The 229,089-nt window shown below is 38.3% G+C and overlaps 2 protein-coding genes across 6 annotated transcripts; both read right to left on the bottom strand.

Moving 5' to 3' along the window:
- Positions 1-47,353: 47,353 nt before the first annotated feature.
- Positions 47,354-70,066, bottom strand: SCGN (secretagogin, EF-hand calcium binding protein). 2 transcript variants are annotated; one of them, XM_026699171.2, is made up of 11 exons: positions 69,904-70,066; positions 69,011-69,081; positions 63,428-63,520; positions 62,789-62,878; positions 61,208-61,264; positions 60,661-60,738; positions 51,940-51,995; positions 51,657-51,702; positions 51,490-51,549; positions 49,656-49,724; positions 47,354-48,721 (listed from the first exon to the last, which is right to left on the bottom strand). In XM_026699171.2, the coding sequence occupies exons 1-11, from the start codon at positions 69,974-69,976 to the stop codon at positions 48,593-48,595; spliced, it is 822 nt and encodes a 273-aa protein (XP_026554956.1). In that variant the 5' UTR covers positions 69,977-70,066; the 3' UTR covers positions 47,354-48,592. The 2 variants fall into 2 exon arrangements, with proteins under 2 accessions (XP_026554956.1, XP_087787099.1); XM_087930973.1 differs by lacking the exon at positions 61,208-61,264 and having other exon boundaries at positions 48,468-48,721; positions 69,904-70,063.
- Positions 70,067-82,402: 12,336 nt separating this feature from the next.
- On the bottom strand, positions 82,403-213,122 carry CARMIL1 (capping protein regulator and myosin 1 linker 1). 4 transcript variants are annotated; one of them, XM_087930970.1, is made up of 39 exons: positions 212,227-213,097; positions 201,155-201,252; positions 149,917-149,967; positions 145,195-145,254; positions 143,292-143,413; positions 141,746-141,843; positions 141,304-141,374; positions 141,070-141,143; positions 139,990-140,065; positions 137,933-138,021; positions 136,520-136,614; positions 135,949-136,035; positions 132,137-132,240; positions 131,441-131,518; positions 131,271-131,347; positions 130,495-130,599; positions 129,382-129,451; positions 126,519-126,600; positions 125,789-125,888; positions 125,642-125,696; positions 120,320-120,492; positions 119,226-119,294; positions 116,153-116,246; positions 115,081-115,179; positions 114,510-114,638; positions 114,206-114,337; positions 111,981-112,156; positions 110,867-110,954; positions 110,019-110,093; positions 109,589-109,738; positions 104,139-104,156; positions 98,078-98,144; positions 97,652-97,848; positions 97,004-97,110; positions 92,465-92,876; positions 90,128-90,194; positions 88,818-89,051; positions 87,108-87,242; positions 82,403-83,445 (listed from the first exon to the last, which is right to left on the bottom strand). In XM_087930970.1, the coding sequence occupies exons 1-39, from the start codon at positions 212,264-212,266 to the stop codon at positions 83,309-83,311; spliced, it is 4,191 nt and encodes a 1,396-aa protein (XP_087787096.1). In that variant the 5' UTR covers positions 212,267-213,097; the 3' UTR covers positions 82,403-83,308. The 4 variants fall into 4 exon arrangements, with proteins under 4 accessions (XP_087787096.1, XP_087787097.1, XP_087787098.1 ...); XM_087930971.1 differs by lacking the exon at positions 104,139-104,156; XM_087930972.1 differs by lacking the exon at positions 110,019-110,093.
- Positions 213,123-229,089: the final 15,967 nt, after the last annotated feature.

Below are 229,089 nucleotides of genomic sequence, written 5' to 3'. Positions count from 1 at the left end.
AGACTTTATTAAACGGCATTAGCTTTTCATGAACTGGAGCTCACTTCATCAAATCCAATGATGAATTATTTAAATTGGGCTGGAAAGGATGTAGGAAAAAGACAGTTTTGTTGTCAGATGCAGGATACACACAAGAGAGCTTACATACAAGAGAGCTTCCATATGCTATATCAGTTAACAATTGTGATGCACTAAGTGGCTTTCTGAAATAAACTGAAATTTCCATGTTTCTAAGTTAATTCATCTAGCAGTCTCTAACTTGTAATGATGAAGTTTCTTTAGTCTAAAATTGCTAATTGGAGATCTGTAATGGAGATCTGTAATGAAATGCTCCATTATCTTTGTCCTTGTTTTGAGTCTCTACATCAAATTTGTATTTTTTTCTTGTTTGTGGAATCCAGAGGGTCATTGTTGGCAGATGATGGCATACATCACATTAGAGGAAAAGCAGGAGCTTCTAATCTTGTGAAGTTGTTGAAGAAGCAACCTAGAGCTAAGGAGAAATTTCTGACAGTTGCAAAAATTAACTAGTGGAACAACTTGCTTCCAGAAGTTGTGAATGCTTCAAGACTGGAAGTTTTTAAGAAGAGATTGGACAGCCATTTATCTGAAATGGTATAAGGTTTCCTGCTTGGGCAGGGGGTTGGACTAGAAGGCCTCTAAGGTCCCTTCCAATTCTGTTCTTTTGTTGCTGCTGCTAATGTCAATGTGGGAGAAAAATAGAACTTTGCATTTATAAAGAAAGCTCAATGCACAGATACAGTAGTCCTCAACTTATAGCCATTCATTTAGTGACCGTACAAAGTTACAATAGCACTAAAAAAAGTAACATGACCAGTTTTCACACTTATGCAGCATCCCTATGGTCATGTTATCAAAATTCAGGCCCTTGGCAACTGGCATCCCAACGGTGCTTTTTCAGGAGGCAACTGGACTTTCTTGTTTTTCTTTGAAGACGTTTCGCTTCCCATCCAAGAAGCTTCTTCAGCTCTGACTGAGGAAACTTCTTGGCTAAGAAGGGAAATGCTTTAAAAGAAAAACAAGAAAATCCTATTGCCTCCTGAAAAAGCATCTTTCGGACAAGCATGACCTGAATGACTGAGAGTCTCCATAGACATTTGGCAACTGGCATGCAGTGGCAGGTTCATGCGATCATCTTTTGTAACCTTTTCCCCACCTGGCTTCCAACAAGCAAAGTCAAGTTTCATTTAACAATCGTATGATTCGCTTAACAACTGTGACAAAAATGATCATACCGTGGAGCACAACTCACTTGTTTAGGAATGGAAATTTTGGGCTCCTTTGTGATTGTAAGTTGAGGACTATTTGGACTTGGCAAAATTAGGGCTGTGTGTTAGAAGACAGAATCAAAGTGTGCATTGCCCCTTGTACAAGTATGGCCTGCAGGTATCCCGCTGAAACTTCAAGGATGTAAACCTGGTCTAACTAAACCACTGGTTTTATGTGGCTTGCTAATCATAGAAGTGGATGCTCAAAAACAGTCTTTTTTTTTTTCTTGGAGATATTCTTCTCCATGTCCCTGAACATCATTCTGAATCCTTTTAACATGTATTGCTCAGACAGTAATCCCGGGTCTTTGTAATATGAGATTTTCTAATCTGAAACCAATGAAGCTTCTTCAAAATAATTAAGTACTGGCAGAATTTTAGCTCTTGAGACTAAAAAGACTCTAAACTTATTAGCAAAGTAAAATTGCAGGTGAATGGAGGTCTCTTTGGTGTTTTTCCTTTTATGAATCAAAAAAATCTATTTTGCCTTCTGTTATTGTTTTCAGTTAAGATTCTATTAAGGGAGGCACAGATTCAATTCCCAAAGAATTAAGTAGCTCTTGAACACTGAACATAAAATGGACCATTGATTTCCCATAATATACCAATGAATATTTAACAAAGTAAACCTCTCAGGCTGATCAAAAAGCTAATGGTCTGGAGAAAAAGCTAATTTATGTGGCTTTTGAGAGCTACAATTATTCATGTTCTGGGATTACATAAAATTAAATGCAGATTTATCCTTACATTTTCAGTTGCAGCTAAAAGAAAATGAGAAGTTTTGCTTGCATGTAGGTAAAACCTTTGCTTGAATGTATAATTAATGGCATTTTGCATTCTATAAAATAATCCGTCTTTTCCAGTCTTTTCCAGATTCCCCAATCTGATGTTGTCTGGCTGTTTTGCAATTATATTGATTTGTCAATATTGTACATAGGAAGTGAACCAAATTGGGGGGAATCTTGGTTTTCATTATGAGTTACCCCAATATCTTTTACAACTGTGCAAATAAGCCAGATTGTTTCAGTAGTTCGGAGATTAATATTTGGTTGAAGCACAAAATTGAGATTAATTGCACTCACAGTCTTCCTTGCAGTCTCATTGAAAGAGGTGATGGGAGATCTGATCTTGAGTATGTGAATTTAAATCAAAGTTTAATATACGCTTGAACCTAAATACTTTCTGCAGTTCCAAGAAACAGTGAAGAGATAAAAGAATTACATTACACATAAAGTATTTTTAAATAAAAAGGTAAAGGTTCCCCTTGCACATACGTGCTAGTTTTCAGCTCTAGGGGGCAATGCTCATCTCCTTTACAAAGCTGTCCGAAAACGTCTCCCTGGTCATGTGACTGGCATGACTAAATGCCAAAGGCGCACGGAATGCTGTTTTCTTCCCACCAAATTGGTCCCTATTTTTCTACTTGCATTTGATACAGGCTTTCAAACTGCTAGGTTGGCAGAAGCTGGGACAAGTAACCAGAGCTCACTCTGTTATGCAGGGCTAGGGATCTGAACCGCCAAACTGCCGAACCTTTCTGATCGACAGAAAGCCACTGAGCCACCGCGTCCCTTTATTTTTATTTAATTTAATTTTTATTTTTAAATAGAGAGCTTCAAATGCTGCCTTAAAACCTCATGTGGTTTTTTAATTGCATAGTTAATTCAAATAGTACTTAATTAAATACTGCTCTATTTGATCAACTAATCTCTGCACTGCTTAACCAACATGGTTAATATAGAAAAAATTATTGGTGACTATCATTCTTTTAGGTTTGCTTTTATTTCATTAAAATTTCCTAGTCAGCTGTTCACTGTGCTTCCCTCATATATAACTATTATTTCAGTCCGTAATAATGAAGAGATATCCGGCCCATCGTTATAGTCAGCACTGCAAATGAAGACAAAATATTTTCCCAGAACAGTCTGATTTTATTGCATTCCACACTCAAGTGTGCCAGCCATCTGTTCCACAGCCGTTTGGGTGAATATGGTCCCATTCACATTCTATCACTCTATCTGGCTGATAATAGAAGGTGCTTTTTCAATTGTGACATACATAGTTGTCAGATAGAATGAATCTATAGGTCCTCTGAAGTCATTTAAAATCAGTAGCCTAAAAATAAAAATTACTGAAAAAATAAAATAAAATCACTAGCCTAGATCTCCATGAATGTTTTTCTTTCTCTTTCTCAACAAGAAAATTCACGTGCCTTCCAGCCAGTGTAGTTTTTGCTGTATGGATTCATTTACGCAGAAACTGATATTTGAAATAAAGGTTCTTCACAGACATTGTTTTTAGATTTAGGTTTTGTTTTTGTATAGATAACAGGTGTTGAGTTTAAATAGAGAAAAAAAGCTTTCACCCGAACACCTGTGTTGTAAATAGCAATAGCACTTAGACCAGTGGTGGGATTCGATTTTTTTTTACTACCGGTTCTGTAGGCTTGGCTTTCTGGGTGTGGCAGGGGAAGGATACTGCAAAATCTCCATTCCCTCCCCACTCCTGGGGGAAGGTTACTGCAAATCCCATTCCCTCCCACCCCACTAACCTGCTTTCCAGATCCGTTCTCCTGTGCAGGGCAACCAAAGAAGACCCAGCCCACTAGCTGGGATTCAGGAGGAAGAGAATAGATGAGGGCAGGGCCAGTCAGAGGTGGTATTTGCCAGTTCTCTGAACTACTCAAAACTTAAAACTGTTATTTCAAATAGCAAAAATATTTAAAGACATTAAAGGCATTGTTAACTATCTTGGGATTGACTGAGCACACTTATTCAGGACAATATAAATGGCTGATAACTGTGGTTTTCCTCTTCTCCTCCCTTTGCAAATTTCACCAGTGAATCATGTAAAGAAAACAATAAAATGCTCAGAAGTAACAAAATGCAGATTCTGGTAGTAGCACTGTAACCCAGATGCACGGGGTGCTAATCTACAATAGTCTGGCTACACAAACAATCCTTCACTATTGTGTTTTCAAGTCAACAGGGATCCTCTTGAAAGGATGTAATTTCTCTTTGAAGTTCATATGATTGTTAATTCCAAGAAAGTCCTTCTTAACCAATGTCAAAGCTGTTGAAATTATCGTGCCTATTGTGAGTACTGTTCTCTATTCTGTTCTGTGGAAGTTTATTATACTGCTGCCTGAAGTACATGACTCTAATTTCTCTTTTCAGGATCATAAAGAAAAGGTGCCCTTTATTCTTAAAATATGTCTCTTGGTTCCGGTATCATTTCTCAAATACTTCCTGTTGAATTTCTTCTGTTTGCAGGACTAGGAGTGATTGACGGCAACATCTGTCTTGTCCAGGAACTCCTTAACCTCGGACTGCAGCCCAATAAAGAAATTCTAGAAATCAATGTCTTCCTGCCATACAAACACTCTTGTCTATTTACGCCTGTGATGTTTTACATGAAACCGCTTTTTCTGAGCTAAAGACACCATAAGCTGTCCTTTATGATTTATTGGAAGCTCAGCCAGTTAGTTTCATGGTGGAATGCCCTCATTTGAATGGTTGGAAGCAAATGTAGGCTGGACTTGGGCGTTCTGTTGAAATTAGAGTGGTGATTTTTTTTTCTCATGGCGGTGGTCTGGGGGTGTTAAAGCATAGCAGCAGAACTCTGCTTTGCAAGAAGAAGTGCCCACTTTCAGCCCTAGGAAACCTCCATGCAGGGTGGTCTAATTTGCACAAAGATAGCCAACTGCAATTCCAAGTATCTTTACAAGCATCCCATCATATGTTGTATCCAGAGTGTTAGGAATCTCTCCACCAATTAGTTGGGTTGGCAATATATAAACCAACAATGCATGTTTGTAGCTTTAAGACAAAATCACTGTATTGATTTATACTATATTCCGATTGGTTGATTATATTGCAAACTACCATAAGAGGGAGCTAGAGATCATAGCTTGCTCTCTCTTACATTCTGTATCTCTGACATGCTGTTGCTATCTAAGGCTCTCTTTTGTATTTATGCTGTGCTTATACTTTGATATCTTTGTTTACTGTAAATGACAAAGGCAACCGGTAAGAAGACTTTGTAATTGGATATTCTTTAGACTGTTAAATGTATATGACTTGGACTGTTTATTGGATTGTGCTATTTCTTAAAGTAAACTTTAACTCAATTTAGTGTATCTGTGTGCGGCTGAATAATTATTCATAACTACTCTCATAAACGTTTCCATGTGCATATCCATGTTACTCAAGGGTTATTCTGTACATATCATAACACAGGGGTGGGCTGCTGGGAGTCCACCCGGGTTCAGGAGATCCTCTAGTTAAAATTCTGCACAGTTCGGAGAACCCTCAAATCTCTCTCCTAGCTGGCCTTGCCCACCCCATCCCACTCCTCCCAGGAGTCCCCATGTGGCCCATTTTGGATGCAGGTAAGTGCAGGGTGTGCATGGAAGCTCGGGAAGAGTGAAAAACACCCCTCCTGGAAGTTTGGGAAGTTCAGGAAGGAAATGGGCCCATTTCTGGCTTCCAGAGAGCCTCCGGAGCCCGGGAAGGGCAAAAACACCCTCCCCCGCCATGGTACAGGATGCTGAATAGGCCACACCCACCATGGCCACACCCACCCAGCAACTGGGCAGAGAACTCATTGCTAAAAATTGTTGATGCCCATCCCTGGTTGTCTTCTCTTGTTCCTGTAGCTGGAGCACCTTGTAAAATCCGGTAGAAGCTCTTTTTGGTTCTCTCTGCTAGAACCGTGCAGGGCTTTGGATGCCAAGACCCAAATAAAGACTTCGAGGCATGCACATGTCACGGGTCTGCAGCTCCTTAACCTAAACACCTCTTTTCCTAGGAAGAGACCATCCGAATTAAGGCTTTGCATTCCGATGCCACTTGAGTCTTCCTGCATGCACCAAAGTATGCTTGCCTTGGATTCCAGAATTGCCCCATTGCTGCCCCACATCAAGGGGTGGAATGTAATCCATAGACATTTACATTGAGCTGGTGTTTGATATGGGGAATTAAGCTTTGAAATTCTTCTTTGGCCAGGCAGCAACATCAAACACAATGCAGGTAGCCCTTGACTTACGACCACACTTGAGTCCCAAATTTCCATTGCTCAGTGAGTTTTGCCCCATCGTGCGACCTTTCTTACCATAGCTGTTAAGCGAATCACTGCAATTGATAAGTTAGCAACCCGTTGTTAAGTGAATCTGGCTTCCCCGTGGACTTTGCTTGTCAAAAGGTAGCAAAAGGGGACACAGCAACCGTCATAACTATGAACCAGTTGCCCAAGCATCCGAATTTTAATCACATGATCCTAAAGATGCTACAAAGGTTGTAACTATGAAAAACGGTCATAAGTCACTTTTTTTAGTGCCATTGTAACTTTGAACGGTCACTAAATGAACTGTTGTAAGTCAAGGACTAGATGTACTCCATATTCCTGGATTACTTTCCTGACCAGTAATTCTAGTTCACCCGCATGCAGTGAACCTTTGATCACACAGGATATAGTAGGGAGACTATTTGATGTGAATAGTTAAATCAGTTCAAGACTGGATTGAGAGGAAGTTGAGCTGTAGCCAAGGTTTTTAAATCTAAATTCACCTGACCCGATCAGCTGTGTTAAACAACTATGTTTATGCAAACACAAAGGGGAAGATGTCATGGAAAAATAATTGTCTCTTACTAGAGCAAACCAAAATCCTAAAATGGCCAAAAAAAAAGAGTCTGTTCTTGGATTCTCCCCGCCTTTTCATTCTGTTTTTCATCTTTCACAGGCATGGGGTGGGAAGTGGAATTTGAAGAAAATGAGCAAGGGAAGATCATTCTTTTTTAATTCCATCTGCAGGGTTGTTAACTTCAATTGAGCCACTGTAACTTTTTAATTAAAAAAAAGAAAGACAGGAAATAATAGCCTTGCACTGCAGCTGTCATTCAGCCACTGTTAGAATCCTGAAAATAGACACTCTGCATTTAACTGGATATTGGAGATAGTGCCCGAGCACGAGTATAAACCTTTTTCCCCATTAAAGCAGCTTTCTGGATCAGCTATGTCATTAGTGTCGCGCATTGATTCTTTACTGGAAAAAATCTGAGTTTAAGTTGGCTGCCTCAGATAGACAGCTTGCAAATGTGTGTTAACAGAGCATTTCGCACTACTGTGGCACACTTGTGCAAAACGTTCCAATTTTTTATTGCTTAGCCTGAAAAGTCCATTCGCTGCTGTGAAGTAACCAATAAATAAAACGGGCACCAGCCCCTTCCCTGTTGCAAAGCTTTTTTTTAGTGCATTTGCTTATATCTCCCATCATCTCCAGAAGGCACAATTGTGTTAGCTTGACATGGTGAGGGTGGTAGCCCATCGTACCTCGGAGGCATCAGGATAGGGGAAACTGATCGACCTTGTGCACTAATTCTGAAAATGTGAGCAATATGATTGAACATTGATAAAACGCATCATGATTTATGCAAGGATATGAACCTTATTTTATAAGATTGTGGACAAAGGGGTTTTGTATGATCACAACAGCTCTGTCCTGGAGCTGGAATGAGGAGGTGAGCGGTATGTTCTGTTCTGGTACTTGACCCAATTGATGGACATATGAAGGATTATTCTCAGCGCACCTGCACGAAAGCTCATCATAAGCATTTTCTACTCCCTTTTAGTATCTCAGCCGAGGAAGCCTTGGTGATAATAAGATATTCTTATTAGGCAGCTGGAAATAAGATTATGTGTGGCTGATAATTAATTAATCAACCAAAGAATGCTAGCTGTTTGGTTTACATGACAACTAGGGTAGCATCACAAATCTATTTTCAACCTCTTGACAAACTTGATCTTTTCTTTATCTAAAGTTCCATATGTAGCAGTACACCATTTGCAAGCCTACAACCATAGTATACAATCTTAATCCCAAACTCTTCAACAGCTTCACATCTGGAGAAGTTTTATCAGGAAATCAACCCAATGAAGCCAGATAGTCTGAAGCTACCAAAGGTCTCTAAATATCAGTATTGGAAAGCAAAACTGATGTTTGCTAAGAATTCCAGGTCACTGCTGCGGGTCAAACCTCAAATAAAGAGCAGAGAACAGCTCAGAAATACCCCCAACACAGCTGAAACACACCAAAGTTAAAAGCACTGTGTCTGTTCTCTTCCTGCAGAGAGGAGCTCCTATCTAGAAGCCTTACCAAGTTCCCATTTTTTTCTTTCACTGTTGCAAAACATTGAGTGTTATGGATTCAGGGGAATCAAACATGATGCCATATAAATAAGTTGGGTTGCCATTGATGGGGGAAGCAATTGCTTCAACCAGGAATTATGGCATTCCTTTCAATCCCCATTCTTTTCTTTTTTTTTCAAATATTATATAACAAATCCCAGGATCCAGGTTAGCAGGGAGAATTTTTTTAAAAATCAAGATGATGGCATGTTGATGCAGTTGAAGTCTTGCACCCTTTTAACATGTGACACATGCATAACACATGTTCAAAGTGGGCAGGGTATAATCACACACAGCTGCCATCTTGACTTTTTTTTGACAATCTTCACTCCATCCCAGGACACTTTGCTAGCAGCTGAAGTTTGGCTCTTAATCTCATGTGTTCAAATAATAAGAACACTATAATAGCTGAGCTACGCAAACAATTTAGTCCTCCCTTAGTCATTGGTTAAGGAGAGAATGTTTATTCTTTTTTAAAAAAATCTTCAAATGTGTTTAGTATTTTTTTTTTAATACATGCCTTGCCATGATTATTAACTAATTAATTAATTAAGCTGAACCCCTGGTAGTTCTATGAGCAATTGTAGAATTATAGAAAAATGTCTTATTTTCCCCTAATTTCCCATGCTTAACTTTAGCCCTAGAATTTCCTTTCAAGTCCTGAAGAGGCCGAATCCTTTAAACTCGAACATTCATTCCGAATGAATATTTCACTTTGTACTTACTCTTGATTGGATTATTGGGTTTGTTGAAGTACAGATGATTAAATACACTGTCACTGACCAGGTTCAGACAACATACTGGGTTAACCTCAAAAATCAAACAAAGACCAGGATGGCAGCTGTGATGGCTGAACCAGGCCTCTGTGTGTGTGTGTGTGAGAGAGAGAAAGAGAATTAGGCTACCCCCAATCGAATTGTCTGAAGACAATGTAGGCCAGAGTGCAACTTGCTTTTGAAAGACAGGTAGGAGATTCAGTGTTTACTCTGATCATTGGAACAAAATTACCGTGTCAGGTAAAGAAAGAACTGCCCCGACAGCTAGTATGAACCTGCTTTCAGATTTCATAGCATCATCCTCCCGCCTCCCTTGGTTCACTCCAGACTAACCTGTCAAACCACTTTTCACAGGCAACCTCCAGCCCTGGGTATAACTGAAGAGGAAAGTAATAGCGTTGCTGCCATCTATAGACAGGAGAGAGTTTTAAACAAAGCCAGATTTAAGGTTGCGAGGATATATTTATCTGTACTTCTATATTATACCTATACTTCTATATCTATCTTTACAGAATTTCCTATGCTGTTTTACTAGAATTCTGTGATAAACCAAGCAGAACTGATTAAAAAAAAAAAATCTCCTTAGGGCAGGAATGGGTAAGTATGGCAACTTTATGACTTTGGCTCCCAGAATTCCTGAGCCAGCTGGAGTTCAAAGGTCGTAAAGGCGCCCTACTTGCCCACCCCTGCCTTAGAGTGAAAGAATTATAGTTATTGAGCATCAGAAGTAAACAAAGCAAAAGTTCTTCACATAAAACTTTGCCAGAAACTTTGTCCAAGCAGCATAATTGAGGCAGGGAAGATCATTTTTGTTAAGTTTGAGCAATGAGAGGCTGAACCAGAGCATGAGTGCAACAGTACTTTATTTACAAATAAAGGGCTGACCGTGCTTGCCAAGCCTGGAACTGGCTCGCAGCAATCAGCAGCCAGTTGGACCCCGCAGCCTGCTTTTATAGCTGGCTGCTGGGGAGAACTGACCAATGGGAATGGGGGGAAATAACGCCCACACAAGTGAGTGGACCTGAGTGAGAACTCCTTGAGTCCTCAGGACATAACACCCTTCCCCCAGATGCGAACACGCATAGTCCTTGAGGTAGATGGGGGTTTGTGTTGGCGCCCGAGCGGCGCAACTCGGGAACATTGTCTGACTGTTCGGCATCAGTCTGTGACGGTTGAGCTGGCATAGTGTCACCAACACTCTCTGGACTGGCATCCTCGGAAACCACCGGGTTGGTTTCTGGAGTCAAACTCTCGTGGGTTGGATCCGGTTGATCAACTCTCTGGGCGATGTTGTCCGGGTTTGGGCTGACCGGAACGACCGCTGGCGCAGACTGGTCACTGGGTGCGATGTGGCTGGGTGGCGGATGGGACGGTTCCCCTCCGACTGGAGACTCTGGATCCTTGCTTGCGAGGTTGCTGAGGCGCCTTCTGAGTTGGTCTATGTGTCTCCTCCAGACGCGACCGTCCTCCAGCCTGACTCTATATGATCTCGGCCCGGTGACGGCGATGACTTCGCCCGGAAGCCACAGTGGGTCCCCAGCGAAATTCCTGGCGAATATCGGTTCCTGTAACATAAAATGTCTAACCCCCGAAGTGGAAGCGAGGGGAGAGTCAGGGCAGTATTGTGGGTGCAGTCTATCCAATACAGTCCTCAGGCGTCGGCCCATCAGAAGTTCCGCTGGGGACTTATTGGTGACTGCACAGGGGGTTGAGTGCTGGCTCATCAGGAACCGTGAGAGTTTGTGGTGCCAGTCATCTCTGCCAAACCTAGCGAGGGCCTCTTTGGTGGTCCTGACGGCCCTTTCAGCCAACCCATTACTCGCAGGGTGGAATGGGGCTGTTAAAATGTGGCGAATGCCTAGGTTGGCTGCAAAACGGCTGAATTCTACTGATGCGAACTGTGGGCCATTATCGGAGACCAAGGAGTCGGGTAGTCCATGGGTAACTAACAGGCGCGTTAACACGTTGGTGATTGCTAGTGTGGTTGTCGTGGATAGCTGCGCCACGCCTATCCACTTGGAATAAGCGTCCACGACCACTAGGAACATCTTTCCATGCTCGGGCCGGCCAGATTGATATGGATTCTAGACCAAGGCGCTGGCGCTCCCATCTGGTAGGGGTGGCGATGGGGGGAGCAGGACGGGATTCCTGGCAAATGCTGCAGGAACTTACCCAATTGACAATGTCCTCGCTTAGACCCGCCACCATACGTAGCTGCGTGCCAACGCCTTCATTCTCACAATGCCGGGTGTCCCTCGTGCAACGCCTCCAGGACTCGGGTACGCAGCGAGGTCGGAATGATCACCGAGTGCCCCACAGTAGACAACCCTGCAAACTGGACAGCTCCTGCATGCGAGTCTTAAAGGGTGCGAATTTGTTATCAACGTTGCCTCCCGGCCACCCTCCTCACCCAGTCGAGCACCTGGGCGAGCGTTTGGTCTGCCTTGGTTTTGGCGGCGATGTCAAGGGCGGTGATGGGCAGGTCCAACTGGGTGATTTCAAAAATGGCATTGACAGGAGCTGGGTCTTCAGCCGGAGCGGGTAAGGGGCAGCGACTGAGTGCGCCAGCGTGATAGAGTTTTGCCCGGGCGGTGGATAAGTTTGTATGAGTAGGCCGCTAGAAAAAGCGTCCACCGTGTCATCCGAGGGGAGAGGACTTGAGGTGTCTGTTTGTCGCCGGCCAGTAGGCCCAGGAGGGGTTTATGGTCGGTGACCAGTTCAAGAAGTGGCCAAAAGGAATTCGTGAAACTTTTTCACGGCTGCAACAGCTGCTAGGGCTTCCTTGTCTATTTGGCTGTAATTTCGCTCCGTGGCCGAGAGCGTCCTGGAGAAAAAGGCGATGGGGGCCTCGGCGCCATTGGGGAGTCTGTGACTAAGGACCGCCCCAATTCCAAAAGGGGATGCGTCTGCTGCCAGTACTAAAGGAAGGTTGGGGTCGAATTGGATGAGCACTGCCTCTGACGTAAGTAGTGATTTGACGGCGTTAAACGCCTGGTCTTCTTTGTGCCCCCAGTGCCACGGTGACTTTTTGTCTAGTAATCTGTGTAGGGGTTTGGCTACTGAGGCTTTATGGGGCAAGAAGGATGCATAAAAGTTTAGGAGTCCCAAGAAAGCTTGTAGCTCCGTTTTGGAGGTTGGTGTGGGAGCTTCGTGGATCGCCCTGACCTTGGACTCCAGGGGGTGAATGCCAGAGGCGTCAATTTTATAACCCAGAAAGTCCACCTGTCTAGTGGCAATGGCGCATTTTTCTTTTTTTAACTTGAGGCCATGCTGTCTGAACCTCTCTAACACTGCTCGCACTCTCTGGAAGAGTTGGGGTCTGTCCCTGGCTGAGACCAAAATGTCGTCGAAGTAGGGTACTACACCAGGGAGGCCCTGTAAAATCCGCCCCATGAGGGATTGAAAATGCCCGGGCAACACTTACGCCAAATTGGAGACGCTTGCATCGGAAGGCACCCCTGTGAGTGACAATGGTCTGAAGTTCCGCATGTTTGGTTATCAACAGGGAACTGTTGATATGCTTGAGACATGTCCAATTTAGCAAAAATACTGCCCGGTTCGAATGTATGCAATAAATGCTGAATGACGGGCACGGGATAGGCGCTAACTTGTAAATATTTATTGATTGTTGTCTTGTAGTCCGAGCAAATTCTCAGGCTACCATCTTTTTTAGGGTGTGACAATGGGCGTCTCCCACTTGGCGAAATCTGTTGGCTCAATGACCCCTTGTTTTAGTAGTTTATCCAATTCAGCGCCTAGTTTTGGTCGAATAGCAAATGGAACTCTACGTGGTTTTAATCTGATTGGGGCTGCCTGGGGTCAACGGTGAACGAGATGGGGTTCCATTATAACACCCCAGCTCCTCGCTGAACACATCTGCGTAGTCAGCTAACAAGGAGTCAGTGTCTGAGGTTGAGACAGCATGGACTCCTGTTAACCCTAGGCCGAGGTGGGGAAACCAATCGAGCCCCAATAAGGTGGGTAGGTTGCCGTTAACTACCACTAGAGGTAGGTGGCCTTTAAAAGCTCTAAAACTGACAAAGAACTTGCCTCTGCCGATCACGGGAATGGCCTTCCCTGGTAGTCCTTCAGACCGAACTGGCATCTCTGAAGCCGGGTAGTAGATAGGCTGGGGTGGAGTCTCTTGAGGGTGTTCCACGAGATTATTGAGAGCGCTGACCCTGTGTCAACCTCCATGTGGCACGGTTTACCTTCTAGGGAAACTGAGAGAGAAATTTTACTAACAGAGTGGCAAGTACGCCTGGCAAGGCGGTGCGTGCGACAGTTTAATACTTGCCTCTGTGGTCCCGAGTGCGAGGACGGGGTCTTTGTGCAGCGCTTTGGGGGCTTGGCAGACTCTCGCAATGTGCCCCTCTTATGGCAGTTGTTGCAAACGGCTCCTTTAAACTTGCAGGTGGCCCTTTGATGTGATCCCCACAGGCTAGGCACAGGGTGATGTGCTTGGGTGGACCGGTGTATTCTTGTTTGGCCCCTACCTGCAACCGTCTGTCATTGGTGAGGCGATGGACATCGTTCTCATCGTTGTGGCCTTCCTCCGTTTCCACCTCTTCGGAATGGACTGGGAACGCTGCTAGCTTGGCGCTTGGGCCCTGAATTTCGGTGGCTGAGTTCGTAGCTAGCTCGGCTGCTAGGGCCTCCTCTACCGCTGCGCGAGGTTGAGGTCTTTCTTAGCTAGCAGTCGCTCTGTAGGTTGAGATCCTTGACCCCACAAACCAATTGATCGAGGAGCATGTCCTCTAGGTATGTTCCAAACCCGCAGTGCAGGGCTGCTGTTCTGAGGGCGGCCATATATTGGTTGATGGTCTCCTTACTTGATTGCTTCCTCATTCAGAACGTGAACCTCCTGGCGATTTGTGAAGGTCTGGGAGCGTAGTGGTTTGTGAGGATCTCAAGCAACTCGGACCACGGAACGTTTTTAATTCTCTCGGCGCCACGAGTGCTGCAGCGGTATCATAAACGGTGGCTCCGCAGTAGATTAGGAAATAGGATTTTTTCCGATGCTCTCCCGCATCCGACAGGCCGACCGCATCGATGTAATGATTGAAACGGTTCTTATACGATTCCCATTTCTCTTCGTCTGGTTTAAACGCCGGGAATACTGGATTGGAACTCATGGTGCTGGAACGGCTGGGCTACCTGCGGGAGAAATCTCTCTGGGACTACGAACGCCGTGAGTTACAAGTGATATCAGCTCTGGAGAGGTTTTTGCTACCCTCTCTTTCTCTCTCTCTGGGTTACCACGTTGGCTGCTAGCCGTTGGAGGTGTCTTGATTCGCGCCAAAAAGTGGGCGTTAGTGACTCTCTACAGCGCTGTGCTGTGATTCCTACTGGCCCGAAATTCAAATGACACCCGTTTGAATTTCGCGCCAAATGCAGAGCGGCTGCGGCTCGCAGCGCTTCACTTTCCCCGTAGCGAGGCTAACAAGCGGCTACAGACGCTTCTAACTATTTGACTCAGACCGCTTTCTCTGGCTGCGGGTCTGCGTTTGCTCTTTTTGATCGCTCGTTTCGCTAGCTGACCGCTCTCTCTGGCTGCGGATCAGCGTTTCCCCTGTTGCCAACCGATCGCTCTCTCTGGGCTGTAGATCGGTGGCTAGTGACTCAGCGGTTGCAAGGTGCTTCTGCTAGCCATCCCACCTTCGTCGCCAGTGTTAAGTTTGAGCAATGAGAGGCTGAACCAGAGCATGAGTGCAACAGTACTTTATTTACAAATAAAGGGCTGACCGTGCTTGCCAAGCCTGGAACTGGCTCGCAGCAATCAGCGGCCAGTTGGACCCCGCAGCCTGCTTTTATAGCTGGCTGCTGGGGAGAACTGACCAATGGGAATGGGGGGAAATAACGCCCACACAAGTGAGTGGACCTGAGTGAGAACTCCTTGAGTCCTCAGGACATAACAATTTTACTACTCTTTACTAAACAAGTACAAGTCAAAAATCCTTAATAACTTCTCACCTATGACCCAGCAGTCCTTCAGGAGAATTAGAGCTATTTCCTCCACTGGAAAGAAAGTTATCATGGCGTTAGGATTTGATATAAGACAAAAACCATTTTGCTTTGATGACAGACTCTCTAACGAGGTTTGCAAAGCATGATTTCTTTGGCTCTTCAGTAACTCTTAGGCAATTTCCTTACTAGTGACTGATGGATTAACAACTTCTAACAATCATTAGCACTAATGAAAACAGAGTCGGAGCAGCTTTGACAATCATTTTGTGACACCAGAAAACAGTCTGAGCTGTTCCTCACTATGAGCCATCTTTAACTGCAGCACAAGCATGCCTTAACAAGCACATTTTCCTGCTGCACACTCACGATATTGCCTTCATCTGAATCCCAGCCCCATACCCTGATGCACTTTTAAGTTCCTCTTAGCTATATCAGTGTTACAACAGTGTTCTTGTTCTTATACTGCAACAGATTTTGCTACGGGTATAACCAGTGGTGGTATTCAATTTTTTTTACTACCAGTTCTGTGGGTGTGGCTTGGCTATCATGGCTTGGTGGGCGTGGCAAGGGAAGGATACTGTAAAATCCCCATTCCCTCCCCACCCCACTAACCTGCTGTCCAGCTCAGTTCTCCTGTGCAGGGCAACAAAAGAAGACCCAACCAATCGTCTGGGACTCTGATCATCTGGGTCTCAGGAGACAAATAGATTGGGGGAGTGGCGGAGCCAACCAGAGGTGGTATTTACCAGTTCTCCAAACTACTCAAAACTTCCTCTATCGGTTCTCCAGAACCTATCAGAAGTGGCTGAATACCACCTCTGGCATAAAGTGATGTGCTTTATCAATTATTTTGTTGGTAGAATGATTAGGTGACCTCTGGGTGTGGGATCTTATTTTAGAATAGAATGGAATAGAATAGAATAAATCTGGAAGGGACCTTGGCGATCTTCTAGTCCAGCCCCCTGATCCAGCAGGAGAACCTATGCTATTTCAGACAAGTGCCTGTCGAGTCTCTTCTTAAAAACCTCCAGTGACGGAGCATCCACAATTTCTGGAGGCAAGCTGTTCCACTGCTTAATTGTCCTCACGGTTTGGAAGTTTCTCCCTAAGACCAAGTTGCTTCTCTTTTTCATTAGGTTCCATCCATTGTTTCTTGTCCTGCCCTCTGGTGCTTTGGAGAATAACTTGACTCCATGTGGCAGCCATTCAAATGCTGGAATACTGCTCTCATGTCCCTCCTAATTCTTCTTTTCTTTAGACGAGTCAAACTCAAAACCTGAAGCCGTTCTTCATATGGGACACTTTAGATTGATGCCAACCCAATCCTTCTCCTCTTGCAACCATCTTTAAGTCCATTCTGCTCTGGGTATTAGCACAGCCTGGTATGCTTATCCTTGCCTTATAGCCATCAGGTTTTAGAAAATTATTAAAGTAGGAAGACAAGGGGAGAGTACTGCCTGGAGCATTAAACTGATCTCCAAATGATTCCTGGAAGTTGAGTGTTGGGCTCCTTTTGAGTGCATCCAGCAAAACACTTCTGCAAAGTCAAGACAAGTTTGTGTTTGGCTTTGGGGGGGGGGGGATTTTTAAGAACTTGACACATCTCAGTTTCTTTGTACATTTCCCAACAACTATCCAGTCACAACCTAAAGAGGTGCTACAAAAATGGCACATGGTTTTGCTGAATGAGAAAACTCCACATTCAACCTCAGAAATACAATAAACACAAATTCTCCTTAAAATAGGATTTTTCCCCATGTTCTCTGGAATCTATTTAAATAATATTCACTGTTTCGTCCTTCTTTTTTTATGGGAGCTCTATATTCTCACTTTCTCTTTTTATCCATAAATAGGCATGTATATGAGTACCTCGGTATTTGTTGTTAATTGGTTCTGGGAGGTGCAATGAGTACTAAAAGTGAGTGGCAAACAAAGTATATGACTTGCCATGTGATCCTTTGTTTTGTTCAGGAAGGACTTCCTGTCTGTCCTTTTCCTATGTCAAGAGACTTTCCTAGCATGGCCAACTTCCTCTCCACTCTTTGCAACCATCCCTATCTTCCTTTCGCAGCAAACTTTCCAGTATGGCCAACTTCCTGTTTGTTCTCCATGGCCAGCCCCCTTTTCCTATTGCAGGGCATCGAATACCAAACCAACAATGAGTACCAGGCCATTTTCCCATCAAAAATGCACTGAATACGAAATTTGAGTTTTGAAGTAGTCGAGAACAAGGGTGCCATCATATCTTATCTTTCTGCCCAATCTTTTGCTTTGCTGGTTTTGGCATTAATGAAGGAGAAAAGTGTGCTTAGCTAAGAGCATTCAAAAAAAGGTTATTTTAGTTATCACCTGCTAGAATCAGCAAGCTGCTCTTAGTAAAATAAATGTGTTCATCGAGGAGACTGGAAGCAATCCAGTAAAGACCACATCAATGCATCTGCTTCTCCCTTGTTTAAGGACTTGACTAGCCAGGAAGATGCCTTTTTGTTTTGTTTAGTGACTGTTCCAAGTTACAACAGCACTGAAAAAAAGCGACTTATGCCTGGTTTTCACACTTACAACATGTGATGACCCAGGGTGGGATACAAAATAACACAGTCACAAAAAAACAGGTAAAGCCCCTTTTATTCCTTCACTTTGCTTCCAAGCTCCAAATATCCTTGACTGGAGACAAAAAACTCCCACACGAGCAGCTACAAGAAGGAGGAAATACCGCTTAAATTATAAAGAGTAAAAAACAACACAAACCAGACAAGATATAGGCTTGAAGACGTCCACAGATATCAGAACACACACTGGGAGGGACGCCAAACTCAGAGACAAACAATAAACTAGAGATATTTCCACGCTTTGTTTCCAGCACTCACCCATACGCATGTCCGTCCTCTTAGCCAGTTGTCACAGCTGCAGCCCATGAAGAGGATCAAGGCTCTCTCCTCCCCCATAGACCATGTCTCTCCCTTATCCTCTCCTTTCTGCATGCCCTAAGATGGAGAGAGGATGGGCCTCTTACTGCCCAGCCTGCCTCTGCCTTTCCCCAGCCTCCTCCACAACCTCTGGAGCCACACTTCCACTCCCTGTTGCACCTCTCCCTCAGAGTCAGACTCCACCAGGGGCATGACACAATTGCTGCAGCATCCCAATGGTTACGTGATCAAAATTTGGGCACTTGCAACTGGCATATCTTTATGACAGTTGTGCTGTCCAGGTGTCACGTGATCGCCATTTATCACCTTCCCAGCAGGTTTCTGACAAGCAAAGTTAATGAAATAAGCCAAGATTTTCTTATCAGCTACTTGATTCACTTAACAGCTGCAGTGATGTACTTAAAAACTGTGGCAAAAAGGTCGTAAAATGGGGCAAAACTCACTAAACAATGGCTTTGCTTAGCAGTGGAAGTGTTGGGTTCTATTGTGATTTTAAGTCGAGAACTAACTAGAGTAGAGAGAGAGAGAGAGAATGAAATGAAATGAAATACAGGTAAGACCAGGCATTTCTGAAATAAAAAAAATGATTTTCTCAATTGATTGATAAATATTGTATTATCGAATATGTTTTATAATTTTATTACAGTGCTGTTTGTCATTTTTATTGTTTTTTATTGTATTTGAGATGGCAGCTGTATCAATTGAATATATAAAAGTATTATTTTTACTAACATATGCAATGCATGTATTTTACTAAATAGCAATAATATTAGCATTTTAAAATTATAATCTTAGTATATCATTATCTCTGATTTTTATCCTGGCACCACATGGTCAGTACACAAATACATTTTTTTTTTTAGTAAAGAAAAAGTTTTAACAACAGACTGAACAGTTTTCTGGGCATCACACTTTGGAGTTCCTGCAGGAAACAAGACAGAATAAAGGGCAGGTGATTGCTTGTTGTGCTGTTGTCATTTTTAAAAATATGCTTTTATAAGAAAGTGATGCTTTTATGGTGTTGATCACTTAGTCCCTGTTGCTCTTTTCTGTTGTCAGTAGACTATATTTCCCCCTCTGCTATCAATTTTATTTATTCATTCATTATTTTAAATGATTTCTTAGATGATTCAAGAAGAGGTTACCATCTGTTTAATGACATTCCTTTTTAGTGCAATATTTACCAATATTTCATTTGACTGTCATTCAATGAAATGGTTGACAGGACTTAACTGATAGGCTAGCTGAGTACTGAATTAAGACAGGAATGTGACTCTGACCCCATATCCTTAACAAGTAACAAAATTAATAAGCAATGTCTTTCTCCCAATTAACAATTTCCCTGTCTGAAAATATTCCATAATCCATCAGATAGGTTGGATAGCTTTCAGATCTCACCAATCCTGATAAATACATTCTAAACCACATGATTTTGGGGGCTCAATGTGATATAATCTGCTGTAATAGTATACTTTAGAACTGACTTTACAAGAACTATTTCACCCTGCTTAATAATATGGTTGACCTTAAACGTCTTCTAAAGCCATACTCATACAGTGACAATATAATGTTATCTTTTCTTCCATTTCTTCAATACATCATGTCTGGTTGGGGACTATAAACTGAATGCTAAATGTATTGATTCATCATTCAGTGTAGTGTGCTGCGTGTTTATCAATATATGGTCTATGCTCAATTTCATATATTTTCTCACTGACCTTTGTACTTAGTCTTGGAGATTAACATACAGTCAGTTAATGTACTCCTGAGAGTATACACTAACAGATTAGCAATAAAATTAAGCAAGTTTATACAAATATGTCTTTGTGATGTGAGGAAGACAAACAAAAACATCCATAACTTGCCAGTCAAAATTTGTCAAAATTTTCCTAGAATGTCAAAGTGTTTTACTTATTAATGTACAAAATATACATGATGATGAAAATATATATGAATGATGAACAGAAGTCCATAGGTCATGAGTAACATTTATTTAAAGCAGGTTGATGTATTCAGTTGTACTGCAAACATTAGTTCTCTGTCTTGCCTACAGGTGGCAGTGTCCAACTGTCTGTTTGGCGTAAAAGCAGGATTGAAAAAATGCCCCAAAGGCAGAAGCAAATGGAGTAAACAAGATGAAACTGAAAATCTTTTGATTCAAGAATGTGTATGTCTTCTTCCCAGTTCAAAAAGGTAGAGAATTGGTAGGAATAATAACAGCTTTCAGATGGGATCAGTTGAATGCCAGATTTGGCATCTCATCAGCAGTTACAGCCTGTCCTAAAGATAGCAAGAAAACAAAAAACAAGACCATAAATTTTAGTTGTTTTGTTTTTCAAAAGAAAGACAGTCAAAGAATCTGGAAAATGAAATGTAATGCAGGTGGAAATTGTAAAAACATGTTTTAAAAAAGAGAAAGAGAAAAAGTCATGGATTAAATTTGGTTCTTAGAGCATTACAAGAGCTTTAGTAATTTATGATGATTCTCTCTAAACATTGATTGTATGCCAGCCGTGGAGATAGATTAGATTCCGTGTTCTTATTAGGTCTATTCTCATGATTGTCTTGAGTTTGTGGTAAATGCAGTTCTAGGCTAAGCCACATGGATCTGCTCTATTGCCAGTAGCTGAGCAGGCTATGAATGACATCAGCTCTAAAGTTAGGACAGATTACAGTTTGGCATCAAAGTGTCCTTGTCTTTTTCAAGCATCGCATCTGATTTGTAAGCAGTTTGATATCATGGCCAACAATAAATATTCTGGTGACAGGAAACTTAAAATAGGTTTATTACCTCATAAAATGGCCTCAGACCAAGAAGATGACTTTATTCTCTGGAACAACCTGAGAGATTTATAAGAACTCTCAATGAGGGAGCAATCAAATCATCCACCTGTAAATCAGATTTTATTGTTGTAAATTGATTTCCAAACCATTATCGTTAGGAAGCAGAAGAAAAATATTGCAAACTGACTCAACTAGTCAACCGCTCTCCTTTATTATGGTCATTGAACAGACTTTTGTAGTTTCATAACAACAGATGTAAAGCACAAGAAAAGTAAAAAAAAAAAATTGTAGTAAATAAGATATATATCAAATCTGGAAAATGATGTTGAAGGAAACCTAATGGAATGCTTATCAGAAGCTCAGGAAAGATGACTCCTAGGCCACTCAGATTTGAAGTCTGAGGATGGACAGCCTGCATGGAATAGTACAGGGCAGTGGTGGTATGCCACTGGTTTGGCCCGGTTGCAAAAAAAAAGCCCACAATCAGCTGAGAGGAGGAAAACAAATCCTCTGACATTCGTCTGAGAAGAAATAGAAGAGAAAAGGACTGGATCAGTCCTCCCACCCACCCCTGCGCTTTTCTCTTCTTTATTCTCTCAACTGATTGGCGCTGTAGGTCTCAGCTGGTGTGGGGAAAGATGCGTGCCAGCATTAGGCAAAGAACGCCCACCAAGCCATGTCTACCAAACAGTTGGTAAAACAATTTGAATCCCAACGCTGGTCCAGGGGCTCAAAACTTGGCAGTTTTAAACATTGTGGATTTCAACTCTCAGAATTCCTCAGCCAGCATGAGGAATTCTGAAGAATTTTGGGAGTTGAAGTTCACAAGTCTTAAAGTTGTCAAGTTTAGAGAGTCCTGAAATAGAGATAAGGCCAAGAGTGAAATTTACACTAAAACAAGGAGTTAATTGAGGGCCCAATCACTATATATGCATACAATTTGTGTTGCCAGACTATTTTAGTGAGGCTGGAACAAGAAGAAACCTCACGGTACCATTTAGAAACATAAGAGAAAAGGCCAACATGGCTGTATCAAATAATGCTCTTTATTCACATAATAAACTAAGTATATTGCTTCAATCGCTCTCATGATTAACATATTCTCTCTCTCCCTTTGTACATAGTTTACAAAATGCTTATTTACATTGAATCTGAACTGATTTTCTATCTGCCATCTTTATGTATCAAAGCCCTGCACAGGCCAATTGCCTTCTCCTTTAAAACAAAGGTGGAACAGAATCCGGATTTGACAGAAGACTGTTAATGTTTTTGAGTGGTTGAGGAAGGCCAGTCAAGCATCTTTGGATGGGGGCCTAATTGTTAAATGGAGTCTTGATATAAGTCTGTCTCCGGAATGTTTGGAATGCAAAAGCTTAGCAGAGTTTGAAGAAGGTGAAACGGTCTGACCCCCTTTTTATAAGGTCATAAGTGGGGGCTGATGTAAAATACGTAGTGTGAGAAAGAACAAAGAAGCAGTCTAGAAAACCAAAAGAAAGACAAGCAGAAACTAGAAGCTTCTTGTACAGAATGCCTCTCCTGGAGATTTCTCCACGTGTCTGCTGTATAGTAGAAAACACATGTTACTTGTTTCATGTATGCCTCACTAAAGAAATATATGTGGATAGATCACATCTGAGAGCTATGAGACCAGTACAACTCTCCAAGACACATATATCTCAGTAGTTTGGAGATCATTCTCTCATATCTTTTTCTAAAAGGAAGGCATGTTCAAGAGTCCTGCCAAAGATGGTTACATAAGATATGACCATCCTAATGAGAAGCAAAAGCTTGAAGATTAGTATAAAGCTTCAATTTACTTACTAAATATGCTTATGTATTTCAGATCAAACATCAACTTAATTACAACAGTAGAAAAGATCATGTTGGCAATTTAAGTGAACAAACACAAAAATACAGGGTAATTGTTAAAAAAAAAACTATCCTAATTTTAACAGGCAAATCGGCAAAATAGCATTATTCCAATTAATACAACATTCCATTTGCTTAAAGAGGTGTTGATTTGTATATTTTAGCTGTCTACACAACTTTGGTCAGAAACTTCCAAGAACTCTCTGAGGGTGACTGGATATCAACAAATAATAGTTCTACTCTATTTTGATTTCACCGTTCAAGTGTGTTTGAAATTGCGGGTTGACTCTGAATTGTAAACATTCTCCCAGCTTGTCAGGTATTTCCTTGTATACTTTGGCATCCGGGATATTTTGAGCTCAAGAAAGACACTGTAGAAATCCAAAGTTTGCAGTTGGCAGGCTTCAAATTAAGCTGTAACCTTAACTCCAGCCCATCTGGATATCTGCAGCAATGCTTCCAAAAGCTAATGAAACAAGAGCATTTATTCAGGAAATGATATCAAGGGGCAGCCAGGGTAGACATACCTTGTGTAGGGGTTGCCAAGAGTTCATCAGAATCTATGGTGATCTTTGAATGCTGACGAAAACTCTCTGCCTCTTTATTTTACTAGCACATGAAATAAAAGGGTCTTCAGTGACAAAGTTGATCTTTGCCACCACAAAAAAAAAAAAAAGAAAGAAAAAGAAAAGGCTTAGGGTGTTACAGGCAGGAAAAAAATGAGGGGTGGGCAATGGCCTAAAAATATTGCATGGCTGTGATGGAGGGAGCAGATGTACCTTTCACTGCACAGAAAGATATAGTCTGAGACCCTTGAGACTAAGAAAGTAGAAAAGGAGGCTGAAGAAAAGCAAATGCCATTAGCCAACACTTTTAAATAGTTTAAAAACAGGGATGTTCCCTCTAATGCTTTCAAACTGAAAAGCAATTCAAAGTTAGGAGAACTTTACTCAACTTCTAAAATGTAACATTTGTGCATTGATTCTTACCAAAGATGGTATTCAGCAGGTTCTGACCAGTTCTGGAGAACCAGTAGCAGAAATTTTGAGTAGTTTCGAGAACCAGCAGATCCCGCCTGTGACTGGCCCTGCCCCCATCTATTCTTTTCCTCCTGGGTCCCAGCTGATCGGATGGCTCTTCTTTTGTTGCCCCGCACTGGAGAACGGAGCTGAAAAGCAGATTAGTGCAGTGGAGAGGGAATGGGATTTTGCAGTAACCTCCCCCAGGAGTGGGGAGGGAATGGAGATTTGACAGTCTCCTTCCCCTGCCACGCCCACCAAGCCACACCCACCAAGCCACGCCCACAGAACCGGTAGTAAACAATTTTGAATCCTACCATTGATTCTTATAGTTTTGCCACCCCACCCCCCACCAATGTCTGAAATTTAATCTGAAACATCTTACACTTAAAATAAAAAATATGATTTTGCCTTTTGGTGTGATTGATTTATTCCACTTATAGCTCATTCTTCTGTTGAAATTGAATGTTCAAGGTGGTGCATAAAAGAAATGACAGGTGAAAACCAAGCTGTTAAAAAACAGGTTGATGTAAAAAACACAAAAAAGTTATCAGGTGAACTGAGGGGAACTCAAAAGATTGTAATAATCTTCAGTCTCTTCATATGGCAAGATGCTACAATAATCAGGTTGAGGAAGGAGACTAAATTTATGTGAAGTATTTTTGGATTAATTACACTGTACGCCGTTTCTCCTTCAATAATTCCAAGGTGGTTTACTGCCAGAAGGCTTCCAGGCATGGCAAAATGTTCTGTGAAGAACATAACCTAAAGCAGAGGTCTCCAACCTTGACTACTTTATGACTTGTGGACTTCAACTCCCAGAATTCCTCAGCCGGCAAAAAAAATTCTGGGAGTTGAAGTCCACAAGTCATAAAGTTGCCACGGTTGGAAACCCCTGACCTCAACCACTACAGATGCAGCAGAATCAATGTTTTCAAAACTCCTGAAGATCAATACCTGATTTATCTTTCTTTTAACTGATGCCATAGGAAAAATTTCCCTTCCAGATACAATGGGACTATAATTCAGAGCATTTCCAGCCGGCTTGGAATCACAGCATATATTAACAGAATTTTTGTCTGAATTTCTTATTGAATTGTAAGTCCAATAAGAAGTAAAGAAACTATTATTTTAAAATTTGAATCAAAGCAGCCCAAGAGAGCAAGCTTGCAGCTTCTATGGCTTCATTTTACCATCTCTGGTATTAACTTGCTCCAAACCAAAAGTTTAAAATGCTGCTTTGCGCTAGCATCCTTTGAAACTTTTGTTGCTGTAACACAATCTATTAATCTTCAATAATTGCTTGCTTCAATGGTGACTGCATTTCTTTTCTTTCTAGGATAAAATGGTACCTGGATCCTGGTAGTTTGATTCAGATCTGTCTAAGACATCCAGATATGGGTCAAAATGGACAATACATATATGAAATGTCTGGAGAATCACATTTAACCCTCAACAAATAATGCTGGAAGAAACATAAGTTTAACTATTAATCAAAAGTTGAGCTCTACTTGTAGGAGAGTGTGCCTTTTTCTTCTTCTTCCTATTCTCCTGCTTTGTCTATTTTGGCTCATATTTCTGTTGTTACTTTTACAATAAGCCACTGTCCCAGCTACACCTGTGGTTAAGGCCATATCTGCATTCACTTGCAGTTTTAAAAGAAATTGCAAGTTTAGTTTATTTCTAATTTTCTGATGCAGATGCATTTAACGTATATAGCTACTGCCCCTCCACTGTTATATCAGTATAGAAATGCTTATTCTTAGACAATGGTCCTATTTAAGCCCTACTTTTTTGTTGCAAATGCTAACCATAAAAATACATTTTTCAATATAAGCTTAAAAGCCTAGCTATTCAAGAATCAAGCAGATAGATTGACCTGAATGTTACTATTTTGAAAGGCATCCTAGGCAGTTAAGCTTAGATTGTTTTCTGTGGCAAGTTTCTACTTGCTTTTCTCAAACTTGTGACTTCCTATTATATTATTTCCAGCACCCAGCCAACATGGGGAAAATTGGTGCAAGTCAGCATTGAGTCAGCATTCTGGAACAGCATCTTTTAATATTACCCCCATTCTACTCCCATTAGAGATCATCCCAAAATGTGACCAATGCTGTTTCCTTCCCATATCTGGACCTGGATTCTGACTGGAAAGGGCTCAGATAATCAACTGCATCCAGGTTCCTCCAAAGGTGTTGCACAATCACCTTCTCTACAACCTTTGCTAAAAAAAAAAAGAAGGTTGGAGACTGGACAAACGGTATCTGATACAGCTGAATCCAAAGATGGACTCTTGAGAAGGGGACCAAGTCGACAGACCAATGCCTCTTTAGGAGGCAAAGGGACAAATGCTGAGAACAAATCCAAGTTATTTTATCTGACAGATTCTGTGCAAATTTCTTAGTACAACCCTGAAGATGAACCTCAGGGTTCCCTTACCCAGGAAGGTCCAGGTCACTCTAAATAGGGTTACTAGTTGGCTATCTGTGGATGCAATAAAGGTAGAGAAATATTGAGGCTTCGCCACCCTTCCGGAGGTGGGCCAGATGTGAGCGCGAGCACACCTTCCGCACTTGCATGCAATTTCAAACACATGGTGATTGCATGTGCGCAGCTTCCAGCACAACTTCTCCGGCAGCCATGGTGAGTAGAGCGGGCAAGGTACAGAAATCAGCTGGGCTGCATGGGCAGGGTGTGATGACCCAGGGTAGGATACAAAATAAACAATCACAAAAAACAGGTGAAACCCCTTTTATTCCTTCACTTTGCTTCCTAGCTCCAAATATCCTTGACTGGAGACAAAAAACTCCCACACGAGCAGCTACAAGAAGGAGGAAATACTGCTTAAATTATAAAGAGTAAAAAACAACTCAAACCAGGCAAGATAAGGGTTTGAAGATGTCCACAAATATCAGAACACACACTGGGAAGGATGCCAAACTCAGAGAGGAATGACAGACTAGAGATATTTCTACGTTTTGGTTCCAGCACTGGCCCATACACGTGTCTGTCCTTTTAACCAGTTCTCACAGCTGCAGCCCATGAAGAGGATCAAGGCCCTTTCCTCCTCTGCGTGCCCTAGGATGGAGAGGGGATGAATCTGGATCCTCCTCTGACTGCCCAGCCAGCCTCTGCTCTTCCCCAGCCTCCTCCACAACCTCTGGAGCCACACTTCCACTCCCTGTTGGCTGTTCCTCCTCTCCCTCAGAGTCAGTCTTCACCAGGGGAATGACACAGGGTGAACGAGCCAGAGAGTGAGATATATAGGACGGGATAGCATTGGGTGGGTGGGGTCCAGCCATTGGTCAGAACTACAGGTATGGGCAACCAGTCTGAACTGGAAACAGCCCACCTCTGCATCCTTCCCACCACAAGGCAGATCTTACTAGTGCTCTCACTTGTGTTCAGTTGAGTTCACTTGATTCCCACCCACCTGTTGCCTAGGAGTGGCTGCATTGTCCCATCAAATTCACTTTTTCATAGTGTTACAGTTGCAGCGATGCTCTTGGATAATTGGTTGCCACCATGTACCTGGCATCTCTCTCTGTCCTTCATTTTATTTATGTTAATCTAATGCTTATTTTGCTGTCTGGAGAGACTTTTTAATGGATAGCACTGATGCTGAGACTTTCACTGCATTGCAGTCCTCCCTTTGATCAGTGAATTATCCCCTTAATTAGTCTATGAATTTTAATATCCGATCAACGCACTGATGACAGGTGTCCTTGCATTGCATTTTCTGCTTTGGAAAAAGTTTATTACAAGGAAACAGTCTTCCTTTTATTTTTATAAGAAAGTTTATTAAAATATGGAATGGTGTTTGCTTCTATAGCAAAATGCGAACAGGTGCTAGAATATTATAGTTTCTGCTCTGTTTAGTAATGTACAACAGAATGGGCATGCTCCTGGTCCTATCATTAAAGCAGGATCATCTGATGGGAATCAGGTGCTGTGCCTTGTCTGTCATGGCGTCTGTTCCCTTCAGCTGTTGAAAGCTCCAATCCTGAGGCCCTTTAAATAGGTCTTGAAAACTTGGCTTTTTCCCCAGAGTAATGGAATAATGTAAATGTGTTGGGGTACCCAAATGTACTTTTTCAAGAGGCAACTGGACTTTCTTCTTTTTCTTTGTAGAACATTTCACTTCTCATCCAAGAAGTTTCTTCAGCTCTGACTGGATGGTGGGGAATGGAAGGATTTATTGAGCCTCAGTGGCGCAGTGGTTAGAGAGCAGCATTGCAGGCTACTTCTGCTGACTGTCGGCTGCCTGCAATTTGGCAGTTCAAATCTCACCAAGCTCAAGGTTGACTCAGCCTTACAGCCTTCCGAGGTGGGTAAAATGAGGAGCCAGATTGTTGGGGGCAACATGCTGACTCTGTAAACATCTGTAAAGTACTGTGAAGTGATATATAAGTCTAAGTGCTATTGCTAGTGCTAAGTGCTATTGCTATTTATACTCCTTGCAGACAGCTGGTCATTTGCATTCTTTCAGCGAGTCGTTAAGGCCATCTGAAGGTCCACCTGTGTTCTCAGTGTCACTTGAGTAGTGCAAATGGGTGTGGAGCTTTCTTGGACTGTGTTGTAGAATGGAAATAGAGGATGTCATATCCCTTCCCCTCTGTGGAGAAATGGCTGTTCAATTTTGACATTGATGGCCAAAACTGAACAGCTCTCTCTCAACCGAGGGGCATCATCAGTCTACAACACAGTCCTTCCAGCAGTTCCAAGAAGACTCCACATCCAGTTGTACTACTCAGGTGACCCTGAGGACACAGGTCAGAGGTGATATTCAGCAGGTTCTGACCCGTTCTGGAGAATCGGTAGCAGATATTTTGAGTAGTTCGAAGAACCGGCAAATACCACCTCTGACTGGAGATTTTACAATATCCTTCCCTTGCCACGCCCATCAAGCCACGCCCACAGAATGGTAGTAAAAAAAATTGAATCCCACTACTGACACCTGGATCTCCAGGTGGCCTTAACAACTCTCTAAAAGAATGCAAATGTCCAGCTGTCTGCAAGGAGTATAAATCCTTCCATTCCCCAACACCCAGTCACAGCTGAAGAAGCTTCTTGGAAGTGCAACATCTTCAAAGAAAAACAAGAAAGTCCAGCTGCCTCTTTAAAAAGCACATTTGGTTCAACCATGACCAGGATGACTGACATTCTCCATAGGCTATGAAGAATGATGTTCTCCATAAGCTGTGGTTCCATAGCTATGCATGTTGGGGTATATTGGATGGTAGTTCAGGCTGCCTTTTATCTGTCTTGGGTCCCATTTTTAATTTGTACATTACCCAGAGACATTGTGAATTAGGCCGCCTTTTGCCAGGCCTTGGGCTAGAAAATAGCCAATGTAAAATGTTCACTGATTCTAAACATTAGAGTGAATTATGATCACGTAGGTCACTTTGACAAGTTGCAATCCTTCTGCTTTATTTCCTCATACTGTTTGATTTTATTTGAATTTCGTTTGCATCCAAGACACACCTGGATAGGCCATTCATGACTTCCTGAACTTAATGGAAAAAAATAGTGTAGGGATGACATAATTAAATAACGATATGTTGATCATTATCACTCTAATTTGCAGTCAGGAATTGGGACTGTTTTATGAGCAAAATGCTCATTTGAAAGGTAGGTGGAGCCCCAAGATGAAGTGGACATCTAAATCTGTTATATTTTCTTTTTTCCCCAATATTGGGCTGCAATGAATTTTAGTTCTTCTCTTAGCAGTCTTTCCTCCTTGGCATCTAGTATCAATTATGGAAAGAAAGAGGCTCTTTTGCCACTGTGAAGCGTGGCATAGCCAGCCATGCATGCATCCTTAATATTTCCTGACAATTAAGGTCCAAATTAATCATTTAAGTGTGGAGTACCTACAGAGTGAACAGAAAAAGTGACAGTGATGATTAAGGCAGGAAGTTCATAGGAGTTATTCATTCTGGCACATCAAATAGTTCTCTTGTCTACTATTTGCAATTACAAAAAGCCACAAAAGGTTGGCACAAAATGATTGCTCCCAGGTAAGATGACAGATGCTGAAGAAATATAAGAGCCAACCAATTTTCCTTCAGCATCATTTGCAGCTAGGAAACCAAACAATTAAATTGACTTGGGTGACAAAAACAGAGCATGCAGAACATAAAGCTACTGTCCTGTATTGCAGCTGTTGCCAGTTTTTTTTTATTGTTGTGGTAATAAGTTCTGAATCTCATTAGTCACTTCTGATTAATTTAAAATAAGAAGCCTCTCAAATCTGAAATATGCATAATTTATTTTGCTTCAAATAGAGTCAGTAAAACACGTCTAGTTTGTAAAGTTTGTGGTGTGCATCTGTGTGTATGATTGGAGAGCCTGTGTTAGTTTAAAAGCCTGTTGTGTTGCAAAAGGTATTTCCAGTGGTGATTGAAAACAGGAGACTTCAACCAGGTCTATTTTAATTACAAAATAAGTCAGCTGTTAAATGTGAAAATTGCAGTGTGCGCAGAACTACAGTGTGCAAGAAAAGCAATGTAAAAATAACTGCTGGGAGGAACAACTGTGACAAGCAACTTGATAGTGTTGTATACCTACTGCTGGGAAGGTTTCGTTGAATAAGCTACTGGAATAGAAATTGGGAGATGAAAAGCTCTAGTCCTGTCTTAGGCACAAAGCCAACTGGGTAACCTTGGACCAATCATTCTCTCTTGGCCCTAAGAAAAGGGAGGCAATTGTCAGAAAACACTTCTGACAATCCTGCCAAGAAAACTGAAGGGTTTACTTCAGATAGTCACCAGGAGTCAACAATAACTCAAAGTGCAAACACACACACGTATCTACACTTTAGCAATCAACCACATCAGCACAGAAAAATATAGTTCACTTTTTGGTTCCTTTACTAGCCAATTAGATTCTTATTATTATTTTGGTTCCTTCACTAGACAATGAGATTCTTAACTCCAAACAGCATTTAAGGAAGGTAAAAAAAAATGAAGATGATAGCTACTGTCATATAACTGAAGCCCCACAAATGCAGTACCCTTAGAAGAGAGGCAGGACTTTCAATAACATTGCTATCTTAATTCTTTTCATTCTCCCTGAAGATCATAGATGATCTTAAGTTTAGTTTTACCATGGGATGGTCTCTTAATAAAGAGGAACTTGGACTGAGCTAAAGCCTTCAAACTAGAACAATGTCTTTACATTCATGCATTATTTTATATATAAAAATTACCTTTTAAAAATTAACCTGTGGTAAAAAAAAAAACTTTCTTACTACAAAGCAGAGCATTGTTTCCCAACATTATATTTGTTGTAGTGCTTCAACCCCAAATAAGGCCCTAAAACATTCTAAGAAAATAATAATAGGGCCCAAATGCTGGGCCCTAAGCATCATCTGGAAATGTGGCCACTTATATTGAACAACAAAACAAGCACGTCAAAATCCAGTCAAGTTCAGGAGAACATCCTGGAGACTAGAGGAGATGGCAGGGAACAATTTCAGCTGATTGATTTCTAATAAAGGTATATTTTGTGGCAGGCATTTTGTAATTAGGCTATATGTCCATGATGGTCCTTTTGTCCCATGTCAAGTAAAGCAGGCTGGAAACATAACCGGATGAGCTAATTCTATTTTATTGTAAAGGATACACTTACAGAATCTCATTAATTCTGAAAGTTTTTTTTCCCTCTTCCCTTTCTTTGTGCTTCCTTTCTTGTCTGACCATTTCCTAGGCAGCTTCTCTTCTCCTCAACCCTCAAGGTCATTTCCACATGCCATTACATCCCATGACTACTTCTCAAATTTCCAGATAGGCCCACTTGTCTGAAAGGATTGTCCAACCTGGTGTCACAGAAAGGGAAAAGCCACTTAGAGTAGAGCTGTATCCATCTTTCAAAGGAGACACTTTGAAGTATTGTAACAGAATTCTAAAATTCTGTCTCCCAAGGTGAGCATTTTCTTTCCTTGAAGACAACATTTTGATTTTTGTAATGTAAAACTGAACTGGTCAGACTGGTGAGACACATATTTAATAAAGGTATGCATGAGAGAATCTCATTTTGCACTATAAGCACATTCTGAAGGGGAAAAAAAAACAGTGTTCAGCAAAGTTTATTCTAATTTAACTATGCTAAATGTGCATATAAGACCTTGAGATACACAGCTTTTTTTTTGTACTGACCCTTGAGAAGAATTGAATGGGAAAAAATGGTATGAGAAGACAGTTCTGGACTGTCCTTCACTTGCCTTACCTGTTTTGTATTTTGATTTATGGTAAAAATAAAACTACAGTCTCTCTCTCTCTCTTTTTTTAAGTTTAGTGTTTAAAATTTTGGTTTACAACATTGCGTCACCAGTTTTCAGCTCATACATTGGAATAAACAACTCAAATGTGTATGTGCATTTATTTTTCATCCCCAATATAAGGAATGTGATCAAAAGAGATTGAATGAGTGAAAATAATGCTATGTTTAAGAGTCAGTTTTGGTAAGGTGGGTGTCCATATAAATTTGATGAATAAATAGATTTTATTTTGCTTTGCTTTTAAAATGTATATGAAAAACTGATGGAAAATGTTAGAATATGAAAAAAAAAACCCGCTGGTTGTTAAAAATGAAACATTGAAAGCTTTTGTTGGAGAAACCTCTTATTTTTAAAAAGCAAAAACAAAAAAAGGTACAAGATTTGGTCTGAAAATAGCTTATTTATTCCAAATAGAAAAGATTGAAAAAAAATTCTAGAGATTATAGTAAATTGGGGGGGGGGGGCTTTGAAAAACAGAGATTGAAAAGTCACCTGCTTTACAAGTATTATTTTCTTCTTAAAATCAACCCAGCTGCAGTGTACAATAAGTTAAAAACAAAACCTAATGTACCACATACTTTTTTAAAAACAGAAAAACAGAATGTAGACTACCTCCAGTCCTAATACTTGCTGTGTTTATTAGAATAACCCTTGCGAGTCTGTAGAATCAACAGAGGATTTGCAAAGCAGTCACTGGAACAACTGTATTTCTAAATAGAAAACTCTGAATAAGTTTAAAACCATATAATGGCAATGCTGAAGGCCACCTGTGTCTTGCAGTATCTAATTTGGCTGACCTTAAAACAGAAGGGAATGGATTATTGCTATTCATTACTTTTAACTTCTCCATTCAAGAAATTACGAAATGGTTCACAAACTGCCCCACTCCAATTTATGCGTTTGGATGATTTCTTACCCAATGAGTTAGCCTTCTGCTGCATGCAGCTAGATAATTATGCATGGATGGCTTTCTTGGACCTGATTTCAAAGCCACAAGTGAGTGGTGCTGGCATTTGTGGGCAACACAAATGGCAATTTTCAGCTCCCAAATCTTGGCACAGGTGCAGTGGTTGTCTTTTGATTCTGTGTCTTTTGATTCCTGTCACCCAAGCAGGAAAACCCCAAAGGGAACATCAGGCCAGCCATAAGACAAACTTGCATAGGAAAAGGAATCAAATAAAAGGTATTAAAGAAGCCCCTTAGACAAAAGCCCAAATAATTAAGAAAACTAGGGAAACAAGAAAAGAAAACCCTTACAAACACAAGACATGCCAAATCAGCAAAACAAACAGACAAAAGACACAAAATATATTACAAAGGAGACAGACAGGAGATTGCCACAAAACAAATATAAGAAACCATTAAGCTAAAAAAGATTAGGACGAAATCAATAAAACAATCAAACCACCCCGCAAAATTTGCCTTCCGCACCCCATGGAGTTTGCCCTCCGGCGGGAAGAAAGACAACCCCTGACAGGATTTAAAACATTAAGAAATACAAACACAAGCACTCACACAAAAGGAGAAAAGGGTATAAAAATCAGGGACTTACCATTCGAAGGTAGCTAGCCCAGGAACGCAGACTTCTTGCTATCTCTCGCCTTCCTGAAAAATAAAAAGATCCAGCTTTCAAGCAGTTGTCCGTATCCTTGCGCCGGAGCTCTCCCAGCGGGAAAATCGAATCCTCAGAAGAAAGGCATTTTGACAGCCTTTCAACAATTCAAAGTTTTAAATACTCCTTGACCCCTACTTTTAAGGGCCAGTTTCTTTTCTTGTTGGCCACTTGTTGGCCATCTTATTATTATTATACAACATATCTAACATTCTGCATTTTATTCCTTACCTGGTTTCTTTCTCAGCAAATGTACCACCTATGGCAATAGAAAAATAATATTTCAAGAACATTTCCAATAATTAAAAAAACTCAAATAAACAGCTTTACTTGTAGAAAGTTATGAAAACATTACAAAAGAATTTTGGTGACATATATCAAATGCAAGCCCTATTTATAGTGACATCAAGGTTGAAAATATTTCTTTCTCCTATCTGAGCCACACATTGAACGAAACAGCCCTCTGTTTTGGATGGGAGGGCTAGTTTTCATCTGTCTTGTGTTTTGATAACAGGTAGATCTGGTATTGGCTGTTTACTTTTGACTATGTGAGAACTGAGAGCTAGTCTGGTGCAATGATGGAGACCTGGAGACAGTGTATTCTAATCCTGCCTTAGGCATAAAGCCAGCTGGGTGATCTTGGGCCAGTCATAGATCCAATCTGGGTTGGCCATCAGGGTCAGAGATTTAATCTGTTCTCTTTCTACTTTTCTCACCTTATGATAATGTAATTATATTATTTTTCAGCCCTTGAAGTCAATGAACATATAGCCAGAAATATGTGCCAACCTAAAATATTGATATAATACTTGGGATTGTTTTTTATTATATGGATTGGACTGGTCCCGCTGATAATTTCAAATACAGAGCCATATTTTTGAAAGACACACTTTCTGCAGAAATTGCAACCCAGCCCATAAAACTGGGTTTGTTCACATTTAACACTTTACAAACTGTGGAACATGGAACCAAAACATGTATTATTGCTTCTTCCAACACACATATACAAAACCAACAATACTAGGCTTATCAACTGCCTTGATCTCATCTTCTGCAATAGTTTGAATTCAATTTATGGAATATAAATTAAAGAACCCTTTTCCAACAGTGACCACAACATTATTGACTTTTGTCTCAACATACATTCACACAAAAATCATCACAATGACAAAATCCCCAATTATAACTTCAAAAAAGGCAACTATGACCTTATAATCAACAATTTTTCTTCCCTTGATTGGCAATTTCTATTCACTGGATGCAATACTGTTGAAGACCATTACAACATATTCTTACTAGAAATCAAAAGAGTCATGAAACTATATGTACCAATAACAACTCCCCAAATCAGGAAAAACAGATTATCCTTAACAATAAGGAAGCTTCCATCCAAAAAGAAACCACTTTGGTGAAAAAACAAATCTGGTCACATTGCCAACTTCAAAAGCTGATACAAAAATCTATGCCACCAGATAAAAACTGAATGCACTAATTATCACATTAAACAAGAGGAAAACCTTCTACGCACAAATTCCACCTGTGCTTTCTACAATTTTGTAAACAATAAACTAGGTCCATCCCACCCCTGAAAGGACCTAATGGCAAAGACTGCAATGATGATACCATCAAAGCAAGCCTCTTTAACACATTCTTTGGCTCAGTATGTGTAAACAGCAATGGATCAAGCCCAGTACTTCCTAGTCGAACCACAGACAATACAATGATCTAATACATATCGATTTTACAGAAGACAATGTTGAAAAAGCACTGAGCAATCTAAAACCATCCCTATCTATTGGACCGGATGGAATATGTGCCTACTTCTTAAAAAAGCTATCCACTGCCATAGCCAAAACTCTAAGCATAATCTTTGAAAAATCTTTCAAGACCAGCTCCTTGCCAAAACTATGGTCACAAGCCATGGTCACCCCCATCTTCCAAAAGGGAGACCCCATCCTACTTGAAAATTACAGACCAATCTCCTTATGCTGCGTCACATGTAAAGTCATGGAATAAATTATTAACCAATCCATTATCCTCCACTTAGAGAAAAACAACCTACTCTCTAATAAACAATTTGATTTCAGAAAAAAACTATCCTGTAATCTGCAACTCTTACACTGCAAAAACATATGGACTACACATCTCAATCAGGGCAAAACAATAGACGCAGTCTACATGGACTCCTGTAAAGCCTTTGATTCAGTGGTACGTGACAAACTACCACTAAAACTAAAATCTTATGGTATCTCTGGACACCTACATAACTGGAAAGAAGCATTCCTGTCAAACAGACAACAAATGGTCAAAATTGGGAGTGTCCTATCAAATTCTGTACCTATCAACAGTGGTGTCCCCCAATGCAGTGTTTTAGGACCAACTCTCTTCATACTCTACATAAATGATCTCTGTGATCATATTAAGAGCAACTGCATTCTCTTCACTGATGATGTAAAGCTATTCAACACCACAGACAACACTACTACCCTCCAAAAAGACCTTGACTATGTATCAGAATGGTCAAATAAATGGCAACTTCAAATCTCAACAAATAAATGCTCTCTCTTACATATTGACAAAAAAAATAAATCAGAAAATAAAATACAAGCTAAATAGTCAAGACCTTGTTGAGGATCCAAACTCTGTCAAGGATCTGGGAGTACTCATCTCTAATGATCTAAGTGCTAGAGCCCACTGTAACTACAGGGCAAAAAAGGCATTAAGAGTTGTTAATCTAATCCTACGTAGCTTCTTCTCTGGTAATATCACACTACTAACTAGAGCATATAAAACATTTGCTAGACCTATACTTGAATACAGCTCATCAGTCTGGAACCCATATCATGTATCTGATATTAACACAATTGAAAATGTCCAGAAATATTTCACAAGAAGAGTTCTCCACTCCTCTACTCATTGCAGATTATGCCACCAGACTTGAAACTCTAGACCTAGAAAACCTAGAACTATGCTGCCTTTGGTCCAATCTAAATATAGTATATAAAATCATACATTGCAATGTCCTACCTGCAAATGAATACTTCAGCTTCAATCATAACAATACAAGAGCACACAATAGATACAAACTCAAGGTTAACCACACCAAACTTGATTGCAGAAAATACAACTTCAGCAACAGTGGTCAATGTTTGGAATGCTCTACCTGACTCTGTGGTTTCTTCCCCAAACCCCAAAAACTTTAACCTCAAACTGTATACTATTGACATCACCCCCTTCCTAAGAGGCCTGTAGGGGGCGTGCATAAGCGCACCAACGTGCCCACCATCCTTGTCCTATTGTTTCTTTTTATTTTTCTTATAAGTATCCATCTCATGTATTCAAAACTATGTTTATTCTTATACCTGTATCTTGTAAGCGATTGACAAATCAAATAAATAAATAAATAAATAAATAAAAATAAACATTCCTGGAAGAGGAAAGGCACAAGGATATATCAGCCTGAGAGAGACTCATGCATGGAAATGAATTGTCAGTCCCAGCTTAGATAATGTTTAACCAGAGACCAGACATCCTGCTATGAAGCGTCTTTCTAGAAACAGGCAGGCAAGAGGCAAAATCAATTTGGAGGAAAGGGAACAAATTTAGTCTCACGTGTTGAATTTCTGAAAGCAAAAGAGCTGCATATTTCACAGTGACATTCTCATTCTAAACATATTGTCTCTTGAGTACATTGCAGAATTCATTTTTGAGAGAGGAAGACGTTTATTATGGATTGCAGCATCACAGGATAATAAAAATCTGGCACCTTGGAGAGATGACAGCAATTCAGTTCCACAGAGAAACTGATAAGGAATCCAAACACACTGTAGTACACTTTTGATGTTTTTAGCGTAATGAAGCCATCAGTCCCTGCGGAGAAGCTAAAAGTAGGGAACATTAGTTTTGTTCCTTTCAGATTGCTTACAATTCTACATGTTTTACATAAGCAGAGGAAAGAAACTGATTTCACTCCATCATTTCGATTACTCCTCATCTGAATTCAAAAGCAGGTTTTTCAATTTGGAGCTAAATAAGATTCAGGTTACCAATAATATAGCACTAGCAGTCCTGTTCAGGGGTGGGTTGCTGGGGGTTCACAGGAATTTGGGGGAACCTCTAGCTAAGATTCTGCACGGTTTGGAGAACCCTCAAATCCCACTCCTGCCTGGCTCCACCCACCCTGCCCGTCCCCCCCAGGAGCCCCACGTAGCCCATTTTGGATGCAGGTAAGTGCAGGGAGGCTCAGGGAGGCCAAAAAACGGGCCTCCCAGAAGTTTGGGAAGGCTGGAAATGGGCCTGTTTCTGGCTTCCAGAGAGATTTCAGAGCCTGAGGAAGCCATTTTCGCCCTCCCAGAGGCTCGAGGAAAGCCTCAGGAGTCCAGGGAGGGCAAAAACACCACCCTGCCATGGTGCAGGAGGCTGACTAGGCCACACCTACCATGGCCACACCCACCCAGCAACCGGGCAGAGAACCCGTTTGCTAAAAATTTTAAAGTCGACTTCTGGTCCTGTTTGCTTACAACCATTCAAAGTTACAACAGACCAAAAAATGGCTCACATTTATGACCGGTTGCATCATCTTGTAGTCACATGTTCTCTTTTTGTGGAGTGTTTTTTTCCCCTCACAGTTTGGCAAAAACCAGCAAAATACACCCAATGGATAAGCTGGATTTGGATTTATGGCCACATGGTTCGCTTAACAACCATGGGGACTCATTTAACGATCATGGTAGAAACAACTGCTAAATCGAGTCCAGTCATATGGTGACTTGACTTATGACTGCATTGATATGTGACCATTGATATGTGACTACCTATAAATATCAAGGTTGCTGCTTCCAGCACTTGTAGTTGGATGTCACTAGAATGATAGGGAAGATTCTCTCCTCCCTATTCTAGTTATTTGTTCTGCTTTTATTTAATTATATATTTTGGTAGTCCTGTTCTCTTGATAGTTTTACTTGAAAGATTTGGAATAAGCCCAAATCATGAGAAAGAGAAGCAAATATACTGTTAATATATTTATACTGAGTGACCAGATTCACAGAGTATTGTCAAATGTAATTCACACCTCGCCTTGCCTTCTGCCATGCGCATAGTGGGAATATTACAGTACCTTTTAGATTAGAATCTCCTGATTCTGGCTTGTCTAACACAGATATCCTTGGTTAATGTCTTTAACTGGAATCAAAATTTCTGTTGCTACAACTGGGAGTCATAAAGCATGACATTATGTAACTGCACTGCTTAATGACAGAACCCCTGTTGCCATCATTAACCAAATGCCACCAGCTGTTAGGTAAGGATTCCCCAACCCCCAGGTCTTGATAAAGTAAAGACTGCATCCTCTTGAATTTATTTATTTATTTTATTTATTTATTCATTTTGTCAAATGCTTACAATATAATAGAAATAAGAATAAACATAAGTTTAAAACATGAAATAGGAACTAATAATTGGGGTCAATAGGACAGGGGCGGTAGGCACGATTGTGTGCTTATGCACGCCCCTTACAGACCTCTTAGGAATGGGGTGAGGTCGATAGAGGTTAGTTTGAGGGTAGAAGAGTGGAGGTTTGAGTAGGTGATAACAGAATCAGGTAGTGAGTTCCAGACATTGACCACTCTGTTGCTGAAATCGTACTTCCTGCAATCGAGTTTGGAGTGGTTTACATTTAGTTTATATCTGTTGTGTGTTCTTGTGTTGTTGTGGTTAAAGCTGAAATATTCATTAACTGGTAAGATATTGTAACATATGATTTTATGTATTATGCTTAAGTTCAATCTTAGCTGGTGCAATTCAAGGTTGTCTAAGCCTAGAATCTCAAGTCTGGTGATGTAGAGTATTCTGTTGCGAACAGAGGAGTGTAGTATTCTCACCACCTGCCTATCTCCTGCCCACCTCTGCCCTTTGGGCTATTCTGCACACTAGTACTCCTTGGCATGGGTTTTCCTGCATTAGCATGTCTATTCAATTAGGCTAGTATTTTTCTTTTATCAGACTAATAACTAGCAAGTTAAGGCTATCCTGAACCATCAGTTAAACTAAACTTGCTTTCATGGACAACCTATGAAGCTTAGAGTTACCAGGTTTCTCCCCGTAACTCCTCATTTTTTATTTTTAAGACACTGACAGCTAACACCTGTAGTGGACTGAGTCACTTCTGATGTCCATCATCATTGACTCCTACCAATATTCTACCAATATTCATCAATGTAACTAGCTTCTTCCCTCCTATTTCCAAGCAGCCTGCACTGCAAGCCATCTTTTCTCTCGCAATTAGGAAAAAAGAAGTATAGATTCAGCTAATGGCTGAAAAATGATGGCACCGGATTATCTATTAATGTCTCTTAAGAGGAAGAAAAAAAGGCAGGTGGGAACATCCAAGCTATATTCCACCATACAATTACAAAATAACACCCCATTCAAGGTTTCGCTATACAACAGGAACTTTCTGTTCCCAATCAGATTATTGTTACCAGTAGCTGTCCCTTTTAACAGATAATACCAGTAATTAGAGTGTTCCACATGATGAGTTATTATTATTAGGTGGCAGATGTTTAGCAGTATCCTTGTTGGCACCTCCCTAGACAAGTATTTTAATTAATACCAATAATATTTTCTTGCAATGCAAGCATATACACAACCAAGTACTGCATGTCACTTAATCAAAATATTGTAGCATGTTGTTATTTTAATGTATTTCTGGCTGCCACTCAAAGCACTGTTTTAAAAACAAAGAAGGCGCAAACTGCAACACAGCCGTCTTCATTTCCAAGGTAAAAGCTGCTCTATTATTTTACATACCGTTTTGTTGAGAACACGCATGAATGAAAACAGCCAAGTATAGCAAACGCTGCATCCAGAAACAGAACTCTGATTTTGAAGAGATTTGCGCTTATAGCAAGAATGCCCATCAAACCCAGACATCTAGTATGGCAAGCGTAGAGCAAGAGATTGCACAGTTCATGCAAAGACCCTCTTTTAAAAGTTTTCATACAATGTGTGATTGTCTGCACAGCTATGGAACAGGACAGATTTTAAAACAAAAAAGACCCCACCGTAATTACAGGTGGTCCTCAATTTAAAACCGGTTGCTAAGCAACCACTCAAAGTTCTAATGAATCCCCCCCCACCTAACGATTAGGTTTCAAAGTTACTGCTCCTGCTGTTGTTCATCCTTAAGACTTCAGGGAGACTGTAGCGCCCCACTCCTACCTATCTCTGCCACCTCTCTTGCTGTTTCCTTGCAGACCTTGGCCTGCTCTCAAACCCACCACTCAACCATGCAAGGAAACATAAAGCCAGTCAGAAGAAGGGCAATTACTGATAACGTCCTTGTTATTCCAACACGCTCTGCCTGCCAAGTCCGAACTGATAACAAGTAAAAAGCTACTCACTGAAAATTACAAGGCAGACCACAAAAATCATTCACAACGAAAACCTGAAGTAAGAGTAAACTTTGTCCTGTACAAAGTTCCAGCTGACAACACACCCACTTTTATCCCCTGTGGGGTGTGGCTCAATGACTCAGCTCACTCCCTGACCCTCCCACGCCTCCTACATTGCTGCTCACGTTTCTCCCTACGACGCTGCCTAGGATCAAGCCAACATTCTTCCTCTTGACTCCCTGTCAGGGGCTGCTCCGATATGCCTTCCTCCTGATTAATCTCAGGGTGTTCCTCTCAGTTGTCTGATGAAACCTGAGGCATTATCAGAGAGGAAGGCATTGCCAGAGAGGAAGGTCCTGGGGAGGAAGGCATTCCCAGTTCCTCCTCCTCATCTTCCAAGTCCTCTTCCTCTAACAGCACAGGCTCGGGAATCAGAGCCACAACACATGGGTATGTGCAAGTGTGTGTGTGTGTGTGTGTCTCCTCATCCACCTACCATTAGCCCCATCCCTTTTGTATTTTCACAAGACCCCCTTCAAGATCTGGTTATATTATCAGGCTAGGGGTTCCCAGGGAATTGGAAATTTGCTTAGATGGTTCCATTGTTGAGGTGATCTTTTTTATTCTCTCTTACCTAAGGGTCTTTAAGTTTGTTTTTATCCTATTTATTCCTTAATGTAGATTTCTGTTTTATGTATTGTTTTTATATCCGTGCTGTTCATCTGATTGTTGTCTGGAGTGCTTATAGAGTCCCTTTGGGTGAGATCGGCCACCGTGCAATTTGAATAATAAATTAATAAATAAGCAAATATCTTTCCCTCAACACTTCTCCATGAAATAAGCCATTTTACAAAAATTGGTTTTATAGCTTGAAATCATTCCCAAGATTGGAACAAATGTAACTCAATGGATGAATAAGAACAAAATAATTCGGCATAAAACAGTGCATTGAGAGAACTCTGTTACTGTATCAAGAAAAATGGAACACAAATAAAAATGATACTCAGGAATTGCCAGCTCTCTTTATTCCTTCAAATGATCTGACTTTCTCTATTTACAAGGAATCCTTTTTATTTTCAAGTAATTGATGCTGCTAAAACCCAGATCTATTAAAGGGTGAGAAATCCAAGCTATCTGCAGACTGAGATGTACGTAAAAAGGTGGCCCCAGAGATGTGCCTGGGAAATGGTGTTTCTTAGTATAAAAATGTACCAACAATACACATGTGATAGGTTTTGCATGTAGGTCTAAAGAACAAAGAATTGTAACAGACATCGATAACTAGTTTAATGTAGTCCTGGAGACATTTTTTTTGTCTGCCTTACAGAATTGTAATCAAATGTGGAGGCTGATTTTTGTCTTTCAGAAATGTAAACATTAACTCCAAACTACGAAGGCAATATTTGCCCAAAGGCAATGGAGCATATATAACCATCACGGTGATAAATTTTACAAACCTATATTGGAAAATGCAGCACACAAGTGATGTGGAGGTTGGGATAAAACATTGTCCAAACTGTCATCAAGAGAAAATGAAATGATCAAAAAAGCTGATAAAAAGTAATGCACGTTGAACATACTATATTGTTCATGAGCAAGTGACGGGCTGGGGCAAAAAAATAATCATAATGTTTGCAGTGAGCAAAGGTCCGTGAAATGGATCAGGGCAGTAAACAATTAGTAATAAAATGGAGGCATGTTAAAATGCCTAGATGGAAGATTGAATCTTTATCATTCCATTTCCAGTGAAATAAGTAGAATCACAACCGATCAGGGCTGGAGATAAAACCTTTATGACATATACATAGGGCACTATGATTGTTTTCATCCAGTTCAACTTTTGGTTTTTTTTAAACTAAGCTAAAACGTGCTGGTTTTCTGCTTACCAGCCCCACCTCCTGCTAAAACCTCACAGCATTGCAAACTGAAAACAAGAAAAAATTCACACAAAACCTGCAAGCATCAACTAAAGCCCAGCACCCCAAATGTTAAAAACATATGCACTCTCTTGTGAGAGAGGACCTTGATGCTTAAAAACATCAAGCACCTGAATTTCCGGAGATGTTATGTGTTTGAACAAATCCGCAGCATTTAGAACAGCTGTCTGATATGCGTATTAGACGGAAACTGCCCCGTTGCCTTTCAGCTTTTTTTGCCAGTTCTCAGAGGGATAAGATTGTCAATGTACTTCTAGCTGCTTCACGGGCTAACTGATGCACTTGGGGGCTCTTTGAGGAATTTTGAGGTATAAAATAGATTCTCCGGGGATTGCGATACCTTCAGTTTGCAATAAATAGGAGGGAAATACCGTTACCTATTTGGCATGAAATCCATTTTTCTGTGGCTCAGTTTGTAGGTCAAGATTAATACTACAACAACAACATTGTGAAGGCTAATGCCTAATCTATAAAATTCTTTTCAGCAGACATGAATAAGGGAAAGAGCTACCCTGTGATATATGACTTGATTTTGATGGGTCAATGTTCTTGCAGAAATTGACTTCAGCTAGTTGTACCAACCCATAAAAATACTTCTATGTTTGCCCCCCAAGTGACAGCAATGGCTCAGATTCAGGTTCCTTACTGAAGAGTCACTGTAAACTTACTATATTTTTGTAATGCTTATTTACAAATTGGGCATTGAAGGAGGCACACTTCCTCATCGCTGTGTCCAATATTGTGTTTGGTAACTGCCAACATTGAAAATAACAGAGCAGAAAAGACGAGAAATGGCAAATTATACCACAATGGTCAACTTTGGAACTTATTTCTTATTTAATTTCTGCATGATTTACAGGAGACTAATAAGAATGTCTTAACTGATGGATATTTAGCAATAGCAGTAATGTAACTTCTCTTCTGCTCCAAATTATACTAATATTGTCAACATTGATAAGCCTTGGAAAACATGGAGAATTTTGTAGGGAAAAAAACATTCTGTCCAGTGTCAAAATAACCCTTTACACTTTGGTAAACAGATCCCAATCCTAATGCTTTACAAAACGGAACCTCTTACAGAGTCTAAAGACTTCAGCAGTCTTTTTCTTTTAGGGCTAGTTTAAACGCCAGGTGAAACTAGGAAGTGCACAACTGTAGTTTGTTGAATGAATCCCAGCTGTTTGGTTTATGCATCACATTAAGCCATAAGCCACAACTGGAAAGTTCTTACCCTTGGCTAAGTCAATATGTTCTCTCTCTCTCTCTCTCTCTCTCTCTCTCCCTCCCTCCCTCCCTCCCTCCCCCCTCCCCCCCTCTCTCTTTCTCATTCCTGCCCTTCTCCATCTCAACAGCAGTTCCTACCTTGAATGCATTGCCTTGTGGGTTTGGACGATGAGCTGCTCTATATGGCTTACAGAAATGAGATGTATGAGTTAATCAACACCTGGAGATCCTCCATGCCAGCATGACTAGCCCAATCCCAGCATTGTTTCTGGAAGAGTTGCATCTACACCTGCAGCTGAGGGCAAAGAATATAAAAATGTGCCATGATGGGTTCAGGGAGAGAGCCAGAATAGGATTCCAGTTTGCTTTGGCTGAGTTTTGTAGCTGGTGGCAACATTGCCGTGAAAGCTTACTTGATTAGAAAATCTGAAAGCAAGACAAAAATGAATGGAAAGTTGGAATGTGGTCCAACTTTAAAAATAAAAAAAACCTCCTTCATTTCTCTATAATAGGGTAAGGGGATAGAGAGAAACCAATAAACAAAATCACAGGGACGAAAAGAGTACTATTATGTTTTCCAAAAAAATTGATCAACCTAAAAAGCTGTTTGCATTCTATTCTCTTGCTAAGTTTCTTTCGTGCATTGCAAATTCATGCTGCCAAGGAAACCAAGATAATGCATGTGCTTTCTCATTCACCCAACTCCTTCCCCTTCAGAAATTCAGTGTTTGTGATTGTCTAAAACTAGTGGCAATATCTCCAATGGCCTTAAGAAACAATTCAGAATCATTTCCAATAAAATATTGTTAAGTTTTCTTTTCTAAAAGTTATGTTCTAATAGCAATTTCAATTATAGGCTGCCACAAAGTTGATCCAGAAAAGACAGCTTGCAATTGCCACTGGAAATTAGACTGACTCCTATGTTCTTTCTATAAGTGTTAAGTCTGATTCAGGAATAAGATTTGCATACCTACATTGACAGTATCCTCTGAAGATATATTGTTCAAAGCCAGGGGTGTCAAACTCAATTTCATTGAGAGCCGCATCAGGGCTGTGGTTGACCCCGGCGGGGTAGGGGGGGTGGCCAACTAGGTGACTGTGGTTAACTGGGTGGGCATGCCCAGCTTGATGTCACTCACTGGGCATGGCCGACTGGGTGGGCATGCACAGCTTGACGCCACTCCCCATACTGGCATGTTTTCCCTTTGCATTGGGTAGACCAGGCTGAAGCCACAATGGCCCGATGTTTCCTCTTCACATTGGGTAGACTGCACTGAAGTGACGCAGGCCAGCCCCTTACATTTTCTAGGATGGATCCAACCACGCATCACGCCAGATTTGGCCTTGTGTTTGACACCTCTCTTGTAAACAATGCAAGGAAGCAGGCATTTTATCACCATGTTAAAGTCATGTATTATAATTCTTAGCCAGCACATATATATCAATGGTCAAGATCTTGAGTTCTGCATGTGGAACTAGTCTATTTATAAAAAGTATATGTCATAGAACTACATGTTAAAGGTGCCCACGTTAATTGTGTCTGACCTGGCAATTCTGTGGGTCAGGACCAGAGGTGGTATTCAGCAGGTTCTGACCAGTTCTGGAGAACTGGTACCAGAAATTTTGAGTAGTTCAGAGAACCGGCAAATGCCACCTCTGACTGGCTCTGCCACCAACTATTCTCTGCCTCTCAAGTCCCAGCTGATCAGCTGGGTCTTCTTTTGTTGCCCTGCACAGGAAAACGAAGCTGGAAAGCAGGTTAGCAGGATAAGGAGGGAATGGGGATTTTACAGTATCCTTCCCCTGTCACACCTACCAAGCCATGCCATGCCCACCAAGCCACGCCGACAGAACCAGTAGTAAAATTTTTTGAATCCCACCACTGGTCAGACGGTCTCTTCACGCCCTCTGATCTTGCACTACTTCTTTGACTTTTTCTAAATGCTGTGTCTGGTGTCAGCTTTGAGGGTGAAAGATGTTCACAGTTAAGTGCATTAATAGCATTAGTTATGTACAGAAAGAGAGAAAATAACTGAATGACTATCCTAAGATACAATAACATTTTTAATGCAAGAAAGAAATCTATACCAGTGAACAACCGAGTCTGCATTGATGGGATGTGCACCAGTGTTTGGAAATCTAGCCCAGCATGTCAGTTCCTCTCACTCTGGTTCTTGGCATTACTGCTGTTCGAGAAGCATTAACAAAGCTCATTATACAACAAAAATGGGGCTTATTTTGTTCCATTAAGTACTTAAGCAAGCAATACTGATTTTTTAAAAAATTGTAGGTATGTTTGGCTGACAATGAAAGGCTCCTGGAAGAAAGAAACAGAGGTACAGCTGGCTAGTTATAGGAAAGAAGCAACAAAGCAGAGTGTGAAATATACACACAAAATACTAAGTTCCTTGTGTTATCAGCATCAGTTAAGCAAAGCACATGTCTCTCCTGTTTACAGCTCCTTAAGTTTAAAGAGGACATTAATTTGTTCTTTTTTTTCAGGACCTTTATAAATTTGGGAAAACTTTTCTTTTCAGTGGCATTAACTTGGCATGAATTTAAATGATGACAGCCTGAGAGATTTCTTTTTTAATCTGATTTTTAAATAGCTACATTGCTGATATTGGTTAAAACTGTGTTGTGATGTTTGTTCTTCCTTGTATCATTTTGCTTAGGTATAAGTGCACATTCTCTCTATTAGCAGTTCATTTGGATCTTCTAAATTTGCTGGAATGTAAATAATAGTCTACAACACCAACTTATCAGGAAAGCAGGATAAAAAAAATGGAAGTGAGACCTTTGCTAAGGAGCCCCTTAGCTATTTTTATTTACTTTTATATAGGTTATAAACCAAATGAAGCTTTGGAATTTCTTTTAATGATAGGAAAATGAAATAGCTTTTCAAAATAAATAAGTATAAAGAAATACTTTTCATTGTTGCTTCCCAATAGACCTTCATAATTCCCAGCTATGTCATTCCTCCTGCCTTTGGAGATAGATAGGTCATGAAAAAGATGAAGATCTTCACATATACTATATCCAGGAACTTATGGATATGTAATAAATAATTTAGATTCCAGTCTGTGTTATCAGCTGTTGTGTTTTATTTTTCTGTAAATGTTCTAACAAAAACAAACAAAACGGTGTGAGTTTCAAAGGCCATATAGGCAATCCTCAACTTATAACCGGTTACTTAGCGATCATTTGAAGTTACAACATAGTTCCAAAGTTTTGACAGCTATCTCCCCCCACAACCGAGCGACTACATTTTGCGCACTTGACAAGCAGATTGCATATACAGTTGCTTGCAGCTTCTCACAGTCACATGATCATGATTTATGATGTTTTTGCTGAAAACTGGGATTTATTTGTGTGTTTTAGAGTAAAAAATATCCCACAATAGGTTCACTTAACATTTGCTTAGCGAGTGCTGCAGAAATGTTGTAAAGTTGGGTTGGTCACATGATAGCTCCACTTTATGAATGTTGCAACTTATGGCCATAACGGGTAAGCTCTATCATAGTTGTAAGTTGAGGACTCCGTCTACCATACTTGAAAGTAAAAGTAAAGGTCCCCCTGCACATTCATGTTAGTCGTTTCTGGCTTGGGGAGGCCGGTGCTCATCTCTGTTTCTAAACTGAAGAGCCAACGCTGTCCAAAGACATCTCCGTGGTCATGTGGCTGGCATGACTAAACACTGAAGGTGCATAGAACGCTGTTACCTTCCCACCAAAGTGGTCACTATTTTTCTACTTTCATTTTTACATGCTTTTGAACTGCTAGGTTGGCAGAAGCTGGGAGAAGTAACAGGAGCTCACTCCGTTACACGGCACTAGGGATTCAAACTGACGAACTGCCGACCTTTCTGATCGACAAGCTCAGCGTCTTAGCCACTGAGCCACCGCATCCCTGTACTTGAAAGTAGAAAGGAACAAACCAAAGGGAACACTAGATAAAGGACATCTAGAACACTAGATAAACATCCCAGGGAATGAAAATATTAAAAGCAAAATAAACAGCAGAAACTTTTCTTGTTGTAGCAATCACAGAACTTTCTCATTGATCAACAATGTATAAGACTATGAGAGATAATATCTCATTTGAACAACACAGAACCAGTTGCTATTCATCACATTTTCTATCCAAATACATACTTGTGACTACATACTTGCTAGTTGAACATCCTCAACCTTTATCACCCTCTCTTCTAAGTTTAGTATAGCAGATTATTATTATATAGTACTGAAAAAGATTTCACAATTGTTTCCACAGGTTTACACAAAAGGAAAAAAAAAACAGGTAGATCATAGAAAAAGGCATATAAATGCCTACGGGGTATTTTTAATCCCCAGACATAAGGCAAGTTCAGATTTTTGAATTTTTCCATCCTTGTTCACATCACAGTGATGAAGCAGGATATCTCGGAATTTATCCAGATCTGTACCACTAATGCTGGGCTATAACAATAATGAGAGAGAAAAAAAAAAGAAAAAGAAAGAGATTAAAGTGCACTTTGGAAAACAAAATAGTCATTTTTAGCATTAAGCCCATCCAATCTATTTATTTGATTTGATTAATTTAAGTTAAACTCAATACAACACCTTAAAAATCTAGACAAATTGAAATAACATAAAATTGAACATAACAAGGGAACAACACATCATTGCCAAGATGAATTACACACCAGTAGGCATGATGTTAGTCTACCCCAGACCTTGCCTCTGCCTCTTCTATGTTGTTTTTTCATTAACCGGGTTAGCCTGCAACTATTCGTACGAAGTCCCTTATTCAAGTATAAACAAGGTCTGAGTCTCCTAGCCCAGCAAGGTTATATCATTTGCTGAGATAATGAGAAATAATGGAGTTGTACTCCAGGGTAGTAGATTTAATTTTTTTTAAAAAAAACATATAATATGAAACAGACTTCTTGAACTGTGGCTCTTCCAGATGTTTTGAACATGAACTCCTATTATCCCTAGTGAAAACAGGTAATTGCTTGATGTTTGAAGGGTAATGGCCGATGTAATCCATCATAAAGGAAATTATCAGATTGGAAGAAATATGTTCTGTGGAACTGAAATACACTGTCAGTACATTACCAGCAAATATTTACGTCTGGGAGAAAGGATGGGGAAAGGCAGTAATTGAGGAAGTATGGATAATTTGAACAAGACAAGCTGTAATGCATGCAAAAGTTCGTGTTGCATAACATTCTCCCATTCTTCTCTTCTTCAGTTTCCATAAAAAAGAAAATGGAAGCAGCTTATTTTGCTCAATCATTAAAGCAGCTGAACTGAAACATACACAGGTGGTCTGACTCTAATTGATCTAGGGCTGCCAGCAACTTTTGGTTAAAAATAACAGGCAAAAAACATAATAACAATAAATTACCTTGACAAGCTCCATCATATCTTTTACAAACCCATCAACTTCTGGACCTTCAAGAGCTCCTGTTTTACTCTGGAATATATAAAGATCATGTACATTTGTGGAGTAAAAACATTGACATGTCTATCTACATACTTTGCTCTTTCTTCTGGCAATAATGTACTCAATCTTGGAAGCTATATCCGTAAGAGTAAGAAGGATTTCATGGAAAAGAAAAAAAAACAAGAAAATGACCAGAATCCATAAGGAAAAAGATTATTGCCTTACTCCTATCCTGTCAGCTTTGAAAACAAGTAGACCACATAAATCTTACAAGAGCTGTGGCATATTAAAGACTAATGGGATATGAGCATCAAGTTCTTGGTGGACCAGATCAATAAGAGTCATACACTTTCTACAAGAACTTTAAATGTGTGTCGTCTGTGCAAACAAAAGGAGGAAACAAAAATGCTGACCTCCTCGGCATCATTCTATAGTTCTGCTTCTTGTTGTAGAGGCAGTTGGCTTTGAAAGCTAGAGATCTTCATCTATTCATGGAGATTCTTTATGCAATTCCAACCCATGAAAGAATGGGTTGAATGAAAGAATGAATTGAAATATGACATGGAAAACCTTCACAGATAGAGAAATTTCCCACTGCCTATAGTTTTCGTCTGTACTTGGCTAAAGCGTATTACAGTGCCAGATCAGAATTATCTGCATTTGTATCTAGAGGACCAAAAAAGAATGATTATGAATGGAAGACAGCCAAGAACTGTTTCTGAAGCAACTCACGATCCTTGCCAACTCCACCCCCAAAAACCAAAACCTCTTCCTTTAATGATTACAAAATAGATACAGATTCTTGCTCGTTGCCAAATACCTCTTTGCAAAGTTTGCACAGCCCTAACAAATTTTTAAAAAACATTATGTTTGGCATTTTAAATAATGGAAGGCAGAAAATGCCCTCCATTAAGAGCAGCATTTGTTTGGATAATGCCCTGTTGATCCATTTGCCTAGCAAAGCAGCTATAATAATCTCTGTAACTATACATGTACACGCAGATTTGTATACACACTTACATTTAAAAACAATTACCATCATTTAAATAAAGCAAAATCCATTTCTATCCTTTGTGAAGAATTATAACCAAGTGACTTGTAGTTTAACTCAGTGGTCCCCAACCTTTTTTGTACCAGGGACCAGTTTCACGCAGAAACACTTTTTCAAGGACCGGGTAGGGGCGTGAAGGTTCCAATAACAAAAATCTGTCACCGCATATTACACAGACTGGGTGTGGGGCTTGTGAATCACCTGTTGCAATGAACCCATAACTCATTTTGTGAGGGCTAGCTTGCATTGCTGATGCAGGATAAATACACGCCAAAGAATCAAGCGTGGAAGTTAGGCGAGGGCGGAAGTGGCTGTCTTTCAAAATAAGACACCCGGAAGCAAAAACATATTTTTATATATATTTCTTTGTGGCCTCGTACAAAATGATCCACGGATCGGTACCAGTCCGGGGCCCGGTGGTTGGGGACCCCTGGTTTAACTGACTGGTACAGGTCACAATAATATCACGGCAGCAATGATTGTGCAAATAATGTGAATTATGTATATTTGATGCAAATTACATTTGCATGGGGACAACCACAGACATCCACAATTTGCATGCTAGCTCAATAAGACTCATTAATGATGGAGAAATTCCTCTGCAATGATTATCTTTGATTCATCTTTAAACTAGGCATAGAGTATTCGAGAACATCTTTCAATAAAGGACAGCCATTCATAAAACAGGCTACTCTCGTTTGGTGTAGGGTCAGTAACCCCAAATACTAATAATAAAACTCTTACCACATCATAGTGTGCAAAGATTTTCTCAAAGTCTCTCTTTCTTTCTTCTGCACTGGAAGCCTAAGTCGAAGAACATGTAGGAGAGGAATTAGTTTTGAGGGGGGGGGGGGTGAAACTACAGAGAAAAAAAAAGAATAATCAAGTTCCCTGCAAATTACTGTACTTACATCCAGTTTAAATTGAAGGAGAAAATTTTCCTGAAGAGCTAAAATCCTGCGTGGAAAGAGCCAAACCATTATTTTCTGAGACTTCATTTCCACAGAAATAGACAGTGGTGCTTGACAGAGCTCAGAAACAGGAGATTTCACAGGAATTTAACAGACATTTCTGGAAACAGTAGTTTGTGATATGGTGCATTGTCACCCTGCTTCCAGGAAAAGCAAGTCCTGAGCCTGCAGTAACTGCACAACATGAGGTGAGTTGCTGAAGCCACTTGAAGTGAATATTTACCTTGCGAGATCATTCAGATCCAGTCTGCCATCTTTATTTTTATCAAAGAGCTTCATCTACAATGCAAATAGTGGAAGTGAAATGATTAATACTAGGAGAGTTAAGAAAAAAATCCCAATACTCCCAAACCAATAGCATTTTGCTAATCAGAATGATACTCTCAAATTACTTTGAGTGACAGTGGGCAGACAAATGGTTGGTTATGTGACGATCCAAAGATGTTCAAAAGTCTACCATAGATTTCTCCCAGGGATATTTAGACTGTTCAAGTCATAACTTTAAAATAATGTTTTGAGATGCTTCCTTCAGCTAGCGGGCATTGAATACGTTGAATAAAAGATATACCTGTTTGAATAAATATATACCTGTTTTCTTTCATTTTCCAATTTTTCTCTAACAATTGATGAATTTTTTTTTTTTAGTCTAGTTGATTCAAAAGAATGTGCTACTACCTTTAGGAGTGCTTGGTCTCTGGAAAGCATGTATAAACCTGCAGCCCTAAAGCCTTTGAGGATGAGATAGGCTAAAAATCTAAGAATGTAATTTTGGGATAAGATAATCGGGTAAGCCTTAACAAACTGCAGAGACAAATCAAGAATTAAATGTAAATTGCAAAGGAACAATTGATGGGGGAGTGCTGAAAATTTAGGTTTTTGCATCTGATATCCTTATGGGAAGACTTTATTATGTATTGTTTGGGAGTCCTGGGTAAGTACGTATGTAAACACCATAGGCCTAAGATGTCAACAACAGCCTGCCCCAGAATTTCATCCTTAGTACTGGAACTACAATTCCCAGACATTTCTACCAGCATGGCCCAGAGTTCTGCAGCCAGACATTTCTGATAGAAGTAGTTCTAGTACTTTGGGGGGCACTCTTGGGGAGAAGTTTGCAGGAGCAGGTCTTCTGAATTTGTTCTTAGAAGCCATAGGCCAGGACTCTCCAAACTTGGCAACCTTAAGACTTGTGGAGTTCAACTCCCAGAATCCCCCAGCCAGTCATGGCTTGGGAATTCTAGAAGTTGAAATCCACAAGTCTTAAGGTTGCCAAGTTTGGAGAGCCCTGCCATAGGCCCTCAGAAGAATGATCCTTATCCATTATCTTGCTGAGCCTTCCAAAAACATATGACACTGCCAAAGAGCTTTGTCTGCATAAAAATGGAATTTAATTAAGAAATTTCAGTCTCTTAGTATCAATATTTATTAATATAAAAAGGTTTCTCTGCTCTCCGAAGTATATTCTAATTGTATTCTTAGCATTTCCTTTCTTGCTGCTTGGTTTACTTTTTGCTGCGCTTTTCCTGCCGTTATGTCCAAAAACAACAAAAGGGTGAAGGGGGGTGGGGAAATGCTGTGGTTTTTTTTCAGAATGAAAGGAAAAGAAGGAAGAGTGAAGGAAATAGTGAATGGATTAAACTATAATAAAAGGAGGTTGAGAAGCTGGATTTAATTTTTTATATGTGGAAAAGCGATTTGGCAAACTGCACAGCGTAGCTCCAGGTTTAAAATATTCAAAACTGGCTTAGTGTTTAGTCTTTATTTTATTAATGCTACCATTAGGAAAGCTGTAAAACATCCCAGGGGAGGGGGGAATATGATCCTATCCATATGTTGCATAGTATCTCATCTTTCTATCATTTAATCTTCAGGCTCAGTGGCTTAGAAGATAGTGCCATCTCAAAATCATTAGCCTGCACTCCTACAGCATATGATTTAGTTTTTCTCAGATGAGCGCACAATGTAGATTAGGGGCGTCCAGGCTTGGCAACTTTAAGTCTTGTGGACTTCAACTCCCAGAATTCCATCTGGGGAATTCTAGGGGTTGAAATCCACAGGTTCACAGGTCTTAAAGTTGCCAAGATTGAACACCCCTAATCAGTGGTGGGATTCAAAAATGGTTAATACTGGTTCTGTGAGTATGGCTTGGTGGGGGTGGCTTGGTGGGGGGTGGCATGGCTTGGTGGGCATGGTGTGGCATGGCTTGGTGGGTGTGGTGTGGCTTGGTGGGCATGGCATGGTGTTCTGTCTCACCTGTGACTACGAGGTGAGAGTCCAAGTTTCCAAAGGAATATAAATAAACAGACAGGACCAGGAATGACAAAGTTAAATTCCTTTGACTGGAGAAGTCCTTGGCAGTCTTCCAAAAGCTGCCTGCCAAGTCCGATAACAAGACAAGACCATAAATCAAAGGCAAACGCCGCACAGAGAATTTGTCAAAGCTTCTATCCCAAATAAACAAATTGTCCCGGACAAGGATTCAAAGCTAACACGCCCCCTTTTATTTCCTGAGGGGCGTGTCAGTCTCTCATCTCAGTCTCTGATTTGACATGTCCTTTTACGTTGCATTTCACGTCTATGTCTACATCTTTTCCTTGCATCAAACCAACATTCCTCAGTCAGAGGCTCTGCTATGCTCTCCTGATTATCTGCCGACACCAGAGGCACAACCAGGGAGGAAGGTCCTGGGGAGGAAGATGATTCTGAATCCTCCGGCAAAGCAGGCTCAAACCTCAGAGCCAAATCCTCCTCTTCCTCCTGGCTCAAGTCTGTGTCTTCCAGCAAAGCAGGCTCAAATCTCGAGGCCAAATCCCTCTCTTCCTCATTGCTTAAGTCTGTATCTTCTAACAAGGCAGGCTCAGGCCTCCGAGTCACAACAGCATGGCATGGCTTGGTGGGTGTGGTGGGCATGGCAGGGGAAGAATACTTCAAAATCCACATTCCTTCCCTACCCACTAACCTGCTTCCCAGCTCTGTTCTCCTGTGCAGGGCAACAAAAGAAGACCCAGCCGATCAGCTGGGACTCAGAAGGCAGAGAATAGATGGGGGCTGGGCCAGTCAGAGGTGGTATTTGCTGGTTCTCTGAACTACTCAAAATTTCCACTGCTGGTTCTCCAGAACTGGTTCTCCAGAACCTGCTGAATATCACCTCTGCCCCTAATGTAACTAATGGAGGCGTTTTACAAACATTATACAGTCTGAGTGGTAAACTATAATGGTCCTTCTACAAAGGTATTCCCAAGATCAAGTGAGCAGCTTCTCTCTTTCTCTTTGCGTCTTACAAATTGCCAGTTTCTGCATCTCATTATCTTTCCCTCATATCCCCTCATAACGTGCCACACAAACCCTCAACGGGAGGAGGAGTCAAACTCTGACACCATGAGATCTCTAACTTTCTAGCAGTTCCCATTATTGAAACATTAATGAACTTGGATTATTAATCAGAAACATGTCAACTATCAACTGCAGTGTAAGGATACGCCTGGCCTCATTTCACAAAAGATGACTAATGGACCGACCTGGGATAGCAACTCCGTTTTCTACTGAAGTCTTCACTGATCTATTGGAATTGACACGTAATGAACTTTTTACAGTAATCAGAATGGCAAAATGAGCCATGGTGGTGTAGTGGTTAGAATGCAGTACTGCAGGCAAACTCTGCCTACTGCCAGTAGATCAACCTTGACCGGCTCAAGGTTGACTCAGCTTCCATGATGGGTAAAATGAGGACTCAGACTGTGGGGGAGCAATAAGTATGCTGACTCTGCAGACCGCTTAGAGAGGGCTGTAAAGCACTGTGAAGCAGAATATAAGTCCAAGTACTATTACTATTGCCAAGACAGAAAACTAGGGGTTGGCGAGGCAGTGCCCTCTCACCAGAATCCCAAGGGCATTGCCAAATTTTCAAAATAGTGATGAGAAAACTCGCTTGCTGTCCTATGAAAATGCCTAAATCATATGAAATAACAAGATATTACAAGCCTTGGGCCATTTCTACCATGTTTCTCATATAATAAGGCCGGGTCTTATTTTTTTTTGAGCCCCCCAAAAATGGCTAGGCTGTCTTTTCGGGGGTGACTTAATTTCCCCACCCTTGAATCTTCGGGTGGGCGGCAACGGCTTGGATGTTGACCTCAGCGTTGGTGGGGCACTTCGTATCGGGGTCAACGCAGGCAGCACCATATCTGGGTATGCAACAAAAGTACTTCCTAACGGCAAGCCCCCCCACCATCCCCCCCCCCATTTCGCATGTTTTAATATAGGCCTTAATTTGGGGGGAGGGGCTTAATTTCATTTCATGCCTATAAAACATGCTGGGACTTCCTATTCGGGGAGGCCGTATTGTTGGAGAAATAGGGGAGTAAGACATTTCAGCAACTTCATGTGAAATCATACCAACGCTGCATGAGATGAGGGTTTTATTGTCTCTTTTCTTGCACCTGGTTCATTGTCTGAGATCATCACGCGGTTCCATTGTAATGAATCGTGATTCACTACTGAGAATTGCTTCTTCTACAATTCACGTCTTTTCTTTTCCCTTTTCTTCTTCTTCTGGAAAGCTCAAAAGCCTTCGCTTCTCTGTGCAGTGGAATAGTCAATATTGTCAATAAACAGTCACTCTTACTCATCACATGTCCTTTCCTCTCCTTCAGGTTTACTTAGGTTTGTCAGTTCTGTCATTAGGGGCTGAACTGAACTGAAAGCAAAAGTCCTCTGTCATAACTGTTACAATAAAAAAAAAAAAACTTGTAGGCCCGCAGAGAGAGCAGGTTTCTTTTTCTTTTTATCATTTATAAAAAAGGTAATGGTTTTCCCTATCCAGGGGCGGGCTTCAAAATTTTTAGCAAGGGGTTCTCTTCCCGATTGCTGGATGGGCGTGGCCTAATTGGCCTCCTGCACCATGGTGGGGGGGGGAATTTTTGCCCTCCCCAGGCTCCGGAGGCTTTCCTCAAGCCTCCAGGAGGGCAAAAATGGCCTCCCCAGGCTTTGGAGGCTCTCTGGAAGCTGGAAACTTCCTGAACTTCTGGGAGGCCCATTTTTCACCCTCTCCGAGCCTCCGTGTGCACCTTGCACTTACCTGCATCCAAAACGGGCTGCGTGGGGACTCCTAGGAGGGGTGGGGTGGGGTGGGTCAGGAGTGGGATTTGGGGGGTTTTCCAAACTGTGCAGAATCTTATCTAGGGGCTCTCCTGATCCCCTGCAAACCCCCAGCAGCCCACCCCTGTCCCTATCCAGTCAGGTCTGATTCCATCCAGGGGATGATGCTCACCTCTGTTTCTTAACTGAGGAAGCCAACATTTGTCTGAAGAATTTTTGTAGTCATGTGGCTGGCATGACTGTATGCTGAAGTGCCTGGAGCAGTTCCCTTCCCACTGAAGTGGTACCTATTTATCTACTTGCATTTGCATGCTTTCGAACTGACAGGAGCTGGGGCAAGAATGGGAGCTCACCCTGTCATGTGGCACTAGGGTCTCAAACAGTCAATTTTCCAGTTGACAAGTCTAGCATCTTAACCACTAGGCCACCACGCCCTTCCTTATCATTTAGATCACCATCTTTATTATTTTTATAAATAATTCAAGGTGGCAAGTGTACCTAATACTCCTTCCTCCTCCTGTGTTCCCTACAACAGCAACCTTGTGAAATGGCTTGGGCTGAGAAATTGGCCCAAAGTTACCCAACTAGCTTTCATGCCTAAGGTAGGACTATGCATGGTTTCCTGGTTTCTACTCTGATGCCTTAACAGCTACAGTGGCTAAACTGTGTTTTAGCAACCTGTTCCAAAGAACTAGTTTTCTCATGTATCCTTTCCTTTTATTTTAAAACTCTTCCCATAATTTTTTGATGGGTTAAATGTATAAAGGTGCATAGGAAGTGGTCTCCTACTGCAGTAGAATAAATTTTAAAAGCTAAATAGATGATGGCATGGGGTTATGAAGGAACCAAACAGTTTATCATTCAAACGCTATTTTATATCTCAGGGATGCAATAAACTAAATTACTCATCAACTATTTGGACAAAAATGGAGAACATTCTCATCATCCAGGTAGCTGAGAATTAATCCTTAATTCTCGACTTTCCTCCATTTTCTTTAAATTGCACATTTTAAAAAAGTTTTAAAAAGTACCTTTTACATAGGTAAAAGGTGCTGCTATATCTGATGGAAGCATATTGTCCACTGAAAATGAAAGCCCATTGCTGACAGTTGGACAGATATTATCATGACTTGCTATTTTAGCCAATGAATAATAATAACCTTAATCTGAAAATGATTATTTTGGCAGGGTAGGTAGTATGATTTGCAGATGAATATGCCAGTAATGAGCTTTCCTTGCACGTAGCATAGACAAAACGTAGCTTTGTGAATTGCAGAATGCTAAATACCAGGGTCCTTTAAAAGTCATACCATAGAGTTAGCAACTACTTGGCCATCAAATATATCTGAATGGCTTGTAAGGCATTCAAGATAGATCTGGATGTTCAGATTAATGGAGATAGCATTTGTAGAGAGCTGCACTGCTACCAGGGGTGTCAAACTCGTGTCGTCACGGCGGTGTCACATGATATATTGGGACTTTTTTGCCTTCGCTAAATGGGGTGGGAGCGGGATCAGCATATGATGCATCCGCTGCGAGTTTGACACCCCTGACCGCTACAAAGACAATAGAGAGCCATATTAGAAAGATGAACAATGATACAATTCTACCTGGATGACTGAAAATTTTCATCAACATCAGCAAGGACAAACTTCTACAAATTCAGTTTCCTTTTCTTTTAGAGAAAGAAATATATTAATGTGATCAGACTCTCCTTGATTGCCAGTGCACCAGTCACATATTTTGGCAATTCATCAGTTAATTAGCACCCTTAAAATACTCTGAGCTCCCACACACTTAATATGGACAATGTACATGTTTAGCTAGCCACAAATAAAAAGAGGATTTGCATAGCTTTGCATTATGCTTAGAGGACATGAGGCCCCTATAGTGAGTACTTGGGTGATAGACTTGGTCCTTTTAGTTCAGTGGCTAAAGCTTTTTCTTTGCAGATAACACTTCTAGGAAGATGGCACTATGGCTTTGTTCAGCATCCTTTGATCCAGAGGTGGTATTCAGTAGGTTCTGACCCAGTTCTGGAGAACCAGTAGAAGAAATTTTGAGTAGTTCAGAGAACCGGCAAATACCACCTCTGACTGGCCCCTCCTCCATCTATTCTCCCGAGTCCCAGCTGATCGGCTGGGTCTTCTTTCATTGCCCTGCACAGGTGAACGGAGCTGGAAAGCAGGCTAGTGGGGTGGGGAGGGAATGGCGATGTTGCAGTAACCTTCCCCTGCCACGCCCACCAAGCCATGCCCAAGCTACGCCCACAGACCCAGTAGTTCTTAATTAATTGAATCCCACCACTGCTTTCATCCTACTGACACATAAAGATTTGCAAAGGAATGCCCTTCCCCTCCCCAGTAGCTGAAGGAACACACTATGGCTGTGTCTCCAAGGGATCCACTACCAGAAAAACTATCCTTTGAGTGATCACCATATGTATCTCACTTAAACGTGAGAGGAAAAGTTTCTTCCAATGATCTTAGCAAAGGACTGAATTATTTTGTGTCTGTGTGCTGCTCCTTTAGGTCTAAAAAGTTTGCCTGCCCAATTTAAAATTTGTCATGTAATCAATGGTTTACTTAAAGGTTCGTTCTGTTTCTGGAAGTGAAATGTAATAAAAGATACTCAAGACTTCTCTCTGTTTGCTAATAATCCTAGTCCTTAATACAGGAAAGGTGTTGTTTTTTTTTTGCATATATTTTAATGAGTTGAACATAATTGAAATAAAATATCTCAAAAATTGCTAGATACATGGAAAGAAAACATAATGAAAAAAAAATAACTAGGACTAAATGAACTAAACATGTCTTTGGGTTAAGTGTTCCTGATCATTGGTTCCCACTGAGCTTTTTTAAAAATAGGTTATAAAGAAATATTGAAATGGAAAAGGCTTACATGCTTAGGCCATTTAGATGGTAATCTCTATGCACTCACTTGAATATAAAAATCATAGAAATTAGTGGCTTTTAATGCTAAGTAGATATATTGTGCTGCTGGCGCTATAAAGGCCAAACCAGCAATTTAAACTGAGCATGGAAATAAACTAGCAGCCAATAAAGACGAAATAATAACAATAACATTGGATGAATGTGGTTGCAGAGCCAGCCCCAGTTAATATCCTGCATCTGAACATTTACTTTTGGTTGCTGGCCTTCTGCATTCACCCTTTACACTTTCAAGCTGTTGCCAAAGCCCCAAAAGCTGAAAGAATGTTTTTGATTTAAAACAAGAATATGAGCATCCTTCCTCAACATCTTACCAAGCAGGACTTCCCAAGCCTTTTCTTCCTCACCCCAAACCACTTATCAGGAAATCCTCTTTACTGAGATCCTTTTTATCAGAAAGGTCTTATTTAATTGGGATTGGATGATGAGTTTGTGTGTCCCTGCTGAAAGAAAAGCCACTTTTACCCAATTTGGGGTAAATTACGTGGGAAGCCCCTGCTCAAAAAGCATCGGCTGCAAATGACACTTTCCTTCCAGCACAGTGTCTAAAAATGACATATTACTGGGCACAGGCCATGTCTCTGACCTAAAGGAAAAATACAGAGTTCCAGAATTGAAAGATTCTTGTGAGAGAACTCAGAGCTCTCCTTACTTCATTTTCTCTTTGCTCTTGCTCTACCGTTTCCACTTTTTTTCCTTTGCATTATATTTCTGAAGGTAGAAGATTACTCTCTGAAATGACCCTTAAATCCTGTGTGCTCCATGTATTGTATAATATTCTTTTTCATCCTTTGCTACGCGCATCCAAATACTGTAAAAAAAAATCCTTCAGGCTGCCTCAAAGATTTAGGAATTACTATAATGCTAGGAATAATAGTTAAGAAATTTCGGTTTACCATGGTATCAGTATATTCCTGCAGTTTTGCCTTGGAAACGTTTTTTCCATGCTGCCGAAACAGATCTTGCAGAAAATCCTAAGTTCAGGAAAGAGGGTAGAAGTTACATTTCAACTTCATCCTAGAACAATACACATGACTCAGCTGGATTCATACAAGTCTCATGCATAATTCATGGATGAGCAACTTTGTTTTGGCTTCCAGAGGCACTTCTGCCTCTGTAGTTGAAAATAGGCGCAGCAGGTTTCCACTATTTTAAAGAGAAAACAACTGCTCTAGGAAGGTAAGGGAAATAATAAATTAACCCGCAAATATTGCCACAAAGAGAAACAGAACATCCACGTCTTATCTATATGCATGCTGTGGGCCTATTCATTTCGGGGGTTTATTCCCACCCCCAAGAAAACTTAATTGCAGCTTGCAGCCACCTTGGAAAAGGTGGCTTACCTGGAACTCTGCTTAGTACAGGTAATGGGCTAAGGTAATCAAAGTGTAGCTAATAACAAAAGCAGCCTCTGGATACAGTTCCAGCAAGCCCAGAACTTACTCGGAGTTCACCGGCTGAAATAAAGCCACTGCTGTCAGCATCATAATGACGCCAAATCTGTGGGAAAGAAAAAGTGTGGTACTTTACAAATTATGTCCTTGAATCAACATCACAACCTCACCAATAAATCCTTTGACAGATTTCTCTTAGGACTATTACAGTGCTACAGGTTCAGCTAGCATAAGCCTAAAGAAGAGGTTGTAGTGCCAAAAAACAAAGTAAATAACAGAACATTTTCTGTTAATCTGGTTCATTAGATTGGTTTCACCGAACTGTCTATTGATTAGTTGCCAAATCACAAGAAAGAGTGTTAGTATTAAAAAGAAGTTTACATATAAAGGAAGTTTCAACTGACCACAATCGAACCCAAACTTTGAAAGGCAGGGAAGAAAAGCCTCCATTTTATTTGCTTTCCATTTATTTTGTCCATGACAGACTCTAGTCTACACTAGCCTATTTTATTACAGGTCTCACTTGTTTGTGTTACTGATTTTTTTTTCCACGAAAAGAAGTCAAACTACAGACATGCTAGTTCAGTATGGACACATGGTTTCTATGATTGCACATCCAGGCCAGGGTTATTGCTATGCAAATAAGATAGCTTATCTCAACTGCATTTTGAAGCTGAAACTGATAAGCCATAAAATCTGTTCTAACCAGGTGTAGAATTATTTTCACAGGCTGATAAATGATAATAATTTCTGGAAGTCTACAAAATACATCTCAGTATCCAGTATACATCTCAATATAAAAGCTGGATAAACTGGGCATCTTCTTGGTGATGTGTTAAAGCTGTTGAGTCCTTCTCAGTTGATTGACCAAAAACTTATTTTTTACTAGTTTTTTTTTAAATGTAAGAATCTATGGAGCACAGGGCCAGCATGTTGCTAACATGTTTTTCAATAAGAGAAATCTGAACACTAAACTACATGGAAAAATAGACACAGCTTTTATTCCTTCCCATATGAAGTAAACATGCCTTATCCATTAAACCTTCTGCTATCGGCAGCTTGTTAAGCCAAAGGCTGACATTTTCACAGTTCAAGACACACAGTCCTTTTGTGGTTATATTTGCTTTAAAGAAAGATAAGGTTGTAATTTGTGAATTGAATAAGCAGCTACAGAAAGGAGTATGGTGTGGCATGGTATGGAAAAGGGTAGAGAAGGGTAGGGTAGGGTACCTATGTCAAGAAGCATGTGTTGTCATTTCACAGCAAACCATACACAAACAAGAGATTATGTATTACAGAACACAAAAAGAGATGGGCCGGTGGTTCAAGATGCATCTCAAGGAAGTTTTATAGAAGAAAAGTTGCTGATATTCCATGCCCACCTATGATTTGCCTCCCTCCTTTCCAACAACACCATCGTTTTGTCCCCGATAAATTTACTTTTTGGTATCAGAAGGAAAGAGTAGAAGTAGTCTCAGGTTTAGCTCCTCTTATCACAAAAATACATTCTGTTTTTACAAACGAAATCCTCCAGTACTTATTTTATTTGAGGCAGTGCATTGTGAAATTAAAACCAACAACAGTTGTTACTTCAAAAACCAGAACATGCAGCAAGAATTCTCTTACTCACCCGCATGAACTCCACGCTGTTATTCAAAGGAGTCTCTCTTTGGAAAAGTAGCAGAAAGTTGTCTTCCTCAGTCAATATCATATTTGCAAGCTAAAATAACATAAATTATTATGGTTGTAGAATAATCCGTATCCTGAATCTATATTAGATCAATCAGAAAAGTTCAGAGGGCTGACCCTGTGATTGTTTAAATGTGTCTCACACATGTGGCACATATAAAAAAGGAATGGACCTTCAATCATACAAGCATCATCCTGACCTTGTTTTTTAATCTTCCCAATGCCCCTGTTCTATGTGTTTACAGGACTCAGGGCTGTTTATGGTCAAAAATCAAGATGACAGCCACAATGATGAGTTCAAAGCTCTTCCTGCTTTTTCATAGGTATCACATGAATGCACACATAAAAATGTGGGCAGAGCTCATACCACTGTGGTTGTGATCTTAACCTTTTTGACCATGTCTTGTGAATACTCCTGCTGGGATTATTTCCAAAAACAGGAATCAGGCATGGCTGAAGTGAGACAACAGCAGCAATGTCTAAGATACAAGAGATTCTTTTGATTAAAACTGGCTCTCGGGTGTGTTCAATTATCTAATGCTATTTTCTAAAGTCCCCAAAGAAGAAAAGAGGCAGGTACCTCTTGTATTTGTAAGCGTCCATCATTAGTTACATTGTAGGTTGACATCAATTGTTCTTTCATCCTCTGAACCTTTTCTTCTGTAAAGGTGCTCTGTACAAAAAAATAATAATGATCATAGGACTGTGGTTACAACTGACATTCTATGAGTATGTCCTTTTTAGGTTTCTTCAAAATCACCCATTGAAGACTTCCAGTTGGTACTCTGTACTGAAAGGAAAAGATTTAGAGCAACTTTAACATTAAAAGAGTAAAAATCAATTTGATCTGCTTTGCTAATGAAGATTCCCAATTAAATATACTTGCTATATTATCTTGTAGACATTTGTAAATGGAGGAGCACCACACAACCATATATCCACATATGTAGCACAGAATAAGAAGCTGTAGAGAATCCCATCTGCAATTACAGAAAATCCTCAACTTACAATGACAATTGAGCCCAAAATTTCTATTGCTAAGCAAAACAATTAAGTTGTCAACTCATAAAACATTTTCTATGCCTGTTTTATAGTTGCCAATAGAAAGGGGGGGGGGGGATATAAAAGAGCAGTGCAGCAGTTTGGAATCCTAAAGTGCATTCCATTCATATCTTGCAAAGATTATAACTAACCAACTAGAGTTTCTGCCATGCAAATCTCTAATTGGAGAACATGATTGATGATGCTTGGCTATGGACATGTTTCAGTTGGAGAATATGAATATGAAGAGAGGTGGGGGAAAACAGTGAATTACATGTCTCAGAATCGGCTACACGCAGGTCATACCATCATGTTAGCTCCTAATAAATCCTCTGGACTGGAGGTTTTGAAACTTGGCTCGAAGCCCATGATTTAATTAGGGCCACTGCCAGAATCCTGACATAAATGAGTGGCAGCTTCCTATCCCATCTTGAAGATATTTGACTTCAAAATCAAGTGAGCTTCATCCTAGGCAGAATTTTTTGGAACAACTTTAAGAGTGTACGAATTGCAGTGATGCAAATACTAGGGTATTATATGGAACCACATTCTAAGGCATACATTTTAATACTTCTCCTTAATTTCATACAATTATTGAACGTAAGGACTGGAAGTGGCCTTGGAGATCAGTGGTGGTGTCGACAGCAAACCATGATGATATCAAAAAAAATATCATGACTTAAATGCCACTACTACAAACTTGCTTTCCAACAACTGGCACAAGTCACAGCATTTGTGTGATGCCATTGTACACATGTCATCATTTGCCCCTGAGCTCTCCAATGGAGACCCATGGGCCCTTCTAGTTTGATGCATGCCCAGTACACTGGGTAACAATTGGTGAGAATTGTTGATTATAGAATATCCTGGATGACAAAGAGGTAATAGAGATGAAATAAGCCAATCCAAACATGTGATGCATGGCCTTTAAATTAGTCAAGAAAACACCAAAACTGGAGTATTATCTATTGGTAAAACTCATCTATGCTCCAAGAGTTATGGAAACAAGATTCTGAAAACCCCAATACCTCCAGATATTTTTATCCCAAATGAAGCATCTTTCAGAAAGTATAACAAAGAAGTGGGTTGATTCCCATGGTTAATTTTTTAAAAATATCACCTATGATTATAATTTAAACTTCCAGCTTGACTTTCCAAGAGGAAACTACAAAAGGAGTTCAAGATCATTTAAGGCTTTGAAAATTATACTATAAAAGGGATAGCAGAAAAGAACATATTCAACTGAAGTCATCAGCTTCCTTTTTTATATAAAATTGCTAACTATTAGGCTCGTATGTTTTAACTCAAAGCCAACTAAGAATTTACCCTTGAATGTGTGTGTATGTGTGTATGTGTATGTTAGTTTATGTAACTTGTAACTTGAAGCAAATGTTCTTTACTTAAACATATTTTTATCAACAAGTAAGCAGTGTACAGTTTGCAAGCAATATTTTAAACGATGTCATTATATGTAGCTAATTCTAATTGCAAAATTAGATTTCTAGTAACATTAGTCAAGTACCAGTTCATTGTAGTTCTTAAGGCACCACATTAGAAACCAGGAGAATGTGAATTCCAGTACTGCCATAGGCACAAAGTCAGGTGGGTGAACTTAGGTGAGCAACTAATCTCTCTCAACTCTGCAAAAAAGACAGGGGCAAGCCACTTCCAAAAGTCTTGCTGGGAAAACAGCCTAGTCCAGGCAGACACCAGGAATCAAAATTAACTCAAATGGACAGTGAATAAATACATATTCAGGATTGTTTTCACCATCAAAGAATCCACACCTTACAAATCTGGAAATGCCAAGAAATGTAACCCATTAGCAGACTGGATTCTTTAGGGAATTTTCTTTCCTTACACTTTCTGTTATGCACGTTATGTGATATTCTTGAGGGATCCTATTTCTCTCTCTTTTAACTCCTTCCATCAGTGGGCATCAGTTTTCTTGTCTTGGTTATGATACCTTCATATTTTTCTAGAAATGTTTGTACACAATGCCCTACGTTGGTGTTAAAAATATATTAATAGAAAATGTGTTTTTGATTAATCTATATGTTCAGAGTTCAAAAGCTCAAATGTTCCATGTTGGTAGATATTGCACAAGGTTCACTTAATTAGTGGCCAGTTGATGAAAAATGTTGGATGGAGCCTGTCTATTTGTTCTGTTTGAACTCAGAATGCCGGATGAGCCTGTTAGTGAGGCCATGCAAAATCTTTTCTGGTTAACCTGCTATTCTTATTTCAAAACAAATAGCTAGTTTTCCTTTTAAAGTACATGGAAACAGTAACCAGGAACAGCTGAGCCCAGCTGTCAAGGTTTCAAAATGGAAGATTGGCTATTTTAAGGGAGGAGGAATCTATCAACAACCCTGAGGGAAAGATAAATGAAATTTTGCTAAGCGTAGATAGAAAACCACAAGAAGACTCCTCAGTCCACCTTGCCAATTAAAAACCACCCTCCCAATTGCTCATATTGTCTTCAACCATCCAATTGTCTCTTTTTTTTCATTTTGCACGCTTGACAAACTCTGTCATTCTATTGTTTTCCCAGCTGGGGTTGCTTTTCTTACACAAAATGAGAACAGATTAGAGTAATGAAATGGGAAAAAATAGCAACAAGTAGAGGCTCCATTGGTCACTAAGGGAAAAATAAGAGGTTAAAAATAATAATTATGGAACTGTTAGCTATTCAAACAGAGACAACTTTCAGTGTACACATTAGTATTTATTTGATTGCATGATGTCCTTTAAATTCCCAAAGCACAGAAACCGAAGCCGATTATTCTTTCTCACAATAACCCTGCTAGGTTGTTTGTTAAGTCTGTCTGCATCACCTTTATGTTTCCAAAATAGTCTACAAAATAGTCAGAGATTGAATAGATCATTGTAAAGAAGAGAGGAGACCTCCCATTCTCCACTTATAGGATTATAGTCATTAGTAATATCTAACATTACAGTAACAATATTGAAAATATACATAAATGTGTCTCACCCACCAAACAGATATGGCAGTGGAAGCATACCAGTATATCCTTTGCTAACTTGACAGACTGATCAGGTGTGGTGAAATTTACTTAATCCTTCCTGTATAAGCTAATTTGTCCTACAGAAGTTCTTCAAGCCTGTCCATTTATTTAATCATTAAGGTTGGTTAGAAAGTTAATCAGAAATTTAGTCTGGATGTGGCTTTTCTGTCCACCTATACCCATCAACATGAAATCATAATTGTCTGTTATTTCGTTGCTGTTGGCCTTCATTCACACCAAGTTCTTTAATTTTTAGTAGGTATCACATAACTTTTCTCAGCATAACTAGTTAGTACCTATCCTCTTCATCATGTTATCGGTAGACAAGAAATGTTGTGTTCTCCTTTCACTTGTCAATATCTTTTTGTCTCTTCTCAAATTTCTAGTTTGTCTAGCTTGATGAGGGTATGTCTAGTTTAATGAAAAGAAGGAATAGGGGGTGACATGATAGCAGTGTTCCAATATCTCAGGGGCTGCCACAGAGAAGAGGGGGTCAAGCTATTCTCCAAAGCCCCTGAGGGCAGGACAAGAAGCAATGGATGGAAACTAATCAAGGAGAGAAGCAACCTAGAACTAAGAAGAAATTTCCTGACATAACAATTAACCAGTGGAAAAAACTTACCTCCAGAAGTTGTGAATGCTCCAATACTGGAAGTTTTTAAGAAGAGATTAGATAACCATTTGTCTGAAATGATATATAGGGTTTCCTGCCTAAGCAGGGGGTTGGACTAGAAGACCTCCAAGGTCCCTTCCAACTCTGTTATTCTATTCTAACAAACTAGGATCCTGCAATTGCAATAAGATTACCAGAAATGTTTAGGCACTGAAACTTAGAAGCATGGTATTCTGGCTCCTTCATGACCAGGGAAATGTCTGCAATGATACTATAATTCCATTCAGTGGAAAGGAAAATTGTTCTTTCTACAAAATTTCATTTCATGTAAAGCATAGTAAACATGCTCAGCTAAAATGGCCAATTTTCATGGAGATCTCACCTCTGAAAACAGAGAGGTCAAAAATAAAATTGGATACACACTTCCAGAGAGGGCAACAGACCTCATGTATTTAGAAATGTGACCCCTCTTTTAAAGAAAAAATAAAACCCATCTCCTGATTTCACTACATCAGCTAATATTTATCTTCCTTAGCCTTCCTTTGTTTATTTTTAGCTTTCCTTCATTTCTGCTTTTCAACAAGTTGCTTGGTTAGCAATGATTAGAAATGGAAAAGTCTTGTTCACTATGGTGTAAATAAATACACAGCTAATGTAATGAAAGTATTGCCTATGCCTTTTGTAATTTCCTAAATTAAAACTCTACATGTTCAAGGACAGGCAAAGTAGACCAGAGTGGGACTGTGTATCTCTTTTTGTACTCTGAACAGGAAGCAATCAAAACTAAAATAAAAGGAAAATATATTTGCCGATATAAAACAACCGTGCAGGACCTTATTTACAGAACTTTGCATCCAAGTACAGTATAAATGCAATATTAATTTATTTTGGAACCCAGAGTACAATATCTGTAAAACTAATGTTACCACAGATTCCATGGGCCACAGAACACCTGCTTTACAATTCCCTTTATCCACTCTATGGATACACAAGCCTCTTGGTTCACCCTCATTAATCAAACTAAACAGGTGGTACAGATTCCCGAAAAGGACAGGTGAGCCTTATGCCTGAAATATGACCACTGGGTTGGTGGCAAATGTGGAGAGTCAACACAGAGCCAGCAGTAATGAGATTGTTTTGAAAGGAAGCAAAGCAGACTCTGGAGGTAGCAAATGATGTTTTAGCGGTAGGAATTACCAGGCAAATCAGTAAGAGATACATGTAAGGACATGGTTAAATACCCTCATCATGATCAAGTATAGCATAGAACAATAACCAAGGCTCTGCACCGAGAGTCTTAAAAAGTCAACCTCCTATTTTAGTGGAGGATGAGTGGAACAATGAATTCTCCTCCCCAATGGTTCATGGTAAACAACTGAACAGATGTTTAGCTCTGCTATGTTTAATCCAGCCAGGAATAAGCTGGACAAGCTTTTGTTTGTGCCATCCTTACATGCACGTAAGATGATGGAGTACTTACTTTACTGCCCAGGATCTCAAGCAGGTGACAGAAAAAATTATCAAGCTCTTTTCCTTCTATGTACCCATTGTCTAAAAATAAAATAAAATAAACTATATTACTGAATATGCAATAAGTATATGAATCCCAAGCCCAATGCTTGACATCACCATAAATCAATCAAGCCTGTATGTCAAAGGAGTTTGAGAGGCATGTAAGCCCTTCTGTTGCTAAAACGCCCCACCCCCCCACATATGCAATTCATGTATGACTTAATTACTTTATTGAATTGAATACTTTATTTGGCCATCTGTGGCTCGACACACAAAGAGTATGTCTCTGGTAATGAAGCACTCAGGGTACATGCAAAGCCACAAAGATAATAATAATAATAATAATAATAATAATAATAATAATAATAATAATAATAATAATAATAATACCAATAAAAAGGGGAAGTAGATAAGGATAAATAAGAATACTACAGCCATGCTGTAGTAGGTTTAATATACATAGACATTAGACAAAACTGCAAGCATTAGGAGTTTAGCAAAGCGATGGGCCAAAACGAGGGAGGAAAACCGGTCCCTGTGAGTAATGCGTCATTAAAAACGATTCAGGAGTAAACAGACGAGCTGGCCATCCATTGATTAATCGTCTCCAGCAGTGACAAAAACATTCGCAGCTTGACAGGGCATCTTGTATTGGAAAGTGAAGCAGGTGGGTTGCAGGGAAAAGTTCAGGACAAGGGGGGAACCCCCAAAGAGCAGTGAATCTCAATCAAACCAAAGGGCCCGTTCGGGGAAGCCGAAACAGACTTACCCCAAATTAAGTTTTTGCCCCGAGGAAGCCTCCGCGCGCTCGCCCCACGCCCACGCCCCGCTCCCCAAAATCCTCCTCCGCCTCTCACTCACCGTCAGAATCGAAGCGCTGCCAGAGGCTCCGGAAACTTGCAGCGTCCACGCGGGGCAGGAGATCGCTGTCCATGGTGCTTACGACGGCCAAAGTTTGGGGTGCCGGCCTTTGAACCGACCCGCGGCGACGGCGGCGGCGACTGGCAAAGGCAAAGCGACAGTGGAGCCGCCCAGCGCTCCCAAGTTCCCACCTGCTGCTTCGAGAGGCGGCCAGAGCGACCTCGAAGAGGAGGGGAAAATCGAATCAAAGAAACTGCGCGGCTCGTTGTTTCCGAAGTGATGAATCGGGAGGAGGTGACGGACAACTCTGCTCCTAACCGAAAGCCAGGGAAACCGAAGTGGGGCTTTTAAATTAAGGGGTCCTCTCCTTACTTGCGACGGCTTTAGACGAGCAGACAATGTCAGATCGACACTGGGGAGGAGGCTGCAGAGGAAACGTCTGTACTGGGAAATGCACTTGAGCTTTGCAAAATTTGATCAAGTTGGCATTGGTCTTTTATTAAAAACAAACAACACCACAACAACACAAAAGTGGCTTCTAGTGAGTGGGGAAAGCATCCCAGCTCTAACTATAGATCAAGAAGTGAAGAAATGACTATGAATAACCCCTCATTATTTAATCAGAAGCCAGGGTGCATCTGTGGGATAACTTTTTAATCCTAGAAATTATAGGCAAATCAATCCTATGTGCTTCTTATGAATTACAGTTATTCTGCCAGAGACATTTTGAAACCTCACCTGTGTTTTCAAAAAGATTTCCTACATGCTTTAGCACAGTTGAGGGATATGAAAAGGAAATAATTTTTGTTATTAATTGTTAATTAATCAGCAGTATTTTCAGCACTCAAAATGGGTCTGAAGGCTCCACTGCATCTCATAGAAGCAGTTGTAGAATGTTAAATTAGGGTTTTTAAATGGTTTCTTATCAGATACCAATAACAATGGCTATGTAATTATATCCAAGGCTTGACAGAAAGCTAGTGTTGGGTGTTTTTGAGGCTGCAGTTGAGCAAGATGGTAATTATTAGCACTATCCATTACCTTCCATTAAAAAAAATATGTATCAGCTATTTTTTGTCTTTTATCAGATCCTGCAATTAAATGCATATGGCTAGCCCCTAATCATTACTTTCTGATAACTTTATTTATACTCCTCCCTATAAGACAACATAATATGATGGGAAGAAGTAAGAAACCACAGAGAGTAAGGCTCAGTCTTTGACTACTCATGCTAGTGATATTTCACATCTAGAAAAATTCTCTTATTTTTACTTCATCCAATTTCCCATTCTGATTACAATATTATTTTTTTACAGTGAGAATCCCTTGCAAAGGCTTGAACTGATTGCATAAAAGTTGAGGCAGCCATGCAAAAAAATTCTAAAAGAAACTCTGGAAAAACAAATGTACACAAAATTTCCATCTTTGTTCAGCTGCATGTTCATTTGTTCCATATATGAGTGACAGCTTGATTGGCAATCGGAGTGTCAATTTTGGTTTATCTAACATGGCTTTCCTCAACTGGATATTCTACAGATATATTGAGTGTCAACTCCCATGCCAGTAGGAACAGTTAAATTACTATCTGACACCTCTGCAGAAGAGCGGGTTAGGAATAAATAAAAAAAATGTGGTGAGATAAATAGTTTGGCTGGCTTCACAGCAATCAATATCCTTTTGTTGTTGTTGTAGACTAAGTGATTAACTTGAAAAGAACTTTGGGTCCTGTAATGCCTGGAAACTGATCTGAGCTAGATATGAATTTCTTGAAAAAGTAGAACTTAAGTTAGCAATACATACAGATATTAAATTCTGGAGTTATTCCTACACTAAGCAAGAGAATGATGAACTATAGTGCCATTATTAGTTTTATTATTTGTAATCAGATTTATGACAAAAGCTACACAATCTTCAAAACATTGGGTTCAGGGAAGGCATCGGTATCCTTGAAACTAATGAATCAACAGACACATAGAGGCTACTTTGGTCTGGTGTTAAGGTGCACATCTAGAAACCAGAAGACTGTGAGTTCTAGTCTCAATTTAGGCATGAAAGTCAACTGGATGACTTTGGGCTAGTTACTCTTCCTCAGACCAACCCATCTCACAGGGTTGTTGTTGTGGGAAAAATAGGAGGAGGAAAGAGTATTATGTATGTTCATCACCTTGAGTTATTTATAAAAATATTAAAGGTCTGATTAATTTAACTATGACTGTTTCTGATTACTTCTGGATCTAATCCCACATATTGGGTGCTTGCCTTGTTTAATTACTGGCACCATGAATAACTGCTAAATAAAACGAACCCTTCCCTCAACTTGATATAAATTATGATAAAAGGAGACATTTTCCCCATGTTTTTCAGGAAAGACTATCCCTAAATGATTGATAGTCTTATCAGACTATTAGACATGCATAAAATTAAACAGTAAGAGAGAATATGGCTTTTTCTTAAATACTTTGCAGAGGTCTACATCTGTCTTATCTATAAAACGTTCTGCTAAGAATTTTAAAACATGATCAGTTGAGAATACAGAAAGTCACTATATAACAGAAATGGAGATGCTCACCTTCCCAACTTAGAGGATTGAACTTCTTGATCAAGTTTAGAAGTTTGTCATCTATGCAGAGGTCTATTTTCCAGCTACCTTTCCTTTGCATGCTTTTGGATATAACATTACATTTGCACAATTCATATCTACAATTATATCAGAATATAATGAAGCTAATCGTAAATCTATAGTCTATCAACATTTTTATGAGCTTACACATTTGGGATATGTAAGCCCATTGAAATGAAAGGCATTACCACAAAAGCTGAAGCATTAATTAACACTATAAACTCCCAAATGGACGAGAATAATTATTATGCTCCGATAAAGGCTTATGAAATGTTAAATGTGATATGTAAAGCAAGACTTACCTCCATATCTAATGAATAGGCTTAAGCAAACCCGTTTATTACCCTCTCCTAATTTTCTAAGTAGAAGAATAGATTCAGTGGGCGACGTGAAAGGAAATAAAGATGAAAAGAAGGAAGGGAGGACTGGGAATGAGTTGGCCTTACTTTCTGATAGTTGTAGAAGTGCTAGGTTTGTCTTATTCTGGGTAAAGAAGCTCAATATCCATAAGATATCATTTCTGCTCAGTTCGCTATCAGAGGAAAGCATTCAAATGTCAAATGCAGATAACAAAACAGCCAATTTTGGTTGTGAATACATTTGGCTTCCTTATGCCTCCAATGGATACTAGGAAGCAACAATTTATCAGAGTTTAAGACAGTCTGTCTTTTTCTCTTTCTCCATATCATTAGTATTTAAGCATAAATATTTAAATCTCTTCACCTGTTCCAGTTCCATTGTTCACCTGTTCCAGTTTATTTCATTCTCATATATCTATCCTGTTTTATGCATAGCTCTATAGACCGATTCCTACAATATCACTCCAGGAGAAAGTTGTGAGTCTTAATAAAGATTAAATACAATAAACTTAAAAGTTTATTATAAACTTAAAATAAAAGTTTTGTAGCGTCCTTGCCTTTAGCCAAATCCATTACTTCTAACAAAGGGGTATCAAATTGTAACAAATTGTAGCACACTCTAGTAAAATATACTGTATTTTTGTCTAAGAATGTGATGGGTTACAATAATAACCTTGTTACAATTAGTCAGTGGTCCATGTCAAGCTAGAATGATATGTCAAGTAGTAGGGCATTACAGGGCTCCATTCATTGTTCCTGTGTGCAACAAAACGTGCACGAGGTTATCATGCTTATCAAACATGATTATCAACTTCATAGATGACACCAAGAAAAGGAGGATAGCAAACACCCTGAGTAACTGTATCAAGATTCAGGATGATCTTCAAAAGCCAGAACAAAAGCCAGAGTTATTATTCTCAGTACATCTTAATGGGCACATTGTGGAAAAGACTGCTGTCTTGGATTTTCTAGAAATACCCAAGAAAACAAGTCTATTTGAACTCAAAGACATATAAAAGACCATGCTGCCAACCTTGACAGGCTGACCCTTTTACTTTATGATAAGGCCAATATTTTTACCCCCATATCTCTTTTATTGCCTTATTTCTTCCTCTTAACTTATGAGGACTGTATTTGTGGAAGGTATGTATGCCCTTTAGAGTCCTAATGCTAAGGAATAACATTCAAATTATTTCATTTCATCTGATTACATGTAATATATACAACATTAAACTATTGGGATGTATTCCCCAGGAAATGTCGGTAATTTCTTAAAGTTAAAAAGGGGGAAAAATAATTTGGCTATATAAATGGTCTTATGCTATGTTTCAAAAGTGACATCCCTTTTCTAAGCTAACAGGAGATGCTTAAGTGAGATGCTTATTATTATAACAGGCAATGCCCCCCAAAATGGTATCTGGAGCGAGACCATTTGCAATTAGATGCAACTATATCTCTTAGAGCCTAATATTTTCATTATTATATTGTTGATTGCAAATCCTACTGACAAACGTTTTAATAGGTGAAGAAAGAAATAGTTCAGGCAGAAAAACACTGAGAAATTGCAGCCATTCTTGTTTCCTGAAGGGCCTCAGTAACCTTGCTTAGTTGGTATGGGTTCAAATGATCTCGCAAACAATATTTACCCCAGTTTGTATATTCTTGGTGCGGGATATTCTCCTCTGGAAAACCATGTCCTTAGCACCACCAATTCCTGGCCTTGAAAACTACTTGCAAAAAAGTGAGAAAGAGCTGAACGCCTGGGATTCTTTGCTCCCAAGTTCATTTCAGCTACAGTTTTACTATTTGGATATGAGGAAATGGTTACTTGTGAGCCTTAACTACCTGATCTGAAATACAGGATATACAACTATAGCCGGAAGGACTTTTCTCAGGATAAATGACCTTTTGGAGGCATGAATCAAAAGCTCTAATGAACATCAACTAGAGTTCATCCATTTTTGATATTAGAAGATAATAGCAATAACAACTCTCCATGCAGAATATCCTGGATATGCCAGAAATCTATTGACTTCTTTTATTATTGGAAGTGTTCTTTAGACTGGTCCAGAATCTCATGCATCTATCCACAGACCCATGGATCACATCACTACATGCTCTATAGACCTCTCCTCCATTTTTTCTTCCTGGTCTGATTCTCTCAACCTCTCATTGACTTTCATTCTCTCATTCTCATTCATTTCATTCTCTCTCTCCCTTTTTCCATACACCATTTTCTGGGAACAGGCACCTCAAAAGGGTCTTCAGGGTGAGCCTTCCAAGCAAGGTGATCCAGAAATGGGGTCAAGTACTGTCTACAGTAGGTGACTTCTGAGTTATATCAATGGCTTAAAAGGTAGGCTGTTAGCTCTGAGTACCAATGCTAATGTCATTTCTCCAATGGAGGTATTGACTAAGGCAAGAATAATGTTACATCTGTTATGATAAATTTCTCGCTGAAGTTCCAGAATTCAGGCAAAGAAATTATGTACCATTTGCTTGGCTGATCATGCATGGAAAAACAGAAAGCTCAACAATATAAAATTGGATATTTGCCAGACAATTCAACTGTCCTTGAATGCTGAAATAAATATTCCTTATGGGGAACTAGTTCAAAGGCAGTCTGATAGCTTGACCAGGTTGGCGTGCTGCATGTCATCCAGCCCCTGTTATGTAAGGACACAAGTGAAAAAGAGAAAAAGACAAATTAGATGATTCTTTCCGTATATACTTCAAACCTTGACATTTTAATAAGGGCTATTCTCATTTACGATATTTGTTCTTAACAGCTGCGATCTGAAGAACAGAGAGGTCTGTGAACCTGTACTGCAGCCAATAAAATGTTGCTCTAGGAAAATAGTCTTTATCTATCCTGATACTTAATAAATACTTTTCTTTGCACTCATGAAGGTTGCTATGTATTACTCAGAGGGGCACAATTTAGTTCAACAATAGCAGGCTTGCAAATCCAATTCTTCAAACCACTTATGCCGAGAACCATTTCTCAGAATGATCAAAGGTCTATTACTGGCCCTATATCTCACAAGATGGGCTTCAAAGTTGTCATTTGATTCTTGTTGTACTCTAGTGCTGCATTGTAAACAGACCCCCTCTTAGCCCCATAGGACCACCAGATATAACAGAAGTTGTTCCCAGCTGATTGGGAACGCTGAAGACTCCATTCTAACATGCAGGAGGGAAGCGACTTTGTAAACTTACAATAATCCTTGAAATTCTTTTACAAAAACAGGGCAAATACAGTATATAGCCTGCCTCCAGCATTTGTACTCTATCCTACCCAAGTTGAGTTACTTATTAATACAATCATTCCAAGCCCACACTTCATAAAGGAGGTAACTTGAGAAGCTGCCATTGTTCTCCAGTAGCATGGAAGCTTCCATACTTTTGTTTGGGTGATTAACAGGCTCCTTTCTCTAATCCTGAAAAGTATTGTAGATCAGGCTGCTCATAGATCATCTCTTCATTCTTATTTTAGAAATAGAGCTTCTGCTGTCAGCATGATTAATAATCTGAAGCTGAATATGCAGGGAAAGGCGCATCTGGTTTACAAAGAAGGATCCGGCTCTTTCCTTTTCCTAGTTAAATCTAGATTGGTAGCAGAGGTGGTATTCAGCAGGTTCTGGAGAACTGGTAGTGGAAATTTTGAGTTCGGAGAACCAGCAAATACCACCTCTGGCTGGAGATTTTACAGGATCCTTCCCCTACCACACCCACCAAGCCACGCACACAGAACCAGTAGTAATTTTTTTTTTAATCCCACCACTGATCGGTAGGCATGCCTGACAATCCGAAAGAGACTACAAGAGAGATATGAAACTTATCAATGAAGAATCTTGGCAACTGAGAGCAAGCACCATCCTCCCCAGGTTTCAAATGCTCAACATTTTAAGCAAAATATTTTGTCTACCACTTTTTCTTTTATAGCTAGTCCTTGCTTAATGACGGTAATTGGGCCCAGAACTTCCATTGCTAAGCAAATTGGTTGTAAAGTGTGACATCACAGGGCAGCAATCCCAGCAGTCCCTGTTGCCATCATTAAATGAGTTTAGTGGGTCATTAAGCAAGGGCCTCACGGGACTGAAACTTGCAACTTCCTACTAGTTCCAACAAGCAAAGTCAATGGGGAAGCTGGTAGGAAATTGCAAGTCCCAGTCAAGATAAGCTTTTGTTTAGGTGACTTGTAAGCAGGCTGAATAGATTGGTGTTGCTGTCTGCAAACATGACCAGGAGGTGGGAGAGTTCTGTGAAATGCAGACAGATGTGTGGGAAGATGCGTGGCCAGGTGGCAGGGAGTGGCTGCAGAGGGCAGGTGGGTGTCTTTCAGAGTGCTGTGGCCTGGTGCAAGTGTGGCTAGGCGGTGAGGGATGCTGCAAACCTGCCTGTACATGCAATGGAGTACAAGATCCTTCAAATACTTGGGAGAAAAAGCTGCGAGAGCAATCGTCAGCTTCCCCATTGACTCTGTTGTGGGAAGCCAGCAGGAAAGTCACAAATGGGGGTAAGGTGATTGTGGGATGCGGCAGTTGTCATGTGAACTAATTACCAAATGCCTGACTCACAATCACGTGACCACAGGTGTGCTATGAAGGCCAGAATTTTGAGGACTGGTTGGAAGTATCACTTTTTCAGGACTATTGTAACTTTGAACCATGTGTCAACTCGTAAAGCATTCCTTGCTCGAGTTGCCATTGGCAGGAGTGGGGAAAAGTGACAGAGCAGCACAGCAGCCACAACCAGAAGCACATTCCACACATACCTTCTTCAAGGCTGCATCCCAGGCCACCAGGACCAACCAGAGAGCTATCCCTGTATCCCAGGCTACTGGGACCAACCAATCTCTATAGCCCGCGAAAGTGCACTGTTGGAGAATGTGATTTATGACACATTCTGGTGAGAGGGGGAAAACAGGGTCATGGATGGGCTGTAAGTACGTCAGAGTTGACTTCATTTGGGCACGTGCCCAAATGTTTCTCCTAATAAATAACTGGATTTCTTTTGAAACTTTGTTCGAGGCTCATGGTTTAATTAGGGCATCCGTTGGAACCCTGACATCATCACTGAATGAGTGATCGTTCATTGAGAACTACTTATATATCAATCAAATGATGGAAACCAAGCAAAGAATTTTTAATTATTAACAATGTGAATGCCAAAGTACAGTAACTGAATATAGGAATCTCCCTTATACTATGAATACTGATCTAGGCCCAGTAATTTCCGATTCTAGGGGTTGGGTTGGTGCTCATCTGTTTCTTAGTCAAGAGAGCCAGTGTTGTCCTAAGACGCTTCCATGGTCATGTGGCCAGAATAGCTATATGCCAAGGTGCACATAACCATTACCTTCCCACCAAAGTGGCACCTATTTATCTACTTGCATTTGTATGTTTTGTAACCGCTAGGTGGGTAGGAGGGCAAACAACAGGCGGTCACCCCCTTTGTGTGGTGCTCAGGTCTCGAACCCAGTCTATCAGCTTTCCAGCTCTCAAGCTCAGTGTTTTTAACCACCGAGCCACTGCGTCCCTTCAATGTATACAGTTATCTCTTTCCAAATGTCTCTCTCCAATCAATGTTGCAAAAGGAGTCCTCCATCACGTTTTGGAAAATCAAACTGTTGGAAGAGGAGAACATACACTGACTTCATTCTTCTTAGTTTCACTGTGTCAGTAAGAAGAAATTAGAGAAGCTTAATGCTGTTCAGCCGAAGCAAATTAGATTTTTTTTTTAGAGAGAGGCTCCTTCCTTCTCCTTCCTGGGCAAGGTCAATCTAATTAAAACAATTCTAAGATAGCTATTATCTTTCTGTGTTTTTTCATGTTCACCTAATCTTACTAAAAGAATAAAATGCCAGAAGATGAAGGGTCAGTTTGTTTTGCTTATCAGATATAATCGATGATTTTCCCAATAGAACCACTAAGGAACGTTAAAGACATTAAACATTAAATTCTCTTGAACTGACTTAATAGTCCTAGGATGCACATAAAACAATGCAGAGTTAATCTGTCTGCAGCTGCTCCTGAATTATTTCAGGCTTCTTAAGAGAGTTAGAACTTAATGTATTCTCCAGATGTATTAGAACAGGGGTCTCCAACCTGGGGGTCATGAGAGGTTTGCAACTGGGGCATGGAAACGTGTGCATGCATCTTCACTTGTATGAACAACGGGCACTGAAGTAGCATGTTGCATTCATCAGGTTTTGCTCTTTTTTTGGAGCTTATTGTCTTTGTTCAAACAGAGTGTGTGAGAAGAAAGTATTGAAACTTCTTAAAAGCCAGTTTTCAGCCAAAAGATCTCGGAATAATTTTCAAAGCAATCAATAGCCAACCACAAAAACTGCATTGAGACATTATGTTATCTCCATCCTCACTTGTAGTTCATGCTGGGCAATTCTCTATTAGATTGCTTCTATGGATGTGAGTTTCTAAATGGTTTTAAAAAACTAGTGCAAGGATATTGGGGTGCTAGGGTGGTTTATTAACTGCAGAAGCCAATTGCCGAGGCAGTGGAGCTGTCCCCTTGGAAACTCTTCAGTGTTCTTTAGTATTAATCTGGTAAAATTATTTCCAATTATTCCTTTTGCACCATAGGAGAGCTGAGAGTTAATCAGGTCCACTGTCCAACACTTCTGGGCAATGGCACTAACTCACAGCTGCTCTGCAATTGATACAAAGACCTGGTGTGAAAGTTCTCTAAGCAGTTTTCCTTGAAAATTCAAAATTGAGATGGTAGGGGGAGGTGTCCAGAGTTAAACTAGAATGTAGAGAAGGGATATAAAAGGGCAATATTGAGAAAGAATGGATTTCTTCTTTACTTAAACATACAATAAAAACAGCAGTTTTTCCATTTAAAGAAATACTGGTATTTTTTTCCTCCATTCTAAGAATCCTTTTCTTCACTCTCTAACTGATCAAACTAAAACCATCATAGCATAACTTAGTTGCCTCATGCAATAATGGATATTATCAATATCCAGATGCATAAACAATATGTCATGAAGCCAGCTGCATGAACAATATATTATGAGGTATGTATGGCTCCCACTTTGTAGGCATTCCATATGATCTTGAAGACCTGGCTGTTTTCCTTTGAGTTAAGATGAATGGAGCTCCTTGGTGAATGCATTTTTAAAGATATGATTTGGGACTGAGTGGCTGGATTCCATCCTGTCTACTTATTCTGTCTGACACAAGTCCTGCTGTGCTGCCTCACCATGGTTGGTGGTCCTGGGAGGGATGAGCAAAGAACATCAGGAGTATATATTCTCAGCAGGGTCATCCAAGGTGCGAAAGTCATTCCAGCTGCCCAGCTAAACTACCAGGCACTAAATTGGCCAATGGCAATAGAGGAAAATGCTGAAGGTGGATATTACTTTATTGACAATGGCAAGAACATCGATTAATGCAGGATAATGTAAAGGTAAATCTTCTTTTTTTTACCATATCGACAGAAATTATAAATCTATTGGCAATGTAGTGCTGGATGATGGACCTTCTAGTTGCTGATGTTGCTATAGGGAAGAAGAAAATCTGAAATTATGATGGAACATGAGACTCATGAACACTGGAAGGCTCAGCACTGTTAAGCTATTAGAGATGAATTAAAATGATTACAAATTGAAATTTTATGATTCAGTGAATTGAGACGGAATGGCATTGGACACTTTCAGTCAGAAGACCATGCTGTTTATTACTCAGGACATTAAAAACAAAGAGGGAACTGCATTGCTTTTATAGAAAGGAGGTGTATAGCAGCAACAATACTAGGCTACAGTGCAATTAGTGATACAACAATATCAATTAGACTTCATGGACAAACCTTTATATATGACAGTCATCCACGTTTATGTTTCAATCACTGATGCAAAAGAAGAAGAAGTTGAATAATTTTATGATCAAGTCCAATTTGAAACTGACAGAATGTGCAAGCAAGATATGCTGCTTGTGACTGAAGACTGGAATGGAAATATTAACATGAATGTCCTCTTCCAGGGAGAGTCCGGAATGAAGAGATGTTTCTTTCTCACCCAGTAAAACTGAGTGCACCAAGGGATGAGATGTAGCCAAACATGTTAAATAAACTCATTCATGAAAAGTGCCAGTACGGTTTCATATTTATAATATTGACAAAAGATTGGTTTCTTTTGGTGCTCTCTTTCCAAGAACACTCAGTTAAGTATAAAAGATCTATTGCAGGATGAAAGAACATCAAGAAGACCTTACCATTACTTTGTGCCTATGGATAAGAGATTAATGCCAGTCATATAAAGCCTATGTTTTCTGAAGGTGTTGAAAGACATAATACATGAAATGCTAGACATATATTCTAATTAATGGAAGCCATGTAGTCAAGTTTCACAGTATTGGTTCGTCGGTCATTTTGTGCCAGATCTCAGAAGTTACCAATATGAGATGCTGAAAATGTCATTGGAAAACATGAAATCTCTCAATTCTTGTCAGTAACTCCACTCATCCATCGGCAAACAGTTTGTGCACAAAAGATGGAACACGCAATATGGATATATTTGTCTTCTATTGCAACATCAATAATCGAACTCATGGATCAGATAATCATTCTGACAACCAAAAGTTTTTTTAAAGTTACCTATATCCATTCACTACATTCCACACATGAGAAAGACACAGTCAACATTTGGATTTAATGGATCATCTTTTCTCAACTGGGTCCATTAAATCAATGTTTTGTCATAAGCTGCATGCAGTGAGAATTCCAAAGAATTTTTAAAGAACAAGATTAAGCATGGTAAAAAATATATATGAATGGATAATAAATGAATGATTGAATAGAAAACTTAGTGGCCCTTTTGAAAGAAGCACTTGGAGGAGTTTTGTCATACAGAGAACAAGTGGGAATCGAACCCCGTGTAGGGCGTATTGAGAGGAAGGGGAAGAATGAGAAAGTCATGACTAAATAGCATTAACCACATGCCAAACCAAAGAGAAACATTTCTCTATTTTTCCCCATTTAGGCCACTTGGCATTGGGTGTTGGTGAAAGCTGGCATGTTACACAAAACGTCATAGTGTGCCACCTTGACACATGTATCATGCCATCAATGTTTTATTATTTCTTACTCCCTTTCCATGCTTCATATTACATTATTTATCCTGGAAGGGAAAAACAGGATGGGCATGATGAGGATGAAGAGAGACAAAAACTTAAGAGAAGCTACTCAATTGGATTCTCTCTCTATCCTAAGTATCAAACTGTTACCACTAATTACAAGTATTAGTTAAATAAACAAATTAATTGATCAAAATATACCTTAGCTCTGGAGAATAATATTCAAAATATGTTTTGTTCAATCTGGTGCTCTCCAGACGCATTAGACTTTTGACTCCTATAATCCCTAGTGAAAGGCCTTGCTGACTGTTAAGGAGGGCAAAATACAACATATCTAGAGATACCAGACTGGACAGGTGTGGCCTTATTGTTGTAATGCAATGGCAAAATGAGGATACATCTTAAAAAACTAGAAATTCCTATTTCATTTGTAAAATCATTTTATTGGTACAAATATACATTATGAATAAAATTCCTTCTGCCCATATTGTAAGCAAATGCATGTAAAATATTGAAAAAAGTAAAGAATTGCTTTTACAGACAAGGAACTGCTATTCGTTTTGAAGTACGTGATAAAAGTCGAGAGGATGCAGACAGATCCCAAAGTAACCTCTACAAAATACCAATATTGATAAAATATCCATTGCCTTCATTTCAATCAACATACATTTACTTATGGATATGGAAGCATAGCAAAGTGTTAGTAATTGTATTTCTACTTTTGTGCTTTTGAACAGTACACAAAATGTAAATGATTTTTGTTCTTAAATTACAACAAATATGGATAAAGTCTCCCAAAGGAGGATGTAAAAATCATATCCAAGCATCTAATATATATTATTTATACAAATTCTTTTATTAGTGTGCTCTGTTGATATAATTACAATGTGCAATTGCATTCAGCAAGAATATATTTATAAAGTAAGTTGCGTGCAAGTTTGACAAATTTACATTCAGCAGTCCAACACTTTTCCTGCTGCACAGTAATGGGTTAGTTAGTGTAAGAAAATGACCAATCTATTTGCTTTGAGTTTTTTCAACCACAAAGCTCTAATGCAAGGCATTGTGTTTGTAGCTGCTTCAGAAAATTCAAGTAGAAGACATGGAATAGTTGCTGGCTTTAGCAAAGGCATGATAGAGAAGATCTGGAAATAGTCAGAAAAAAAAGAACCAAATTCTTTTAAAATCTGATTACCAGTGCAAATATTGAACTTTGAGAAGCTTCGTTTTTAAAAAATTGAAAGGAAAGGCTAATGGGAAAAGGGGTCAGTAATAGTTGGACTCCATTATCACAAAAGAATATGTACCGTTAAGCCCATACCAACCAATTAAATAAAAATAAAGTCTTTATCTGGCTCTTCTCCAGAGTCACTGGACTTGCTTCCTTGTTGGCCATTTTTCCTTAAAGGTCTCTGCTTCTGTTCCTGGGATTCAGAAATCTGATGTCCTGGACTTTTCTTTGGACCTGTATTGTGAGACAGAAGGCTTTGTTAAGGAAGCTGAAATCTTCTCTAAAAATAATCCCTGCAGAAAACAAAGCATAGTTCAATTTTCTACAATATCATCCTGAATATCCCGCTGTTCTGGAACTAGAGATCTGAAGATCTCTATGATGTGAGGTATCTTCAGTATGATATCCATCTCTGCCCTGACAAATTAAGCAATGCTGTGGACATGTTATCCCAATGTATGGAGGTTGGGAGAGTCTGGATAGGAAACGACAGACTTCAAGTGAACCCTAAAAAACTAAGTGGCTTTGGGTTTTGAGATTCTTGAGTTCTGGAACTAGTACTGGGTGAGATTATACTGCTTCAAACAGACCGTGTGAACAATCTGTGAATCCTGGATACATGACTTTCACTCGAATAGCACATGGCAATCATAGCTAAGAAGGTCTTCATACAACTTTGTATTGTATTGAAGAACAGCACAGTCCGGCTTGTAAGAGGAGACAGAATGTGTGCTTACAGCTCTCTGTACCTTGCTTTGCTCTTCGCTGGCAGGAAAACATTCTGATCCTAAAACTTTCCCCTTTTTTACAGGTCAAGTGACAACAATCTCAAGTTGCTTTCAAGCAAGAGCTGCAGAAAGATGACATATAGTTTGCATAAAAAATGTGCATTGTATATAAATGCCAGATAATTGCCTAAAATGTCTTTCTGCTCCAAAGCACTGCTTTCACTCCTTCCCATTTCCTCTCCATTCCCAGTTTCTCTTATATTTTCAGATTGTGAGCCTGGGCCTGTCTCTCTTCTTTATTGATGTGACCCACTTTGAGAGACAATACTTGTCTTAAAAATGGATACAAATACAGTTAATGAATAAGAAGTTTAAAAACATGCCCTTCATTGTGTATGTTGTTCATAAAAGAGGGGGGAAATCTATAGAATAGCAGGCGAAGGCACTCAGATGATAGTATTAGCTAAATTAGTATATGGAATTACAATCCATCGATCGAAATAAAGTTAAAGCTATTTTGGCTCATGCATGCTCATGGTTATGAGAGACATAAGTACTAATGTGCAGATAAAGAAAAGTTATCAGAAGAATGACAAATAATGAACATTCTTAAAACCAACTCCAGTTTTTTATACTAAAATAAATATATATTCAAAGGATTTTAATAAATAGCAGAAAGAAATATTTGGCACAAGAAGTTTAAATTATCCAAGAAAAAAACCCTGCCTTTTTCACAATTAGCTTATGAATTAGTTAAATTGACATGAAGCTGCTATAGCTATACATATACAATTCCTATATAAAGGTAAATAGATTAAAGCTGCAATCCTCTTTTACTACTTACAGAACAATATTAATTACATTTTGTATAAAAGATGTGTAAGTATAATCTAGGATAGTCAATCACTGTCATTTAGAGCAAATTATTACTGATTGTTACTTCAAAAATTTAGAAAGAATTGATATAACGATTAGTAATCTTTCTATAATGTAATAAATGAAACAGTTCTTGTTCTTTAAACTCTAATGAATGAGGCACATTTTCAACAGATCACATAAGAAATTCTTCCATATTTGGCAGCAGAAACATCTGCTTATTTTTCATTCATCGTCCACCAAAAATAGAACTCTTCTCTATTTCATTAATAAATCAGAACTTATTCACTGAAAACCAAATGAAAGTTTAAAGAGACATGAGGGGAAAGAAAGTGTGAAAAATTATGCTTCTTCAAAAACCAAATTTTAAAGTTTGACTGATGAAATAAAATGCACAGTAATTAGTATTATAAAGCTCATTGAAATCATCAGCACGTCCAACTATTTTTGTTGTTCTTCAAGACTGCTATCCTGGAGGACATGCAGATATCCTACACAGAGAGTGGGGGGAGAGGAGGAGGAGGAGGAGGAGAAGAGAAGAGCACTTTTATAATTTCCTAAGAAAAATGCATAAATCATTAACTGTGAATCTTCAGTGCTACTTCTGGATAACTTTGTCACTTTTCTATGTACACAATGGCACACATTAAAATGAAATTCTGATGATAACACCCACCCACCCATATATATGCAGGTCTTGGCGTGTTCACGTCTTTTACATGTAAGATTGAGAGTACCTGTACCCGTGAAAATCTACAAAAAAACACACACACACACACACACACGCCTGTCTGTCTGTCTCTCCTGGCAAATAGATAGGGAAGAAATGGAGGTAGTGACAGATTTTATTTTCCTGGGCTCCAAGATCACCACAGATGGGGACTACAGCCAAGAAACTAAAAGACGCTTGCTCCCGGGGAGGAAAGCTATGGCCAATCTAGACAGCATACTCAAAAGCAGGGACATCTCCCTGCCAACAAAAGTGCGTTTAGTCAAGGCTATGGTTTTCCCAGTTGCAATGTATGGCTGTGAAAGTTGGACCGTAAGGAAGTCTGAGCGCCAAAGAATGGAGGCCTTTGAACTATGATGCTGGCGAAGACTCCAGCAAGTCTGTTGGACTGCAAGGCGATCAAACCAGTCAGTCCTAGAGGAGATCAACCCTGACTGCTCTTTAGAAGGCCAGATCCTTTGGCCACCTAATGAGAAAGAAGGGCTCACTGGAGAAGAGCCTAATGCTGGGAACAACTGAGGGCAATAGAAGAAGGGGATGATGGAGAATGAAGTGGCTGGATGGAGTCACTGAAGCAGAAGGTGTGAACTTAAATGGACTCCAGGAGATGGTAGAGGACAGGAAGGCCTGGAGAAACATTGTCCATGGGGTCGCAATGGGTCAGACACAACTTCCCAACACCACACACACAGACACACACACAGACTATTACATTATGTTGTGATGCATTATCAGTTATTATGTTATACCAATTTACGCTTTACTTTGTGTTTTTTTTAATATAAAAAACCTTTTCGATGCAATCCTTTTTATATAATGGCACAACAGACTGAAACCAATTTGTATATTCAACATTCTACTATAGGTTGTTAAGAGGGTAGTTTTTACACGATAATTTCTATTTTCTGGTTCTACCTATGATATCAGAGCTGGAACATTTTTATCTGACCGTGGAAGACAATGGCTAATGTTTCCAAAGATGATGGCTTTCCATTAATGTCTGTTTTCCATACAGATGAGAGCAGCACTAAAATACAGCAGCAAAATGGGGATTCTTAACAATATTGTATGAAGAAACCTGGATATTATCTTTGCAACTTATACTCTCTGATCTGATCATATTTTAAAACCTAAGAACTTATTTAAGAGGTGATAGATATCGGCTTTCACCAGGAGGATTGCACTGATTTTATTTTCCAATAATTTTTTTTATGCCTAGAGATTTGATTTCACTGGTTTAATCCATGATTTTTAAATTAAACCTTTCCTGCTACTACTTTAAATTGTTACAACTCCCAGCTTGCTTGTTTTTTTAAAAAAGTATGTTCAATGCAAAGATATAATCTCACTGCTGCTTCACTCTTGTGAATGAGAAAATGGAAGATGGGAGGAATAAGGGGTATCAAGTTAAATGGAAGATATGTACAACTGTACCTTTTCTCTGTGACATCGATGTACACAAATACATGAATAACTAAGAACAAATGCTTGCTTTCTAGTAAGTGTGGATGTTAAACATTAAACCAGAAAAGGACACCAGGAAGATAAAGTAACATTCCCACCTTCAAGAGATTTGAGAGATGCCTGAGGGCTGCTTTGACGATCTTTTTCTTTATCGGAAGGGACTCTCTTCAAAACAGGGGGAAGTAGGGCAATTTTAGGGGAGCCTGGACTGGATTGAGACTCTGGGGCATCATCTGTGGAAACATCAGAAAAATAAATCAGATTAAAACTGCACAGCTATCAAATGTGTTTCATGCACTCAGTGTAATGCTTAAACATTGTGGTAGTACAACAAATATAGGTAGTCCTCGACTTATGGCCACAATTGAGCCCAAAATTTCTGTCAGTAAGCAAAACAGTTGTTAAGTAAGTTTTGTCTCATTTTACAATCTTTCTTGGCACAATTGTTAAGTGAATCACTGCAGTTGTTAAGTTAGTAACATGGTTGTTAAATGAATCTGGTTCCCCGTTGACTTTGCTTGTCAGAAGATCACAAATGGGGATCCCATGATCCTAGGACAATGGAACAGTCATAAATACGAGCCAGTTGCCACGTGTCATGAATTCTGATCAAGTGACCAACTGTCATCCTCCTTTGTTCATGTCAGGGGTGACATTTCTGATCACTTTTGCTCCTTCTCAGGCAAAATTCTTATGTTTCTCTGATTAATCCTATTTTTGATTAACTCAGATCCAGGTGTACCAGGAAATGACATCTTTTGAGATGCCTAATACAATTAAGAATGTTTTTTGCAAATAATAGAAGAAAGACAGTAGCTGTTGTATATCCACTATGCCTAAGGCTTCCCTTTCTAAATACATGATGTGGCAACTGAAATTTCATTACATTTAATGATTATCTGGAACGCTGAGTTATACGACCACATCATTTATAAACATTTTTAATGAAGTGTATAAAGTGTCCCAAGTCTAAATGGTATATATACCAGTAACAGAAATGCAACATCGATGCAATCTTGAATCTAGTACAGATTTTGAATTAGAGAAGAATAAAGAAAAACAAGAATGTGAAAAAGAAACATTGACAAAGAGACGGTAAAGGGGAAAAAAAGGAAAGATTAAAAGAAGATGCTAAAGAAGTGGTTTCTGATCTCCTTGACAGGGATTATAGACACTAAAACAGTTGGGCTTTAGCTTTTAAAAAACCATGAGAGTAGGAATGATCTACTTTGGGAAAGGATCCTTAGAACTAAAGTCATCCAAAGGAAGAAAACCTCAAGAGGATTTTTCTTGCATGGTCCCTTCTCATAAAACTTCCTGGTAGGTGGGGATCTTCAACAGGCAATCTTTCTTTATATGAACTAGGTGGGCAGAATATACCTGGGAATGAAAATCTCGTGGGCATCTAAATCCTGAACCTTCTAGGGTTTGAAATTAGCACCTTACATTCCACTCAGAAACATTCATGCAATTTGATCTCAACCGTTTAAAGCTTACAATAATTCAAAATAAGCTTAAAAAGGTTTAAAACCCATGCCAATGTTTAATAATTGGCAATTAAGGGAAATGGAGAGGGAAATGTTGGAATCTCAGGGACAGTTAAAAGGTAAGTGCTAAATACATTCCTAATTAGCATACAAAGTACCAGTATTAAGTCTTTTATACTTTACCGCTGACATCCAGTTTCTAGCATTAGTTAAAACTGAACAATATGCTGTCCCTGTTGCCCCCTCCAAAAATATCTCTCAAGGATTTTAATTACTAAATTTCCATACATGGTTAAAATTAAAATGTTAAAATAATCTCACCTGTCCGAGAGGCAGACCGTGGCTTCTGAGGAACTGTTGGCCGTCCTGTTGGGGTGGGCTTTATTGACTGCAATGGAGGTTTTGGACTGGAAGGGGCACTAGAAGAACTTCTTGTCCTAGCTCCAATTTCTATCTTTGGTTCAGCTTTTGAATTTTTTTCTGTCGAGCCTGTGATGGAATCTTCCCTAGTGAGAGCAAACTGATTCTCTGGAGAAGACTGATGAAGTTTCATTACTGAAACAAAATGAACCAGGGAACAAAGATGGCGGTCAAGGGCATTGTCAGTTTTAATATAAAAAGTTTCCACCCTCCGTAACAGTGGAGAAAAACAGCGTAAGGAGGAGGGCCAATTGTAAATAAAAGTAACTAACTTTTCTGAACTGCCCTTTGTTCTTATCAGTTAGAATAATGCTACTTTGACCAACAATTCTAAAGAAGCATCCAATAAGTTTCCAATTTTTATAATAATTGTTGAATGACAGTGTGAGTGCGCAACCTATATTTCACTATAGGGTTTTTCGGTAATTGGCTTGGTGCCATTGGAAAAGCTTTGGTCAACTCAATAGGACACAGGAATGTATCTTTTAGAAAGGCTAGGATAATCATATACATATACTCCGTGTACCTGGAAGAGAATCAGTGTTATATGCTATTGAAAAGCTTATCAAGAACTTGATAAAAAGCTCGCTTGCAATTGCAGGACACAGTTAAATATTTCCTATCTGAAAATAGTTTCGAGAATTGTAATATGACCTACTAATCTAAGACAGATTTTTGGGACACTTTAATAAACTTATAATGGGAATATCTGTTTCCTTTATTATAGCTATTTTAAGATGTTAAGTAAGTCAGGTTAATGAAAAATTAATATTTTTTTCTGCTTTCAGCTTTGTGAGTAAAGATAAATGGAGTACTAAAAAATGTACAGTGTTCCAAAACCACTTTCCTGATCTATTGGAGGAGTTGATCAAGGGAGGAAAGAGAGGCAGTTATTTTAGAAACGGAAATCATCTGCTGGCAATAACCTATGACCAAAATATGACTTAAATTTGGCATCAGGTTTGGTAAATTTAGGTCACATCAAACGGAGATAGTGATTTAAATGAGATATGGTATAATTACAATCACGCAGACCTTGTGTTTTAGATTTTAATAACATGTGTGCCTGCAATCTCCTACACTTTTTGTGCCTTGAAAGATTCATTCAGAATGACTAAATAAGATTTAATATACGAGCAATAGGACATGTAAAAGTATTGGTGCAGTTTCATTTTACTAGCCTAAAAGAATACAGAATACGCTAGACTCACCAGCTCCATCTTGTCGTTCTGAATTCTGTGAAAGATCTGCTGAATCTCTAACATCATTCACTAATTTCTTTAAAACAAACAAACAAACAAACAAACAGGACACACCAAAATTAGTATATCTTATTTGTAAACTGCAGATTGCAAATACATAAACTAGATGGATAATATGAGATTTATACAAACTATAAGTGAGGATTATGGAGATGAAGCACAAAAGACGTGTAACCAACCGACACACTGTATGTAATTGGAAGATGGTTTTATGTTTTGTTTGTCAATATTTGTTTAGAATAAAAAAAAATAATTAAAAAAAGAATTGGGAATTACATGTCTCGAAACACAGAATTGTACAAAATTAAAATGATGTAAATAGTGCTCTATGGTACTACCTTTGAAGTAGGTTTGGAATTCTTGTTGGGACTGAATATTCAGATTGCTATCTGAAGCTCTACTATACAGATATATACCATGTATCATGTTGATATTAAAAAAAAGCTAAATTAGTTGGTAGTTTATTTCTGGTTTTATTTTGTTGTTTGTAACATTAAATGGTCTAAAAACTTGGAAGCAATTTCTTAAATTAGGATCACTTAAATGTTCCATAAGCCTATTTTCCACTTAAATTTATTTGTTTCCATTTTCTGATAAAGTAATGATGGGAAATTCCTCTCAACACAGATATGGTTCTCATGCCAATTCAACTATCTTTCTAATTATAGGAGAAATGTGTCTGTTCCAATTAGAAGAGAATAAATGTAGCTCAGGGTTGAACTGTGGAGTTCTTGGTGCTCTCTAAGCTTGGTTGTTTTCTTGCAGGTGTTGCACTACTCAAGTAAGTAACATCATCAATGGTAGTCAGTGTGGAGTTTGCTCCCTGTTTATATACAGTGGCTTGCCCAGTGAGTTTTGGTGGGGGTGCAGCTTTCTCCTTGAGAGTCCCTTGATTAGGGTATTGTTTTCTCTCTGATCTTTGTCTGGTGTTAATCTCTGTTTATCACAGATAATGTTTGCAAACAAACAACCAAGTTCAAAGAGCACTAAGGACTCCAAAGCTGTTTGTTTCCCTGACTGTTTAGAAGCATTTCTTAACTGCCTTTTGCAAATTTATTGTTTTACTTAATAATAATCACTTAATGTTTTGCTTCATAAGTATTACCACAAGTTTATTGCTTTCTGTTGAGCTATTCGTCGTGATTGTTTTTTAAGCTACTGTGAGGTAAATGTGGCTAAGCAACATACATATTAATCCAAATCTAGCAGCATGCCTAAACTTCGGCATATTCTTTATGAGAAAGAATACTGATAAACTTTTGTTCAGGTGTTTTTCTTCAAGAATTTTACCAAAAAAATTAAACCACCAACCTGGTAAGATACTTCTCTGCATGATAATATCACATTGTAATCCTAATATAATATTTAAAATCTCCCTTTTAAGGAGTTTTTATTGTACTGAAGTATGTTGAAGTCCGATTATAAAAATGCCTCTATGAAGGTTTATGAAATATTTTGTCTGCTTTAGATCATCATTTCCTGTATGAACAATTTCACATGGCTTTAGTGGCTCTTCTAAACAGTATGCCATACAGAATCTAACTGCTGTACTGATACAATAGCCCTAAACTTAGCTCTGCTCTAGTCTGAAACAGCCCCCACAATATTCTATCCTAATTGCAATAATGCTAACTACTAATAAATAAAAACAATAAAACATAATGGTTTGTGTTGAAAGCTGTATGGACTGAAAAGAAGAATGTGCACATAAAATACTGCAAAGTAGAATATGTATATTTATATGTATGTATACAATTATCTTGGCTTATAACATGTATTAGGCTGACTACTGGTAGATAATACTTAATTTTAATCATTTCATGTGCTAATTAATCTATTCTACATCGCTTCATTTGCATGCCATTTGTTCCTGGGGTAAGCCTTTAGTTCATCAAACACTAGATGGAGCAAGATCTCCACTATATATTTGCTCAGATGGGTCATTAATTCACATTCCTTTATCTGCAACACTTATGCCAATTCAGGAGCAAACCTTCACAAAACACAACGTTCGGCACTTGCCATCTTTTGTCTGTGGAGCATCATCTGTAAGCACGTAGCAGCGCATTAGGGTATGTGTCAAGTAGTAAATTCTTATGGTTTTGTTTCTACATGGATTTGAATTTGAAGGCAGATTCTACCACAGATTTTGACGGAGAAAAGTTCAGTCGTTGATATAAAATGGCTCAAGATGACCTCCAATGATGGCTATTTTATTGTAAGTAACGTTATAACAGGAATCACTTTCTCAAGAGAAAGTCATATTAAAATGAAAATATCCCTAACCTTCTGTGCTGATGCTGCTCTCCGTTCCTGCTTGGCTTTCATTTCTGCAAGAAGGCCACTGCCCATCACTTGCACCCCATACCTACGTCCTCCTTGAGGACTGCCTTTGCCGTCATCCTTTTCCAGAGGAACCTCCTCTGTTGAATCTGGTGTTTTTAATTCCTCAGTTTTTTCAGTGGTGCCATTTTGCTCGGCTGATTTCAAATCCTTCTTTGCAGTGTCCACGGTGGGGCCTTTGACAACACCTCTGGGAGAAGGAGATTCTTCAGGCATTAACACAGTTGAAGGACGCTCAGATTTGGATCTAGGCTTGATTAAATTAAGAAAGCCACTTTTCCGAGAATCTCTTTTTTTCTTTTCATCAGCTACTTCACCAGAATCACTGCTGTCTGAACCTTTTGTGAAGGACTTCCTAATATTAAAAAAAAAAATACATGTAAGGAAATAAAGACTTTATCTGAATGAACCTGAGCAAACAGTGAATCCTTAAATTCTCCTTCCACGTCTCTCATTTAACATACTAAGTGGAGACTGGAAGTTTTTAACTAAATGAAGTATATTATTATTATGTTAACCTAAAACAAGGTTAATCTTAATTATTAAAAAAACCTAACCTCATATCTTAGTTTCTCCTACAGGTTGATTAAATAAGCCACATTCAGGATTAACTATGTGATCCTAGAAACTGCGTTTTGTTGCCTAGAAACATTTCCTTTCACTGTGATTCCAGGACATTGATGATTCCGGGATAATGTATGATTGAGAGAAACTTTGACAAATATGACGAAATGAGAAATTATTTCAAGAGCATGCAGATCAAAGGGAGGGCAGAGAAGCAGGACTATTCTATCCCCTATGTTAACCAACCAGCTGCTTTTTGCTTTCACTCAGCTTTTACTCAGAGTCTTCAAGCAAGATGAACTGTTTTTACTAGTAAATCATTGTTAAGAAATACAACTTTACCCATTCTCCCACCCTTTTTCTAGTGTACCATATCTGGTGACAAGGACTGTTACACTATTGATCTTTTACACAGACTTGGAAGATTTATTGACTAAGAAAACAAGGGGGGAGAGAGACAAAAGAAATGACCTGGACATATGGTTTAGTCATGAAGATACTTCACACCCTTTAGTTCTAGAGCAGATTTTGAACTTTACTTTACTCTTTCTCTTTGAAATGATTTAGCTTAAAGAGTTACCCATGAAGACAAACATACTAATAATTGATAAGCTGCTATAGCATATCAAACAGCCACCATAAAGACTCGTTCAGACAGCTGTTTAATGTCTTTCTCTCCTGCCCTTCAATTGCTAGTAAAATAAATGGACCTAAATTGTGCTGCCCACATTTTATTGCACTCAGTAAAGTTTCACATTATGGATTTGCAGATTCTTTGATCCTCCTCAACCAGGGTCATCTAACTGGAAAAAAGATCCACCACTTGTTCTCTTGCTTTATCTTTTAGAGTAATGACTTTTTAAAATTTCAAGCCTTACTTTAAAAAATACTTATTTATTGATCTTTAAATCTTCTGTAACAACGTGGAAAAGATTGAGAGATTCCAGCTCAAAGTCTCCCACCTTCTCCTTTCTCTCTATTTGTAAAAGAAAAATCCCAAAGGAAAATGAATTGTGAGCCCTAAGTAATATCAATATTATGCGCAGGCAGAAGGAAAGAACACTCTTCTTTGTGGCTTTAGCACTAGGAAAAAGCTGGGCTTAAAAAGAATAATAATACATAATTTGCTGGAAATAAAGTAGCCTCGTGTGTGTGGCAAAAGGGGACAAAGGTGAGGTATTGAGAATTCCATAGCCAAGTGGTTTGCAACTTGGGAAAGTAAGCGGACTTTCCTATTCTTGCTGATATGTTCTGGGAAAGCCCTGATTTATATCAGCTCTGGATATTCCAACTTCTGTAAATCAAGCCAACTCTCAGAAAACTTCACAAAAGTAATATCCTTGCCATGGTCTTTTCTCTCTCCTGCCCCCACTAACAACCTGTATGAAGAAATGTGATTTTTCAGGAAGCCTGTACAAAAAAATTGCAACTCAAACACTTGTATCCACCAATCTGACAATTGTGGGATATTTTTGGTTTTGTCAGAGATGCAGTTTTGCTGGGTTTGCCTTCCCGTGTTTCTAGGTCTGGAGAAAAGGTTGCAATGCACATTTTGCTCTTTACTCAAGCAACTTTTCCATGATTTCAGCCCCTCATTTGTGGTGACTCTGACCTCTCTTTGCCCGCCTTATTTTGTACAGGCAGAATGCAAGCAAGCAACAATGCTGCCTAAAATTACCAAATGGCTGGGTCCAGACTTTTGGAACTAACAAGCAGATCTCTCCTTGCACAAATTCTGATTAATTCGAATGAGTTCTGATGGGGGTTTGCAGCCAGAAGCCAATTGCTTTATTCAGCCAGAATCTTTAGGGCATGGTTTGCAATAATCCAACTGTATAAAACAATTGTTAAAACTACCCTCATCTCAGGCAAGAAGATAATTTTCCTATGGTATTTTAGGTGGTCTTGATCTACTGCCATTTGCCACGAAGTCAATTTGGACAGCCAATATTAATGTTTGTGTATCTGTGCTTATGCCCTCATATGCTGCATCCTTATTTTATAATTTCCCCAACACCTCCGCCCATCTGCTATCAACCAACCAGCCACACCCTAAAAGCAGCAGCAAAGTAGCAATAACCCCACTCAGCAAATTCCACTGGATTATCAATATACTCATTAAAACAAACAAACAAGGAAACAGAAGCTTCCATCCCCTAGCAACTGAACATCCCTGTAGCCATTGCAAATGGCCAGTTGGATCCAGGCAAATTCCCAACCTTTAGCCACATCATCACAACATTGTCATTGAGATGCTTTAGATCAGGGCTGACAAACTCCTGTCCTGCGGGCCGGATGGATCATGCACTGGCCAAGGCCATGCCTGGTTTAGTGAAGGGGGAAAACGTCCTGATATGTCAGGTGACGCTGCTATGACATGAGTTTGACAATCTTTGCTTTAGATTATCCACATGGTAAATTTTGTGTTGGGGGAAGAAAGAAAGCATTACACTGGGAGAGCTAAATATGACTTTAGTCTACTTCTGGAGCAGAAGACATACTTGTTAAAAAGTTACTGAGTTTTCTTCGTGGTGCAGTGCATGGGAGATGAGGATGAATCCTAAGATTTCTTTGTCATTATTTCTTGGTATGAATGTTTTTTTTCTAAATTTAAATCTTAAAGTATTTAAAAATAAATTTAGGATGCAATGACTATTGATTAAAACCTAATTTTGTAATTGACTTTTTAGCATGTCTTGCCCTCAAAGTTTTTTTAAAATAAGAAAATTTGATTAGACCAAAAGTGACATTAACAACTTACAATTTATAATTCTGCAGTTTTTTTTGTATCACTAGCAATTTGCCATATAGCACATTGATTCGGCACTTAACTTTCTTGATTTTTGCCATCTGCTTGCAATTTAATGGCTATTCAGACTTGCTTAATTACTAAGACATCCTATTTTCTCAGCACCAGTGAGGGTTTTTTATAAGTGAATGTCAAACACATAAAGTGATCTCTGAAATAATTACAATTTCGTTGTTATATTCTTTAAGTTACTTCTTGCTTCTGTATGCTGCATGAATATAAATTCCCTATACATATGGATTATAAATAAAAATGCAAATTATATGATCAGGAGAATAAAATGTATGTACAATTCATACTTAACTAGGAAAATCATACAACCAAGCAAGATCATATTAAGTTTCGTACAAAAAAAGAATGTAACGCCATGTTACAACACAATACACAGCGGCAAAAAGAATACACTTAATGCAGCTGAACAAATAACATCTTCCTCCTTACACACCCTAATATTTGCATTAGCTCAGTGCTGTTTGGCATATTTCTTATGTCTTAGCTGCAGTTTCTCAGTTTTTCTCTCCTTATCCTTCAATCTCTTTTAACTTTATTACATTATGTTATTGAATCCAACAGATGCTACTTATCAGATCCTGATAACTTTATGTAGGCCATGATAGCCAAAATTAAATATTATTGAAGAAAAATGGTTTACAGAAGGAAGTGCTGAAAAATTCCAAAATTATGGACAGAAAAATTGGTTTTAAAATTGATTTTAACTGATATTACTAATTTTTAAAGCTTAGCAATTATATTAACTGCCCTCTACATTTAATATTTCTTTAACAACTGCTTCATACTGCGACTGTTCACACTTATAAAAGTGAGGAAAAAATAACTTTGCAACCAATTCTCACATTTACATCTTACAGGTCTGTAAAACAAAGGAAGCTGAAGTAAAATCGTAAGTACAGACAGTTTCATTTAGCAACCACTTTGCTTAACAACTAAATTGCTAAATAAGTACCTGCATTACTTTACCACTAGCAATAATTGCTATCATTTTCTAGTTAAAACAAATAAATTAAAAACAAATATACATAAAATGCTCTTTTTAATACTGTACATCAAGTTCTATGTGTACTTAAATTAAGAATATATAGATAACTTACTTTGAATCCATTTTTGTCACTTTCTTGGTGAAAAATTCATCAACCCCTTCATCTACTCTTCCCATCATTCCATTTTGCTCTCCTTCTTGAAGGGTTGCAGGACTCACCTGATAAAATGTACAACTTTAAGGATGTGCAGGAATTTGCTTGATGGACACTTGAATGTAGGCCAATCAAAATTTCAATCCCCAAATATATATAAACCATAATACAACTGATCTTTGATTTTCTACACCATCCATTTTCATTATGCAGTTATAACAGAATAATCACAACATTACATGAATGAAGATCAACAATATTAAAAAAAAATTATTAAGGGCTGTAAGTGCCAATATACAATATATATCAGCATTTTCATCTAGACATCTTTCAAGCTGATCTATGAAGAAATAAACCAATAAACTTCCATGAATTTTAAAAGAAAAAAGAAAAGAATACAATCCAACTTCCCCCTTCACTGTACTTAAACTAGAATTTTTAACTTATGTGACTGTTGATATGGTGGTAAAAAACAGAACTGCCTATTGTTTACAGACACACAATTTCTGTATGAAGACTGAACAAAGTTTTATGTGGATTATCCACTTCTTTGAGACATGAACATTCTTTACATACACATGAAGTACAATTTCTTGATTAACTCACGGCAGATTGTGTAGGCTGTTGTTTTTTATTCCTTTTAGGCCTAAGTTTAGTAAAATGCTCTAGCTTTTTTCCTTCCTCCGAAGGTAGTTCTGAAATGAGCCCAGAAGTCCGTTTGTCAAACCTCCCAGAATGGAATGGTGGGTCCTCTATATGAATAGGAACTTCTTCTAATGCTTTATCGAGGTCAAACTCCATCTCTAAAGAAAAAGTTTAAAAACATTTTAGGGTGTATTTCTCTTTCTAGTCATAGCTTTTTTGTAAAGACTCAAGTCAAGCTCAACTCATGAAAGGCTGCTCTGATGTGCCTAAGTAATCTTCTTAATAACAGTATGGGCTTGTTGGCGGTTGTTCTTCATTTTCCCAGTTTGGCTCACAGTGACAGTTTTATAAATCACTCAGAAAAATCATCACTACCAAAAAGCTTACCAAAAGCTCTGGATACAGGCCTTAACATTCGACTGTGGATACTCTTCCTTTTAGATTTGGGAGTCATCTATAGATAAAATGGAAAAATAACATAATTGCCTTTTGGGAAATAAGGAGTAATTGTTAAATTAACCATAGTACTGTAATGATCAAAACAGCTATGAAAGATAGAGCAAAATAGCATTTCGATCACAAGTCAAGATGTTAAATAACTGCCAGTAATCAATATTTATATTGATTGTAGTATTGGAAATACTCCAAGCTTGATGTTAAAACTGCAAAGTGAAAATGCAACATTCTATTTTGTTTATTAATGTGGCTGAGAAATGAGCATTACACAAGTCCTACATGTCTACTGGATCTTTTTTAAGGATGAACAAAATCTTACAGCATCCTTATTTTTAAAAAAGCAGAAATGCTAGGTTCAGGTTACAATTCAGTGATGCTTTTTGTTTGCTGCTATCATACCTCAAATACATTCAATAACTGAAGTCACACTTCTGAGATAGTAAAATGTGACATAATTGCCATCATAAATTTGCATAGTATTATTTTGAGAAAATATCAAAATCTGGGACTTCTGAAAAGAAATAGCAAATTGAGGATGGCTCCACTAAAAGCTAAAAAAAGGAACTGACAACCATGGCACAATGAAGAGCAGTCCTTTGTAATTCCTTTCCAGACAAGGTGAGAAGCTGAGATTAACCCAAAAGCTCTCCTTACAATTGATCTTCTCAAGGTCTTTAGATGTTTTCTAATTTTGACAAGGGGGATACATAAAGACCTCATAGTTTTCCCTCAAAATATTATTTGTGAGGCATTCCTTAACTGATTAGTTCAGGCTACTATGGTAAAGATGAAAGAAATGACTTGAAAGCAGTGTACATTTGAGATATAATTTTAGCAAACTACATTTAATATAAATAAAATACCCGGCATTGCATATCATGCTGTTTTCTTGCAATTTTTAAGAGCAATGTTTAAAAATACTATACATAGTTTGAGGGTATTTATTTATTTATTTATTTATTCAAACAAATATTTACATTCATTTTTGTTTCTGTCAGTGAGGCATGCCTGCCTTTCTTCCTTTTCCCAGACCAACAAAAACCCAAAAACAAAACTTAAGAAGTACATGGTGAGATAGACCTGGAAGAATAAGTAATAAAAATAATGTAGAAACTAACTTCAGCAGGCTAGTTATTACTAAAACCTAAGTAATCGTTTTAATCATTGGCCGTAATTGTTCTTTTTGGAAGAATTCTGAACAGCTTTGGTTACAGAGGCAACTAATTTTTCTGACAAATTTAATGTGCCAGGTGTCTTGGGGCCTCTCTTCTGTTATTCTTCCCTCCAATACATAGAATAAAAAATTATCTGAATCATAACAGTACCATGCTATGCACTTCTCCTAACCAAATCTGATGATCTAAAGGGAGGATGGAGGATACTATATCACATATAGCATTACGAGGCAGGGATACAATTCACTAAACTGGAGAAATATAGAGGTAACTTAGCAAAGAACAGCCAGTTTTAAGAGGGAAAGCCTACCATAATCTTTGGAGAGATAACTGTAATTTTTACTTTGAGCAAAATAAAAAATAGGTAGACATTAATTTTAGTTCAAGACTTTGAATGTTTTCCTTATCCTGCTGTATCAAATGCACCAAGGGTGGTCAGCCTGTGAGTTTAGAGCTTCAGGAATACCCATGGAGGTTTCTCATTCAATGGCTGCCAGTTTTTGGTAAGTAAGCAGAAATTATTAAATGTAGTGATATGGTGAAAAAGGATTGGTATTTTTTTTCTTTTTACAACTATGTAATCCCTTGCTTTGGGGTGAGCATTTACTGGGGCTGAGCTTTTACTGGCCAGATGCTCTTCCTGATGCCTATGTGGAGTTCACAGCAGATATGTTCTCTTTGCACCTCGAGAGAAAAACATCTGTCACTGCCAAATATTAAATTCTCAACCTTTTGAATGGGAAGTGAGAACCTTCACCTCTAGGCCACCACGCCACTCGATAAAGTTTTGGTAATAAAAGTGAAAATAGTAGTATGTAGATAGTAGGCAGATTTAATGAAATGTACTTCTTGGAACACTTTCTCTTTTCACCAAACTCTTTTCTGCTTGCATGCTCTCTTCATACTATCCATAAAACTCACTTGTGAGCCTTGCCCTCTATACTTCCCAATTCATGACATACACTTTAGCGTAGAAAATGAATATATGTAGCAAAACAAAGTTACAATAAATGGCAAACAATGATAGAAATAGTAAAGCATGTATATGTAACTTATTTCTTTGATCATTGTGAGTTTCCTTATCTATATTGTTACAAAATGTATATCTTGGTCATGCTTTATAATGGGCTATATTAGATATTGTGAGTTTTCACCCTAGCGGAGTCAATCTGATTACCTACATTATAATCTAGGACCTAGGTAATCAGTCCTCATCCTTTCCAGCTTGGCCGGAGGGGAGGGGATGGTTCTGAGTGTAGCGGTGTGTGTGCTTATGCGTGCAGCTCCATTTGCGCAAGCGCATATAAATGGAGTTGTGTGCGAGCGCTCACCACTCATGCAAATGGAGCTGTGCACACACACATACTCGCTGCCACTTGCAGCCTGGTAGTGAGCTGTGGCGGCCTGGAGGTTGGGGTCATTTCTTAAAATATCTGCATAGGAGAAATGCATTTTTAATATTCATTTACTGATTTAATATAGAAATCAGAGGCAGGAAGAGGAAAAGCAATCAGGAAAAAGGAAACAAGAAAAACAATATGTTGAGAATCATATAGCCAAATTTCTAAACATATCATAAAGTCTGGATCACAAGAAATAATACTGATAATCTTTTCCATCGTGTTATTATAGTGTTAGCTTAGAATAGAAAGTAAATATAAACTGATAAATCAAGATTATAGAGTGGGTTTTATTCTGTTTTTCAAACACTGACAAGTAATGGTCTTTATTTAGTTCATAAGAAAAAGGAAGACATATCAACACTGTAAAACTGGGGTTGCACTGCCATTATTTAAAAAAATGTTGTTCCCACACTGCTTGATAAATTCATAATTCTTCCTATAGTGATACATTTACGGTGGGGAATATATAAATAGTGCATTCTCAGATTAATTGCATATTAATTTTTGTAACAGCATGATAAATTGGTGGATATCAATCCAAACCGGAACAGTAAATCAAACCTGTACCATATGAGTAAATGTTGCTAGCTTATTTTGTACTTCCAATATAGTGAGACTAATTGTCAACAATTTTAATATATTCCTTGGACATTGCTAAAATATGAAAAAGCATTTTTGCAGCATTTATCATTTCCTATAATGCAATGGATTTTTAACCATGTATTTGTTATAATTTATCTGGATTTATTCAGATAAATTTATCTGAAATAAAAAGTTTGATATTTATACATCGATGGGTAAAAAAAAAAGATCTTTGAAACAAGTATTTAAAAGAATCCAAACAACAATTAAAATTATTACAAATATCTGAACTGTTGTACAATTTGATTAAATAGATAATTAGACATAGCATCTATATGTCAGGATGACTGTCAATATTTATGCATCAAGATTTAACAAATCAGACAACTGCTTGCACAGTTGGGGGAAGTTTATTAGTCTTCAAAATCACAATTATAAAAGCGTCATTGATGGAACATGGAAAAATCTCACTTAGAAAAGCATAATTATAGACTTTCAATGGTACTGGACAAAGAATCAAGTATGTCTTCTATTATTCAATGAGATAACCATCAAGATACCAAACTAAGTAGACAGTTTGATCACCTGTAACCTCATAAACAGCATATAAGCATATTCAAGAAAACTGAATAACTTTTTTTTGTGATATTTGACATTAATACACAGTTCAGAGTATCTTTAAAAATGATTTATTGTGCAAAAATCATTGTACGTTTTACTTTGGGTATCTTAAATAGTGAAGATATTTTTTTACACTATTGGAACTATTTCTGTTGTGAGGTTAATAACTTTATCAGATCTTTCAATTGCTCCCAATTTATTTTATACAATTCAATAAATATTTTATTGCAAGCATGTAAAGAGAATTTACTTCCAGTTTAGTTTTATATAATTCTGATGTAGGTTATCTTGCAAAAGTTCACACAAAAGTTAATTCCATACTTTATAACTTTTGACTTTTTTCTTATACAGGTAGTCCTTAATGTATTACCACAATGGAGCCCAAAATTTCTGTTGTTAAGTGAGTTTTGCCCCATTTTACGACTTTTGCCACAGTTGTTAATTATTTCAGTTGATAAAGTGAGTAACCCAATTGTTAAGTGAATCTGGCTTCCCCATTGACTTTGCTTATATAAAGGTCACAAAAGGTGATCACTGAATTTTGGGACACAGCAATGGTCATAAATATGAACCACTTGCCAACCTTCTGAATTTTGATCACAGGATCAGGGGAACGCTGCAAAGGTAATAATAACTGTGAAAAACACTCATATGTTACTTTTTCAATGCTGTTGTAACTTTGAATGGTCACTAAATGAACTGTTGTAAGTCGAGGACTATCTGTAGCTTTAAAACAATATATGCCTGTCCTTGTATGTGCTCTCTTTCTCTGAATTAACATGTATGCTTGCCGTAATTTCCATACAGGAAAATTTAGATTTATGTAGAACTAGCCAACCTGTGCCCCATTGGGTCATCTCGCCAGAGATATTTCTTTACTTAAACACAGAAATGCAATGAACAAGCAAACAAAAAAGCAGTGGGACCAGGAGTGACTCCCAACTTTCTGCCAGTTTCATTACTGAGGAGCATCAGAAATCTTCCTTTCCCTTCCCAGCAGACAGGAAAGTAGCTGCTGATGGGTGGGAATTTGGATTGCAAGATTGGCTGGGAAAGTGTCACAGAATGTTAAAAATGAAGATCATGTGCCTGCTACAGCAGCCCAGCAGCAGCCAGAAGCACAGAAGTAGCCACAACTTTCCCAAATTTCATTTCCTCAGGAGCCATGATTTTGGATACATGCTGTAAGTTAGCTCAGTTGACGTTAACTGGTTCAAAAGTTGTTGTCTAAAATGTTAAAATGTGTGTCATATGATAAATGCACACATATTTTATAAAATAATATTCTGAAGAACAATGCCAGTCTCTATGAATTTTTAAATAAATGTAATTAGGCAAATAGCTATGACTTTTTATTTTATAATTACCACATCAAACTAAAATATGTTAAAGTGAATTTTATAAAGAGAAAAAGTAAAACAATGTATGAGGAACAAATGCAAACCTGACAAACACGCATTCATGGCTATTTCATTGAAAAAAGAAGCAAGTTCTTCCTTTTCCAAGTAATGTTCTATTTCTAAATAAAATACTTTATTTATTTATTTATAAATAAATAAATTTATTTATATTTATCAAAATAAATATTTCTCTGTTATGGACTCTTATAAACGAACTGTAATTTATACTGTATTTTAAAATACAGAGTGTCAGTTTTGGTTTTAGGGAACATCTTATATGCCACTGCTGAACATAATCAGAGCTGAAGTTACTGCAAAACAATTAAATACAGTACACTCTCTGTTTCTGCTGCCTCTTGTGCCCAGGAGCCTTTCAATCTTGCTGAATGGATTTTCATTCTCGCCAGATGCAATCAGTTTTTCTTTCCTCTCTTCCAAAGAGCAAATATAGCATGCCAAGCACAAATAATTCTATGTAACTGGAAGCACATGACCATGTAGTGAAAGGAAATAATACTTTCTGATTCTTTAAAACTTTCATTTCATTAAACAGATATGAATATTTATAGAACTTAATCTATGTTAAGCAGTTTTATGTGACTATTTTACTTGGTTGTATGTTTTCAATTCATTGCACATCAAGTTAGCTAAAACTTCCTATAAAACTGAACTTGGTTCCAAATAGCTGCTTATTTCTCCCTGTAATGGCACAGTGTATATTCCCAAGAGTTTTGTAAGACAGCTGAAAAGCAAATGAAGCAAGAAAGGAAAGTAGGCTAGAAACAGCAGAACTTAAAAAAAAAATACTTACACTTGTACAGCAGAGAGTCTCCATGCAGCCAAAAGAGAAAGATAAAAGAATATGAATGGACAGCAAAAAAGCAGAATTAGTTTTAGAGGAGAGAAGGAGGAGGCAAGCCGTGCCGAAACTGGCAAATAAAAAATATAAAAGCAGAGCTATGTAGAGATAAACTATGCAGAGATAAACTTTTCATGTTAAGAAAAAAAGAACCAGCAATAGCTCTACATCAGATGTACTCTATATAGATGTGAAACAAAAAAATCTCCATCCAGATTAATTATTTGAAGTGTGTTTCAATTGAACTGTACAGGTGAACAGAAGTGGAAAATTTAAATGAAGGTCTTTCCTGTAGGATTTCACAAGACTTGCAGGGGAACATAAAGATTTTTCATGTGGAAAAACCACAGCTCTTCGCAAAATTTTGAAAATCTTAATTTTTAATGGGATGAATGCATGTGACTGACAATATTAGAATCTAATAATAGTCAAGAAAGCTCTCAAATCACACAACTCCAGTAGTTTTTATTCACCTATTTCTTTTCTACCATTCAGACACATTCAGGAATGTAAAAGGATTTTGTAGTAAAGTGTACATTTGAGTGCTTGTAAATTCTGGTCAATTCTGCCTTTTGCTAACGGGCAATATGCAAGTTTCACATATTTTTAATGATCTTGAGCAGAAAATAAAGAAACTCTTCAATTATTTTTGAACCTCCCTGGGGATTATTCTAGAACTATGATCTATGGCATGCGTGCCGGAAGTGGCACACAGAGCAATCGCTCCGGGCATGCCTGCCATCACCCATTCCACTTCCGGGTTCCAGGGTGTGCATGCGCGCCAGCCAGCTGGTCTTCGCACGCGTGGAAGTGCTGGAAACCGGAAGAGCAGCTCCCCAGCGCACATGCACACGCCGGCCAGCTGGTCTTTATGCACACATGCGCACCAGAAACTAGAAGACCAGGTGTCCGGTGCTTGGTGCCAAAAAGGTTCGCCAACACTGCTTTAGAATTATATTATGTTTGCATAAATTGAGGGGAAAATGCAAGGTAGAAGCAGGAAATTAATTACTCTTTTTTGTCAGGTTTCCAATGAGAAGAATTTTCATACATATATCTGCTTCATTTAGTTTTTTTTTTAAAAAAAGATTCTTTTTAAAACAGCGGCCAAATCATTTATATTACATTTGTCAGAAAAAAATGTAAGAGGGACAAGACATCCTTTCTAGAACCTTCAAACCTATAAATATCATTTTGAACCAAATGCCTCCAAATCTGTTTCTCTGAAAATTTCTAAATGATCCCATTAATGGGGTTGCAATGCTTGGAAATTTCATTTGATTCTATAAATATAAGGATAATTCTTCTTGTAAGCATTCAAAATGAGTCAACAGAAGTCTAAAATAAAACCTTAGATAGATAGAAGCAAACATGTAATTTATAAGAAATATTCTTGTATCAGTCACTGAACTCAAATTTTAAGGACAAGAATGTACTATACAGTAAAGACAATAATTATTTACAAAGAATATGAACATTCTTGAAATATACATAGGTTACAGTACCAGGCTAGAAATCAGGAACCTAAGAGTTCTGGTCCTGTCTTAGGCATGAAAGCCAGCTGGGTGACTTGGGCCAGTCACTCTCTCTCAAGCCAACTAATCTAACAGGATGGTTGTGAGGAAAATACGAGGAGAAAGGAGTATTAGGTATGTTGATCACCTTCAGTTATTTATTAAAAAATAAAAGCAGGACATAAATTAAGTCTACTTCTATTGTAAATCTCTTTGGTTCTAAAAAAAATTGTACAAATTGTTTTTTTTTTTAACGCTTTATCTCTTTTAATTTTTACCTGTTTTATTCTTTTCTTTCTTTTGGCACTGTGGTGTCATTAAGATTTGATATGCGATTTCTATTTTGATCAAAACAAAACCTCGCACAAAAACAACTAAAGTATCAAACAGATGACTTAATTGCTATTCAGAAATGTGGTATTAACCTATAAAGCCCAACATGACTTGGCTTATTGCTACTTTTAAGATAATCTCTTCTTACAGAATCTGCCCATCTTATACAAACTCCTGGTAAAGTTAAGCAAGATAATCCTCTTTTGTGGTAACCTGATATTATGAAACAGTTTTTCTTTTTCATGCTGGTCTAACATTATTGGATTAATTTGGCCCACATACTTGATATTCGATCAAGAAGTTCCATTTAGCCTTAGAAACATACAATGAATGAGCAGTGAAATTGTGTTTTTCCATTTGCATAAATTAAAAAAGCAATCCTGCTTATATAATATTTGGACAATTATAGTGGAGTTTGCTTTCTTTCTGAGAAGTATATTTTTACAATGAATTGTGCTCTCAATTAATCTTTGATAGATAGCCTGTCTGGCCATTTGGACAATAGTATTTAGATTTTTTCTTGAAATATAAGCACCTTAAAATAACTTAAAATTGCTGAATTCTGTGTCTAAGGTACAAAACTTTTGCTATATTCAAACCTGACAACCGAAGAAGGTAAGTCACTTAATTACTGAGATTTTTTTTTATCAGACTGAATTTGGTTATTTTCACATATATTTCAAATAAAAATTTATTTGTTCATTCAAATAACATATCTTGCCTAAAGATACATATTTACATCAAAAAGAAAGAACAAAAGGTCATACTTTTATTCATATGATTTAATGTTGCAATCAGAGTAAATTAATTGTGGAATTCTGATACAAAATTGAATGGCGAACAACCTATTTTTAGTATCTAGAATGAAGCCTCAAGACAAATTGGCTTGGTCTCAATAACCCTCAGTTTAACCAAGGCCATTCAAATCATAAACAACACTAATTATGAAGAAAGCTAGGCAATGTATATTTTTTAAAAAATTCAATGTATAAAACTATTAAAAAAAAGCTTCCTTGACATTAGATCTATTAAAGCATTCCACTTTAGTTTTAGAAACACTGCACGGAATTTCTCCTAATGTTAGCAATCAAATGATGTTTTGCAAATCTGAGGTGCACAACTGAAAAACAACTTTTAAATAATACAAATGTTAAAATTAAAAAAGTTGAAATATTGAAAAGTAAAACACTAGCATCCTCTTCAATTTTTGAAGAATGTTTCAAATCATCAGATGAATCCAATAAAAATAATTAGGAAGTAAATCCTGGATTTCTATAGGGACATATTCTATACATGTCCCTTGACATATGACCACAATCAAGCCCAAAATTTCTGTTGCTAAGCAAGACAGTTAAATGATTTTTGCACCATTTTACGACCTTTCTTGCCACTGTTGTTAAGTGAATCACCAGCTATTAAATTAGTAACATAGTTAAGTGAATCTGGCTTCCCCATTGACTTTGCTTGTCAGAAAGTTGCAAAAGATGATCATATGACTCCATGAATTTTGATCACATGATCATGGGGATGCTGCATAAGTCATAAGTGTGAGAAACAGTCATGAGCCATTTTTTTCCATTACCACTAGTCTGATTGGTCACTAAATGAACCATGTAAGTCGAGGACTAGGTGCACTCTGAAAAAGGTCAAGAGTAGCGCAAATAGGAACGCCCTATGAAATGTCTGACTTAGTGTGGCAAGTAACTTTCAGTGAATTCATGCTATATAATTGATTATTTCTTCCTAAGAGTCATTTTGCATTGAAGGTACCTATCATATTTTCCCCATATATAACTATTAACCAAAAAAGATTGGCAGGGTGCTTTATCAAATGATTGCTGTACTCTCCTTTTCATACATATGTCTTGAAACAAAGGGTGAACTCAAGTTTACATCAGAAATAAAACATAGTGACTAAAAAGTGTAAATAGAAATAAAATTTATTTAATATGAACTTTGCCAAGCACTTTCTGTTCAAGCTAACATTTACTCATTGTCATATAAAAATCTACAGAACATACAAAAGAAGGAAGGAAGGAAGGAAGGAAGGAAGGAAGGAAGGAACGAAGGAAGGAAGGAAGAAAGAAAGAAAGAAAGAAAATAAATCACATTTAGTCAGGTTGCTAGAGCATTTCCTATGTTCTGGATTTTTTATAAGGTACTTAATTCTTTTGTGGAAAATCTAATATACTAGTGTACACATACACTTCTAATTTTTGAATATAGCAGCCATAAAGAACAACAATGATGTACCTTTGTTTACAGAACAATTAGTAATAGATAACAAAACCCATCAGTAGCATAGTACACAGAATATATACTATTTGCATAATTACTTCTTTTGATTATTTTATTTTAGTTCTGTTTTATACTGATAAGTATAAAACAGAAGTATAAAACAGTTTGCAATATTTATTGCACAAAACTGTAAATGAACTTCATGGCACCTTAATAGCTAATAGTTTTATGATAGGTTTCTATAAAATATGAAGATATCTGTAAGAACATATGAAGAGCTGAAGCCCTCATTTGATTGGTATTCATTCCAAGAAGTGGGTGAAGCCAGGATAAAAAAAAAAGGCAGGACCAAGTAAAGATAAATTTAATTTAATTTATATTTAATTTTAATATAAATATAATCAATACAACTCTATTCTTCTCATATAGGGACGGGTGACTCAGTGGCTAAGATGCTGAACTTGTCAATCAGAAAATCGGTGGTTTGAATCCCTAGCGCCGTGTAAACAGAGTGAACTCCTGTTACTTGTCCCAGCTTCTGCCAACCTAGCAGTTCGAAAACATGTAAAAATGCAAGTAGAAAAATAGGGACCATCTTTGGTGGGAAGGTAACAGCATTCTGTGCGCCTTCGGTGTTTAGTCATGCTGCCCACATGACCATGGAGATGTGTTTGAACAGCGTTGGCTCTTGGGCTTTGAAATGGAGATGATCACTGCCCCCAACAGTTGGGAATGACTAGCATATATGTGCAGGAGAACATTTACCATTATTCTTCTCATATATTTATGAACACTCCCAGCTGCATTAAAATTATTTTTAATATTAATTTTGGGGAAGTTCCCTAATGAGCTCCAAAATCTAAGGTTCATTTTCCTTATTGTGAACTACTACCAAGGATGAAATACCCATAAAGTTTAATTCATTTAGTATTATGAGCAAGAACATACAGTATGCCTGAATTAAAAAATAATCAAAGTTAGGATTTATAAGAATTTTTAGTAACAAATTACTAATATTTGGGTGATAACTTTTATAAGCAAACAAAGAGACATAGGTCCAGTAAAATCAGCATGTAAACAATATGGGCTGATTTATGGAGGTAATCAATACTAATATGTCAACATTCAGACATATAATAGATGGTACCAAATAAAAAGCATCATAAACATTTAGGAAAGTAAATATGAAAAAATGTTATAATTTATTTATCTATATCTGTTTTTATAATGGCTATTGTATATTTCAATGATGAAAAGTGGGTGTCTGAATGAGCTAGAAAGTTTAAAAGATTTAGTCAAAGATTACAGATGTCTTACCATACATGTATCTAGGTCTTCAAAGTGTTCCAGTTCAGTTAGCTCCTCAACTGTAATGATAGATCGTTTAGTAGCTTTATCCTCTGCTAACTCAATGTCCAATGATTCCTGGTGAGGCAAGGGTTTACCTCGCCTGGTCAAATGATCAGCCTAGAGGAAAGGTTATAGCGCAAGCATTCTTTATAAAATAGAAATATTGATAATAAACATTTCTAAATAAAAGTTTCCAATGAATACAAGCCAAATTAGATGTACAATTACCCTGCTACAAAAATGAGATGGACTTGAAGACCATTAATCCCACACCTTGTTGGATGCTTTGGAATTCAGAATTATAGTTATTTGCAAAGCAGTTATTTGTTCAATTTCAATGGTCTCTAGCAAAGCACAGCAATTATTGCCATAAACTATAATGTCATATTGTTCTTACAAGAAGTTTCTTCCATTTGAACCCGGGACTCATGTAACTTAAGCCCATTAGATCCAATCCTATCTTCTCAGCTCTCTGAAAACAAGTTTAAAACCGTTCCATGTTACAAATGTTCAGGTATATGCTTATATCCTAAAAAATGCTTATATCCTTAACTCAAAACTTTTTTGTGTAATTCATCAACTTCTTCATAATATTTTTTGAACAACTGATCTTCTCCTTATTACCTCGATGTTGGATATATAGTCATATTTTCTAAAGTACATAATCCAAATGACAAATATAAAACTATTACTCCGTAACATTTAGAAACCCTTCTTCTAGTAATGCAGCCTAAAGTTACACTAATATTTTTATATATACTGCAACGGTTAATTCTTGCATTGCTTACAATTCTATTAGGATTCTGAGATCTTTTTCATTAATGCATTAATATTACATTGTCTCTCGTACATTTTATTTATTTATGTTTTAATGAGATTAACTACTCCAAATTTGCTCTTAACCTGCCTTCTATGTTAGCAGTTTTGCATTTTTCATTAATATCAAATCAATTCCTGAAATCCAACATGTAAACTTGACCATGTTTAGCTTTGACCAGTAACCTAGTAAATTTTTCAGGAAATATTAAAGTAACATTCAGTTTGACATCAAAATAAACTAATTTTTCATAGGATTCACCTTCCTATGTTATCACATTCAGTACATCCATCTCATTCAGTGTAAATAGATACAGATAGATCTATTTAGGCATTCTTCTTGAATAGGGCAAATAAATGCACTGAAGCAAACAAATCATACTGCACTATAAAATCAACTTAAATAAATGAGATTGTATAAATGCATACCAGTTTATGATGACAATGAGACAGAGCATCAAGAATTTCATCTACTATTCTATCTGAGAGAAACGAAGCAACTGTCAGCTTGACTTCACTATGCAAAAATGAAAAATAAGAATACAAAATATGAATTTACAGTATAAAATGTATATTACAGCTTATATTATGTATGTATTAGCTAGATATTCTTGGTTGTCTAAAAATACATATGAATATTCAAATAACACATAAAGATTTCAAAAATAATTATCAAGCTTAGAGAAGAGAAAAAGAACGTTGCATTAACTCTCACCAAATGATGTTAAGGTTTAAAACACAAGGGTGATCAATGAATGTAAGATGTAGCACATGATACAACATATGCTACAATCACTGTAATAAATCTGGTGTGTTTATTACATTAAACTTATTATAGCTGTCAATTATAACAGAAGCCAGGCAGCTTACAAAATCTAAATATAGTAAGGATTAAATCCTAAATGTATTTCATTCCTCTTTTCCATAGTCATTTATTCGTACAGGAAAATGTTTTACTGCTTCATTATTATCACTCATTTACTAAATAATGAACAAACTGAATTACTTGCATTTACATCAATAGCTTAAGTACTTCATTTTCTTAGTGAGATTCCAAGACTATTAAATTTGGGGAGGGGGGGAAAGGTTATTATTAGTTATTATTACAGTTATTATTAGTTTCAGTAGTATTATTTAAATGAACAAAATGCCACATATGAGCATATGGTACAAATACATGTGATTACCCAGAATTAATTATAACAGCCTCTTGTTCATAACTGGAACAAGTGTTTATAATTACACCAGTGAATCCAGTTTGACTCTTAGTGAGTAGTGGAAATATATATATATTTTGCTCATTTCTTGTGCTATCATCATGTCACTATTGCAACTCTCATGACCTTCAGTATTTTCATTTTAAAAAAATCATAATTCAAAAATATAATTAAAAGCTGAAGCCAGGGAAAAAAAAAGCTTTTTCTTGCCTGAAAGTAGATGGGAACCGTTTTTAAAGTTTAGGATTGTTATATTAAGGTAATTTTTTTAATAAATTAAGTTATACACTCAGTCCATAGATGAATCTAGAAAGTTGTTGGCTCACCTAATTTTATTAAGGATATCAACTCCAGACTGCTCCAAAAGAACATTTTTAACAAAGGTCCGAGGAATTGAAATTTTTTCAGTACATGCCTCAATCAAGTCTTGCCTTATATGCGCTTTCTTCATGGCACTTGGACACAGGTTTTCAGCTGCATCTACCATTGACTCAAGCAGTGTCTGCAGCAGAAAGTAATGGGAAGCAAACTTATAGAAACCACAGAAACATGTCATTCATAACACCATGTGCACTGTGTTTTAAATTCAAAATTACAAAACACATTATAAAGACTGTTAAGAAAATTCAATATCCCTTAGTACTACGTTTATACTTAAGGTCACAAAAGGTTATCACATGACCTTGTAAGTATGAGTCAGTTACCAAGCGTCTGAATTTTGGTCATGTAACCATGAGGATACCGCCAGGGATGGGATTCAAATTTTCTAAACAACTGGTTCTGTGGGTGTGGCTTAGTTGGTGCGTGTGGCTTGGTGGTCATATGACTGGATGGGCATGGCCAACTCGACATCACTCACATCAAGGGGCGCTTATCCTTTGCCTGGCCTCTCATAACAGTGGGGATGCTGCAATGGTCGTAAGTGTGAAAAAGGGTCATAAGTCACTTTTTTCAGTGCCACTGTGACTTTGAATGGTCACTAAAAGAACTGTTGTAAATCTAGGATTACCTGTACAAAAAATACAAAAAGCTTCTTTGCTTGCAAAAAGCTGCCCTAAATACCAATAATTAGATTAAAAATACCTGCAAGCCAGAGTTACAAATCAGGCAGGGTGCCAGAGCACCTTGAGAAATTAAAATAGTTAAAATGCAATGATAACTATCAGCAGCCAACTCTTGCTCATAAAGTGAAACCCTTTAGCAGAGGTCATTTAAGCTCTCCAGAAAGAGCACACCCAGAAGAAGCAATCCTTAGATCCATTTGCCCCGCTTAACAATATCAGCTGGTTTCACTCATCTCACAAGATATCCTAAGGAAATCATCCAGATTTAAGGAAAGGTCACATGCCCCCCAGAAAGGCAGTAAAAAAAATAAGCGCCAAGCTTGCATCCTGCCTCTTGGAAGTACACCCCGAAAGGACGGTGCCAGATACCACTAAAGCAGTGAAGGAAGACCCCCCCTCCCCAGGTAGAAAAAGAAACCATGAAGCAGGAAAAAATTCAAACACAATACAAATGATTAAATCGCAACAGTAGCTGTTCCTTGTTAAACCAATTACCACAACAAATAGACATAGGAACTAGCAGATTTCTCAAACCAGTTTCTTTTAAGGAACAGAGATTAATCTTTTTTCCTTCCAAACAAATCTGAATAGGGAAAATTACCCCATCAATAAACACAGAATTAAACGTCATCAAGCACAGGATTAAATTTAACCAAAAACCAGTTTCAGACCAAAACTCAGAAAGGATATGTAAACTCATGTTTGAATGTCAATCTTTCTAGCTAGCCAAGAAGAAATATTTCCAGGGGAGTATTTCCTCCCAACAGCAGTGTAAAAAGCTTTAAACAACCCTTCCCCTTTAAGAAAAAAAAACCCTCCTTCAGAGACAGTAAGTCTAGGCTGTTTGCCAAGAATGTAATAAGGGTGGAAAAAAACAAAAGGAGATTTTTTCTAACTACCAGTTCTCCGAACTGCCTAGAAAGTTAAGAGATTCTATAGAACCAGTCAGAAGTGGTAGAATCCCACCCCTGGATGCTGCAAGTGTGAAAGACAGCCATAAGTCATTTTTTTCAGTGTCATTGTAGCCTCAAATGGTTACTAAATGAATGGTTGTAAGTCGAGAACTATTTGTATTACACAATTTATATAAATTAACTATAGCATATATTTTATATGCAAGACAATTCCTCTTCACTCAACAGGTTCCAGGTAAGCCAAAAGGTTAAACCATGTTTTCAAGGGAAAAACATTTTGGTTGAGTGGGAAATTGGGGTTAAAGAAGAAAAAAAAAGGTGCCTTAAACCTACCAGAATCTTAAGACATTTTGTTCTCTTTAGTTTTTTAAAAAACAAAAACAAAAATAAATTGTGCTGCCAAATTTCTGTGGTATAATCTGAGACTGATCTTGGAGCAGCAGAGTAGGTTATGATGATCTGTATTTAGCCTACAGGTTATCCACGACAGGTAAAGGAAACTAAGTTGGTTCCTTTCCTCTTTAGAATGCTTCCCACATTTCATTTTAGGATAACGTTTTTAGTCATTAATACCTTGAGCTGATCATCAACAACCCTTGTAACTTCCCCAGCCATAGATTCTAGGATCTCCTGAATTGGGCTGGATAGTGAACCATTTGCTCCTGCCCATGAAGCTCCACCAAGATGATACAGGTTTGGTAATAACTGTAAAAATACATATAAAAGAGCTACTGTTAACACCTACCATGATTTAACAGAACAAGCATAGATTTAATGTATTTTTTAAAATTCTGAAAACTGTAGAGGTAGAAGTTTTAATAGTATTATTTGTTCTAATGGCTTTGGAACCCTAGCATAAATATCTGCAATCTCTTACTGTTTTGGAATTCTTAGCATCCTTCATAAGTCTTTCAGCTGATTTCAAATCCTCTTGTATTGTGTCAATTCCACAATTTCTTAAGGAGTTGAGATGATCTTGTACTTTGACACATATTCTGTCTATCATCTACAGAAGAAAAGAGATACTTTCACACATAGAAAAAAGAGATAAAGGTAACAGATAAACTAACAATGAATAAATCTTAGATAGCCTTGGTAGATTGCACATTCAAATATATAACCAAAGAGTATATGTTCACATATTTCTGAGGTTCTGATTTCTTTCTACTACTTCTTGTTATTCATTACTGAGAAACATTACAGAGCCTGTTTCTTGAAATATATAACATGATTCCCTCATGATTCCTCCCATTTCCATAGAGTTGAGGGTCTTCTGGCAGTGCAGGGAAGTAGCAGAGAAGGCTACCTGGGGAAATCTATAAAAATTGCCTTTATCCTATGCTATTTATGGGATGCCTTTTCAAAATGCAAACCTTTCCTGTGAATGAAAGGGCACCTCTGAATCCAACCACTGAAAATGTTATTAATCATAAAGGAGTAAATGGTACCTGCTGTGTTGTGCTAGTAACTATGCCCTGCTGTAGTCTGTACACTTGTTCTTGTAGATATTTTCTGGTTTCATGATTTCGAAGCAAATAATTTTCTATCTAAGAGCAGAAATTAAAATCAGATACAAGCCTGGATTTTAAAAATCAAGTGAGAAAAAACATGTTAACATAGAAACAGTGCTTAGCCATAAAATCATATGCTTGCATAATCGATAGTGGATACCGCTGAATTCAGTGATCCTGATTTCAAGGTCATCAGTGTTAGACTACAGCCTTAGTTTTTCTTCAAGGACTGAAACTCAATTCTTGGTATATTATGAGAATCTTATAATCTTAACTGAAATCAATGCAACTGATAATATATAACACTTTCAGATTAATTATCAAAACTTAATGCTATCAGCAAAAAAGGTACTGTTTTCTAGAAAGAATACACAGTGATCTGCTTAATACTAGAGTCTTCTGAGGAACTTAGCAAGATCAAAGCAAAAAATCTCAGTGTATAGTTTACTGTCATACTGTTTCTCATACAGAAGTTGTATCTCATATTCTAAGCAACTCCAAATAACCCCTTTTTATTGATCTCAGCACATAAATATTTTAATGCTAAAGGCAAGCGTTTACAATTTTGTCACTACTTCTATTTTCACCTTCCATGCCTAATTTAAAAGAAACACATCTCTATATCATGGTGATTTTTCATTATCTGCTCCTGAGTGTGAGTGTGGGCTTTTAGCAAGACAATTGGAGAATTTGCTTCATGCTTTCAACCATGAAAACCCAACGTTGTTTTCATTTATCCACTTCAATTTATATGTAGGAGATGATCAGGCTGAGCCCGAGGGAGGCGTCAAACACATCATACATCACGAGACCCTGCATGCCTGCAAGAGACTGAAACCCAACCAACCTTGAAGGCCTTTTTTTTAATCTTTGCTCATTTCCCTTGACTGTTAGTTGGTCAGATTCTTGTAGAGAGCTTAAGTTTGCAATAAATATTTATACTCATTTGAACTGCCCGAATCTCCTGATTTCCCGGCGCTTGACATATATCAATACATGTAGGAAATACCTTTTGAAGGGCTTCCTCTGTTTTCTCAGGGTTTGTTTTAAGTGCTTGTGAAGCATCATTCACAGGTATAGGCATGAATCTTAAGGTATAATTCCTTTTAAAAAATGTAAACAAAAAGATTAGAAGCACAAAAGAATAATTACTTAGCATGTTCTTGTATGTATTCTTATCCTCCTGCTGTATATGTATGCACATGATAATCAGCTGGTGTTTTATCTTCTGTCATATTAAAATATAACTGAATCAATGTTACAATGAAATGTTGTAAGCTCATAAATTAATGCTCCATTTAGATATCTTTACAATCTTTCCTTTGTCTTTCAGGCAAGAATCTCCCCTAAATTTAGCTTCACAATTATAGTTCTGAGAGAGAGATTGGCTTGAGAGGTAATGGCCTGAGGTCATCCAGTGGGTCCATGATTGACTTGGGACCAGAACTTGAATCTTCTCAGTCCAAATTCAGTACTGGTTCTTGTTGTAGTACTACTGAAATATGCTACAGCTTTACCACTAGACTATTTAACCTGAGAAAAAATAAATATAATTGTAGCCATTAGGCTTTTAATACAAATATAAACTGAAAGTGGAATTTCTAAAAAATATTTAAAAATGGAGGATTTTTAAAAATGTGATTCCCCCATTTTAAAAATCCAAAGGTTTATATTAAACTTGTTTAGATTAGTTGATTTTTTTTGCGGCCCTAACTTGAAAATGCACTCTTGTTTAAATAAGACTTAATATAAGCTACTGAAGGAGTAGCTGCCCAATCAATACACTCTTGGAAAGTGCCTTTTGAACATTTCCATCATAGCACTCAAGTGTATTTCTCAGTATCTATTTGATGCATTTTGCTCTGGCAATATAACGATCAACAGATCATATTTTATTGAATAAAGTAACTAGCATGAGATGGCAATACTCTTTGTTTTCTTTACACTGTTGTGCAGATGTTTATAAGAACAATACAGCTTTAAAAACCCAATATCAGTGATTTTGATATTACAAATGAAATGGTTATGTTTCTTATTTGTTGTTAGGAATGGGTTAGGTTATTTCTTCAGATAATGTTTCTTATTTTAAGAACAGAATAATGAGCAATGTACATAATTTTGCTGGGATATATGTTAAAGAATATGTTTTAACTATATTGTATGAAAGGCAGCCATTTATTCCAACACTGACACTGGGCAAGTTTCTCAGTTTAGCACTTTAATAAAACAAATGAGTTCCAGCAACTCTGGTACTAGAAGCGAGCAATACAGGCTATGACTAGAGCTGTCATCTTCATAAAATCATAGCTACCAACATTTCCGCTTTCTGTCATTCATTCTCAGTTCCTTTTTTATTTATCTTAGCAGGTCAGAGGAAAAGATCAAGATTTGGAACACAATACTAATGAGCTTTTTCTCTCAACAAAATGTATGTTGTCAGACTGTAAAGTGATTCCCCCCCGCCTCCCCCCAGTCGGCCATTGTCCTCTGTAGATTAAATGCTTTGATAAATAAACTGGGACTAGGTTTTAATTTTAATTTCACAAGAGTGATAGGTTGGCAAATTTACTTCAGGATTAAGAATGTTATTTATTGATACATGTAGTTCTGCATCAATAAGTAACATTTTTAATAACAGTAATTGGAACCAGAATATTTGTTGCTAAGCAATGCGGTTGTACATATGAGGTCACATGACCGCATCACTAAATGACAGTAATCCTGTTAGTCACCATTGCTGTTGTTGAGTGAATCTCACTGGTCATTAGGCAAGGCCCATTTGATCCAAGCTGCTCCTGGATTCCTTGAGCCTGGGCAAGGCAAGGGACTGCACACTCCTGAACTCTCTCCTGCTCGCCTATCTCTCCCTCATCTCTATCCTTTTGGCCATCCTGCACAGTGGCACTCCTAGGTAATGGTGGCACTTGGCTGAAGCAGAGGCTGGTTACCCAAACAACACAGTCCAAGCCGCCTTATGTTCTGCCAACTCTGCTGTCCCAGCCAACCTTCACTGTCTTCTTCCTCCTACTGCTGGTGAGTCTGGTCTGATGTGAGGCAGCTGTTGGTTATGTCAGGCCCTTTTTTCTGAGGCTGCATGCACGCTTCTTCAAATGGCGTGCGACCTTCTTGTGAGATTCTGGAAGGTATCAGAAGCCTTCAGGTGCATATCAGAAGACTGATATGAAACTGGTGAAACCAGGCTCAATAGCAGTAACTGTGAGAGGGATCTTGGAGTCTTAGTGGACAACCAGCTAAATATGAGCCAGCAGTGTGCAGCCGCCGCCAAAAAAGCTAATGCAACCCTAAGTTGCATTAACAGACGAATACAATCGAGATCAAGTGAGGTACTAACACCACTCTATAAAGCCTTAGTAAGACCACACCTTGAATACTGCATCCAGTTTTGGTCACATTATAAAAAAGATGTTGAGACTAGAAAAAGTACAGAGAAGAACAACCAGATGATTAGGGGACTGGAGACTAAAACATATGAAGAACGGTTACAGGAACTGGGCATGGCTAGTCTAGTGAAGAGAAGGACCAGGGGAGACATGATAGTCTTCCAATATTTGAGGGGCTGCCACAGAGAGGAAGGGGTCAAGCTATTTTCTAAAGCGCTTGTAGGCCAGACAAGGAATAATGGATGGAAATTGAACAAGGAGAGATTTAACCTGGAAATAAGGAGAAACTTTCTGACAGTGAGAACAATCAACCAATGGAACAGCTTGCCCTCAGAAGTTGTGGGAGCGTCATCACTTGAGACTTTCAAGAAGACTTTGGACTGCCATTTGTCAGAAATGGTGTAGGGTCTCCCGCTTGGGCGGGGGGGTTGGACTAGATGACTTACAAGGTCCCTTCCAACTCTGATAACCTGTTATCTGACTGTTCACCATTTGGAAAAGGGCACATGTGGCCTCAGGAAGAAGGCCTTGTGTAGGGCCAGGCTGGATGTACCTGGTAAGCAGCAGGAGGAAGAAGACAGCAAAAGGTCTTCTTGGTGGCAATTTCCTAACATGAATTACCATGGGTTCAAAACTATCAACATTTGAGGGAATTCTAACAGAGAGTCACACAGAACTTACTTTTCCAGTGCCACAGCTATATCCTGGAATCCCTGAGCAGTGATATTGTTTTTGTCCCATATAACAGTTCTGTATGAAAATAGAGATTATGGATTGACTGATGAAAATGTTGAAAACAATCAACTATACATGCATTAATGCTACACAAGTACTTTCAACATCTGAGTTGGGAGAAATATTGCAATAAAAAGTAAAATAATGCTTTTCTAATGAAAGTATAACATTGAGTTAAAATAAAGAGGCAACGAAAAACCCCAAAACAATAAAAACCAACCCGGAACATTATCATTATAACCAAAGACATGCCAAAACAAATTGCTGGCTTAAAATTAAGCAGAATTTGATTGTGGTGTGGTTCAATAGGAAAAGCTTGCTATAGAGTTCAAAAAGCTCCTGAACTTAGAAGATACTTGATGGCTTCATTTGATCAGAGGACTCTGTCTTTTCTCATGATAAATACTATACTGAGATCACACAAACAGGAGAAAGCAGTCCTTTACTCATTCATTCCCCAAACCTAAACCTGCTCAAATGATTATTGGTAATGGTGTCCAAAATTAAATTAGTTGCTATAGGGGTAGGCACAAATAATTCCCCAATTCATAGTTTTCTTATATATAGGAAAACAAAGGAATAAACAATGGCCACGGTTTTAAACTTTTCTATGTTGGTCTATTCAAATTTACCTTAACTAAGGGATTTTTCTCCTCCTACAATCCAAATAAAATTACTAGACCATGATTGCAAAAATAATCCAGGGTAGATCTTTCGAATGGAAGGGGGAACAGAAACCGAAAGAAGTAGCTAAGTACTAAATCACAATTTATGTTTTCCAAACTAGAGTATCCTGTGCACTGTTTCAACTAGCAATTAGAAAACAAGCACAGGGTTTTGACAAGAATCTGGATTCTTGGAATATGAATTAACTAGAAGTTAAAGTGCTACATGTTAAAAAAGCAATTATATTGATTTGATTGCTGTTTTATGAGTTATTCTATTGCTGTGAAAGCTTTAGGACTCTATGTAAGCAGAAAAGTAGGATTTATATATTGAGTGGTAATGATGATAATTATGGTAATATAGATATTCAATACCTGAGTTTGGTGTTTATCTGAAGAGCTTTTGCAAGCATCTTTGCACCCATGTCGCCCATAGCATTTCCACTAATATCAATTTTTGTAAGGGATGTATTGCTACCCAATGCATTGATAATGATAGTAATCTCTGTTTTCAGTTTAGAATCTGCTAAAGAGAGAGACTGCAAAGGCTGGGAAATAAGCAGATAAAACAACTTTTCAACATCTCTTTTCAAAATCTCAGATCAATTGAAAATAGAATCCAATTAGATGTGCATGAAATCCCCCAAAATGTCCAACAAATAATATAAAAATAAAATACAGAACAAGAAGTCAAGAAAAAATGCTCATTATAATATTGTGTTATATTATCTTAACACATATAAAACACAGACCTGTTTAACTTGATGAATTGCAGCGTGTTCCAAAAATAAAACACAGACCTGTTTAACTTGATGAATTGAAGCGTGTTCCAAAAATATTTGTCATAATAAATATGTCACATTTAAATTGTTATGGGACTTTAAAAATAATTAAGATACCTTTATCACGAACTTAGCAGTCTTAATCGCATAGGCAGTCTGTATGACTACATTGTTCAGCCCCAATTAGGAGAGGGTTGCAACAACAGAAGTCTCATTTGCAAGCTTTATGAATTAATGAACACAAGATCAAAAGGAACAAATATTTTTTTTTTATTTAAGTCTGAAAATAATTCAGTAACCATTCTTTTAAAAACATGTTTAAATGTTGCAATCTTCCTCTTATTCCCAAACCCATAGCCTGAGGCTTTGTAACTTTTATTTTTCTAATGTGGTGTTTTAATAGTTTTTTTTTCCCCAAAGAAAGCATTGCCATTAGCAAAATTCTCATGGTTTTGGCAGCGACTAAGCTGATTCCTAAAAGGCTGGAATCTACCCAGTTATAGGCCACCTCCTCTTCTCTAGCTGCTGATTTTCTTCTACGGCTATTTTAGTTTATGTTATTGTAATTGGAGAAAAAGCACAATAGCATCTAACTGTATACGGAAGATATTTAATATATTGAATGACTCCTCTCATCCGGGACATCAGCTCTTTGAACTATTACCATCGAGAAGGAGATTCAGGGTATTAAGAACAAGGACGACTAGATTTAAGAACAGTTTTTATCCAAGTGCAGTTTTGAGTTTGAATGCAGGGTCATAAGATTTTGTGGAATTTAATGGCTGAGAGTAATGGGGTATTTACATTTTTAAATTGTATAGAGATTATTGTATGGTCTGTTGTGTTTAATTTTATTTTTCTTTCAATGGTGTTGTCCAGTTTTACTTGTGGAAGAGCACCTCATTTCGTTGCACCCGCTTGCGAGTGTAATGACAAAATAAATTCTTATGTCTTATGTCTTATATCACTAGAGAAAGTAGACCAGGACTTGTCTAAAGTGATGGTTGCCAGAGGCTTGAGAGAAAGGCTGCCTCAGAAAGACACTGGATTATTGTTTCTTCTAATATTGCTGTATCTTGTGGTGACCTACTTGCCAAATGCTGGTTGATGTGCAGGGAAATAACCCCTTCTTTTTCGGTATAAATATATGCTTGGCGGTCTCTCTCTCTCTCTGTATGTATGCCTTTATTACCTTTATAAACAATTCAAGCTGGTGAACATATCTAATACTCCTTCCTCCTCCTATTTTCCTCACAACAACCTGTGAGGTGAGTTGGGCTGAGAGAGAGTGGCTGGGCCAAATCAGCCAGGCCTAAAACGAACTAGAACTCACAGTCTCCAGGTTTTAGCTTAGTGCCTTAACTACTAGACTAAACCTGCTGCCTGAAACCCTATGGAGAGTGGAGAGGGCGTTTGTTGCTTCACAGATATGACAAATGAATAAAGGTCTCCTGATAAAGCTGTACCATGGCTATACAGTAGCTCTCTAAAGCGACCTACCCGGTGCACTTTTTTTATACAGGTTTGACAGGCAGGTTGCATCAAAATCGCAAGAACATTACTTATAGTTAAAGGTCCTGACACATGGCTGAACCCACTGCTTTAGGTATCTATCAGAAACTGTGTCCTCCCCAGCTGTAACCCCAGTCCATGAGCAATTGGAAGGTGTTTTTCCACTGTCATGGAAATCCAGCAATCACTACATCTTAATCTGTCACGACATTACCACTAACTTCCTCATTAGAGGTAGAATAGAAACCAGCTCTGAAGACAAAGCAAATTACAAAATTATGCGGATATATTTAATAATGTTTCATGGACTGAAGGAAAGCACACTAGACTGGTTGCCTAGATGTGTTCTAAATGTGGCAGGACACACTGCTTATTGCATAATAACAAATACCTAAAAATCCAGTGCAAATACTGAAAAGTGTAACAGTAATAAAGATGGGTGCCTTTCCCCACCCAACATCACATGCTATAGTGATACAACTGAATTGGCATTTAATTAAAAAATAAAACAGGATTGTTGCAGTGTTTTTTTTTTTGATAGCTTAAAGAAAAATTACTACCTCTTGCTTCTCCATGCAACCTTTAAGTCAGCTATTAGAAACTAACTTGAAACTTTCTGCAAATTAGAAACCCAGTGGACTGCAACTATATAATTGAAATGCCTATACTTGATACAGAAATGCAAACATTTTGTTTAAATGACAACAACATTCATTTGCCTAATCTCTAAGTGCTTCTTTGAAATAATTTAGAAAGGATTAGCTTCAGATTGCTATGGTATTTGGGAATGGTAGCAGTTAAACTGAAAATAAAGTAATACGAGGTTCCTCTTTCAATGAGCTCAGCAGAATGTGTTTACTGTACATGGCAAAGCCTTTAAAAAACATCAGTAGAAAATATAGACTTCACTCTCATTATGGAAAGTGTACAGGTAATCCTTGAGTTACTAATGTTATAGAGCCTGCCAATGACATTCATAACCTGAGGATTCGTTTGATTGAAACACGTTAAATGAATGCGATCACTCCCTGCTTTCCCTAATGCAATTGTTAATTGAATGTGCAGGTCGTTAAATGAACTTGAGGTATCTCAGAGTGGGGAGGAACATGTGGGGCCTAGCGCTGGTGTCAACCTTCAAAATGGCAAGCCACCGGTGAGACGAGGCTGCAGGGGTCTGACTGAACTCACCACAGCCTATTAGCTGAGCGGCAGCAGAAGGAGCAGCTGATAATCAACTGGGACGTGGTGGGGAGATCGGCTGACAGAGTACCGGGTGGAGGCCGTGCCGCTGCTCTGCTCATCAGGAAGCAGCAAAGCGAAGCGCCGATCAGCTAGGCCTCAGAAAGCAGGCCGGCATCTGAGATGTGGCCAGAGGAAACAACTGTGTGTCGGAGCTGGTTGGCGGAGAAGCGAAGTGCCGATCAGCTGGAACTCTGGGAACAGGCCGGCAGCTGAGTGTCGGATTAGACACGACCAATGATTCTGGGCTATTAACGGTGGGTGGTAGCTGAGGGGGTGGGGTAGGCATGCACATAGGGGACAAACACAGTTAGCACTGACTTTGTTTGTTACTCTGTGCTGGGTTTTTACGCTTTCCATGATAAAACGCTTCAAACCAAACTATCTTACTTGTGGTTTTCTTGGTGCTGGATACTCAGAACGTGACAGCTGCAGCAGGCCATCCAAGGCCTCCCCCAATCCACTGAGATACCTCATGCACCTCTGAGGTCCACATAATTGTTTCCCCACCATCCTGCCCTGCCGGGTCTCCACAGACTGGGCCTGCTTTGCTAGCGTCCTGGATTCCACTTACTCCTCCCCACCCCATTTCCCATGGATTACTTACTTTTTGAAGAGCTCCAGAGCTCGAGAACAGGCTGACCCACTGGCAGAGAAGCCAAAGTGTTTTATTCAGAGGATGGCGAAACTGTAAGAATGTGAAATCTAAGGAAACCATTTTTGCCAGCTTCTGAGTAAAAGACTTCAGCTTGGGGCCATGTGGCCAGCAGATCTCTGGTAGTAGTAAAGGCCTCTTGCTTCAGGGATTGAGGCAGCAGCAGTAGCCAATCAACAAGGACCTGGCTTCCTCTGTCTCATCGGGCTGAACTGCAAGCCCTTTGATTGGCTACCACGCCCCAATCCCTGAAGCTGCTCCTTCGAACTAGCCAGTCAGCAGCAAGCAAGAGGCTGCTGGATGCTGGCCAGATTGGGCCCAAACTAAGCCTGCAGGCCCTCATGTCAGAGAAGCCAGTCTTTTATTCAGGTGGGATGAAACTGTTTTCCTTACATCTCATGTTTTTACAACTTCACAGGCTTCTGAATAAAACACTTTGGCTTCTCTGACATATGGGCCAGCCTCTTCTGGAGCTCTTTGAAAAGTAAGTACAGTAAGTATGGGGAGCCCTGCAGAGGGCTGAATGGAGCCTCAGAGGGCCAGATCTGGTCCACAGAGGCTACATTTCGACTTGTAACAGGCCAGGGGAGGCCTCTGGACCCCCAAACAGGGCTTCTGAGTGGCAGATCTGCCCCTCAGAAGCTCCACTTTGGCAGGCAAGGTCCCAGGCAAGACCTCTGGAGGCCCAAATGGAGCGTCGGAGGGGTGGATGAACCCCTTGGAAGATTCATTTTCGCTGGCAACGTTCAGGACAAATGTGGCAGATCCTCTGCAGTTGTTTCTAAGGGTGGACAACTGCCGTGGTGCTGCAAGATTCATAGTTTCAGGAATGAGGGAAACACTGTGTCTGTCTGTGTGTGTGTATGTATTTGTGTGTCTCTTTTTTAAAAAAATAAATAACTCAAGGTGGCGAACATATACAATACTCCTTCGTCCTCATCTGCATTGACTCAAATCAATTTCACTATAAACTAAATCGGAAGTTGTGGGAGCACCATCAGTTGAGACTTTCAAGAAGAGATTGGACTGCCATTTGTCAGAAATGGTGTAGGGTCTCCCACTTGGGCAGGGGGTTGGACTAGATGACTTACAAGGTCCCTTCCAACTTTGATTATCTGTAATCTGTAAATCTTTACTGACATGTATTTTGATTTATCAGCCATCAGGGACCAAAGAACAAAATTATTCTTACAAATCAGGCAAGTAATACCATTTAATGACAACAAATAAACAAAACCAGAAAATTAAGTATTGGTTGATGTTGCAAGTTAAAAGAAAGGACAGGAATATTTAAACATTATTTTCTATTAAACTTCAAAGACTGTTATGCTACATAAAATAAAATATAGATCCTTAAAAAAATTAATGTTAAAATAATACCTTTTAGAACAGCTGACTTCCTATTTTTTATATAAATCTGAAATGGTAAATTCATATGAGCTATATTTTCACATATTAGCGTAATATGATATGATTCCTTAGGTGACATCAAATAATAAAAATACTTACTGAATCTTCATCTTGAATCATCTGTACTAAATTATCAAGCACAGGAGACAGATTTCTGAAGAAGACAGCAAGCAAGAGAAAAAAATGAAATTGCTTACTTGTCTTATTTTTTTTTAAAATGAAATAAAATAAAAATAAAAATCTTACTTGGATTTCATGTTGTTGAAATTTTTGCCCAATGCCAAGTGCCTTATTGATCGATTTTTACTAAGCCAGATTATAAGTGTTGAAAGATCAGACTCTAGGCCTGTTAAGAATTAGATTGAAATATAAAATTAAAATGTTTCCATTGAGCACTTTTTTCAAATGAATTTAAATTAACTATATAAAAATTAGATGATATGATCCTGCTCCCAACAGTAAAGTTGTTTGGTGACATACTGTAAATAAACAGAGAAAAAGAGAGCTGGAAGCCATTAAATTGCTGAACTACAACTTCTCTGTATTTGAGTCTAAATGATTTCAGTGAGATTCTTGATCCAGGATGAAAGATTTGAACTTCTATTCCATTTCTTTTTAAGATGTACAGGATTACACTAGGCATATATATAATATGCTTAATCATAAAATATTCACTATTAGGAAATAGGCAATTTTAACATCCCACACATAGTATCTAAACTGTCCCATGAGCAGCCAGAGTAATGTTGCCTAAAAATCCACTGTGATCTATGGTAGTTTATATTCAACTAGTTGCACCAACACTATTATTATCCTGCATTTTGATAACCATTTCAACTATTCTGCAAACCACAAAAGGTTTTATCAGCTAGAACCATTTTGCTTGATGCCAATACAATCACTTTGTATGATTCGTATTCTTTAAACAGTTTTCTCTCTGTACAGTATTTGAATCATTGTCAATAGTCCACCTTACCGTTGTCTGAAATATCAAGGCTGGCAATGTTATTAATTTCTGCTATGCATCCTTCTAAAACTTGTGCACCAGCTGATCTTAGCTGGAGGAAAAAAGAAAATATTAGATAATTTAGCAGCTAGACAATGTGGAACAATTGGCTGAAATATTACAATATGCTTCAATAGTTCATGTGTTTATTAATTGTTAATATGTGGTTTAACCAATTTGACATTTAATAAGACATATATGTTACAAATGATAATGCGAATTAAAAATTGACCTCTTAAGTAATGTCTTTTTAATGGAAGTCTACAGCAGCTCCCATAGATATTCCAATGATCTAAACAACATTTAGGTTTGTGCCTATGTACCAATTCCCAAGGTTTTACAATCTCTTTAATAAAGACTTAATTATACTCAACATGACTCTTGGCCACCAAGCTGTTGACTTGACACTTAAGTCAATTGAAATAAGAAAAAGAGAACATGCAGAGCCATGCAATATTGCAGTAAACTCTGAAGTGCAAGTACAAGTCTGTATTTCAGTAAACAAAATAAAGGCCTCTCTTGCATTAGGAAATATCAGTGTTCATGGAACCCCCAACAGAAGAACTGTGAACAACCATGGTGTGCATGGCAGGGTTGCAAAGAGAAAGTTATTGCTCACCCAAAAGAATATTGCTACCAGTCTACAGTTTGCAAAAGGCCATGTGACTAAGCCAGATGGCTATTGGAAGAATGTGGATGAATGAGACCCAAACAGAACTTTTGGCTTGAATATAAAGTGTTAGGTTTGGCAGAAGGCAAACAATGCATTCCAGCATAATAACTTTGCCCCGTCTATGAAACATGGTAATGGCAATTTCATGATTTGGGCTTACTTTGCTGCCTCTGAACCAGGACAGCTTGTCATCATTAACAGATGTATGAATTCTGAATTGTACCAGCAAATTCTATAGGAAAAAGTCAGGGTGTCTAGGCAGCAATTGGAGTTCAAGAAAATGTGGGTCATGCAACAAGACAGTGACCCAAAACACACAAATCATACTTCCAAATAATGGTTAAAGCAGGGGAAAGTTAACGCTTTAGATGAGAATGGCCAAGTCAAAGTCTTGATCTTAATCCTATAGAAAAGTTGTGGAAGGACCTAAAGCAGGCACTTTATGCAAGGAAGCCCACCAATGTCTCTGAGCTGAAGCTGCTCTGTAAGGAGGAATGTGCTAGCATGCTGGTGTGCAGGTCTGATCAATAATTATAAATGTTAGTTCAATGTTCCAGTTATGGCCAAAGAGGGCTATAGCAGTTACTGAAAGCAACAGTACACCTACTTTTGCCACACTCAAACATTAGCTTGTATAATTTTCCTCATTGAATAATTACAATGTTTCTGATTATTTTATTTAGTTGAATTTTCTTTACAAATTATTAGGTGTTATATGTGGAAAGCAGATCACATTTTAGGCTATTTTTATGTAGAAATATTGAAAATTCAAGAATTTTTAACCACTATTGTACTCTAACTTCCCAACTCTTTCCCGTTTCTCTGATCCTGAAAAAGCTATGCAGGGTTAGATGTGGTAAGTACTTGGATGAGAGATCACAGGAAATCTAAGGGCTGCTGCTTAGGTTGGGATTAAAAAAAAAATTAAATAAGATGCCAATGCATAGTTAGATTAAAATACCATCTTCTACCTAGAAAGGATGGGATGAAGCCCAAATGTCACTCTTTCATCATTTAGATTAACAATGAACACTACAAAAGTTGCAGATTCTTTGGAATTATGATATTTTCTACAAAAATGTAATTCCACTTTGGGATATTAAATAATAAAAGCCTGTCATTCTAAATAAATAAAGCTGTACATATGCGTTTGGGAATTCCCAGCCTAGTAGGGATTCCTAGACAAAGGCAGTTTAAAAATTGGTATATTTTCCAGTTTTATCACAGGAAATTTCTGGCAGTGACCATAACTATTCTTTTGACCATAACTGTTCTTTGACCATTTTGTTCTAAACCTGTTATGCTGTGGTCAAATATCAGCATCCAAGGCATGGAAGAAAAAACTATGTAATGGATAGGCAGGAAGTGCGATGCTTAAGGATAAATAATTAAGAGGCTGCTAGTTAAGCCATGATGTGTACTTACACAGTGACCAAGCTAATGGAAGCAGAAAGAAAGAAAGGAAAAATGTTAGCACTGAGCAACTAAAGTATTTTATATATTAAGATCAACAGTATACAAAGGTATGAAGTTTGGTTCAGAGTTAGTATGCCAGATGTTTGTTGCTGGATATATTTGAGATGATTTTTTTGCATGTTTCAGTGATGAAATCCTGAGAGTCTGGACTGAGAAGTCTGAGCTGCTGTGCTTTCTGTTTCATACGCATGCAATCCCTGATAAGGAATGGATTCATATCAATAAATAAGTGTATTTTGCCATTTTATCTGAAGACACTAACTGCATCTATGATAAAAAGTAAGGTTTCAGACTAGCCTAAAGAGACCTTACACTTAAGAATACAAGAAATATAACAGCAGATTAATGCTGGCCAATAACTGCAAGGAAGGTTTTAATTTCAAACAAAACAGAGAACTTTTTAAAGTTTTGTCCATGAACTTCTAAACACTTAATTACTTTTTAATGCAGACTTACATGTGGAATCAATCTTTCCATCTGAATCTTTCCTTTTCCAGAACAGAGTGTCATGTCTTGTTGCTGTTCATGCACATACTTGCATGGAAGACATTCAGGTTTTGCAAATTCAGTGCACTTTTAAAGACTACTTATTAAGCACGATGACATGTACAAAGTATAAGGATCATATATCTAAAGAGGGCAATATTATTTTTGGCATGGATGCCATTTGTAAAGGTTTCCTACCTCACAGTTACTCAGATCTAGAAGTACCTCCTTCAAATTTTGATTACAAGCAAGACCAAGTAAGAGCGCTCTGAAAAATAAATTGGAATTATATGGAATACTGCTGTAAAGTTTACTGAATCAGCAAATCAGAGAAGTCATTTCAATTATATTGCTGTTCTTTAAGAATATAGTCATTTGGTATATTATTCCTTATTTGGATTCTGAAAGGGATATGCTAGATAAGTTATGCTTCTTCAGGACAAACCATGCTATGGAGAGCTAGAGAGGTTCAAATGTACAGGACCTCCAGTTTCACTCTGCACCTGAGTTTTCTTCTTTATTTTATGGTTTGAAAATTGAGGAACAAATTAAGCAAAGTCTCACATGTTGACATAATGACAAACAAATGCCATGAAAAAATCATTCTGCAATGTCTCTAATCTTCTAAATAAAGCCAAAACATTTTAATATTAATTTCATCAAAGTGTATTACACTTAAACTGTTAAGTGCAAAAATATCTAAATACTTCAAAAAATAAGCAACTTAGAATATAAGATAGAAAAATGGCTATATTTTATAATTCATAAATCAAAGAACAAACAACCCTGTAAAGTAGGCATATCAACCCATAGCCCTGGACAGCTAGTAATGTGATCCTACAAGATCGTAAATTTTTAATATTATTATGTGATTTGTATACATTTAAATATTTTCTATATTTTATATGTAGACCAAGACAATTTCTCTTCACTCAGTGGAGACAAGGCAAGCCAAAATATTAGACATCCGTGCTGTAAAGTATCCCATAAGGTTTTTTTCAATCTGAATTAAAGATTTTTTTGCTACACAATGTATTAAATTGTCATATTCAAGTCTAGATAAACTGTAGGACTGCTTAGATCTTAACCCTTTCTCCTACATATGAGTGAAGATAGGACATCAAAAGTCAAGGCAAAGTAAATTCATACTGAATATTTCATTTCTGACATTCATTCCATGTAAAGCCAAGTAGCTATTCTCAAACTTACAAAACATCATATGGGTTATTTTCCTAACCACAGTAAGATTTTCATAAAACATTTTCCCACTGAAATAAAACAAAATCTTGAAAGAAAAAAATGCTTACTTACTTTAGAGGCTCAGGTGCAAGTTTAGTTCCTGAAAGGTTGATTTGCATTAAAGCAACTGAACTGCTGAAAAACTGCTTGAAGGATGGGGGAATTTCCTTGTTCTTTCTTTGAAGAAGATTTTAAAAAACCCAAATCAAATTCTATAAGCTCAAAAGATCTTCAAAGTCAGCATAAGAATCCACAGTTGTATAGTAATTATACATAAGAGAAATTAAAGTGCTACATATATTTTATACGATACTTGAATAACATTCATTGACCACTTTTAATAGCAATAGCACTTAAGACTCATGTACTGGTTTACAGTGCTTTACGCGGTTTACAGAATAAGCATAACCCCAACAATCTGAGTCCTCATTTTACCGACCTCGGAAGGATGGAAGGCTGAGTCATCTTGAGCCTGGTGAAATTTGAACTGCCAAATTGCAGTCAGCTGGCAGTCAGCAGAAGTAGCCTGCAGTACTGCATTCTAACCACTGAACTACCACAGCTCTTATCTGGATCAATGATCATAGTTGGATGAATGAACTGAAAACAAACTTAAACCACAACTTTTCACATAGCCTTCTGGCTCTTCTCTATGTATAAACACTGCATGACATGCCTACCACATCAGTGTAGGAAATTAATATATTTGAAAAGATTCAAGTGGATAAATCTCAACTAGGTGTAACATTATCTGTGTTGTTCGTAACACTGATGATGTTACCTAGTTTGATAAAGAAACATCTGCAAGAAAACACAAACTCAGACAGCATAATATTTTGAATGCTGACCTGTGTGAAAAAACTGTCCTTGACAGATTTAGGATGGCAAGATGCTGAAGGCAGCCATGAAGAAGTGCTCCAAACACCTAAATCAGAAAGGAATTAAGTAGTATGTATGTACATAAAACAATTTGGAATATAAAAGTGGGGATTCTCTATAATAAATTAATAAACGTTACCATGTCTAATGCACACTCTGTATTTGATAAATCCAGATGAATTATGGCATTTGGCTGAGCCAAAAAATTACACAGGGACTAGATGTGTGAAAGAGAAAGAAATAAGTTTAGTTTTCTTATTACTGTATTTTTATCTTAACTCCATGTACACAAAACAGTACATAAGCAACTTATTTTTAGCATATAGACATTACCACATGGCTTATTTTGGAAGATCAACAACCTTGATGTTAATAATCCATCCACTTTCATTTTCAGTTAACAATGATTTTTAATTAAAATAAAAATTTATTAATGTTTTATTTTATTTATTATATTAAAATATCCACCTTTCCTTTTTCTTTTTTGCCTTGTATTGTTTTACTAAAGCAATAATGAAAGAAAAAAAAGAAACAACTGTACTGTCACACTATATCATTCATCTTTCTGTCAAATAGCATAACATTCCCTTATCATTTAAAGCCAAAAATTTGCAAAAGCAAATGAGTGCCATTTATTTGCCTCTGCAATGAAGTTTTTCTTTTCTGGCTAGCATGCACTTTACTATGTCCTTCACCTAAAGGAAATAGAGCATTTTATCAAACTTGAAATGTCCATTCTTGGTAGAAATTGTGGAAGCTGTAATTTCATCACAACTATTACAAAAATTAGATGGAAAAAGTCTTGTTATATAAAAAATTAGATTAGAACACCTACTGAAAGATCATCACCTCGAAGAATATTTCCTGAGAGATCAAGGTGGGTGAGAGTGGTAGCTAACAGCTGGTTGGCATTCAGTGACTGTGAAAGGCTGTTCACCCCTGTAACAAAATGACCAAAATTGCTTCTTTGTCCAGTAATGAATTCGTGTATTTCCTGCAAGTATAGTTTCCAAACTCATTTTTTTTGTTCTGCACCTCATCAAAAGAATATTAACATTTAAAAAATCTATATTAGTAAAGCTATCCTGCAGACGGCTCCAAAATTTTGTGAAAGAATATAATTCCCAATCTCCCACAGAAGGAAAATGATATCGTTGTACCTTAACAGAAACAAATTGTAATTTGTATTTGTTTCTGCAAGCAACGTGTAGCTGCTTCACACACAATTTCACACAGGACTATTTTAACAGTGCTTTGAAAAGAAGCAATATTTTCTGTACAATCATTCCCTTTAAATTTCACTTAAATATAAATACAGGTAGTCCTCAACTTACAACCAAAATTTCTGTTACTAAATAAAACATTTGTTAAGTGAGTTTTGCTCCATTTTACAACCTTGCTTGCCACAATTGTTAAGTGAATCACTGCAGTTGTTAAATTAGTAACATGGTTGTTAAGTAAATCCCACTTCCCCACTGACTTTGTTTGTCGGAAGTTTGCAAAAGAGGATCACATGACCCCAGAGCACTGCAAAGGTCATAAATATGAATCAGTTGCCAAGCATCTGAAAGTTGATCACGTGACTACAAGGATGCTGAAATGTTGTAAGTGTGAAAAACAGTCATAAGTCTCTTTTTCCAGCACCCTTGAGATTTAAAATGGTCACTAAGGGAGCTATTGTAAGTCAAGGACTTCCTGTATTAATATCAACTGATCTTCAAAGGATGTGTGAATCATAACTGGAGTTGGCAAACAATAATTAGAGGACAATGTGAAGACTGTAATTATTCAGGATTAGTTACAATACAACAGGAATAACGTCTAGCTACTGAATTTACCTAGTCCTTAGTGCCATCAGGGATCCAGGCTAAAGGTTACCAACAAAATTGATGAGTAGGAAAAATCAATAAGAATAAAACCGAAAAGGGTATTTAGCAGAAGAGAGCTAATCACACAGTTCATTAACTGTTTTTACATGTCACATTAAGGGTCTGTCTACTTAACAATGGTTTATTGAATAGATTAGTTCAAGTGAAACCGATCAATATATGACTTGCTATTGTATGACAAATCATTAAATATTTTACAGAAGACGTCTGTCTGGATAATTTGATATGGATATAATGATGTTGTAAATTAGAAAAAAAAACAGGTGAAAAAAGAAGACAAGCAAGATTCAGTAGTAATCTTAATTTGTAATAATGGTAGCTAATTTGTAACTGTGAGTCTCTGAAAAGTCATCAGTGAATTTACAGACATGAATCCTTTTGCACCTGTGTCCATTAAACTACTGGGAATGATCAGAGTAATGGTTTTAGAGTAGGGATGGGATACTACTGGTTCTGCCCAGTTCTATAGAGATGGCAGCTCTGAAGAGCAGCAGACACAGAAGTGGTTCTGTGTTTGCTTCTGTTTGGCCCACCCGCCTGCCTGGGATCTTACCTGTGCTTTATTTCCGCTTTTTCAACCTCAGCTGCTTAGCGCGGCACAGCTGAGGTGAAAAAAGCAGGGAAAAAGAGGCTTTTCGAACACTGCACACCTGTGCGCAGTGCTTTTCAGCTGTCTGGGCGGCACAGCCTAAGGTTATTTTACATGTGTGCACAACGCGCAGCAAGCACACCTGCACACAAAATGTGCATGCAAAACATAATCACCAAACCGGTAGTAACGCCGGTTGAATCCCACCTGTTTTAGAGGAAGCACAAATAATGTAAGGTGGATAAGCAAATATTGTGAATTTACAAATATTAATTCAAAGAACTAGGATTATATGCAAAATGGTCTGTGTAATTCATACACATAAGTCATTTTTCAGTTACCAGTCTAGAAGTAGAGAGCTACGACTACAGCAAAGATAATTCTGCTACCCTACCACTCGGATCTGAAATTAATCAAAGACAAACAGCTGTGAAAATGGTGTCGCTTAGCAAACGTTACTCTTCTAAAGAATGTTGCTAAGATCATACAGCATTCAGGTAGAAGGAACTTAAAAGGCATGCCTCCAGAATAACTGTCTGGGGAATACTGAACAGAACAACAGATGGACCCCTTTGTGAGCTAAGTCACCTGCATGTAAACAACAGTGCTTATTTACTGCTTGGCTGCCCTGTGTGGCTTCAGCTTAAAAAGATCTTAACAAATTTATCTTCTTATTCTCAAAGCTTGAGGAAACAAATTAGCTGATTTTTCCCATAGAAAATTTTAATACACAGTAAGACAACCTAAAGTTAGCACAATTGAAATCTAGGGCACTGTACAATGTTCTATGATTGCCTCCCAATTTCTTGACTTTCTTATTCATGCAGGTAGTCCATAACTTACAACTGGTTTCTCAGCGACCATTCAACTCTATGATAGATCCAGGGGTGGGATTCAACTGGTGTTACTACCGGTTTGGTGACTACGTTTTGCGCGCAACCTTAAGCTGTGCCACCTAGACAGCTGAAAAGCACTGGACACAGGTGAGCAGCGTTCGAAAAGCCACTTTTTTCCTGCTTTTTCAATCTCAGCTGTGCCGCGCCAAGCAGCTGAGGTTGAATAAGCAGGAAATAAAGGACAGGTAAGACCCCGGGCAGGCAGGTGGGCCAAACAGCAGCAGACACAGAACCGGTTCAGTGTCTGCTGCTCTTCAGAGCTACCAGTTCTATAGAGCTGGGCAGAACCAGTAGCATCCCAACCCTGGATGGATCTCTCCAGGACTACTTGTTATCCAGTTCTGAAGTTTTGATGCCACCGCTCCCTTCCCACGAAGATGCATTTATGACTGTTTGCAGCATCCCAGTCACATGACTCTGATGTATGCATTTATTTCCAGTTTTTGGCAAAAAAAGCCCCATGGTGAACAATGGGTTCACTTAACGACCATGACATTCACCTAACAACTACAGCATTTGTTTTTACAAATACGGACAGGTCCAGTCATGTGATGTCCTGCTCCATGACTATTACAACTTGTGACAGTAATGGGCAGCCTCCATTACAGTTGTAAGTCGAGAAGTGCCTGTATTATGATAACGCTTCAGCCACAGCACACTGCAGTAAAGAAGGTGAAAGAGAAACAGCCTTATTTGGAATTTGAAAATGGGAAATGCAAAAGATGATTTCATCGATGTACTGGCATGGACAAATTGAAAGAGATCCTAAATTGGTGAGTCAGATGGTGTAACTTCCAAACCATATTATATATTTCATTACAGATTATCTTCTGAAGTTGAAAAGTGGACTGATTGTCTACTTCTGTATTAGGTGAATGAGGGGTGTCAGATACAGAGCAATAGTTCAACTACTGTCATCTAAAACGTTGTCTTCCAAATTATAATGCCTAACATAAAAGTTCTTGTCCTGTACACAAGCCATTCCCAAGACTCTATCTGGTGCATGTTATGGACTTGTTTAGTAAAATTCTGACATTGATATCAAGATTATACAACATGCCAACAAGTCAAGCATATCAAGTGGAAGAATCCAATGGTGAAATTGCATTGCAGCTAATTTTGGCTGCCATGGACAAAACAGTTATGTGATGCAGGACATTGTTCAAACTTATTATTTACCTTATCCTTGGAAAACTATGAAATGAATAAATACTCAGATAATAGAGCTTAAAAAGAAATATATTTCATTATAATTAAGCCAATTGTTATATACCTTTAGGTGATAATGAGGTTTTAGATAAATTTAAATGCATCAGCCCCTTTGGTAGTTTGGCAAACTGAATACTTAATGAAGATACTCCTGTAAAAGAATAAAAATGAGGCCCATATCAAAAGTGAAAACATATTTGCAGAGTAATTACTGTTTACTTTATTTAATTTTGTTTATTTTATTTATCAAATTTAGAAACTGCTCATCTCCCTCACAGCAGGATTCTGGGAAGTGTACACGTAAAATATTAAAATATAAAAGCTGTATATAAAACTGTTATGTGAGGATTGGAGACTGTATCACAACATACATTTTATTACGTATGTTGTAATACAGTCCCTCTATTCCATGGATATTCATGTCCCATGTAGTTATTAAGCATCATCTGTCAACAAACTAATATAAGTGATCATAGATATATGAAAGAGGAAAAGTTCTTCACTAACAATTTTAAGTATTTACGATGCAGTAATAGAATTCATAATATTGTTTAATTTCAAGAAAAACGGAAAGAAATATACTAATCCTTTTATTGGGCTTGTATTATGAGTGGGAAAGGAAAGTGTGACAGTACCTCTGTCCTCTAGAGGGTTGTTAGCAAGATTAATTGTGTGAAGTCCTGAGGTGGGATTGTGGGATAGAGCATTGGCCAGCTTCTGTGCAAAATCTCTAAGAAATAAAGAAAAACATAAAAAATGTACTTTATTTTGCATTATACCATTTTCATGAGTTTAATATGAACTGGTTATAGGCTACACTGAACTAAGGAGCCTATTTAGAATATTGCATTCAAGTACATGGGTTTGCACATATATTGTTAGTTGCAACAATTGATTTATAAGTGGGATGCTACACTCGGTATGCAAGTGTACATTGGCCAGGAAAGATTCCATGTCTACTTTTAATATCCTGTTTTCTATTATTTTTGATGAGATAAAAATTATACAGCAGTTTGGAAATAATTCACACTCAGCATTTCATGTGATCCCAGTACAAGATGCAGCTGCTTTGAAGACTTGTAGCCAGATGCTACATTCACCCACCATTACTCTGAAACATCTTTCTAGAGCCAAATCACTGCATACCTCTAATACACATTATTGAGTGATTCAAAACAGACATGATATTTTTATTTTATCTATGCTGCCTAATGGCAAATAAAATATATATTTATACATATCAGCCAAGTTGTTCAACCTCAGATGGATTCTCCAAAGGAGTAGCTCACTTGGCCTAGATTGTATTTGTTCATTATTATTTTTTAAAGATTGCTAATCTCATTTATAGACATATGTACTTTTATGAATGTTGTATGTTTTAAGCTATGTTGCAAAGGCATTTAATAATTAAGATATAATCTTGATTTCTTATATTTTGTACAACTACTTAAAAATAGGCCTTCCTCAATACAATCACACAGCCAAGCTGCTATCAACAATTGTTTTAAGTTATGAATATCTGGGGGGTGGGTCCTTGGTGCTCTCTGAGCTTGGTAGTTTTCTTGCAGATTTCATTACCCAAACTAAGCACCAAGGACTCCTCATTTCAATCCTGAGCTATCAATATTCTCCTTTATGAATGTATATAATGGCTCCTCCCTACCATCCCCAAGTGGCATAAGGGCAAGCCATTCCATCAGAGATTTATTTTCTGAAAGACCAATCCTATATATACTTCTAGTATGAATAAACCAAAAGGGTAACCCACAAAACTGTAACAAGTACAGTAGTAATGCTAATGTCACATTTGCATATTATGACTCCTGGAAAATAAATTTCAAATAGATAATTTGCAATTGTAACAAAGCTGTCTACAGTAAAACTATGCTTGGAAATAACTGCAATAAGTAAATATGCCAACTCAGTTTAATGCCATTAACCCCCAATAAATATAATGCAACACTGCAGCTTCAGACTTGCAACTTCCTCTGATGTTATTAGGCTTTATTAAAAATGTTAGTGTTGATTAATTAAAAAGAATGACTTACGTCCTAAGACCAGCATTCTCTAGTACTAGCTCTTCCAATCTACTGGATCTGCTCACAACTCTTAGGATCTGCTCACAAACATCAGTGGACTGTCATGAGAACAATGATGCATTAAGAACCAAAAGAAATGAATTAGCAATACAAGAAGTTGAGAGGCTGGTGAGGTGGTACCTTTTTTTGTTACTGAATAATATAAAAAGTCTTAACAGTGGTGCACAGCATGACTTACAGATAATTACAGACAATGAATTCATTCAAGTTCATGCAGTGATCTAGTCACAAAACTCTACCAATTCAGTTTGGTGCCCCTTACTACAGCACAAGAACCAGATTTTGTCAGCAATGATGTAGCCCATATGAGGTAAAAATATCACACGTATTTTTTCTAGAACAGCTTAATAGCAAGAAATGTTGGCAAGTTCATAAAGAGCTCAGTAAACTTATTGATATACTTTCCTCCTTATTCATATTAGAACAGTGATCCTAACCAATCTAAGGAAAGTTCTTATGTCAATTACAAAACTAATATAAGCCCAGATGTATTTTTAATGTATTTAGCCTTCTATTCCTTTAGTTTGATTTTGGACTATGTAGTTCATAATGCATCTAAAGTTTAGTAAGACTTAACCTTCTGCAAATATTCTCCAACTTTACACTACTATCTATATAAAACTGCCCTATTCAAAATTAAAAATGAATAAATGCAAAAAGAAACCTGCACAAAATATTTTCTGAACTACTCCTATAGCTTCTAAGAATGCCAAATAATTAAGATAATGCAGAAAATGGAATGTTTTTTCCCCAGTGTTACAAAGTTATATATGTGGGTAGTGGCTTGAGGAATCCTACTGTAAGCTTACTTAAGAGTTCAGATCAAAATACAAATTATTCTGCTGATTCTGTTCACTCCATTTTAAATATGCACACATACTTGTAAAATATAACTGTTAGCTCTGTCTAAACAAAATAAGTTCACTATAATCATTTCAGTGACATCTTAAATAACAGTACACTTTGATATAACTTGCTTTTTTGAACGTATTTTTTGAATTTTCCAAGACTAGGAGGCCAATTTCCTTCTAAAGGGCTGTGCAATTTCCAGACTGTTTAAACAAAGAATATTCCACTTCATCCTCTGAAATATTTGTTAAGATTAAATGCTTGTAAGTAATGTTTGTACAACTTAGTTAATTTAATTGCAGCAGAATTATTTTTTAAACAGATCTGTTTACATTTTTTTTTCTTTTTATTAAGACTATAGTATTTTAAGAACTCTGGATTGATTTTTTGGGGCATCTTTAAAAATGCCTCTAAATACAATAAGCAAACAAAAATGATATTTTTCACTATCAGCTCTCTCCCCTTCTATTCAATGTCTACATGAAATCCCTGAATAGTCATTTGCCAGTGTGCTCACCAGAAGTATTAACAACAAAACCTAAGCTAAAATACTCAGTACAAATAATAAAAAGCAACTGCCATTGATCGTGATCCTTGGGAAAAAAGGGCCAATAAAAAACACAGTGGCTAGAGACTATTTGATGATACAAGAATAGGTTGAGAAGAGCTAAAAGAAGCAGTTTTCTGACAGATAATCCTGGTGCAGTGTTGTCTATCACAGACCTGGGCATTTTATTGCCTGCAGACCACATTCAGCCTTTGGTTGTCTCTGTCCAGCCTGCATGAAGTTAATTGGAAATTAGAAATCAAATGTAACTAAATGCACTGTAGGGGGTAGGAGAAGAAGGTACAGCTCATGTGCTCTTTCATGGCTGTGGAAGGGCGAGGAGAGAAAGCGCTCACCCCTTGCTTGAAGCTACTTGAGGAGTTGAGGTAACAGAGTTCTAGAACATCAAATCAGGTTACACTGGTTCAGCACTTCACAACAGTCCCAGTTTCTCATGTGGCCACTTGAAATAGTTAATTGTCCACCCTGTCTATCAGGTCATGAAATATCAAAAGACTTGAACAACTACTCTTCTAAAATAATTATATATTCTACACAACATGTTTCCCCCAACAATCAAGATACAGTCATTCTGCATCCTAATACTTACTAACTTTAGATCCTTAGAGGAAAGCTTTGTAAACCACTGATTATATTCCAGGGCAGCAACTATTGGTATTAAATCTCTAAGTAAAGAAAAAAAAAATCATACATTGAAACAAAAATTTCTAGACAGAAGTGATTTAGGAGGTTGTAGGAACTGTTTTTTTATTATCATTTTTCTCTTGCATTAACTCTTGAACTATATATAAGATGACCTGAGTTTTGACATTTCATTCTTTGCCAAAATAAATGCCTGCTTAAGATTTCCGCAACTAAATTACCATATATTTTCAAATTTTGTTTAATCTCATACACAGCGTTTTCATCTGATAAACTGTTCCTTTTATAAGTTCTTCATTCATTTAGAATGAACATTTAACATATGTTTACATTTAACACATTAAATGTTTCTGTGTTGACCACAACAAAGCAAAGATTGGTTTCAAAGTTACTTTTTCATCACCACTGTGAACTGCAAATGGTCACTAACAAGGAAGTCACTAATTGACTACTTGTAATATGTTTTAACATTTTACTAGCTGCTTTGAACAAGAAACTATTCTGATTATGTGAAAATTATGAGAATTCCAACTCATTTCCAATACAATTTTAAGTATTTAATTTCAATGAGCCCCTTTCTATTACAATATTGTTTCTGACCAATAAAATACATATACTTAAACGGTATTTTACATATGAACCAGTAGTTCACAATTTGTAAAGACAGTCAGGATCTACACGAGGATTTTAAGCTCTTGTTTAAGTCAGCTGTTTGAATCAAGGAGCAACTCCACACACCCCTCCTTATAAAACGGCATTCCGTAAAGTATGAAGAGCTGCAATTAGAAGGAACACTGGTTCACCCAATGTATGAATGAAAGTATTTTCTACTCATGTATATCTCATCTCATAATTGCAAAGTAATGAAAACTGAGAGCAAGATGAGCCCCTCGCAGCTGTTAAAATCCTGCTGAACAAAAGGTTCTTCTTTAGTATCCAAGGAGATCAGAAGATTATTACTGGACGTATAATCTTCACATTAGATGACTAACATACACTTTCATTTATTCAGGATCTTAGTATTTACCTGTGGTCAAGATGGCTAAAGTCTTGCAAATTTAATTCCCTGGTATCTTGAGTCAGATAAATGGTATCAACATCCTAGATAGATAAAAAAGAACGTTTTAGAGAAATACATTTTAGAGAAAAACTGTTTGATTCCTTAGCACAAAATTGCTTACATAATTGATAGGCTCTAATTAAGACCTTTTTTGTTTCTTTTTGCCTCAGGAGCTGCAAGTATACTTATTTCTATACTTACCCACTGCACTTCTTCCCTATATGGAAAGCCCAGCCAGTCACAAACGCATGCATACATCTGAGAAAACCCACCTACAAACAAACAAACAAAAAGAACACTAACCATTTATCACTGAGAGGAATAATTCTTAAAAACTGATACACAGATCCTGATAGTAAGATGATTTTATCTCTCTCTCTCTCTGGCACGCATGCTATCCTCAAGCACAATATGCAACTAACTGAGCCTAGACTCATTCCTCTAGAATATACAGCAAGGCAGGATACAGCATAAAAATAGCATCTTCCCACACTGCTCAAAATGGCTCTTCATTCTAACTATACCTTAGGACTATTTATATTTTTCCCCAAAAAGTAACTCTACATCAGAAATACAACAAAGCTTCCGTGTACTGGTGATGCCAGCAACTCCATATTTCAGCTGAAAAAGCATACACGCTTACCACATGGGCCTAATTCTCCTACAGTTTGACTGTCCCATAGAGTCTGCAGATTAGCCAGCCTGTCTGGGGGCTCCATAATTACTTTCTTCATTATTCTCCTAGAAGTCAAAAGCAAATGCACACATGAATTAGAACTCATCAAAATGTAGTTTTCTGTTTCATACTTATGTACTTGAACTAAAAGTTTCCATTGGGATTGTGTCCCACATCTGAAATTTGAATGAATTATCCCTTAGCTAATATAAATGTTGAAATTCTGTTAGATTTTATCCTTATGAATCTCAAAGCACTCTGTAAAGGTACTTCACAATCTCTGTGATCTCATCTCCATAACATTTGCAATTATCATAGTATATGGCAGTGATGGCTAACTTTTTTGTCACTGCGTGCCCAAAGTATGCACGGGCGTGCCTGCACACATAATGCAATGTGTGCGACTCCATGCCCCCATGCATGCATATGCTACCCCCCGTGCATCCATCCTGCCCTCACGCATGTACGGCAGAGACCTGAAAATCAGCTGGCCGGGGGGAGAAGTGCGCGCATGTACAGTGAAGCTGAGCTGGGACAATGGCTCGGGTGCCTGCAGAGAGGACTCTGCGTGCCACCTGTGGCACGTGTGCCATAGGTTTGCCATCATGGCTATATGGCTACATCTGATTCTTTAAAAATGCTATTTGACATGGTTTATTTTCTGGCTATTATAAAATGAAACATCTAGTAATTAAGATTCCACATAATGAATTGTTAAAATCTTCACGGAAACAGCACTGATATTTTTGAAAACTCAAAATATTTATAAACTGTTTCTAAACTGTTAAGATCGCCACCAAAAGCTGCTAAAGAAGGTATTGTAGTGATATCCTGAAAAACAGCAGTAACTATAATACTTGGATAATTGGAGAATGGCAGTTGTTCCCTGGATAGATATTATTTCCCACTCCCAATATTAAGTCTATTAAATTTTCATAAACTTATGTTAAGCATTGTGCAGTGCTTTGGATTTGAAAGGGAAAAAAATCCTTTGAATTGTACATAGTGTACATAGTACTTGCCACTACTTCTTTAAAGCAAATACCATTTTTCCCTGAAAAAATGCTGCACTTATGGAGAACAATACAATTCTGGGAAAAGATGCAGTTGCTTTAAAAAATAGTCAATAGATATTACACAAGTGCCCTTCCATGCTAGAAAATACCTTTTTCTATTTGAATCTAAAATGTTGCATAACCTTTCTATTCTACTGTTTTTAGGTGGTTTTGAGCCAACATATCTGGTATATTATATCAAAGAATAACTTGCTCTATGTTATCCATAAGGTACTGTACCGGCTTGACAAAATCTATGGAAACCCACCCCATTCTATCTCCTTTGGATACATTTAATACATATTCTTTAAAAAGTATCTAGAAATGAGGAGAAGACAAATCAGCATCACTGATACACCCAAATACAACGAGAGAGGGGGGGGGGAGGGAGAGGGAGAGAGGAGTGGGGAGAGAGATGGAGTCTATTTTGCTAAGCATTTATACCAAGATGTACCTACACTGGAGATAGACCAGGGAATATTCTCCTAAGGCATGTTCCAATATGTGCCAACACCTCATGCACATCTTCAGATGAAGTTAACTTCATAGAAATGTTGCACTTTTCAGTTTCTATAATCAGCTGCATAAAAAACCGGGAGAGACATGAGGTAGCCCTTTATATAATTCTTAAAAATCACAAATACATCAATAGTGAATAACTAAAAACAGTGCATTCAAAACCAGTTAGAATCTATGTTTATCTGTCTGAAAGGAGGAAGAACTGCTGACACATAATACAGGCATCTATATGGTTTGCTAGTTAAAGCCAGGGTCTGTTTTCTGACCCACTCTAATCCATGGAAAAACTGCAGTTTAATACCTCCTTATATTATTAGGATGTCTGAATAAATTGGTTATCATAAGATCTCTGATTGACACATTCCGAAAGTGGCTTTTCCAACAACCTGCAGCACTGTTTCCTCTGAATCTTTTTTACAACGGCAGGACTTCACAAAGGATCTATGCATTTATATGCTTATTAGCCCTGTACAGTACCTTGGATTTGTTTGTTTTTTTTAAAGGGCTTTGGAACACACATGAGTATGAACTGAGCATATGTCTGCTGATCTTTACAGCAGCTCTCCCCACTCCCTGGAATTGCATGATGGATCTCTCAGCTGCCATGTGAAAGGCTTGCCTGCTTTACAGATTTGAAGTCGAATATGATATTTATGCTTCCAGTGCATAGCCATAGTGTTGGGAGTCTGTGAAGGAAGGGAGACTCGTACAGAAACCCATCTCCATATATTTGAAGAGGAAAATGATTACAGATTAACACTGCTGATACTTTGAAAATGGAATGAAATGGGGAAAAGTGCAATTCTTGGGTCATCTCAGGACAACGGAAAATATGGAAATCTGTCCCAAACCTCAGTATGGCTTCCCACTCCTAAAGGAGATGGAAGAGGAAATACTTCCCTATGAAATAAATATTTCAGTTACACCCCTTCTGAATTTAAGAAAAAGTTGTTGGTAATTTGCTCTTACAGATCTCTTCAATTGATGTCCATTAAACATGTAAGATCTTATCATCACAACACTGCAGTATCAACTTAAACCAGGGCTCTCCAAACTTGGCAACTTTTAAACTTGTGGACTTCAGTTCCCAAGGCTGGGAAATTCTGACTGAGGAATTCTGGGAGTTGAAGTCCACAAGTCTTAAAGTTGAAGTCCACAAGTAGTAAAGTTGTCAAGTTTGGAGATCCCTGGATGAAACACAAAGGTATCTTCTATTGATTAATTTCTTGCACTTTCTGCTTTTTAGTTGTGGTTTGTGATGCTCAGGTTTACCTAGTTCATATGTATAGTCATAGTAACCTACAGACAATTGTGATCTAGAATGTTAAGATGCTATCCAAATAAGTAAAAGTAACAATTTATAGAAGCCTGAGGTTTGAGCACAAAAACAGTCTTAACTATTAAATCCAAATCATGCTTTTTAGTAAGAAAAACATTTGTAGAAGATGCAGATGCATAAAATAAGCCCCAGATAAACCAAATACAAAACCATGGGTTTCTGCTGCATTCCTCTCTCTTTTTTTTAATAATTTAAAATATTAATATTTTTTTTTGTTTTACATTCACAACATTTTTAATATCTTATTTGAACATGGAAGCTATAACTACATTCAAATTGGTCCTTATTTTTTTTATGAAGGGAAACATTACTTTCTGTATAACCAAAATCTAATTTGTTATATTGATACTGCAGAAATATGCAATTTAACTTCCTATGAATATTTCTTGCAACATAATCCATATGATTTCTTTCAGGATGAGGCTGTGTAGAAGAACCATCAAGCTGATTAAAATATTCTTGTGATTATGCAATTCTGTGTCTATTTGTAACTAAATATTCACCTGGCCTGGTTTGTTGCAAGTGATTCCTTGGATTTCCAAGTAGCTGAACGTTAATTCTAGCTGCAATTCAGAGAGAATAGAAAATTATTTTGATATATCAAAACATGGATTAAAATACATATTAAACGAAGATTAGATTACTGACCATATAACTTACATATAATTTATTGTAATGGTTTGCTCCTTGAGCATCATTCACTTGAATGGCATAAAACATACACAAAACACAACCCAGGGGCTAAAATTGGATGCCTAGGTAACAAGGAAGATGGCAGCAGAGATAATTAAGGGAAAATATACATTTTAGAGCCTGCATAAATATAAACACTGTGCTATTACAATCTGTTTTGTTCACTATCAAGCATCATCTTCCAGATAAGAATGAACCACTTAGGCAAGTTCATAAGAAAGCCAAGAAAAGTATTAGTTAATGAAGAACAGAGACCATAATCAAAGAATTTCAGCAATTGATGTGACTCAAGAATAACCCATCATCTGAGATCTCCTACATTGGGTTATCTTTGCTGTTTATTGTAACAGATTATTTTGCTCCCTTCTTTTCAGCATGCTTGCCCTTCTTCCCTTCATTTTTATAACTGATTTACTGTAATTTTATTTCCCCTGACAGCACAAATGGAAAATGGTAGGCAACTTCATGTTTGTCATCAAATCAACAGAGATGATGTTGATGTTTGTCATCAAATCAACAGAGTGTCTTTGCCTAATCAGAAAAGAAAAAGGAAAAATAGCCTTCTGCTGGCAGCGAAAAACAAATATACAGATGAAAAGGCACTGTCTGCTGTATTAACTTGCAGTGCTTTTGGCCTTGAGCTTCTGACTACAAACAACCAAATACATAGGTAGTTCTCAACTTATGACCATTATTGAGCCCATTTTTTTGTTACCAAGTGAACCATTTGTTAAGGGAATTTTGCCCTGTTTTATGACTTTTCTTGCCATAGTTGCAGTTGTAAAATTAGTAACACGGTTATTAAGTGAATCTGATTTCCCCATTGTCTTTGCTTGTCAGAAGGTCACAAAAAGTGATCCCAGGGCAGTGCAAATGTCATACATGTGAGTTAGTTCCCACACATCTTAATTTTAACTGCGTCACCATGGGAATGCTACAATGGTGGTAAGTGTGAAAATCAATCATAAATCATTTTTTTCAGTGCCATTGTAACTTTGAATGGTCACTAAATGAACTGTTGTAAGTTGAGACAGAGATGAAGATCTGCACAGCTGGAGCCTTGAAATATTTTTCAGGCTGCAGAGAAGAAATAGAGTATCTGGCAAAAGAAAAGGAGAAGCTGCCAAACATGAGATTACAATTAAATGAATGGCTGGTCTGAAAAATATACTCAACTGGTCCTCTCATCAAAATGGAAGGTATCAAATGGGGCACAACAAGACTCAGTCTTGTACAACATTTTTATTCATTGCCCAATAAAGTAGAAGAAATGTTGATTCGATTTGCAGATGGCACAAAATTAAATGGCTTGAAAACTTGATCAGAGACAGAGCTCTAGGAAAAAAACAGAAATAAATACAAAATTCTTTGCTTAGGAAATAGAAATAAAATGCTCAGAGCTGGGATTATGGTTAGGAAATCCTGGCTTAGTAATGAATGGTAGGTGAAAACAATTTTGGAATAATGGTTATAATCAAGCTGAGAATGATTCAGCAGTGCTATGTGGCAGCAAAAAAAAAAGGCTGAAACTTCAGAAATAAACAAGAAGAGTAAAAGTTCAACTTTATTTTGCATAGTTCAGATCTAGATAAGGGAAACAAGGATTACTGGAGACTAAACAACAAAGTCATTTGAAGAGAGATTGAAGGAATTTGGAATGTTTAACCTTCAGAAGAGAAGTTGAGGAGATATAACACCATTATTCAATTATTATTTCAATAACTGAAAGAATACACAAGGAAGGTCAAGACTTGTTGCTTAAATTTCCAGAATAGACATGGAAAAATAAATTTAAGATACAAGAAGGCAGATTCCAATAGAATACCAGAATTTTTTACTTCTAACAGTAATAGCACTTTTGATTTTGAAACCAATTACACAGGAAGACATGACTTGTGGTCAACTTATGATCACAATTGAGCCCAAAATTTCTGTTGATAAAGGAGACAGTTGTTAAGTGAGTTTTGCTCCATTTTGTGACCTTTCTTGCCACAGTTAAGTGAATCCCTGCAGTTGTTAAATTAGTAACCCGGTTGTTAAGTGAATCTGCCTTTTCCATTGACTTTGCTTGTCAGAAGGTTGCAAAAAGTGACCACATGGTCCCAGGACACTGCAACTGTCATAAATATGAGTCAGTTGCCAAGCATCTGAATTTTAATCAGGTGATCATGAATGAGGATGATGCAACAATTGTAAGTGCGGAAAACTATCATAAGTCACGTTTTTCAGTGTTGTTGCAACTTTAAATGGTCACTAAAGAACTGTTGTAAGTCGAGGACTACCTATAATAAGATCCTCCTTAGTGAATGCATTCAAATGGACAACCTACTAGTTTAAAACTTTCACACCTTCGACTCTGCTACAAGGAAAAATTCTTCTGGATCTGAATAGAAATTTGTTGCAAGTTTATTATTCTGTGTTAATCATGGTTTTCTATGGAGATCAGTTCTCCCCCCCCGCCACCAGGATTCACTACTTTACAGATTTTAAATTTCAAAATATATTTTAAAAACTCAGTATATCCTCTTATTTCTTGATGTGGCATGTTTAATTTGGCATGTTTGCCACAATTCAAGCTGTGGTAATGTTACTGCACTACAGTTGATTCTGACTAATGTTTCTATATATGGTGCATATAATTAAGAAAGGGGAAATCAAGTATCACTCCTATTTCATTTTGTTAGTCTTTCTGAAGTAGTTGTTGCCAAAGCAAAAATAGGGACTTATGCCAGCATCATGTTAGCCAGAATCCATAGAGTGCCAGAGTGCATTGGTCATGTGATCAACCTGATGGTTTTTGTGGCAGTCTTTAAGTGAACTCCATGGTCATTAAGTGAATCAATTGTTTGCTATGAGCGCAGCTTGACTGAAAACTAGAAGCGTCAATTTTTGGTAAAAATCATCATAAAACACGGTCAGGTGACCCTGGGATGCTGCAAATGCAGCTGTGTTGTTGCCAAACATCCAAAATTCATTTATGTGACCGCAAAGAGAGACTGACCATCTGAACTTCAAATTTGGGTCATAAGTCCCAGTTGTAACTTTAAACAGTCACTTACAGTCAGCCCTAAGTAGAGGAATACTTGTATAAAGCAAACTACATAACAACCCTTTATACTACTTATTTTCAAGTTGTAAATAGAACCAATTCTAGAAAAATGAAAGTCAATAATGTTGTAGGTCCATCCCCACTTCCTCCCTTACTCCCACTGCTGAAAAATACACCCCTGGCAAATTCTATAATGATTGCTATCATTATCCCATTATGGGAAGCAGAATCAGGCTAGAAGGATATTGGCAAACTCTCAGTCTTCATAGTGAAAGTGGCAGTAAGATTGGACCAAGAAATAATACTAATGAAACCAGCATTGTGTCCTAATTCAGACCTGCTAAAGCCTGACAAGATAGAGGAACTGACATGCTCTAGCCAGAGAATCAAATTTACCTCAGAATCTGTTTCCTTCTTGTCCTATCATACAATATATCTTCAAAATCCACCGCAGAAGATTATTTGAAAGAATTCTGCTTAAATGATGTCTGTCAACTTTGAATACCACCACGGTGGCCATTATAAAGAGAAGCTCAATTATAACTTATATCTCAAGAATTCTGCAGAGACATAACACTAAAAAGTGAACCTTCTTAAAATACTGATATATGTAAATGAACAAGAGGGATTTTTTTTACTTAAGAATAAAGCAAGGGGATAATCCAACCATATGATTTGAAATAATCTTTACATAAAATTTTATACTCTTTGTTAATTGTCTCAAAAAGCTACTATAATAAAAACTGGTTTCTACTGGTTTGGATTTTATATAGTTGCAAAGCAGTAATCTGAATGTTCCTTTATTAGTTTCTATAATATAATGGAATGTAGTAAGGAGGTGGATTCCCAGGAGGGATGGAAGAGTTAAGTGGAAACTTAGTCTCAAGCAACACAATCTCAATCTTATGTGTGAGAGAAAGATGATGAAGACAGATCCTCCCTAATAGGTCACAGGGTATATTGTAGATGCAGATAGCTGTCAGGATTCCGGCACTTACTCCAATTAAATCATGAGCCTCAAGCCGCATTCCCAAAACTAAAAAGGACATTTTGTATACATGTTTTATAGTTGACAATAGCAGAGTCTGGAAATATTTTGTTTTTAAGTTCTAAACAATAGAGAACTCAGTTTGGAAGAATCACCATGCATCATTCTTGCTTCATATTATCAACAATTTAGAGCATTGTGAAGTTGAATTATCTTTGAGGCACATAGATACCTTCACAAAATTTCATATTCAACAGGAAGAAAAAGTAAACTGTTCCCCTATGCCTTCAAGAAGATTGCATAAATTTGTTCCAATTGTAACACTTTAAACAACTTAGAAAAAAGAGGAAACAATGCACAGCATTTCCCTTAGATGTATTCTATGAACTATTCTCAACCACCTTATTATATTCCAAGACTATGACCAGTGTATTATCTTAAAAATAAGTGAACTCTGCTACATTATAGGGAGAAAAGTATGAAATTCAACCTTACCTTGGTAGGAATACGGGAAGTTAACAGAAAGGCCCGACATGATGTTAGCACCTGCAAAAACAAAATAGCAAATATTTACCTTTGGAAAAAAAACCAAACCTGGAGAATCTACTGTATATTCAGAAATGTTTTCATGCTATAATTTCTTAATATCTACATAAATTTATAGGAGTTTTGTAGCTCTATTTATATTCCCTCAGCATCCACTGAATGTAAACAAACAGTCTGCATAAAATTATAGAGCTGGAAGAATTTACTTTGTCAAAACAGCTTGCAGTGATTCTTCTAGGAGGCCTACCATGGAGCAGGTTCACACTCAAGTTACAGCATCTCCTATTTACAAATCACAATCTGAAGCCAGGTTGATCCTTTTGTGCTTTGGGATCTTTACATATAGTGTACATGTATGCTACTAGGCATAGATAGCTGAATTTTAGTGGAAGGTTTAAAGCTCAACCATCCCTGCTGGCTGGTATAATTTCGTACTTTGCCCAGAATAAAAAATAGCTAAGACTGTATGAAGCATTTCTTCTCTATTATGTTGTTTAATAGATATTATTTAAATTTAGTTCCTGGAGCACTGAGGTTCTGCAGTGAGCCAGTACATACCATTATACTTGATTGATTGGAGATTGCTGGCTCCTGTGTGAGGCAATCTGCGCTGTGATTGGTTGATATGGGCGTGGAGAGGGAGTTTCCTTTTTCCTGTCTTTTTCTTCTGTGTGCCCTGTGTGCTCTGTGATTGTACCTCATGATGCCCTTGTTTGCCTATCTTGTCTCTGACTTCATTTGGATTCCTGCTGTGCAAATTCCCTGACAGTAGATATTAGTAGTCTGATTGTAGTGGAGCAGAGAGAATCTTTCCTGTGTACATCTTATCCACAAAAATTATGGAACCAATAGAGGTGCTATTGTTGCATAATAATTGGCCGTAAAATTTTCAAGGCTTCTCGAGATGCTACTTCTCAGATAACCTATGTAAAATTCATAACTTATGTAAAGACCTATGTAAAGTTCAGCTCTAGGTAGTAGATGGGATTGCAGCTACTAAACTGACCTTTCCTGATATGTAGCAACTTCCTTGCCTGAGCTGGTCAATGCCATGGTTGGGCTGGCAGTGGAGTTTCCCAAACTTACAGTACTGGGAGGCGTACAGCTTTGTGAACATCATTGTTACCAAGGACCTCAACCAAGTCACCAAGGGGCTAACATAAAGTGTGGACCACATGTTGGATTTGGCTTTTGTTATGGGGCAGTGATGACATGATCTGAATTTGAGGGACATTTACATTAAAATTTAACTATTGAAAAGTGGAATTTCCCTTTTTCATCCAACTTTAACCCCAAGGAAATAATTAATTTTATTCTTGGAGGTGATGAATGTCACACAAATCCATGTTTCATTTTCAAGATCACAGTTCTGTAAAGTATGAAAACCCCAACCTAAACCAAAGGATGCCATCAGAAATATTAACCCGGCCTATGATGGGTCACCGTTAGATGCTTGAGAACTATCCATAACAAGAGCTAAGAGAATTTGACAAATAGCATGATGAAATATCAGATAAAACCTCAAAATATGAGGTACAGAAAGAGCAAAATAGATGAAGGCTTAGTTTAGATTTGTAACCGCCCTGTGGGCTGCCAGACTTAAGTAAGTCTAAATGGGAGTTGGGAAGGAATAATAGCCTTTTATTTAATATGTAATTGCTGTTTGTTATACTCATGACATTCTATTGACTGTTTTAACTTTTAATTGTAACAATTTTGGAGACTGTGGGAAAAAGGATGCACAAATGAAAATATTTGAAATGGATACAAAGTTATAGAACATCCTGAGAAAAAAGTTTACATTCACAAGGGAGAAGATGGTAATTTTGGAGCCTTGTTTTCACATATTATTGCTAGAAGGGGAGAAGTGAAGGACAAATCTTTTCTGTATAAGCCATTGTACTACTACTACAACAACTTCATGATTCTACAATGAAGCTGCTTGACAGAATACTCAGTACAGACAAAAAGAAATACATTGTTTACTGTACTGTTAAAGTATAATAGCATTTTGGGGATTTGTTTTTCTGACACATTTGGAGGCAATGCAGCGGGAAAAGCTGAACCCTTGAATTTACTAATGCAATATGAGGAGATATCCATCCACATCAAAAAACATAATACCATACATTTGTTCTCTTGTGTATTTGTAGCTGACTCCTTTAAAAAGTAGAATGTTGGACTAATTTTGGTCTGAACAAGTAGCATTATCATATTTTTATCATTAATTTTGTCTTATTTTCCTCAACTTGCAAACAATAAATATAAACAGTTATTGAGCTATATATACTTTTTTAATTATATTTTTTCCACTTCGGCCCTACTTCTCTCTCAATTACAATTTAGCATACAAATGTTGCCTGTAAGTACTTCCTCAAACCACCAAAACTTTAACCTTAAACTGTCTACCGTGGACCTCACTCGATTCCTAAGAGGTCTGTAAGGGGAAGTGCATAAGCGCACCAGCATGCCTACCGTTCCTGTCCTACTGTTCCCATTTATTTGTACTCATTTATTATGTATATACTTATACCCATTCATACTTATATGTTTATATGTTATGGTCATACTTACGTTTTCTCATAAATGCTTGACAAACTTAAATAAATAAATAAATGCATCATAATGAAAGGAGTTGTTTTTAGTACAATGAAATTAAAGTGAGGGAATTGGTGGAAAGATAGTACGTAGTACATGGTTTGTTGCAAGGAATGAATGTGAAAAGAATGGCTGCGTATATAAGCAGTGTAGCATTCAATTTATCTCCCTATAAAATTCAAAGATCCGTATACCATATTTTCCCCATAAGTGTATCAACTACCCCCTAAAGTCAAATATAACTTTATCAGATTTACAGTTGTTTACTGTACTTTATTGATTATTTTAATTTTGAGACCATCTATCCCCAGAAAAATTCTGGATTGCTTACAGATACAAATCAAAAGAAAGCAAAATATATTGGAAAAAGAGAAGTGGCTTGCTTTAAAATTAACTATTTTAACTTGAAAAATTTCCATTTCGTTTTCGTATGTATATCAAGATGAAATAAATTGTTATTTTATCATTAATAGGACATGATATTTAATGAACAAATTCACTTAAAATAGCTTTATCAATCAAGATATCTACAAAATTGAGTAAAAATCAGAGAACTTGGAGTAATGCTATTTTTAAAATTCATGTATGTCAATCTAATGTTTTTACGGTTTATAGAAAGATGAACAATTAATGTCATGCTGTTATATATATCATAAACATTCCCAAAGCAATAAAAACTCCCAATTAAAATATTATAGTTATCCTACAACTTATATTCTGAACCCCATTATTGGTAGAAATGGTTAGTGTATTATCATTTGAATCCATCAAGTAATTTAGTTGATATCTGTCCATTTCTCCTTGGCACATAACCAAATGCACATATACTAAAGCCTTGTCTAGACTAAGGATTTGCATTCATATTTGCTATTAGGACAACTGTACAGATTTGCACTTTAGCAAGCATGTATATAAGTCTCTGGTATTAGTACCAATCATCACTCAATAAAGGCAAGTTAGGTCATATTAGAATGAGCCAATGAAATTATGCTACTTAAAATAGAGCCTATTTTCAAAGTAATAACCTTTCTTGAATGAGTTTAGAATTAAGGTGACATCTTACTAAGAATAAGACATATTAACTTGGTGTATAGAATTCAGTTCCTGTAATAGGAGTAATAAGAAAATTTATGCATAGTGCGCCTTTCTCCAGTCTAGCATCTTCTACACATGATATAAACTAAAGCTCCCAAGTCATCAAAATCAAATCAAACTTTGGGAAAGGTGACAGACTGAAACAATCTCACAGAAGACAAAGTTATTTCAACCATACTTGCAATTGCTCCAGCAATCTGGTTGATCATGCTTCAGTTCAAAGTAGACTATCAATTGTAGGCAGCAAATGGAATTCAACAAGTTCTCATTAAGCAAATGAGAAAATGATGGTTTGTATTTGGTTTATATGGAACTTCAAATCATTCTCAATTATTATCATCCTCTGATAATCTGTAGATGATTTAGTGATTTTAGAAAACAGCAGGTTTGAGTTCCAACTTTTTTTTTTTTGAAATTTATAGTCTATAGGTCCTGGTTCTAGAGCAGGGGTTTCAAACTCATGGCCCATGGGCTGGATGCGTCACACACTGACCACGCCCTCCCGGTTTAGCGAAGGGGGAAAAGTCATAATATATCACGTGATGACAGCATGATGCCGCGAGTTTGACACCCCTGCTCTACAGGATTACGAAGCCATTAAAGCAACCAATATCTAGATCAGTGGTAATGAACCTATGGCATGAGTGCCAGAAGTGGCACACAGAGCCATCTCTCCAGGCATGCGGAGCCATCGCCCATTGCTCTTCTGGGTTCCAGCACGCCAGCCAGCTGGACTTCACATACACATGTGCACAAAAAACCAGAAGAGCAGCCGTCTGGTGCGCATATATGCGCCGGGAAGATGATCTTGTTTTCAGCATGCGCAGGTGCATCGGCCACTTGGTCTTCTTGTTTCTGGTGAGCATGCGGGCGCAAAGACCAGCAACGGGAAGAGTATCGGGCGCGCATGCCAAAAGATGCAGAGAGGGGCAGAGCTGTGGGCCAGAACGGGTGGGCCGGGGCTTCCCTCCCTCTGCACCTGAGTGGGCTTCTTGTGCAGCTCAAGCCCAGGCGCATCCATGCTCTGGAGCACCTGGCTGGCTTGGACACCCCAGAAGAGTTGACTGGCCCCCGCAAAGCCCCCCTTCCACTTTTGCCAAGGAGGTGCGACTGCTTCCCAGCCAGTGCACTGTCCCCGGCATTCCTCCCACCCAGATCAGTTCCTCCGCCTCCCCAGAAGAGCAGCAGCAGCCACAGCCACGGGGGTAGGGCAGGATTGACTGGTCAGTCTCCTTCCGAGCAGGATGCTGTAGAAGGAGCTGCTGGCGGGGAGGCAAACTGCCCGCATGGAGATGCTGCCAAGGAAGTGGCTGTGGTGGCTGGCCAGTTGCTCCTGCCCTTCCCCCTGCAGCTGCTGGTCCCACTGCTGCTCTTCTGGGGAGGCACAGGAGCTGAGCTGGGTTGTGGGAACACTGGGGAAGTGCACCAGCTGAGAAACGGTTGCGCCTCCTTGGCAAGTGGTGGGAGGAGGGGCTTTGCGGGGGCCGGCCAGCTCTTCTGGAGCATGGATGCACATCAGTGCCACTGGTTGGAGAGTTGGCAGCGCAAAAAGCCTGCTCGGGGAGGGGGAGGGAGGGAAACCCTGGCCCTCCTGTCCTCACCCCCACTGCCCTCTCGCCCCAGGTGGCGGCACGTGTTGCGTTGCCGCTTCTGGGCAGGTTGCTGGAGGAGGAGCTGCCAGCGGGGAGGTGAGCTGCCCACATGGCTCACTGGAGTGGGAGTGGCTGTGGTGGCCAGCTGGTTGCTCCTGCCCTTCCCCCTGCAGCTGCCGCTGCTCTTCTGGGGTGGCAAGGCTGTGCAGGAGCTGAGCCAGGCAGGAGGAATGCCAGGACAGCGCACTGGCCGGGAAATGGTAAGAGGTGCACTGGCCGGGAAGCTGTCGCACTCCCTTGGAAGAAGTGGTGGAGAGGAGGGTAGCTGCACTGACTTGTTCTGAGGCTAGGAAGGGGCTCTGGCTTTCCAGGGGAGGGAGGTCACAGTGTGTTTGTCCTGCCACCCTGACGGGGAGGGAGGCGCAAGGATCCCCCAAAAGCAAGGCACATAGGACAACTGGTCTTTGTGCATGCATGCGCGCCAGAAACCAGCAAACCAGGTGGCCAGTGCGCATGTGCGCGCACACATACCCATTTTGGCACTCGGTACTGAAAAGATTTTCAACACTGATATAGATCATTGGAAAATATTGTCCTTCTATCCTTTTTGTTCACTTGATTTCTTTTGCTAGATTCTGGCATCTTTCATGAATATAACTGGCAATCTTGATCTTGATATGCATGTTCTTTATTTTAGATATATATGTACAAAACATTGATCAAATAAGCTTAATTCTGACAGACATTCCTTGTCAGAGTCATATGTAATTCTTTTAACTCTACACATGAGATTATTGTATACATAGGGCATCTTCTCTTAATAAGCAGTAATTTCTATATCAAACAGAGTTGTTTTGCTATATATTCCATCTATTTGGGAATTTCCTTTTATTTTCTCTACATAAATGATGAAGAACAAAGTTCTTTTTTAATAAATAAGTTGAAGAAAATACACAAGCACTATATACTTATCTAGGCAAATGTTTTATTCTGGGGTTTTGAGACAAATCAAAGTACTATATCAACAAACATTTTCAAATTTTATATTGCTTTTCCCATTTTAATGCCTTAGGATTGCTTACCCTAGAGCGGGAATGAACAATATATGGATCTGCAGGTGTTGTTGGACAGAATTTCCTTCATTCCTCATCATTGGCCATACTGGTTAGGAGTGATAGGAAACTGAGTTCAACAAGATTGCCTGCCTTGGAAGTAAAGTTAAGAATAGCAAAATATACTGTAACAATGAAACAGGAATTCTGCTTCTGTTTGTCTCTCTCTTCTCATATATTTGTATCCATACATATGTACATATAGTTAGATATTATCAATAACCTTTTCTTTAAGAAAGCATCAAAAATAATTGGTCTGAACATGTTCTTGTTTTGCTTTCAGCATTTTAAACTGAAACAGCACTTCTGCTAATTTACTAAATTAAACCGTAATTGTGTTTCTTATAGAGCAAACAGATTTTACCCATGGTCTTGCAGATAGTTACGACAAATTTACATTTTATTCCAGGGCAAATTGGTCAGCCTTCCTTATAAATTAAAATAAATTAATGAATAGTTGATAGGTTTTCCAGCAAGTCTGAGTACTTTCAACATACTATGTGACATTTTGTTTCTCCACAAAAAGGAACATAACAATTGCTTTTGCTTGTTCAGTGCTTTTCTTTTCTTCCTTATTAGTGTTTGATTAAATATGTCAGTTTCAATATTTTACAAAGCACAGCACTGTCTGAATTGCATACATACTGAGTTTTAAATATACACAGGCACAGAACCAGGTTTTGCTTTTCTTTTAAATGGAAACAAAACGTTCAAAAATTTAATAAATAATTAGTAGGCTATTGACTTATTTTTTTTGACATCTTCATAAAAAATGGCTATAAAACCCTTAACCAAATTTACTAATTGTCAATAAGTAAACTGTGCATTTACTCAGAGAAATCTCTAATTGACTAGAATAGTCAACAGATATAATCTACCACTTCCAGATCACCCTGATCGGAGTATATATACATATTAGTTTCATAATCTCACAGATACTAAGGAATTAGATGAATTTAATAATTTTCTAAAAGCTGACCTCAGATCCAAGATTTACTTCTTTGCTTTATAGAATAGCTCAACAATTAGGAAGTTGCTACATTAATACTTGAAGAGTATATGTTTCCCCACTTTAGTCTAAGAATTTAATATACATGAATGGATATGGGAAAGTTACATCAACTTCAAACACAATTCTCCACTCCAAAGACAACTATTTCCTACAGCAAGGAATGCAATAACAATCTGCCAACATTCCTTACTTATTACTATTTTCAGAGGAACAATCCTTAATATGAAAAAAAACAACAATTAGTTCCATGGAACAGTGTCTCTACAACATCTAGTTTTCATTATTACTCTAATTGTTTATTTATAGCACCAGCATAAGCCCAGCAAGATAATTTTTTCACACACAGACACAATTGTAGGCATAATGAATACCAGCTACAAAGCTAACTTCCTGGTTAATAATGGCTTAGCAGACTGTGCACACAAAGCTCATGGCATACAGTTGTACAGTTTTCCCTGGCTTTTTTTTTAAAAAAAAATCCTTTATTTTTCATTTAAATTATCCACTAACTAAATAACTCATTTCCCAGACAAACCAGGCATGAGGAAGCTTATCCTAATATTAAAATAAAGATGCCAATCTAATTGTTGTAAGCATGGTAAATAATCCAGGAATATGCTTGTACATTACTTCACTTAGCTTTCTCAAATACAATGACCTGCCTATTGCTGCAATCAAAGAATTTCCTTGACACATAGAAACTGTTCCAAGAAAATATTGGGGATTTCCTAGGTTGTTTTACGACTATAGCCTCTAATACTACACCGAAGAATAGTCTAAAAAGTCCCTAAATATTTAAAGAAGTTTGTTATACACAATTAAAGACAGAATTCATAAAGTGGTCTTCTAGACTAGAGCATTGTTTCTCGGGCTGTTTTCATAACTCAAAATCTGGGCCACAAACAATTTCATCTTCCTGAGAATTCACAAACCATTCTGAAGTATGTCTAGCCCAGGCGTCTTCAACCATGGCAACTTTAAGCTGGGCGGACTCCAACTCCCAGAATTCCTCGGCCAGCTGGCTGGGGAATTCTGGGAGTTGGAGTCCGACAGGCTTAAAGTTGCCAACGTTGGAGACCCCTGGTCTAACCCATATCTCCTGAATGAAATCAATGTATCATGGGAACAATGATATCAAAATATTGAAAATCCATGAAACTTCAAAGAAAGAGAAATATGGAGAGGGGGAAGGGAGGCAAACAGCATTCAAGCCTATACTTCTGATGTATGTATGTATGTATGTATGTATGTATGTATGTATGTATTCATTCATTCATTCATTCATTCATTCATTCATTCATTCGATTTGTATGCCGCTTATCTCATATAGAGATTTTCTTCCACTGTACATAGCATTGATGAAATTAACTATTTCTGGGTCAGAACAAATCACTTTCTGAGCAAATTCTGAAAGGAAACTTCAAAAGCAGAAACTAGCTTTTTGGAATTGTGGCAAGTGAATACAGCTTATTTTACAGGTAAATACATGGGAGATTTTTTTTTTCTTTTGCAAATCCAGGTAACACCCTGACATAAGCTATTTTGCATTGTTTAACTCTGTACTGTGCCCAGAAATGGAAAAATCATTTCACAAGAAATAAGAATATAAAGTACTAACCAGGAAGCTATTTATACAAAGATATTAGAATATTCTATGAATCTTTTTCAGGCTTTGCAGTACATGTCCATGCTTGTTTTTTAGAGTGCAGCCTACTAAAAAAAGGGAAAATGAAAACTTGACTTTAGAAAATGGCTAGAATTTTAAATACTAATCAACTTTTTTGATTCTATTCTCCACGGTTGCACCAATTAGATTTTTTGGGGGGAGGGAGGAAAATAAAATGTATTTTAAACCCTAAAATGAAAGTAGAAATCAATCAATCAATCAATCAACCTACCTATGAAAATAAAGTATCAATTATGGAAAGTATTTGAGAAAACAGGGACATTTTCAATAGTTTTGTTTGACTCAGGATTGCTGTATATCTTCATTTGCTTTCTGGGACAAGTATACATACTTGCAATTTTATTCATAATTCAGCAACTAAACATTAAACACTTTCTTTGCCTGCATTGTTATGTTGTCAGTTGATAATTCACAGAACGGGTTTATCTAGTCCTGCAAATGGTTGGATTTCAAGACTCTCCATCCTCAATCTCTTCCATTATTTCTTTTAAAATGGTCTTATTTTGTGATGCATCCAGATCTCAAAGAAGACTGTGTACTGCAAAACTGTTACCTAAACTGATATTCTGAACTACTTTTCAGATTATCACATGTTATCCTCTGAATTACTGTTAGATACCTAATCAGTATTTTTCTGCCTGAATACCGCAAGGAAGACAGTTACGGATTGGGCATTTGCAGAAACTAGATGGGCATGAAATAGGTCTCGGTTCTGGCAGAACAATGTTTAGTTAGAATTCGTGTAGGAATTAGCAATGTGGGGACTACATACTATCACTCTCTTTCTCTTCCTCTCCCCCGCCCCCTCCCCCATATATATTCAAAATCCTAAAGAATCACAAATCTTACAAGATTTCAGAAACGAATCTCAAAACCTCTGAGATTTGATAATCACTGCAATTTACAAGTACTCATGATTTGGGGAGGGAGTTATGCCATTTCACATTGTGAATAAGAACTGCAAGCAGGATTAATTCTCAGCAACTGAACAGTTGTTTCAGCATCTTTCAATAATGTATCAAGGCTTTTGACATTCCTCAGTTCACATCATGCTATGCCATGTAATTATAAAGCTGGTAATTCAAGTTTTAAAAAGTCCAAGGTTCTTTCGGATTCTGAAATTTAAGGTTCCCCCTTCTGGAAAAAAATTATGAGAGCAGAAGAGAAATTTCATGATGTACTGACATCTTTAAATATAACTATTACAGCCATTTACAGTGCATTCAGAAAGTATTCAGACCCCCTTCACTTTTGTTATGCTGCAGCCTGCTTCTATAGTTGGTGTAGAAACATGTCAGACACAGATCAAGAGAAATGGGAAGCACCAAAGCTAAATTTCACTTGTGGTTGAAATACCGTGTTTCTCACAAAATAAGGCCAGGCCTTATTTTTTTTGACCACCAAAAAGACGGCTAGGCCGTCTTTTTGGGGTGACTTAATTCCCCCCTGTTGCATCCTCAGGCGGGCAGGCAGTGAAGGCTTGGATGTTAACTTTGGGGTTGGTGGGGCACTTCGTATCAGGAGACCTTCCGCCACCATTGCTTTCCCTTCTCCCTGTGCTGCCACAGCGTTTGGAGCAACACCGCGGCATTCAGCGCAGCCACGCGCAGCCAGCCAGGGCTCCTCCCTGCAACTGGAGCCCGGCGGAGACACTCGGCTTCAGGCACTCCTGTAGCTGCCCTCCCTCCGCCTTTGAAAGCAAAGCCCATTCTTTTAAAAATGACATCCTACTACTGGTATGACAAAGCCTCCCCTGCCTGAGAGGGCAGCCCAACCCCACATGGGGAGGTGAATCTCTCGGGGCCACCGCCCAGGATTGGCCCACCCTGGGAGAAGGCTGGCACCGGGCAGAGCGTGAAGAGCTTCACCTAGGGCGCCCAGTGCAACTGACAGGCGGGCCCTCCTGCCCGGCAGCGGAGCTCTCGCCAAGGCAGTGAGCACCTCCCCGCCGGGCCCTCCGCTCATCCCGTCAGGGCTGTGCCGGAGCTGGACAGAGCCGGGAAAGCGAGCCGCGGGTGCGCGCCCGCCTGCCAAGCAAAAGAGCCGGGCCGACCTGAGCTTGGCTTCCTTCCCAAGTCCCTCCAGCCTGAACCCGAAGGAGCTACCAGGAGAGGCCGCCTGAGGCAGTGATAACTCCCACCCATCCGTGGACAGGGAGACGAGGTGACGGCCTGCGCCATGTCCTCCTCAGAGCTGAGCCCTGCTGAGTGAGCGCCTCTGCCTGAGCCGCTGCAGTGTTTGGAGCTGCCGTCGCGTTTGGAGATGTGTGGGGACGGGGACGGGCTGGGCGAGGCATGAAAAGGATGGGCGGCTTCGGGCTCTCTCCGCCGGACCCCCCAGCCAGGGAAGCAGCGCTGCCGTCGCCTCGCCTGTCCGCAGATGGGTGGGCGCTATCACTGCCTTGGGTGGCCTCTCCCGGTGGCCCCTTCAGTGCAGGACCACCACATGTGAAAGAATGTTCTGTATTTCTTTTTACATTTCCAGCAATTCGGATTCATGTTAAGAGACATTTTCGCTATTCTCGAGGGAGAGAAAATTTTGATATGTTTCTTTTGATAAGGATGATGACAACAATGATGATGTCATTGATGATTTTATTAACTTTTAATACATAATGATTTTATTAACTTTTTTAATGGCTGCTCACTCTAACCAACTCTGGGCAGCTTACAAAATCCAAATTGAGGTTATATAATCAATTTATAGCAAATGAATTTTCTCCTAGTTGGGAAATTATTAATTCTAGTTTTCTCAAGTTGTTTATAACATGGCAATAGACTGTATATCCACTGCCTAAAAAGACATGTCTATTCTAGATCTTTGATAAATCAGAAAGCTATTTATACAGTTATTTTCCATCCCATTAGATGCTGAGCCATTATTGTGTATCATGAATCATTTCCTCCTTTTTGTTTTGTGGTACTCATATTTATGCATATCAGAAAGATGTGGTTGTATTGTAAATACTGTCACTGTCCTATTCATTTCCCTTGACTTCCCCTTGATTCTTAGAATAACATTCGGACTAACAAAAATGTGTTGGTGCATTGATAAAACTTAACAACAGAGTAGTGCACCCAAGTGGAAAATCCTCATGTCTCAGGTCACAAAAATATTTTCAACAAAAAAGTACCGTTATTACAAAAGAAAATTGTTTTGAAATAAGTTATTCACAAATATTCCAATATATAAGAATCTTAATCATGCTATAGATATGCGTACACACTCATCCACAAACTCATCCACACATACATGCATCTTTTTACAACTACTGGATCTTTCTATATCTTTGTGAATTGGGGTTGAGACACTACTCCTATTTATAGCAATAATTTAACAATACATGTTTAGATGATTTTTGCAGCCTGACTGATATTTGAGCTACCAGAGATCCTCATTTTTTCCCAATTACCTGAAGGTATTGATGTTACTAGCCACGGTGGCACAGTGATTAGAATGCAGTACTACAGGCTAATTCTGCTGCCTGCCTGCAATTTGTCAGATTGAATTTCACCAGGCTCAAGGTTGACTCAACCTTCCATCCTTCTAAGGTGGGTAAAATGAGGACCCAGGTTGTTGGGGGGCAAGATGCTGACTCTGTAAACTGCTTAGAGAGGGCGGTAAAGCACTGTGAAGCGGTATATACGTCTACTATTGCTGCTAGGGGGTGGCTGGTAATATTTAACTATTCTTCTTCATAACATACACTATGCATGAGGGTGTAGAGGATGTATATGTTGTGAACCAGCATCTGAACCAGTGATGAGCTAATTAAGGCCAAGAAAGTGACACTGAATCCTAACAATTCTAACAAAATGGAAACATTGTGCATGGATGGGTCCTGGCAAAGAGAACTGGGACAATTTCTGGATGGAGACAGTTTTAGTTTAGTTTATTGTCATTGTACCTCGTACAACAAAATTAAATACCATCTTCAGTGTATATTATGACTATGAAAATAAACACAAACACACATCCTTCACATGCTATACACTGAATTGAAAACACTTGATATTGCATTAATACTGCACTATACAGTAGAATTCAATAGAATTACTGCTTAATTATTATTGTTCAAGCTCTGGTAACTTTATGCTCAGATTGCTATAATGTACTCTGTGTATGGCTGTACTTGTGTTTGATTTGGGTACATAGCAACCACGTTGCAGAATGGGGCAAGAGGCTGTCTCTATGGTACATATCTGTTGGAAACAGCTGCCCTGGTGCACTTCAAATGTTTTGCTTATGACATACAGTACATAGCCCCAAACATCTTAGAACGACTAAGGGGAGGATGCCTTTGTCATTCCAAAGCCAATTTTATTATTGAAATTGCTGGGAGGTAAGTTAGGGAATGTGACTAGAATTGCAGAATATCATCTTGCAGACACTTTTTTTCTATAGTTCCCTAAACTGGAGCAACAGTTAAGGAGCATTAAAGAGATGAAGTGTATTCCAGCAGGCATTATTACATAGCTGCTTCAAATGTTCCATTTAACCCCTATAGGATTATTCAAGTAGCATTTATACTTTTACTTATTTGCTATTTACTATATAAGTATATTTATTTACCAACTTATAGGAATGAAGGCTGAAGTAGAACCCCTTACAGAAAATTCTGCTGAGCTTATAGCAGTCAGGTCAGTTAGAGGTAGGGGAGAGAGGTGTCATATAAAACCTTTTCAGCCAGCACTTTTATCTTTGAAACTCTGCCCCTAAAGGACAGCACTGTCAGGCTATGAATTAACCAGGAGTAATAATGTTTCTTCAGAGAAGTACTACAGCAGCAATTTCTCCAAAAGGCAATTTCAGTTTTTCATCTATCCCTACTCTGGGAAAGCAGAGTAAGGCAGCTAAAAATAATTTTGCTTTGGAAAGGGCGTTGGTACTTATCTGACATGCCCGTTCTCTTTGAGCTGTGAAGAGCATCCAGTAGTGGGAGGTGCTTCAGTCTCTGCATGTCTAGGCTGGGCTTAATTTGTAGAACGCTCTTCGTCCTCCATGAAATTCCTCCCCAGCGTTCCCCAGTTTTGGCGAAGACGAGATAAATAAACACCCTCATCCTCAATGCCCTAACAATTTGTTGGCTGAAACAGGACCCCACCAGACGGAAAAAGGGTGGGGCTGTATGCTATTCACAGCTCAAAGAGAACGGGTGTGTCAGGTAAGTACCAATGCCCTTTCTCCCATGAGCTGTTCAGAGCATCCAGTAGTGGGACATACCAAAGCTTGGCCTGTCCTACGGGAGGGATTCTGCCTGGCTTGGAATCCCCTCCTGATCCCTGTGGACCCGTTGCAGAACTCTTCTGCCAAAGGAGGCCTCTGCAGATGCAAACACATCTATATTATAATGCCTAATGAAGGGCGATGGAGAGGCCCAGGTTGCGGCTTGACAAATTTCAGTTATTGGTGCCTGTGTGGCCCATGCTACCGATGTTGCAGTGCTCCTTGTTGAATGAGCTGTTATGCCCCTCGGCACCTGAAGTGATTGAGTCTGATACGTTTTCGCTATTGCGGCCCGTAGCCAACGGCCTATTGTAGAATATGAGACCTTGTATCCTTGAGTGTTGGGCTGAAACGACACAAATAAGGCTTCCATTTTTCTGAAAGTCACTGTGTGGTGAATATATATTCGTAATGCTCGCCTTACATCAAGCCGATGCCATTGTAGTTCCAACCCTTGGGATGGTCTGGGACAAAAATTAGGAAGTATCAGCTCTCGTGCCCTGTGAAAAGCCGAATTAATTTTGGGTATAAACATAGGATGAAGGACCACCCGGTTAGAATGGAAGACACAAAGATCTTGTCTGATCGACAAAGCTGCAAGTTCCGAAATACAATGAGCGGAAGTGATCGCTATGAGGAAAACTACTTTATATGTCAGAAATTGGAGACTTGACGATTTCAAGGGTTCGAAAGAGCACTTAGTGAGTGCAAGAAGGCCCTTGTTAAGGTCCCAGGTAGGATAACAGTGAACCGCTGGTGGGTATAAATTTGTGGCTCTTTGAAGGAAACTTTGTATGCGTGGGTGATGGGAAAGAGATAGTAGACCTTCACAAGTGATAACTGATGCAAAGGCCGCCACCTGTCTTTTCAACATATTAGGTGATAATCCCTTGTCAAGCCCCTCTTGTAAGAACTCTAGGATTTGAGCCACAGATGGAGACATGGGATCAATTTGAGACTTGGTACACCATTTGCAAAAACTGGACCATGTGGCATTGTAAATGTGAGTTTTTGAGGGGCGTCTGGCGGCTTGGATGGTGGCAATAATTCTGTTGGAAAACTTTTCGCTCTTCAGATGACTCCGCTCAACCTCCAGACGGTCAGGTGCAACCATTGAGAGTCCAGATGTTGAAGGGGTCCCTGGGTTAGCAGGACCCTGTCCGGTGGAATTTTCCATGGTGTTGATACGGATTGACTGCGGAGGTCTGCAAACCATGGTCGTCTGGGCCAGTAAGGAGCTACTAGAAGCAGCTCCGCCCTCTCATCTAGCAGCTTCTGGATGACCTTGGGAAGCGATGGAGGTGGCGGGAATACGTACAGAAGTCCCGGGGGCCAACGGCAGCGGAGCGCATTGAAGTTCTCCACTCCCTGCGAGGGGTACCTGGAAAAAATCTCGGGAGCTGAGCGTTAAGTGGGGAAGCGAACAGGTCTACCACCAGCTGTCCAAATGTCCTGACAGCCTTTTGAAACAGGGTCAGATGAAGGCGCCACTCCGATTGATCGATTGTGGCCCTGCTTAGCCAGTCTGCCTGTGTATTCGACAGTTCTGAAATATGCTCTGATGGAAAGTAGGTTGCTCTCCGCCCAACGACACAAGCACTCCGCGTCCCACATGTGGTGTTTCGACTGTGTGCCCCCCTTTGTTTATGTGAGCTTTTGCTGTTACATTGTTGGTCAATATTAGTATGTGTTGATTGCGTACCTGTGGAAGGAAGCTGTGGAGAGCCAGGTGTACTGCTTGAAGCTCCAGCCAGTTTATGCTGCATGACTGTTCTATGGAGGACCAGCAGCCTTGGACTGTGAGCGATTGAAAGTGAGCTCCCCATCCAAACAGGCTGGCATTGGTGGTGATGGTAAGTCTGTGGGGCTCTTTGAAGAGACAACCTGTTTATGACCAGTGGAGAGATATGAGGACCTTTGATGGAACCTTCACCTTGTATTTGGAATTGCTTCGGCCAGATCACTGGTACAGGAGGAGGAACCACTGGAGGGGTCTAGTGTGGAGGCGGGCCCAAGGAATAATAGATATACATGAGATCATCTTGTCTAACAATTAACTAATTGATGGATGCTGTTTTGTCTATCTGGTGACAGGAAAACTTTGCCTTCCACCGTATCTATGATTGCCCCCAGATGGATTAATCGAGTTGATGGTGTTAATTGAATCTTTTTCCAACTGATTGAGAACCTGTATATTTGCAGGGATTGTAATGTGGTCGGACCTCTCTGGCTGCTGCCCTGGTCGGAAAGATGGGGGTCTCTGGTATCTGGTTGAGAATGGTCCCTGATAAGAGGGCTGAAAGGATCCCTTCCGAAAGGACTGAGGGTTTCTAGGATCTGACTTCCGAAAAAGGGAAGGTAGAATTTTCTTTTTGTTTCGAGTTTCAATAAGCAGTGGATTGAGGGAAGGGCTCAATAAGGGAAGGGTTTCAATAAGCAGTGGATTGAGGGAAGGTCTGTCTCCCACAAGAGGAGATGAAGCCAACTTGCATTTGTGCTTAATATCTGCTTGCCAATGTTTTAACCATAGTAAGCATCGTGCTGTGACATGTGAAATAATGGCTCTGGCTGAAAATGTAACTGCATGAAAGGTTGCGTCAGCTGAGAATTCAGCAGCTGCTACAAGTTTTGCAATGTCTTGGTGTGCTCTAATGTTGGAATTGGGGACATGCTCCTGTAAGAGCCGAAGCCATCTGAGAGAAGAACGGGTAAAGAAGGAATGGCCCAAGCATCAGACTGATGGGCCCTGCGTAGGGCCAGCTCAGCCCGTTCTTCCTCCGGCTTTAATGCCTCCAGCGCTTCACTGGGAATGGAGGATGAGGATGCTAATCCCACTATAGGTTCGTCTACCTCAAGAGTATTCAACAATTTTAAGTAATCAGGGGCCAAATTAAAGTATTTCCTGTCATAACCCGTTGGGGCAGGGTACAGTGCTGCAGAAGCCCATCGTTTCTGTACCAGGTCCACAAACACGTGAGGAACTGAATTAAAACAGCCTCGACTACTGGTTGGCTGAAAATTAGATTTTCTGGTCCCTCTTCTGAAGGAGTTGGAGTGGTAGAAGGGGCCAGTTTGTCCAGGCGCGCAGTGTTTTTGGCCTTAAAGAATAGTGATTTGAATAGTTGTGGGTGGAATAAGCCTGTAAATTCAGGTTGGTTGGGAACAAGGCTCTCATCCTCAGACATCCCCCTTTCTAAGGGATCTGCTTCTGAAAGGGCCCGGTCACTGTCATGTATTGATCCTGATTCAATCTGTTCCATCGGATCAGTATGCTCTACCTCTTCCACCTCCTCTTCCTGCTCCTCCTCCTGTGGCCCTGGAGGAGTATATCCCCTTGAAACTGTACCTGGGTATAGTGTTCCTCCAACCTGGCCAATAATCGAACTGATTGTGAATCATACTCAGTGGGTGCAGACTGATCCCTGGTCAGAACTGCATGTTCTAGGCCTGCTGTGATTCCCTGACGGATAGCCATCTCCATCCAAGCCTTCATCATCTCTGGCACTTCATCTGGAAGAGTTTGCTCCTGTTGACGATTGGTAGCAGTTGGTGTGAACGTTGCTTCAGATGCCCTTCGTATGGTTGGTGATCCAGTTGACTGGGCGCATTGACTCTGTGGAGTCACGCTGTGCCCGGATGAGAGGGAGAGATCTAGGGGAGGAAGACAGCACTGGACTGGGGGCAAAGAAACTTGAGAGGTCCTGTGTGCCTCCTGTGTGCACTTATCTATGTCTTTCCAATGCCTTGTGGCCCTGTTGACGTTTTTTCTGAGGCCTTAGAATTCCCTTTTGTCTGTTTAGATTTATGCTGAGATTTAGACTTGACCCTTGAGGTTAAGGTCTGGGAACCACTACCACTTGCCATTTCAATTAGAGATTTTAATAGTACGTTTGTTATTTAGTACTATACTGTATAGGCGGTTGGCATGCCCAGGGGCCTGACCAAGGATGGACAGGGTGCCTTGAAATTGAAATCCCCCCCTTTTTAAAGATATAAATATGTATATCTATGTTTCTAATATGAGTCATATCTCAATAACAATAAATGTATTAGTATATTACTAGTATTATTATATTATTATTATAAATATTATTATAAATATTATTATTATTATTGTATATATGTATGTAAATATATATCAATATAACAGCTAATTTATTGGATATCCAATCAGCCAAATTGAGAACGCCCAACAGGCCTTCAACAGCTTCCCTGCACAGGCAGACACTGGCCTAGGTGCTCACTGTTGTGCCGCTGGTTAGGGAGAACTGTGAGGGTTAAGCCAACAACAAGAACAACAGATGGCCTCAAATATGGTTTAAAACAAGGTTGCAATAATTCCTTGGGGTTTTTGAATAAAGACCCTCTGATCGGGAATAAGAAACTACCTCACACAGTCTACAGAATATTTGCACTCAGTGCAGCCACACAGTCCGCCTACAACAAAATGGTGACCGGCCGTTATTTTTGGCGCGCGCACCAGCAGCAATCTCCTGCTGTGAGAAGGGATTAGCTCCAGACAGCTTTCCCTTAGTACTAAACGGCTGGGGGGGGGGTGAAAATAACCAGGCATTTAAGCCCTTCACCCCAAGGTGGCGTTCTGGGGGGAAAAGAGCGATACAACTCGGTTGCAAGTGAGAGAAACAAAACCGTGCTGTTTGTTTGTTAAAACAGTGCGGCTATCGCTATGGCAAGGGCAAAGCTAGCAGTAGGGGGGTATGGAACGAAGCCGAAGCCTCCCTCCACTTTAGAGCACGAAAAGCGCTTCCTGATGCAGCGATCACCGACGGCCAGATGGAAAAGGGAGCATGGGTAAATCATTAAGCAATTTGTTGAGAGAACCTGAAAGACGAATTGACTATCTCCAAACCTGAAAAGAGAAATTCTCCTGTTTCGGCCAAGGAGTGACGAAAAAGCACTGCCTATCCCTCACAAGGCTGAACCAAAACTGGGGAACGCTGGGGAGGAGTCCCGTGGAGGAGGAGGAGGAGGAGGAGGAGGAGGAGGAGGAGCGTTCCACAAATTAAGCCCAGCCTAGACATGCAGAGACTGAAGCACCTCCCTCTACTGGATGCTCTGAACAGCTCATGGGAGAATAATATGCTGATGCTATAGCTTTTTAGATAGGAAATACGTAATTGGGAGCTGAGTCAGACAGCTTATGAAATAACCGGCTCCTCTATTTATTTAGAAAATTTTTCTACTGTTCCTTCTTGGTCAGCACTATCAACCATATTGTCTTTTCGTAACATCTGTAAACTTTGATGATTACAAACCATCTGTCTGCCTCCAATAGAAGTGAACATCTTTGTCCCAGGAAGCTTTATACACCACCAAATCTGCTCATATCACTGGAAGTGTATCGAACAAATTGAATACAAGTTGTCCTTGATTTACGGCCATTCATTCAGCAACCATTTGAAGTTACTGAATGAAGGAACACAAGTACTAGCAACCCAGGCCAAAAGTAACAGCCATTGTGGCACCTCGTGATCAAAATTCCAACACTTGGTAGCCTGCAGGTACTTTCAATGACAAGGTGCTACAACTCCGCACTCATCTATCTTCCCCCTATCTATGTCCTTTCAGCCCCCTGACATCCCAACTGACCGCTGCAGGAGAAATGGGGAGGGGGGCAGTGCCTCACTTTACTGAGGAGATACCAAACCTGAAATTGCTTAGATTGGTCCCAGCTAACAACCAGTAAATTTGCTTAATGACAGCAATAGGGCATGCAAGAAGTGCAGTTGCTAACTGATGCAGTTGTGTGATGTTTTGCTTTATGGCTGCATTGCTTAGTGACCAAAATTCCAACCTCAATTGTGGTTGTAAGTTGAGGACTACATGTAATATAATGCAAATGCAGCAAATGAATTGGTACTACTTTGCAATAATCTTTGGTTTATTTTGGAAGCTGTTTGCAGGTACTTCTTGTTATTAACTGGAGAAACTTCCATGGAGATAAACTCTAGTTAGTGAAGTCAGAATGATTCTCTGCACATCAGAGACTCCCTTGCATTTATTTATCTATTTTTTAAAAATCAATCTGAGATTGAAATTATCTTCATTTACCTTATATACCACCTAACAGTGCTTTATGGCCCTCTCTAAGTGGTTTACGGAGTCAGAATTTTTCTCCCAACAATCTGGGTCCTCATTTTGTGGACCTCAGAAGCTGTGGGGTTTCTGGTGATCTTAGGAAACCGCTCAATTAATCAGGTCTGCTTCTGATCCAGAATAAATGCTGCAGTGACGATGTCTCAGTACAATACTTCCTTTGGAAGTATAACTCAGCAATGGAAACTCCATCACAATACACTTCCTGCTTCTGAAATTTCTGCATGTCTCCAGAAGCTAAAGCACTCTAGTGCCTTGGCTTCTTCCACACTTCCCTGCTGAATAGAAGAACAGCTTTGCCATTTTCCCACCAAATTCTAGCTCCCACCACCCACCAGCTCTTTCATATGTTGCAATAAGTTAGTACAATGAGATAAAAAGAGAGGACAGGGCCAGGCTGCCTCCTGTTACTGATATTTTCTCACTAGTGACTAGTTGGAAACATTGGCCATTACTTCAAATGGAAGGCAATTAATTATCTGGGCAATGGTGAGTGACATAAAAATAATCAGAGGGAAAGAAAGGCAGCACCTGAATGGAAAAGATCATGATAATTTCAAAATAAATAAAAGACAGGAAATAAACCTCTGTTCCACCCAATGGAAGAAACTACAAGGCACACCTGTAAACAATAATTGTGGCAATTACTTGCTGAAAACTTAATGTGACATCTTTTTAAAATATGCTCAAATGTAATGACTGTTAAACCAAACTGATATGTACATAGTAGCATATTTCACACCCTGTTTCTTTCCACTAAAAGGCAGTCATCTAAATAAACTTTATCTAATCTGGCTCATACAAAGGCCTTACTAATCATAACATTATATGAGATTAAGTTTTGCTGTCTTGAAATGATCATTCACATGAATGATCTCTTTAAAGAATGTCAATTATTCAAGAAAAAGGCTGATAGAGAGAATTACTCAATTGTTTTTTCAGAACTCAAATTTTTCTAAAACATTTCTGCTGTTGAAAGGAATGCCTGTTTGTGTTAGCAACAATACAATATTTGGGTTTAGTCATAGATGGGCACATAAAATGCCATTAAAAATCCCAACATACAATGATTAATATGTCAGAATGAACATTATTGGGATCTATACATAAGATTTTTTCCCGGTGTGATAGGCCATCATGTGATTTACCTATTTTTTTTATTTTGGTGGAGTCCAGAAACAAGTTTCAAATTTTGGATAATTTTAATTTATTATGAAATTTGTAAGAAATTCCATTATTTACCCAACTTGCAAATAATTCTAAAAATGCAAATTTAAAATTAATACCCCCCCCACTAAGTTAGAATAAATATGCAAAAAAAACAAAACAAAATGGAAAGCAACCTTACTGTTTGAAATAGAGATTTTACAAAAGGATAGCCTGTATTTTAAATTGGATCTGAAAGGGACTGGAAGCTTTGATTTGATACTAAATCAAATCAAGTGCCAAATTCCAGTAAATAACTGTAGTCCTATTTAGACCAAATGCAGTATCAAATTATTTATAAAGTTGTCCCATACATATTGCATTGTATTAGTTCAATTAGACTATTGTCAGCAACATATGCCAAAGTGTTCCATTTGCTTATAGTTTTAAAAATGCATAATAAGAATACACCCTTCATCCACAGAATTTCAGGATTGTTTTAATTATTGTTATAAAAATAACAGTATTTCACATTACTTTAAAAGCCAGGCTCCAATATTTCACGATGCCTGCTGGACTATGCAAAAATGAACAAGCCAGCAACTTCTATCTAGCTGAGTGGACGGGGAGACAGAACAAGAGCACCATGAATAAAATCTTCCTATTATTATGTTGTGATGACATGGGCACATTTGGTAAGAAAAAAGTAACCTTGTTTTTTTTTAATCCATCAAATCTACTGGTTGGAGATACAGAGCTTTAAAAGGCCTGAATGGGTTAGGACCTGGCAGCCTGGAAGGTTGCTTTATGACAATCTGTTAACAAGTCCTCCACTGAAAAAGTTATCAGTCAATCAATAAACATTAAATCTGGTGTTCTCAAGTATGTTGGGAATACTAGCTAGTTTGCTTTGCCAGGTTCCTATTAAGCTTTGGACAAGTTATTCTGACAGCTTTATTCTCAACATTTGGATAATAATACTCATTTATCTTTTTAACAAATAATAACTATAAGGGAATGTTCTACAATTTCTATTTTTGCATGCGAAATAGCCTTGTTATCACACTTGTAACAATCAAAGCTATGCTGTGATACCACTAGAAGTTGATGTATTGTCCCATTTTTTTTCTGGTTTGCTTCTCTCCTGGGCTGCTGCTGTAACTAGAAATAGATAACATTGTTTAAATACGGACAAAAGGCATAGAGCTTTTTATTATCTGACGTGAGGGGGTTATTCAACCAATTGTTGTAATAAGCTGCTGCATTAATGTATGGCAAAAGGAATGCTGGTCCTAGTTATTAAAATGACCATATCTAGGCAAAACAGCTGAAACTGTCATTTAAAGCAGAAGTCCCCAACCACTGGGCCGTGGACCGGTACCGGTCCGTGGAACATTTCCTACCGGGCCGCCGTTTTGCTGGGCGCCATCTTGTTTGACCGTGCTTCCGGGTGAGCTTTTCCATTTGGAAAGCGGCGTTTGGGTCCTGAAGGAATCCTTGCACCTTAGTTTCATTGAAGGGGGTGGGCTTCGAACGAAACTAAGGCGCGAGGATTCTTTCAGCACCCAAGGCAAGGCGAGCCGAGCGACCGTCCCAAAGCGAAGCCCATCAACAAAGGTGGAGTTGAAGGTGGCGGGGAGAAGCGGGGGACGGCTGGCTGGCCGGTCACTCGGCACGCCTTGCCTTGTCGTAAGTGCTGATGCTGGTACCGGGCTGCGGATCATTTTGTGATGCCGGTACCGGGCCGTGGCACAAAAAAGGTTGGGGGCCACTGATTTAAAGTGCAAGAAAAGAAGAATGAAAGTTATCCATACATGATCAAGAACATAGGCTGTTTCCCCACTACTAATCTTTAGCATCATCTAGCTCAGCGATCGCCAACCAGTAGTCCGTGGCCCACTGGTGGTCCATGAGAAAATTTTGGTGTCCCCCCTCAGCAAGCCAGGCCTGGAGGAACGCGAAAAATTGCTGGCGAGTGCAGGAGAAAGGCATGTTGGAAATGCCAACACACATTTCCAGTGCGCTCTTCTCTGTTCTGAAGTAGGATTGAGTGGGAGGAAGGGAGCAGGGGGAAAGGAGAAGCCTGGGTGGCTTTCCTTTGGCATGGGGTGGAGTGGGGGGAGACCAAATGCCCAGACCAAAAGAGTGCTGAGAAAGACAGGCTCCTAATAACCAGCCTGTTTGTGTAGGCGAGAGCTTTTCTGGGCTCGACACCGCCCCTTTCGGCCTCCACAAAGGGAGGGACCCTTCTCTGCTTGGAAGCAGCGGGAGAAACCTGGCGCTTAGCCTTGGGGGGGGGAGTCTTCTTGTGTGGAGGCCGAAGGGGGGGTGTTGTCTGGTTATTAGGAGCCTGTCTTCCTCAGTGCTTCCAGCCCAGCCCTCCTTCCCTCCCCCAACTCCAGGCAGCCACACCTGGCAAAGGAGAGAGAGGTTTCCTTTGACTTGAGGGAGATATGAAATGACAGGAGACCAGATTGGGGGGGCTCTGCTTTTCTTCTGTTTGAGGGGAGCCAGTTCTTCCTTGTCCAGATCTTCCCAGCCTCCAGGCCTCTTTTTCTTCGCAAAGGATGAGAGAGGCCCCTCCTTTCCCTTTGCTCTGGCCTACAATTATGATTAAGCATTTATGATTTTGTTATAATTAAATAAGCATATATATACCCTGTTTCTCCAACAATACGGCCTCCCCCAATAGGAAGTCCCAGCATGTTTTACAGGCATGAAATGAAATTAAGCCCCTCCCCCCAAATTAAGGCCTATATTAAAACATGTGAAATGGGGGGGAATAGTGGGGGGGCTTGCCATTAGGAAGTACTTTTGTTGCACACCCGGATATAGTGCTGCTTGCGTTGACCCCGATACGAAGTGCCCCACCAACGCTGAGGTCAACATCCAAGCTGTCGCTGCCCGTCTGCCCAAAGAGGTGGGGGGAATTAAGTCAGCCCCAAAAAGACAGCCTAGCCTTTTTTTCAGGGCTCAAAAAAAAAAAAAAAAAAAAAAAGACCCGGCCTTATTATAGGAGAAACACGGTATATTTCTATATATGATTTAAAAGTATGAGTTTGGTGGTCCCTGAGGTCCTGATCTAGCTCATTTATGATGAATCTATATAAAGATTGGCATTATTACAGTAATATTAGTGTAACAACAGATTATGATTTTAGATACTACTAAAAACACTGCCAGTGATAGTAACATAGTTTGTTACAAAAAGAAACATGATTTTTCTAAAAATAACTAGGCTTGGGATATATAATAGATTTTTCAAGATGGAGAAATCTGAAATTGTGTCAGCTAGAAAAACTGCAGTTATTAAAAACAATATACCAAGTTTTAACAAGATGAATTGCAAGCTCCAAATTTTAAATGTATTACCAAGCTAGTTTCCCAACTTGGATTACACACACTTATTGCTCAGCCAGCTCTATGGACGGATAAGGACTTCCAGATGGAAGTCATAAAAAAACAAGCAGTTTATAAAAGATTATGCAATAAATAAATAGTATTCTGAAAGTTTGGGATATAAACAGGAAAACAACCAGATCTTGTTACTCCTCTTGCTTTGCTCTTGTATATTTTTATAAAGAAGGAAAATAAAGAGTTTTGCACAGTGGAAAGATAATTGTACAAATTACAAAATTTGACCAATTAATAGGACAAAGGTTTCTTTTAACTATCACTGCATATGCTGATTTCTGCAGGGATACCCAAGCTTCTAATTGGAAAAAACATTTAGTCCATTTTGTGGGAGAAAGACTACGCAGTGGGAGGAATATGCCTCAAATGCAGACTAAAATAACATGTCATCTTAAGAGTAAATCTGACAAAAAGAATTTAATTTATTGTTGAAAACTTTTAGACAACAGTTTAGCTTTATATTTGGGTTTCTGTTTACATCAAGTCTCAATATTTCATTAAGAATGTATACAATTTGCTATTTTTCATGATTTATACTGACTATAGTTCCTAGTATTTATATTTCTGAAGTTAATATTCAAAGCTTAATACTGATTATATTTTAAAGTGTGTATGTATGTATGTGTGTGTGTAACTGCAATTGTAATTGAAGTTTTTACAATTAGCATGATTAGCTAACTCCCATATCAACTACAATGTTTCCAGTAACAGAGAACATTTTAAAAATGCCATTCAGAACTAGAGAAAAAAAATATTTTCCCATAAATCTATTCTTTTTTTTTTTTGTACACCGGTGCATTTTTTAAATCAAAATGCACCTTTTGAAAATGTAAGTAAACATAAAAGAGCAAAAAGTAAAGAAGAAATTAAAAATTAGGGTACAGGTCAATAAACAAGGAAGTTATAAGTATGATCAAAATTAATGTTTTTAAATATTTCTTTGATTAAATGTAAATACTTATGTATATTATTTGTTTAAAATAATCAGAATTAAGCTGTGAATACTTATATCAGAAATATAGGTACCAGGAACTATATAATTACAATTGTATAAATCGTAACAACTGGGAAAAAATAAATATATGAAAATTCTAGTAGAAGGTCCGTGTGCGAATCTGTTGTGGTGAATGAAAGACACAAAAATGTCTGCCTACTGTATTTTGCCTACTTTGTCATATGGAAGTGAAAGTTGACCATTAGGGAAAAACCTAAAAGTTGAATACAGTGGAAATTGATTGTTGTACTTAATAAACATGGGTGGTAAACAAGAAGAAATAGAATCAAGAATGAATGGATGCTGAATGAATATGGACTGAATTATGAAAGTGAACGTTTAGAATGAAAAGTATACATTGTAGAGGTTTGGTTATACAAAGTGAATGAATGCAAATCAAATTACAAAAAATACATGCAGGAAAAACAAATGCAACCAGAGAAACTGCAAAACTCAGGATGTCAGAGATGAAACTGATGAGATCATTAAAAAGGGTGAAATGTTTAAAGGAGAAAAGGCAGCATATGAAATAAATATTCAATGTGCTGCAAGCAAGGATGGTTGGCTTACAAGTGTGGTGAAATATTTTCTTAGTTTGTTTTTTCTTAGTTAAGATTTTTTCCCCGTTAAAATGTTTTCCCTCTTTTCCCAATACAAATTTGTGGCAGAAACACGTTCCTCCTTCTAAATAAGAATCTAAACCAAGGTCAGAGAGGTATTATTTCCATAAAGAGGTTGTCTTAAAATCTTCGTTCAGCACATGTGAAGTATTCAAGTATAAATGTCACTAAAATAATTTTTTGTCTAAAGCAGGGATGTCAAACTCAATTTCATTGGGGGCCACATCAGAGTTGTATTTGACATCAGGGGTGGGGGCGTGGCCAGATCAACATCACTCTTGTTGGGGGGCACCTGTGGTGGCCCAAGTGCTCTGCTAATGAAAATGAACTCCCGAGCTCCATTTTCAGTTGTGGTGATCTGCAACTCTCTGCCAGCGAAAATGAAACTCCGTTTCTGGCCTCCGCAGGCCAGTCGTTCGTTGTTTCTAGGGCGACCTTGTGGGCCAGATCTAAGCACCCCATGGGCCAAATCCAGCCGACTAGGCCTTGAGTTTGACACCTCTGGTCTAAAGCATCCTAAGAGAAGGAATGATAGTAGAAATCCCATATTCACAAATAGTGAACATATGGGCATAAATTCCTTGACAAAAAGACTCTAGTATTCTAGTACTCTAAAAGTTCTGGGCAGTATACTATGATACAACTAAACAGATAATTTTGCAAAAGGACTGATTTAAACAACAATGTACCGCCTGGCCCAACACACAAATCTGATTAATTCTAGTTGGATATCAGAATTCTGATGCCAAACAAGTTTGGATGGTGAGTTCCAATTTAACAGCTTTTTAGAAGATTAAGCTTTTCATTGTGCCCCGTCCCCCCCCTCCGCCCATTTTTCCTTTGTTAGCCTATCCATTATTATCATTCTGGAGCCAAGTCAAAAATTAACAACCTAAATAAAAAAAAAACCTATTAAACTAAACCAGCCTAAACATATAGAGAAAAAGAAAAAGGGATCACAAGAAGTATCAGGAATCCAATTTCTTAGAAGGGTGTGGGTTTGTGGTTCTTGAGTGTCATTTTTCTCCTAGACTGTTAATAGATAAGGATAATTGGGTTATTGGAAAATAAGAAGGGGATGATGAACGCACCTGGATAATTTATGAGAATCAAGAAGCATACTGAGAAATAAGCATTTCAGAGTTCCAGTTGATCTTTTTGTGGTAAGTCAGTAAGGAAGGAAGAAAAAAAAGGAAATGAAATCAAGCTAAAATATAAAACTATTGCACATAGAAACAAACACACACCTATATTTTAAGGATATACTTTATACACAAATAACTGTAAGTACATTGTTGGACACCCTTGTGTTTAAAAAAGAACCATTTTTTAAAATCCTTCCTTCCTTCTTCTGCTTTGTTTCCCCTCCAAAATTGTAGTCAGGACTGACAGTTTGAATTAGAAATGTACAAAAAAGCATGTGATATCACTATCCGATATCTGATAGTGCTTTCTGGGGCTTTCAGCCCAGGGGCGAGCATGGTAACCATAGCAACTACAAAAATTGGCCAAGGAGAGAAAGAACACCTTGAGTTCCTCGAATCCTGCCCTGGCCTGCAACAGTCTATAAAGTTATTGGTGATTGCTTTCCTCATCTAGAGGTGGAAAAAGAAAGGAATTTGCCAATCCCTGCTCTGAAATGGCCCACATTAAAAATGGTAAGGCCAGGAATCCCACCTGCCCTCAATGAAGCTCATCTGTACTGGCAACACAATTTATGTCAATGTACTTTCCCACCAACAATAGGAGGAAACTACATTAAGCTGTTATCCTGAATGTTTCATTAGCCTCACTTCATATTTTAGAAATCCAGATAATTTGAAAACCCATTTCATAATGTATACATACATGGATATCCACGGGGCAGCAATATGTGTAAGGATGTATGTCATCATAAAATGATACAACTTAAGATACTTATACCAACTGTTGGGACATTAAATACATGAAGGTAAACATTCCTATAAGTTTGGTATCATTATGGTTTCTGGCTGTTGTTTGTGTGTATACCTGTGTACATGTGTATAGAACAGGGGTCGCCAAACTTTTTTTAAAAAAAAGCTAATATAAAGCTAATATATTTAATATAATTTTTTATGTTAAATATAAATTATATATGTACATGTATATGTATGTATGTATGTATGTTTTTGTGGGTACTTACATGTATGGCATTCAGCTTTGTTCGGGTATTTTCCCACGTCATTGTAGTTGTGCTTTTAAAGTTGTAGCAACATTTCGGCAGATTCTCATCTGCCATCATCAGGCTTCTGTATTGTGTTCATCTTTAAGTCAGACTTTCACAGCCGTTTCTGTTTTAAATTTGGTGCTAGCTGTGCCAGAATGGTTTTTTCTTAATCCTGATTGGTTGGGAGTCTTGGTCTGTGTTTATTGGTCTTTGCTCCCACAAAATGGACTAAATGCTTTTTCAAATTAGTTTGCTGTGTTTTGCTTGATTGGTGTTTCTAATATCTTCTGTCTGTTTTGTGGCTATTTTTGTGTCTTGATTGGCTGGTAACATTGTGTTCCTTTATTGGAGGCCTTTAGTGCAGCTTGGCTCCAAGTAAATGGACGGCTATCATTTGTTAGGAAGCTAGCTTTCATTTGGGTGCCTGGTTGGGGTGTGTTTGAGCTGGAGGTATCAGGGGGAGTCTGTTTGTGCCCAGGTGTTTGGCTGGCTTGTGGTGTGGAGATTTTTTTGTTTGAGAGTGCAGGCTTCCAGGTAATTGACAGTCTGGTGGAGTCATCTCTTCTATTCATGCTTTCAATATATATAACAAATATATATATTTGTTTTCTCAAGTTTTTGCGGTATTTATATATATGGTATTCAGCTTTGTATTTTCCAACGTCATTATAGTTGTGCTTTTAAAGTTGTAGCAATGTTTCAGCAGAATCTCATCTGCCATCATCAGGCTTCTGTATAGTGTTCTCCCAGACGAACACTATAAAGAAGCCTGGTGATGGCAGATTCGTATGTATGTATGTATGGTATTAGCCGATGAACAACACCAAAAAACCGAACTACACACTCTCACCAACGTACTTACAGCCAATGGATTCCAAAGAAAGAAGATTACCCACCTAATCCAAAAAAAAACCCCAACCAAAATCCAAGACAGAGAACAAGAAAACGGCAAAGCCCTCCTCCCATATATAAAAGGCACTACAGACAAAATTAGCAAGATCCTCCAAAAACACAACATCAAAACAGCATTCTGCACAAACAGAAAAATATCCACCATCCTAAGAAACCCCAAAGACAAAATCGAATTAGAAAACCAAGGAGTATACGAAATCCCCTGCACTGCCTGCCCTACCACATACATTGGACAAACTAACAGAAGAATAAGTGCACGCATTGAAGAACATAAGAACTCAATCAAAAAAGAAGAAACGACCTCTTCCCTGGTCCAACACCTCAAAGCCACAGGACATGAAATTGATTTTAAAAATACCAGAACTATCGCCAAAACCGAACACTTCAACAGCAGAATAATCAGAGAAGCCATAGAGATAGAAAAACGCCCACACAGCATGAACAAACGAGATGACACCTCCCGCCTTCCAGCCATTTGGAAACCCGCCCTCATGAACAGACGAGTACCTAACATGAAGAAGGACACTGGACCCACACCCATGAGAGCCACACAAGATGCCACCACCACACTTCCATGTAGAAAACATACTCCCACCCATTCAGAAAATGAGAAACGACCATGGACCAGAATCTGCACTGCAGCTGCATCACTACCCACTTCAAACCCCTCTGAGCCATACATGAAGCAAACCGACACTCACTATGAAGATGCAACAGGACCACGAACTAGAAGCCAAACAGCAAGATCACAACTCTCCAGCTCAAATCCCCCAGCAACTAAGACTAACCTGAGCACAACCAAGCCCCACCTGAACAGAACACGCCTCCAACCAATCAGAACACGGCTAACCCCCAACCAATCAGAACACAGCCAAACCCCTACCAATGAGAACACACCCCCACCCAATCAGAACACAGCCAAGCCCCCACCCAATCAAGTCCCACCCCACTGGCAGTTAAAAGGAGGAAGCAGCTGCAATCTCCATTACTCTGAGAAGCACAGAGCTGGAGACAGAAGCCTGAAGATGATGAATGAGACTTCATCGAAGCGTTGCCTAGATACTTCAAATCTTACGCGGAGAAAACCCAACAACCAAGATCTACATATAAAGATCAGAAAACAAATATATATATATATATATATATATATATATATATATATATATATATATATATATATATATATATATATAAAAGTTTTAGAGTACTTACATGTATGGTATTCAGGTTTGTTTGGGTATTTTCCATATCATTATAGTTGTGCTTTTAAAGTTGTAGCAACGTTTCGGCAGAATCTCATCTGCCATCATCAGGCTTCTGTATTGTGTTCGTCTGGCATTATGGCACAGCGTAGGCTAGCACCAAATTTAAAACAGAAATGGCTGTGAAAGTTTGACTCACAGATGAACACAATACAGAAGCCTGATGATGGCAGATGAGAATCTGCCGAAATGTTCCTACAACTTTAAAAGCACAACTAAAATGACATGGGAAAATACCTGAAAAAAGCTGAATACCATACATACATACATACACACACACACACACACACACACACACACACACACACACAAGCATACACACATACACACATACACGATACACACACACACACACATATACACACACACTTATTTAATTATAACAAAAATGTAAATGCTTAATGATAACAAAATAAAACGTTCCGGGCTGGAAGCCTCCCCCCACCTGGCACCTTCCAAAGAGACAGAAGAGCGGGCGATGTGTGTATGTGCGTGTGTGTGTGTGTCTGAGCTGAGCTGAGGGGCCTCGCGGTAACTGCCGCTGGGAGAAGCAGAGGCAGAAAGGGGGCTTTGTTCTCCTTGGGGGGCAGTGCCCCTTGGCTGCCACTCCAGGGGCTTCTCAGCAGGCATCTTCCTGCAGAAGGACTGCCGTTCTTGGTGATTAATTGGGGGAGGAAAGAGGGAGAACGTGGGAGCTCCTTTCAGATCCCAGGTGGAGGATTGAGAGGCTCAGATCTGCAGCCGAGGAAAAGCTGAGGGGGCTCTTGCAGCGTCACCTGGAGACAAAGTAAGGTGTTCCTGGGGGCACTTCTCTCACTTTAGAACTTTGCTGCCAAACCCAACCACATCCAGTGATTATTTGGGGGTGGGAGGGGGAGAGAGAAAGCATCTTTCGCATTACCAGGGGAGGAAAGGAGATGAAACAAAGCTCACTCTTTCACTGAGACCTACAAAATGCCAATCTACCATGTTCCAGGAGTTCTTCGAAATCATCAAATGCTCCACGTGTAGTTCTCGTGCTTCCTGGCTCAGGTCCGAGATGCATGCTCCCACACACGGCGGCGGTGGCAACAACAGTGTCCTCCCCCAGCACCTGCTGTCAGCTCTCTCCATTAGTTTTCTAGCTTTGAATTGCTCCCGGCTCTCTCTCTTTCCCCCCCCCCAACCACGTGCAGGGAGGAAAAGAAAGGGAGCCGGAGCCGTGCACAGATCTCCCTTTTTCCAGCCCTTGCTGCCTCTCTCAACATTGAAGCCTCGGAAATGCAGGCAAATCTGCCACCGTGGTAGAGCCCTGTGTTGCTTGCTTCTCCACTACTGCCTCCTCCTTCAGCACCAGTTCCTTCTCTGGGTAGGGCAATTCTTAACTAACCGAGCATGCTAAGGCAACTCAGGACGCTACCGCTGCGGTGGCCTTGCCTTCGTTTCCAAGGCTTCGATATTGGGAGAGGCAGCAAGGGCTGGAAAAGGGGACAGCTCTGCATGGCTCCATCTCCCTTTCCTTTCCTGCCTGAATGTGGGTGGGGGTGGAGGAAAGAGAGAGAGCCGGGAGCAATTCAAACTGGAGAACTAATGGGGAAGAGCTGACAGCGGGCGCTGGGGGAGGGGACTGCTGTTGCTGCCACCAGCGGGTGTTGGGGCTGGTTGGCACATGCATCTCAGGGGCCTGACTCCAGGGTCCCTCGGAGAGCTGGGAGGCGCAAGGACTGCGCAGCCCAGATTAATTGCTTTTGGGGGCCATTTTTTCTGCGTCTCACTAAAAATTTTCCATGGCCCACTGGTTGGCGACCACTGGTATATTGTTTATATATTCTAAAAACTATGGTTTATTTTGATACTGGTTTGTCGAACAAGCCAGTCAAACCAAACATTCATGAACTTTTTTACAAACTTCTAGTTTGTTTTCCACTTTGTTTTAAAAGTTGTTCTAATTCACAATTTGCAATCTATAAAGCAACAACATAGCTTAATTTCAAGTATGATTTCTTGTCCTCGAGCAGATTATGCATTTTTTTAAAAATAAACATTGTCATTCCACAAGTGTCATTTACACCTCTAGGAACAAATAAAACCTGTTAAGGCTTAGTGCAAACTACAAATCCATTTAGAATAAATAAAACACAGTATCTTCTTTTGGACCAGTTACAGGTCCATAATTATTTAAACTTTATGAACTTATAATATACATCTGATTGGATGACAGCTTAATTTGAGAATGTCTGGAATATTAAGTAAAATATAATTGCTTAATTTCAAATCCAGAATAAAAAATGTAAAATAATTTATTGTATCTACCTAACCGGCTACTTCATTGATTATCAGTCTGAAAGCCAGTGTAGCAGTTGTGAAACAGGAGAAGTTAGAAAAGTGGCAAAAGGATAGTCTTACTCCTTTTCAAAATAACAAAGAAGCCTCAATGACAAGCAATCCCATTAGGGCAGTAAATGTAATACTCTCATAACCACCAATCTTCATGCTAATTTCTCTGAAGTATCTCTTTAGACTCAGTTTTCAAAGATTTCAATTACAGTCAAAAGGAAACATGTTTGGTCACTGGAAATCTAATGCCTCATCACCAAATTACTTTGCCGTTCAGTTTCTTTATTGAGCATTACACATATGGGTAATAAAAAGTATGTTGTAGAAACTACAAAGCATGCTTATTATCGTATCAATATTAATGAAAAGTTGGATTAACCATCAACTTGAATAAAGCCTGTTTACAGAATTTAGAGATACAGGTAGTCATCAACTTACAACTATTCGTTGCAAGTGAAAAACTTAAAAAAATGACTCATGACTATTTTTCACAGTGACGACTGTTGGAGCATCCCCACAATCATACGATCAAAATTCATATGCTTGACAACTGGTTTATGATGGTTGAAAGTTTCCCAGGGTCATGTGAGCACCTTTTGTAACCTCTGACAAGTCCGATTCACTTAACAACCATGTTACTAACTGAACAGCTGCAGTGATTCACTTAACAACTATGGCAGAAAGGTCATAAAATAGGTGAAACTCACTAAATAAATGTGCCACTCAGCAACATAAATTTTGGGCTCAAGTGTGGCTGTAAATCAAGGATTACCTGTATTTGTTTATCTTTCACAATATTGTAATTTTTTGTGTTTTTTATTTAGCTCACAAACATAAAGTTTACAAAAGATTTGAACGTTGCATACTTTTTTGAAATGATGCAGACCCACAGCTTCCATATTGTCATGATAAAGTACTGAAAATTAACATAAATAATTTTTAAATATGAAGATCAACTGTAGTACAATTTTACTGACTTTATTTAAGGTTTTGGGTTAAAACCTTCCACTGAGTTTTTTTTGCTAAGTGGAAAGATAAAGATAATGAAGAACATATATTTCAGGGTCAGTGTATTCCACTGGACAGGAGAGTCCTTGGTGAACTATTAAGTAACTCCAGATTGTGAGCTCATCTCGAGTTAGTTTTTGTCATGGATTTATCTTTAAAAAGAAAAATAAGTAGGCCAATGTTAAACAATTAAAAACCCTACCATTACCTAGCTATCTTAGAAATGATGCAGAATTAACCCTTGTTAATACTAAAGACAAAACTTGACTTGAAGTCATCTGTACCTTAATATTCACCTCATGTTCCTAATGTGCTTTCCCACCATTCTTCCTCTATGGATTTTTACATAATATAGCAAGGATCAATCACATAATTCTTCTTCTCTTTCTTCTTATTTTCTGACTTTTTTCAGAACAACCAAAGGTTGATGCACTGATTGTGAAGAAATTCGCCAACTAGCTTGTTGCCTGAGCCTGATATTGTGGGCTAAGAGAGAGTAACTTGCCCAAAGTCACCTAGCCAGCTTTGATGCCCAAGATGAAACTGGTTCTTAAACTGGTGCCTTAACCACTACACCAAACTAGATCTTGTAAGAGTTATAATAAATACTATGTTGTATCTCCTATTCCATTTTTTAAAAAAATTACATAACATTCTATGACAATACAATTGCCAAAATCTAAAACTAGAATATGTTTTAAAATTATTGATTTTATTTAGGTTAACTCAAAATTTACAGTAAAGTGCTCAGCACCAATTCCTTATTCTTTTCTATTTTGACTACCATTAGCATGACATGCTGTACTTAAAACGACAGCCTGCACAATAAAATATTTGTGCCAAATGCATCCATGACAACACATACAGAAGGTTTGTAAATGTACAGGTGTATGATTCAAGGAAATTATTGAGTTTACCTCACAAGAACCTTATTTGCAATTCTCACCTGTGACTCCCAGATTATGCGGTTTTGACAAGAGAATTATTGTTTATCTTGAAGGAATTCCATTTCCTGTTGTAAAGATAAATTATATGAGGCTACCTTATGTTTAGTGTTAGGTTTAAGGTTATACAAAATTAAAGTTAATACCCAAGTTTGGCACTATATAATTATGCTAGAAATGACTTCCTATTTAGGACATCTTACCTTAGAGAAAAGTTTTTTTCATGAACACTGTATGGACAACCATTCCTTAAGTATTCTGCAACCAAAAATCCTTCTTATGCAACCTGGTGCATCAGTATTTATCGGGAAGAGTTTAGTTGCTTGATCATAAGCAAATAACATTATAACAACTTTAAATTTGAAAATATTATACTTCGGACAAGTTTCACTTAAAGATAACACTGAAAAGTATGAGCAAGTGAAAAGAATTTTCCAATTCCAAGGGGTTTTTCAGTCCCTGCAGAAATTTGGAAATTCTCTTCCATTCTTAGCTAGCTTGATAGCAGCCTATCTTTCTATTATTTTTATATTTACATTTTTTAAAACTTTGGATGAAAAGTACCAACACCTTATTTAGACATTCTAAAACAGTCTGAAGTGAGAATGCTTATCTTAATACTAAGTTTATCTTCTATGGTATGCAGACTTGTTTTATTATACATGAAAAACACTCAGCAGTCCAATCCTTTATCAGTCTATTTCTAATCTTTACCTTGGCTCTTCTTAAATCAACATGCTAACTAGTATTCTGTAGCCTGGACTTTTATACTTAAAAATTACTGAGTGTGCCAGATAAAGGTGTTAAAAAAATGGAGAACGCAACATATTTGATACACTTTTAGGCTTTTAAGAGGCCATCAAGACCTGTTTTTTTTAGCCATGTCCTGGGTTAAAATGAAGATGTCTGGAATTGGTGGTGGGTTATCCCAAGATAACTAAGGCACCAGGCTTTGTTCTGATTTTATGTTTTATGATTTTTTATAGTTCTGAGTTTTATTATTGTGTTCTTAAACAGGCCACCATGCAAATCTTTTAAATAAATACATAAATTTTATGTGTAGCAATATCACTACTTACAACATCATATCCCAATTTATAATCCTTCTACATAAATTTGTATGAATTCTGCCCTTATTTCTCACTACAATCCTGTTCTGCCTTCACAATCCCCTGAGCAGGCCTTCTTTCTGTTCCTGGTGTCTCCCTTGAGCTTTCATAGACCTAGCTTTATAACTCTAGAATCAGCTCCCTCCTTCCCTTTATCTTAGTGGCCTTTAGAAGAGGTTAAAAATCTGTTTATATGATGAATTAATGTAGAGCCTGGTTATCCCACCCTTCTCTCAATATTATTGTGTATTCCCAAGAGTATAGTTTTAATTATGAATGATATATGCTTGATCATATCACAAGTTGTTTCAAATATGTGTGTTCAATCTGACTTATTAAAATTACCCGACTTGTTTGGCTGTTAAATTATGAATTTTTATTGGATGAAATTCTGTAAATGATTTATTACAGTGGGTTAATTTGTATATCTTGATAAGTGCGCATAACAAATAAACAAAGAAGGTTTTGTACTTGAGAAACAAGGGAGGAATGACTGCTATGAATTGGAAAATCCATCAGGGCAGAAGCAGCAGAGTAGAACACTATTCTAAAGCTAATGCTGGAAGACTTAGGAGGGCAATGGCACCTTCAGCCCCCTAGTTGCAACTGGGTTAGCCAGCCTAGTTACATAGTTTGAATCCTCAATAAGGGGATAATCCTCAGCACTTCTTTTTTTTTTTAATAAATAAACTTTATTAATTTTACTTTAAAAAAAACAACAGCACAGCTACAAATTATATACAACAAAAAGACAAACAGGTCTTGGCATAGGCCAAAAGGGAAAGAGAGGAAGGCTTGAGAGAGGAAAGAGGGAAAAGTAAGGGAAGGGGGGGAAAGAGTAGGGAAAACAATTATAATAAAACCATATTATTTTTTTTAAACAAGTTTTATTGATTTTACAAACAAACAAACAAAACAAAACATCATTAAACATTAAAAACATAAAACCTCTTTCCATTGTAGATCCTTACAAGGCAGGTAACATATTGCTTTATATCACGTACTTATAATTTATCCCATTTCCATATAAACACGTAAATTCCCTTTACCAAATTCCACATTGTTTCTCTTTAATCATTATTCAATCATATTTCCTTTCTGATTTATCTGCTATCCAGTCATCAACTTTATATTTTCCTCTGGCTTGTTTATAATTATTCTCATCTAGTCTTCCTCCGAGATTTTATTATTTAATTCTTAATTAAACACACACACATAAGACATAGACATAAAAACATAAAACTTTCTTCTAGAAAGTAACTTGGCCCCAGATTACCTCTTTTTGTATGGACTCAATTGAATTCATGCTCTTCTTATATACCATTACCCATCTTATTTACCATTCTATATCTATTATATAACTCCTCTCCACTTTTGCCTCATCCTAATTCTGTTTTATATATTTAATCTTGCTTTAAAAAAAATATTTTTATATCTTTTGTCCATTTCTCCATTTACATCTGTCTCATTTCCAATTTAAGAAAGAATAGTTTCCCCTGGAATGACTAATCGGAGTATGATGCCTTTCTATCATTCCCCTAAGTTAAAATTTAAAATAACACCTAAATCCCAATCAGATTCTGCTTAGTACATTCTACTATTTCAAAAACCAATACTACAATAATAAATCCATAACAATCAACACATTAATCCATTAAACTCTATATTCAAACTAATATTTTAAACATTCCCTTTAGTATTTTATTAAAACTTATTATCATTCATTATTAAACCTTTTAAAGTTATACCTTGATATTTTAGTCCTTTATTAGATCTTAAAAAGTTCTGATTATCTACTTATAATACAAATACCACTATTACAATACTCATGTGCACTTTGCAGAATCCCCCCTTTTTTTAAAAAAAAATATCCCATATATTACCCATTATCCCTAAAAAAAGTTTCCTTTTCTCCATTTTGTCTTATACCTTTGTAACTTTTTTCCCTTTCCTTCTTAGCCCGCCTAAACTTTTTACCCCCTCCTCTCCAAACCTCTGCCTTCTTGATTTCCCCTTTCTGTTGCATTCCTCTTTCCTTTTGCTTTCTAGCATTCTGTTGTTTTTGCATCTTCTTTTCTCTTTCATAAACATTTTTTTATTTCTTAAGTCCTTCCTTTTCGCTCCTCTCTTTCTCCTTTCTTTCTTAGTCACACCGTTTAATTCATTAAAAATGGCTTCTTCTTCCTCGGCTTCTTCCAGCTGTTGTTTAATTTGCTGACACATGACAAGCGCCATATCTAGAAAACAAAGGGCTTTGACACACTTCCAGTTGTTGGCTTCGGTGACAGCAGGGATTCGCCTTCTCTGCGATCCCTGCTGTGCTAGCCGCCTTGGTGCCTCCGATCCTGACGGATTTGGAGGCTAAGGCTGCCCTGTTGGGGCAGCTGAAGATAGGGGGGATCCGGACAGGGATGAGGGGCGTCGCAACCCCCACCCCAGCCGGCAATAACCCCCTTCTCTCAAGACGGTGCAGCGGTGGTCTTTTATGGCCACCATAAAGAAGCTGGCAATTGGATAAAGAATGCGGAGGAGGGAGAAGGAGTTTTTTTAAAGAAAGTTTTTTCTTGGTCGAACTGGGACCTTAAGGACATATTTAACACCTGGGAAAGTAATGACTTGGAAGCTATAATGTTCCCCGATTGATGTTTTCAGCTGCAAGAAAAGTGACGAAAAGGGGAAGTCACTCTCCCTCCCTTATGGAATTAACAAATGGACAAGGAAACCAGCCTTTTGGTAGAAGGTAAAACCTAAACTCCTTTGTTATAAGTGGGAAGGGAGAGGCTTGGGAAAACAAATTTTTACTCTAAGACTTTGCTGGAGGAGATGCCTTGAAGATAAAGAGAATAGAAATTAATTCTAAGAATAAAACCATATTTTTTGTGACTGTCTGTAAGGACCTTTCTTCTTCAAAACTATCGTCGGCGGTGCTTTTCTTTATCTCTGCTTCGGAGGCCCTCGGCCTTAATTTTCCTAGAGGTGATCTATCTTTGGTTTAGCCAATTATATAAAGGATTCCAATTGCTATAATAGATTGAAATCCTCAGCACTTCTAATGGAGCAGAGAGACTTAGAAGTCTTCTGCAGGAGATGTAGGATTCAATCAATCTCTCAAACAAGAGGTGGGCCAGGTAATTTTGGGGAAATGGTAGGAGGCTTGAGAGCAAAAAGCAGCTACATATCTAGTGACTGGAACTACCTAAGTGTTAATCATTTTGATAGTATTTCCACCACTGAGTTTGAACTTTAAGATCTTCTTTGCTCTTCTGATTTATTCACTGCTAATCTTCTTTACTTCAGTGTGCTTAATGTTGTCACTCTGGAAGGTTCTCAGGCATTTGTACTGATCTTTACTTAGACTTCAGATGTTATTTCCATAGGGCAATTCGATTCTTTCAGTTTTCAATATTTTCCCGTTGATGATATGGGTAGCACATTTGCAGTAACTGGGCTGTATACCTGGACAGTACTGGGTAGCAAATCCATTTCAGATGATGCTTTTTTCATAGTTTCCATATAAAGCAGTTGGGAATAGCCTGGCAGAAGTTTCTGATGTTTGATAGACATGGCCTGACTTGTTCAGTCTTGTTGGCAGAGGAATCAATGAAATGACAACTGCAATGGTGATAGTGAGTCTCCTTGTAAAATGTTAATCTCTCCTAGTCTGTCACCTCTGACCAACAACTATGCTTTCCATGCCGTTGACTTTTGTACAAAGCTTCTGATATTTCCAGGAACTTGTGTCAAATGACAAGGAGTCAAATTCCTTCTTGTAATCAATTATTATGGTTGGTTGCACAGTCAGCCAGATGTTTGGTATTTTGTCCACCAAAGGACCTGGGACAAACAGATGTTGTTGTCTGATGGTGTCAAAGGAATTGTTGCGGATATAAGCTGTTCCAAGTAAAGCTGTATTATGCTTGGCTGCACAGTCAGTTGTTTAGATTGAATTTGCCATTTTTGTCCACCTATCACGTTTCGTACTACACAGAGGAAGGTGAAGGAGCCACAACTGTCAGTTCTTTAACTGGTGTTGCTCCCCAAACACATCAAGTTCTTCCCAGGAACCTAGGGTGTCATAATGTATAGGCATACGTGCTGATCCAAGCAGTGTGGCTTTTTGTAATCGGCTGATGAAAATTTTGTCAATATGCAAAAAGTTTAGATTTTCTAAATGCCATCCAAGATTTTTTGAATATTGTTTCAAATTCAAGATCATAATGCAAGTTAATAAATTTGCAATTTTAAGTAGTATGCTTTCAAGAAACTGAATTTATTCTATATATTGAATATGCTGAATACATTTACACACTATTATTAAAATATTTATTTTAATGTATGTTGTTTAAATGTTTTTCTCTTATTATTGGGCATCTAGGCCTCATTAAACACAAACTTTTTTTAAAAAAAAACCCTGTATAGAGCAAAATCTATATTGCTGAGGCTATTGTTCATTTCTGTCAGACATGTGGCAAAATCTAAACTACCTTAAATGTTTTTCTCTTATTATTGGGCATCTAGGCCTCATTAAACACAAACTTTTAAAAAAACCCTGTATAGAGCAAAATCTATATTGCTGAGGCTATTGTTCATTTCTGTCAGACATGTGGCAAAGTCTAAACTACCTTTTCCTTTTTATTCTCTTTGTAAAAGTCCCAAGAGAAAAACCCTTCAAAAACGTAAGGAAGTACTTCTTTCTCTATTACATAAGCACCTTCTAAAACAAAGCAAAGAATGCCAGAACTTGTTATTTAGGAATGACATTAATTTTCTTTCACCTGCCGCGCTATTTTAGTTGAATTTTTTTAGTAACATTTGATCCTTCTAAATGAAAACTAATGAAAATAGAAAAACAGAATACTTTAAACAATGCTAGCAGAAGAGTAGACAGATTCTTACTGATAAGTATATTAGAAAATCAAAATGCCCTAAGCAAATTAATACAGCATATATCATGACCATGGTTGCTTCAAGTGAGATGGACAGTGAATAAATTTAAAAAATAAATATATTTCTACATGGGAAATCACTGTTCAGCATCATTTTGGAAACATAGCCAGTGGAAAGATACACTATTGTCTGTCTATATGATGCTTTATAAGGCTAATTTAAAGTTAGAACCAATATTTTAAAATAATTATCAATGCAGCTTCTCAATAATACAGAATTGTAAGGATCACACACTGATGAGTTTTATAAAGCCACCTGGTTTGAAATGTAAAGAAAAGTCCAGAATCTTTGGAAAAAATATATTCATAGAGTTTTCTCACCACTATTAACAGCCAGACATTTCCTCTCATTTGAAAAAAATATCTTTCCCTTTCACACATTAGCAGCTACTTAGGTGTCTTAGAAGGAAATTAATGTAAAAATAAACATTTCTAAAAGCCACAAACCCTGCAAACTAAGTATTTCAAGAAGCCTCCTGTAGTGCCACCGTCTGTGTACGCTATGTAGGGGGCTTGAAGCTGCCACTATCACCATCTTTCCAAAATAGGAAAGAAAATGGTGACAATTGCTTTTTTTTAATCCAGCGGGCAGCAGAAGCTTTAACGGGCAACCCCAGGCCTTCGCTTCAGGCTTTATAATGCAGTATATACAATAAAAAGTGAGGAAGTTAAGTACAGGTAGCCTTCGACTTACAACAATTCATTTAGTGATCGTTCAAAGTTACAATGGCATTGAAAAAAGTGACTTATGACAGTTTTTTACACCACCATTGCAGCATCCCTGTGATCGCATGTTCAAAATTCAGATCTTTGACAACTGACTCATATTTATGATGTTTTCAGTGCCTTTTGCGATCTTCTGATGAGCAAAGTCAATGGAGAAACCAGATTCACTTAACAACCACCTTACTAATTTAACAATTGCAGTGATTTCACTTAACAACTAAGGCAAGTAAGGTTGTAAAATGTGTCAAAATTCACTTAATAACTGTCTCGCTTATCAACAGAAATTTTGGGCTCAATTGTGGTTGTAACCCGAAAATAACCTGTATAAATAGCTGTTCCTCCATTTGTCGTGTTGAATAATTTCCCTTCGATTGACTGCAAGCTCAATCTTGAACTGAAATGCAACAGAAATCTATATTATAAAAACCTCAGTAAAGTCTTTATAGCTTAAATTGTGCAGTTTTAAGTACTTATATTCCAGTTTGTTGGATTTTTGATCCATGCGTAGAAAGGAAATGAGCTTAAATTGTAAGCTAAAAATATATGGCTTTAAAAAAAAGAATGTATGGAACCAGATCCCAGCTGCAATGAATTTACATTTTCAAATGTCCTTGAAGCCTAACCTGGATGTTAGTGTAGTATATAAATCACTACTAAGGCAAACGCCATCATCAATGGCATAGCAGCAGATGCTCCTAAACTAAACTTGCTGGCAACCATAGCAATCTGTGGTTCCAGGGGTAGGCTGCTACTGGTTCACCCTGGTTCGGGCAAACAGGTATCTAATTTTATCATTTTTAATGACTGGCTCAATGAACCAGCAAATCCCATCCCTGGCTGGCCCTGCCCACCCCACCCAGTTTCCAGCCCCCAGAGCCCGGGAAGGCCGTTTTTGAGCTCCTGGAGGCTCGAGGAAAGCCTCTGGAGGTGAGAAGAATGAAAAATGGGCTTCCCGGAAATTCGGGAAGGCTGGAAACGGGCCCTTTTCTGGCCTCCAGAGTGTCTCCGGAGCCTGAGGATGTAATTTTCACCTTCCCAGAGGCTTGAGGAAAGCCTCCAGAGCCCGGGGAGGGCAAAGCCCCCTGACATAGTGCAGAAGCTGACTAGGCCACGCCCATAGCTACAAGAAGTGTCATTGTCTGCATTAAGTATCTGCTTCTTCAATTTCATTCAACTCCAAACCTATATTCATATAGCTTCCTACATAAATAACCCCATCCACTGAACTATGAACATTTTGTAGGTTTTAATGAATCTTTGCAAACCCAGTCACTTTATGTCATACAAAACAAACAAATAAAACTCCTAATTTTGGACAGGTCTGTTATTCGACTTATGTAACCTATGCAACAGATTTGCTTGATCTCATCCAGGTATTTGTTTACTGGATGTAAACAAATGACTGAAGTACACTAGAAATGCATATATCGGTCTCCTTAATACTGGTATATGAATTTACCACATTTTACATTACATTGGCTTTTAGCATGGCACTACCAGAGGTTTGTATATTTGGCGTTATGTTCAGATCAGTGCATGGACCACAGATTAAAAACAAAAAGAAGTTGTTGCAGCATTTCATGAAAACCATCCTTTTCTCCTTCTAAAACAGGGGTGTCAAACTCAATTTCACTGAGGGCCGCATCAGGGTTGTGTTTGACCTCCGGAAGCTGGGTTGGGCTTGGTCAGGGTAGGCATGGCCAGCTCAACATCACTCGTGTCGGGGGCGTCTATGGCGGCCCAAGCACTCTGTCAGCAAAAACAGGCTCTTGAGCTCCATTTTTGGCTGTCATGGCCTAAATCTAAGTATCCCCGCAGGCCAGTTCCACCTTGAGTTTGACACCCATGTTCTAAAACTACTTATTAAATCCTAAGCTCACCTTCAAGCAAACATAATATTGTGTCAAATTATAGGGTAACACAGATTTTCCTATCTATTACGAGATTATAACAAAATAATTTTCTACTGAACAGATTTCACAGGCATGCAATGCATAAAGCCAGGACAAAATATAAATGGAATCATCCATTTTCTCACTGACATCCCCTCTTCTCATTTGCCAGCCAAAAGCTGCTCTTACTAAGGCTTTGAACCAATCTTTTGCAGAGAATGTGAAATTCGGCTGAGTTGTACGGTTCTACCTTTCTTGAAGCTTTAAATAACCTTTTCTCTCAATCCTTCTCTTTGAATCCTTTAAATATTGGGCTTTACAACAGACTGATCTCCCTGTTAGCAGTTGGATGAATGCCTAATAGAACCAAAGTAGTTCTCAGTAGTTGTGCCAAGTTTATACAGTTGCCAGGATTATGGTAGCAAACCATTTGTATTTACAAGTAGAACATAGCAATGAAAAATACATTGAGTCTGAATATCAAAATAGAGTGAAAAGCTAACAAATGGCTAATGCAGAGAGACTCAACAAAACAAGGTATAAAGTTAAAGAACATCTAGATTGGCCCTCTACTAGTCATTTCCTGAATATACAGAACAGACCAAGAAAAAATGTTACTAAGACTCTGATATTACAAGGTTGGGAAGGGGTCGGTGTAGGATAAAGATAGAAAAAAATAACCGTCACATTCAAAATATAGAAAGAGGATAGTAAAGTTAAGGATATTAAAGGATATAAAGTTAAGGATATTAAAAAGGTAATGCAAAGGAGACAAAAAATTTCTGGTATGTATTTAAAATTCCATCTTCTGTTTAGCATTTCCTTATGATAATAACAAACCTCAAGAGTGTCCAAGCAAAGCACAGCAATTATACAACTAGGTTATGAAGCCTCCCAGTTTTTTCCCCTCATCCTTGGTTGACATATAACAAAGCTAAAAAAAATTGGTATCAAGTATGTGTTTTGATATAGCAGATTTTAAAAGTGAATGTACAATTGAAGCCAGAAGCTTGAGCTTAATGGATAAACAACTGGAGACATCGTGTGGAACTTTGTTTTTATATATGGTAACAGCAGAAAGACTTTATATGCTCAAAGGTGGAAGGACTTACAAATACTTACAACAGAAGATTGAATGATGAAGGTAGCGTAATTGAGGGAGTTGGTGAAACCGAAAGTTTTGATGAAAAGAAAATTGTATTTCTACTTATTTTGATATTTTTGGACATTTTCAAGAAAGTGAAAGAAATGAAAAGTTGATTTTAGGATTGTAGGTAGAATTATATTGGAAATAACGTAGGCAAATGTTAATATAGAGTAAGGTTTGATGTAATTTTAATTTATAACTGTACAAAAAAGTGAAGTCATTCTTTTTCTTTTTTTCTTCTCTCTCTCTCTCTCTCTCTCTCTCTCTCCTTCTTTTTATTTTTTTTCTTTTAACTTTTTAGTTTTATTCTTTAGAACCCATATAAAACATATACTCATGCATTCAGGATGTATGTGAATGGAGAAATTTTTTGCTTTGAACCCAAAAAACAATCCACTGTGTTCCAGAGGTTTTGAAAAACCATTTTCAGTTTAAAACACTTTAGGGTAAAACAAAATCCAGAGGAGAAAGTAGAGATCGGGTGGTGTATACTGTCTCCCCACTTTCCATTCGCCTCTGTTGTCTCAAGTGCAGCATAACCCACTGGCTCATGTGCCTTAAAGTCTTCATAATGCCCTATATTCATTAGCCATTACCACCCTCACACCATGATATATCCAATGGTCACCTGTTCCACAATCTTTCCGGTGATGTCCCTCCTCTCAACCACCAATTTCGCAGAGTGGTGTAACTCACTGGGCTGCCTAGATCATTTGATCTTGATCACCCCTTCCCTTCCTTCCAGTGGTAGGATTCAAATTTTTTTTTACTACCAGTTCTGTGGGTGTGGCTTGGTGAACGTGGCAGGAGAAGATTACTGTAAAATCTCCAGTCAGAGGTGGTATTTGCTGGTTCTCCGAACTACTCAAAATTTCCGCTACTGGTTCTTCTCCAGAACTGATCAGAACCTGCTGAATACCACTTCTGCTTCCTTCCATCTCTCAGGGGTTGAAGTCCTTAGCTTCTTCTATGCTTCTACCATCACAATTCCACTTCTATCCGAATCAACTCATTTTATTCCATGCACCATCCCAAAGATCAAAACAGGCACAGTTCACCCAAAGCAAGCAATTCCCTGTACAGTTCATGCACATGACATTTTTCATATTTCTACAAAGCATTTTCTGAAACACAGGACAATATTTAAGCAGGATTCTAATAGTTAGAGATAACAATAGTATTATTTTGTTGTGCAACTTTGGTTCTAATATGCCTTAATTTTAACATATTAATATTTTTATTTGAATGTATGAATCAGAGTATACAAGAGTTTATGGCAACAGATAGGCCTCAGCTAAATTTTATGTTACTCCCACCTTAATTTAAAAAATCAATTGCAAGAGATCCTTTGAGAAGAGCACTTTATCCCTTTATTGGAAATTGCTATAAGACAGACAGAGGGAGGAAGGAAAAAGCAAAAACAATGGATATTAAGCCTAAGAAAATGTGGCCTTTTACAGAAAAAAAATAAGCAGGGGTCCCAGGATTTCATAGTACATGCTCTGTACAATCAATTTTATATTAATCAATTCTCTTAATGTTGATATGTTGATGTGACATCCTGACAGACATAAAAGCACAAATAATTGCATGCTTGTTATATCTTGATATTTCATTTTGCACAGAAATCCCCTATCTTTCTGTTTTTATCTTGTCACAGGATATTGTGAGAATTTTCAAGAGTGAATAGCGATGTACGTTCAAAGATTCTGTGACCGAGTTCAATATTTGTTTTTATTTGTAATAGTGTAAGATAGAAAAGCATTGATTTCTCTAAGAATTAGAATCCTTCAGCTAGATAGCATCAGGTCTATTTTAACTGATGGAAAGCACTATCAGCTAAAGCAAATAAACCCATTCTTTTTCATATTTTTTATTTTAGAAGACAGTAAAATACAGCAAACAGACTTTTGATCTCTTCTATGTAAATGTGTATGTGGGCTGCTGTTTATGGGAAAATTAATTAAGAGCTTTAAGTACCACTCTCAGCTACCAGAATGTTGATTTTCAAATCTTCTCGTTTGGAATCGGCTTCAAACAGCCATCATCCAATGCTATACCATCTTCATCTCTGCCCAGTGATCTCTATGCTGTCTCTCCTCTGGTGATCTTGAATCCTCCCTGAATCCAGATCTATTCTTTAGTCTGAATTTGCTTAATGCCATGTTTCCTTACTAGCCATTTTCTCCCCTCCTCCTTCTCTGATCCCAACAATAACTTTCTCTGTTCTTGCAAGCTCCTTAGCAAGACACTCTATGCATGCATTAAAAAAAAACTTTAATTTTTCTCCCAGCTCTTTTCCACCATCAGATTATCAACTGAAGGTACAGTTTCTATGCCTGGAAGATCAAATCTCAAAATGGTAAACAGTATTTATCTACTCCATTCTTTCACCCTTACATTTGATCTCTTGATTTGTAGACCAAAAAAACATATATTTGAATGTTACCAACAAACACAAGGCTTCACTTTTAAAAGAAGAATCTGTAAGGGTCAGAGCCTAAATTAATGGGAAAACATATCTGGATTTCATGTGTATTTTGAATTATATTTTGTAAATGAAAAGAAAAAATATTACTATTTTGCCACTGAATTTCAGCAGTGTAACCCTGAGACTCTGAATGCCATTAAAATAAGACTGTAACTCTACATGAATAATCAAAGACTAGTGTACTGGAAAAGTCCAATGTTTTTTTAAATGTTTAAGTGCATTTCAAACTTAAATCAGACATAAACCTCTCTGTTATTCAAAACTAATGCTAGGGGATGTAATTTATGAAAAATATAGTAGCACAATTTTTCAGTACTCCTGGGAAGGTAACATAAAAGCAAGACATTCTAAAAACGGAAATTTCTTCCCACTTCTACACCTAAAAAAGTACTAGTAGGACAACCATGTAAACACAATAGTGTTTCAAAGATTTAATGTGCAACTTTTTAATATGTATGTATGTATGTATGTATGTAAAAACTATAAACATACACTCCTTAATATCTCCCAAAATATCTATGTATAAGAAGATGGATAAAAATGGATACAATATTCATTAACTGAAAAATTACAACTATAAAATATTATAGAAAATTAGGCTGTATTAAATAGGCAGGTTATGAATAAAGTACATTTAATTTGAAAAAATTTGATATACCTCTTAGAGCATCTATCATATATAAACTATTTAAATAAATAAATCATGTCAGTATAAAAGAACATTCATAACAAAGAATGCAGAACACTATATCAAATAACAGCAGGCACCTGTCTTTAAACATAGGCTGCATCTAATTTTATGAAAGAAAGTCCAGGACACAGCACCGGCTTTTACTCACACAACCCTGCTCCCATCACCTAAGTATACAGGCTTCATGTATCAGAGACCGGATGATAAAGAAAGGACACAGACATACACACCTTTGTATTTATATATAGTATATTATCCTTCAAATTAGACCGGCCTCTATACACTTCATAGATTACTATTTCCACATTCAGATTGAAGTATATAGTTATATTGCTATAATGTTTGCGCCATGCAATTTGAAATGCTTATTATCATTCAGTCATTTTTGAATATTTCTCAATAAAGCATTGCAAATTAACAAGTAATTTCTAGTTATTCTGACTGGAAGGTTAAGAAAACTGATGGAGGATAAAGTAATTAGCACTTATTAGTTTAAATAACATTATTTTTCTCTTTTGGGGGGGTATTTTTTATGGTATTGCTATAACTGCAGAAATTACTTGAAACACCCCAAGGAGGTGCCTATGATGTAAACCAAATAAGTCATATGAAGTGGAGCAGGGATTTTTCAAGACTTTTTGGTCCTGGGCTGGGGATATCTTGGGTGCTTATACCACCAGTTTCAAACATTTGTTTTAAAATGGTGGGAGAACATGGCAGTGATTTTTGCCAGGTTCTAGACAACATTAAAAGGGGGGAGACTGTGTTAAATCTGCTTGGCCTACATTACAATCTCAAGTCAAGTTTAACTGTTACAATTTTGCTCCTATTATGGAGCTGTTTACCTTATCAAATTAATAGCATTGCAATAGCCAATTCCCTATGAGTAGTTTGTTCAGTAGTAATAGTGGTCTTAATTATATGATTATTTTTATAGAATAATCTTCTAGATTTTATTTTAAACAGAACATTTTATAGTTATCTCCATCTCGTATAAAATTATACTATATTGTATGAAGCCATAACAAAGCTAACACTTCTAGGTATGTCAGTAATCTTAAATAAATGGATTACATTAGATTACACTGTTATGTGTTTATGCTTTGTGGTAGCTACCGTGTTTCTCCAACAATACGGCCTCCCCCAATTGGAAGTCCCAGCATGTTTTATAGGCATGAAATTAAGCCCCTCCTCCCAAATTAAGGCCTATATTAAAACATGCGAAATGGGGGGAATGGTGGGGGGGCTTGCCATTAGGAAGTACTTTTGTTGCAGCCCCGGATATGGTGCTGCCTGTGTTGACCCCGATACGAAGTGCCCCACCAACACTGAGGTCAACATCCAAGCCATCGCCGCCCGCCCGCCCGAAGATGCAAGGTGGGGAATTAAGTCACCCCCCAAAAAGATGGCCTAGCCATTTTTGGGGGGCTCAAAAAAACAAAATAAGACCTGGCCTTATTATATGAGAAACATGGTAAGTATTTGGAGGCTTGAGTCAGCTGAGTTGAGCAGCCATACAAATAGAATATACAAACAAATGTCAGCGACAGAGAAAATTGCACTGTAATCCAAGCAGATATTTCATAAATCCTTAAGAAAAGTAATAATTGATAACTTAAAGATGTTTGTAGTTACTATTGCTACTCGACAGTTACCGTAAATGTCCAAAACAAAAATCAAAACAGTTACAGATTTGCAGATGAGGTAACAATTTGATTTTTCTTAAGCAAATATCTCCGGCTGGATTCATTCCTCATGTTAAGTCACGCTTCATTGTTGATTAACCCACAATATAACCCTTAGCCACAGTAAAACTAAGTGTGAAATCACCTTAATTTGCAAAAATCTTTTATGGCTTTGTTTCTATAAATACAGCAACAGTGATAAATTCGATCATCCATGATTACTCAAACAATAATAATTCATCAAGAATACTCTTATACTACAGGTAGTCCTCAACATATAACCACAACTGGGTCCAGAATTGATGGTTGTTAAGTGAGTCATGCCCAATTTGCTGTGATTGTTAAGAGAAGTACTGCAGTTAAAAGACTCATGCAGTCATTTATTTAATCTGGCATGACCTAGCATGTCAGAAGCTGGCTGGGAAGGTCACAAATGGCCATTAAATAACTGTAAGATGCTGCAACCATCATAAATACATGCTGATTGCCAAATGCCTGAAATTTGATCTCATGACCAAGGAGATGCTGTGATGGTTGTAAGAGCAAGAACCAGTTGTACGTCATTATTTTTACTGTCATTGTAATTCTGAGCTGTTGCTAAACAAATATTTGTAAGTCAGGGACTACAAGTATAACATCAGCTTTGCTGTCTCTTCCCCCCCACCCTCTTCCAAAGTGTAACAGAAGAAAGGTTTTTCAAAATTACAGTGCGAAGTTCTGGAACAGGTATTATTAAGGCCAGAGACTGATAGTTTCTGTCTGCTCTAAATTCCAGCACTGTTTTAGATCCTATCTTCTTTCTTCCCCCCATATACACATATAGAACAACAAATTATGGTTCACTCAAAGGGTCTTATTCAACAAAATTTATGGATATAAAATGCAAAACAACCACTCTCATATTTTATAATAATAGCATCTCAAATACACTGTGATAATGTTGTTGGTGTCTGCAAGTACTGTAATTATATTTTTACCCTAAGAAACTTACAACAACTGTCTCTTTTGGATAATATTTGTATGATGTTTCTTCATTTAACTGGGCAAATCAAGTTTCTCACTTGGATACATTCGATATTCAATTTTTCAACCTATCATATTAATACTGTGTTCAGAAATGCCTATGCAAATTTTCTTGTATAAAAGGAACAAGATTTAGAAGAGAACAAGTATTTAAATTATTTTCATTTATTTTTTGTGGGGGTGGGGTTAGATTAAATCAAGAAACAAATTGAAGAAAAAATGGAACGTACTTACCAATATTTTATTATCTACTTTGTCGCTCTTGACTTCAAGCTTAACTTTCTTTTTCACAGAGATCTTTATCTTCCTACCAATCACATCCTTGACACTTTCTGAAACAGTAGAAAACATAAAATACTTTCAGTGTTCGGAATCTGAAAGAATTTATATATTTATATTATTATTTTATCCCCAAGTAAAAATTCAACATAAATAAATAAATGACATTGTTCCTCTCAGATTAATAGCTCCAAGGTGAAATATGACATGAACTCTATTTTAAAAAGTAAATCAAACTCCCCTGTGTTTTATGGGTTGACTGTAAAGATTAAGAAATGGTAAAGCAAAAAAAGGGGACAAGTATCTCCTCCCAAGATACTTTTCCCCTCACAATCATGTGAAAAAATAAGCTTGCCCCATGTCCCAAAGGTGTTTTTTTTTCAAGAGGCAAATAGACTTTCTGGTTTTTCTTAGAAGACATTTCCTTTCTCATCCAATAAGCTTCTTCAGCTCTGAAGAAACGTCTTCAAAGAAAATCCAGTTGCTTCTTGAAAAAAAGCACCTATAGGACAACCATGACCTGGCTGACTGAGAATCTCCTATATGCTACAAACAAGTATACCCCATTTCAATTTTTTACTGTTTCAACTCACAGATATTTTACCTTCATTTCAACACTACAGATGGAGGGGTGTATCAACTACAATAGTATCACACACCATTTTCATTTTGTAGTCCACTGTGTAATTTAAATAAGTATCAATGCAAATTTGGAATATGAAAAAAAGTTAAGTACACACTGACATTTAGCATTACCTCAGATAGCCTAAGATTAGAATCAGACACTCAGGTGTAAATGTTTAGAATATTGTTAGGGAGGATCTGGGAGGAACCTATCAGACTTTTTGTTTGTTTTGCTTGTTGTTGCTGAAATGTGTGGTATCACCATTTCTAGACTGAAATTGCTTATAGGTGTCTACAACCTTCAGAAAGAACACAGTGGTGGGATTCAAATTTTTTTACTACCAGTTCTGTGGACGTGGCTTGGTGGCCGAGGCAAGGGAAAGTTACTGCAAAATCCCATTTCTTCCCCACTACACTAACCTGCTTTCCAGCTCCGTACTCCTATGCAGGGCAACAAAAGAAGATCCAGCCGATCAGCTGGGACTTGGGAGGCAGAGAATAGATTGGGGGGGGGGCAGTCAGAGGTGGTATTTGCCAGTTGTCTGAACTACTCAAAATTTCTGCTACTGGTTCTCCAGAACTGATCAGAACCTGCTGAATACCACCTCTGGAAAGAAGGTTGTAGACACCCATTCATCTGGGAATGAATTTGAAGATTACCAAACAATTAAGCACCAATGATTCCACTGTCTAGAAAATCTTCTACAAATGGAGATTTCAAACAACTGCCAACTTGCGTAGGCCATAGTTCAGCCAGACAGCACAACAAATGACATTGAAATATGAGAGCCTAGTGGTTAAAGCACCAGGCTAGAAAGCAGGAGACCATGTGTTCAAGTCCTGCCTTACCCATGAAAGCCAGTTGGGTGACTTTGGGCCAGTCTCCCTTTCTCACGGGTTGTTGTTGTGAGGAAAATAGGAGGAGGAAGATGTGTTTGTAAAAATAATAAAGACAGAATACAAATAAATAAATAAGCAAATAAAATATACAAATAAGTCTCAGAATTTCATCACAGATAGCTCTATCCATGAGCAATGTCAAAGTTCATGAGGGCATGATTACAAAAAACCCTGCACAAATTAGATTTATATGAGAGATGTGCCAGAAAGAAACTTTTACTCTATAGAAAGAACATCAGGGCAAAATTAAATTTTGTTCCTGAACACCTAGGCAAAGATCAGGACTTCTGTATCAAAATGCTTTGCACAAGTGAGGTAATGTTAAGAGTTATTTGGCCAGGGTGACAAAAGACATTTAGTGAAAATTAAAGAAGGCATTTCACTAGAAGAGCTTGATACCAAACCTGATACAGGTAGTCCTCAACTTACAAGAGTTTGTTTAGTGAATTACGTAATCAACATTCAGATACTTGGCAACTGACTCACATTTATAATGTCTGCAGAGTCCCCAGGTCACATGATCATATTTTGCCACCTTCTGATAAACAAAGTCAATGGAGAAGCCAGATTCACTTAGCAACTACGTTACTAACTTAACAACTGAAATGGTTCACTTAACTGTGGCAAGAAAAGCCTTAAAATGGAGCAAAACTCACCAATAGAAATTTTGGGCTCAATTGTGGTTTTAAGTTGAGAACTTCCTCTATTGTAAAGAAAACCTGGTGGTGGAAATGTTAGTTTGGGGTTGCTTTGCTACATCAGGACCTGGGACACTCATTATCACAGCACTCACTGTAAACCATTTACTGTACCAGATAGAGCTAGGCCATCTGTCAAAAGATTGGGACTGGACTGAAAATAGACCTTGCAACATGACAATAGAATAGAATAGAATAGAATAGAATAGAATAGTAGAGTAGAGTAGAGTAGAGTAGAGTAGAGTAGAGTAGAGTAGAGTAGAGTAGAGTAGAGTACAGTTGGAATTGACCTTAGAGGTCTTCAGTCCAACCCCTGCTTAGCATTTCAGACAAATGGTTGACCAATCTCTTCTTAAAAACCTCCAGTGTTGGAGCACTTACAACTTCTGGAGGCAAGTTGTTCCACTGTTCAATTGTTCTAACTGTCAGAAATTTCTCCTTAGTTCTAAGGTTGCTTCTCACCTTGATTAGTTTCCATCCCTTGTCCTGCCTTCAGGTGCTTTGGAGAATAGCTTGACTCCTTCTTCTTTGTGTCAGTCCCTGAGATATTGGAACACTGCTATCATGTCACCCCTATTCCTTCTTTTCATCACACTAGACATATCCAATTCCAGAAACTGTTTTTATATGTTTTAGTCTCCAGTCCCCATATCATCTTTATTGTACTTCTCTGCATTCTTTCTAGTGTTTCAACATTCTTTTTATATCGTGGCAACCAAAACTGGATGCAGTATTCCAAATGTGGCCTTACCAAAGCATTATAAAGTGGTATTAACACTTCATGCGATCTTGATTCTATTCCTGTGTTTATGCAGCCTAGAACTGCACTGGCTTTTTTGGCAGCTGCAGCACTCTGCTGGCTCATATTTAAATGATTGTCCACTAGGACTCCAAGACCCTTCTCACAGTTACTACTATAGAGCGAGGTACCACAAAAAAGTGCACTTTGTTTTTCTTGCCTAAATGTAGAACCTTACTTTTTTCACTATTGAATTTCATTCTGTTAGATAGTGCCCAATGTTCACATCTATCAAGATCCTTCTCTATCTTAAGCCTATCTTCTGGAGTGTCACCTGTTCCTGCTAGCTTGGTGTCATCTGCAAATTTGATGAGTTCCCCAATGATCCTAAACATTCCAGTAAATCCACTAAGAAATGACTAGGAAAAAAGAAAAGAAAAAAGAAAAGAAACGCAGGACTCGGATTTAAATCCCACTCAGATCCTGTGGGGTGATTTAAAATGGGATGTACACCCAAGAAACCCCTCAAACATTGTGCAGCCGAAAAAATCTGCATGGAAGAGTGGGAACATATTCCTCAAAATGAATGTCAGAGACTGGTGTGCAGTTGTAATGACTGCTTGGGATTCTTTCTGTCAAAGGGAGCCAGCCATACCAGGTACTTCAGCCAAGGGCGCACTTACATTTTCCAGAGAAGGAAATGGTGTATCTGTTAATTTTTTTGTTGAACAAATTATTGAAAACTCAATTTTTCAGTCTTTTTTTTAAAATGACATCACCTTTTACATTTACATACTGTTTGGACAAGGATAAAATATTGATATGCCCATATTTATTTTTAAAAAACCTTTAAATAGGATGCACTTTTTATAGGACTAAATGCCCGATCTCATTTATACTCAGATATTCTACCTAACAGCCATTTTCACAGTAATTTTTGAGAAACAACCATCACCTTTTTAAGCTGTCTCTCCCACCCACACATCAGAATACCACAGTAGTTCCAAATATTTTTCTCCAACAGAATTAAAATGAGATCTCCAAAATATGTAATGACACTCCCTCTAGCAATCAAATCTCTGACTTACAGCCTATTCCACATAGTTGTCCTTGAACTGTGCACAAAAGAGATTACACTGCTTGGACTCTAAGCACAATAATTTTCTCCTTTAATGTTTTTGTATTCTGAATATTCCAAATACTGAGTCAAGAGTATGAAAAGCCGCCATTCCAAAATGGGCTTCACAGAACTATTACTCAAACTGCTGTTATAGTTTGATGCCAAATTTTCATTCAATTCTAATACCATCTGTCACAGGTCACAAACAACTTCGTTCTCAAAGACTTTTCATGCATTTTTTTTCTTTCTTGCTCCCTCTCTGCATAAGAAGTAGACTAGAGGTCATAGGCAGAACTATATTTAAAACTCATACTTAGGGAGAGGGGATTTCTTGCACAGGCTAGCTATTTAGCAGATGAAAGAAGTTACATCATTCATCTTCATTTGTGCAATAGTGTTATATTCTGCCTGCCCTGAAGCATTTGATTTTTTTGCCCTCCTACTTACAATACAATGCAAGTGACTGTGGTCAGAGCTATGCTAACAAGTTTGTCATCTTATACAAGGATAAATCGTATGTACTAATTTGTAAGCTGTCCAGTCACCTTGCAGGAGAGATGGGTGGCACAGAAATTTAATAAACAAATGAATAAATAAGTAAATATATAACTCATGAAATAAGATATAAATAAAATGAAATAAACAAATAAAATACAATAATAATATAACAAAGCACCAAAACTAACCCTAACTATTGCTCTACTAGAACTAGTGCCATGATGGCAAAATTATACCATACGTGCCGGATTGGCACATTGAGACATCTCTCTGGGCATGCCAGCTGTCGCCCGCTGCTCTTCTGGACTCTGGTTGGTCTTTGCACACATGGGAACATCGGACACTGGAACAGCAGTTCCCAGTGTGCACATGCGCGCCAGTCAACTGGTCTTCCAGTATCTTACGCTCATGCACGCATGAAAACCAACCGGCCAGTTCACACATGCACGTTAGAAACTGGCCAACTGGTCTTCGCGCACATGTTAAAGCTGGAAGACTATGTGGCCGGTGCACATGTACATTCCGAGAGCTGGTTTTCTGTGTGTGTGCATACATTTCGGCACTTGGTACCTTTTCACTCGGTGCCGAAAAGGTTAACCATCACTGGTCTAGTGCTTAAAGAACCAGGTTAAAAACCAGGAAACTATTCTAATCCTGTCTTATGAATGAAAGATGGCTGGGTAACTTTGAGCTAATAATAATCTCTCAGCCCAACTCATCTCACTAGGTTGTTGTGAGGAAAACAGGAGGAAGGAATATTAGGTATGTTTGTTGCTCTGAGTTATTTATAAAAATAATAATGACAGGATTAAAATCTAAACAAGTAAATCTAAGATAGAGACAAGTCCCATCTGTCCTAGCCAGTGTGGTTCTTTTAGATTGGGAAGCTGGAAGCAAGCAGAAGCAGAGGAATACATGGATAAGTGTGGAAGAAGGCACAGAAGGACAGGGGACTCCTTGAAGTCTAGATGGCAGAATAAGTGGCTATGAAGGTCATGAAGGAATATAGAAAGAGGCAAAAAAAGAACATGAAGAAAAGGACAAGGGGGTAGAATAGGGAATGGAATTGTGTAGGATTGTGCAAGAAAGTGAAGTTAGAAATAGCCCAGAGGAGAAATAGAAAAAATGGAGAACAGGAGATAATGGAACTTTGAAGGGTTATGGAGAAAGGAATAAGGATTAAAGCTGAATGCAGGAGAGACATGGATACTGAATGATACAAAGACAGCACTATTTTGGAGTATATGTGTTAGCAGATTGGGCAAGTGGTAGGCAAGGATGAGTAGCTGAATTGTGGGTGGATGGCAGATTGCTGAGAGACTTTATGAAGGCATTAGGCTATCAATTCTGGGGAATGGTGACTGTCAATTTGTATAAGTACCCTCTTCTAGCATTTCAGGATCATTCTTTGATCAAGGGATTATTTGGCCTCAAGTCATTATTCCATTGTTCCATAAGAACACCAGCTCCTTAAGGTCACATTCATTCACAACTTCACTGTTGATAAGAGAGCAGATGCAGTGGTGTACAAGGAATAAAGAATGACCTTGAATCAAAAGGAAGAGCTACTATCAAGGCAATGCTCAGATATGTGTGAACACATTCCAAGAAACTTAAGTTGGGCAAACATCTCAGACAGCCCTGTCCCTAATTTATAAAAAATAAAATCATCAAGACAAGCTCTTGCAAGATTGAAATGAGGGTAGGTATCAGATCCTTCAATAGTTTAATTCAATGGCTGGCAGCACAGAGGCTGGAAGTGTAGTGAGGATCGTTGAAGGTACTTTGGTTGTGATCCTGTAAGGTGTGTGTTTTAAGTCCCTTGTATATGAACCCAGCCGATTCCTTTTCTCTTGTTGTTGATCTGATAGCAAAATCTCCTTGGCCACTGGTGCTTGGAAGAGTCTGGGAGGGGAGAATGTCCATGAACCTGTTTTCAAGAAATCTTGGAAATCGACTCACGCTGGTGGTCACTCATTAAACCTTTCTTTTTTTTAGATCAGAGCATTTGGCTTGTGATCTGAAGATGAACAACACTGTTATTAGTCCTTCACCAGGAACAGATCACTGCCTAGTCCTGTGCTGGTGAACCTATGGCACATGTGCTGGAAGTGGCACACAGAGCCATGTCTGCCAGCACGCAAGGTCGCCTGGAAGAGCCCCACTGTGCAGGCACGCCCTCTGCCAGCCAGCTGATTGTCAGGTATCTACCGCATGACCCCCCCATTCCACACCTCTACACATGCACAGGCAACCCCCCTCACACTGCATGCCTCTGCATATGCACACGCATTGCATCATGGGTGCAGGCACACAAGCGCACGCACGCACGCACGCTTTTGGCACACAACCTGGAAAAGGTTTGCCACATGGGCCTAGTCCATATAAGCCCGATTACTCCTGGTGACCCACATAGGATGATGGGACGGAGATTAAAACTGTTCCTTCATCCCCAGCTACTTCATGCCTCTAGATCAGGGTTGACAAACTCGATTTCATTGAGGGCCGCATCAGGCTTGTGTTTGACCTTCGGGAGCGAGTGGGTGTGGCCAGCTCAATGTCACTCTTGTCGGGGACACCCCCCCAGGCTCCAACAGCCTCCTGCAGTGCTCTGCCAGCGAAAATGGAGAACCATGGTGCCTCTGCCAGCGAAAATGGAGCTCAGGAGGGAGGCCCTCCCGAGTTCCATTTTTGCTGGCAGGGGCACCGTGGGCCAGTCTTTTACTGTTTCCAAGGTGGCTCCACGGGCCAGATCTAAACATCCCATGGGCCAGATCCGGCCTGAAGGATTTGCTTGGCACCCCTGCTCTAGATATACTGAAGTAGACCTATGGAGTTCTTGGTGTTCTCTAAGCTCGGTGATTTTTCTGCAGATGTTTCATTACCAAACTATGTAACATCATCAGTATGGCAGGCAGGTCAAGTGCTTGGTGAAATTCTGGAACAAAGAAATGGCAAACAGCTGGATGTAAACGTCCCCTTCTATGGAATTGCGACTGTTTGCCAATCGTGGGTGCTGCTAGATTTAATGAAGAGCAACACTTCAAGTGCCAGTAGAGAAAAGCAGGAACTGAATATACTGTAACAAAATATAAATTACAACTCATATTTGGGTGTACAGCATGTTTATAGCCCTTTGTATCATGCATGCTGTATTATATTTTATATTACTGTACATGCTGTATTTTATTTTAACAAGTCTAAGACTGTCCTATAATAAAGTTTAATAGACATTACTTCTCTGCTCTTCTTGGCTTGTTGCCCAATGGTCTTATTTAAGGTGGCTTGTTTTCTACTGGTGAAAACCATCCATAATTAATTTATCTTTATATTAGGTTTTTACGATGCATTAACTTATGAAGTACAAAGAATAGCAAAGTAATCCCATCTGCAAATTGATCTACTCAATTGACAGAGGTGGCCACAGAAAGTGAAACTTAAGGAAAATTTGCTCTATTCTAAAAATAGAGTGACTTCCAAATCACCCACAGATACACACTATCAAGCTTTAATTCTAATAAAAATGTTAATATAAACTTCAAAGCAATTATTTGATGTTTCCAACAGAAGATAATTCAACTTTATTCTTCAAGATATGCAGTATATTAATGCTTTATAGTATATTAATTTGTATTGGAAGTTCATCTCTCTCTAGAAGTTGCTAAGAGTTAAATTCAAGTATATGTTGATAGATTAAAATAAATTACATAAAGTGCCAATTTTAATCAAAATGCCCCTTTATGTGCCAAGGTATCTACAGAAGTTATCTCTTTGATCCAGGATCAACCTATTTGATCATGTAATTTAGGGAAATTGTTGGTAGTAACCCCTTCTCCTGAAAGATTAAAAAGACTGAGGCTACAATTTTCTTTTCCATTATGGCCTTCTTATTGTGAAATAGCTATTTACTAGAGGTCAAGTTTGCTCTGAACTTACTGGCATTCCAGAAGCAGTTTCTACCAGAATTCTTCCAAAAGACCCTTTAAATTTCTTAAGATAGCACCACAGAAATTGTTCATATCCTCCAGTTTTAAGACAAGTTAAATGACTATTATCACTAAATATCTATGGAGACTCTCAGTCATCCAGCTCCTGGTTGTTCCAAAGGTGCTTTTTCAAGAGGCAACTGAAGAAAAACCAGGAAGTCCAGTTGCCTCTTGAAAAAGCACCTTTGGGATTGTTATCACTGTATTTATTATCATTAGATTATTGTAGTGTGGATTTTTTCTTTTTAAACTATTGACGTGCACATGATTACAATGGTCTAAGAATCTAATGAATATATAATTACTTCTACTCCAAGTTTTTCTCCACTCAATTATTCTGAATGAGTTTATATCCAATTACAATATACTGTATATAAAGCAACTTTTCTACAATATTCAAAGCAAGCTCACACATTCACTTGGAAATAGTTCTTTTTCCCATCTGATCCATTTATAAAAAAGCATGTTTCCCCATCTGATCCACTTATTGTGTATTTAATTAACTACATATGTACTACCAGGTTTTCAATGAAGCTCTTATTTAGCATAGTCTATTCATTATACCCAATTCAGTGTTCTTGAGATATTTTGAGTATATTTCCATATCAGCAAATCTGATTACAGAATGATTTAGCAACGTATTGCTCAACTAATAATAACACAGATATATAACAAGCTCAGTTTTATGTTATACTATCACATTTTGATATGTTCTAAAACAACAATCTGTGCATATGAGGATTTATAATAGATTCCACAGAGGAAGTAAATAGATCACACTACACACTGGCACACAGTTAGAAGCTAAGAAAATTGCCCACAAGTTCTGCTGCATGCATGCCTGCACAATCAAAATTCAGTCCATTTCCTGGCCAGTGTTGTGTTTACTGTGGTGAACTGGAATAAATTTTGGTAAACTGTGCCTTCACTCTACTGCCATGCCCCTTTATATAAATACATTTCAAATCCCTTTATTGTAACAGTCAGGCTAAAATTTAACATTTGCAGGTAAATCTAGTTGGAGAGCTTTTATTATGAAACAGTCATTCTATATCTATTAGCATGAGTATTACAAAAGTGGAAAAGGAAGAAAAGTAGCAAATGGTGCATACCTAGGCAAAATGACGTGCTGTATTTGGAAGGTGAACAGCCATCCTTTCGCAAAACCTATACTGTACACATTTGCTTGTGTGATAGCTCCACTGAATCAGTGAGACTTCTCCCCCACCCCCAAGTAAACATAGAAATGAGCGAGACAATCAGAGCATCCTTCTGAAATATTTAGCCTGTACACATATTTGAGCGGGCAATGCAAAATCAATGTATTTTTATGACTCAGGATTTAGTATAGTTTTAATCTGCTCAACAAGCGTTCTCAGAATTTGGCATAACAAGAAGCACAACAAACAATATGCAAGTAAATTACAGTAATCAGTACAGGAAAAGACATGATGCATAATTAATTATTTTGGCAGCATCATACATTCACCAGCTGCCCTGATTTTGGACTACAGGAAAGCATGTGCAAGCCTACAATAAGCAAAGTGTGCCTTCTGAAAAGGTTTTAATGCAGTGGATCCTTTTTAAATAAGAGGAAACGTTGCTTTAATTAAGCAAGGTGAACACAGCCAAGAACACCGGGTCTGCCCATCAGCAATTCCTTTTCATAACATGATGCAGGCAAAGATGATCCCCTGCACAGTGGGACTAGCAACAGATGCTTTGACATAATCTTTCTTCTTGGCCTTTATACCCCCTGAAGCATTGCAACCATTCGCCCTAAATGACGATTTGCCCAGCGGGAGAAGCACCTCCGAGGGTCCCTAGTGAAGGAAAACCTCTGGCCGCGTCTTCTGTGAGGAAAAAGCGCCCAAAGCCATTCAATTGAGGCGGGAAAGGAAGATATCACCGAGGGCTGGAACCAATGGAAAGCCCCTGAGGGGCAAAGGTGAGCCCCAGGGGCTGTCAGTTTTCTCCCTCTGGCTCGTCGCCATTCAGACGTGAAAGAAAAGGAAACCTGAATTCAGCGCCGCCTCGAGGGGTTCACAGCGCTTATTACACTTAGTTTCCTTACAGAAGCGAAGCGTTCCGCTCCATTTGCCTATTTTATTACCGAGGCTTTGGGGAAGGCTGCGCAATCTCCCTCTGCCCGCGTCCCTCTCCCCCCCACCCCGCAAGCAAATCTCTTCCAGGAACAGAGGAGCCAAAGGGCGCCTCAGCCAACCCTTATCTTTCCCGCCACGCCTTCCGTCCCCGTAGAGCGTTTCACCCAAAGGACAACAGACTGCGGGACTAGCCGGGTGAGGGGGGTGGGGGGGGAGCGCATTTCATCCCTCACCTCGGGTTCGCTGTCGGGAAACGGCTTCTCCTCCTGCTCCCTTCCCCCCGCCCTTGCGAGCTCCCGCGCTCCGGTGTCCATCGTTCGGCCGAAGGGGGCAAAAAGAGGAAGCGCACATGCTTACCCAGCAACTCTTTGGGAACGTCCGCGCTCTCTTCGGTCATCCTTGCTGGGGGCTTTGCCTTCCCTCTTTGGAGGCGAACGTGTTGCTTTTGCTGGTGACAATTGCTGGCGTTTCCCGCTCTCCGCCCTCACCTTCCTAGGTATCCCCCTCTTCAGGCGAGGCGAACGGATTCCGATCAGCTGTCTAGAAAATAAGGGGAGGAAAAGGGCCCCGCGATCCTGCTGATCCCGCCGCTTTCGGAGGAGGAGGAGGAGGAAGCGTTTAAAAAGATCGGAAAGCCGAGGGAGAGTTACAAGATTATTGCTGCACGACGCCTCTTCATCTCAGCTGCAGGCGGAGCGAGGGTTCGCGAGGGGAAAAGACCGCAGGCTCAGACCGCCTTCGCCCGGCTCGGCTCGGCTCTCCTTTTTCCCCCTGCTGCGTCTGCGCTCCTCGCTTTCGCTTTTTCCTCTTTCCTCCTTCCTGGCCGCGGACGAGCTTCTCTCTCTCCAGCCCGGCTCCCCTCCAGCCTCACGCGGCCACCTCCCGGCCTGAGGTGCAAGCGGAAGGCGTGGGTGGAGGCGGCGCTGGCGGCATTCCTGGTTCTGGCGGACCCCAGTCCGTGGGGCTTCCCTTCGGGCACCCACGCAACCCGCTCCAGCCAAGCGACGGCCCGCTCCAGCCCTCTTTCCCCTCGCGAGAGCCAGCCGCGGTCTAAGCGCCCGCCCCGAGAAAGGCTCGAGTTGGGGCGAGAAAGCTCGTCTTCTAGGCAAAAGGGGATTTCTTGCCCTTCGCCAGCCCGGCGTTAGCTCACAGATTCCATGCGCACAAACCAGGCAGGGAGCCGGAACGTGCAAATAAAGGACACTGGCGGCTCTCCCTTTGGTCCCTCCTTCGTTCCCACGAATTGCAGAATCTTCGCAACCAACTACGGAAAGAGATCGGGAGCCATCTACTGGTTTCAGGTTTACTAAGCCTGGGGCGGAGGGGGGAGGGAAGAGAGAGCCTTCCCTTCCCGTGTTCCCATTTCTACCATTTTTTTAAAAAAAGAAAAACTTATTTTTAAGGCGATTCGCGCTTGTTTGAAAAGCAGCCCCGACCCATCAAATGAGGTTGGATCCGAATAACCCGAACGGTCGTGGTTGTAATGAATTTTTTTTTGTTTTAATCTCCGTTCAAATCTAACTTCAGGTCATTGAGTACTTCGACGAGTTGTTTACAATTTACCCAGCTGGAGCTGCGGTGTACAGAAAAAAAGGCTTTATTAAATCTGATTTGTACCGCTTTCTGAGCATCTTAAGGCCTGGACTGGACTCGAATTCTGATAGGGAAAAATGCACTAATAAAGTAGGATAAGTTTTAGGAACTTGGGAGGCACTAACTTTGTATCCAGCATTCTTCAACTAATAATAAAAACTGTTTAATCTCAAGATTTCCTGTGGTATTGCTAACAATGTGGGGTTTGAAAGAATTGTCTCAACCTGTAGCGATGTACTGTTAAGATTTATTCTATAACTTAGTTTCATTAGGAAATAAATGGATTTATTACATTGCTTTTTTATGTTGGTACTGAAACTTTTCTCTGCTTTTGGCTGATTCAGCTTGTAAATACTGTTTTCACAGACATTCAAGTAGCAATTTGATGATAGTTGGTAATTTAAGATTCAGCAAATATCCCATTGCTGACACTTAAAATATTTTCTAAAGCTTTTTATAAGCTCTGGAGCAGCTTACCTTAATTTGGTGTCCTCCAGTTATGATGCACTGTGATACCGCTGATATGTCTTAGAAAATATTTTATGAATTTGGGTGAAATTCTGGCCCATGCCAAATTTGTACTTTAACTTCCACATTACATTTTCTGAAGACAAGGAGTGCCAGTTGCTTCCTTAAAATCTATAGCTTTAGCAACACAGGTCAGTTTCTTACAGGATTTTTATGACAACGGGTGGTGTTTGATTTTGGTGTGTGTGTGTGTGTGTATACACACACACACACATATATAAACTAATGTGTATAACTGTTCATCTACCCAGAGGAACTATAGGTAGCATACAGAAACAAAAACACACAAAAACTATTTTTAAAAAGTACAACCCCCCCCCCCAATCAAATTACATTTGTTGTTGTAGTTGTCACTAAGGTGTCTGACTCTTTGTGATGGTCCACAGCATGCCAGGAATGCTCTGCACCCTGTCCTCCACTGTCTCCTGGAGTTTGTCCAAATTCACATTTAATGACATTGTCTATTTCATCCTCTCTTTGTCCCCTTCTCTTTTTGCCTTCAATCTTTCCCTACATCAGGGTCTTTTCCAATGAGTCCTCTCTTCTCATTAGGTTGTCACAGTATTTGAGTTTCACCTTCGGTATTTGTCCCTTTAAAGAAGTCAGGGTTAATTTCCTTTAGGATTAACTGATTTGACCTCCTTGCAGTCCAAAGGATTCTTCCCCAACACCACAATTCGAAAGCATCAAAAAAAAAAAAATGGCACTCAGACTTCCTTATGGTCCAACTCTTCACAGTTATATATTACTACTGGGAAAGCCATAGTAAGAAAGCTGATGTCTCTGCTTTTTAATATGCTGTCTAGGTTTGCCATAGTTTTCCTCTCAATTTATTACATTATCAACATATAAATAAAATGGCAATCACAGCAGAATTCCATATCCTGGCCCTAGTGTTTGTTCGAAGAGCTGTATCATAGCTCATAGTCAGCCAAAAGGGTTGAAGTGTGTATCACAGGGAGGTTGTTCTACATGACACATTCTATGACAGAGAAATCACACGAACTGGGACCCGTCACATGACACTAGGATTGAGACTTAGAGCACGTTTGTTTCCCAATACCTCTAGAATAGCTTTCTCCAAACCTTAGGCTGTCTCCAGGTGTGTTGTACAGTTCCTGACTACTGTGGTCTGCAAACCATAGTATGATATAGGAACCCAATCTGAGTATAAAATAAGATTAAATGACTGTGAATAAATGAGAAATAGACTAGCATCCTTTATAATACCTTCATATTTATTGTGATGCATTATATAATCTTAATCTAGATTGAGATCTTGATGCTTGCTGCAGTTTCTTCTTATAATATTTTCATTATCAAACTAGATAACGAGAAATATTTGAGTGGATAAATGTTAGGCATATTTTTATTCTACCTTTGAAGATTTATTGCCTTATTACCACATCTGAAAAAATAGATCACTATTATATATCTAGAAGAAACACTAGATCACTATTTATTATGGTCAATATTATAAAACTTACAAAAAAACTTTTTAAGAATTTGCTCATTTAGTTTTCATTATAGATGATTTTTGCTATAGATGATTTACATTTATAACGTATTAATGTGATTAGTGAATAATAATCCTATGATTTACAATGTTGGTATTTGAATGGACAGCAATTCCTGTCAAAAATGTAGAAAAAAAATTCTGCCCATTTATTGAAGACTGCACATGAAATTTTCTCAAAAAATGAACAAAAGAAGAAAAACTGCAACCTGCAGGGTCTTCTTAATACATATTACAAGCTTAAAGCACTCAACATAAGCCACTAAGAGAAGAACTACTCATGTCTATTTAGATGTAAACCATAATTATTACAGTTATTATATGAGTTGTCCATCAGCTCTTTCTTGTGGCTGTTGGTGTAGGTATGTGGTACTGGAAAGGAATATATTAATCTAAACTAGCAAAACACACACACACACAAATAAATAAATAAAAATATTTATTATCTGTTGCTGGTTTTGGTTATCTGATTAACATGTTCCTCTGAAGATTTTCTTCCTGTCCCCCTCCCCCATATCAATGTAAGGTATATCTTGGGTAAATAGATGACTAATCCATGAACAAAGTGCCTACTTTATCCTCATCCAATGGGTTTCTGCCAGGATCAAGTTTATATTATTGATCATGAAACAGCTAGCTATATTCTTCCATTCCTATCTTTCTTGGCTGTACCTATCATTTGTCTTTCCTTTGCAACTTTATTCATTTTTCCCTCTCTCCCATGCATAATCAAATAAGGGCACAATATTAAGCTGTTCCACTGACAACAAAATTATAAAGTATTCAACAAACTGATGGTTCTCTTTCTGGCACTAATTCATTTGCACCGCTATCAAGGAAGCACCATTAAATTTTCAATACATTACCAGTTCTTTACTGATAGTAGACATTAGCACACATTCTTTGCAGGAGGTCAAAATGTTTTTGCAATGTCCTGTTGAATTTTCTATTCTGGGAAATTCATTTTCTGATGTCAGATATTTGGAGTGCCAGCAAGATTAGCGCAGCAGAAAGGTTTTTTTTTTTTAGCAGAGTATGAAATACAAATAGATATAAACAGATCAATCTTTTCACTAGGTAATGAAGTCTGACATTTGTGATCCAGCTAGAAATATACACATTAACTTTAAAGCTATTAAGAAATTTTTTTTACTTGAATCAACCAAGGCCTTTTGGACAATTTTAGCTGTACTTATTCGCTGTCAGCTCTGTTTCTCTCATGTACAACTGTGTCAGCATCATTAGGTTGTATACACTCCATAAATAGAGATCATACTAACATGCTGCTGTTCTTAAATATCTCAATCACACTACATGACAAAGTTTTAGGTGGGTTTTCTTTGGCTGCTATTTTGAGGTATATTATATACCTAAACCTAGTTAATTGGAACTTCTTGAGTTGTTTCTTTCAGGACAATCCTTTGTAGATTTATTAGGAAGTAAAAATTCCATTCAGTTCATAACACATTCTAAGTAACTATGCATAAAATTGAATTGAACAAAGTGAGATTTCCAAATAACTTACATTTTATAATTGTGTAAATGCTACCAATGAAAGAAACTTCAGATTGAAAATAATAATTCCACTTAAGAGTATACAAGTTTCCATTCATATCTACTTAGTTTTAAAGTGATGGTTTATAACATACCTCCATTAAATACTCTAGAATACAATAGCAACAGCAAATTATAAAAACATTTGGAATTGGGAATCAAAAAATTACATTCTCTGGAAATAATTCATTTTATTTGTTTTTACAAAAAAATCTGCAAAGTTCAAAAACATCTGTTTAGAACAGTCAAATAATTTCATCTATTTGTTTTATCATGTCACAATTTATATTTTTTCTAAGTATTTTCCAGAGGATTATAGCTTTTAAAAGAATAAATAGTGCTGGTGATCTTCCAAATGTATGACAGAATTCCAAAAATCTACTAACGGAAGATTTTGCAAGATCAGAATCATGTTGTGATTGTCAGGAATAGAGATCCAATATAGTACAGGGGCTTTCCCATTTGGTCTATAAGGTGCTTCACATTGCCCTCTTTCCCCAGGCCTGGAACAGACAACCATTTTTTGTAATCTACCCTTTCCTTATCCAATGCTACGATTGGAAATTCCTACACACAAAAAGCCTGCACACACACACAGTGAAATAAATATTTAATGTAGCCTCTATTTACACCAGCGATTTACAGTTAGCAATCATTGAGGTTGTGCGATTTTATTTGTTCATTTTGTCTATGAACAGAAAGTTTAAATACAACAATATGTGCATGCAAGCTTGTGTGTACCTTCAGATAAATACATTGGAAATTAAAATACCATAATGGAAGAGTACATGTTGTTTTTCTTTTGCTCATGAGACACTTGTCTGAAGTCAACATACAGTATTCTCCAACTTTAACTTCATCGATCTGGGAAGGGAAAAATATAGGAAAGGCAACATGACCCTTCAAGGGCCAGTTACTATAATCCACATACTGGATTATAGTAACCATACTGGATTGCTTCAATTTCAGCTCTATTGTCTACCCAGCCTTGAATAAAGAAGCATGCATATTTTCTTACATAAAGTAAAAGACTGCTTCTTCTCAATGTGCTATTTACTCTACCTCATGGCAGGCATGGGGTCTTAAAGGATACAATAAAAAGATAATTTAAAGGGACCTGGAAAAGTGCCTAGCTTAAATTACCCACTTCTCTTAAAACACATCACCTTAATTCATAATTGTATGAAATAATTCAATCCTCTCCCCACCCAAGCATATAATAATGGTAAAATATGTAAACAAACCCTGAAAGAATAAAAACCCTTCTGTTAGGTGAATGGTCACTTAGCCATATTTAGACCACATTTCTGATTTTTGCTGAATATGTGCCAAGCGGAAGAAACTCAAAATGTTTAGGCAAAAAAATAATTCAGCAACCAGTAAAAGATATAAATGTTCCATATTAGCAGGGTTGAAACCCTGCGTTCCTATTGGTCCAGAAAAGCGGGATTGTGATTGGATGGTTTGAACGTTCCTGATTGGCTCATACAGGGTTGCCGCGATTGGCTGAAACCAAGCGTGGCAAACTCAAAGAGTTGTCATTGGCTGCCTAGCCACAACCAGCTCTATAAGAAGAGCTGCCGCGCGCTAGGGTTTTTCGTCTCAGAATCTATCTGTTAAATAAAGAGCTGTTGTTCACTACTCAAGCCTCGTCTATTCATGGGACCCACCAACCATACTTAACACTAAATAATACCGAATAGCTATCTATTCATCTCCTACTCTGTTCCACAATTCTGGCAAACATTTGAAACATTTCTCTTTAATCGTTTGACGGAATGGGCAACAGAAAGAACAACAGGAAAAAGACTAACAGAATGAGTTAAACACTCAGCAAGATGGTTATTTCCTTGTCTTTCCATTCACTGTTGTTAGTGCTGTTTACAGTTTACAGTATGAACAAAATATTATTTTTTAGTACTTGATAGCAGCACAAACTATCTTTATTTCTTATAAAGTTGCCAATTAATACTTAATATAAATTAATATTGAATTCATACATATATACCAGTGGTGGGATTCAAAAACTTTTACCACCGGTTTGGTGGGCATGGCTTGGTGGGTGCAGTTTGCGTGTGCACACGTGCCAAACACGCTCTTTGCACAGGCACAGAGATGTTTGTGCAGGCACAAGGTGTTCCAACTGACCTCCTGCAAGCCTGCACTCTCCTGGTCACTTCAGCAGCTGCCGCGTGGCACTCTTCTGTGCCGCGCAAAGCGGCTGCACTTCAAAAGCAGAAGATAAAGGTAAGTATGGGAGCCTGGGTGGGCCCAACAGCAGCGCAGTGGAGAGAACTGTTTCGGTCTCCACTGCTCATCGCTGCTACCAGCTTGGCAGAACCAGGCCGAACCAGTAGAATACCACCACTGATACATACCTCGCATTGCATTGCATTGCACATTAAAGGTTAGAATTACTTGGGGAAGAAAAAGTGATTATAGGAACACTATTGCCTACCTCCTAGGCCAAAGCATAAAGCTAACTTCATTAACTGATGGCAAAAGAAGGGAAAAGAAAAACTGAACTGACACATATATAAAAGGGGTCTCCATTTTTACAGAGGGCAATCAATTGTTTCAACTGACTTAATCCTAATGCATAGCTAGATAAGAATCTTTATTATGTCATGTCAAAAATGAGGAAAGCTTTTGCAGAGTTTGAGCAGGAAGGTTTAACGGGGAAATACAAATTACCTAAAACAATAAGGAAGCTTCAATCCCAAAGAAATCACTTTGGCGGAAAAACAAATCTGGTCACGTTGCCAACTTCAAAAGCCAATACAAAAATGTATGTCACCAGATAAAAACTGAATGCACCTATTATCACATTAAACAAGAAGAAAACCTTCTGTGCACCCACACTTTCTACAATTTTGTAAACAACAAACTAAAAGACTCAAGGTCCATCCCACCCCTGAAAGGACCTAATGGTCAAGACTGCAACAACAACACTATTAAAGCTAACCTCTTTAACACATTCTTTGGCTCAGTATTTGTAAACAGCAATGGGTCATGCCCAGTATTTCCTAGTCGAACCATAGACAACTACAATGATCTAATACATATCAATTTTACTGAAGACAATGTTGAAAAAGCACTACGCAATCTAAAACCATCTCTGTCTATTGGACCAGATGCAATATGTGCCTATTTCTTAAAAAAGCTATCCACTGCCATAACCAAACCTCTAAGCATAATCTTTGAAAAATCTTTCAGGACCAGCTCCTTGCCAAAACTATGGTCACAAGCCACGGTCATCCCCATCTTCAAAAAGGGAGACCCCAGCCTAGTTGAAAATTACAGACCAATCTCTTTATGTTGCATCACCTGTAAAGTCATGGAATCGATTATTAACCAATCCATTATCCTCCACTTAGAAACAAACAACCTATTCTCTAATAAACAATTTGGTTTCAGAAAAAAACTATCCTGTAATCTGCAACTCTTACACTGCAAAAACATGGATTACACAACTCGATCAGGGCAAAGCAATAGATGCAATCTACATAGACTTCTATAAAGCCTTTGATTCAGTGGTACACAACAAACTACTCCTAAAACTAAACTCTTATGGAATCTCTGGACACCTGCATAACTGGATAGAAGCATTCCTGTCAAACAGACAACAAATGGTCAAAATTGGGAGCGTCCTATCAAATTCTGTGCCTGTCAACAGTGGTGTCCCCCAAGGCGGTGTTCTAGGACCAACTCTTTTCATACTCTACATAAAGGACCTCTGTGATCATATCAAGAGCAACTGCGTTCTCTTCGCTGATGATGTAAAGCTATTCAACACCACAAACAATACTGCTACCCTTCAAAAAGACCTCAACTATGTATCAGAATGGTCAAAACAAATGGCAACTTCAAATCTCAACAAATAAATGCTCTGTCCTCCATACTGGCAAAAAAAAAAATCAGAAAATAAAATACAGGCTGAATAGTCAAGACCTTGTTGATGATCCAAACTCTGTCAAGGATCTTAAAGTACTCATCTCTAATAATCTAAGTGCTAGAGCCCACTGTAACTACATAGCCAAAAAGGTGTTAAGAGTTGTTAACCTAATCTTATGTAGCTTTTTCTCTGGTAATAACTAGAGCATAGAAAACATTTGCTAGACCAATACTCGAATACAGCTCATCAGTCTGGAACCCACATTACGTATCTGATATTAACACAGTTGAGAAAGTCCAGAAATATTTCACAAGAAGAGTTCTCCACTCCTCTACTCGTTGCAGCGACCAGACTTATGCCACCAGACTCGAAATTCTAGACCTAGAAAACCTAGAACTACGCCGCCTTCGGTCCGATCTAAGTATAGTAAGTATATGAAATCATACATTGCAATGTCCTACCAGTCAATGAATACTTCAGCTTTAATCATAACAACACAAGAGCAAACAATAGATACAAACTCAAGGTTAATCACACCAAACTTGATTGCAGGAAATACAACTTCAGCAACGGAGTGGTCAATGTCTGGAATACTCTATCTGACTCTGTGGTTTCTTCCCAAAACCCCAAAAACTTTAACCTTAGACTGTCTACTGTTGCCCTCATCCCTTTCCTAAGAGATCTGTAGGGGGCGTGCATAAGCGCACCAATGTGCCTACCATCCCTGTCCTATTGTTTCTTTTATATTTATATTTTATTTTTCTTACACATATCCATGTATTCATAACTATGTTTTTACTTATACCTATTATCTTGTAAGCAATTGACAAATAAAAATAAATAAATAAACAAATAAACAAACAAATAAATAAATAGGAAAGTTCCCACCCTTCATTTGCCTAGCCTTCAGAGAACAAAAAACAATAACAAAAATCAGATAACAATTCAGCAATACCAAAGCCTTCCTGACATACTCTTCCCCAGGCAGTTATTCTGGGATCAAACATCCTCCCCTGGAAGTCATTCTATGAGAGCACCCACAGCACATTTCAATATGTCAAATTTTGCTGGCCAATCTTTTTTTTAACACTGTACTGTTTATTAATATTGTAACTTAGGACACTATTGATTTTTACATAGAGATTTGTGGATTTTTCCCCCCTTTCCAATAGCAAGCTGAGGCAGGTGGTAAGCTCAGGATGAGCAGAAATACACTTAGACTCTTGACAAAGCTCATTAGTATTTTATCAGCAGTGCTGGTTGGATTATTCAAAGGGGGAAGGCTTTTACAAATTTCTTGGCTATAATTACAAGAGAAAAGAAAAGATAAATTGCCTTTCTTGAGTTTTCAATTTTCAGAGCACATCTGACAAATCCATTAAAATAACTAAAATGGATTCAGAATTTGATAAAAGGTTACATTAAAGCAAATATAAATATTCAACATTTTGCACTGCTTAAGAAGCAGCCATCTTTGGGGATGCAGTTGAAGATATTATGAAACATATTCTTCCTAAAATAGGGAGGGGTTGGACTAAATATGTGGGATTTCAGCTCCCATCATAGTCAACCCCTAAATACTTCTAAATGTATAGAGATACCAGGTTATGTATCCCAGCAGAACTGATTTTTAAGGAATATATTTTAATTTGGAATAGACAAAACTTCTACTGCAGAATTATATTACAGTAAAACATCAATTTAATAGACATTGGAAGGAGGGGTGTCTCTTCAATCCAAATGCCTATTGAATCAGCATCCATTTTGCACATTATGAAAATTCCATTATTATTTATACAGGTGCAAAATGGAGGAGGATGAAGCACCAGACAGGAGACCAAACAAGTGGACTCAGCACCAAACGTTTCATAACTATTCAGATATTTTGCTGGGAAGTGGAAGGGTGAGAAGGAGATATGAGGATGATGTGGGTGGTAAGGTCTTATCATTTATCTTAGTGATCTTAAAGACTCACTAATAAAATACATAATAAGCTTTCATGGAGTACAGTCTACTTTATCTAATTTATCTATAAGTACATGCGTTGTAGCTTGTAAGGTTTGGGTTATGGTTATACTAGGACCAGAAGAAATTGATCATAGAAAGTCAAACAATGACTGCACTGTTATCAAGTGATAATTCACAAAAACAGTTGTAATATAAGGCACTAGACCCGTGATGGCGAACCTATGCCATGCATGCCAAAAGTGGCACACAGAGCCACCTCGCCAGGCACACCAGCTGTCGCCCATTGCTCTTCTAGGTTATGGTGCGCATGGTCTTCATGTGCATGGGAATGCCAGAAACCAAAAGAGCAGCTCCCCGGAGCACATGTGCATGCCGGCCAGCTGGTCTTTGCGCACGTATGCGTGTTAGAAACCGGAAGACCAGGTGGCCGGCACACATGCACACACCGGGAAACTAAGCTTCTAGTTTTTGGCGGTATGCATTGGGGAGCTGTTCTTTCGGTTTCTGGTGTGGGTGCACATGTACACTCCCGTTTCAGTACGCAGTGCTGAAAAGGTTAGCTGCCACTGCACTAGACTGTGCTTAAATTTATTTCATTTAAAAAATGAAATCTTCACATTGAGTTGATTGGCTTAATGGATATAACCAGGAAGCTTTCTTGCCAACGGAAGTAGTACAGAAGCTATTTGTCTATTTAAGAAAAACTGACTAGTTGTATGAATCTAACCATGACAACAGTTTAGCATGGCTAATTTAATTTGCATTTCCTGAAAGATGATATACCTTATTATTGAACTATTAGAAAAGAAGATCTGTCCTAAGGGTACAAATTATTCATATACCACCTGATCAATAAAGACTACCTTATGTAATATAAACCATACTGAAATGCTTTCCAAATATGTTGGGATTGGAAATTCAAGTAATTCCCAACAATTGCACTTTTAGTGTCTCATCTGGAGACCCGTAGGTTAGAACATTATTACTCTTGCAGGTTTCGGCCATAAATATTTTTACCACTTTCACCCTTTTCTTTTTTTTTTGTGGCAACAGTTGGTATTATGCTATTTGATTTGTAAACATACTCTTCCCAGAAAGAAAAAAATGGAATATTAAGGAAGGATTGACATCTAGTGGTCTAACAGTATCAAAAGAAAGATGTAATCTGTCCATGCAGATAATTTATTGGTTAGGAAACATTTAAAATGGAACTAAATAAAAATACAGCTCCTACTGGTAGTTTTAAATAGTTAGAATATTATCTTTTAAAGTGACTGTGTATAACATATATTGATTATTCAGTATTAACTATTGCATTTGATGTAATGTTTTCTATTTTACCTTTGGGTAATACGTTTCTGCTTTGCAAATTTTGAATGGTCTTCTGAAGATCAGTAAGATTAGTTTTACTATTTAATGCAGTGAGAATTACTTCTGCGTATTTATATACAGTGCTTCAATGTAAATATATATGTTATACTTTATTTTAATAAGAAATTTTTCATAAATCACTTAACCAAAACAATACAATGTTCTTTTTGTTGTCTATATAGAACTGGCCATCCATGCGAGTTTGCCTTCCTTTTTTCCTGCTGCATATTCTCAAATCTATTTGGTTTTAGAGATTTCCTCTAAACCTTCTAGTGATATTGCATGGACATGTGTAGGATACTGTTGTGTTGACAGAATTTGTGTTGTACCCTATATTTTGCTACATTTTTCCAAGTTTTCAGAAGTATGCATGAAATAATAAAAATATATATCTATCTTAAGTAGGATGTGTAATGTACAGTAACATTAATATCCTTTATTTGCATTTGGTTTGCACTTTACTGAGCAGTAAATTTGGGGGTACTTCCGAGTGACTTATTTTTAAAGGTACCAATCAAAGACACCACACAATTATTCCTCTTTTCCATCATTATTATATATATTTTTAGATATAAAAATAGAAGAACTGGTGGAGAAAAGAAGTGTCACAGAGGAATTACAATGTCTAGACCTCCCATTTCCAATAAAATTCTATGAGCAACACAGAATGATTGACAGCTGCATTGATTGCTTTCAAGAAGTGAACAAATAAATGTGCTTTTAAAAACTTCTCTGGAATCATTAATAGTCATGATACTAATTAACAGATGTAACATTGTGCTTTTATATATGTAGTCCAGCTCTTTTTAATTTGAAGTTCTAATCATATTGGCATTTATTGAATTAATAACAAATTTATTACTGAATAAAATATTAAGAGTTGAATTCCAGGGATTAATCACTAAGGAAATCTAAATGATGTCCCTTCTTGAAAGAGCAGTAGTTGTATATCTTACTAAATATTGTACTGTATGTTAGTATCTAAGGAAGCTCTACTTCTATACTGAAGTAACCACCTCAGGGAAAACCATATTTCTTCAGAACAGGCCCGAGATTATGATAAAATAACCTATGTATTGATCTAGGCCAGGGGTGTCAAACTTGCATCACCACGTGAGATATTATGACTGGATTTTTCTCCTTCGCTAAATTGGGCATGGGCGTGGCCAGCGTATGACGCATCTGGCCCGCAGGCCGTGAGTTTGACAGTCCTGATCTAGTCCTATTTTATAGGAAACTCTTCTTCAAATGAGTTGGTTTCCAACTTAAGAGTTCCCATTCTGCAAATCTAAATTTATTTATTATATCTTGCCATTATTTTTTTTTTTACAAATAAGTCAAGCTGGTGAACATATCCAACTCACCTTCCTCCTATTTTCCCCACATCAACAACCCTGTGAGGTGTTGGGCTGAGAGAGTGATTGGCCCAAAGTCACGCATCTGGCTTTCACTGCGAAGGCCATACTGGAACTCATTGTGTCCTGCTTTCTATCATGGCGCCTTAACCTCTAGACCATATTAACTTTATGTACAATATATGTACATATAGTCATGTTATTAGATATTAATTATCCTTGGCAGACTTGGTACTAGTGTGAAGATAATTATACACCGATAGTCCTCGATTTATGATTACATTTGTTGGTCATGGTGATTATTAAATGAGGCACCGATATGATTACCTCTTTTAATAACTACAAACTCTGCTCTCCCATTTGTGGTCTTTAAAGAAAGCTCATCCAAATGATTTAAAATTTCTGTATTTTCTGAATTAAAACATTTTATTCACTATACAGGGATACATGACTACTAGACATGGTATTTTGAAGATAATTTATAACAGAAAGAAAAAGTTAAAGCTTTTGCCAGATATTAACTGTCCTCATCTTTTAGAGCTGGGTAGGGCACTGAAACTTCCTTGAGTGGAATGATTTTGGTCAAGAGAGACAATGTGATCTTTTGATTTTACCTGGACTTTCTGTTATCTTTCTGGAAAGATTAGCTGAGCTAAATGCAAGTGAATCAATTTTTCAGTAGATAACTCATTTACAGAGAGATTATTTTAAGGAATGGCATTGAAATAATTATGCTGTTGCTCCATTTAGCTCCCTGTGCAGTTTAACGTTTACATGGAACTACAGAGATCATTCAGAGAATTAAAGTGTTACTAGTGTGCAACTCTGTCTCTCCTTTTCATGTGGTTGAATCATGGTCTGATTATAATGGGCTAGCAAGCAAGCTACAGATAAGAGAGATAGTAGGTGGTTTATCAGGTAAGGTGAGTGTCATTTAACTTTCTGTAAGGGATTATGCTCTCTTTAAAGGCTCAAAAATATGGTGGTGCTTGCTGCATTTCTCTTATTTAGAAACAACACTTCTCAACTGCTACACTTAAGGCTGCATTTTTGTCTGCAATAAATATTATAAACTACTCAAGCAATATCTGGGATTTTTGCCAAGTCTTGTTGAAAAGTTTTATCTATGTGATTTACTGGTATATATGGGTTTGAATTCTGAAACGTATCTTCATTGCATTCCAATTCATTTCTGGTTCCAATTCAAGATACTATAAAGTTTGAAACCTCTTTAGTTTGAAACTACAGGATAAATGCTAGTTTTCAGTTCATCAAACATGTAATTCCCTTAGTGACTGCTTGTTTAGTGACTGCATTTATGACCGTGATGGAAAAGTGACTTTACAACCAATCCTCACATTTACAACCTTTGCATAGCCATGGGTTCACCTAGCAACTGCTTCATTTAATGACCAAATTGATGGTCCCATTTTTTTATTACTAAATGAAGACTAACTATAGCCATATCCAGAGCTCTTTTGAGAAACCTTTACCCTGAATGATCTTCTACGTTGTCATGGAAGCAAGAATTCTGAATGAGCCCTTTTAGTAGGAGAAATTTATTTGCCAATTTATTTGTACCACAGTCTAAGTACTCTTTGAAACTTTAGTGACATATACTACATAATGAAATAAGAAAATGATATCATTTGCTGAAGAGATGAAAGGGTTTCTTAACTGCAAGTGAATTCAACATGTAGTGCTTTGGAACAGCCTGTCTGGTGTCTACCTAGATAATTTTTATCTTTTCAGCATCAAAGATGCTTTAATTTTTCCATGCACTTTAATCAATTAATACACCAAATTTTAATATATTGGGTTTTAGAAATGTTTTCATCCATGCTGCTGCTTTTATTCTATTGTTATGGATTTAATGTTTTACTGTATATTTCAGTTGATGTAATGTTTATTTTGCTTTCTGGGAAATCCTGGCTTTGAAGAGTAGCATGTCAATTTAAAAAGTTAACCAACATATATTGAATTGAACCCACAAAAAATATTTGTGTGGCCCACAATATACAGTGAAGATAGTTTCAGCCTTCCCAGGTAAACCAAACAGGAAACATGACTACATGAGCTGATTCTAGTTTATTGTAAGGTTACCTTAACAGAACTTTGCAAGCCTGAAGATACAAATCTCCCGCTACCACTTTTAATCGCCTAATCAATCAGGGTGAGTCCTTCCTAGCTTTCTTCCTCTGATGGTTAAACCACTGGGGCCTCCTCACTCCCTTGTCTGATTGTTTCCTAGGGAACATGCTTTCCCCTATCCCTTCAGGACGTCCTCACATACCAAGAGAATGATAACGAATGATAGTTATCACTCTCTTATGAGATCTTAAAAATGAAACCCCTTCTGATAATCTTGTATTTTTAAAAAAAATTGGAAGAGATCACAAGTTTTTCAATAATGTGACTATAACTCTCTATATATAATTTAAAATTTTATTGACTTCATGCTAAAAGCTGAAGTATTTAAGTAACTTCTTTTATTTTTAGTCCTTTAACCTTCTTTTTGTACTTCTCTCCTTGCTACGGTCTCATCAATTCCATTCAGCCCTAACTTTCTTAATCTTTCCCTTTCTCTAAAATCCATTTTCTTTACCTGACATATAAATGATTATTCTTGCAGAGTACTGATGATAATGGCCCCATGGAGAGAGGAAATAGTTTCTTACTTCAGCTTTTGAATGCTTTGTTACAGTTGGATAAATTTATTCTTACTATTTTGTTTTGTTTTTAATGAAGAGTCAGTTTGTTGTTTGTTGTTGTTAAAGGCACCAGGCTAGAAACTGGAACACCATGAGTTCTAATCCCATTTTAGGCACAAAGCCAAATGGGAGACCTTGGGCCAGGCACTCTCTTTCAGCCCTAGGCAATAGCAAGCCACTTCTTAAAACTTGCCAGGGATTTGTTCCAGGCTGTCACCAGGAGTTGAAAATTTCCTCAAAATAAAATACAATAACATAATAAATAAAATAATAAAATAAATAAAACTTGTTTTCTTAGTAATCACATTGTATGCCCTAAATCTAGACAATCTATGTTTTAATCCAACGACCCTACTGCTTATAATTTGTTTTAACATTTAATAGATAATTATAAGATGATAATATGTAATAATTGTGCATATTAATGTAGTCAGCCACAGAAGTTTATTGGATGATTTTCATCCAGTTACTTTCTCTTCACCAAATGTATTTCACAGGATTCTTGTCATTGAGAAAATCTGAGGAGGGAATACTGTGCATGCTGCCTTGAACTTCTCAATAAAAGCAGGACATAAATTAATCAAGTAAATAATTCCTATCTTGTTCTATGAGCATTTAAAAATATTTTGGTCCGAGATCAGTAATTAATAACTCACATTTTATAAAATATACATTATTTCTTATAGCTGTGCATTAGATGTAAAAAAATAAGTTCCTTATTTTCATAAT

The sequence above is a fragment of the Pseudonaja textilis genome, chromosome 3 (assembly GCF_049901715.1).
Source record: "Pseudonaja textilis isolate UNSWEBS1 chromosome 3, rPseTex1.2, whole genome shotgun sequence".
In the NCBI taxonomy this organism is placed as follows: Eukaryota; Metazoa; Chordata; class Lepidosauria; order Squamata; family Elapidae; genus Pseudonaja; species Pseudonaja textilis.
The sequence above is the reverse complement of the archived record's forward strand: the minus strand, read 5'-3'. Positions and strand labels throughout refer to the sequence as shown.

Bases quoted from the DNA above. Each gene is read 5' to 3' on its own strand.
- SCGN (XM_026699171.2), bottom strand. From the start codon at position 69,976: ATGGACAGCGATCTCCTGCCCCGCGTGGACGCTGCAAGTTTCCGGAGC. The intron at 61,265-62,788 runs GTGAGTAAGAGA...TCTTTCCCACAG, and splicing joins ACAGCGTGGAGTTCATGCGG to ATTTGGCGTCATTATGATGC. The intron at 48,722-49,655 runs GTAATTTATTGT...TTATTGTTATAG, and splicing joins ATATGATGGAGCTTGTCAAG to CCCAGCATTAGTGGTACAGA.
- CARMIL1 (XM_087930970.1), bottom strand. From the start codon at position 212,266: ATGACCGAAGAGAGCGCGGACGTTCCCAAAGAGTTGCTGG. The intron at 132,241-135,948 runs GTATATAACAAT...ATTTTGTTACAG, and splicing joins AACCTCATTATCACCTAAAG to GGGTGAACAGCCTTTCACAG. The intron at 130,600-131,270 runs GTCAGCATTCAA...TCTTCTTCAAAG, and splicing joins AGGACAGTTTTTTCACACAG to AAAGAACAAGGAAATTCCCC.